The sequence below is a fragment of the Hippoglossus hippoglossus genome, chromosome 7 (assembly GCF_009819705.1).
Source record: "Hippoglossus hippoglossus isolate fHipHip1 chromosome 7, fHipHip1.pri, whole genome shotgun sequence".
Classification (NCBI taxonomy): domain Eukaryota; kingdom Metazoa; phylum Chordata; class Actinopteri; order Pleuronectiformes; family Pleuronectidae; genus Hippoglossus; species Hippoglossus hippoglossus.
Window position 1 is genome coordinate 1,007,497 of NC_047157.1, and position 288,358 is coordinate 1,295,854.

General features: G+C 40.9%; 9 protein-coding genes and 2 long non-coding RNA genes across 12 annotated transcripts; 6 read left to right on the forward strand and 5 right to left on the reverse strand.

The window, feature by feature from the left end:
• The first annotated feature begins 29,009 nt into the window (after positions 1-29,009).
• Positions 29,010-48,580, forward strand: LOC117765202. The gene is made up of 3 exons (XR_004614530.1): positions 29,010-29,021; positions 34,917-34,923; positions 48,451-48,580. It is a non-coding gene; the product is annotated as an uncharacterized LOC117765202 (long non-coding RNA).
• Positions 29,365-55,873, reverse strand: mfn2 (mitofusin 2). Its single transcript, XM_034591403.1, has 18 exons — positions 55,688-55,873; positions 52,376-52,557; positions 50,977-51,112; positions 50,653-50,815; positions 50,443-50,567; positions 48,507-48,615; positions 48,206-48,313; positions 44,731-44,884; positions 43,964-44,031; positions 42,841-42,962; positions 42,609-42,735; positions 42,259-42,363; positions 40,597-40,699; positions 40,117-40,337; positions 39,325-39,480; positions 33,921-34,117; positions 33,109-33,243; positions 29,365-31,804 (listed from the first exon to the last, which is right to left on the reverse strand). The coding sequence occupies exons 2-18, from the start codon at positions 52,551-52,553 to the stop codon at positions 31,735-31,737; spliced, it is 2,277 nt and encodes a 758-aa protein (XP_034447294.1). The 5' UTR covers positions 52,554-52,557; positions 55,688-55,873; the 3' UTR covers positions 29,365-31,734.
• A 4,840-nt stretch (positions 55,874-60,713) lies between these two features.
• On the reverse strand, positions 60,714-69,543 carry LOC117765173 (troponin C, slow skeletal and cardiac muscles-like). Its single transcript, XM_034591519.1, has 6 exons — positions 69,414-69,543; positions 68,513-68,543; positions 61,662-61,808; positions 61,360-61,474; positions 60,920-61,056; positions 60,714-60,766 (listed from the first exon to the last, which is right to left on the reverse strand). Exons 1-6 carry the CDS (start codon positions 69,435-69,437, stop codon positions 60,735-60,737), a joined length of 486 nt encoding a protein of 161 aa, XP_034447410.1. The 5' UTR covers positions 69,438-69,543; the 3' UTR covers positions 60,714-60,734.
• An 18,798-nt stretch (positions 69,544-88,341) lies between these two features.
• On the forward strand, positions 88,342-110,902 carry ccdc22 (coiled-coil domain containing 22). Its single transcript, XM_034591420.1, has 16 exons — positions 88,342-88,732; positions 92,827-93,004; positions 94,971-95,103; positions 96,356-96,462; positions 102,231-102,315; positions 102,697-102,866; positions 103,084-103,299; positions 103,389-103,559; positions 104,526-104,645; positions 104,738-104,854; positions 104,940-105,041; positions 105,238-105,345; positions 106,019-106,114; positions 106,913-106,972; positions 107,067-107,141; positions 110,231-110,902. Exons 1-16 carry the CDS (start codon positions 88,683-88,685, stop codon positions 110,342-110,344), a joined length of 1,902 nt encoding a protein of 633 aa, XP_034447311.1. The 5' UTR covers positions 88,342-88,682; the 3' UTR covers positions 110,345-110,902.
• On the reverse strand, positions 95,178-108,797 carry LOC117765199. Its single transcript, XR_004614528.1, has 3 exons — positions 108,496-108,797; positions 102,475-102,477; positions 95,178-95,191 (listed from the first exon to the last, which is right to left on the reverse strand). It is a non-coding gene; the product is annotated as an uncharacterized LOC117765199 (long non-coding RNA).
• A 7,281-nt stretch (positions 110,903-118,183) lies between the features above and the next one.
• On the reverse strand, positions 118,184-153,692 carry LOC117765138 (sodium-coupled neutral amino acid transporter 3-like). The gene is made up of 16 exons (XM_034591449.1): positions 153,476-153,692; positions 146,248-146,341; positions 146,062-146,134; positions 145,659-145,774; positions 144,620-144,693; positions 143,459-143,551; positions 143,181-143,262; positions 137,474-137,556; positions 136,261-136,319; positions 130,555-130,671; positions 128,837-128,916; positions 127,148-127,248; positions 126,871-126,995; positions 126,298-126,442; positions 125,992-126,095; positions 118,184-118,379 (listed from the first exon to the last, which is right to left on the reverse strand). The coding sequence occupies exons 2-16, from the start codon at positions 146,310-146,312 to the stop codon at positions 118,275-118,277; spliced, it is 1,422 nt and encodes a 473-aa protein (XP_034447340.1). The 5' UTR covers positions 146,313-146,341; positions 153,476-153,692; the 3' UTR covers positions 118,184-118,274.
• A 26,563-nt stretch (positions 153,693-180,255) lies between these two features.
• On the forward strand, positions 180,256-202,911 carry LOC117765137 (solute carrier family 2, facilitated glucose transporter member 1-like). Of its 2 annotated transcripts, XM_034591447.1 has the most exons (10): positions 180,256-180,577; positions 183,254-183,346; positions 192,220-192,380; positions 192,467-192,707; positions 198,514-198,676; positions 199,431-199,618; positions 201,611-201,715; positions 201,801-201,902; positions 201,989-202,192; positions 202,346-202,911. In XM_034591447.1, exons 1-10 carry the CDS (start codon positions 180,560-180,562, stop codon positions 202,550-202,552), a joined length of 1,482 nt encoding a protein of 493 aa, XP_034447338.1. In that variant the 5' UTR covers positions 180,256-180,559; the 3' UTR covers positions 202,553-202,911. The 2 variants fall into 2 exon arrangements, with proteins under 2 accessions (XP_034447338.1, XP_034447339.1); XM_034591448.1 differs by lacking the exons at positions 180,256-180,577; positions 183,254-183,346 and having other exon boundaries at positions 192,328-192,380; positions 192,471-192,707.
• A 2,879-nt stretch (positions 202,912-205,790) lies between these two features.
• On the forward strand, positions 205,791-209,951 carry LOC117765155. The gene is made up of 3 exons (XM_034591481.1): positions 205,791-206,268; positions 207,883-208,377; positions 209,695-209,951. Exons 1-3 carry the CDS (start codon positions 205,814-205,816, stop codon positions 209,699-209,701), a joined length of 957 nt encoding a protein of 318 aa, XP_034447372.1. The 5' UTR covers positions 205,791-205,813; the 3' UTR covers positions 209,702-209,951.
• Positions 209,952-217,005: 7,054 nt separating this feature from the next.
• mthfr (methylenetetrahydrofolate reductase (NAD(P)H)) lies at positions 217,006-242,695 on the reverse strand. The gene is made up of 12 exons (XM_034591418.1): positions 242,364-242,695; positions 238,635-238,896; positions 238,039-238,277; positions 236,057-236,167; positions 235,776-235,969; positions 233,314-233,564; positions 230,956-231,090; positions 230,581-230,761; positions 220,568-220,750; positions 218,654-218,755; positions 218,452-218,571; positions 217,006-218,150 (listed from the first exon to the last, which is right to left on the reverse strand). The coding sequence occupies exons 2-12, from the start codon at positions 238,880-238,882 to the stop codon at positions 217,935-217,937; spliced, it is 1,980 nt and encodes a 659-aa protein (XP_034447309.1). The 5' UTR covers positions 238,883-238,896; positions 242,364-242,695; the 3' UTR covers positions 217,006-217,934.
• A 2,371-nt stretch (positions 242,696-245,066) lies between these two features.
• On the forward strand, positions 245,067-263,952 carry efhd2 (EF-hand domain family, member D2). Its single transcript, XM_034591509.1, has 4 exons — positions 245,067-245,547; positions 257,730-257,877; positions 257,971-258,105; positions 259,432-263,952. The coding sequence occupies exons 1-4, from the start codon at positions 245,261-245,263 to the stop codon at positions 259,561-259,563; spliced, it is 702 nt and encodes a 233-aa protein (XP_034447400.1). The 5' UTR covers positions 245,067-245,260; the 3' UTR covers positions 259,564-263,952.
• Positions 263,953-271,720: 7,768 nt separating this feature from the next.
• Positions 271,721-278,223, forward strand: si:ch211-218o21.4 (protein FAM107B). Its single transcript, XM_034590913.1, has 4 exons — positions 271,721-271,930; positions 273,572-273,674; positions 275,467-275,608; positions 278,107-278,223. Exons 1-4 carry the CDS (start codon positions 271,888-271,890, stop codon positions 278,221-278,223), a joined length of 405 nt encoding a protein of 134 aa, XP_034446804.1. The 5' UTR covers positions 271,721-271,887.
• The last annotated feature ends 10,135 nt before the right edge of the window (positions 278,224-288,358 follow it).

Below are 288,358 nucleotides of genomic sequence, written 5' to 3' on the forward strand. Positions count from 1 at the left end.
TAGAGGATCTTTTGGTTGTGTAGTTTTCCCCCTTTCCAGGTCTTCATGGAACCTTCATGGTGCCTAAAACTTGCTTGTTGTCCTCCATCATGATCTGCCACCTCTCAAATGATTTTTGCACCTCTGGACCTTTTACTTTTTTATTAGTTATTATTTGCTATTCTACTTTGAAGTTACTTACCTTCTGTGTCTATTTGTTGTTTTTCTTCCTGTCTTTGTGTTTCTACGTGTCTGATGTTTCACTTGTGTCCAGATATTCGTTGCCTTCCCTGCTTTTTTAGTCTCTATGCTCGCAGTCCACTTTGTCAATTTATCTACACAGTCTGACCTCATGCTCCTGTTGTCTGGAGATTGCTCATTATGTCACAGTAGGTTTAAGTTTGGATTACAGTAAATATTTATATAGTGCTTTTATATATTTACATAGTCTTTTTCTAGTTCTGATAATCAGTCAAAGAGCTTTACAGTAGTTTTTTGCCATTCACACAAACATTCAGTGCATGGGCAGCACATTTGAGAACAGCACAGCCATCAGGGCAATTTGTCACAGCTTCCCCTTATTATCAGCCTGCCTCCCTTACTAACATCAAAAAGCCTACTCTATTGCATATCTGTCCTGGAAGACCAATCTCTCCTCTGCTTTTCCTGACGTTTGGGGAGTTTTCCAATGCTACTGAAAGACAGTAATTATGTCCCATTTACAATTTGGAACCACGGCTACAGTTCGGGAGATCACCAAGAGAATGTTGTTTTTTTTACATTAATCTACACATTAAAGACATGCACACCCCAGTGATTATACAAAAACAAAATCAGCCAAGTATGTATGTGCACATATAGGGAATTTAACAAAATATTTGCATTAATCTCAATGGACTTACATAGTAAACTAACACACATTACTATTTTATTCTGAATATTAAGTTAAGCGTAGTGCAAAAAATAAACCATGAATTTTTCTACAGTCATGATGGTCTGTTGATGTCAGTTCCTATCCTGTACGATGGCCAACCCAAACCAGATGATTTTAGATTAGCAGAGAAAGGACTGGATGACGGCTTTGTAGAACTGAATAAGAGGCTGTTGTGGCAGGTTGAAATTCCTGAGCTGAGGCAGGAGGAACATCCTCTGCTGAGCCTTCTTGGTGATGGTGGTAGTGCACCTCTGGTCCTGGGAGATGGTGGATCCAAGAAACTTGAAGGTTTCCATGTAGAGGATGGGGATGGGGGGCAGTGTTGGGGAGGGGGCTTCTCCTACTCTTATCTCCACAGTTTTGAGCGTGCTGTTATAAGCTACAGTGGAGGATTTCATGGATGATAATATTGAATTTCAATTCAAGTCAATTTTATTTGTATAGCACCAAATCACAATATACATTATCTCAATGCACTTTACATAGAAGGTCAAGACCTTGAGCATTTTTGAGAAACCCAACAGTTCCCACAATGAGCAGCACTTTGGCAACTTTGGAGACTGTGGAGAGAACAAACTTCCTCAATAACTGGAAGAAACCTCTAGCAGAACCAGACTCATGAGGGCGGCCATCTGCCTTGACCCGTGAATGCGAAGCTGAAGTGTACAAATCAAGGCCGTAGTCATGAAGTGAACATTGGGGGGGACCAAAATCTCACAACTCATTATTAACACACAAGATACATTTTTTATGTATTTTGCTATTTAAAGGGGACATAGCATGCCCATTTTACCACAAGTTGATATGGTTCCTTGGGGTCTTAATGAAATGTCTGTAACATACTTTGGTCAAAATACCACAAGGATCATTTAAAACAGCACCCTTTTTACCCTGTATAAAACAGCCCTCCACAGAGTGACCTGTTTTGAGTGCCTGTTCCTTTAAATGCTAATGAGCCAGCTCCCCCCTCCCCCCTCATGATTTTAAATGATATAAATTACATATTTTATATGATATAAATTATCAAATATGCATCCCATACTTTGTATTCCCCTTCTGTTGTCCTGGAGTTTTAATTTTCCCAATCACATAATTAAATGTCCCCCTCTGCCCATCCACTACAAGCACACAAGCAGACAGACAGAGAGAGAAAGAGAGGTGGGGGGGGGCTATGAAGACCATCATTTACCCCCGAACCCCGACATTCAACAGGTACAACAACAAGCGGAGAAAGCAGAATCGCGGGCTGACCTTATATATACAGTCTATGGGGCTGACCAGCGCGGAGAAATGCTCGTCCCGTGTGAACAGCCAGGCGGCTGCGCGCTTGAGGACGGCGCTGCGCTGCCTCGCAGCGGCGCTTCCGCGTCCGGTGTAAACCCGGCGTAACGAGTGGGGGGGCTCTGTGTGTGTGTGTGCCAGTGTTACAGTAGTGCTGAACACTGCGGAAGTCTTCCACACTGTTGGCTGTGTGGCGCTGACACAAATTCCAGCTCACGCATGGGAGAGCGAGCGGTCGCGCCCGAGCAACTGCTGCAGCCTCCCAGTCCCAACGATCCAGACAAATGCCACATGTGAGTGAATCGCGGGCTGACCAGCGGAGAAATGCTCGTCCCGTGTGAACAGCCAGGCGGCTTCGTGCTTGGGAACGGTGCTGCGCTGCCTCACAGCCTCGCTGCCTCCGGTGTAAACCCGCCGTAACGAGTGTGGGGGGACGGGGGGGGTGAGGTGGGGGGGTGGGCCAAGGCCATGTAGGGAGACTTCCAGTACCTTGTTACGACACAAAACCCAGGAAGCTCAATCGAGTCACTCAAGCATGACGTTTCTGACTTAGAGGAACTATAACAAAACGCTCGAGTGTTTTTTCCCCAGAGTTTTTGGGTTGGTAGACATGCCAGATACCCACATTAACCTGTAGAAGCACTAACAAAGTGGAATTTGCATGCTATGTCCCCTTTAAAATAATGTTTAATACTGCATTGTAAGTCTAGTGCTAGGTAATATAAACATGTTTATGTGGATTGTATATAACAAGTTAACACTATAATAACGATTAACGCCAATTCCTTTTAACGACACACATTTTTTCGATGGGCGATTAACGAGCGCACGTTCTGTGATCATGACCCTCTCCCCGCCTTGTAGTTAGTGAAATCAGGAAGCGTTGGAGCTGTAATGTTGTGGATGGCAAGCAGAAACAAGCCTCAAATGGATAAAGAAGAGGGTCTTTTGAATAGCAAGTTCAGCTTCAAAGTCAAGCCAGGTGGTTCTCTCGACAAGACCAAAGCTATATGTATTTACTGTCGATGTGAAATGAGTTACCACTGGAGTATGTTGAGTCTTAGATATCACTTGCTGGCCAAGCATACAGCTGATGCAGAGAGCCCTCCTCCCCCTCGGTTAACATTGTCAATATTCCCATCTGTTGTTTCTTGTTGGGCTCGAGTTTGCCATGTTATGCATTCAGCGTAGTTTTTTTGAGCATGCAGTACCTTTGAGGGTATTCTGGAGAATATTGTGGACAGTATTTGTCTTTGTTTTGGATTGTTACAAAAATAATTGTGTACTGTCTGTTATTAAAAAAACTACAAACAATATTGACAGACAAATACATGTAGGCCAAGTCTGTACATTCGGATTAGACTGGTATGGTGTCCTTATTTGGTTATAATCATCAACATGAACCTTTTCTCACTCACCTCCATGTCACCTGCTCTCACTGCCTAACAGCAACCTCATTCTCTCATTCTCTCTCTCTCTCTTTTAAATCTGAACGCACCACAGTGAACATGAAAGAAATATTTATTTATGAGTAAAGAGGTGGTGTTTTTAACAATTATGTTCCGGAATGAATCATTTAAAATTTCTGGTCTGAATAGCAATGATTGTTAAAGTTACATCAAGAATCATTGACACATCTTGTGCACTAGTAATCCGCTGCCTGGTACTCATTTCCACACTGTTCTCATATTTCTTGTTTTTAGAGGCCCAAAGACTTCAGAATATCCCCGGCAGCCTTTCTCTTTGACATGACGGCACTTAAATCCTTGATAAAAACAACAACGTTAATATTTTAACTTATGCGCATGACTGTTGGTAACTGGGTGAATGAGTAGCTGCTAATGTGCCCGGTGCACAAGATGGCGTCTCTCAACTTCCGGGTATGCGGGGTGAGCTTAACTGTTTCCGGTGGAAAGACCTGGATTGCGATAGGGGTAGCATAACGTAAGCAATAGCAGCGAACATGAGAAAATTATGTTTTTATTGTGATCTTTGGTAGATCTTGGAGACACCGTGTATAGAAAGTCATTTTGTTTTTTGTCTTGTCACTGACCGGCGTCCTGAACCGGAAACGGTTGTGCGCACCATCCTCAAACCGGAAGTAGCAGAACTGCGTCTTATGCAACCAGGGAATAGCATTTTATGGAAACAAATAACATTAATGACTGCCAACATTTCTGAGAATTGATTGCCGTCCATAGCGATCGCGACGAGCAGCAAAAATATGCTGGACCAGTTGTGTTTGGATGTCTGTGTATGCTCGAAAACAGAAAAGCAAAGCCACAAGCAACACTCATTAAAAGTATTAGCTGGGAGAGCGAAGCCGTATACAGACGTATATAGTGATGTCATGATATGGCTCTTTGAACGGCACTGACCTGTGGAATAGCAACTGCGAACCAGCACTATAGCACCAGCCAGGAACTGGAACCTGGTTCGCGTTGGTGAAAAGGGGATATTAGACAAACCGCATGCAGAGCTGCTAGAAACAGTATATGAGCTGCAGTACACGGTCAATCAATCAAATTTTATTTGTATGGCCCATATTCACAAATCACAATTTGTCTCATAGGGCTTTAACAAGGTGTGACATCCTCTGCCCTTAACCCTCAACAAGAGTAAGGAAAAACTACTAAAAACCCTTTTAACAGGGTAAAAAGAACGTAGAAACCTCAGAGAGAGCCACATGTGAGGGATCCCTCTCCCAGGACGGACAGAAGTGCAATAGATGTCAAGTGTAAAGGAGAACATCAGAAAGATAAGGGTATTTACAGCATTGATTATAATAAACAGTTTGTAGCATAATGGAAGGTCAATGAATTGATGGAGTATCTGAGTAGACATATTGTATATCAAGCATACCTGTTGTAATCATAGTCCACGATCAGCAGCCACCACAATCCGATGCCACCATCACAATCGGATGCCAACATAGTCCATCAACTATGTTGGCCAAGACAAGCCTGGACCAGCTCTAACTATAAGCTTTATCTAAAAGGAAGGTTTTAATCCTACTCTTAAACGTACAGATGGTGTCTGACTCCCGAACTGAAAGTGGGAGATGATTCCACAGGAGAGGAGCTTGATAGCTGAAAGCTCTGGCTCCTACTCTACTTTCAGAGACTTTAGGGATGACAAGTAAGCCTGAATTCTGGGAGCGCAGTGCTCTAGTGGGTTGATAAGGTACTATCAGCTCTTTGAGGTATAATGGTGCCATATTATTAAGGGCCTTGAAGGTGAGGAGGAGAATTTTAAATTCTATTCTAGATTTAACCAGAAGCCAGTGTAGTGAAGCTAATACAGGAGAAATGTGGTCTCTTTTCTTGGTTCTTGTCAGGACACGTGCTGCAGCATTTTGGACAAGCTGCAGAGTCTTTAACGACTTACTGCTGGAGCCTGATAATAAGGAATTACAATAATCAAGTCTGGATGTAACAAAGGCGTGGACTAGTTTTTCTGCATCTTTTTGAGAAAGGATATGTCTGATGTTTTGAGATGTTACAAAAGTGAAAGAATGCGGTCTTAGAAATTTGTTCAGTGGAAATTTACAAAGTGTGTCCTGATAATGAGGATGGAATTGGGCCGAGCACAGAACCCTGAGGAACACCGTGGTTAACTTTGGTGCGCACAGATGACTCATCATTAATTTGCACAAATTGGAATCGATCTGAAAAATAGGATTTAAACCAGTTTAGGGCGGTTTCTTTAATGCCAATTAACTGTTCTAGTCTCTGTAATAAAATCTGAGGATCAATATTGTCGAATGTTGCACTAAGATCTAACAGAACGAGGACAAACACAAATCCCTGATCTGAAGCTATTAGAAGGTCATTAGTGACTTTTGCCAGGGCTGTCTCCGTGCTGTGATGAGCTCCAAACCCCCAATGAAAGTCTTTATATACATTTTTTTTCCTGGAGAAACTCACACAGCTGTTTGGTTACAACCTTCTCGAGGATTTTTGACAGGAAGGGGAGGTTAGATATCCTTCTTTGGATCATGATCGTGGTGGCAGCTGAACATAGACTATGATTGCAGCAGGACTGCTTGATATATAATATGTCTCCTCAGATACTCGACCATTACTGACAATAATCCATCAATTCATTGACCTTCAGTTATGCTTCAAAATGTTTACCCTTATCAATGCTGCTAAAACCTTTATCTTTCTGATGTTCTCCTTTACACTTGACATCTATTGCACTTCTGTCCGTCCTGGGAGAGGGATCCCTCACATGTGGCTCTCTCTGAGGTTTCTACGTTCTTTTTACCCTGTTAAAAGGGTTTTTTAGTAGTTTTTCCTTACTGTTGTTGAGGGTTAAGGGCAGAGGATGTCACACCTTGTTAAAGCCCTATGAGACAAACTGTGATTTGTGAATATGGGCTATACAAATAAAATTTGATTGATTGATTGATTGATTTAGTTGGCTAAAACCTCCGGTCCCAGGGTTTTGATTACAGCTAGTTTAAAGGACTGTGTTACATATCCTGATGATAATGACAGATTGATTGTATTCAGTAAAGTAATATTAATAAGGGGCAGAATCTCTTTAAGTAACTTTGTAGGAATGGGATCTAAGATACAAGTCGCGGGTTTAGACGATGAGATTATTGTGGTCAGCTGATCAAGGGTGTTTAGAGAGAAGCTGTCTAAATAATTGGTAGGATTCTCAGCTGTTCCTGAGGTTTCTAATAGTTAGAATTTTATCGTTGAAGAAGTTCATAAACATATTGCTATTCAGGGATGGAGGAATACTGGGTTCAATGGAGCTGTGACTCTCTGTCAGCCTGGCTACAGTGCTGAAGAGAAACCTGGAGTAGCTTTTATTTTCCTGGAGTAGTAGGCAGCTCTTGCTTTGTGGAGGGCCTTCTTATATGCTTTAACACTATTTTTCCAGGCTAGGTGATTTTCAATACAGATGTTGGAGCGCCACTTCCTTTCTAGTTTTCTTGACGCTTGTTTTAATTCATGTGTGATGGAATTGTACCAGGGAGCTAATTTAATCTGTTTTACACGTTTCTTTTTTAGAGGCACTAAATCTAATGTTAATTGTAATAAGTTTGTTTGATTTTTGTGTGGAATTCTCCCTCTGTTAATGTTTGATTTAAATAATTTAATGGTACTGGGGAGCAGACACAATGCTTGATACAATACAATTGACGTAAATGGTGCCCACTTCAAAAAACATAAAATGCCTCCATACTGCTTCTGTGGTGTCATCCAAGTGTCTGTCAGCCCCAACATTCAAATTCGACTTGAAACAAGGTAATTTACTCCATGTTTTTGCCAAAATGTCCTCTGTGATCCAGGTGTGAACGCGGCCTCCAGGGGATGATAGCATTGTATATTGCACAAAAACTTTTTTTTCAATGTGTATTATAACTTTGTATATTATTGCTGGTTAAGTTATCAGTTCAAAGCAGGCCAAAATGATCACCAGGGCACCGGGAAATGTTCCGGTGCTCCCTATGTGCAGTCTGCCACTGCCTATAAGTATTCTTCCTGCACTTAGCAAGATTATGGAAAGGATTGTTCATGTTCAGATCCGAGACTGTAACTTTAACATTAACAGCTTGATTACCAAATATCAACATGCATACAGAAAGAGCTACTCGACCTGTAAGGGAGATTGATAACTCAAAAATAGTGGGAGTGGTTATGTTAGATTTCGATGTCATTGATTAAGATATTTTAATTGAAAAGCTTAAATGTTATGGTTTTAGTCCATCTACACTGGTGAGGAGTTATCTTTCCTCAAAAACACAGAGGGTCTTCTCCAGTTGTGTAACCATCATGTTTACGCTCTGACTAGTTGTTATTATGAAAACAATAAGAATGATAATTATGGATGTAAAGATGTTATTAATGGTAGCAGCAACAGTTAATATAATAATAATTATAATAAGAGTTGTTGTCGTCTGATACCTGCAGAGAGAGAAAAGGAGAGACTATGGGAGGGAAAAAAACAAAGTTAGTGACATGTAATTAAATAATTAAATGTGGGGGCAGAGTGACAGAAAGAAGGGGAGAAGTGCTCAGTGCAAGATGGGAGTTTACCCAGCAGTCTAGGCCTATAGCAGCATGACTAAGGGATGGTTCAGGACTCACCTGATCCAGCCCTAACAATAGGCTTTATCAAAAAGTAACGTTTTATGTCTAACCTTAAAAGTAGAGATGGTGTCTGCCTCAACTCTTTTTGGTGCTGACGTGCTACGGTAAGCGTATTGCATCATTTCCTCTCTGAACTAGCTCTTCTGCTAAAACCGATATTTCTCTATATTACTACGGCTAATCGCCAATCTATCATTAAACATTCAAGTATATCACCACTCAACGACACACTTGTTGAGAAGCAAACTCTGGTCATTGGGGACTAGGTCTTGAGAAACATGAGGTTAGCGACACCAGCGACCATCGTTAATTGCATTCCAGGGGCCAGAGCAGGCGACATCGAGTCCAAACTGAAGCTGCTGGCTAAAGCTAAACATAGATCCTAATTCACATTGGCAGCAACTTCTCCCGGCTTCGTATGTCGTAGGTCACAATAGAGTCGGTGTGTGCTTTTGCAAAAATGATGTCGGACTCTATAGTTTTCTCTGGACCTCTACCTAATATGACCAGTGATGACATGTTTAGCCACATATTGTCATTTGATCGCTGGCTGTCGAGGTGGTGTCCTGCAAACGGTGTGGGCTTTTTAGACAATTGGCAAACTTTTTTGAGGACACCTGGTCTTGTGATGAGAGACGGCGTTCATCCCACTTGGGATGGGGCAGCTCTCTTATCTAGGAATATTACTCAGTCTATAAAATGACAACCCAGAGTTGGCACCAGGAAGCAGAGCTGCAGTCAAGACTGTGTCTGCCCCCCAGTCCCATTCAATTATTTAAATCAAACATTAACAGAGGGAGAATTCCACACAAAAAACTACTAAAAATTAACACAACATCTGCAACAACACAACAAACAAAGACTTTTAAATGTGGTCTTTTAAACATAAGATCATTATCATCAAAGGCTGTTTTAGTTATTGAATTAGTCTCAGATCAAAAAATAGATTTATTGTCCCTCACTGAGACCTGGCTGCATCCTGATGAATATGTCAGTCTAAATTAATCTACTCCCCCCAGTCATATAAATACACACATTCCCTGAGATTTTGGCCGAGGAGGTGGAGTTGCTGCTATTTTTAAATCCAGTTTATCAATTAATCCTAAACCTAAACTAAGCTACAACTCATTTGAAAGTCTTGTTCTTAGTCTTCCACACCCATCCAAGAAATCACAACAGCCAATCATATTTGCTGTAGTTTACCGTGCTCCTGGGGCTTATTCTGATTTTTTAACGGAATTCCCTGAGTTTTTATCAAACCTAGTTCTAAAAACAGATAGTTATTATTTTTGGTGACTTTAATATTCATGTTGAAAATAATAATGATAGCCTTAGTGTAGCATTTATTACTGTACGAGACTCAATTGGTTTCAGTCGGTGTGTACACCAGCCTACTCATTGTTGTAACCACACACTTGACCTTGTATTATCATATGGTGTCACAATTAAACATCTAGTAGTATTTCCACATAATCCAATTCTATCAGACCATAATTTAATAACCTTTGATTTCTCATTATCAGACTATACGCCAATAATGAAAAACTCCTTTTCTAGATGTCACCTGATAGTGCTGTAGCTAAATTTAAGGAAATAATTTCAATTACATTTGACCCTGTACTATCCGTATATATATCTATATATATATAGATATATATATATATATATCTTGTCAATAGCTCTGTAAACTTATTACAATTAACATTAGATTTAGTGCCTCTAAAAAAGAAACGTGTAAAACAGATTAAATTAGCTCCCTGGTACAATTCCATCACACATGAATTAAAACAAGAGTCAAGAAAACTAGAAAGGAAGTGGCGCTCCAACATCTGTATTGAAAATCACCTAGCCTGGAAAAATAGTGTTAAAGCATATAAGAAGGCCCTCCATAAAGCAAGAGCTGCCTACTACTCCACATTAATAGAAGAAAATAAAAGCTACTCCAGGTTTCTCTTCAGCACTGTAGCCAGGCTGACAGAGAGTCACAGCTCCATTGAACCCAGTATTCCTCCATCCCTGAATAGCAATATGTTTATGAACTTCTTCAACGATAAAATTCTAACTATTAGAAACCTCAGGAACAGCTGAGAATCCTACCAATTATTTAGACAGCTTCTCTCTAAACACCCTTGATCAGCTGACCACAATAATCTCATCGTCTAAACCCGCGACTTGTATCTTAGATCCCATTCCTACAAAGTTACTTAAAGAGATTCTGCCCCTTATTAATATTACTTTACTGAACACAATCAATCTGTCATTATCATCAGGATATGTACCACAGTCCTTTAAACTAGCTGTAATCAAAACCCTGGGACCGGAGGTTTTAGCCAACTACAGACCGATATCCAACCTCCCCTTCCTGTCTAAAATCCTTGAAAAAGTTGTAGCCAATCAGCTGTGTGAGTTTCTCCAGGAAAGTAATGTATATGAAGACTTTCAGTCTTGGTTTAGAGCCAATCACAGCACGGAGACAGCCTTGGCAAAAGTCACTAATGACCTTCTAATAGCTTCAGATCAGGGATTTGTGTCTGTCCTCGTTCTGTTAGATCTTAGTGCAGCATTCAACACAATTGACCATCAAATTTTATTACAGAGACTAGAACAGTTAATTAGCATTAAAGGAACCGCCCTAAACTGGTTTAAATCATATTTTTCAGATCGATTCCAATTTGGGCAAGTTAATGATGAGTCATCTGTGCGCACCAAAGTTAACCACGGTGTTCCACAGGGCTCTGTGCTCGGCCCAATTTTATTCTCATTATACATGCTTTCACTAGGAAACATTATCAGGACACACTCTGTTAAATTCCACTGCTATGTGGATGACACCCAGTTATACTGGTCAATAACACCTGAACAGTGTAATCAATTAACTAAACTCCAAGCATGTCTCAAGGACATAAAAACCTGGATGACCCGCAATTTTCTCTTATTAAACTCAGATAAAACAGAGGTTCTAATACTTGGCCCTAAACACCATAGAGATACATTATCTAATGATATAGCTGCACTAGACAACATTGCCCTTGCTTCCAATGAAACAGTCAGGAACTTGGGAGTGATCTTCGATCCCGATTTGTCCTTTAATTCTCACTTAAAACTAATTTCTAGGACCGCCTTCTTCCACTTGCGTAATATCTCAAAAATCAGACATGTCCTTTCTCAAAAAGATGCAGAAAAATTAGTTCACGCCTTTGTTCCATCCAGACTTGATTATTGTAATTCCTTATTATCAGGCTCCAGCAGTAAGTCGTTAAAGACTCTGCAGCTTGTCCAAAATGCTGCAGCACGTGTCCTGACAAGAACCAGGAAAAGAGACCACATTTCTCCAGTATTAGCTTCGCTACACTGGCTTCTGGTTAAATCTAGAATAGAATTTAAAATTCTCCTCCTCACCTTCAAGGCCCTTAATAATATGTCACCATTATACCTCAAAGAGCTGATAGTACCATATCAACCCACTAGAGCACTGCGCTCCCAGAATTCAGGCTTACTTGTCGTCCCTAAAGTCTCTGAAAGTAGAGTAGGAGCCAGAGCTTTCAGCTATCAAGCTCCTCTCCTGTGGAATCATCTCCCACTTTCAGTTCGGGAGGCAGACACCATCTGTACGTTTAAGAGTAGGATTAAAACCTTCCTTTACGATAAAGCTTATAGTTAGAGCCGGTCCAGGCTTGTCTTAGACCTGCTCTTAGTTATGCTGCTATAGGTCTAGAAGGTCGGGGGACACATGACACACAGAGCTTCTCTTCCCAGCTTCTCCTTCCTCTTCTCCCTCCTTATCACATCAAAGAAATGAATATCTCATCAATACATGTTACTGACTTGACTTCTTCCCCGGAGTCCCTTTGCCTTATCGTCCGCAGATCCAGGGCCACAGCTGTGGCCACATCGTGGATTATGATGGTGGATCGCGTATCAGAGATCGTGATAATAATGGTGGATCCTTTATCATGTTGGCATCTGATAATGGTGGTGGACCACGATTGAGGTGGCAGCTGATGGTGGATCCTGATGGCGGCAGTGGATCATGATTGTGGACTATGGTGGCATCCGATTGTGATGGTGGATCCTGATCGTGGTGGCAGCTGACCATAGACTATGATTACAACAAGACTGCTTGATATATAATGTCTCCTCAGATACTCGACCATTACTGACAATAATCCATCAATTCATTGACCTTCCATTATGCTACAAAGTGTTTATTCGAATCAATGCTGCTAAAACCCTTATCTTTCTGATGTTCTCCTTTACACTTGACATCTATTGCACTTCTGTCCATCCTGGGAGAGGGATCCCTCACATGTGGATCTCTCTGAGGTTTCTACGTTCTTTTTACCCTGTTAAAAGGTTTTTTTGTAGTTTTTCCAAACTCTTTTTGAGGGTTAAGGGCAGAGGATGTCACACCCTGTTAAGTGAGCTGCTTTTTCAGACATGCAAATGTTGCAGCACTGTAAGAATGTGCATGATAAGTGCTGAGTTTGACACTAGAGGGTGACAGATGTTTCAACCTTTCCACACAGACAATTTGAAGGAAAGGACAAGAGGGAAACAGTGTTTCTTTTTAATGTTTTATTAAAGAGGAAAGGTGGAAACTGCCACACATTATATTAATCACTCAGATACCTTACAAAACTGCTTACCTTTACTTAAAGGTCCAGTGTGTAAGATTTAGGTGAAAGGGATCTATTGGCAGAAATTGAATATAAAATAATCCTTGTGATGTTTTCACTAGTATGTTTCATCTATATTGCACAAATTGTTTTTTTCTTTAACCTAGAATGGGCCCTTTAAATTGAAATACTTTATATTAACTTCGGGAGTGGGTCCTCTCTATGGAGGCCGTCATGTTTTGGCAATAGTCCAAACTGGATAAATTAAACACCTTTTTTTATGACAACTGAGGGTTCTCTTTCATGTTTGGAAGGGGAGGCTGAGCTGAGGGGTATTCAGCTGCAATATACAACTTCACCACTAGATGTCACTAAATTCTACACACTTAACCTTTAATACTGCTTGAACAGTTTCAGTACATTTGTTAAACAACTCGTTTTTGCCAAGGTTTTAGTCCGTCAAAAATATAATTAATATATTTTGCTTTGCTTTGTAATTTATTATTTATATACACTTACAAATCGATTCCCTTAAAAATAAATCTCTTCATCTGGATACTTTTTAAACTTGGCTTTCCATTTTCTTCTATTGTTTTTTGTTCTCAAATCTTTGAATGATATATGATAGCTGATATATTCATTGATTTGATCAGTATCAGAGTATCTTCAGTAGTTTCAGCTGAATTTAAGAATGAATGCTCACACAGAATGACAATTGTAGATTTTGGCCCTGATCTCTTACATGGAGTCGCAATACTATGCGATCCATAACTGTCTATCAGCACAGGAGAAATAATGACCGCCCTTTCATTGTACATAAACTTACATGAAAATGAATATGTCCCTTCGTAAAGCGAATACCTCCACCATGGCCTAACAGTTCTTATTGAACCACATTTTATTTCAATAGATCAATATTTTTACTGAGTAAAACACCTGGATCCACATCCAGATCCACACAGGAATATAATGGGTTCTTTCGTGGGTCATGCTCCATCGCTCCACAAAATGGTTGTGTAGTTTTTGCGTGATCCTGCTATCAAGCTAACAAACAAAGAAAAACACGTCTTTGGCGGAGGTAACAAACTAGAATGGCGTTCAGTAGAGCGCATACCTTCACCACAAGCTCCCTTAAATTCAATTGAAATGAGATGGTCTGGTCTTCTTATAGGATCACCAGCTTGTCCTCTCTTTACAGCTGTCACCTAGCAACAGAGCTACCGATGAAAAAGTTGTTCAGTTGATTAAAAAGATGTTTGTTTTTTTCAACACGTCTACCATTAGATGTCCGGTTAAGTACATACACCAGTTTTTTTGTCTCTTTCTGTACGTTGAGTGCAACGGAAAAAACGGAGTCAAATTTCTTGTATGTGTACACATACATGGGCAATAAAGCTGATTCTGATTCTGAAGTGAGACACAGCTTGTGTATCTTTACAGAGTACTTCTCTTCCTGCCTATGTTCCTCCACCTGTTGATCGCCCTGATTAGTTCCACCCTAACCCCATGAGCTTCCCTCTGTAGTGTATTTAGTCTTTGTTCTCCCACTTCTGTTTTCCAGTTTGTTGCAGTACTTTGTGTTTTAGACTTATGTTCTGTTTCTCAACTTCATCTTTGCTTACTAATTTGGATACCTTTGCCTGAACTGTTTTCTGTGGTGCATTTTGAGACTTTGTGTCGCACTGTTGAGTCCTCTGTCTGTTGGTTTATCAAGATCTATGAATGATTCCCTAAGAAACTTGCGAAAATGTCAAAAAAACCATTCATCCAATGTTAAAGAAGGTGATAAAACATGCCTTTACAGGCCTCTGAGCCACATCCACACTAAAATTGAATAGGTCATTCCCCTATACATACAGACATACTGCATCCTTTCACCAAGTTTGATGGTAATCCGTCCAGTAATATTTGCGTAATTCTGCTGACTCCCCTCATGAAACCACATTAACTAAAGTTGAATTTTATGTTGATCTACACCAAATAGACCAGACTCATAAATAACAGTCCCATAAACATACCAGATTTTTTCCATCAAGATCCATTAATTAACAAACATGTTGCAAAACGCCCTACCTCGCCCTACTAGGGGAAATATATTCCTGGATCCACTCCCTGATCTGGATCTGCACCAACATTTTATGGATTCTTCTTTGGGTCATTCCCCACCACAAAATTTCATGGAAATTCATAATAACATCACATCATAATAAATTAATTAATTAATGGAGGGTAAGCAAATTGTTGGAATTGCTCTCCTTGACTGCACATGTGTCACTTACTTCAGCACACACAAGTGAGAGAGAAAAACATGGTCCTAACTAAACATTAATAAACGGATAGAAAGGTGCGCAATATAACTGCATGGGTTGAACACACATGAGTGGGATCCTTAAAAACACTTAGATACCCTTTAATAATCTGTGGTGGCATGGTGGTTGCCCAATGAGGGGTGGGGAAACATGGCATGACGGCCAAGGCCAGTGCAGCAGGTCGGTTTGTTGTTTCCTGCTCTCTAGGACGCACAACAGACTGTTGTAGGGAGATTTTAGGAGATCACACTGGGCATTGTGGCGGATGAAATATTACTTTGCCAACTGCAGACTTGTTGGGTTATGAGACTGTTGTAGATCATTTAATGAAATAGGGCCTGAGGCAAAAACAACAGGAACCAGGAGTGTGGTCTTTAGATGGGTTTCAGACCTGGGACCTGTGGTGTTGCAGGCAAAATCACCTAAAAGGCCTTCATAAAGTGATGAACCCTTCACACAAGCCTCTCACCTGTAAGTGGTATGCAGTAATGCTACCATTCACCACCAGGTTCTCTGCAACTGCGTTCTAGAGAGCAGTTGTAAATAGTGAGCCCCAATCAGAGGATAAGGTCGAACAGGTGACCCAGGTAGTGATGAATGCCTGTGCTTTTTCAGTAGACGTCATTGAATACATTGTGAGACGCAGACAAGTCCCAGGTGTCCCCACAGAGGTTAAATACCTGAAACTTACCATTAATCAGTCAGAAATGAAGAATAGTAAATGGTCTGTATTTATATAGCCCTTTTATATTCTTGATGACCACTCAAAGCACTTTACAGTACAATTTTTTGCCATTTTTGCCATTCACCCACAATATATGTGTGTGTGATTCACACACATTCATACTGTGCATCTATGGGCAGCCCTTTTCTTTCTTTAAGGGGACATTTGGGGTTCAGTATCTTGCCCAAGGACACTTCGGTTAGAGGACGACGGCTCTACCCCTTCAGCCAGCGCCCCCAAGAAGCCTCTTGGATTAGAGGTGAAACTTCTTCAAGAAACACAAGCAACTCCAGTTGCCTACGTACACTTGTACAACTTCTGAAGATCATGATATGGATCATCTGACAAATCCAGCAGACTGCTGCAGTTTGGAAGTTATATCTTGTGGACACAGAGTGTTTCAGTACCTTGACCAGTGGCAGCTGCTTAAAATGGCATGCTGGGGCATTGCCCCCTGTATAAAAGTGTTAAACATAATTTAATTATATAATAATAGACACGTACAATGCTCCTGGTAGACCGTAAGCGCCTATGAGCATTCAAAATAAGTTGTTTTCAAATTGTATTTGGTTAATTTCTGTCTAAATACATAATACTTCCTAGTGCAGGGCGCCGGCCAAGTGGATGTGAATGTGGGTCCTGAAACTCATTGAGTTATGTACACTGCGTGCTGACCGGCTTCAGGTTGACCTGGGGCAAATCCAGAGATTTCTTTACAAAAACACCCTAACAATAAAGAAAGAGGATAAAGGAACTTCGTCTGGGCCGATCTGATTTACAGATTCAGCAGCAAGTGATGAGGACGAGCTTACACCAGTGTTTTTTCCCGCTTGTTATGAGAAAAAGAGTTCACTAATTGGATGTGGTGTAAGTAAGGTTTTTTACTGCTTCCCCTGTTTGCTGTTTCTAAGTGTCGGCATGGAGGTACTGTGGAAAACGACAGGGGTGCGAGACCTAAAACATCTCACTGAAAAAGGCAAACGAAATGAAAGTTGTCACAGTCACAATGAGGCTACATTTTTGATGCAGGCTACATGACTGGCATATTGTGTTATGTTGTTTTTGTTGAGCCTGTCTTCAGTTTGTTTACAAAAATTGGTAAATAAACATTTACTGCATACAATTCTAATGTTCCTCTAACATTGTTTATTTGTTAAACAATTATGTTTCTTCAGATAACTAGTTGAAATATAAAAAAAGTATATAACAGGTGTATGTAACTGTTGACAATAGGATTTGACTTCACGATCCACAGAGGCTGAGAACTCTCTGTATATTCTTATTGTTATTTCCTGACAGCAGCAACGTTCAGTTTAAAAGTGTGTACTGAAGACAAAGCACTACCACTATTAGAAACACACAAGCAGAAAATAATGGTGAGGACATTTTTAGAAAGTACAATATCATTTTCAATTCTAAAACAGATGTTTCTCTCTACAACCTAAAGGTTACGAAGTTGAACAGTAACCACTGATGAGATTGTGTTGACAGCAGAGTGTACTGTCCTGCAGCCTCCATATCATGTGATGGGCTGGCTGCTTGTTTTTGTCTTAATCAGTTAGATGAGGCTTGCCTTCACAAATGTCAAAAAGAAAAGAGTCAGTGTGATCCACTTGAAAGTAGCAGCCCCCATTTACCACAGAGTGTGTCGATTGGTTTCACTTAATCGTGCTTTGTGACTGAGCCATGAAAAGTGATGTGTCTGAAGCCCCACAGTGCCCCAGTTTAAAAGTCCCAGTCCGGTCTGCTCCAGACAACTGACAAATAATAACAAGTATCTTCTTTAGAGCAGGGACGTATGTCTGTCATTGAATGTTTATATCTATTTAACACCACTCTCAGTCAGGAGGAATTAAAAGTGTTGGTTTATACGTTTACTTTTCATATGTTGCAGCATTTTAAAGTAAATGGAAAAAGGAACAATGGTTAGCAACATGCCAATGAGCGGCCGGGCTCCTGTACCCTCAGTATTCCTGAGAGTCAGTTTGAACTTGACACACACAACATGTGTAAGATTGGGACTTCTCCTCCTCTCTTGCATTTGACTGGCTGTTTCTGACTCACACAGATGCTGCTTAATTTGCTTCTCTCATAAAGCATGGAGGTCTCACTAAACAAGTGAAACACAAACGTTAGCTCAAACGCTAATCCAATTTCAAATGGAGGTAATTATTTCCATACAATTTCAACATCCATTTTTGAGTTGTGGGGGGGGCATTGAATGTTTTGGCCACCATAGCCAAACCTTAGTAATCAAGATTATGAGTAGTATTTGATACAGAGACATGGTGTATAATCTGCCAGTTTGCAGGGGATTTGGGTTTTTCCGCAGTGAGCCAAACAAAACCTGATGTGTGACAACGTCTCACTTTAAACCTCCACTAATCGGCTCTGATATTGCATGCAGGGTCAGGATTCACTGGTACAAGTCAGCGGGCCCTGCAACATGAATATACACAGACAGCAGCAGTGCAGTCCAACACTGAGGACTGCAGGAGAATGGAGGTGATCAGTGAATATGTTCGAACACTGAAGTGGATACACCTCATCTCATATTCTCCTCTGTGAGGTAACGATATTCAGCAGTACTGAGGAGAATAGATACAAAATCTGCCATCCTGAGCCCAGTGAGAAGTATAAAACCCAAGTCAAAGATTTCAAAAAGCTTAATGCCAGCACTGGAAACATAGCCAATTTCTTATGGTTGGCTATTTTCTGTTTGCTGGCGTGTTATGGCTCTGTCGAAAGCATCGCTAACTTGTTTTTTCACACGCGATTACAGCGAGAACAAGACTGGCTCTCAGGCCAGCAGAGCATGGGACCTTCATGAGGCTGAGGGCCACCTCCAGCATCAATGTTGCCATTTTGTAGATCAAGCAATGCGGATCCACCATGCAAGATGCATTTCGTTTGCTAAATGGCTGTCTGAAGCGCCTATTCATTGAGCAATTTTTCACAGGAGTAAAACTGGGTAGCATGATGATGATGCTGAGCGGTTGATAATATCTCCAGTCTGCATGAGATCTGTTTGGTACAATGTTTGTACTATATTAATTAAGGGCTGAATGTGGTTTTCCCTTTCTTCAATAATGATAATAATAATAGTAATGATAATAATAGTAATGATGATGATGATAAATAACTTTATAGGGTTACAAAGTGCTGCACTTTAAGTAGAAACAAGACTAAAACTGACAAAATGTGTAAGAAAAGGTAAAGGGTGTTCACAAACTATCCATTGTGTCATAGTTAGGTCATTTTTCTTTGTGTCTCTTGATTTTTAAATGTTGTTTAGCTTGTAAGTGGGAAGTGAGATTTAAATGTTGACTTAAAGGGCAAGTTCACACAAAAATGAAAATTCACTCTTTATCTACTCACCCCTGTGCCAATGGCGAGGTGGGTGAAGTGTTTGAGTCCACAAAACACTTTTCTCAGGGTTGAGTCTCAGAGGTAAACAGTGTTGCAGCCAAGTCCAATACAATTGAAGACCACAACCACATCTTCAAACATATATAAAAAACAACTGAAAAAACATGCCTTCATACTGTTCCTGTGGTGTCATCCAAGTGTCCATAAGGCCCAAAATTCAATTTTGACTCGGGTCCTGTTTGTAGACTTCTCTTCAGCTTTGAACACTATCCAACTTTACCTACTGGTCCAGATGTTAAACGACATGCATGTAAATTCTTTCATCAAAAAATGGTTGTATTCTTTATTAACCAACAGAACCCAGCAGGTGAATGTTAATAGCTCACTTTCCAGGGTCAAATAATGTAGCACAGGTGGTACACCACAAGGCTGTGTGAGCTCTCCTTTCCTCTATACACTGTATACTAACGAATGTAGGAGCAGCTGGCCAAATAATCACATTATTATATTTTCTGATGATAGTGATTTTAAGCTTGTTGATGTTGATGACTGCCCTGCAAAATACTTGGATGCAGGGCCGGCCCTGTCAATGTTGGAGCCCTAGGCGAGATTTCAGATTGGCTCCCCCTCCACACACACACATTAGTTCATAAAACAAGTTAACAAAAAAATTATTTTGAAAATGAAATACTGGATGTGTAGAAAATGCACATGAGAATCCATTTGGTGTCTGCATTTTAATGCAATATGAACAAGGTTTGACAAATGGATATGTTAAACGTGAGGAAATGCTATAGATTATTTATTTCACACGCTCTCCAATAGCCTGTCAAATTGTCATGCATCCCCAAGAACCTTTGGACTGTGTACAGATGCACACACAGGCAGACAAAATGTAGGCTATAAAAAATAATACAAATATATAATAAAAAATATAAAAAGAGTCTGAAATCTGCTAGCTAGTCATGTCGACCAAAATGAACATTAATGATGTGCGATTCTCATCGATGTGCAAAAATCGGGGAAATTGAAACTCCAGGAACACAGCGGGGAAATTGAAATTATGGGATGTACACTACCGTTCAAAAGTTTGGGGTCACTTAGAAATTTCCTTCTTTTTCAAAGGAAAGCACTGTTTTTTTCAATGAAGATAACATTAAATTAATCAGAAATACACTCTATACATTGTTAATGTGGTAAATGACTATTCTAGGTGGAAACGTCTGGTTTTTAATGAAATATCTACATAGGTGTATAGAGGCCCATTTCCAGCAACTATCACTCCAGTGTTCTAATGGTACATTGTGTTTGCTAATCGCCTTAGAAGACTAATGGATGATTAGAAAACCCTTGAAAACCCTTGTGCAATTATGTTAGCACAGCTGAAAACTGTTTTGCTGGTGAGAGAAGCTATAAAACTGGCCTTCCTTTGAGCTAGTTGAGTATCTGGAGCATCACATTTGTGGGTTCGATTATACTCTCAAAATGGCCAGAAAAAGAGAACTTTCATGTGAAACTCGCCAGTCTATTCTTGTTCTCAGAAATGAAGGCTATTCCAATGCGAGAAATTGCGAAGAAACTGAAAATTTCCTACAACGGTGTGTACTACTCCCTTCAGAGAACAGCACAAACGGGCTCTAACCAGAGTAGAAAGAGAAGTGGGAGGCCCCGGTGCACAACTCAGCAAGAAGACAAGTATATTAGAGTCTCTAGTTTGAGAAATAGACGCCTCACAGGTCCTCAACTGGCAGCTTCTTTAAATGGTACCTGCAAAACGCCAGTGTCAACGTCTACAGTGAAGAGGTGACTCCGGGATGCTGGCCTTCTAGGTAGAGTGGCAAAGAAAAAGCCATATCTGAGACAGGCCAATAAAAAGAAAAGATTGATATGGGCAAAAGAACACAGACATTGGACAGAGGAAGATTGAAAAAAGTGTTATGGACAGACGAATCAAAGTTTGAGGTGTTTGGATCACACAGAAGAACATTTGTGAGACGCAGAACAGGTGAAAAGATGCTGGAAGAGTGCCTGACGCCATCTGTCAAGCATGGTGGAGGTAATGTGATGGTCTGGGGCTGCTTTGGTGCTGGTAAAGTGGGAGATTTGTACAAGGTAAAAGGGATTTTAAATAAGGAAGGCTATCACTCCATTTTGCAACGCCATGCCATACCCTGTGGACAGCGCTTGATTGGAGCCAATTTCCTCCTACAACAGGACAATGACCCAAAGCACACCTCCAAATTATGCAAGAACTATTTAGGGAAGAAGCAGGCAGCTGGTATGCTGTCTGTAATGGAGTGGCCAGCGCAGTCACCAGATCTCAACCCCATTGAGCTGTTGTGGGAGCAGCTTGACCGTATGGTACGCAAGAAGTGCCCATCAAGCCAATCCAACTTGTGGGAGGTGCTTCAGGAAGCGTGGGGGGGAAATTTCTACAGATTACCTCAACAAATTAACAGCTAGAATGCCAAAGGTCTGCAATGCTGGAATTGCTGCAAATGGAGCATTCTTTGACGAAAGCAAAGTTTGAAGAACAAAATTAATATTTCAAATAAAAATCATTATTTCGAACCTTGTCAATGTCTTGATTATATTTTCTATTCATTTTGCAACTCATTTGATAAATAAAAGTGTGAGTTTTCATGGAAAACACGAAATTGTCTGGGTGACCCCAAACTTTTGAACGGTAGTGTATATTTGATCATTTATATAATATATCACTTATATCATTTAATATCGATTTTCAGTGTGTTTTCTGGCCTGATTCGCTCGTGGCGAGCAGACAAAATAGAACAGACCCCGAAACTATCGCTGCAGATCGCGACCTGGCCGCGGAGTTTCCCGGTGTTTCCCGGTGTTTCCCGGCGCTTCGCTGCTGGTGTGAACAGCCCAATTGATTAACATGGGCGCAGAAAGGAGGCAGACAGCTTCTCGTGGCGCTTCGCGGCGCTTCTGCCTCCGGTGTGTCCCTGGGGTTAGAGGATGATGGTTTGACGTTACTGCATTGGTTAACATTGCATGTATCACATCATGATAAATCAGCCTCTTGTGGCGCCCTCTCGGCATTTTGCGCCCTAGGCAACCGCCTATGCCAGTAGCCGCCCCTGCTTGGATGAGATTGACACCTTTAAAGGCTGGTGTGACAGTCATCATCTCATTTTTAACATCAAAAAGACGAAGGAGATGATATTTGACCCCAGAGAGGTGAGAGTCCATGACCCAATCATAATCACTGACAATGTTATCGAGCAGGTGGGCACTTTTACATATCTGGACATACAGCTGGACTGTAATCTTAAATGGAGTGCCCATGTAGACTTTCTGTGTGGGAAGTTAAATCAAAGGCTGCACTTCCTACGCAGACTTAGACTGTTCGGCGTGAGCACTGACGTCATGTCCATATTTTATGCTGCTGTGCTTGAAAGCATAATTAAGTATGGAATGGCTGCATGGTTCGGCACTCTCACAGTCCAGATCAAATCAAATTTGAGAAAAAGGTAAAAACTTCCCGAATTTGACCGGTTAGCATCAGACAGACGTTGCAGAGTCTATCGTGTAAAACCAACCGCCTCAAGCTCTCATTCATCCTAACATCTATCACACTACTCATTAAGGAAACATGTTGATTCGGTCATGTATCTCAATAACCTTTGCACTTTGTCTGGCACATTTTTCACTCTGGTTTTTAAAGTTTAATGCCAGTTGTTGTTTCTCATCTTTTATGAGTCATATCATTTTAGTGTTTTATCATTTTAAGTGTTTTTAGGGCAGGTGCAATATTCATCTCACTTTTATTCTGCATTATTATTCTGGGTCTTACATGATATGTCCTTGTGTACTGTTGTTGTTGTTGTTGTTGTTGTTGTTTGTTGAACAATGTTCTCTTCTGCAGCTGCTGTAGCACTTTAGCCCAAGACAAATTTCCCCATGGGACAATAAAGTATATTGATATCTGAAACTCCAAAAGTGTTTTGTGGACTCAAACACTTCACCCACCCCTCCATCGGCACAGGGCTGAGTAGATAATGAGTGAATTTTCATTTTTCAGTGAACTATCCCTTTAAAAAGGAGCCTGGATTTGCCAGGTCTCAAAAGCATCGTAAATATATCCAGGACTGTCATCAAGCCATGTTTATTCACATTGATCATGAACTTTTCAAAATGAAACATTATTTATTTTTCACATGGATATTAGGCCTAAAGAGAAATCTCCTTTTGATAATTTTTTTCAATGAAGAAAGTAATATCTGCTCATTTGACAATTGTAATAAATTGAAGGTGGTTTGTTAAAACTGAATGAACTCCTATTACAACTGAAGTGTGTTTCCTGTGGCCACAGGCCATACCACCCAGTCATATGACCAGCCAATCACCTGAGTGCTGATCATGGTTTTGAGCCATAGACTCTGTTTGTTGTATTTCAAAATAAGAGCATACTATTATTCAAGGTAATATGGGATTTCAGCAGCATCTCAGTCTTCATGTCATGAATAACCCACACTGCTGCCAAGATCATGATCCTACCACACCCAACCTGTCTGAGGCCAAATACCAGTCCTAACTACACTCACCCGCCACTTTATTAGGTACACCTTGCTAGCACCAGGTTGGACCCCCTTTTTCCTTCAGAACTGCCTTAATTCTTCGTAGCATAGATTCAACAAGGCGTGGCGTTTAAACAATGCTCAATTGGTACTAAGGGGCCCAAAGTGTGCCAAGAAAATATCTCCCACCCCATTACACCACCACCACCAGCCTGAACCGTTGATACAAGGCAGGATGGATCCATGCTTTCATGTTGTTTACGCCAAATTCTGACCCTACCATCTGAATGTCGCAGCTGAAATCGAGACTCATCAGACCAACGTTTTTCCAATCTTCTATTGTCCAATTTGTGAGCCTGTGCGAATTGTAGCCTCAGTTTCCTGTTCTTAGCTGACAGGAGTGGCACCCGGTGTGGTCTTCTGCTGCTGTAGCCCATCTGCTTCAGGGTTCGACGTGTTGTGCGTTCAGAGATGGTATTCTGCATACCTTGGTTGTAACGAGTGGTTATTATAGTTACTGTTGCCTTTCTATCATCTCGAACCACTCTGCCCATTCTCCTCTGACCTCTGACATCAACAAGGCATTTTCGTCCACACAACTGCCGCTCACTGGATATTTTCTCTTTTTGGGACCATTCTCTGTAAACCCTAGAGATGGTTGAGCGTGAAAATCCCAGTAGATCAGCAGTTTTTGAAATACTCAGACCAGCCCGTCTGGCACCAACAACCATGCCACGTTCAAAGTCACCTAAATCCCCTTTCTTCCCCATTCTGATGCTCGGTTTGAACTTCAGCAAGTTGTCTTCACCACGTCTAGATGCCTAAATGCATTGAGTTGCTGCCATGTGATTGGCTGATTAGCTATTTGTGTTAACAAGCAATTGAACAGGTGTGCCTAATAAAGTGGCCGGTGAGAGTATGTTGCAGCAAATACCTCTGCTTATGTTATTTCTTTCTTGAACTAGTTCAAAAGCTTTAGTATGCATGTGCTCAGATGTTGGCAGCTGATGTGAGACGGCTGACAATAATACAAACATTGTCCTGTGCGGCTATAGACTGCAGGTTCATGAGGAAAATAAAAGCACCATATCCATTTTGTATGAACATTGTAAGCTGTACTTTACCACTGGTGCCTTCTTGTTTCTATTTCCAGTATAATGAGAATACATTTCAATCTTTCAATCAATTCTTAAAATATTCTGTTACATTAAACCATTCTCTGGGGACCTTTCTGGAAAAGATGCCCTAAAACAGGTCTTCAACAGGGGGTCGGCGACCCCTAGGGGATCCGCGGAGGTACTGCAGGGGGGTTGCGAAGTTTTTGGTTGATTAGACAATTTTTTATATTTTTTTAATTTAAATTTTTTTTTTCAACCAATTTTTTCCCCACAAATTTAAATGTCTTTAAATACAAATTAACATGCATCCAACATATTGTGAAGCTGATATGACCCTCTGCCTGACAACCTCCATCCGCCCAAGGTTAGATAGGTTGTGTGCTACTCATCAGGGACAGACATCTCACTAATGTGGGAGTATGTGTTCCATCCACAGATGGCTTGAGGATTCACTGTCCCTTCTACATGTATGTTTAAAATAAAAACATGAATCTGTGAATTATTTTAATAGCTCAGTGTTGTATGCAAGATGTATGTTTATAAATGGCAGTGGCACAGCCACTCTGTACCTTGCACATGTTTAAATTTAAAACATGAATATATGAACCTGTGTAATATTTGAATAGCTTAGTATTGAATGCACAATAACAGGGTAGCTATGTTTATACATGGCACTAGGCCCAGTTTAATATAAAACACAATTTTATACAATATATATAGTAGGGGGTCCCTGCTCCATCTCTCCACCAGTTTGGGGGTCCTTGGCCTGAAAAACGTTGAAGACCCCTGCCCTAAAATGTTACAAGCTTTTGACAGTTTGAGAATGTGTCAAACAGGATACCAAGGAAAATGATGGTGGTCGTGCTCAGTAGTTAGTGATATCACACTGCCATCTGCTGTTCAAAAGATCAAATGAAGAAAAGCTGCATGCTGTTGTAATGTGCTCAGAAAGTGGCAGGATACACTGTAAATTTAAGTTCAGTACATTTGTGGCACATAACTTAAGTACAATATCATAGTAATAGAATGTTTGAATTTAATGCCACTACATTTGTAGAGACAGAGTTTAGTGTTCAGGTTTAGAAGGAGTGTATGTTACAGTGAATATAGATGTATTTATCCGGGGCTAAATTGTAAATCATCTGTATTTATATAATGTTTTTCTAGTCTTATGACCACTCAAAGCATTACAGTACAGTTTTTGCCATTCACTCATTCACACACACACACACACACACAAATAAGCTCTGCTACACACGGCATCCATTGCACTTCTGTCCGTCCTGGGACATGTGGCTCTCTCTAAGGTTGCTACGTTCCCCCCCGTTAATAGTTAGTTTTTTGGATCGTTTTTTCCTTATTCTTGTTGAGGGTTAAGGACAGATGATGTTGCACCTCGTTAAGCCCTTTGAGACAAATTGTGATTTGCAAATATGGGCTATACAAACACAACTTGATTGATTTGAGTTTTTTGCCCAAGAAATGGGGAAGACAGGGATCAAACCGATGGCTGATGGATGCAGAAACATTACATTACATTTCATTTAGCTGACGCTTTTATCCAAAGTGATACAATAAGTGCATTCATCCCTGAGGGTACAAACCCAGAACAACAAGAATCAATAAAGTACAATTTCTTCAAGAAAGCCAAACTACAAAGTGCTATATGTAAGTGCCATTTAAGTGCTACTAAATTCTTACTTTAATTCAAGGTGTAGTCGGAAGAGATGCGTTTTTACTTTGCGGCGGAAGGTGTGTAGACTTTCTGCTGTCCTGATGTCAATGGGGAGCTCATTCCACCATTTAGGAGCCAGGACAGCAAACAGTCGTGATATTGTTGAGTGTTTAGCTCGCAGTGAGGGAGCAACAAGCCGATTGGCAGATGCAGAGCGGAGTGAACAGGCTGGGGTGTAACGTTTGACCATGTCCTGGATGTAGACTGGACCAGATCCCTTCGCAGCACGGTATGCAAGTACTAATGTTTTGAAACGGATGCGGGCAGCCACTGGTAACCAGTGAAGGGAGCGGAGGAGCGGAGTAGTGTGAGTGTATTTAGGTAGGTTAAAAACCAGTCGAGCTGCTGCATTCTGGATGAGCTGCAGAGGTCGGATGGCAGCAGCAGGTAGACCTGCCAGGAGGGAGTTACAATAGTCTAGGCGTGAGATGACCAGAGCCTGGACCAGAACCTGCACTGCCTTCTGAGTGAGAAGGGGACATATTCTCCTGATGTTGTGCAGTATGAATCTACAGGAACGTGTTGTTGCAGTAATGTTGGCAGTAAGGGAGAGTTGACTATCGAGTGTCACACCCAGGTTCCTAGCAGTCTGGGTGGGGGCTAACATGGAGTTGTGAAAGGTAATAGTCAGGTCGTGGGTGGGAGAGCCTTTCCCTGGAAGGAAAAGTAGTTCAGTCTTATCAAGGTTAATTTTCAGGTGGTGTGTGGACATCCAGTGAGAGATGTCAGTCAGACAGGCAGAGATTCGTGCTGCTACCTGTGTTTCAGACTGGGTAAAAGAGAGGATTAGTTGGGTGTGATCAGCATAGACAGAGCCGAGAGAGTTGGTGTAGAGAGAAGAGGAGGGGACCCAGGACGGAACCTTGAGGGACCCCAGTAGTGAGAGGACAAGGTTCCGACACAGATCCTCTCCAAGTTACCCGGTAAGTGCGGTCGTTGAGGTAGGATGAGAGCAGGGAGAGTGCAGAGCCTGAGACACCCAGGTCCTGAAGGGAGGAAATAAGGATCTGGTGGTTCACTGTGTCAAATGCAGCAGAACGGTCTAGACGAATAAAGGACAGAGGAGAGAGGGGCTGCTCTAGCAGTGTGAAGTTGCTCAGAGACAGCAAGGAGGGCAGTCTCAGTTGAGTGGCCTGCCTTGAAACCAGACTGGTGAGGGTCAAGAAGGTTGTTGTTAGAAACAGTGATGGCTGATGGATGGAGAGACAGTGATGGCTGATGGATGCAGAAACAGTGATGGCTGATGGATGCAGAAACAGTGATGGCTGATGATGCAGAAACAGTGATGGTTGATGGATGCAGAAACAGTGATGGCTGATGGATGGAGAGACAGTGATGGTTGATGGATGCAGAAACAGTGATGGCTGATGATGCAGAAACAGTGATGGTTGATGGATGCAGAAACAGTGATGGCTGATGATGCAGAAACAGTGATGGTTGATGGATGCAGAAACAGTGATGGCTGATGGATGCAGAAACAGTGATGGCTGATGGATGGAGAGACAGTGATGGTTGATGGATGCAGAAACAGTGATGGTTGATGGATGCAGAAACAGTGATGGTTGATGGATGCAGAAACAGTGATGGTTGATGGATGCAGAAACAGTGATGGTTGATGGATGCAGAAACAGTGATGGTTGATGGATGCAGAAACAGTGATGGTTGATGGATGCAGATACAGTGATGGCTGATGATGCAGAAACAGTGATGGTTGATGGATGCAGAAACAGTGATGGTTGATGGATGCAGATACAGTGATGGCTGATGATGCAGAAACAGTGATGGTTGATGGATGCAGAAACAGTGATGGTTGATGGATGCAGAAACAGTGATGGCTGATGGATGCAGAAATTGACGGTTGAGAACCTCAACATCTAGGGTCTCGTACTAATCTTCAACATCTGGAGTCTCCTGCAGAACCTCAACATCTAGGGTCTCCTACTAATCTTCAACATCTGGAGTCTCCTGCTTAACCTCAACATCTGGAGACTCCTGCTGGAATTAATATTCTGGACTCCTGTAGATGAGTCAGTGATTCTGATCGACACCCACACACAGTGTGATGTGCAAACTGCAGCCGTAGACTCACGGTTGATCTGTCATCGGTTGGGTAAGGTCGTGAATTATGAACATTTCTTAATTAACAGCAGATGGGTTTGTGTGGGTGAAATAGGTCAAATGTCATCAGAGGACAATTTACTTCTTAAGGCCCCTCATTCCAACCTTGCAAAGAGACTCTGAGGATGCTACTTTATTTTTGGAATGTTCATGGTCTCTAAATTGGGGGGAAAAATTCCTTCTGGTGGGGGATGGGGTGGATAGATCCAGAATATGTGCAGGTATGGATGAGGGCAGAGCCGATCCCTGCATCTCTAGTCAGGATGTTAGTTCAGAGGAGGAGATCTCTCCTGTTAAGGTGTTTGTCTTGATTGCTATGATGACTGAATGATTTTTCCATGCATGCTAAAAGCTCTCACACTGAATCTGTGAGATATTGATTGCCAGTTAATATTGGTTCTTCTAATCAAACATTCAGACTAGTAGTCTGCATTACAAACACTTAGTACTTGATGAGCAATCAAGCTCCAGAAAATAAACTATTTTCTGTTGGAACTTTTTCCACATTTGTCACATACCTGCAAATAAACCTTTTCAGCATATTCACCTTTATTTTTTATATTCATATGTATGTACAGTGTAACAGGTCAACACACTACAATAATCACAGCATGCAGGTACTGTCACCTTCCTGAAGCCAAATACAACTACAGAAGGGTTTTACATTGCAGGAAAACACTACCTTTATTGAGAAGAAAAAAAATTAAAGTGCTCGTCTTCACCCTAAAAGGAAGTGTTGGCAAGTGTTGCTCACTTGGCATAATAGTCTATGGCTTCATTTTACATCATCTCCCATCAACAATACCCACATATTAGACAAATCAGGCACATCCATTTTATCTTTCCCCAGTTTCCAATTAAAAAGGCAAATTTCTAAATTACATATACACATTTTAGAAAGCAAAAGTACAAGTTTGTTTCATCAAGGGGGTCTGTTGCAGGATTTGGACACTTTTACATACATATCTTGTGTAGCTGAGTTCTCCATCTCATCTATATGTGACACTGACAGAGAGTATGCAGACAGTAACTGAGCCTGAGCCACATTTGCTTCCAGTGCAGGTCGATCATGTTACCACTGAGCTGACTTCATACATGAACCACAGATGTTTTAAAAATATTAACATTAAAATGTGATGATGATGTTTCGGCTGAATCAGAGCCATTGTTTTACATAAATACACAAATTTAACATATCTACTAAAAACCACTTGTATTGGGTTATCAAGGGATGAGGCCCTGGAGATGTGCTCAGTAGTGTTCCACGGTGTGATTGAAACTGACCTCAACATTTCTTTGGCATATCTGTACTGACGTCTTAGCGAGAAGCTAACAGGGGTAGATCTATGAGACAGACTCAAGCAGTTTGGGAACACAGAGTGTCGGCACAAAATTGGAAGGGTGTTTTTAAAGTAAAACTTTAATCTCAGAAGAGACTTCAGTTGAATTATTTAACACTTACCAAAAGGTTCCAATTCTCTCTTGTAGCCATGGCAACTATACTGACTGACAGACTATCTATAATGGTAACCAGTTAAGGAATCAGCTTTTTGATATTCTATATAGTACTTCTTGTTACATGAAAAGACAAGACAAGCCAAAAATCCATGTGTCCTAACAAGTCCTGTGTATCAGGTAGATTCCTTTGATTCGTGTTGCTTGACTGTTGCAGCTGAAAACAAACAAACCTCTCTCCTTTTTAAATGAAGACAACAGTGCTCAGCCGTTTAAAGAATTACTGACTCCCCCCCCTTTTTTTAAATGAAACGATACTGTATACTGCAATAAGGTCATAGTTTTAAAGATGCATGTATTCTACTGGGCTTGAAGGTGGAGGCCACAGAGAGTATGGGAGTCAGGGAAAGTGCAGAATATCACCAGCGTGATGCTTTTAGAGGTTACATTCAGGGGTCTCATATTTTTTACTTCACTGTTCAATCTACTAAAATCTAATAATTCACTTCACAGCCTAAACCATCCTCTCAAAACATGTATGTTTACTCTTGGAGGACGTATTAAAGGAAAGGACACAGTCAGTAACTGTACATGTCAGAGCCACTCTACATACAAGGTGAACATAGTGTCTAGATTAGATGCAGCAGAGCAAACAGTTTGAATGACCACCATCAGCATGTGACATGTCCACTCAGATCAGCTCTACTTGGTGCTCATTAGCGAGACTTAAAGAGTGAGCAGTAGTTTCCCTTTCATCACTTAAACTATGACCAAAGGAGACAGTGTGGACAAGCCAAAATTAAATGTTAAATAACCTCCAACTGAACTACAATATCTTCAATATTCAAATCTTTCAGCAGCTGGAGGAATAAATTAGTTTGCATGTCTTTAGTTCATTGCATTATCCTCATAATATGAGACACTTTCTTTTCCTTTCCCTCATGTGCTCTGCCTCTTACTTCATGGCACTTTTCCATTGTTCAAAATGTACATACAAAATCAAATGTACACAGGTTCAATTTGGCAGAGCTGACTGGAACAAATACAAGGACTGACAGAGTAACTGAAAACTACTGATAAGGATGTGAGGAGAGTTTAGACTGTATTTGTGATAGGAGTCAGATCTGTTAGCCACATGGAGACCTCAGCTCATCATCACAAGTGAACATGATAAAGAATCTGTGGTTTAACCTTTGTGCCTCATGTTTAATATTTTTTGTGTGGTTACTCACCAGCTGATCCTTAACTAGTGTCCATGAATCCATATCACATCCATTCAGTAACATCTAAACTGTCCGTTCTACTTCTACTCTTCTGTTCAGAACATTTTCGATCGTTTCCTCTCTTTATATTCAGCGTGTCAACTAGAGGAGATAATTCAACAGCTGGAGCAGATGTTCTTCTGCTGTCCTTCAGTCTCTCAGGTGAAGCCTCTGCCTGCTTTACTTGCTATGGTGGAGGTACTGTTGGGTGAACATGTTCAGCTCACTGTCCAGCCAGCCAGCCTTGTTCCTAAACACACACACACACACACAAATTGCCAGTGTATTCATGAAGCATAATAATAAGTCTTGAAGGTGTAATCCAGTGGAAGTCACTACAGCAGGTAACATGAAGACTGATTCAGGTTCCGAGTTACGGGTACACAAACTGAAGAGTTAAAGACATGTTCTCAACAATTGCTCCCTACTCTGCCCAACAATGAACTATTACATTTCCCGAAACTATTACTAAATAATAAAAAAAAAAAGGCCAGCATTTTCAAATTAGTCCACTAGGGCAACAGTTTTTATATAACTCTATTTATGGAAAATATTTCTTTGTCTTATTGTTAATGTCCAACAGAGATTAAAAATGTTTTCACATTTTGTTTACTTAATACTCCTACATGACACTCTAGTTAGTGCCAAAGTTTTGTGCAAAATATATTTTAAACCTGCCTTGCTAGAAAAATCTCATCCCTCGACACATTACATTACATCTTTAGCAGTGAATTACACTGCACTTTATGTGTGAACTACATGAATAATCTCACCTTTCATTATGAACCTTTTGGTTAACACCTAAATTGGATATACAATGTGTATAATGCTGATGAAGCAGGCTGTATAGAGGCAGCCATGATAATTACTGATTAATCAGCTGATATAGATTCTATAGATCTGTGATCTTGGATCTTTGTGCTGAATTGAGTCCAATATCACACAGATCAAGTACTCACCACTCTGGTTTATTAGCCAATAGGTATGTGTGGTATATTATTAACACTATATAATATTGACCTTTCTATGTAGTCTCTTTCAATCATTTAAAAAAATATATTGTGTTAAATTGTATAGATTGTCGACATCACAGCTGTCTCTGAATTTAATATTCCTGCACTTTTGCGTGATTATAATATGTATAGGAGATACAACAAGTTCCCTAACATTCTGACAGTGTGAAGTGATAATTTTTTTAAATTTCAGGCACTGTTCTTTCTATCGTACTCACTCTCAATCACAACTTACAATGTGTCCTATCAAAAATAAAGGCAATAACTCCCCCCCCTAAAAAAAAAAAAAATTGCCTTCAGGTGTGCGTGCGCCCGATTTTAATCAGAATCGCACGTACACTTTTAGTATGAATGAAGGCCCCAGGTGACTTCAAACCAGTAACTTGCTTTTTAATATCAGTCTACCACAGCATGTTAAAATGAACAGGTGCCGTTCTTACAGGTGTGATTTTAACCCACCCCTACTCCACCGTGCATCTACTTCATGTAGACGTGTCCTGCTGTTTAGTAATTTGTACGCTGAGTGTGGTGATGCACTTACCGCAGAAGCTTAGCCTTGCTCTGCAGGCTGTCCAGTAGCTCTATCTTCGTATTCATGTCAGTGATCTCGTCCTCGAGATTCTGACGGGTGACATCTACCTGCTGGCAGAGCTGAGCAAACACACCGGCCAACTCCCTGATGAGCACAGCAGAAACAGAAAAAGGGTTAGACAACATTATAATAACTAAAGTTAACCATGTTTTTTTTTAACGAGACTGAAATCAAAAAGTTAATAATTTCTTTCCTGTTTTCTATCAAATTACTGATCAAACTAAATATTTGTCTGCTCTGAGGGGCTACAGTTGCTGTGTTTCAATTTGCATACTTCCTATACTCTAGACAGGACTACTGTAATTCTTTATTATTATCACTATGTCCCAATTAGGGCTGTCACAGTATTTACAAAATTTGAATATTTAGAAAAAGGAATGATAGATATTTTAATACATTTACATTGTGTAAATAATCTAGTGCCTCTTAAATATTTTCTTTGCGAGAGCAGTGGAGGCATGTTGGAGAAACAGCTTTTTATAGTATGCTCTTTCTCTCTTTATCTCTCATACTGACAGTACATTCACTTGGAGTTATGGCTGAAAGTTTCAAATTTGTGAAATTGGTAGCCAAGTAGGGAGGACACTTTGTTGGTGCAAAATGTGCAAATAAAAATTGTCATTTACATTTATCTTGCAACATCTGTATTTGATTTGGAACATCACTTCCCTGTCAGAATGTAAACACTTATGTGTTTGTTCTTTGTATTTTGTATTTGATATGAGATACAGCAAATGTATATAGTCAGTTAACATGCTCACTGCTGGACTTGGTGGCTGCAGTTGGATCCAGTGTAGCTGACGATGAGTTGCAGCTTCTCACTGGCGTAGTCCACAAACTGTCTCTTAAAGGCTCTCTCCTTGGCCTTGGTGGTCCAGGTGAGCCTCTCGTAAATATAGAGGAGCCCGTAGAGGCCAACTGACAAGGCGATCAGCCGCCAACCCACTGCCTTCCAGATCTGAACACACAAAATTCATGAAACAAAATCAACAAATCTACAGTCTGGACTTCCTGTTACCACATAATTCCCTAGTGAGTTCTTTGAGATCACCACAATAATCCATGATGGAATCTGCTTATAGTTTTTAACCTGTTGCTTTTTTAATCAATCAATCAAATTTTATTTGTATAGCCCTTATTCACAAATCACAATTTGTCTCATAGGGCTTTAACATGGTGTGACATCCTCTGCCCTTAACCCTCAACAAGAGTAAAGAAAAACTACTAAAAAACCCTTTTAACAGGGTAAAAAGAACGTAGAAACCTCAGAGAGAGCCACATGTGAGGGATCCCTCTCCCAGGACGGACAGAAGTGCAATAGATGTCAAGTGTAAAGGAGAACATCAGAAAGATAAAGGTTTTAGCAGCATTGATTAGAATAAACACTTTGTAGCATAACTGAAGGTCAATGAATTGATGGATTATTGTCAGTAATGGTCGAGTATCTGAGGAGACATATTGTATATCAAGCAGTCTTGTTGTAATCATAGTCTATGGTCAGCTGCCACCACGATCATGATCCACCATCAAGATCGGATGCCACCATAGTCCACAGTCATTTAAGGACACACTAAACATTCATATGACCCCCTAACAGTCCTCTGGTTTCACATCTTGGATCCAAGATGACTTTGGTGTGATTTAATGGCAACATTGTATTTATGTTGTTGTGATATTATTGCTGCTTTTACTATGAACACTTGAGCAAATCCCATTGATTCTGTAAATGGGCAGGTTGACAGCAGCAAGGAGTTTAGATTCAGAGTCTGGCTTAAGTGGCTGTCTCTTCTGCTGGGGGGTGCAACGGGACCAGGGGCCTTATTTGTAACCATTGCATACGCACAAAACAGGGCCTGAAAGACTTCTCATGCAAACGTTGGGATTTATAAAAGCAAACTTGACGGGAGAATGTGCACTTGTACGCTAACCTTGACCCATGCTTACAAACATTTTGGAGACAGGAAAATATGATGCAGACGTGAGGTGAACTGAAGCCAGATTATTGATCCATTTCATCAGCGCGTAACATAACTGTTTAATTAAAAAAGATGTAATACAACTTACCTAACCCTTACACAAATTACGTTCAGATACCATTAAACAGCAGAGTTACAGAGTAATAGTTTTTAATAATATCCTCTAACACTGTATCATTAAGTCCGACTTTAGTTTGTATACATGAACGTGAGTGAAACTATTCACTTTCAAACTGGAGGCTAGGATCCCACTGATGTGTGTAGTAATCGGTCCGATTGCTCTAATTATGAAAATACTGTGGTGACACTTGCGTGATGGATGCCCTAGCACTGATAGAGTGCGCGAATGAAAGGATTAGGAGGAAACAGATGTTCAGCAATCACAAAGATGTTTATGTCCCATGATGATAACTAATCAGCTGATATAGATTCTATAGATCTGTGATCTTGGGCTGAAGTATTACACAGATCGACCCGATGGAACCGAACCTGTACAAACACTATTAGCCAATAGGTATGTGTGTGGTATGATTAAAACTGTATAATATTTACCTTTCTATGTAGACCCTCATTTTATAATTTTTATTGATTGGGAATATCACAGCTGTCCCTGAATTTAATAATCCTGCAGTTTTGATTGTTAAAATATGAACAGGCGGTACAACAAGTTCACTCACATTCTGACAGTGTGAAGCGATATTCTTTTGCCTCCACCTTTGAATTAGACGTTCTTTCTATTGGACTCACGCTCATTTACTGTATTATCCACAGCAGCAGCGTATCAGTGTATTTTCTTTATTAGTGACATCACTGCTGTGGCCACCAAACAATCTGTCATTCTCCACCTCACTAACAAACATCTTAATGTCGGTGTCAGAAAGTTGATCTTCCTCTTTTTATCGCTTGAGTCACCTTAGAAACCCATTGGTCATCAGGATCATTTAATATTCATTAGGTGCTTTGCATTGAGCATTTATGGTTGAATTTGGGCGTGTAGAGGGTAGACTTTGAGGCAGATTCACGTACACAAATTTCCAGGTGGATTTTGATTTATAAAGGAAACATTGCCTTCAGGTGTGCATGCTTTTGTGAGAACGTGTACTTTTAGTAAGAATCCTATGAACTGTTGTATAAATGAGGCCCCAGATATACAAATTTGAGCTGTAAGATTGAACTGTGAATTCACACACCTTCAGGGTGTTGAATAGCCTGATAGACATTTTTGCACATTTTATATGTCTGACTGGGGATGTCATTGCAGCCAATATGTAGGACTTGGTGTGATCAACTTAACAAATGTGTTCAATTCCTCTTCACAAATGTCTGAATGAATTATAGTCAGCAGGCTTCTATTATTGCAGAGTAGGAAAATGTATTGTGTTTTCACACAATTTTACTTCGTTTGGTTGCAGCAGTTTCACAGCTACAACAAGGCTTGTTGATTCGGTTAATACTTTCCCCAATGTGTGCATTCACAAACTATTCGGTTTCAGCTACGTTGATTTTGCAGCGGTGGCCCAGATACCTTATATCGTGCCTTATTACCCTGCTTCATGTCCTCCCACCCAAGCCTATGTCACCATCTTGGGATCTAGCAGTGATGCTGGGAGCCCTCTCCAGTCATCCCTTTGAACCATTCGATAACGTGGACATGAAAACATTATCCCTGAAGGTGGCTCTCTTTTTGGCTTTGTCTACAGCTAAACTTGAGTGATATTCACGCTTTATCTGTACACCCAGCGTGTATGCGGTTCACCCTGGGGAACCTTGGGGTGACGCTGAGGCCGAATCCTGCATTTGTTCCCATGGTTGTTAATCCAGTGGAACTGTCAGCTTTTCAGCCACCTCCCAATGGTTCTGCAGAACCGCAGCGGTTACACATGCTTTGCCCTGTCCGTGCTTTACACACATATGTGGAGAGGACAAGGAGTTTTAGGAAAGGGGATCAGTTGTTTGTGTCCTGGGCAAACCTACCACCAAACAAAGACTTTCTCACTGGATAGTGGACGCCATTGCGTTGGCCTACTCCAGCTCGGGCCTTCAGGTTCCGATTGGTGTATGGGCACACTCTACTAGAGCTTTCGCGACCTCTTGGGCCCTGTTCAACGGAGTCTCTATCCAATACATCTGCGCTGCAGCTAGCTGGTCTTCTCCCTTCACATTTGCGAGGTTCTACAGGTTGGATGTCACATCCCCTGGCCTGACCCACGCTGTCTTGAGCATGGGCTCCTCTGTGGATCTTCCTCATCCACTCACTTCTACCTGAAGGGGGGGCTGGCGGTCAGTCGTCGAGATAAGCTTGTCTGGCAATACGGGAGTCTCAATATCCCATAGTGAGACATCGAAACAAATGTTATGAAAGAGAACTTTAGGTTACTGTTGTAACCCCGGTTCTCTGAGTAGCATGAGTGAGATGTCTCACCAGACCGCCCTTCTTGCTGCTGGGGTGAAGCGAGAAGAGGTGTCGTTGTTTTGAATGACATGTGACGGCGTGTCCACCGTATTTAAGGTGTGGCACCGTGACACGGACGTCACGACTGCCAGCCACTCACTCCCACTGACTCCAAACCAATGATGTACTGTACTATTACGCAAAACAAAGAAGACATGCCAGTTTTTAAGACCTCCGCCAAGGAGGTTATGTTTCATCTGCATTTGTTTGATAATTAGCAGGATTATGCAAAAACTACAGGACGGATTTGCATAAAACTTTATAGAAAGATGCAGTACGGGTCAGGGAAGAAGCCTTCACATTTTGGTGCAGATCTGGGACATTTTCTTCACTTTTTAAACACAGCAAGATTAAAGGGGACATAGCATGCCCATTTTACCACAAGTTGATATGGTTCCTTGGGGTCTTAATGAAATGTCTGTAACATACTTTGGTCAAAATACCACAAGGATCATATAAAACAGCACCCTTTTTACCCTGTATAAAACAGCCCTCCACAGAGTGACCTGTTTTGAGTGCCTGTTCCTTTAAATGCTAATGAGCCAGCTCCCCCCTCCCCCCCTCCCCCCATGATTTTAAACGATATAAATTACATATTTTATATGATATAAATTATCAAATATGCATCCCATACTTTGTATTCCCCTTCTGTTGTCCTGGAGTTTTAATTTTCCCAATCACATAATTAAATGTCCCCCTCTGCCCATCCACTACAAGCACACAAGCAGACAGACAGAGAGGGGGAGGGGGGGGGGGGGGGGCTATGAAGACCATCATTTACCCCGAACCCCGACATTCAACGGGTACAACAACAAGCGGAGAAAGCAGAATCGCGGGCTGACCTTATATATACACAGTCTATGGGGCTGACCAGCGCGGAGAAATGCACGTCCCGTGTGAACAGCCAGGCGGCTGCGCGCTTGAGAACGCCGCTGCGCTGCCTCGCAGCGGCGCTTCCGCGTCCGGTGTTAACCCGGCGTACAGTAGTGCTGAACACTGCGGAAGTCTTCCACACTGCTGGCTGTGTGGAAGACCGCTGCAAGGCAGCGCAGCGCCGTTCTCAAGCGCGCAGCCGCCTGGCTGTTCACACGGGACGTGCATTTCTCCGCGCTGGTCAGCCCCATAGACTGTATATATAAGGTCAGCCCGCGATTCTGCTTTCTCCGCTTGTTGTTGTACCCGTTGAATGTCGGGGTTCGGGGGTTACAGTAGTGCTGAACACTGCGGAAGTCTTCCACACTGCTGTGCGCTGTGTGGCACTGACACAAATTCCAGCTCACACATGGGAGAGCGAGCGGTCGCGCCCGAGCAGCTGCTGCAGCCTCCCAGTCCCAACGATCCAGACAAATGCCACATGTGAGTGAATCGCGGGCTGACCAGCGGAGAAATGCTCGTCCCGTGTGAACAGCCAGGCGGCTGCGTGCTTGGGAACGGCGCTGCGCTGCCTCTCAGCCTCGCTGCCTCCGGTGTAAACCCGGCGTAATGAGTGTGGGGGGACGGGTGGGGGTGAGGTGGGGGGTGGGCCAAGACCATGTAGGGAGACTTCCAGTTCCTTGTTACGACACAAAACCCAGGAAGCTCAATCGAGTCGCTCAAGCATGACGTTTCTGACTTAGAGGAACTATAACAATGTTTGGATCAGGAAAAAAACAAAAAAATTCAAGCATAATCCCCATGAAGATATTTACTACTGCTACTACGAATATGTGTATTCAGTGCGTGTGTATGTGTCCTTACCACGCCACCAACCACAAGGACGCCCATAGAAGTACGGGAGGTGAGGGATGCAAGACCTGTCACCATGGAGACCATGAGCTCCTCCTGAGTCACAGAGCTTTGCGGGAAAGGAGGTATGGCAGTGCTGACAGGAGTCAGGGCCATGGGCCGAGGGACCTACAGGGAGAACACAGCTAATAATGTCACAGAGCAAAGTGACTGGCTCAGAGGGCTACGGACAGTCCTGGATAATGAAACAGCACATCAACAAGACATAATGCTACATTAAAAAACATTTGTGTGCCTCTGCCTGGAGATTAACAGTCTTGCATCAGTCAACCCTCCCTAATTTACTCTGTATTTTACCTCATGATTGATAAACAGGTGAAAATAGCTGCTGTCCAACAACACAGACATCAATGCAAAAATGTTCCAATCGGCCACCATCAGTGCAACAACCACTGATTGACGATATATTTGTACGCATGTGTGTGTGTGCACGAGCACTGGCCAGTGTATGAGAGCTTTGACCACTTGTGATTGGATCTCACTTCACCGCTCTAAGTGCATCTCTCTCTCTCTAACCCAAACAGAAAGAAACGCGCTATGGACTCAGCCAATCGCCGATTCAACGATATATTCAGCCAATCATCAAACCCTACAATACAATTTCAATTATTATATTGGAAAAACACAGTGAGAGAGAAATTTGATCTCAATGCTCAGCAAGAAAACTGTGATTATGATTTTTTTGTAAAGTCATGCAGCCCTACTTAAACACTGAGCTTGGAGGAGTTTTATATCCTGTGTTACCTGGTCATTGTAGCCCACAAGGGCCCGCCTGGTATTTTTGGGACCAAGGAAGCGGTTGACCAGCATGGTCCAGCCCAGAGAGAAGTGGAAGCTGATGTCCTCTTGAAAGTCACTGCAAAGCTTGTCACAGGCCAAGTCATAACTGAGACTGAAGCACTGGCGAGGAACTAGCTTATCAACCTGCTCTCTGACTGGGCTGGGCAGTAGAGGCTTCAGACCATCTGTACAAACACAGACAGCAAACAGATCAACCCAAACTAGGGACACAGTGTGGCTAAATACATGTTTTTACATAAGCTGACAGAAGACATTCATGAATCCTACACATCTCCACATGCAAATTACACGCAGTAAGCAGTTAAACAAGAGTGTGGCCAGGATTATTAGGGTAAAACATTTAAGCTCATTAAAGCACATTGCAGCCTGTGCAGTGACAAGAATAGATTGGACGTTTGTCTCAGGTGTAAAGGGGACTGTTACCAATCATGTCAGTCTGTGTAGCTTGCAGGGAACTGGTAATAGAGGTGGAACACCTCTGTGACATGTTCTTTCCCAGACCCTCTTCTACGTGCCGATGAAGCTCCTAGAACACAAGAAAACAATCAGTCAACACATCTGCTGTAATCACACATTAGAGGAAATCTAAAATTCCTTTTTCACTGATGCCTAAAAGCAGCCAAACCTGAAAGCTGTTCAATGGTAAACTAAAAAATTGCACTATACAAATGGCACTGGAATTACAGTGATAAAGGTTTCAAAGAGTCATCTGAAAAAATCTTGATAATGAACAAAGCTAGGACACAGAGTGTGTGTAGGGTCACTGTGGGCGTGGGAGCCCCTCCATCTGTACCAGGGGGGTAATCAGCTCAGATGATTACTTCCCTGGTTAAAAAAGCTGCTGAATGAGCTGCCACACCACCTGAACACGTTATTATGCCGGACAATTTATGTTTTGTTTGATGAAATTCTCTTTGTTATTTTGGATTTATTCCAATTAATATGTTAAAAAGTGAGTGGTTTGTGTCTGGCTGTTGTTGGGAGACCCCAGTGGCCCCCTTGCCACAGTTTTTAGTACTTGGCCTTCAGAGCCAAGTGCTTTGTATCAACAGTGCTACCTATCTAGAGTCAGTGTTTGTGTCAGGTCGTGTGTAGAATTTAGTGACATCTTGTGGTGAAGTTGTAGGTTGCAGCTGAATACCCCTCACCTCACCCTCCCAAACATGAAAGAGAACCTGTGGTCGCTTCAGTTGTCATAAAAACTAAAAGGTGTTTAGTTTGTCCAGACTGGACAACTGTAAAAAAAATATGGCAGCCTCCATAGAGGACCGGCTACCAATGTAAATATAAAGTATTTGAATATAAACGGTCCATTCAAGGGTAAAGATAAGAACAATTAGTACAATTCAGAATCAAACATTTAGATGATTACACATTAGTGAAAACATCACTAGGATTATTTTATATTAAATTTCTGGTGCCTGTGCCCATCAGATTAGATTGTGGAGTTTAATGAGTGCATCATGACTCAGTATGGACTGCTCTTACATAACACAGATCACTTGGGCTTTATACAGGTTCAGCGTGCCAACAGGAGACCAAGGAGGAGCTTTACACTGTACAGCATGTATACACCAGTGTGTCAGACATGTAGATGGGGGAGTTATCTTGTCATCAGGATATGTACCGCAATCTTTTAAGCTAGCTGTAATAAGCTATAACTTTCTTGAGGATTTTAGACAGGAAGGGAGGTTGGATATTGGTCTGTAGTTGGCCCTTTGTGTGTGCGTCCACTCTTGCAGGAGTGAACGCCACTCACTTTCATCATTTGTAAACTGATTCGTTCGGTTCAGCGTTTGCAAAGAATATGAACAATCTGTCAATAACTGTCTCTGAACACTCGTAGACTCGCTGGAGCTCTCCACTTTCTTTCGCTCTCTCCATGCTCTCAGAGTCTCTCTTGATATTCAACACCAAGATATAGTTTTAGAAGGTATATGACCACAAGTCAAACACTTGCATAAAAGAACAGTATGAACAGTATTGCTGTTGTGTGCACACCAAAGTAAACAGAAGGTGTGCAGCCCTCCTGCTCAGTTCACATTAAAGACAAACATTTCTGTTGAACACATGTGTTGAACTCACATTCTTGTAGACCTTGAGCACTACTGATGATGGGTGGAAGTCAATGTGAAAGTCATCTACCAGCACATTCAGCTTCCTGATTTCCTCTGCCAGGGCATTAGAGACCTGTACACAAGCAAAGAGCAGGGTGAAAAGCACTTCCTGGTGAAGTTTGCCCTCTTTTAAGAGCAAATCACAATGTGATTCTTTCCTCAGTGTTTATTATGAAAACAAACCTGAATTTAGAAATTATTTTCACTGGGTATAATATCATTTGATAAGTGAGGAATAAGATTAAGGAGATAACTTGAAGCCCAGTTGTTTCACTGCAGCAGCAGAGAAAGCAGGCATGTTATGATTTGGGAGTTCACCTGTCTCTCCACCTCCTCAGTAATCTTCTTGATTTTAGATTTACAGTCCATGGTCAACAGGTCCAGCTGCTTATCGATGAACTCCAATCGGCACTGACGGTCTTCTTTAGTCTCAAGGCAGTAGACCCTAAACACACACACAAAGTGTGAATATATCAGAGAGTAGGTATTTTATTTGTCTCCAGTCTTAGGTTCACACAGACTCAATCAATACATTTCAGACTTGACTCACCTCTGCTCTTGTGCAGCAATATGTATAGAATCCATAATGTGGCGCAGGGCTTCAGAGATCTGCTTGGCCCTCACAGTGTGCTGCTCAAACTTGGTCTTCACCGCTGACTGTGAGATACACTCCTGCACACAGCACATTGGCCAACAATCCAGAAAAGATCAAGGGATGGCCACAAATGATTGAATGCTTCAATTCTCCAAGTGCAGCTGATTTAAACTTTTGATATCTGGATTACTGAGTGAATTTTCCACAATTAATGAAACATGATAACTGTTTAAAGTACTTTATTTACAGTAAAGCAAAGTCAGGTGTTCTTAAATTTCTAAATGGAAAATGGAACACAAACTTAATATTATATAATTATAAATATTTGATTAAACAAAAACAAAGAAGAGCCTGTACACTTACTTGCTAAAAAAAGAGCACAAAGCCAGAAAGAAGAGTATCATCAATACTCCATTGTACATTTTAAGACAGCTTGGGAGATTTTTTAATAACATTTAAACTTTTTTTTTTAAACATTAACATTTTAAAAACAGTGGATGATCTTGGCAGCTATTGGTAGCAGGTTCTCTTTTTTTAAACCACGAAAGGACCTGACTAAGAGTCCACTCTGGAACGAAACATTGTTTAATTATATTTTCTGTGGCACAAATAAGTGTGCAGGTTCTTCTTTGTTTTGCTTTTTTACTAATGCTCAGGCTACACTGGATGCGCGAGGGAAGCATGTGGGACACAGAACTTCTTGTTTTTCATTTTGGTGCCCATGTTACACGACTGCACTGCTCTTCTAGAGTGTCAGGGTCTTACCTATTTTTCTATGCGTACTGCGCAGGGTTCTCATTAGATAGTTTCAATGTCTATCTGTTGAATATGTCACAAATAAATAATAAATAAATAACTCTTAAAAACAAGAAGCCTGGCATTTAGTTGGATAAATAGACCTACTTTTATTCAAGAAAATACAGTAGTTATTCCAGAAACGGTACATAGCAGCTTTGCTGCAGGAACGCAGCGGACATGCTCCCTGTGTGAACAACATATACGCAGCAGATCCGCGACGCAGCTGTCATATGCAGCACATAAATCTTAAACCGAGTTGTTATAGGGATGAGGATCTTACCTCAAATCGCCTCTCAAAGTTCTGGAACTCAAACATTCTGGCTTGAAATCCCTCTGCAAGAGCTCCACCTGAAACACATGGAATCACATCCAGTCCAATTTGCTGAGGACCCCCGGGACACCCCGAGGTTCCCACTGTGAAGAGAAAGACCCTGGCCCTAAACCAACATTTATTTTTAACTGTACTTGCTGTGATATCACAGATTAGCAGTGACTTTGATGATAAGCTAACATCACACAATGTTGCTTGCTTACACTCTGTGGCACATTCTGAATGGGCATAAACACAGTTACTACCATCCCATCAAAGAATATGTAATGGAAATTTTACCTAACCAGACATTTGACATCAATTTTCTACACTTGACTTGTTTCCTTCAGACATTTAGGTGGTACTTACTAAAGACTTTCAGTTCTTTGATTAAATATACTGTATCAAACAGTAAAAGCTGTTCACCTCTAGTACTAATGCAAGATCATCACTGAACATAGCTTCATTAACACACTACATGTCAGTAGGAATGTTAACCTGAATTAATTAAATTGTCATTCTAATACATTAAGTGATTTCTGTGTACATCAAAAGTATATAAAATGCCTTCAATTATAAAGATATACATTTGCTCTCAAAATGAGGGGTATAAAGCATGGTGTAAAAAAAATTTTTAATGTTAGAATTAAACTTTGGTAATTTTAATGTTTAAGCATAAACTCTATCCTGAGGCAGTGCTGCTGCACATCAGATTCTGCACTGACTACCATCCCCACCTGCTTCAGGCATTCCTTGAGCTCTCTGCACCCGAGCCTGAAGTACTTCCTTGGCAGAAACGAAGAAGATGCGGTCACTGGCCTGGGTCCGGTCCACTACAGCCAGCTCATCCACCAGGAAATTGGTGCAGCGGTCCATATGCTGCCTACGAACCTGACACAGAAACAGCCCACTTTATTGAACATGAATTTCAAAAAGTAATTCATTAGGGGGGAAAACATCAACGTCAGCTTTCTTTCAGGACAACAGAAGAAGAAGAAATGGCACAGTGTAGTTTAGTCCAGGTGTACTTCAGCTGACTGTTCTGTCATTTAGCACCAAAGCTGAGGGCAGCACAGCAGACAGAAATGAGGCTCAGGCTGCAGGACATTGATTTTACTGTTTCCCCACCATTCTTACTTTTTCTATCATATTAAAAAGGTTGAAGGTTATGTAAGAGTAACTAAAATTACCAGCTTGCGGATGTTCTCAGAAAGCTTTGTGACAGGGTACAATGCTACACCTAAAAATCAGTGTATTTTAACAACCAGACAGAGGATGGACTTATTAGAGACTATATGGAGAATCTGTTCACTTCCAATAATGTCCTCGTTTCTGAAATTGGCTGCAATTCACCTAAGCTGCTTCCAGACATGCACAGAACTTCAGAGAATCTCCAGACACTCTGTGGAGGGGCTGTATGTGAGAACGCAAATATCAAAGTGAGAGCATCCAGACTTTCTGCTGAGTTTCTTTGGCCAGACCCCGAGTATACTGTAAATACCGTGTCTGAAGGAGCCGATGTGAGAACACAGCAGGAGAGCCTCAACAGGATTCACCACAAGTGAGTGGGTGGTTGATTAAGTTTCTAACACGTGACAGAAAACCAAAAGTAAACAAATATGTCAGGCTGAAAGAGCGGACCCACACATGTTGAAGACATCGTGCCTCCACACGCTGTCTGAATCCTCTGGTGGATTTGCTGCTGTTGAGGATGCTTTTTGAGCCTATTGTGTCTGAAAACAGCTCTAGAGTCGCAAGACAGCCCTAAATGAACTGAACTGAGAAAGTGGAGCTGAACAGCAAAATAATAAAAAAGGTATACCTGACAACTTGCATTCATGAGAATGGGACAGACAGAACGGCAGTACAGAAAGATGAACCGAAAACGTAATACCGCTTACCACAGCTGTTCTGATAAAAATCTGAAGAGCTGCTGGGAGCCAGTGAGGACTATTATTAAATTAGGACAAAATTTGAATATTAAAATAATCTCAACACTTCTTGGCTTTTAATTCTACAAACAAAACCGAAGACTTAAGTACGTGAGGACCATGATTATTCCAATGAGAAAATATCAGAGTCAGTTAAGTTGAGTTGTAAAAGCCAGGACATTCTTGCTGTAATGCAACAATGGAAACCACTGATCCACCAGGCTGCTGTCTTCGTTTTCTGTTTGTTGGGGAAAATTTATGGAAAACGAAAAACGACACAATCTTACAAAATCATGTAGGCTGCATGTTAAGCATATTCATTAAATCATCTGAATGAACCACAAACTGTGGGTCTAACGTCAGGTCTTTCATTCATTTAGTTACAGATCTGTGCAAATAGATACTAACTTCATCATGAACACAGCTACATAAACAGTGTGGGACACTGGCATGGCTTTAAACTTGAATACAGGATATTCACAGAGGCCTGTGAGGCAGAAGGTAATCCTCAGTTCAACCACAGAGCAGAGATAGGATAGGTAAAACCAGCTTAACTGTTCACCTGCTTATCTAAGGCTGCTGCTGAATCAGCAGCATGTTAATAGTTAGCTTACTACGTGATACGGTAGCAACACTTTCCTTTTATCAAGAATTTGGAAAGGATACAGTCCAGACTAAGTATTTAGACAGCTGCATTTTTTTGTTAATTAGGCTCTAAATTTCAGCCTTTTCAGGTTGAAATGAAATAATGGATCCTATATCTAAGTGCTAAGTATTATCTTTGTTTTAATTTGAATAAATTTACATCAATATAGTGAGAACTTTGTGGAGTTATTACAGCCCTTTAAACACGTGCACATAGTTGAATGGAAAAATGGTAACTGGACTGTATTTGTATAGCACTTTTCCAGTCTTATCAACCACTCAAAGCACTTTACAGTAAAAGTCACATTGACCCGTCCACTCACATTCTAACAGCACTTCTATGCAGAGCGTGTTACCCATCCCACACCCTTCATACACTGTGCGCATATCGGTCAGGGGCAGTTTTGGGATCAGTTATCTTGCTCAAGGACTGGAGTAGCCGGGAATCTAACCACTGACTTTCAGGTTAGTGGACAACCTTCTCTACCTACTGAGTCACAGCCAAAGATGAGGGGTTCAGAATTTAGTGGGAAATCCTCTGCAGTCAGTGACTGTGTGAAGTCCGACCCACAGACATCAGCAGACCCTTCGATATTCCCAAATGATTCTCTCCCTGAGCTTCAGTGCAGCCTCCTTCAGCTCTCGTTGTTGTGAGCTCTCTCTGCCTAGTCTGTTCTTAACTAAGTGGACTGCTGGTCAGTCAGTCAGACTGAGAACAGGTGACTGACTTTGCCTACTTGGGATATCCTGTTGTTATTAACGTGTCTGATGCGGACAATCTCCTGTTGCGTTCTTCATATCTAAAAAGTAAACTCCAGACCCAATTTACCAGACAATTTACAGAGTTCAAGTCTAAAAACAGCTTATATGTTGGCCCTGTGATAGGCTGGTGACCTGTGCAGGGTGTAGCATGCCTCTCTCCCATTGGCTCTGGCCCTCCCCCAAAACACATCATGTGAGCATGGTGTGGCAAGTAAATTTGTCTTCCAATCGCTTGCATTTGATTGATTTTGCCAATATTAGTGCATGAGAAGTGAGGCAGTATATCTCACGTCAAATGATTAAACATATTGGACGTGTTGCATTGTGGTGCGGCCCCAACTATAGAACAAATTTTGTACTGTATTTTCGCTTGTTCCGTTTGACTCTTCAAAACCAAAGTGTTTCCAGATGACTGAATTTGTTTTACCTTTCTTGTCAACCAAAAGCTGCCTTTCTGCCATCTTCTAAAAGAATTTCAAATTTAATTTTCAGTTTCAAAATAACTGGGGAAACCTGACGTGGCTCCCTCCTCCCTCTCAACACAAGCTGAAACTACTGTGCGGCGGAGCGCACTGATTTAAAAAAGGTAGTGTGCCCCACATTTACATCACAAGACAAAAATAGAGCAACACGGCATGCAGAACAATAACCGTTTTATGTTGATTATCTTGTTTTTATGATAATGGGAAGCCGAACTGAAATTCCATTTTCCAAATTCCCCTATTGTATTGTCTCGCAAATGTAATTTGGGCTCAGAAACTTGGTAATATCGTAAAAGCATTCGGAACACTCTTTGAGTAAACACTGTCATTCAGATGTACTTGCTTTGCTAATATTGAACACCGTCACACTGTAGTCTGTTTAAAAGACTGACCTCCTCCATGTATTCAGGCTCTGAGGCTGAAGCATCCCAGCGGTTGTTGAGGATGAAAATGTTGGGACTGGAGAGTCGCTCATTGACCTTGTGAAAAAAGGACTTCTCCTGTAGGAAAACATAACAGCAGTTTTAAAAGGCAGCATTTGAACATACGAGATACATTAAAACATGAGCACTGACATTGACACTTCCTACAATCCTACACATTGTTCCACTTCTCCACTAATCTCATTATGAAACAGTTCACCTATTTCTACAGCTGTCTGAATGGATGAAATATACAGTCGTCATTTCTTACCGTCTGCATCAGTGTGGACTCAGAGTTTGCCACCAGAACAAACACATCAGCATCAAGGCAGAACTTGTCAATCCAGCTGTCCAATTCTGTGGTAACATCGATACCTGGGCTGGAAGGGAAAGAAAGATGTACGATAAATCATCTATGAAGGAGACAATGTTATCAATTACTGAAACAAAAACCATACTGTTGTGGCTGTAGTGAATTAAAGGGAAAGTTCACCGAAAAAGGAAAATACACTCATTATCTAATCTCCACTATGACGATGGAGTGGTGGGTGAAGTGTTTGAGTCCACAAAAGAATTTAGGACTGGTGACTCCTTTTTCAAATGTAAAAAAGACATAAAATGCCTCCATACTGCTCGTGTGGTGTCATCCATGTATCCGTAAGCCCCGACATTCAACTTCGACTTGAAACAGCGTCATTTACACATTGTTTATTGGCCTGAATGTCCTGTTATCCTCCTCTAGAACCATGTTGGCATGCACACCGCAGACACCGCAGACACCACAGACACCGCAGACGCGGGGTGGGCAGTAGCATTGCTACTTCCGCTAGCATCACTACTTCCAATAGTGGACATTTAGGCTTAAAACATAGTGTAAATGAAACCATAAAAAAAATTTCAATTTCGGTTCTGCTTATCGGTTCCTAAACTGCAAGGACGCCCTATGTATCTGCCAGGACCTGGCTATGTGACTACGTCACACACCACGCAACAGCCTGCTCATTTGTTTAGACATGACCTAGCCTTAATGGCAAACGTGGCTAAGATGAGCCGCGATAAACGCTCAAAAGTCAGGTTGCACATCGAAGCTCACCAAACATTTAAGTCAGCATGGCGTCGACCTGAAAGACTGTACAGCGTTTAATGTCCTGCGGTCTCTGAGCCCGAGTGCGTCATCTTCAGCTAGCGCTAGTAGCACCTCGCTAGCACCTCCAGGAGAGCTACGGAGAGCGAGAAGCGACAGCAGTTCTCGCTGGCATTCAAGGGAATGCTGACTAACATGACTTGTATGAATTATGTCAGTAGGTTTCATATAAATAAGACGTACAACAACCACCTTAAAACGTTATTATCCACAAGTGGTTCAACTGCTACTGATTTCCACGCTGTTCTTTTGTGAGATTAATATTCATGACAGATCTTAAAGTTGACAATTATTGATGTAACATTAGTTTAAAAAGGGACAATTGGACATCGTCTTCTACTTTTTATCCACAAATACGACTATGTGTTTGGTTAATTTAAACACCAGTATTTTCAAGGCAAAAAATGTCAACATTGCCTCTATCTTAGTTAATACTAATTTACACAGTTGGGACGACATTGAGCATGTCTGATAATGCTCTGAGATGAGTTGTGTGGGTTTTCTTTTGTAATGTTGCCTGTCTATCAAAAGGCATTACCACTGCTGCACCGGTATAACATGAAGCACAGCTACTGTGCAATGGTCCAGTCCAATAAAGATCTTTTTTTATCTAATTATTTGACCTTTTTTTAAATTTTTATTTACCATTTTGGAATCCAAATGGGGAATCGATAAGAACCGATAAAACGATACCCAACCCTACGTATAATCATACCTGCTATTATTCAGTACAGCCAACATGATCATATGCATACGCGTCACTCATATTCAAAAGATCCTTTGTGTTGGATGAGGTGTAGAAAGAAATCCAAGATGAAAGACTGCCATCCAAAGTAGATTGTAATTATAAGCCTAACACCGGGTGTCTATTTCAGCCAACATTCTCCTTCTTTCAGCACATTAACATTTTCAAAATGAATGAATCCCAAACTGCCGCTGATGTGCTGACAGTGTGTGAATGTATGAGTGATAGAGAACTACAATATACAATTATAATGGGTGCAGTCAGACCACTCTCAAACACTGACGAGATTTGGCTATTTGAGATTAACTTGTGTCTCACCTGTCTACCAACACCAGATCATCCCTGAGTAGAGCACACTTGGCTTTGGGCCACATGACACAGACCAAGCTGCCGGCGTCTAAGTCCTCATCCTGATGGAGAGCATGGGCTAGTTGGTTTACCGTCTGTAAGTACACACACACACACACACACAGTTTATTTTACACATACAGCAATATGCATGCAAGGCCCTCAGTGAGTTTTGCTTACCTTTATGTTCTTCCTCTCTTCAGAGCCTTCTGTAAGGAGGAAGGCCTCGTTGCCATCTGTGCCCTCCACCCTCAGGAAACAGTTGGTGGTGTGTCCTATTCCTGACGGCAGCACCTTATCACATAGCATGGCATTGATCACTGAGCTCTTCCCATTACTGGTCCTATAGAACAAACGGTTCTGTCAGTGTTGCCTCAGCCCATTTGAAAAGTGAATAACAAAAGGTAGGTAGGTAGCTTTCAAAAGGTTAAATTAAATAAGATGAATATAGATAAACGGAAGTTCCAAAACTAAGCGGTTGGGATAGGAAACGGATAGTCATACCTCCCAAAGAAGACCACCTTCATATGTCTGCGGGCGAGCACTTCGCCGATCCCTGCCACCTTTGCAAGGTAACCCTGCACCTCCTGGACCTGCTCCTCTGTGGTGACTGGGTCCAACTCATCATTTTTGTACGTATCTAATATGTGGAGGTGATCGGACAGAAGACAATGCATCCTGTTACAGCTGTTTCCATGAAGAGCCTCTTTATTAGACTGACAGTATGATACCAAAAAACATACACCATGTTTTAAGACTTACGTACATCAATGTCAAAATTGGTTCTAGGTGTAGAGTTGTTCTCACCACCAAAGGGAGTTTGTATAATATCATCCATGCCTCATGATCAAGCTGGCAGCTAACTAAGCAGGCTGTTAAATATTAGTTAAGGCCTTTGCACATTAATGGCAACGTGAGTAAATAGCACGAAATAGCAAATAATTTGGAGGCACGGTAAATAGTCTGTATTTATATAGCGCTATATATACACACACACTAGAGGTGTGGAAATTTCTCAATTCTTAAATGCATCGCGATGCGGACTTGGACAACTCTGCATTGATGCAGTGACTGAACATAATCGATTCATGTTTACCGCTAAGTTCATAGTTTTAGCGATGTCCCGCTGCTGCATAATTATAACACCGCTGCTTCAGGACAGACGCAGATTAAAAGGTCCGGTCGTACTGTGTCAGAGTCTCTGTCGGAGCTTCTTCCTCACTCCTCTGACTTGAAAGAGTGAATTTCACAGACTTAAACTATTTACATTAGGTGCAATTTACCAAAAAGGAAAAAAAAGAAGCCTCAGGAAAAGAAAGATGAAATCAAAATCCTGCAATGATTTTCCGGGGCTCTTTTTAATTATTAAAAACAAAGAAATTAAATACCTGGGTTCCCAGTATTGATGAAGAGAACTTGGTAAGTTTCACGGCTTCGTTCAAGACATTAAACTGTACCACAGCCGTTTTAGGAAAATTATTATTCTTGATTTAATGTGGGGTTAATTGTCGCTTTAATCCTTGAGATTTTTACACTTCCTCAACAACTTAAAACTGGCACCTCTGCTCAATTTCCTGGTTTATCTAATTGATTTTGTTTTGAGATAATAAACGTATTTCAGTGCCATTTGAAGGTGGAATACCCATTTCTCTTGCTCGCCTTTTCTCTGTGCACCTTGTGCTGCTGTTATATGTACATTAACCAGATGTTGCTTTATGTCGTGTTAAAAATGATAATGACAATGTTACAGCTCTAGCCTAGATAAATAGATGCTGTGAGTTTTATGTTTTAAGTGAGAGAGTGCTTACTCAGAACAGACACCAACATATTAAACTGCCCTCAGATTATCAAAAATATGATGGGATACAAAGGCTTAGAGAGGAAATTGCAAGTAGGTGTGTACCTTCTAGAAAGGACGTGCTTTCCTTAATGTAGGAGCCCAGTTGTTCAAAGATCCCGTTGATCTTCTTCTTTGCTGTTACAAAGTGCTTGAGCGGTGATGCATTCACCTCTGCCATCAGTCTTTTATCCTTCTTACCGTGGACTGCGTTGGTGTTGGGTCGTAGGAAAACCAGAGACATGGCACTAGACAGGAGAAAAGAACAAATGCACCTTAAAGGTTTCACTGAAATTCACTTATAGAAAATGACATTCAAACAATTAGAGTAGGAGTGATACAAATGTCAAAACCCTTATCACTGTAGAATGGACTTAAAGGACACAATTCACAATTATTCAACTGTGATAATTCACTGCTGGGAGGATGGCCTTCTAATGTGTATCTTTGCAGCAGAAAGGTGGATGAAAATAAAAATAATTGGAGAAAATGGAAAAAAAGGACTGTGGTATTCCCATTTAGCCAAAAGTATAAATATTTCCACTCCCCACTCTCCAATTGGATGCTTGACCTGAGCTTCGGGTATGTTTACAAATGCTAGTGGCAGAGCTGGGGTCCATATACATCTCATGGAGTAAGAAGAAATAAGTCAACATCTGCTTGTTAAGCCAACGTTTTAGTCACAATGGTTTTGACATGAATTGTTTACATGTACGTCCGTCCACTCATATGTAGTGACAACTTTTACTCAATTTAAGAATTAAAAAAGAATAATAATTTGGACAGCACCTTTCAAAAACAAAGTTACCAAGTCAGTACTTTACAACTAAAACAGACGAAAAGCAAAATATTTAAAATAAAGAGGGTGACAATCAACTGCAAAAATTAAAATGAGTCTTAAGCAAAAAACAGCAAAGGCCTGTCAAGTCAACATTAATTGGTAGTAGGGGCCTGCTGGAGGATACCAGACAGCGATCAGGGTCATAGGATGTTAGTAAATCAAAGATATAAATGTGAGCTCGACCATTCACAGCTTTAAAACCAAGCAGTAAAATCTTAATATCCATTCCAAAACGTACAGGTAACCAGTAAAGAGTAGCAGAGGGGCGATATTATAATTTCACTTGTTGTTATGTTCTAGGGCTGCACGATATATATAGAAAATGTATCGTCATCGAGATATCAACGTGAGTGATATACTTATGACAAAAGACGGCATAAACGGAGATAAATTGTGTTCCCTGCTCCACGAATTCACGCTCTGCATGTCAGAATATTTGGCCAATTAGAAGGAGCCCTGCTGCCCTTGGAAATAAATTAAAGATATTCAGATTGTTGACGGGTTTTTCTGGCTCCGTCAAATCTTTGTCGCGCACGTTGATATCGTGATGAAATAGATTTTTCGATATATCAAGCAGCCCTATTCCTTAAAGTTTTGGCAACCACGAGACCTGAGGCTGCTCTTTAATTGGTTGTTGCAGGTTTTCCAGGGGACGCAGCTCTCTGCTCACCAGACACTACCCTTCTATTTATAGCAAATAGGTATTGATGAACTTTTTTTTGATCTAATGTGATAGGTCGACGCCGCCTTCAGGTACATCCGACGTCACTGAGTTACTTCTGCTGTGAGCTGACCAGCAAAGATATGGCGACTTCATGGGTAGTTCTTTACAAAAACACCCTTTCACAAGAAAAAAAAAAAAAAAAGAGGATAAAAGGAGCTTGGTCTGGACCAACTTGATAAACAGATTCAGTAGTCTGCAAGTGATGAGGTCGAGCTTACAACTGGTGCTTCTCCCGCTTGTTATGAGAAACATAGTTGGCTAACTGGATGTGGTGGAAGTAATGTCTTTTATTGCTTCCTCTGTTTTCTGTTTTAAAGTGTCAGCACTGAGGTACTATGGACAACGACGTGGGTGCGAGACCTAAAACATCTCATCTTCATGCAAACAGCATGAAAGTTGCGACAGTCATTTAGACACAATTCACTAACATGTGCGCAGAAATGTTCTTACTCTCCACAGAAAAAAATTGCCGCCAGATTAATGACACGTGCACACCAGCTGATTTTGTTCTCACCAACATGCGTAGGTTTGTGAATCAGAATCATTCTAAATGGACAGGTGCGTGTCCGCTCTCTGCAATTGGCATTCTGCCATGCGTCTATTTCTCCATACAAGAACATCCGTTTGTCATGAAGAGAGCGGTGTACTGAACAGTTGAAGTTATGAGAGACGTGCCCAAAAGGAAGTATTTCACAAAAGCAGAAATTGAAGGCGTCGGAGGTGGAATACACAGCTTTCTGTAGCGTGTCCTCCGGAGTGTCGATGTTTAAAAAAAATTGAACCTGGGCTGGGCACACACAAACACTCCTGCAGGCAGAAGTTCCTCCGGCTGATTATGACACAACACAGTGTTTTAACTTCATTGTTGCAGAAGAAGCTGTTCGCAGAATATGAACAAATTAAGGTATATTGATGAACCCCAGATTTGTGGGTCAAACGTTAGTATGCATGGTTTAAGCACAGATTTTTGTGTACGCACTGTTTTTGAATGAGGCTACATTTTTGCAGCAGGCTTAGCATTGCTCATCAGCTCGGATGAAGGCTACAGGATTGGCATAATTTGTGTTGTGTTGTTTTTGTTTAGTCTGGCTTCAAATAGTTTCGTCCCTCCAGTAGAAATTTGAGGATATTTAAGAGAAGCAGAGCTGTTTTACACTCTGGTCAGCAAGATCTGGTACTGCAATATATTTTGGTAAAAATGTGCTGATATGTACACTAAGAGGGTAGAATACAGGGAGGCATTACAACATGGTCCAACACTAGAAACAATTCACATGACCACATCAGCAGCTTTCAGGCTCACTGTCAACAAAAGCTCGTAGGCTTCTCAACCAGTCAGGTGAATAACAGCAGGGCTGTGACGTTCCCGTGTCCGCGCCCCTGTCTGCTGAAGGCCAGAGATGAGCTGTGACCTTTCACACAGTTTGAAGGTGGCAATGTGGCGTGATGGAGATTTCAGTTTATTCTTTTAACGTACTACATACATCAACAAAATCCCAAACACACAACTAATATCTGTTAAATTACATAAAACTACAGCATGGCAGTCCTGCTGCGATACATGTCCTCCAACTAGCTATTTTACCTTTCAGCTCCTCGCGTTAGACTCCGCCTAAACTCTCATATCAGAGGGTTGTCCATTTTTGTCCTCTTACCATTAGTCCGTGTGGTGTAACTTTCATGGACCTGACGAACATGACAGTGCGTCCAGTGGAGACAAACATTTCCTAGGTTACAAGCTAACTAGCCCTTCAGTGAGGTCCAGCCGCGGCTAGCTGACAGGTAGTCTAAATGTTTCCAGGTCGGGACTCACCGTGGTTGGGGTCGTTCTTCACAAATACATCCTGGTCCCGTGGCTTTTTAAAGCAAGCTAACGAGCCACGAAGGTTGTTGAACAGCTGGATCTTGAACTTAGCCTGAATTGCGGAGAGTAGAAGAAGTGTTACTGGACGTTTCACATGAGAATAGGCCTTCTTCTTCGTCTTCTTCTGCTGCTGCTGTTTAATGGCGGTTGGCAAAGAACTTATCAGTGCATTACCGCCACCGCCTGGAAAGGAGTGTGAGTCAGAATGCATATTTATCGAAATTCTGTTATAGAGTCCTGTGTTTTTTAGAAACCGGAATATCACCTGAGTCCCTCTGTAGTATTTCCCTTAGAATTAACGTTAAACGGTTTCTTTGGAGTGAGTTTTTAAGTGTTCGTCTATGTCGATAGTATTGTCGACAGACTAAAAATATATGCTCCACTGTTTCCTGCTGATTACAATTGTCACATCTGCCCGAGTTATTTTGTATTTTGTATCTATTAAATTAAATGTAATATTGCCAAGGTTTACAGTTAGCTGCATTCTTTCTTGCTCATATGTCCTCTATCCACTGTAGTACTAACATTATTGCAATCATTTCTCCTGTATATTCCGATAGCCCCTCACTCATCTTTTTTCCTATTTTAATATGAAATTCTGGAATATAATTGCTACTCTCACCTTATTGTATAAATTATTTGATGCATTCGATAAACCTGGATATAACGTTAGTAATTGAATATGTGCCTTTATTGTATGCGAATTGAAAATAGCCCCTCTATCTTTTTTTTTTCTTTTTTAATAGTGTGAAATAAACAGTAGCACCAGGTACTCTCCACGGTAATATTGCTGGTAATGGTACTGTTGGACTGAAGTTTAATTCTACTATATGTTTAATTCTGTTGCTCTTTGTGCTACTGTCCATCCAAAGCTTTTTATCTTTCTCCTATCCCTAAAAAGGTTTTACAGTGTCCTGTGTTGGATGTTCTTTACTGTGTCCCTGTAAATTAGCCCAATAATTTAATGCAAGCTGATTCCTTCTCATATCTAGAGGCATTTCTTCCATTTCTACCAGTAATGCTGCTGTACATAATCTCATCCATTGACATTGAATTCTTTTAACCGCTGATTAACTAATGCCAATGAATCTGACACTAAAGTGAGGTCTATGGCCGGCTCTGTGCCTGTTCTCATGTTAAATCTTGTCCCACACCTTTTATTTTATCCCCATTAATTCTTCAATCACCATTCCATTATCATCATTACTACTACCCCATAATTTGCTTAGCATTAAAATCTCTACAGCATACCAATTTCCTTCTAAATGTACTGCAAGTTTGTCTTGTAATGCTATTGATATTCTATTGAACAATTAATATGAGTTAACAATTCTGATAGTTCTTTCTCTTGTCCAAATCCCCCCCCCCCCACACACACACACACACACGGGGGGGGGGCCCTTAAACGCCTTGAGTAAATTTGGTTACGCCTCAAATGTGTTTTTCTTCTCCCTGATATTCTTGTCGTGCTCTGTTATACAAACAGCAAGAATATATTTTTAACAATCCACTATATGCACTATGTTTTTTTTACATTGGTTGCTTTGCAAATTGTTACGCTTAAATGTGGATGTTATTGGATTTGCACTGCACATGCCTGCGTTCATATACAATTATTTTTGCTATAAAATGAATAATATTGTAGAGGAGCGTTTTGTTCACTTATACTGTCAGGCATCAGCCGAAAAAGGACACGACAGATGGTTATTGAATCGGGACAACACACCCGTTTATTTTCCTTCACTCTTCCAAAACGTCTCTCCCCGACAGAACCCACTTCTGTTAGAACTCCTTCAAAACAAGAGTCCCAACCAACACCCTGCTTATAACAGGAACTACACACCAACCTTCCATAATAAAGCCACTAAATAAAATAGCTTACAATATGTATGGTAATAGTTGATTCTAGTCCTGTGTGTGGATCATATAGTTGTGATTAAAGGTGTGGGTGGGCCGCACACATTTTTCAGTTTTCAAATTGGGCCGCCCCATTCTTAAGTTTGGGAATGGCTGCCTTAGCCATTTACACCTCTCCTAGCTTCTTTTTCAATTCCCAAGACAACGCTATTGACTAAGTTCGTCTTCCTTTCTGAATTCAAGGATTATTTTGAATTCCTCCCTCACAATCCTTCTGTGAACAACTATATAACCTTCGTCTGAACTATTTTCTTCAAAGCTTCGTATAAAAATACCAATAAAAAAATTAATCGTATTCAAAGCCAAAGTATCAAAATTGGTTTTCGATCCAACTTTTCTCAACACAAAACTCTTCCGGAACTCTCCCAAGCTGTTTTCTGAAGCTCTTCTTCTTTTTGATGTTTCATGGCAGTTGGCAAACAATGTTATGGAATTGTAAAGGTGGTTCAGAGACAATCCCCCCTGCACCAGGGGAGTAATCAGCTGATGGCTGTTAGCTGATTACTCCTCAGGCTTAAAAGGCAGCAAGAGAGCAGCCACTGAAGGGAGAAAACACAGGAGAGACCAACCATTCACCTTTTCTGTCTCTCATGTGACTCTCTTGTGTTTCTCCCTCTGTGAAAACCGCGAAGCCATGGAGGAGAATTAGTTCTCATAATTTGCGAGAATTCGGGTAATCTGGGACATTGGGTAATGTGGGACACCTAAATCCATTCAGTTTATTTCCTTTTCTAACAGCAAATAACCAAATCTAGTCAACAGGACTTTTACTAGCATGGATATCATGTGACTGAAATCACATAACTTCATGCAGGGAAAGTGTTAATCAGAAGCTCCCCTTTGGAATTGCATGACAAGGTCAATGACATGAGATTCTGACAAGATTAATGTTAAGGATATAAATCTGTCATAAATAAGACTATGTTCCTAATTGTTATCAAATTATGTTTATGATGCATTAAAGCAACCAAATATGCAATGAGTTGTTCAAAATGTGTTTTAGTTTGTTGTTGTTTTTTACATATTTTTTAGCTGTCCAACTTTATCAAATATGATTGGTAATGTGGGACACCATGCTTTGGGTAATCTGGGAAAGTCATTTAAGTTCTCTCAAAGTGGGAAATATGCTATAATAGGTACTTCCTGAAGTAATAAAAGATAAACTAAAGAGATGTAAAATATCGTCTGCAGTTGTCAGACTGCAGACTCCTTCCTCTTCTCCCTCTTTATCACATCAAAGAAATTAATATCTCATCAATACATGTTACTGACATGACTTCTTCCCCGGAGTCCCTTTGCCTTATCGTCCACAGATCCAGGGCCGCGGCTGCGGATCTGTGGATCGCGTATCAGAGATCGTAATGGTGGATTTTGTATTGTGCTGGCTGATCGTGATAATAATGGCAGATCTCTTATCGTGTTGGCATCTGATAATGGTGGTGGACCACGATCGAGGTGGCAGCTGATGGTGGATCCTGATGGCGGCAGTGGACAATGACTGTGGACTATAGTGGCATCCAATCTTGATGGTGGATCATGATCGTGGTGGCAGCTGAACATAGGCTATGATTGCAGCAGGACTGCTTGATATACAATGTCTCCTCAGATACTCGACCATTACTGACAATAATCCATCAATTCATTGACCTTCAGTTATGCTTCAAAATGTTTACCCTTATCAATGCTGCTAAAACCTTTATCTTTCTGATGTTCTCCTTTACACATGACATCTATTGCACTTCTGTCCGTCCTGGGAGAGGGATCCCTCACATGTGGCTCTCTCTGAGGTTTCTACGTTCTTTTTACCCTGTTAAAAGGGTTTTTTAGTAGTTTTTCCTTACTCTTGTTGAGGGTTAAGGGCAGAGGATGTCACACCTTGTTAAAGCCCTATGAGACAAACTGTGATTTGTGAATATGGGCTATACAAATAAAATTGTATTGATTGATTGATATTAACATTTGTTATTATTGCGGATAGGTTCAGGTAGGCATCATACATCATTTATGTAAATGGTAAATGATCCGTATTTAAATAATGCTTTTAAATGCAGTTAAATTATGTCCAGTGCGCAGGGAGCGTGTCTGTGCGCATTTGGTTCTCTTAGATGTGAGGATTTATTTTCGTTTTGGTTTGTATTGTAGGTTGTTTGTGCAGCTCTGGTTAAGAGTCCTCTTTTTGTAATATTTGTTTCTTTGATTTGAAATAGCACCCATCAGTTTGTTTTTCTGTTAGTTCACTACCTGTGTTGTGAATACAATCCTGAAACCAAGTATTATAACAAAATAAACAACTTTTTATAACCAAAACCATCTGGTTTTATGTCTGGTTGGTTAAGTCAATCCCCGCCACTAACACACACATCTCAATCTCTCACTGTTTCCAGATGCATCAATGTTTTTACTGACTATTAATAAACAGTGTGGCTTCAGAGTTAGTGCTTAAAGTGTGTCAAACTAAACAGGCTACATTATGTGATTAAGAGAAACATTTCATCCAAGAGGCTTCTTCAGTTCAATTCAACAGGACTTGTTAGTAAAGAACCGATTCATGTCTTGTGGCCCTGTTTTATTTATCCCGTTCCCATGGGTGGGTGATTGGTGTATGAGTCAAGCATACGTGTGGATGTCGTCAGAGTCAATCCGTGCATCTCTGGCAAGTACACATTTAAAACCCACCCTCTACAAAAGTCACCTAATTTGGCATCAGCTTTAAAGGAGTTCAGGTTTTTTAGATCTAAAATCTCCAACATTAAAATCCCATAATTGTGTTATTAGTATATTTAGTTATTTTTCTCAAGATTGACATTTTATGAACACATTGGGGTTCGGTTATTATGACAGAAAAAATACACAAATGTGAACATCTTTTAATTGAAAATAGCCTTTATATCAGTGCAAGACAAACCTTCAGGGCCTTGGAGTTGTTTGACTCAGTAGATATGATAGTTGTGTACTGATGTGGACAGGTGTGTGGTTTGTATTGTTTATAAGAAGACTAAAGCTTGTCTTCTGAAAATTGCCTGAGATGGTGATGTCAAAAAGTGAACATGCTGCAGTGTAAGGATTCCGGATTAATCCTTTATTCCACACCTTTCATGAACTCCAGAAATTCTGTCAGAGAGAACAATGAGGGAACAATGACCCACAAAGTCAATAAAAAAAAATAACATTTGTATATATGAATAAAGTACATGCATATGAGCATTGTTTGTAAGACAGATGGTGACACTGACAGTTATGCCACTAATGTGCTGGTTAACGTACCGTCATAATCAATTTTGCCATCATTGTTTTTGTCTCCATCCTTCATCAGCTCCTCAATATCGTCTTCCGTGATGGTTTCTCCAGTAGACTCCAGCATGGCCTTCAGCTCCTCTAAGTCTATGTAGCCATCTCCATTCCTCAACAAAAAATAAAGGAATCAGCTAATACTCATTTGGAATGTTTGCTGAGTTGAACCCTGTTAGCCCTGTGTACAGTGTGAACAATATAATTTATTTCTAACATGGTAACAACCTGATCCCGTGAAGTTTGGGTTGTTACCTGAAGTCAACAAGACAGCTCTGTTTGACTTTAGTTATATTTCAAACATCATCTGTAAATCTACTAATGGGCGTCAGCACAGATTTCTTTTATATAGTAGAATTCCTATGAATTTTATGAAGGCTCTGCATGGTGCGAACAGACAATGAAGAGAAACCTACTTGTCAAACATGCGGAAAAGTTCAGCCAACTCCTCCTCTGATTTTCCTTTGCTCTCCTCCTTCATGCAGCGGACCATCATAACCAAGAACTCATCAAAATCAACTGTGCCACTGCCTGTGAATATACATGATATGATATTATTAAGACTGAATATCTCAATATTGTATGTTTAGGGATTTAATCTCTTAAGGTCCAGTTTTCCGCCTTCATGTGGTAAATCAATTTATTCCAATCCATGAAAAAAAAAAGCTTCTGATGTCTTTTGTGCTGTGATGTGACACATTGAGAGATGATGACATACCATCCTCATCCACCTCGTCAATCATCTCCTGTAATTCTTCAGGAGTGGGGTTCTGTCCCAACATTCTCATCACCTTCCCCAACTCTTTGGTGCTAATGCAGCCATCCTCTGCATCCTGGATGAAGATGTCAAATGCAGCCTTGAACTCTGGGAGAGACACAGCAAGTGTTACTCTCTGACAAGGAGATATTTACTAATAACAACAAACATGTACAAAAGGTTACATCTCTAAAAAGAAACAGGCTTTAAAAGCCCATTGAACAGAAGTATCTAAACCCAGAGTTTAATTTCAAATCATACATTCACTGATGCCTTTATTAGGAACATCTTTACACCTGAGGCGTGTACTAAGGAGCAGGATGTGCGGCTCTTGAAGTAACTTCAGATTCAACTCATGACAATACTGTCCAGTTAGTTTACTAGAAAACCAGAGTCATCATTCCTACATGATTTGGGACGAATGAGATTGAGGTGACAAGTGGCAAAGTGAGAACTGATAAAGATCAGCAGATATTTAAATGAATGGAATCATTTTGCTTTTCCATGATTTTCATGTGTGCCCTCAAAACAGAGGTTCTAATGTGAGAAGGGTGAATTTATCACACACAAGATTATTTGATTCCCCCACAGGATCTCTGACAGTGATAATGCTTTTACTGTCTTATTCTATCACTGCAGCTCGGAATACAGAATACCAAAAGAAGACTGTGTGACGATAAAGAGAAATTAATACAAAACCCTCTGATGTCTTTTATCAAAAACATTGTCAGCACTCTTTCAAATATTTACAATGATTATAAAATGAACACATTATGTTACTTTCATGTTGCTTAGGTACACTATAACTTTGAGCCAACATTACACATCAAACAAAATCATTTTGGTGGTTCTTTTCTCTTGTAGTTATTTGATCATGTTATTAACATTTCTCTGTATGGCTTCAATGTCACTTTTGGCTGTTACTATAACCAAATTTAACAGCAGGTATTTTACGACTTGGCCTTTTCCACAGAAAAAGCTGTAGCTGTAAAAGCCGACCCAGAGGTAACTGAGACAATTAATCACGAGCTTCATGTTACAGGCTATCCTGGACAGGGAATGTTGGTTCAGTGAAGCCAGAAAACAGAAATATATTCCGGGTGTGTTGAACTTGCTTTGTAGAACAGGATCCTGCTTTTACATGCAGTTATCCAATCAGCCAATCATTCATTAGCAGTGCAACAGGTACATATGTTGTTGGGTGCATCAGCTCTCATCAAACATCACAACAATTAAAAGTGTGAGCTCAATAACTGTGGCATGATTGTTGATGGCAAACGTGCTGGTCTAAATAATGGCCTCGAGATTCTAAGCAGAGCAACATTTCAGAAAACATGACATTTCAGAGAATACTACATTTTAGAAAACAAAACAACAGAACCTAAGTTTGTGACAACTGTAGAACGTCATTTCCTGTTTCTGTTCCTGGTTCTAATTATGTGACTTTTTTGAGTTTGATTGAAAGGAAGAAACATCAGAAGGACTTTGTGCTATTTAATCTGATCAAAGCTCCATGGACCTACATAGGATATCAGTTGTCCCACTTAAAACTTTATTTCAGAATGGGGCAAAACACAAAAAAACGTCAAGTGATCAGTACTTCAGAGGTCAGCCTAACGATTTGTTGCTGAGTACTGTCGCTTATCATGTGCATTATTTCATGGCCACAGTTTTCCATCTTCTATTGATTACTTCCAGAATAATATTGCCTTGTGTCACAAGGCAAAGGTTGTCTTAAACTGATCTCATGAACATGTTAATAAGTTTAGTGAACATGCCAGCCTCTGCAGGCACTAGGGGCCTCATTTATAAAAGGGTGTGTAGGAGTCATGCTAAAAGTGTACATGCACACAATAGTGAAAGCATAATGGCATGCGCAATGGCATGAAAATAGTTCAGTCAGACAACTCACGTTCAAACATTTATTGCAACAGTAGAACAGGTTTAGTGTTTGGCGCCTAGGCTCCAACTTAATCACTCCCCCATATGATTACACAGGAATGATGGGAGTGATGAGCAAATAATTGTAACCCCCCGTCGGAGCCTACAGGTGGATGCTGGGGTGGTGGAGGGGCTGAAGCAACTGGTAGCAATACTGCAGCAGCAGTGCGAGCAAAGGGGATGATGGGAAATTTCTCTCTGCTTAAATAGACCACCTGATAAGGTGGGTGTGTATTATAGATGGTTGTGGAAAGTGAGGTATATCACATGAGGTATGTCACATGATTGGAGCAGCGCAGCTCGAGTTGGCTGCCTGAACTAGCTCGCAGGCGTCGCTCCATTAAAACATTATGGTAATTTGAATCTTAAAAAACACAGTGATCATTTTACACAGTCGGTAGTCAAGTGTGCGTGAGAATGCTCCTCAGTGTTTGTAGATAATTTTCTTACAGAAGTACAAATCCTAGATAAGAAAAAAATTGGTGAATGTTAAATCCTTCCTAAAATAGTTAGGAAGACGCAACTTCTTCTTGAGAACGGTTGGTGAATGAGGCCTATTGTTTTTTGAATGGCGAATCAGCTTTATTGACACTGCATTTTGTTTGCAGATCAAGGATCGCTGCTGCGGCCACATTATGGATCATGATGGTGGATCGTAGATGGTGATCATGGTCGTGGTTGCGGCTGACCATGGACTATGATTACAACAAGACTGCTTGATTTACAATATGCCTACTAACATCTGCCATTACTGGCAATAACTCCTCCATTTCAATTGTCATTGCTGCTACCTTCCTTTCTATCAGACATTTTCTTATGTGTAAATACATTAAACAATGACACACCTGTCAATATGTAAAAAACTTTCTATTAATCAATGTCATAAATATTGTAATTATGTTGATGTGTTCAAATACACTTCTGTCCATCCTGAGAGAGGGATCCCTCACATGTGACTCTTTAAGATATTTTTATGTTTTTTTCCCCTGTTAATAGTTTTTTTTTGGGTAGTTTTTCTTTACTCTTGTTGAGAGGAAAAAAATGATGATCGGTGAATATGGTCTTTACAGTTTTGCCACTCACCCATTCACACACACATTCATACAGTGCATCTATGTATAGTACTTTTTTCATCACCTATCACCTTTCACCCCTAGAACAGCCATCAGGGGCAATTTGGGATTCAGTAAGTTGCCCAAGAACAGGGAAGACTTGGAACAAACCGCTCTACCTCCTCGGCCACAGCTGCCCATCGTGTGTGAGATGTATGTGAGGAATATATTAATTTGAAGCCACAGCAGTGGTATAACTGATTAAACCAAAGTAACCTTTTGCAGCTGCAATAAACACAGTGAGTGTGACAGAGAGGACAGTGCCTGTGTGCTGTCTTTGTACAAGTAAAGCCTGATGGCACAGAGAAACCTGTGGCTTTTGCTTCCTGCACATTGACTGAAACGGAACAGAAATATTCCACGGTCGCAAAAAAGGGCACTTGCCTGTGTGTGGGATGCATACAAGTGGAGGTCATACCTTTGGGGTGATGCTTTACTCTCCGCACAGACCACCAGGCACTGACAATACTATCAAGCATAAAAGGGATCTGTCGGGCAAGAAGGCATATTTCCCACTCGTGTGCATGAGTACTCTGTTTCGATAATGATGTTTACTGACCAGGGTCCCAGAAATATATGGCCACACACCTGTGCCTTCTGTCAGTACCCTCAAGAGACAACCTGGTAACACAGGCCCACAAGTCACCAAGGGATTGTTTGCACAACACTACGCCTGTGAGACCTCTACTGGTGGCCAAAAATTGATTCAGAAGTACAGTCTTGTATTGTTATATCTGTACTCTGCTAGTCTTTCAACTAAACAGCCCATACTCACCATACACCGCTGCAACTTGTCTCAATGCCTGATGAGTCATGGAAGAAAACTTGGCATGTACATTGTTGGACCCTTTGACGCCGTTCCCTCCTGCAGGCCATCACACTGACAGACTACAATTTGAAATAGTCTGAGCTTGCCTTTTAACATACTGCCACCACTGAGGACTACACACTTCCTTGCTGCTGTCTTTAGTCGTCATAGTAGCCCAGAGAACAATGTCGTCTTAACGTTTTGTCTCCTGCATGACTGAGGGATAACTCATAGGAGAACAGCAGTTAACCACCCAGCTGCTAATTAATAGGTTCCATCGTGTCCTCTGTATTCAATCTGCAATCCAACAGTCGAACCCCCCCCCCCCCCCCCCCCCACAGCTATCACACCTCTTCTTCCCAGCCTGGACAAAGACACTACCCCCCCCCCCCCCCCCCCCCCCCCACAAAATGGTCCCAGACTGCCCCCTCCCCCCCATTACACCCCCCGCAAGGCAGCTGGACCAGACGCTGTCTCCCCCTCCACACTCAGGTACTGTGCGGACCAGCTGTCTCCAGTGTTCACGGACATCTTCAACACCTCACTGGCTGAATGCGTGGTACCTGCCTGCCTCAAAACATCCACCATCATCCCGTTCCCAAAAAGCAGAGGATCACAGACCTTAATGACTACAGACCAGTCGCCCTGACCTCTGTAGTAATGAAGACCTTTGAGCGCCTCGTGCTGACCCACCTCAAGGCCATAACCAACCACCTCCTCGACCCACTGCAGTTTGCCTACAGAGCCAACAGGTCTGTAGACGACGCAGTCAACATGGGACTCCACTTCATCCTCCAGCACCTTGACTCCCCCGGCACCTACGCCAGGATCCTGTTTGTGGACTTCAGCTCCTCATTCAACACTATCGCCCCAGCTCTTCTCCGAGACAAGTTGACACAGCTGAGCGTGCCAGAGCCCACCTGCAGGTGGATCACTGACTTCCTGACAGACAGGAAGCAGCGTGTGAGGCTGGGCAAGCTTGTCTCTGAGCCCCGGACCATCAGCACTGGAGCCCCACAAGGTTGTGTGCTCTCCCCTCTACTCTTCTCCCTCTACACCAACAACTGCATCTCCAGCCACCCCTCTGTCAAACTCCTGAAGCTTGCAGACGACACAACCCTAATTGGATTAATCTCCAATGGGGACGAGGCCGCCTACAGAGAGGAAGTTGACAGCCTGGCTTCCTGGTGCAGCCAGAACTTCCTGGAGCTGAACGCTTCGAAAACTGTAGAGATGGTAGCAGACTTCAGGAGGAGCCCAGCCCAAACCGCCCCCCTCACCATGTGCGACTCCCCAGTTAAAACAGTGGAGTCTTTCAGATTCCTGGGGACTATAATTGCACAGGACCTGAGGTGGGCTGAGAACATCAACAAGAAGGCCCAGCAGAGGATGTTCTTCCTGCGGCAACTGAAGAAATTCAACATGCCGCAGAAAGTGATGGTCGAGTTCTACACGGCCATCATTGAGTCCATCCTCACCTCATCAATTACCGTCTGGTTCGCTGCCTCCACTGCCAAGGACAAGGGCAGACTGCAGCGGATCATTCGGTCAGCTGAGAAGGTCATCGGCTGCGACCTGCCGGCTCTCCTACACCTGTTCCACTCCAGGACCAGTAAGAGAGCAGGCAAGATCATTGCTGATCCTTCCCATCCCGGCCACCACCTATTCCAGAGACTCCCATCCGGAAAAAGGTTCCGGGCCATCAAGACTAAAACCTCGCGCCACCTGAACAGTTTTTTCCCCATGGCAGTGGAGCTCACAAACAAGCCCCCTGCATCACACTGACTCCACCACTCCCCTCCGCACATAATTTATAACTTATATATTATTGGCACTATCCCGGAACCAATCACTGCACCTTAGCACCGCACGTGCCCATAACATAACTTATTGTTCTTTCTGTATATATTGTTGTTTTTATGTCCGATTGTTGTTTTTATGTCAAAATGCACCAACCACACCAAGGCAATAAAAATAATTCTGATTCTGATTCTGATTCTGACATCCTTCGAAAGAGACTGTAATAAACTGGCTCCAGGTACCATGTACCATGTAACACCACATGCTACAACTTTTACGTCACCCTATGAACTCCTTTTTAACAAAAAAATGCATTCTTATTTCAAAAGTCTTCCCCAGTGCATGTGCACAAGCACACCCCAGATTCACTCCCCAGAAACTGGGAGAAAGAAAGTAGGCCCAAATACTTTCTTACTGAGCTTTTGAAAGACTGGAGCACCTCCCACCTTGCTCATCTTCCCTCTGCAACCTGAACCATAACTTCTGCAGCCATAACTTCTACCATGTTATAAGAAGCTGAGATAGTTGCACTGTAGTTGTTGTTACTGTTAAAATGGTTAATACAGTTTGAAATATTGATGGTAATGCACTTGACACTTTTGAAAGTGAAGAAATTGCTAATTTTTGCCTTTATGTGCATTGTTATATGTTTAATGTGTCTTATGTAAAGCTATTTTCTTTCATTGCTCTGGTTATGCTAATAGCAGCAAAAGAGAGTGTCCTTTTCTATTTAATTAGTTAAGACAATTACAGTCTTGCCTTGCCGTAATAAGATTCGATTTAAATCTGACTTTCTCTTTCCTACTAGCACTTGTTTGATCAGAGAGTGTAATCTTTTACAGAGAGAAATGGATTCTATCATTTAAATGTCTACTCCTTCATACAGCTAGGTGGCACTGTTATAGAAGAAGAGAACTAGTACTAGTTGAGACCTATATAGAGAGATAGAGAATGCCAGATGGCAACTGTTGAGTGTACGCTTCTATACCGCTGGTGTTAACTAAAGCTGTTTAAGGTAACTTCAGCATTGTCTTGTTCTTGAGACCACACTAAAGTCATACTTCTTGATAATGTTGTAATTTGTACAACTGGACAGATATAGGTAAATATAGATACAAAACAGTATCAAATAGCAATAGTAGTTTCCTCACCATTTTTTTGTTCTTCTGTCAAATTTTCAACCTGAAAGAAAGAAGAATCAGGATGAACATTGTATATATCAGTTATTGTTTTACCACTTCACAGTAATTACAACTTCAACTCAGCAACTACACTGATCACTTCAATTCTGTACTATTCTCAGCGCAGCGGGACTGCAATGTTACACTACTATGGGAGTGGTTGGTATCAGGTGTCACCCATTTGTTTTAATAGCCATCAGCTGTCCCTTCTCTTTGCTCCCTGAACTGTTTGTTCTTATTGTCAGGCACAGAAATGTGACCTTAATAAAGCAGCCTGTTACTGTGGTCACTGGGCTTTTCACAACTATAGTTTCAGTGTCATACAAGCCCTTCAACTTGTAAAAACACTTGTTTTTTGGCTTTCAGACATGCTAATTATATATATTTTTTTTACAAAAAAATAAGAAGAGAGATATATATATATCTCTCTTCTTATTTTTTATAATATTGCTATTTGTATATATATATATGTTATAATATAAGAAACATATTAAAAGATATAATAAGTTCCAGTTTGTTACTGTTGCAAATAATCACAAGCAATAGTATTCTAGCAAGTGTTCTGCATCACAATTTCAAAGTTATCTTACACTAATAATAATATAATTTATAGAAAATTATAATAGAATAATAAAATATAAAAATGAATCCTAATGTTGTTGTTTTTTTCAAAAAGTTTGATGTAGAATGTAATCCTTGAGGGGTTAGGAGGACCCCAAGGATGTGACCTCTGTATCTTCAGCAACTACTACGAGGAAGTAAATTCAAGGATAACATCAATCCAAAGACTTAGTGATCATTGTATGCTTTAGAAATTACATAATCTAGAAAAATAATATAGCATATTACACTTGGAATATTCTGTACTCACCGCTGCTTTATATACATCATCCATGGCTGCTGATCTGTTGTTGAGTCTGACACACCACTGAATGTACTGCTGCACACAGATACAATACAAATGCTTGTATCTGGACTGTGGGTGACTGTGGTACTAAAAAAGCTCTTGACTCATCCCTCAAAATTCAAGGGGTAATAAAGAGAGAGACAGAGACAGACAGAGCGGGAGAGATCTATAAATAGGTACAACGGAAGGCACTCAACAATAGGCTGTTCTTAGTCATTACTTCATACTGTTTGCGATGATACTTTAATTTATTCATAGATTGAGATTGATAGTTCGCATGAAGGTAGACATGATTTAGGTAACTGTAAACCGTGACATCTCTCCTTGGGGAGTTAGTTTGACAAGGGTAGATGGTCCCTAACAAAGAGCCCTGGTCACAATTAAGATCCTTCCATCTATCTCCTCATATTCCACTGTGCCCATGTAGTGTGTATACTTTTATAGGGGGTTTATAGGGGCTGTCATGATATATGGTGTAAATGACGCAGTTTCGAGTCAAATTTTAATATTGGGGCTTACAGACACTTGGATGACACCACAGGAGAAGTATCGGGGCATTTTATGTTTTTTTCTGTTTGAAGAAGTGGTCGCCAGTTACTTCAATTGTATTGGATTTGGCTGCAACGCTGTTGTACCCCTGAAACACCAAAAGTGTTTTGTGGACTCAAACACTTCTCCATCGTCATAGTGGTGAGTAGATAATGAGTGAATTTTAATTTGTTGGTGAACCATCCCTTTAAGGTGATTGAGGAGATTGTTGTTAGTACAGACTATGCACTTTTGGCCAAGCAGATGAACTTTTCTTTAAATTTTCCTTTTGCTTAACCCTTCATAAAATATGGAAAATGCACCTCCTTTATGAAGAGTTTTACTTTCAAGCGCTCCTGTGGCAGCAACACAATCCAGGTGTTCATTTACTTTCTAAGTACAAGTAAGGACTGACTGCTCTATCAATCACTGAAAAGTGTATTGCAAAGGCCAAATGGCCATCTGTTGAGCCAATGTGCCAAATTGACAGCAAAGCTAATTTTTCATCTGGTATTTTTCTGCAATCGACACTTTTTTGTCCATGCAAGCCTAGGCCATGGACAAAAAACACCTTGGCCCTGACAGTGTTCTCAAGGGATTCCTTGATCAAGGCAAGGGTATTCCAGGAGGCAGCACACAAGCATATACTTCCAAAAGAAGATAGTGAGGTTGTCTGCCTGACATTTCCGGGCAGGGAGTTCCAAAGTTATGGTGTCAACATAGCAAAGGCCCGGTCACCTTTAGTGACCAGTAGATATTTTGGAACTGTTAATAGGGCCCCGTTGGAGGATCTCAGGCAGCGTTCAGACTGATAGGGGGTTAGTAAATCACGTATATAGATAGACTGAAGTCTGGCCACTCAGGGCTTTAAAAACAAGCAGTAAGATCTTAAAATCAATTCTATAACTCACTGGTAACCAATGAATGGCAGCATGGATTGGCGTAATGTGGTCACTTCTCTTAGTGGACATTAAAAGCCTGGCAGCAGGATTTTTAATTAACTGTAGTATTTCAATATTTTGCTTACTGATGCTTACCAGAATAAAGTGCATTGCAATAGTTGTGCCAAGAAGAAATAAAAGCGTGGATGACCTTTTCTAAGTCTGTGGAGGACAGGAAAGAGGTGATCTTCTTCAACTTTCTCATATGGACAAAGCAGAACAGCACCACTTTGGTCACCAGAATCAAACGATAAATCAGAGTCAAACATAACACCTAGATTGTAGGCCTCTTTATAGACTTTATTAGATAAGGTACCCAGACTAGAGACTGGTAATGTTGCTTGTACTGAGGGGGGTTATTATGATGACTTCTGATTTGGAGAGAGTGTCACCAGCACAGAATGAATCCTGTAATAGGTTGGCCCACAAAGGATCCACCGAATCCTTTGTTGTTTGGGAATCAATCAATCAATCTAATTATATTTGTATAGCCCATATTCACAAATCACAATTTGTCGCATAGGGCTTTAACAAGATGTAACATCCTCTGCCCTTAACCCTCAACAAGAGTAAGGAAAAAAAAAAAAATGAATGAAAGGATGCATTTCTTAGCAGTTCAAGGAACCTAGTCATGCCACTGTGACTTGTCTTCAAATGCAGCCTCTAAAGGATACATTCCATGACTTGGGACACAGATGCTATTTATTAGCTAACATTTAATAACAAACTTTTCTAATAGTGACCCCTGACATTTTGAAATCAAAGGATAGTGAACCCGATGTATATAGTAAGCACAATGTTTTGCAATTTAAAAATGATCTGGTCAATGTACTGTAATTGCATGTAATGCCAATAATGTGTAACTGCACAAATTCTCTTCATCATATGTTTTGTACTGACATTCACTTTCACTTAAATGGCATATATTGAAACTAACATATCTGCAAGAAGCTATGCATCACCCCATGTATTCATCAGTCAAACTAAACTCAGAACTAACAGGGCAACATACCAGCAAATGGATGGCAAACAGAATGCTTGTTAGGTCACTCATATCCATTTCACCTAAAACATATCAGCTCTCCATATTGGAACATTTTAAAGGGCAGCATAGGTTGACAAATTGAAGGTAATAAAATGTTACATTTTCATCACTATAAATAATCTTTATTTATTTAATCTCTTTTCAGTGGAGTGGAGTCAGCTGTCTCTCAGCTGACAATACACAGGCTATTTTGAACATCTGTCCTTGACTAGAAATACAAGACCTCTACCAGTAGGGAGGGTAAAAAAAGCACTGTGGTCATAAATCTCTGTTGCAAAGCTACATATTCAGGAGAGGTTGCACCTGCTATAATGTGGCAGCTTTAGAAATTGGTTTGATACATACATATACATAAACAAATAGGTATCTGGTGGGCAAAGTAAAGAAAATGGAAATCACTTAAGAGACAAATTCTAAGAGTAGTCATCAGTAATAAATAAATAGTCAACAAAGACTAAAAATCATAAATATCCTCTGCAAGTCTGTGCTAGAGGGTCAGATTATGTGGCTGGGTTCCAGCAGATGTCTGGTCCTCCAGCTTTCAGGGTGCACAGGTCGGTGTCCTCTCTGGATTGAACCACCTGCTCTGTTTGCGATGGACTGCTTTAGGCACTAACAGTTTCACTCCATCCAGTTTCAAACCATCCGTGACCATAAGGGTCACTTCCTGGATGTTAATGTCGGCTTCCCTGGCTGTGATGCAAGGGTTCTTAGCTGCATCTGCACCAGCTTTATGTACATAGGAGGATGCCTCATTGATGACGGAGCGTATCCCTGTTTGGCACAACACATTTACTAGATGACTCCGTTCAGAATGCTGTTAAGGCAAGATAAAATACAAGGCTATCCAGGTCAAGGTGTGTGGTGGAGAGGGCATTTGAAGTGCAGCAGACCATATGGTGTTCCATCTTTCTTAAGGCACTAGAGGTGAAGGAATTGATTGTGTCATTATCGACCATCTTCTCCTCCACAACTTCTACATCTTCAACAGGGACATTTTGGAGCCTGACAAAGGTGCTGATCATGATTACTGGGATAGTGTGGGATATACTGTGACCATGCCAATGAGCCACTCCAGGAGACTGGGGACTCCCTCAGAAAAAATATCTGTGTCGCAGGAAAAGTATTATTGTTAAATCAGCATTTTTTTTTTTTACATTTACCCATGAAGTTGTAAATGTTTTTAAATTCAGGGTTACGCAACCCAGGTGGATTTTTATTTTTACATTTAAATTATTGCATTAATATCCCCCACATTCCTGCACAACTGCACTGATAAAAATAGACTCATTAGAATATTTTTGTACTTTTTCATATATATTCTACGGAGCCCCTTTGTAGACAACAAGATAAGTGGCCACGAGATATGAATCTGTAGTTTACTAACAAGACCTGGCGAACTGAACTGGAAAAGACTTTTGGATGGGTGATGTTTCACTTAACTGGATGTAGCCTTTAGTTTAGGGCTTTAGTATATTTAGATTTAGATTTTTACTTTTAATGATGTACTTTTTTACCCAAATTCTTTTACAAAATATGTATACATTTTTTGTAGTTTAACCCTTTAAAATACCTGTTTCTTTTCTTTATTTTTATATTCGAAAACACAAGAAAATGAAATATTGTCCATATGGTACATGAAGATGAGATTTCTTTTGGTGGGTTAACACAGCCTGGCACATGTCACTGACAACATAATTAGTTTTTGTGTACTGTTACATAAAAAAAAGCTGTCTATATGGTAAGGACAAATATGCCCCATCCCAAAAAAACTGATATAAAAATATTATGAATTAATATTACTTTCAATACTTATTCATGTATTTTCTGTAATTTAACCCTATAAATACCAATTTACATGATACAAACTTTGTTTCTAAACAAAGCATTTTTTTTCCATATGCCAAATAAAGCTGCCTAATGTATTTTTGCTCTAGCTCCACCTGCTGCTTATAAAGCTGCTTCAGCATTAATAATCTAATCAAATAGCTTTGTAAAATAATATAATAATCGGTCAAACGGGTACCTTTAATTTAAAACTTTAATTTAACTACATTTAACTGTTTTTGCAGATCGGCATCAGGAGAGAGAGATAAGTCCTGTTCCCATCTTATTGTTGGGACATGGTTTTATTGGAAAGGATGTTAATTAGTTCTGAGGTTGAGGGAGGAAGATCAAGGTTGGTGGCTGTGATGTTATATTTGAATGGCTGATTTGAGTTGTAAATATTCCAGAAAATGACTGCTCCTGATGCCGTACTTCTGGACCAGGAGATGGAAAGAGATCAGTGTATTATTATGAAAAATGTGTTTGAGATGCGTGATGCCTTTTTGATCCATGTGTGGAAATTAATAGGTTGGCTATGATGTAAAAACTATCACCAAGACCAAAATCGCTCATGAACTGTTTGTTGTTTCGGTGGATTGCCAGGTACGTTTATTGCATGATATATTTGATTTGTCTATTGTTGGGTCTATATCTATGTCTATGAATATTTTGAAGTCACCTTCTATAATAACTGGGCAGTTTGAAATGTTTTAGATGGAAGAAAGATTATTTAAATAGGATGGTTCATCTGTATTTGAGGACCATTGACACTGCAGATTGTTACCTGGCTATGAAATGTTCATTAAAATAAAATGTCACTCTTGATCTGTAATGGTGATGTGATGAACAAATGTTAAAATACATACTCATCTTTCTCTAGTGTTTTTGTCTGAAAGGTGTGTTTCTTGTATAAACATTTATATCTGCTTGAAGTGTTGCCAGGTGTTTTAATATTTTATTATATTTATGAAAAAAAATGTATTAGTGAATGGACATTAACGATTGATGCAGTGATGAGTGTGTGTGTGTGTGTGTGTGTGTGTGTGTGTGTGTGTGTGTGTGTGTGTGTGTGTGTGTGTATCTGTGTGTGTGTGTGGGTGTGTGTGTGTGTGTGTGTGTGTGTGTGTGGCTGGTGCAGTCAAAAAACATAGAACCGATACATTGGCACAAAAAAACATCACAAGTAATACACTACAAAAAAACAATGAAATGCATCATGGTGCAGAGCAAGGCACATATTGTAAAGTACAGAGAGACCTGGGTGCAATAATATATGTCATGATTGGGTATAATATTCAAGGTTTGATATCTATGTTTAACATCAGAAAATAGAAAGAGATATAGAGGAGGGTTTGAAGTTATAGTGTGGTGAGTTATGATGTGTGTTTGTGTGAGTGCTTATTCATGTAATGGTATGGGAGATAGAAAGAGCATTGCATCCGTCTAGAAATTCCTGACAGTTAACGTTGAGAGGTAAATACGTAAGATGTCTTCCGGTGAAAAAATTGGTAAAATTGGGGCTGGACAGGGGGAACTTGTCTGCTATCTTGACAGAGGGCTAAATACTCCATGTATTTGTAGACCAAATTGAAGGGTGACAGGTCACTTTTCCCGTAATGAGTTCAACCATGGCGAGAACCACTAAATTGGGCATGACGCCCAAAAAGATATTCTCTTGGTTACATATCCTAGAATTCTGCGGGATTGTGTATTGTAGCCAGGTGATAAAACGTGACTATTCTTACTAACACCACTAGAGGTCACGGTCAATTTGAGTCACCTATGATTTGCTTAGGAAACAGCAGTGTTGGGAAACAGGAAGACAAGAAACAATTTTGCTCACTGCGATGTGGACACATTATGTTTTAGATTGTTTCTGAAGGTAAATATCTGGTAAAACATGACTGTTGGCATAAAATTAGAAATGGTTGATATTTAAGTTAAGTTACAAATGCTTTCTGTACATGAGATGTTTAGTATTAAAGTGCCTGTAGTTGTGTGGTGTTGACAGGTAAGAGAACAGTGTAGTCTGGGAGAAACCTTTCCTTGTGCAGCATTCTGCCAACAATATTTTGTGCTTTGGTTTGTAGACACAACTTTGTATGTATTAAATTTATACACATTCACTGTAAAAGTTATAAAACCTATGAGTGTAAAGTGTGAATTGTGAGCTAATGGGCTCTTTTTGTCAAAGAATGAGCCATTATAGTTATTTTTCCACCCTTTCACACTAGTATTATTTTTGCACTCTGCTGTATTTTAGTTACTAGTGCAATGTTGTTGTGCACTCTATTTAGTTACAGGTGTGTGGCAGAATAGTGCTTTGCGCTGTTGATCACCCGGCTTTATCAGCCAATCACAAGTACAGGGACACTATATATAGTTGTAGTTGTCTTCTGAGCTCTCCCCTGGCACTGACGGGACACCCTGTTTCTGGTTCGTTCGACTTCTGGCATTAATGCAGGTATGAGAGCGGCAGAAATGTTTGCACCACATTGTTCTCCTCTCTGGGTCTTTCCTCATTATATGATTTGTAGGTGTTTAAGGTGGATCCCCTCTCGCCAGAAGTGATCCTCAAGGCGCTGTCGGTACATTCCCCCTGCCCTGTGTACTTACCTGACTGTTTATTTAACTGGGTGCTTTGTTGTAGGTGATAGTATGGCACCGCAGGCTCCCTCCCCTCTGAGCAAAGACCGCCCCCAAACGGCCGCACCAGCCACCAACTAATCAATATAGACAGCAAATTCCGCCCCTCTCCCAAACACCGGGTAGTTATTATATCCCTGTTGTTACTAACTATAGGCCAAACAAAAAAAACTATAAATACAGCTCGCAGGTCTTATCGCCTAATCTCTGTCCCCATATCTCCCTCTGCTGGCCAGAGCATACCTGTGCGACTGGCCCTCCTCAATGTAAGGTCCCTTTCTAATAAGTCTTTTATACTGAATGATCTCATTTCTTCATCCAATTTAGACTTTTTATTCCTAACTGAGACCTGGTTGTCTCTAGGAGATCACACCCAGCTGCTAGAGCTTTGCCCACCAAACTTTGAATATTTAAGCACTCCCAGGGATAATGGCCGGGGAGGTGGCCTAGCTGTTGTTTTAAAAAAATGCTTCACTTGCTGCCCCATTACCATAGAGACATTTTTTGTTTCGAGGCTACTACGTTCAAAATTTGCAGCACTGCTCCAGTCCTTGGTCTAGTTATCTATTGCACTCCTTAACCAAATGTTAATTTTGCCCCCGAATTCTCTGAACTTTTATCTTTCATTGTTTTAAACTATGATAGAGCCATCATTACAGAGTCTTTTAATCTAGTTCAACATGTGACTGGTCCAACTCATAACCGCGGCCACACATTAGATCTAGTCTTTACCCTCGGTCTGAGCATCAATTCCTTGACCTTAGAGGACATATTTGTCTCTGACCATCTCTGCGTTAAGTTTGACTCCCTGTTCCATGTAGCCCAAAAAAACATCAAAACCACTAAAAGCTCATGCATTTTAAATGAACATAGTGCCTCAAAATTCCCATCTAACTTTTACACAGGTCTTCTTGACCATAACCCTTACGAGTCATCCGATCCGAATATTTTTCTCAATGGCTTCAATAATAACCCTAACCCTAACCCTAATAAGTCAAACCACATTAGATATCATAGCCCCTATTAAAACAAGAATGAAATCACCTGTTAACACCTTTCCATGGGTTGATGACTACCGATGGCTACGAGAACTCAAAGGGCTGTGCCGAAAAACAGAACGAAAGAGGAAAAAAACGAAACTGCATGTCCACTATTTTTATTTGAAAGACCTCCTGAATTCCTATAACAACAAAATGAATACTGCAAGAGCAAAATATTTCTCCAATCAAATAACCAGTGTGATGGAAATTCATCTTGAGATTTGAAATAATGAAATTCTCAGACTGGAGTTGCCTTTGAGTCTTTATAATAGTAAGCTCTGCAGAGGTTACACATCAAGCACGGGTGCTCAAAATGGAACTGGCCGCAAGTTCACAAAAGCCAGAACTTATACAAAGAGGCGTTTCATAAAACATAATATGAAAAAAAGACATGAAAGACATGAGATCATCATCTGTGTCTATCTGCTGTAGCAGTTGGAATAAAACATCACCAAATAAGGGCATGCACCCTGTTTATCAAGGTCATAGCAGTGAGACACCACCAAATAAGGGTTCCATCCTGTCAGGTAGACAGTATCACAGCAGTTAGACACCTGGTCAGGGGGATTTCCAATACCTTAGACACTGGTCAGTTGAATTTTCCACACTTCCCCCTTTGACCATCAATAAAAATATGATCACTAACGAAAAATAATCAGGAAACGTCATAATCAACATCATAATCATAGAAGAATATCGACGAGTCTTCAACCCTGGTACTTTGCGTACGTACAGGGTCACATCCACCATGGAGAGGTTCTAGAACATGGATGCATGGCAGGGAGGTGCAATAGGTAGCCGCTGCTGTTTTTGTGGAAAGAAAAAAGTTCTTTTTCTGTAATTGACCAAGCATTTAAAATGAAAATGGAAGGAAATCAGGTCAAACAACATCATCATCTCATTAACCATTATCAAAATTGAACATACTGTATTGATTGGCAAAAGTAACTCAATGTAATAAAACGTTAAATGTCAACATACAGTATATCTAAGGTGGAAAATATCCAGTAAAAACTTTTTAAATTCTTGCTTGGAAGTAAAATTGATTCAGTATGTACAAACTTCATAAAATAACTCACATCAACCTTAAAAATTCACAGAGATTCAAATTAAAGCATCATAAAATATGAAGTTGAAAGGATAATTGCAGTAGCTGTTTTTGTCAAGTGAAATCACTAAGAAACACATAAGCAAGCTGGGGGGAGAAAATAACCTAAAAAACCTAAAATTGAGTATCGTCATCAGAACCATCTGTGCTGTCAGTGTCCAGGTAGGGAGGGATGGGGAATAAGTTACGGATCAAGGGGACCTGAATCACTTCTCTTGTGTCTAGTCAAATTTGCATGTGCTGGATGGTTCTGAGAGGACACCGTAGGAAAAGACAGTTCGTTAGATCATCAGAGACTTTTACAGGAGTGCATCTAGACAAAATAATGGGCAAAACAATAATCAAGGAGATCATGGATAACACGCATAGTGAGCCTCTCAGGCCACACAACCCTGGATGTCGAAATGGATGCCATGGCCTGTCCATGGTCTCAGTTGTCAGGCAGATTTCTTCTGTGTTGTGGCAGAACGCTCGTGTGGTTAATCATACAACACTCTCGGTGCTTCTCAACCTGTGGAAGTATCAGTGTGTGTGCTTTGAGTTGAAGGCGTCAGCTGGTCAGATGGAGCTGGTACTCATTTGCAGTGGCTGGCGTGGATCCAGGTGGCTCTTTCAGCAACTTTCACTGCTGTGTGGGTTGTGAGCAGTACCTGGTAGGGCCCTTGCCACCTGTTTCCTGATGTCTGAAAGAGAAGAAGTCAGGTTAGAGCAATAGGACAACATATCATGATCACACAAGTCTGTGGATGGAAGCGGAGAAGACGGAGGATCCACACCAATGTGGGGTTCGTTTTCTCATCCTCATGTACATCAGCACCAGAGGCAGGACTTTTGTCGATGCAAGACCTGTGCCTTCACAGCACTTTGCAAGTTTAGTTTTGAATGTGCCGTTCTCTCGTTCCACAGCTCCACCACTGGCTGGATGATATGTACAGTGTTCGCACATCCATAGTTGGATGAGAACCGAGTTGTTTGACAGCTTCGTTTACGAAGTGTCTGCCATTGTCACTGGAAATTCTGCTAGGAATTCCCCATCATGGAATAATGTCTCTTAACAATGCAAAATGGCAGACAGAAGATCTGTGATGAGACCGTGGTGTGCTATCTTTTTACCAGAAGATGTGAGGAAGTTTCTGTGTTGCCAAAGGGCGTCAAAATCATAAGTTACACCGAACGCATATCTGGAGTCAGTGTAGACTGTGAGTGTTTTACCAGTAGCCAATTTGCATGCTTCCGTGAGTGCGATGAGCTCTGCTGCCTGTGCTGAGAGGTGATGAGGAAGAGAACTCGAGAGGAGAACTTCATTATCAGAACAAACAGAAAAACCAACACAGTTAGTACCAGAGACAGGGTCATGTGAGGCGGACCCATCGACATACAGAATCAAGTCAGAGTTAGAAAGAGGTTCGTCAGAGAGGTCAGGTCGTGGGGAACACTGGACTTGAAGTTCAGCCACACAGTTGTGTTCTTTCCCGTCAACCGGAAGCGGAAGAAGCGTGGCTGGGTTCAAAGTTGAACAGCGTTTCACTGTGATGTTGGGCATGTCAAGAAGAACAGTGTGATACCGCAACCAGCGAGCAGCAGAGAGATGTGAGGTCTTCTGTTCTGTAAGAATGAGAGACACAGCATGAGGAACAAGGAGTGTCAAGTCAGAGTAACCTACTATGTCTCATGAGGCAAGGACTGCTTTTTTCACAGGCGGCCACTGCACGCAAACAACGTGGAAGGCCAGCTGCCACCGGATCAAGTTTGGCGGAGAAGTAGGTGACAGGGCGATATTTGTCACCATGAGACTGAAGGAAGACGGAAGTCATGCAGCGGTCTCTCTCATCCACAGCCTGAACAAAAGGTTTGTCAGGGTTAGGGAGAGCAAGAGTGGGAGATTGCTGCAGCATCTTCTTCAGTGTGACAAATGCCTTGTCTGCCTCTGGAGTCCAAACGACACGTTCGTGAGGAGTGAGTGATTTGCCATGGTACAGAGCACCTAAAGGGGCTTCAAGAAGAGCAAAGTCAGGAATGAACATTCTACAGAAAGAGCATGTGCCGATGAATGACATGAGTTGTTTCTTCGTCAAGGGTTTAGGCATGTTAACGATAGCTTCTACTCTCTTATCAGACAGGGATTTGCCATCTTTGGTGACGACATAACCCAGAAACGTGACAGTTTGTTGAACAAACTAGTTTGCTGAGGCTGACTTTATGGCCCTCACGAGCCAGATGTCTCAGCAAAGTGATCGTATCTGTTTCACAATGCTCCTGTGTGGGACTGGCAACTAGTAGATCATCAACATACTGCAAGAGAGCTGAACCCGGAGTGAGGATGAGGGGTTCAAGACTGTTCCTGAGAGCCTGATTGTATAATGATGGAGATTCACAGTAGCCTTGACATAGGCGTGTGAACGTGTAGGCCTTGTTCTCAAAATTAAAAGCTAACCAGTACTGGCTGTCCCTGTGGACAGGAACACTAAAAAAAAGCATTGGATAAGTCTACAACCGAAAACCACGCTGCATTAGACGGAATTTGGGAAAGCAGCGTGTATGGGTCGGGAACAATAGGCGATCAAGCAATTACAGCATCATTCACAGCCTTCAGATCCTGCACAAACCGCCACTCAGTAGGTTGACCTTTGTCTCTGATCTTCTTAACTGGGAACAGTGGAGTGCGGACCGATGAATCAGGGCAGGGGACAATTACACCAGCCTGCAAAAAGGATTCAAAAACAGGACGTATCCCCTCCACTGCATTCTGTCTGAGTGGATATTGTTGTTTACATGGCCTATAATCAGATTTTGGAGTGATTTTGACTGGATCACAGTTTCTGATGAGGCCCACATCATATTTGTCCTTTGCCCACAGTGTTTCAGGCAGATCTGAAAGTAAAGGAGAAACATCAGAGGGGCTGGACAACATTGCATAAGAATGAAGGTGATTTTCAGTCACAACAAATGAGCGTGTGGCTGGAGAACAGAAGGTTGGAGACATTTTTAGATCAAATGCACTCAGACTGGGTGAATACATTACGTCAGGCGTGGTTGTGGGTTGCCAATCAACGGCAGCCTGGCATGATCTGACAAATGGGCCTAAGTCTTGCCACTGGTCATCATGGGACTTAGAGAGCGAGATGTGAGGGCTGGAATTCGAGACGCGAAACAGTCTGTTGATCAGTGAGTGAGACGGAAGCTGCACTTCTGGAACCAGACCAAAAAATATTGGACACTTTCAGAAAATCATCAGGAAAAGGCAAAAACAGAGATTCATAAATGTGATCTGCTGTGTCTGTCACATGTGAAGTGCAGTGCAATGAATCAATGTGCATAAAATCAGAAAAAGGGGTGATAAGACAGTGTGACTTGGAGAGCAGATCAGTGGAGGCATTTATAGGAAGTTGCCACTGATATACAAACAGCTGCTCATGTGTGGTCTGTGACATTGTGAAGGGGGGTGAAGAAGAATTGTGCATAACCGTCACTCCATCTGGGGAGGATACTAAATTGAGGCCTAACACAATCATCAAATTTCTTCCTAATTAATTGGGCAACAGGGATCCAACAGAAAATCATGTTCAAACCTTATGGGATGTTTGTCAAACTGAGCGGCACATTTGAGAGGTTTTGTGAAATTTTCTTTTACAGTGGCACCGCTGGCACCTTGAGAGAATATAAAGCGACCACTCATCTCAGGAGATGTGGGCAAATCTGACATCCTAACCACAGAATAACCTGCACCAGAGTCGACCATGAAATTAAGTTTGTGACCGTTAACACACAGTTCGAGTTGAGGCATTTTCTGAAAAGCATCACTATTGTACTTAACATAAGAACCACAAAGTTGTGTTTGCTCTGGTGTGTGTGTGTGTGCGGTTAGTTTAGCAAGCATTTCTTCATTGCTGGAGCTTTTGTGTGTGTGTGTGCAGTTAGAATTGCAAGTGTTTTCTTCATTGCTTTGGCATGTATGTGTGTGTGTTTCACTTCCCTTTCTCTGATCCTCGGCGGGTAGATTGGTCGTCTCCCCCCCGTCTGCCCCCTCCTCACTTTCTGTAGTTCAGTCGGCAGTGAAAGTTCTTGTCTCCCCCTCCTCTCGCTGCTGGGGCAGTCCCTTGCCCAGTGTACAGAGAAGCCTCGCCCACGGCCGCACCCGCGCCCCTCTCTTCCTGGTACAGTGAAGTTGGCTCTGCTATCAGCGTTATCTTGTCTGCGTGGCCTTGACAGGGCAGACACAGCCTGCATCATGGTTAGCTTTGCTTTCTGGAGTTGTTGATTCTTTTTCTGTGAGTTTTGTGAGTTTTGTCTTTTGTTTCTTTGTGTTGACGTTCAGCATGTTCAGAATGACATCTGACCTCTGTCAAGTGAGCATCCTCAAAACCCGATGCAGGTGTGGCCTGCGTCTGCCCGTAGTGGGGGGAGCAGACCATTCAGGAAGGCCTGTTTCAGATCTGTTTCATAAGCCCCTGGCTCGTTGCCAAGGTTGTCAGGTATGGGGATGCTTCTGTGTTGATTAAACAGGACGGTCAGACGTGTTAGGAAATCTCCTACGGTTTCGCCTGGTTGTTGTTTGCACCCCGTTATTTTGGACATGTCAATTTTATTGGGGAAGGCGGTCCTCAGGGTGTTGAGGAGTGTGTTGAGAGCATTGACGTATGCTGCATTAATCGCATCATCCCAGTCTGGTGAAGTCAGACGGAGGTCCTAGCTGATCCAGGAGCTCGTTGACCCAGGGCATTGGATATGCTTTAAACAGTGAAACATCATTCACCTTGTGGTGGTCCACACAGAAGCGTATATATCCATCCTTCTTGGCTACAAGGACGATGGGGCTGCACCAGGCACTGTTCTATTTCCCTCATCTCAAGCATAGCTGCCAACTCTTTCTGAATAACTTTTCGTTCGTGTTCAGGAAGTCGATAGAGTCGTGAACGTAATCCCCAGGGAAGCCTAGACATGATGTTGTTTGAGTTTTGTGCATCCTTGCAAGGGTGAGAACACGTCAGCAAAGTGCTGCTGGGGAGAGATGGTCATCACAAGGGAGCGAGGCCGGGTTGATGTAATTTGGCACCTCAGGCCCCAACTCATCTATTTCACTTACCAGTGTGACGACCCTCTCATTCTGCCTGCCGGTGTGCCTTGCTCTGTGCTGGTGGGTGGAGCTACAGCCACCTACCTGCCCATCTGGGTGGGCCTTCCCAGAATGCATATAAGTCTGCTCTTCTGGGAGTGTCTCTCTCTCTCAGCAGGGCCTGCTGCACCAGCCTGAACCTGGATCCTTTGTTTGGTTTGCTGCACTAACAAACACGCATCACACGATATTCTCACTCATCCACACACTTCTGACACCACTGATGCCCTTCATACTTACACACCTCAAAAGTTAGGAAATATGATGTTTGAGTTCAGTTGAATAAACTACTTTTGACTGGTCGATCTGTGTGTGATCTCCCTTTTTGTTGCCAGCTTTGAGTCAGGTGGTAACACCAGCAACACCAGAAAAATGGTCCCTGCCTCTCTCCATGCTTTCAGGAGATTAAAGTGATATACATGTATTTGTGTGGCTCCACCCCTGTCAGAACGAACAACCTCACAGTTGACATCCCCCACTTGTGACCACGAAGGGCCCTTGCCACTTGGCAAGTAATTTAGAGCTAGAAGAGGGGAGCAATACAAGTACTTTATCTCCCAGTGTAAATTGCCTTAGCCTAGCCCCACTATTGTACAGGCACTTTTTATTTGTTTGTTTTTTGTTTTTTTAAATATTTATTTTGTTTTAATTTGTGAAATGGTGACAACAGAAAGTGACAAACAAGATAGTGAAGAAACACAGATATATGTACATAAAAGACATAGACATAAAATAATGCAGTTAAAGTGATGTGTTTGATAATGTAGTGATGAAATAAGGGTTTCTGGAGTAGCAACCGCAACAATTCATAATGGTACTCAAAATTTGCAACTCCTGAGACAAAGGTACCCCAGTCCACTCAGTATAGGAAGGTGATTATTTGGGGCATTTGAAAATGTCCATTTCATGCAAGTTCGCTTAAACAATAGCTCTAATATTTTATTTATTTCATCACACATTATTTTATAATAATCAGCCATCTTAATCGACTGCTCCCTTGTGCACTGATCCGAAAACTCAGACAGTGCTTAAAAATAATAATCTACGGCTGTCATGACTGAAACTAAATTAACAATGCACAACCAATAAGTGTCCAGAAAACAAAAGAATGTACAATATTGACTGTTCATATTAGAGTAACCTCTTACATGGAGCATCCCCTCTCTTCAGGGGTTATTACAGTGGGTACTTGTGCACCAAAACCAACTGGTATGGCAAAATGACCAGAAACTGGCAACTCTGTCAAACAAGTGACATGCTTCAAGGTCAATTGCTCTAACTGCTGTCACCCCACACTACACTCATGAACGGGCAGATCCCAAAGGAAAAACGCTATTACCATGTGATATAGCTCAAACGCGGCACAGTGCACTGCAAGGCAACACTAACCTTCCCTTTTCCTGTGACCTGAACTTATTTCACCACATCAAACTCCCATTAAGAGCTTCCACCACTGGCTTAAACAAAATGAATTCCGGTGCAGACATCGCTACCCTGTCATATATGTCACCTTCTGAAAGGCATCGACAGAAGATGCAACTCTACAACAAAGAACTCTACAATCACAATACAAATGTCGCCAATCAGTGAAAACTCAACACTTCAAACAAAGTTAGCAACGCAATACTCGAATCGGATGAGCCCCCAATTTGTAACGTCCTGGCTCTGTCACCATAGCAAATAAGGGAACATGCGATGGTTTAATTTTAGTAATGATTATATTTGACAAAATATTTTTTTCATTTAACTAAGATAACAAAAATAGAAATTTCAACAAATAAGGGTGGCAGGTACTCAGCCTGGGAAGGGACATAGAGACCAAAAACTAGTATTTTTGTAAGATCTTGCAGTTTTTCATTTAGTCCTTCAATGCACTTCCATGTTTTTCAATGTGTTTCCGGTTCAGTTCGGTAACTTGGAAACCACAACAATGGAGCATGTGGAGGTGGGCTTGGTTTGGGCACTCAGCTGTGGGAGAGAGAGAGGCTGTGCAGAGCAGTGCCAGGCGAGTTGATTGGTAGAGCTGCATTGAGTTGAGTCTAATCAAACTGGACTGAGGAGGGGGAATAGAGATGCTGATCATGGCTGCAGATCCACGGAGATAATTAAGCCAGACGTGTATGACTTCTCAAAAGAACCGAACTTCATCTGGCACCTGGACTTAATGACACTCCTGGGGGATCCCACTCCTTCAACAGAGATAAGTTTTGTTTTAGTCCATACCTGTTGTCAAGCCCCTAAACCAATGTCTCTCTGTAACTTTCAAACAACTCCAAGATGCATACTACGACCTACTGTAGATCTACTTGTTCTCTGCTCTGCCCTACTTTATCATAAAAAATGTGGCACAGATAATGTTCAGATGGTAGTGGTGGGCGTCGTTCAGTCCTGCAAAGGTGAACGTTGCAGTTGAAAACTGATTCAGTGCACCATTCACCAAAAATATGAGCACCTTCAATGAACTAGCTCTTTTAGCGTGTTCATGCACAACACTGACCTCAGCAGTGGTATCACTAATAACAGAAAATGAAACTTGGTCGTAACGTGTTGTTGCTGCTGTGGTCAATGCAAAGAACGACAGAGATGACAGTGCCATAAATAAAAAAATGGTTTGTTATGGCTGTATGTGTTCCTGCAATTTGTCCCTGTTCCCCTCCTGTCTTCCCTGTAGATCTGTCCTGATTCAATTGTCTTACACATATTGTACCTAATAGAAATTATATAGATCTTATACATATCCATAACTTTGCTAATCTCCCCCTTCTGCCTAGATTCTAAAGCCAGGTTCCACTCTGCGTATCTAATGCTGTATCTAAATGTGTTTTTATAACTTGCCCCAGATTCTTATAGGATTCCTCACAAATAGGTTATGGGTTTTTCAATGTGTCAGAATACATGGATAATGACGATGTTGGAGCATTTTCTATTGTGACTAGGGGGTTGAAGGATAAGTCATTTATTATTTTTTCCGTATAAAGTTTTAAAGATTTTTTTTTAGGTGCATTGTTAAACACACAAAATATAAGACTTTGTCTTACACTCTTAACTCATAAACTCTATCTCTAGTTTGGGTCTCAGTTGACTGAGACTGAATACTGCAGAATTCTTATTTTTTAATTTTTTTAATGGTATTATTCTCCAAAACAAAAAAGTTGCTCCTCACTTCTCAGTTGCAAATAATAATATTATTATTCAACACAAAAGTTACCTTTACTCCTAGTGGTGATCAGCCCTTGAATACGTTCTTGTTGTCTAGCATCTACCCTTTTTAACAGTGATCACACCTTGACTTCTATGTTGTAGTCAAGTGGCCACGATTATTATTTGTAAAATTTGCTACTAGTGATCAGCCCTTGATAATTTTCCTTTTTTGATGCCAACCTGTCCTTGGTATCGGGATAAGACGTATCATGAGGCAGTCTCCATTCTCAACATGACTTGTAGTGACCTAGCTTTATCTACTGCCTCCCATATATATTACTGAGATATCCCTACTTTACTTCAAGCTGTTTGGTGTGGATGCCTCTTTTAACACATCTGTGTTATATTGAACTCATATATTCAAGTAAGAACAACTGAATGTGTTTAATTTGACCTGTGTATTCACCACTGTGACTGCCACAAACAAGATCAGTCATTCTCATCAAACAACAAATTGCTATTAATTATATTAATAATATTTTGAAATGAACGGTACTCTGATCCTGTTTGAACTATAAAGGCAATCAGAGATACCTCTACCAAACAGTCCCTTTATAAAACCACATTTAAATTCACTATAGATCCTTTGAAAAATCAACCAAAATGTCTAAAAAATGCCATTTCTCACAATGGTTAAGAAAGTGAAAAAATGTGTCCTAGATCCGCCCCCTGATTGGAATCCACACCAACATTTAATTGCTTATTTCCAGACCCATACCACATTCTTCCAGGTTTCATGATAATCTGTCCAATAATTTTTACATAATCCTGTTAACTAACTAATTGGGACAGAAAGCAGACAGACAGATGAAAACATGACCTCCTTAGCAGAGGTACTGAAATATGTTCTTTTTTTTTAATAGTTCAAGAAAATGAGGACTATTTTTGTAGTTTATTCCCTCTTCCACCCTGAAAGTTGAAAAGAAAATGAAATATTCTTATATTAATTTATTGGGAAACAGTGCAGTCCCTCTGGGATAGTATGCAGAGCTGTCAACCTAACAGTGAAGGAAGTTACATACAGTGTTTCTTAATATTCTATTGTATTGGGAAATTATTCATTTATACTTTAGGAGATACTTTGGGTCAACAGAAACGATGTTTGATAGATTGGAAGAATTGTGTTTTTACTTTTTAAATAAACTTTTTACTAGATAGGTTCAAATTGATAGATATAGATAGGAGCCTTTTAATTATATCTAAATTTATTTCATTTTTTAACTGTTTTTTGTTCTTTATTATTTCGGCTCTTCACCTGGGGCTGAAGATAAGAATGTTGCCTTGACCATTTGCATTTGTCAACGTGAAAACAAATTCCAGCATCTTTCCGGTCACGAGAAAGTTTATTTTGGTGCATGCTGGGAAATGTATTTCTTGGGTCGTAATTCTTCAGCTGTTCGCATGAACATTAGGTCGAGAGGAAACTTCACCTCCCAGAAACACCGCCGTGGTTTTCCCTTTTTACTTCCTCCCACACGGAACAGGATCCGCGGTACCACTTGTTTCATGTTGGCAGCACTACTCAGCTTCAGTTCCAAGACTCTATCACAAGTTTGTCTGTGGCAGGACACTTCAACTGTAACAGTGGCGAAGTGTCGGCGAAGTCCGGAGTGGCAGCCTCGCTAACTAGCTGGTAGCTAACAGAGGATGGGAGCCGGTTCTCTATCTTCGTCTCAGGGGAAGCGTATATGAGCTAACATAGTGTTTTTAAACAAGCCCAGCAGCATCAGATGTTATCATAGAATCCAGTCTGTTAGCTAGTTGTCTTCGGAGAAAATACATCCATGGAGGAGGTTGACAAAATTTTGATTCACGCCCTCAAACAAGTCGGCACGTAAGTGTTTTGTTGTTGTTGTGTACAGTGCTAACCCAACCTCCAGTTATTGGAATGACGCTAGCTGACTAATGTCAAGTCTGATAATTAGCGAGATGGCTGCTTTGAACCCATTAACATGGAATGACCATCATGCTGTTTTTCTGTTGTTCACATTTGGGTTTAAGATCAAAAGGTGAGGATAAGACAAGTGCTCAGAATTTCCACATTCCTTTTCTGCTGTTTACATCTAGATTTGTAACGTGCTTGCACAAAGTACAATTTGTATTTTAGGTGAGCAAAGTAAAGACAATATTTGGTTGCATAACCTTGTTTAGAGTAACTGTATCAAGCCTTTGACACACTGACATCACATAACTGTTGCATTCTTCATTTGTGAAGCTTTTCAACCAACGCCTCTCTGGTTCTTGTCTTTCTCCCTTCAGTAACGTCTTTAGATGTAATATTCTTCTCTTGGTTTAAGGTCCAGTGATTGACTTGGCCAGTATTAAACCCTCCACTCCCATTCAAGTTCTTTGCTGTGTGGGTAGTTGGTGTGTAACAATTCCTTCAGCCTGTGCTACAAAGCAGAGTTACTGGTAATGTAACTTCAGTGCTAACTTGTGACATCGAGAGTAACTTCGCTGTTAATCCTTACTACAAAAAGGTGATTAGATTTAACCCAAGCTTTGCCCCTGCCCATGAAGACCACCTCCTTTGTTGGCTGGGTAGACCGCATCCTTGGCATTGCACTGTGTAGAAGGGTCCTACCCACTAAACTCACTGTTCTACATGAAAATAGTTGACAACTACCTTATTAATTGATTAGTCGGGTTCGTTATAATACACGGCACAGACTGGCAGCGTCACTTTAGTTGAGGGCAGTAAAACTAAGTGTAGTGTACATGACGACGGTGTAATCCAGATGCTTTGGAAAATAAACCAGTAATTTAAATAGCCTTTGAAACCTGCCCAACATTTTTAAGAAATTATGTTGTTTGAAATAAATAAACTGACTTGGTTATCAAACCGACTAATTGGTTATTCAAGCTGAGCCTCTTGTGTAAAATGTTGGCCATGTGAGAGCAATTTATTCATATGTGTGTTTTCAGTAAAATATGTGAAGGATTTTAGTTTCATGTGTATGTGAGAGGTCATTCTGAATAATGTCCCTTATGACCCAATATATCAGAAGCACACTGTCTAAAAACACATTTTCTTCACGAAATGCTCAAACCCTTTTTTGAAATTAAAGCCAAACACCCAAAACAAAACTAGTGGTTAAAATAATATTTTTTGTTTTATCAACAATTGCAAAATGAACGTCATTATAGTTCTTAAGATGTTTTTTTACTATAGATGCAACCCTGCTACTCTGCAAAGGCCTCTGAAATTCATGGTTCAGTTCAGACTAGGGATGGGCATTCGATTAAAATGTCTTAATCGATCGTCGGGAGAATTAACGACCGATTTTCGATTAATCATTAATATTTTTATATTAAAATTAACTATTTATAGGCTATATTAAAATGCAGTGAAAATGGAAAAAACACAGCGTGTTTCCTCATTGAGATCTTTATTACAAGATGAACAACTCTTGTGGCAGTTAAACGGGATCCGTTCAATGGTTACACTTGAAAATATGCGCTGCTGTACTCTTAAGCAGCGGAGCCGACAGCTAGAAGCCGGTGCTCATAAACACAACTGACCCAAAATAATAATAATATAAAAAACAATCATGTTAAACAATAACTTAACCAAAATAATATAATACTTAGGTCTGACAGGTTTCAGACCTAAGCTTTTAACAGCTCCTGCTTCCGTTCTTCGTAGTGCGTTTCTACCAGTCTGGTGATGGTACGTCGTGACGGAATGTGATATGCCGGTTCCAATAAGTTGTCGAAAACCTTCGCCCTCAACAATACTTAAGGGTAGCATATCCATCTCGATGAACTTGCAGATCCGTTAGGTAATTTTCTCTGCTTGTTGTGCATCGCAGCTCCTCCGTGCTAACACCGAGTTGATGCTAGGTTGAGACCGAGAGCAGGATGCACCGCCACGAACCAGGGTCGGATGTGCGTTGTTCAAGTGGTACATCATTTGAGTCGTGGCCGAGTTGTACTTATACACAGCTTCGCAGTGTTGGCAGTGAATTAAGTCATTTTTTAAATCAAAATGGTCCCACGCTACACTTCGCCGTGACCTCTTCATGTTTACTTTTGAAATACACGGAAACTCGCAGGTAACTGAGTAGGCCTGTGGCGTTTTTTTTCAAACATTGCCCCGTGTGGTAAAATGTTTAATTGCTGCCACATAGCGAAATCCATTGCATTCCTTCAAGACTCACACTACGCAACAGAACATGCATTAGTTTTATCGATGAAAAAATAACGTCATCGACGAAATTCTTAATGATCAATTAATCGATCGTCGATTAATTATGCCCATCCCTAGTTCAGACCTCGATTTTTGAGACAGGTTGGTTCACACCGATTTGACCCCGAAGGGCCTATTGTTTTTACTTTGGTTTGTTATTATTATTTGTAGTCTGCCTCCTCAGCTCAAATTCTCATGAGCTGGAATGAGCTAGAAACATGAAACTTGGCACAATAACTGGAATTGAACTTTCCCTGAAACATGATCTCATTCAACCACATGGTGGCATTGTAATCAAGCTTTGAAAACATTTGACACGCAAGTCCAGCCAATAGTGCTCTACAACAAGCCAATTACACCATAAAAATCCGCCATGATGGATTTTTTGCAGATTCGCATTAATTGAAAAACAGTAATGTCAGGTGTACTTTTTGGTTTTTCAATCAATCAACACTAAATTTGGTTCACAGCATTGTGAGACTGAGATACACATTTCTATTATAAATGAGCTGAATTGGTCAGGGATGCATGATATGCATCCCTAACCAATTCACCGGCCACTTTATTAGGTACACCTTGCTAGTACCAGGTTGGACCCCCTTTTTCCTTCAGAACTGCCTTAATTCTTCGTAGCATAGATTCAACAAGGCGTGGCGTTTAAACAATGCTCAATTGGTACTAAGGGGCCCAAAGTGTGCAAAGAAAATATCCCCCACACCATTACACCACCACCACCAGCCTGAACCGTTGATACAAGGCAGGATGGATCCATGCTTTCATGTTGTTTACGCCAAATTCTGACCCTACCATCTGAATGTCGCAGCTGAAATCAAGACTCATCAGACCAACGTTTTTCCAATCTTCTATTGTCCAATTTGTGAGCCTGTGTGAATTGTAGCCTCAGTTTCCTGTTCTCAGCTGACAGGAGTGGCACCCGGTGTGGTCTTCTGCTGCTGTAGCCCATCTGCTTCAGGGTTCGACGCGTTGTGCGTTCAGAGATGGTATTCTGCAAACCTTTGTTGTAACGAGTGGTTATTATAGTTACTGTTGCCTTTCTATCATCTCGAACCACTCTGCCCATTCTCCTCTGACCTCTGACATCAACAAGGCATTTTCGTCCACACAACTGCCACTCACTGGATATTTTCTCTTTTTGGGACCATTCTCTGTAAACCCTAGAGATGGTTGTGCGTGAAAATCCCAGTAGATCAGCAGTTGTTGAAATACTCAGACCAGCCCGTCTGGCACCAACAACCATGCCACGTTCAAAGTCACCTAAATCCCCTTTCTTCCCCATTCTGATGCTCGGTTTGAACTTCAGCAAGTTGTCTTCACCATGTCTAGATGCCTTAATGCATTGAGTTGCTGCCATGTGATTGGCTGATTAGCTATTTGTGTTAACAAGCAATTGAACAGGTGTGCCTAATAAAGTGGCCAGTGAGTGTATAGTTCAGTGTCTTGCTGAAGGACACTTTTGCATGTAGACTGGAGGAGTTGGGGAGCGAACCAGCAAGCTTCTGGTTAGTGGATAACCTGCACAACTTAATTGATTATAACTCAATAAAATAGTTGTAGTATTATTCTTATATTTTGGTTGTTGAGGGGGTTGTTGGTGATGTCACTGACTGATGTTGATACCAGGAAATAAAATGTGAAAAATTGTGAACACTTTATAATCTTCAATTCCTTCCTTTTCGAGGGGACTGTATCTACCTTAAAATTTGATTTGTTATCTACAGGGAGGTGAGTGAGGAGATTGACAGTGTCAGACAGTTCAGCAGTGAGCTGATCGTGCAGGCGGTGGTCCGATGTATCCAGGTGATTGATCCAGGCCTTGGCAGTTCGCTGCCCACCTCCCTTCCTCCAGGCATGTCTGCTCGTTTCAGAGTAGGAATGAGCCTGGCACAAGCCTGTCAGGTAACATGCTTATTTATTTATTTTGAATGAAGTGAATTTGAACTCAAATGTATACCCTGAAAAAGACTTTACTGAACCAGAGAAAGTGAGAACAAAGAGGAAAGTTAAAGCTGTTCAGTTGTTAATGTTTGTTGAGATAGTTTATATGTGAAATGTAGTTATATATTAAGAAAAAAGGGGAAACTCAAACCTCTTTTTATAATTTCTTTTTAAAATTAAGCATTTTATTTTAAGATGACTTTTTCAAAAGCTCTTTATTTTGTATACAAACATTATTTACTTGAAACAAGAAAATAATATAAATTGTATTATTAGAGTACACTTCAGTTCAGTGTGAAAATTTATAATAAACATTACTGAAATACTATAACTACAAGGCTACTTCCAGATAATTTTTTTGATAGACTGCTAAACTTGTATTTACAGTGTTTTGATATTCCTCCAGAAAGTTACTTTGATTTTACTTAGGTTTTCAATGATTTTGTTGTTGGACAGCTTAATGTAGATTGATATATTCCTTTTACTTGAATGGAACAAGCTCTTGCACACATTTTATTTTGGAGAGATATGGGAGTGTAAAAGGAATAATGCCTTGGAGTGCATACTTTGTTTGTTGTCAGATTTGTTTGTATTTAAGAGAAGATTATTAAATAAATATAAATGTATAAATTATTTTTTTTACTTTTGATGAATGAATTATTATATAAATCGAGTAATAAAATATAATCGTTATATTAATCGAAACAATAATCGATAGGTGCAGCCCTAGTTCAATGCACAATATTTAGCTTTTCAGTTAAACAATGTGTTCTGCAGAGGAGCTGCTACTGCAGCACACATTGTTTTTACATTGACTTTGCCTTGAATATGGCCAGAAAAATGACTATTTCCATATATAAAAGTAGTCCTGTGTACTCAAATAAATACAAGTACTATACAGTATAAAGTCGTGCATCTTACGCTCCTGCAAATATTTCACAATTTAAAAACCCCTTTTTGAAGAATGGATTCCTTCAACAGTAACGCTTGATAGTGATTAAAGGTAAATGTATTGGGCTCTGTATAGATAGTTATACACCCTCTTTCGGAAACTGTAAGTTGTAATAAGGTGCTCCTTTTTAAAAACCTATAATTTGAACAAAACTACCTGAGGAAGACTTGTGCATGCTAATGTATCGGTCTCTTTTCTTCTGTTGATGCATTGTGTGTGTATTATTTTTGATTATATTATTATGTATTATTGATCCCCAGTTTCCCCCTGCGTTCGTTCGTTCGTGTGTGTGTTCGTGTGTTCAGAGCCAGTTGGAGTTTACAAAACACAGGCCCCGGGGCTCCGCCCCCACTCACTCACTCACTGTATAAGCTGAGAGGCGCATTCACGTGAAGCATGTGGTCTCTGACTTTGTTGAAGAACAGTGAAAACACAAAGTTTCCTCTATGATCCACAGCTGCTCAATGATCAGAAGGCAAGCCCCAACATTTATATTCGACTCAAAACAAGGTCATTTACACCTTGTTTTAAGCCTCGATTTCCACTGATATCTTCCAACGAGGTACATTCAGGAACCGTCGGAATGCTAACGTCCATTAACTTAGCCACTTCCTGTGGACTTTTATGAATTTAACATTTGTACAGTGATTTAGAGGAGATTTCAAAATATCGAGATATATATTGTGTATCGCGATATAGACTAAAATATAGTGATATTTGTTTTTGGCCATATCACCCATCCCTATCCTGTCCTATGGTGTCATTCCAATGCTCACCAGGAAGTAGCTGTTAGCAGTTAATAATTGAATATCATTATTTATAGTACAGTTCTGAATGTTATAGAATAAGATAATCTATATCCATCCGTCCATCATTTAATTCCTTCATTAATTAATTAACTCATTCATTCATTTATTCATTCATGGACCTGCCATACTAAAGAGCAAATGTTCCATTTGTCATTTTGGTTCCCAGGACATTGGTTATAAAGGAGAGATAGGCTATCAGACTTTTCTGTACAGTAACGAGCCAGAGATCCGCTCCCTGCTCATGTGCCTGGTGGAGAAGTTGCCCAGAGAGGGTGCTGAAACCTCAGACCAGCCAACAGGTACAGAGAACTCCAGTCTGTCATCCACACAGTTATATAACACAACATTTTTTTTTACAAGTTAGCCGAAGGGATTGTTTCATGCTGGCTGTCGCAATCCATCCCTACTTTAAGCCAAAAACTCCATGTTATGATACTGTATTATGTTGCTTGGCTCGCAAATGTTTTCAAGTCTATTTATAGCGAGTGTGTCAGTTTTTATCAACCTTTAAAGTGTTTGATTGATCCTGCTGGAGTTTTTGCTGTCACAGACGAAATTTAAGGTTTATTAACTCCAGAAATCAACCAGAGAAAAAATGAGTCAAACAGACAAACACTATGTCGGTCACAGACACAACGACTGAAATGTTTAATGTTTAATGTCAGAAAATAATGATGTGTGAGTTGTGAGAGAAATCGACTTACTACATTGACTCAACTTGTTTGTCGCCACAATATCAACAATGATCATCACATAACGATCGAGAATTTTGTTAATGAGTTAAATCTTTCTAAGAGCCACTCGCTCACTCTTTTCCCCTCTCTCTCTCTTCCTGCGTCCTAACCAGGGACAGTTTATGTTTATTTATCACAAGTCATATCGTCATCGCGATATTCAACAACGTTATCGCCTATCGCTTGTTTTAATAATATCGTGCAGCCCTAGTCTTGTGACAGGAACAGATTAAGAAACACTAATACACTACTACAGAAATGATTTAAAAATTATCTCTGTCCAGATAAGTGCTTTAGCTCTTCAGCTCTATAGTCTACAGTCTATACTGTTAATAACACACCTGCAAACATATATCAAATGACCTTACATGTATATTGGGCATGTGTTTGCTGGTGTAAAAAGGAAGCAGATTGTGATGTCAAATTAAATGGTAGATGGTCTGTATTTTATATAGTGATTTTCTAGTCTTGATGACCACTCAAAGCGCTTTACAATAGTTTTACATTCACCCATTCACACACACATTCATACAGTGCATCTATGTGCAGCACTTTCTCTATGAGAAGGGGACATTTGGGGTTCAGTATCTTGCCCAAGGACACTCTGGCATTCGGAATGGGGAACACTGGGATCGAACCGCCAGGGCAACTGCTCTAACTCCTGAGCCACATCCGCCCTGAGAGTGAAGTTGACTTTTGAATTTTTGGGATATAAAATTTCAGGCTCTAGTTTTTAGGATGATTTTGTGGTATGGCATTTTGTCATCATGTATTTATTATTTGATGATTCATCCCAAGCTGTGTTCTCTTTTTGCAGGTAAATCAGTGGTTCTCCAGAGAGGCATTGCTGCTGCAATCAAAGCCCAGCTGGCCGTTCCCTGGCTGCCTACGAACTGCCGACTACCACTGCACATCGAAACACAAGTAAACTCTTCAAAGATGTATTTAGTTTTTTAAAAAAAAGCTTTAATATATGAGGATATCTCCAGTTGATCAGCAGGATTGGGAGAATAGCCAAATCAAGCATATTTAAATGAATCAGACTGCTTACATATTGTTTATGGGCCATTGAGTCCATCATTGGTTGTTTTTCTTTTGCCGATTGTTTGGCGCGCACTCACTTATATATTAATTCATTCATTCAGTCTGCTCGCTCAACTTTCTCTCTCTCCCTCTCTCTTGCGCTGATGCGTCGAGACACACCGACACTGACTCAGCTGTCGTCTCTGACCCACTACAGTTTAAATGTTGACTTGTTTGTAACCACCGTCACAATATCAACACTGATCACCACATAATGATCAATACTTTTCCTAAAATAGTCAAATCTTTCGTGCATTCATTCTTTTATTCACCCTCTCCTGACTCTGCTCGCTTTCTTCCTCTCTCACTCACTCACTCACTTACACACACACTCAGACACACTCAAATCGGAAACATGTGTAAACTCAGACAAAGTAAAAACAACATAATTTGGTCTTCACCAACACAAATGATGTTTGTGTTTATTCGCACACAGAGACGTGAAGTGAGATCTGATCTCAAGTGTTCACAGCTCTTCCATAATTGCACTCGCTGATGCTGACGTGCGCCGCACACAAATATATTCTCAATCAGTGGTTGCGGGGCAGTCGGTTGCCGATTCGAAAATGTTTGCATATTGCCCAATCCTAATGAATACAGAACTACTTCCAGACCCCGGTTTATTTGACCTATTGACGTTTTGCATCTGACGTCACAATGTCTGTCCAGCCATGGTCCCACCCTCTTCCAGACTGCAAAAGGGACATGTTACTTAATGGATGCCAGTGCAAAACTAATACTCTCATTCACAAATTCCCCCCAGCCATTTCTGTAATCTAGGCCTATATTCAACCATGGTTATCTCCTCTTCAATGAATCAATCAATCAAATTTGTTGTTGTGCAGTGGGGTGTACTAACAGGCAAGGCATGGATAATATAGCCCTCTATCATATGCCAAAAGTCATGAAAAGAAGGCAGAAGTGGATCACAGCCATACATTGGAAGAATTGGCAACCATCAAAATACACAAGACTGTGTAGTGCACATTTTGTACGAGGTAAGTTTCTGTTATTAGTGTTCTTAATTAAAAAGATTGAAATGTCAGTATTAGTTATTTGCAAATAATTTTATGAAGCGGAAAGCACAGCATATTCCATAGCATCGTCTCATTTGCAACAGACGCACTGAATGAGCTAACGCTAGCAAATGCCACCAAATCCAGGAGGAATCGCATATTTGTACACCGTCTGAGGTAATCACTTTATGATGACAAATCAAACTTCTGCAAAGTAATATCCTTATTACATTCTTCATCCATTTTCACATGCTTGTTTCTCTTTTGAATAATCTTATGAAGTCCACCACAACATACTACATATGAAAATAATCAGGAGAACAAAGCATCAGCTAATACCGTTTTGAAATCAATCAGCGAATTTCTCCAATATAGAGCTGGCATTATCCAACATTTATTTCCATCAGGCTCTAAGCACATATTTTAAAAAATTGCTACACCGATCTGTCCTACCATTATGGTTTTGATATTGCCAGATTCCAGACAATCTCCGTTTCACAATTATGCAAACAGATATCTCTACTGTCAGCATTTTCTGGTGAGATGCCTAATATTGTTGCATGATCATATCTAATGATCAAAGCTGTGGATAGTCTAGACTCTTCTAAACAGATAATATGATACCCTAATGACACAGGGTTAGTATCTCAATTGGCTTTACAGTGGTTTCCAGGAGAGAAAAAAAACAGATTTTAATGTCTTTTTTTTTTTTCAGGTCATAAAAGTGATGATCCATTGTCACACCAACCATCTTTGTCTTCACCAAATCCCCACAGAAGAGGAAAGCAGAAGGGAACATGGAAAATTACCATAAGAGGGTGGCCCTGAAAAAGAGGGAGTCGAGGCTGCAAGCAAACAGAAAAGAAAAAGCAAGAGCACAAACCTACTCACAGTATAAATCGCATAACAATATGAAATATCTGATAGGAATTACACCACAAGGGGTGATATCTTTCATATTTAAGGGCTGGGGTGGCCGAACAACTAATCCTCACATAACGGCAAACTGTGGCTTCTTAGACAAACTACTACCAGGAGACTTGGAGTCCTGGCAGACCGAGGTTTTACCATTTAGTATCTGTCTCTATTGTGCAAAAGTGGAAACACCAACTTTTACTCTGGGCAAAAACAGTTGGGTGCTATTGAACTTGAGGACACAAGAAAACTAGCAGCAGTGCACATTCAGATGGAGAGTTATTGGAAAGGCTCGTATTAAATACAAAACGTTACGAGGACCTGTGCCAATCGCATTGCTTCAAAGTGATGAGTCAACAAACTATACCACTCCTGATAAAATTGTTAAAGTGGAATGTTTGTCGACTAAATTGTGCCCATCAGTGGTACCAATTGATTAACTGAGCATGAATTAAAACCTGTACAACCTGTAACTTGTAAAATGTAATCTTTATGTATAGTGTAAATACAATCATATTATTCTCAGGGATTTGTTTTATTCCATTTCTTTTTTTTTTACATTGTAAGTTTTATGGTAAGTTGGATGGCTGGTGTTAAAGTTGATCCAGGACTGTAAAGGTGTGTCATATTTATTAAAATCACTTCAAATATACATTTGTATTGTTATTTCTATATACACAGCACAAACTTCATTCCTAAAATTAAAATATATCCCATTAAGCGGTTACATCTGGGCTTTTTTGCATGAACATACACAACAGACTGTTCAACATTACTCTATGTTTTGATCACATATATGTACATATACAGATATGAGCTATTCCATTTACTCAACATTCAAGGAACAGCCACTTTACTCTTCATATTCTGTGTCTGTGAACTGTGTTTTAGTTATAAAGTTTGGCTATCTGGGCATGTATACTTCTTAGCCAACATTTCTGGTAAAATTCCAGACATGCAGAAGGCCTCAACATAATTGATTTCTGCTGTGAAATGGTCAGCATCAGGCAAAAAAAACCCTGGTCCATACCATAAAGTCACAGTATTTTCGTCCAGTCAAAAACAACTGGGCTTGCATTTGGTAGTAGAACAGATTTTTTCTATCAAGTTCATATCTGCCATCAGTCTTCTGAATGCAGAAATGCTTGTTCTCTGTGGCACTGAGGACTGCAGTGTCTTTGGCACTGTGTGGACACTTGATCTCCAAGACACCACTGCCACAGCAGGTGCAGGTAACCAGGCCGTCTGGAGAAGCCCCGAGGTATGGACGGAAAGGATCAATATACAGTCCAGAGTCATTGTATTTGCATCATTCAGTTACACACATGCCTTGTTGATATCGTAGATGACCTGCTGCACTCAGGATAGCAGATCTGTCTGATAAGTGACTTGGATGGGTTCTTAGGATCTGTCCTGGCTGCTGCCTTGAATTTTGATGCTGTTACCCTACTAGCCCTCATGGTAATCCACACTCTTGACTTCCTGACTCCCTGCTGTCAAGTCTGTTCCTCAATTTTCACAGCCTTTAATATGCAGAAATATTAAGCATGGAGTGAATACTAATACATTGATGAAATAACAGTCAGAAGAGATGGAAAGGAAATAATGTACCTGTTCTGATGTGACTTTAATATCATTGAATACTGCATTACATTTTGTCATGACGTCATGGTAGGACGATTCTAGTGCATACAGCAAGTCCTGCTTTACATGTGCAGTGGCCAGACATCACTGTCCCATCCTGTTTCACAGATACCCATGGCTTTAGTGGTGTTTCAGACAATGCCTGACTATGGTGAACCTAAAACAACAGAAATGGCATACTTAGATTATTTAGTTTTGTTTATTATCACTTATCATAGAAGTTTCCCTTCTTATTAATGTCTATGTATATTCTTAGTTAGTTATTATGAGTCAGGGTGCTGGTATACCGTAGCATAGTTTCCCCTGTGCTTTAGGGTCATTCTGACATGTCTCTGTGAGCCTTAGTCATTGAGTAGGCCTGTTTTAAGCTTGTCCTGTTTGTCAGTAAACAGCAACATATTCCTTAAAAGTGTGATTGCTACAATATGATAATGGATAGCACACTGCAATCTGACCTGGAATTTTCACATAGCCTAGGTAACAGCTGACTAATGACAGCAGGCTTCATTAAACACTTAAAAACATCATGTCAAAATCCAAGCTACAAAATTAATTACCATTAAAAGTGACCGGAATGTGAGGGCATTAAAACATAATTTGGAGGGATACGTAACATTAGGCAAGAAGTGGTAGCCTGTTCTACCTTTGCCACGACGAGGCAGTTGTTGTCGTCTATGCACAGACATGTCACCCAGCCTTCAACAAAATACTGGTATGCATCAAGGATTTTGTATGCTTTAAGTTCACTGCCTGTGTACGGAGAAATTCTATTTACCACGTAATGATATAAATCGTGTGGTGTGAAATTTGGTAGGCTCTGAGCTTTAACTTCTTGTAAACATCGTGAGTTACTGTATAGTGCAGTATTCCCTAAAGAAGTGCTGCACACAGCATGTATTAGAACCTCTTGATGAAACTCTTTGCAAGCGACCAACACTTCCAACTGCTCCCAGCAAGAAACGATGTTCAGTAGCAGAGAAGTTACACGTAGCACCTTTAAGTACTCTTATAAATGAGGACTTCTAGTTTTAACATTTAGGGGATTAGTTAGGGGCCGGGCTGCTGTTCAGCCTGTCCCTCTTGTTTTTGTCAGTGTTATGTTTATTATTTATCTTCCAAGAAAATCCACCATCCCATGTATGATATTAAACCAAACTTTGCACATGCGCCCAGTCCTATGCCAATAGTCCTGATGGTGGTGCTACAGCAACCAGAAAAAAATGAAAATTCATAGCAAATCAACAGTAAGTGCCAGACCTTTACAACTTTCACCGAATTGTGGGCCCAATTAAGCAAAATCTTGCACACACTTTTGAGGTGGCAGCAATTATGAAGTCCAATACTTGTTTTTTCCCCAAAAACTTTGAAACTAGCAATCAAACGTTGTGAAAATATATTACAGACATCTCTATACTGTCTAGATGAAGTACAGATATTATCAAAATTGTATCTTTATAATTCATTTTCTTACAGTAGTAGTAGCCAGCAGCCCTTAAGTCAGAGTGTGAAGCTACTTCAAGAGTGAGGCAATCTCACCTGGCAGGTAGCTCCTCAAAGTCCTAATTTGTCCTCAGTGTCTGAGGATGTTAGTTCAAACCCCAGGTGATGTACAGTAACTCTACTCATGTCTTTTGAAGAAAAATGCCCAGCCCCGACCCATCACTGCTTATAGCAGCTATAATTCTTGTTTCATTTTTACACTGTGGCATTGGTACTTTAATGGAACTGAAAACTGAATCTGAATACTTCTTCCAAAACCTTTTTATCCTACTACTTTGAAACTCTATAGGACAAATGTGTAACTAATCAAAGGAAAGTTGTGGTGCTGCTTATCTTAATGTAATACTGTCAGAAGATGATCAGAAGGAAAGGACTTAATTTGGGGTTGAAATATTGCAAGTGACAATTAAATGTCTTTGTTGTGACTTTTGTTTCAGTGTCTGGATGCATGATGCTAATTTGCTTATCATTAACTGTAACCTGCCCATAGAGAAAGTTAGATAGATTCTGACAAGTTACATTTTTCCTGTCTAGAGTCCAGAAGCATTGCATAGCTTCCATGCGCTGCCCCTAAGTTTATCACACTTCACTAAAGGCCCAGAAAAGAAGCAGCTAAAAGGTAGGCATCTATGATACATACAGTACTGTACATGCTGTATGATTTTCGTTGATCGCATGTATGTCAATGCACTGTCAATCTGCTCTATCAATCAGGTTGCATTAAGCCAACTCAAAGAGTGGTCCAAATTTTTTTTATTATATCACTTGCTTTTGGTACTTCCTATGGATTGTAAAATTATCATTGATATATGTTGATTAAATACAATCACCCGATTGCAATTTGTTTTTAAGTATTTCTGTTTATGAAGAAATCAACTTTTTTGTGGAAATGTTGTAATCGAAAAGCTCTTGCAAATATTGCATCATCACTGTGTTAACACGTTGTAGAAAATATGCTGCAGAATTAGAATAAGTGTGCATGTTTGTGCTGTGATTTCAGTTAAGAGGAACTACCAGCGAGACATTCTTCCTCCTGTAACCGCCCAGCTTTCCCATCATACCTCTTTGATGGCATCCTTACTTGAGCAGCACACCGATGAGTTGAGTGCTGCTCAGGAGTGGGACAATGAGTGGAACAGTCAGGGACTCCTATCTCGCCTCACTCCACAGGCAAATCATCACACTTGCTACAGTTAGATATACATCTCAGACACCTATATCTATCTCACTAAATGTACACACACATACTTGTGTATATGTAGATATATATATATATATAGGTCTATATATAGGTCTATATATAGGTCTATTATATATAATGTATTCACACGCATGTAAACATGTTTATTATAACATTCCCTGGTAAATTAGTATGTTTCTTAAACAGGAGTATCGATCAAGGAAACTGACTCGACTGCGGAAACGTGTCAAGGAGCAGCTGCGTTCTGCTGAAGTACCCTCTTCTGAAAGTGCCTTTGGCGGTACTCGCTCAAACTCTGACCTATTTGAGCTACTGCAGACCTTCAAGGGCTCTGCCCCCTCTGACCTCATCCTGACCAAAGGGACCCACTTCACCCACACTAAGAAGTTCACATTTGAACAGGTGAAAATCTCCACCAGCACAATGCCATAAAATACTGTGTGCATTCTTTATCTCCTGTGTATCCATGCGGCTGTGCATTTGTCCTCCAGGAGACAGCATCTGTAACCAACCCCATCCCATCTGGGCATCAGTCAGAGAGTGATATCCAGGACCGTCAGCAGGTGGAGCTGGCTGCACTCCAGCACCAATTCCAGCAGCTTTGCAGTGATACTGACCAGCTAACAGCGGACAGGAAGCACATTAGTGTCACTAATACACAGGTGAAACACTGAACCAAATGCACAGATGTACACTACTCACGTTTTCCTGACTGTAAGCCAGTGATGTGGCTGTTCCTTTATACAGTTGCCCTTTTTAAAAAGTAATACATTGTGGTCAGAAATATATCTTGAATTAGATTCTTGTTTCCAATTTTGAATCTGTGCTTGGACTCAAACATACACTTGTTTGTCAAGATGTCTTGATCATTTGTCTGGGCTGCTGAACTAAAATGTATGAGTTTTTTTGCCTTCTCAAATGTGGAGAGATGTAAGTTCACAATCAATGTTTCCACTATCTACATTAGTTTAATGGTGTCTATTTGCAAAAAAGTACAAATATCTAATATTTATTTTAATATCTAAGTTCATGGTCTAAATCACATGGTGAAAGTGCAATTAGGGCAGTATGTACAATTAATTGGCAGAAAACGCTGTGTGGTTAAAAAAGGCTGTACTTAGCCTTAATTAATCTTCATGTTTTGGATGTAACGTGATAAACCAATCATGCCATCTACCATTCCCTTTAAATGCCAGGTGCACTTGCACTTTGGTGGACTGCTATTATAAGAGCAAATTTGCAGAGGCAATAGATATGTTGGTGTGTGAGTGTGTGAAACTGCTTGAACAGACCATGAGTGTATGCACATATTGCACATGCCTATGTATGTAAATATTACTCTCTTAATAAAACACCCTTTAAATAACACTTAGATACTGGACCATTGACTTCAGTCAAGTCGTTTTCTTGCTGGACAAGGAAAAAATTAATGTGCTGGTCTAAAACTATCGAAGACACTTGTGTCACACTTTTGCAAGCTGTTTAATGGGTCCCAAGTGTCAAACCTGAAGGTAGATTTAACCTTAAAGGGAAAGGAGTGATGTATTAAGAGTAATATGGAATACAGCAGTCACAATGTCCAAAAAGGGTTATGACTGATGTTTCGTGTGTGATGTGTTTTGCTGTAGATGTTGAATGAGTTAAAGCAGAGCGAGCTGGGAATTTCTGAAAAAGAGAACAAGATGCAGGTGAAGAAGAAAACAATTGGCCTTTTGCCAGATGCAGATGACAACCTGCTGAAGCTTCAGGTAGGAGGGCTGAGAGAGATTATAATTGCTGATTGGAGGCATGCCTAACTCAGGAACAGTTGACATTTGGAAACCTGTGTGTTCTTGTCCAGGTTCTCGTGGAGGCCAGCACTAAGCGCTTGGTGAATCTGGCTTCTCAATGGGAGAAACACAGAGCTCCACATATGGATGAGTACCGTAGACTCAAAGAAATCTGCAGCAACCATGATGTAAGTGGTGCCTTACCACAAATATTTAACTACATTTTGATTTAAAGAGATTTAGATTCTGTTGATATTTCTCCATTTTCCTCAGCTGGAGTCATCCAGAATGCTGTCTGAAATCAGGTCCCTGCATGACAAGATCCGTATCTCTACAGAGGAGGCCAGGAAAAAAGAAGAAATGTACAAACAACTGGTAACCCACTAAATGACATGTCTTTTGAAAATGAACAAAGTGTTTAACCTATTCTCATAGGTTAAATGTTATGTCAACATACTGTAGGTTAGTTTGAAATTTACAACTGAGTTAGTGGTTAACTTGTCTGCACAATTAGTGTTGAATCTTCTTAATGTGTGTTCAACTGCACTATGCTTTTTCTCTTCCAATGTAGGTAACAGAGTTAGAAAATCTTCCTCAGGATGTGTCTCGGTCAGCATACACTCAGAGGATTCTAGAGATTGTCAGCAACATCAAGAAACAGAAGGAGGAAATTACAAAGGTAACATCAGAAGAGGGTTGATTCATGATGAGAGTAGAGTTGACCAACAAGACCATTTGGTGTCTAAGCAAAAAGCACCTCCTCAAAAAATACAGAGGGAGGTGAAGTGTTACTAGTGTGTTTGTCAGACTGCCAAGGAAGGTACAAACTTTATTGGTTTCTGATGGTCCTCCAGACCAATGATGCCGCTGTTGGCCATACCGACTATGCGGATGGGTCCATGTGACAGGGGGGCAAGAAATAGTGCAAACAGCTCTACAATTAAGCAACAGTGCCAAACATGAAGTAAGAAAGCTTCAATGTTATTATGAGAACTGGAAAAAGGGAGTTCACTATGAAAATGGTTTCAGGTTACTACAGTCGGGGTAATTTATGAAAAAACTGTCCATAGGACCTTCAGTTCATAACAAGACTACAGAGAAAATCAAGTTCTCTGAACAGCACTCTAATGGACCAGAGTCGCATCAACAATGAACACAGCAAAATGTTGGATGGAAATCAGTTAGGGTGTTTTTACATATAGTTATCATTTCAAGGAAAACTCAGTTCTCTTTCACAAAATGAACGTAGTGGATAACTATGCTCTGTCAGTGCAGTCACTGGGATAGCACTTAAAGTAGGCTCTGTGTATCAGCTGTAACATCATTAATACTGATTTGACTTTCCTTGACAGATATTGTCAGATACTAAGGAGCTCCAGAAAGAAATCAACAACCTGACAGGAAAACTGGACAGGACCTTTGCTGTGACTGATGAGCTGGTCTTCAAGGTTTCTGTCTTTCTTTTTGTTTTATTTGTTTGTTTACACAAGATTATAATTGGAGAGAGTTATTTCTCAAAACTAGAACTCAAACAACAGCTAAATGAAGACTTCTGTTGTATAAGCTGCACCTATTTAAACAAACCTAAAATTCACACCATTACTTCTTAAGCCGTTAAAATGACCTTCATGTTAAATAGGCAATACAAGAAAATATCAAAGCAAAGATATGAACAATTGAACACATATGAACACATATGAACACATATGAACACACAAAAACTGACCCTTGTCTGAATCTAATGACCAACACCTGCTTTATATATGTGAAATATATATTTTTAAGTATATATTTTGCTTCATCTTCATTGACTAATTTCAAGTTCATTTCACAAGATGTGAACAGGTTGGACTCCCTCGGAGAACAAGTGTGCTCTTTAATCTTGTGGATTCTTGAAATTGTTTTCAACGTACACACTCAGATACATAATTATGTGAACAGCTACACAGTTTTAATGATTTGCCTCTGTGAACTCTCACGATGGATTTGAAAAGAAGCCATCAAGATGTAGTAGAGGTGCAGACTTTCAGCTTTAATTTAAGGGGTTTACCAAAAATATTACACTCACTATTTGGCACTACAGTCATTTTTATTCATATTCCAGAGGTTAGAGGCTTAAAGTAGTCAGACAAACTAACATAATTATTAATATTAAGGATTTTTTCAGTTCTTTGCAGTCCACGACTGCCGTGTGTGACAAAGTATTAAAGATTTTCTTGTATGCATTCATTTTTCTTTATGTGCAGGATGCCAAAAAAGATGAATCTGTCCGCAAATCCTATAAGTACCTGGCTGCCTTACATGAAGTATGTTTCTCTGGATTCCTTATAATTCAACCTACCTGTCGTTCTTATTAGACAATGTGTACATGTCATGTTTTTGTGTTGCATTTTTCTATAGAGCTGTAATCAGTTGATCCAAACCATCGAGGAGACAGGCACAATTTTGAGAGAGATTCGAGATCTAGAAGAACAGGTATGATTTATTTAGTAATGATGGTTCAATCATTACATTATAAATTTTAACATAATTTTATGAAATATTTATTTGCAGTTTGACAAACAGTGTGTGAACTTAAATACCAGTTCAACAAACACATAGAAACACAATAGTTTCATCTGTTTGGTCCGCATTTTGTTTAGACATGTTTCACATAACAACAGCACAGTGTTGAAGCTAATTGGTAGTTGTTATGGAGAAGAAGCTAAAATCAAAGCTGTTGATGTCTGTTAGTTTGTCATGAACCAGCCCATCCCTCCCCTCTCTAACAGTGGTCCCTGCAGACAGCACCACATCAGCACAGAGAGAACAGACTGACTTCTCTCATGTTGCTTCTTTAGAAACAGTACCGCCTGTTTTGATCACGTTTGTCCCAGGCCCAAATGATCACTATAAGCGGTTGAATACTTTAACCAAATTGCCTAGCCTCTGTATGATAGCGCGCGCACAAACACACACAGACTCCGCTGCTCACTTCTCTCTCTCACAGACTCAGCTGACCTCTCTGACCTGCTACAGTTTAAATGTTGCGTTGTTTGAAATGACGCCACAATATCAACACTGATCATCACATAATGATCGATACTTTTAAAAAATCATTCAAATCTTTCTTCATAGCTGCGCACGCATTCATCAGCCTGTCTCCCCCCCTCTCTCTCTCTCTCTCTCTCTCTCTCTCTCTCTCTCTCTCTCTCTCTCTCTCTCTCTCTCTCTCTCTCGCCCACGCGCGCTTGCACTGTCACAAACACACACGCACTCACACACAAACAGTATCATCGGACACGTGTAAACTCAGACTGGGTAAAAATAATTTAAACTTTGACAATGTAATGAGAGCTGGAGTAGATGGTGGGGTAGCTTGGATTTGGCTCGGCTTGGCTCGATTCGGTTGTCTGTGTGCAGCGGGAATAATAGAGACACAGAAAGAAGTAGTAAATTACTGACAAAGCTGGTAAAAACTGTAAAAAATTACTTTTTACTTTACAAACATTTATGAAAGGACCCCAAATTAACACTGAAAGCAGACCTCAGACCTCTTACCTCAGACCTCACTATAACCAAATTATTTATACAGCATTTCTATAGGAACATTCTTACCAAACTTTTCTATTCATATAAACCATTGATTGTTATATCCATGATCATTACAGGTGGTTTCCACTGTATTTCATTTTCATGTCACATTCTCTAAAACATATTTTATAAAGTGAATATGATGTAATGTGGCTCCCTATCGTAACATATATGATCAATATTTCTATACACATCCTTCATTTTATTCCTGATTTATATTTGACGGCCATTCCGTGTGGCCACTTTTGAGCCGCACTGTCACATGAGAAACCTATGGAACAGAAATGTCATGTATCTTGGATTCTAATTCAGGGGGATATGGGTTTATTATTAAGTTTTTGGGGGGACCTCTGTGATTTTGAGTGTTCATATCTCCTGTAATTTAGGTCACAGAAACAGTGTTCTCATTGTTTTAAAGCTCCATATTCACCTAAACAGTGTGACATCTGTATGATATCCCAACATCAAAAACAATAGCGTTATGAATGATTTTATCAGTCATGGTTGAATTGCTATATTTATATATATATTGGTCAAATTTTTACCAACATTAGCTTATAATGTCAAGACCTCCAGAAAGTTTGGTCTTTGGTTTTTGAGTCGTTGCTGAGATATGAGTTCTTATCTGAAGTGGCCTCACATCACTAATTCTTTCTAATGTTGTTAAACATCAGTTAGTGATCATTGCATGGTCAGGCACATGCAAAATACCAATCCACAACTCTGTCGATGTTTCCAAGGCCACTAAATGGTGTATTAAGGAACACAACATGGGTGTAATCATATATTTTAAGCAAAATATTTATGAAACACTTCTCCAGAGGAGAACATCGTTAACTGAAATAGGATAAGACAGAGATAAAACTATGCATTTAACAAATTAACATGAATTAATCCTTCTTAACTATAATGTGTAGAAAATAACATCATCATAATCCACAATCTGCCTCAAGATATCCAAAGAGTAACAAATCAAAGTGACTATTTACATACCAAAGATATAGAAGAGGAGACCTTGGCGGCTGAGGGGTAGAGCGGTCATCCTCCAACCAGAAGATCGGCAGTTCGATCCCAGTCTTCCACATCTGCATGCCAAAATGTCCTCAAGCAAGATGCTAAACTGCGAATTTCCCTCATAGAAAAAAAAAGTGCTGTTAATAGATGCACTGTATGAATGTGTGTGTTAATGGGTGAATGGCAAGCTGTACTGTAAAGTGCTTTGAGTGGTCATCAAGACTAGAAAAGCTAATAAAACCATTTACAATTTACATACACTATGACAACACAATAAAAAAAATGATTTACCTTCAGTTTACGAGTATTTGAGTCCTAATATCAACAACTTTTATAGTAAAGCACAAGAGCAAATCTAGAGTTTCAGATTGAACTCAGAATGATAACACCACATTTCCATGTCAGTCAGACATTATGCTGAGTGTATACAGTAGTTGTTAATAGTAGTTTTGTGTAACAGCTTGGGCTGGGCGATATGACTTCAAATAAATATCGTGATTATTAAAAATTTGTACCTTGATTAAGATTAAAGAACGATTATTTCATGCAACTCCAGAGCGAATAAAACAAAAACAAAGTGAACTTCAATTCCTGTACGTGTCCTAATAACTTCTGATTAGTGTTTATTGTTAAAGTGTAAAGTGAGGTCAGATCAGCGGAGGAGTGAGATCATGCGACATGGTAACACAGCACGATACAAGGTACCCTGGCTGCCGCTGCAAAATGAACGTAGTGGAAACCCGACAGTTCGTGAATGCACACATTGGGGAAAGCATTAACCGACTTGAGCAAGATTATTTCTGTTAGAGGTTATAAATGATATTTTCGATACATTTTCAGTTAATTGCCCAGCCCTTGTTACAGCCAACATGTCAACATCTCAAAATGTCAATACATTCTTTTTAATATGCAGTATCATTTACAGAGATTTGATGGACAATTAACATTTTTCACTGTTATTTTAAAATTGTCCACAGATTGAGACAGAAAATGGAAACAAAACTGTGTCCAACCTGGAGAGGATTCTGGATGACTACAAGTGTATTCGACAGGAGAACTCGGCGCTCGCTGCCAAAGTCCGAGAAGGCTGAGGGTCGACCTGGTTTCATCTGTTCTGCTTGCTGAGGCTAAAGTTTTAACAAAACACCTGGATGGGACTGAAAGAGAACTCCAGCTTTCACGCTGAAGAGACTGCTATAGGAGACATGCTTTTCTTTAGAGAGTCAATTCGATTTTTGTACCATGAAAATAACAAATGTGGATGGATAGAGAAAACAATTAGATTTTCAAACTTCAGAGTTTCAATTTCTGGATGCTTTGAACGCTTTCTGAGGGTTCGTGCTCTGGTTTGATTGATTTGTACACAAATGAAACATGACACTGGACAGCAGAGGGCACTGTCAGACCTCTTTTGTGTAAATGTATAATTATTCATATTGCTGTATGAAAAGTTTTCATATCTTGATTAAAATGAAATCTTTCAATTGAAATTGTTAATACAGTAATTATTGATTGGCTGTTCCTTGTGTCATGATTATATTTGAACTGAATATGTTGAGTAGTATTTGAATGGAGACAATAATAATGCCCCACACAGAAAAGTATTGATGTTGTTTACCAGCTTAAATAAAGATGCCTTAAGAATTCAAGGGTCATGATGAGTGAGTGATATTCTTCATATTACAGCCCAATGAAGTGTCTTAAACATTGAGAATTGAGGTTTAAAAATAAGCAAAACCAGGCAATGACACACGAAGAAAGGAAAGAAGACTTTCAGAATAAAACTAACAAACTTCTTGCATTACTGAGACAAGCTGAGCTCTAAAAATAATGTAGCCATTAAAATAAAGTAATCTGTTTTATTGTATAGTGTTCAATATTAAGCAGTTGTGTTTACAGACTTATTACCATATGTGTATTGATAAAAGCTTCAGGGCCACCGAAACGTTAAACAACTGGGTTTAATGAGTAAGTCATTTAACATTACTTTCTGTATTAAGACCGAAGTTTGATCGGTCATAAGCTTGAGAGTTATGTTGTAGCAGGTTCTTATCCTGTGGTTTAAAGGTATTTTAAATCTGGGGCTACCTTTCATCTAAATAGATATGGAGTGTCCTTAAGTTTCATCATATTTCTTTGTAAGCACTTACTTTGAAAATAATTCACCTTAATTCTACCAATAATAAACCATGTGATATCTTGTTCCATTTGCTTTAATTGCAAATTACAATAATCCTTTATCAACGTATGGGGCAGAGTAAGATGGCTCTATAACTTTGGGTGGCTGTGGCCCAGGAGGTTTGATCCCGGCTCCTCTTGTCCTTATGGTTCAGTGTCCTTGGGCAAGACACTGAACTGTAAATGCCATGCTGTCCATGATTTGAATGATGTGTAATCGAAAAGGGCTGCATGTAGAACAATGTGTGGAGATGGCTGAATGTGACTTGTAGTGTACTTTGAGTCGTCATGAAGATTAGATATAATATATAGACTGAAATAATGTTAAAGTAAATATTGAAAACATACTCAGTCGTCATAGAATGTTAAGAAAAGAAGCTAAAATATGAGGTTTCAGAATATGCAGAGAGTCAGCGATATAACTTGGTCCTAGCCCATTCAGAGCCTTGTATAAAAGGATTTCTGAATGAGCTGGAATCACTCTCTTGTTTTCTTTGGGAGGCCTGTAAAAAGTGCATTACAGTATTCTAGTCGGCTAGAAATTAAGGCATCAATCAGCTTTTGAGCATCTGTCTGATTTATAAATGGCCGAACCTTTGCTATGTTTTAAAGTGGAAAAATTAAGTTTTGGTCATCTTGGGAAACTCAGATCAGAGTCTTAGATAACACCTAGACTTGTCACTTCTGATTTAATCCAAAGAGTTAGCTGACCCATATTATTTTCCAGTGCTTCTCATTTAGATTTTGGGCCGACTAAAAGGATTTCTGTTTTAGCCTCATTAAGCTTCAAGAAATTATTGCTCAGCCATGTAATGCTGAAAGACATTTAGTGATTGAGCGCAGAACGTCATCATTTGGCTCAGCAGCAATGTACAGTTGTGTATCATCTGCATAACTATGGAAACAAACATTGTGCGCTCTGATGATGTCACCCAGTTGCCGCATGTACAGTGAGAATAATAAAGGTCCAAAGCAGCTCCCTTGGGCAACCACAAAACAGCTATCATGTTTGTCAGACACGTGATCTCCGATGCTGACATAAAACTTCCTCCCTTTAATCTATGTTTTGAACCAGTTTAGGACCCTGTCAGACATGCAGGTAAACTTCTTAAGATGATTAATAAGGATTTTGTGGTCAATAGTATGAAAAGCAGTGCTCAGGTCCAAGAGGATTAGAATTTAAACCTTGTTTTCATCAGAGTTCCTCCAGAATGTTGTTCTCTGAGTTTATATGCACTGACACGATTTTTTCAAGTATCTTACTAATGTATAGGAGGTTGGATATTGGCCTGTGTCTGGTCAATGCATTATAGTCAAGGTGATTTTTTAGTAATGGTTTTACTACAGCTGTTTTGAAGGCATCTGGGAAAATGTCTGTTTAAAGGGATGTGTTTATAATGTGAAGGAAATTACTTAAAGGGCCCATATTGTGTAAAATACATTTTCTGGGCTTTTACTATCTGTAATTACTTGAAGGAGGTTAGTAGGTACCCTCAAATTATGAAAACAGTCACTCTGCGGACTTTTTCACTCAGTCCATTCTAAGAAATATGTTATTGAGCCCACTCATTGCATATTTCCGCATCCGTATGATGTCTTGTGGAAACCGCACTCTTCTCTCAGCCCCACCCAGCTGGTTCCAGTCCAGCCTCCGAACCCACCACCCCCGCTCCCCACCACAACCACCACTCCTCCTCCCCTCCACACCGAACGCGACACCAAGCAGATATGTTGCTTGTCGTGTTCTTTTATCCTTAGGTAGAGAGAAGAGTCGGTCTTGGTTCAAAAAGTATTTATTTAGAAGCAATGAAAAGGTACAGCATAGCTATGGGCACTCAATGCACAGCCTCGGCTTTTAGTCAGTAGCTCGGGGTAGTCAAGAGTTGCCCCGAACGGATGACAGGTGCAATATTTATAATAGTAGGTTGAAGGCGTGGTCCCAGCATCTTGGAACTGGAATCCACCAATGATGAGGAGCCGCTCCCAGGTTCGTCCCTCCTTTGATAGTAGCTGGGCAAATCTTCACATTCTGACAGTATTAAGTTTTGTGTATTAAGAAAAATCCTTTATCCGGCTGAAGCTTTGTGAGTCTTCAGTAGTTTTGCAGATACGGTGTTGTTGTTCATTGGAGTGAGAAACATTGTGTTTCTGTTTTATCGGCTGTATGTTCTGTGTGTGTAAGCATGCGTATTTATCAGACAAGACAACACCTTTCCTATCTGGCCTTCAGAAGCTGGGGCAGCTCCTTGATTTCTTTCTAAGGCATAGGTCACAGTGTCTTAATGAGCACAGTGCATTCATGTATGTGTGATGTTGAATAAAGCTAAAGGAATACTGTAATATATATAAAGGTTTATGTATGAGAACAAGTTTAAGTACAGTGTTATTGTATGCCACGGATTACAGTCTTAACATGCTGAGCTAGCAGCTTGTTAGCTACCACAGGCTAACCACAACAAACAACACTGAAGAAACACTGCAGCGTGGAGGGATGCAAGGAAGAGAATGTGTCCGTGCACATTCCTCCTTAGAACATTACTGTTCGAGACCAGCGGTTACGCTTTATTTCTTCTGACGTGCCGGAGCATTTCAGGAAGAGAGTGTTTCGGTGTGCTCGGCTCATTTCACCACAGACTCTCAACCTACAGCAACTCCTCAAGAATACAGCTGTCCCCACACTGCTCACCGCATGCTCTGCATACAGGAGTACTGTAACGTAGAAGTTACGACGTACTGTAACTCTGTAAATTAACTGTGTACTGAAACTCCATACTGAAACTCCTTACTGAAACTCGGGACCGTAACTACGTACTGAAACTCCGTACTGTAACTCGGGACTGACGTTACTCCTACATTGGCCGACTGTCCTGCTAAAACTTGAACAAACATGAGGACGCCGTTCAGAAACATCCTGTTGTAACCGACTGTGAATGTGTGGCTTCTACAGCTGTATCCAAACATAATAACGTGACTCTAAGCTGTGGTCGTGGTTCGTGTTTACCGGAGAGTTCGTCAATGCCCCAGAATGAGACCGGTGATAGGCCTGGTCGCGTGTCAGTCAAAATGCAGTCAGACAATCAGAGGAGGGGCTCATAAATTATTAATGAGGCAGGCGAAAACAGCCTGTTCTTTCTGGAGGGCCAGAGAGAGGCAGAAGAGAGGACATGGAAATACACATTGTAGCAGTTTTTTTTACTTTAAACCACTGATATATCATCTTAGGGGTACCAATACCTCAAATTAAGTCCCAGAAAGGTGTAAAATATGGGCCCTTTAATGGAGAATAATACTCTAGAGTTCCCAGTATTCTATTTAATGATCTTGGAAAAGTAATCATACCAGTCAGATGTATTGCTCTGTAATAGGAGGTCATGGCTTCTTTGTAAATATAGGCAGACAACAGGGTGTCATTTAAAGAGTAGCCCCATGACTATGGTTCAGTTGATTTCATTTTATCACAAACCTTCAGCATGTTCATCAAGGAGTCTCTTTTCAAACTTAATATATATTTTGGTCTTTGCAATCAATCAATCAATCAATAAATCAAATTTTATTTGTATAGCCCATATTCACGAATCACAATTGGTCTCATAGGTCTTTAACAAGGTGTGACATCCTCTGCCATTTAGGAAAAACTACTAAAAAACCCTTTTAACAGGGTAAAAAGAACGTAGAAACCTCAGAGAGCCACATGTGAGGGATCCCTCTCCCAGGACGGACAGAATTATTGTCAGTAATGGTCGAGTATCTGAGGAGAAATATTGTATATCAAGCAGTCTTGTTGTAATCATAGTCCATGATTACTATGCAATGGTTCCAGTGAAACCGTAAGATACAGAGTGATGATCAGAGATAGGTATTTCACATACTGAAACATTCTCCATGTTTAACCCTCCTTTGTCACTAAGTCCAGGGTGTTACCGTAGGTGTCTTCCAGTACATGCTGGATTGGCTCAAAGTTTTGAACCTCCGTAGCTTCGGGATCATTCTTGATATTAACATGAATATTCAAGTCTTCATTCAGAATTAGCCTATCACATCTGGTGACACATTGTGATTCCAGCTCTGAGAGTTCCTGCAGAAATACCGGTGAATACTTTGGTGGTATACTGTGATAATTATTACTGATAATTTTCCTTTGAGCTCAACAGCTAGATATTCAAATGATTTAAATTCCCCCAGGACAATGTTGTTGCATACCAACTGTGTGGAATAGAACTCTGCGAGCCCTCCTCCTCTTCTGTAATGTCGAGCTGACTGATACAACTCATAGTTTGGAGGACAGGTCTCTATCATTGTTGCTATGCCAGTAGTGCTGTTCAGCCATGTTTCAACCAGGAACATACAGCCCAAATTATTGTAATTTATCAGACTGTTGACTCGGAAGAATTTGTTGACCTAATATCTGACATTAAGGAGAGCTAACTTAAGCTGTTGTGATTTAAGACAGGTTTGGAAGCTGGTTATGGCTGAATATTGACAGTTTTAAAGATTACTAGAAATGTATGAGGTGGTCTATGATTTCTGATGTAAATTTGAACCAGGCCACTGTCTCCTTGAGTTAACCAGTAGTTTGGAAGAAGTGACATGGAGTCGTCTCCTATTTGTCAGACCTATGAGTGGTGATGTTCCTGTTTCTTAACTAATAAGGTTGAAATCTCACTGAGTTTTAGTTTAGCAGCTTTAATCAATTCCCTGATTGGTGATGGAGGTGGGGAGGGGAAGGGGAAGGGGGCTGCTCAGCGGCTGGTTCAGACAGAGACATGGTTTGGCACCAAAACCTTTTCACAGGGCCTTCCAAGGGCATGAGGCAGGTTGGCGCTGAGCTGTCTGGATCCAATGAAGTTTGGATGTACAGGATGTACATCAGGCTGAAAGTTGTCCTTGCGTTTCCAGAAAACATTAAAATTGTCAATAAAATGTATTCCATGGCTGCTGCTTTTAAAAAAATGTTCAGGCTGAAGAGTCGGAAGTTGTCCAGAGATGAAAACATTCTGAGACTGAAACAGGACTTATAAAAACATAGATTTAGATGGATGGATTTATATGTTCATACAGTTATTTCCACAGGCTGGGGTGGGGCTGTATATGTCCAGGCTTTTTGTGTCTGTTGACTGTTTGACTGAAATATGGTTAATTGTATCCTGTCCTGTTTTTAGTGTCATTTGCAAATTATATGTGGTATATTGGCATACTACTGGATTATTACACATAAAAACACTGCATACATCTCCTGCTCAAACAATTGTTAAGAAGCTATTAATTAGATTAAATATGGATAAGCAACATTTAGCAGACAAATTGTTTTTCAATTTACTTTTCAAGGCAAAATGGCTGCCATACAAGATGCTTGGAGGCAATTAGTGTCTTTCTCAAAGAAAATAATTTGACATATACGGAAGAGGAGCTACAAACAAAAATGTCGTACACCAATTTTTGGAGGTATAACAGTTGTTTGACCGGCATATGCAACTTAGAAATGGCATATTCCACTGGTAGACACCACTTCTCATCAGCATATAATGTTAGTAAGACTTTGTAGCAGATGTTGTTGCTGTGAGTCACTTAATCAGCATGTAACTCTTAATTTGTTGACAGCTGCCACTTTACACTGGCAGGGATCGTATGAACTGTTGCTTATGCTATAATATTATTCTGAAAGAAAAAGAGTTATTCAGTAGTTGTCAAAGATGTGATGACCTTTTTTATCTTTTAGTTAGGCAGGTAGAGCTAATCATAGCAATCTATTAGCCCTTTGTTCAATTACAATATACTATTATCATCAGTGGCTAATGTAGCAACAAAAACAGTATAACATTAATATCCCTTAGACCTGAGTTACTTGTTACCTTAAATAGAAAACAAATTTCATGCAGGTGAAGGACAATGTTTTATTTTGCATATTTGAATCCCACATAATAGCCTTTTATTTGCTATATTAATTTAAAATTACCAACATGCACAATAACAGCGTATTTTGCTCCCCAAAAACCAGTTTTTGTACATCTTTTATAAATTTGTATTAAACATATCCACACATCCTGTCCATAATTAATTCATAATTTAATCATAGCAATCTAATTGTTTGACTGTTGTAAAAACGTAAAGGTTCAGTGTGTAGACATTTAGTGCTGAAGTTACATGTTGCAGCTGAATGCCCCTCACCTCACCCTCCCCTTCCAAACATGAAAGAGAACCTGTGGTAACCTTCACAAATGGTGTTTAGTTTGTCCAGTTTGGGCTACTGTAAAAACATGGTGGCTTCCATAGAGAGGACCCGCTCCCGATGTAAATATTAAGTATTTAAATATAAAGGGCCCATTTTAGGGTAAAGAAAACCACAATTATAATAATAATACAATTTAGATAATTACACACTAGTGAAAACATCACAAGGATTTTATATATATATTTATATATATAAATTTCTGACGATAGATCCCTTTCACCTAAATCTTACACACTGAACCTTAAGTTACTGAGATACTGCTCTGCAGGAATACAAAACGTTATCCATCAATTGAAGTGAATTATTTGAATGCATTTAGGAATGTTATCTCATTCGGATCTCTGAGGGATCTTTTTTTTAATGTTTTTTTATCAAACACCGTATAACTATAGAAGACAATGGCCCAATATGCTTTGAATATTGCAGTTACTATACAACACATATTGCTCCTCTTGACTTCCAAGGTCAAAATGTTCATCAACTCCTCATACAGAACAGAGGGGCATCACATTTGATAAAATCCTAAAATTGAGGAATTGACTGTCCATGACTAATGAAGCCATGATCCTTTCTGCGGTAGATTGAATCTTTCTTGGTCTCCAAAGGACTGCTCTTTAATGGCCACCGAGACTTCGGTTTTCTCCACTCAACCAGTCAATCCCGATGAATGTCAGACTCATGGTCATGAATATGAAACCCAGCGCTGTGAAACATGAAGCCTAAAAACCCAAAGAGAATATGTTAATAATAATAAAACTTTATTTGTATAGCACTTACCTCACCTGTGGAGGGAAAAAACTCCCTCATTAGACCAGGAACATCCCTTTTGAACTCTGTCGGGCTGGTTGTTATAATGAAAATCATAACCTTCAGTTATACCTTGGCGTAATCAGGTGTTTCAGCCTTTTAATCGCAATAACGTTAAAAGCCGAACCTGAGGATACGCTCAGGCTAAAGGTAAATCTTACTGGCTACTGGCTACTGGCTTGTATGGCAGTGCTATAAAAAATTGAATCACTCTTTCTGTGCCTATTGACTGTTAGATACATTTGGGACTCATTCACCAATATGTTCTTAAGTTTTTTCTTAAATTTGTTCTCAAGAAAGTTCCCACGAAAACTTCATGAAAACATCAGTTTCATGGCGTGTTCTTAAACTACTCTTAAAAACCAAAATTGTGTTCTTATATTGATTAATCTGATAAGGTGCAGTGAAGTATAAAATAACACAGCCGTTTATATATACATACATGTACTTTCTTATGAAAATAAGACAGAGAGAATGGGAGGTGACATGCAGCAGAGGGCCACAAGCCGGAATCGAACCGAGGCCACTGCAGAGGCGCCCCCTGTATGTTTGTTCTGATTTATGTTTCAATAAAAACAGTCAGAAAAGTAAATACAAAGGATAACATACAACCTACAAGAGCATTACTTAACTTAGTCTTCCTTCGTTCTTTTTAAATTATTTTTCATGTATTTTGTTCTTATAGTGTCTGTACACTATGGACACCAAGTCCACCGTATTTGCAGGGATCTTTCTTCTGCTTTTTTGCTCTGTTTCCGACCATATCTGGTCAACATTCCCCTCAAGCTGAGAAGTGGAAGCTTCGCTGGTGCCCTGTGCCATGCGATGAGGAAACGCTTGACCTGTCCTACCATCCATAGTTATCATAATAATAATAATAATAATAATAATAATGGCTTTCAATAGCACCTTTCACGGGACCCAAGGACGCTTTACATATGGGAAATGTAATGTCTCTACCTAAGAAGATGGACGAATTAGCGGCGTTGAGCCAGTATAAGAGGGATTACCGGCAGTGTAGGACTATGCTGTTAACAGAGACATGGCTAACCATAGCAACCCCGGATATGGTCACCATGCTGGACGGATTCCAGCTGATTTGGGCTGATAGGACAGTCAAGAACAATAAGATGATGACACTTCTAACATGCGACTGAAGAAACCGACAAAGACAATTTGAAGCAGAAAGTCAACGCCATTTTCGATGTGCTATAAACTAAATCAGTGGTCGCCAACCCGTCGATCGCGATCTACTTTAGAAAGACGTGCATCTTCCAGTCTGTCGATAACAATCAAAGCCCCGTTAGAACAAATTAATGGATTCAGAAATTGAAACGCTGGAGTGCTTTTACTTTGAAACGGGTTCGGTAAGAGTTGTAAATACGTTTGTGTCATAGACAGATAAACATTGTGTTTCACAGAAGAATAAACAGAGAAAACGTCACAAACATGCATTTTAAAAAGTTGAACCCACTTTCTGTACGCGTTTCAAAATAAAAGCACTCTACCATTTCTGTTGACGGAATCCATTCTTTTGTTTAAAAACGTTTTTTTATTGTGAAATATTTGCAGGAGTGATAGATGCACGGCTTCATACTGTATAGTACTTGTATTTATTTGAGTAAAAGGGACTTCTTTCATACAAGGAAATAGTCATATATATGGCCATATTCAAGGCAAAGCCGATAACATTGGACTGCAGTAGCAGCTCCTCTGCAGAACATGTTGTTGAACTTATGCTAAATATTGTGCACTGAACAGATGCTGTAAATATGAATTGATATTAATATTTTGCATTGAATAGATAAAGATGCACAACTGCCTTTCTTTGTGTATATTTATGCTTATACCTTCAGCCTTTAACAGAAATTGCAAAAACTAATAAAAATGACGTTTGGAATTAAAAATGTCTGAGTGAAGAATCTCCTGCTGGGTTTTTCCTATGTGATGTGTCATGTGTTCCTCCAGAGGTCTTGTAGTTATATCTGCCTCTGGGACTTTTTCTACCATGCCCTCTACCTCTAGTTCTGGGCATCCTTAACCTGCTGCCACTCCCTGAGTGGCTCTCTTTGTGTGTGTGTGTGTGTGTGTGTGTGTGTGCGTGTGTGCGTGTGTGTGCGTGTGTGTGTGTGTGTGTGTGTGTGTGTGTGTGTCGGTGTCGGTGTGTCGGTGTGTCGGTGTCAGAGCAGAGCCTCACCAGCTGCATCTCATCTGTCATCCCCCCTCTACATATACTCTCACTAACGGTGTTTGCTATTCAGCATTTAGTTCTTGTTGCCTGATCCACATCCTGTTCTCCATTTCCCATCCAGCTCGTCCTGTTCGGACTCCGGTCCCTGTTTGCCGTCCCTCATCTTGTCACAGCCCTGCTGTCCTGTCCAGGCGCCTGGCATTTCGCCCATCTCCTTGGATCATCTTCTGGACCTGTCACCTCTTCCCCCACCGTTTCTGCCCAAGCCAAGCTACTGGCTACTGGCTCTTGGCTACTAGCTCCAGCATTCCCTAACCTGCAGCCCATTCCCCTGTGCCTGGCAATGAATCTCTTTCACCTACTCCTGCCTCTATGCCTATGTCTGAACCTGGGTTCACCTGTTCTGCAGCCACGCGTAACACATGTCTGAAAAAGGACAGACCCCACTATCTACTGTGGGAATTTCCACATGTTATGGCAACAGCTGCGTATGTTCCTCCCCTCAGGTAACGCTGATGCCGCCTGCGATGACCTCCACTCTGCTGTGAGCAGGCTGCAGACACAGCACCCACACGCTCTCCTCCTCATATCTGGCGACTTTAATTATGCCTCTCCATCCTCCATCTATCCACTTTCACCCACAACAGAGACAACATAATACAGAACCTTTTCTATGCCAACACAAGGAGGCATATAACTCATCACCACTCCCCCCTTGGAAAATCTGTCTCCAACCTAGTTCATCTCCTGCCTGTGTACAAACCTCTGCTGCACAGACAACCATGAATGCATGTCAGTATTGACAGGCCAGAGTTGTGTCATCACAATGGTGATTCCCAGGTGCTGAACCTGGAAGGGAACAACTGCATGATGTGATTGCAGCCAACTCGCTCCTGTGATGGTTTAGGGTCACGTGACATGATGACGTTTTGAAGCTCTACTCCACAATTTGCAGCGAAAGTTTCTAACTAGCATGATTTGTGTTGTGTGCACTGGACTCAAATCCTAAAAAAGCTGTTATATTAAGTAGTGTCTGCGGTGGATATGAAATAACATAAAAACGATACATGGGATGCACTTACACTTTCAGTGTATCAGGAGAAGGTCGCACAGTTGAAAGTGATAAAGTAAAAAAGTGATTGTCTAACTGTGATGGCCCTGTCTAATTGCTGAGATGCGGGTGTGGTGGACAGTTACTGTGTTTTCCTGTGTCCTTGAAGGTACCAGAGGAGCGCATGAGGTGACTCCAGCCTATTCAGAGCACCTGGGCCGAGCTCTCCCATAGGATAAAAGCCTAGCCGGCTTTGCGCTCGGATCTCTCCCACTTGGACTCCTCCAGGCCAGAGTTTGTACATTTAACTTTTGTTTGACTTGTGTTATGCTTTCACTCCACAACACCTTACACCTCGCTATGCTCACACACTCACATCTACATTACTGATGTTACTGACGTACACACTCCACATTTATCATTACTTATTGGCTGTTTAATTTATAATAAATACTTTAAACTACCGCCATCCATTGTGTCCATCTTCGTATTTGTCATGACCTGTGAGCTGGGTTATTACAATTGGGGGCTCGTCCGTCCTTTTTCCCATTTGTGCAGCAACTTAGGTAAGATTTGTGTTGTTTTGTACCTGTTGGTATTCGGTACCTAGTCGTGCGGTTTGACATTTCTTTGGGGCACTTGGGTGATTTATAAGTTAATAAACAATATTGATCGTGTCTTACAGTGTGTCGAGTTCGCTTAGGTTGTAAGTATTTTCTTGTGCTTCAGACTGTGGATTTGGGTGCACGTGTGTAAAGTTTGTGGGGAGCGCTGTTGTTCCTTTGTTTACCTGTGCCGGTAAATTGTCTGCGCGTGCGTAAGCGAGTGTTTGTTTGGCAAAAAAAAACACACATCTGGGGACGACATTGAAGGGTGAATGCAATTGTTTGGTTTTGTATTAGTTGTTACTTACCTGGATTTTCTTGGAGAGATTTCTAGTTTGTTTGCCAGTTGTTTATGCTGGTATCAGATGACACTCGCAATTTGCCCACTGCGTAGTTTTTGTAATGTGGTGTGGAGTTTTCCCTTGTAGGCTGTAGCGATGTTCCCCTTTGGGTTCGTTGGGCTGTTTTTTTGTAATGTTGTGGCAAACATGGTTGAAGCTTTTGCCTGGGAGCATGTCCATGGTTTCGGGAGGGTTGCTGGTTTACTAGTTGCTCTCCTGAGCCAGCAGTCTGTAGTGCATAAATACCCACCGCAAGTAGTTACATGAAGACTAGGGGTAAGCTTAGTTAGTCAGATTGGGTTTTACATAGTGGGGAAACACAAAGTTGATTATTCCTCTTTGTGCGCACGGGTGACGTTGTGGTGCCTGTGTGGTCCTGTTGTGTCGGTGTGTGTTGATCATTTGCTGGGGTTGTCATTGTAAATATTTGCCATGTCGGGGATTGAGGCTTTGTTGCTGCTCCATCTCAGGAGTCCCTGGATGCATGTACAAAAGAGATTTGCTCATGATTGCTGAGCATTACTCAGTGGTGGTTGTAGGAGACAAGCGTCTAAAGGAAAATATTAAAGCTGCCATAAGATCAAAATTAATCGAACAAGATGCTTCTCCAAGTTCTACTGCTTTACCTTCTGTGACACACAGATTTACTTTTGAACAACAAAAATGTATTTTGATGTTAAAGATGGAACATAAAAAAATTTGACATGATTTGGAAAAAAAGCAGATTGAAGTGGAGAGAATCCGCCAGCAATCTGAGAAAGCCAAAATAGATTTCGGAGGGATATCGTTTGTCTTTGGTCAGAGATGGCATGCTGTCTGGTGAGGATCAGGGCAGGCACGTGTTCAGGCCTTCTGAGTATCGTTTTGATGGTAATCAAATTTGCGCTTGTTGCCACTGTTCAATGAAAGCGACCCAGACACATTTTTCCTCTCGTTTGAATGTGTAGCTAAAGCTAGAAATTGGCCTGATGCAGACTGCACCTTTATGCTTCAGTGTGTCCTCTCAGGGAAAGCACAGGAAGCTTATTCATCTTTGAGCCTTGAGGATAGCTCTAGCTATGAGAAAATAAAATCCACTGTGCTTAAAGCATAAGAACTTGTACCAGAGGCGTATCATCAGCGGTTTAGGTCCTGGGAAAGGAGAAATGGTCAAACACATATTGAGTTTACCAGAGACCAGTCAACTAATTTTAAGCGGTAATTAACTGCCTTTGATGTCCATACTTTTAATGGTCTGTGTGACTTAATGTTTTGGAGCAGTTTAAAAATAGTCTTCCGGAACGAATTGCAACATATATCACAGAACAAAAAGTTACAACTGCTGCTGATGCTGCCGTGTCAGCTGATGAGAATGTATTGCTCCATAAGAGCAGTTTCAGGGAGCGCTCTGTGGCTCGTGATGTTTCTGGTTGGAGAGGAAATAGTTCTGACAATGACATGCAGCGTTCAGGGAAAGTTGGCCGGTTGAAACCTGACTTTAAAGCAAGTGGCAATGGTCACACTCAATACCTGTAACTATTGTCATGAGAAAGGACACTGAAGACAGATTGTGCTGTGCTAAGGGCTAAAACAAAGGGAATGAAAACTAATGTTAAGCCTGCTGGGTTTGCTGCGCCTGTTAAAGACTGTTGTGTTTCTGAGGTACTTACCTCTCACACTTGTGAACTGGATGTTTTGGCAGCTTATTGTCCTTTCATTCGAGACGGGTCTGTGTCACTGGTGGGAAGTGATGTGAAAGTCCCGATTTAAATCCTGAGGGATACAGGGGCCTACGATTCCTACATTGTTGACTCTGTCTTGCTGTTGTCAGGGGAGACTGATACTGGTGACTGCATTCTTAGTCGTGGGATGGGGTTAAAGATTCTGCCTGTTCCTCTGCACAAGATCGTTATTGACTGTGAGCATGTTAAGGGTGAGGTATCTTTTGGTGCATGCCCGGCATTGCCCATAGAAGGTGTACACTTTATTTTGCCATATAAGATTTGCTGCAAATGGATATTTTTTGCATAATGAGTTACTGTTCAGGAAATGGGTTCCTGTGGATGAAGACAGTGTGAATAATTATGTTTTCCAGATGGTGGTGCCAGCAAAGTTTCGTTCCCATGTCTTGAAAGTGGCAAATGACGAGTCTGGATATTTTGGTGTCCTAAAAATACCTTAACATCTTTTATGGTCACGCGTAAACAGGGATGTACCTGTATATATTAAAACCTCTCATGTGTGCAAACTAACAGGAAAGCCGAATCAGAGTCTCAAGCCTGCGCCATTGCAGCCTATACCAGCCGTAAGTGACCCATTCACACACCTTATTGTGGACCATGTGGGTTCGTTGCTATCTACCAAGTCTGGTTGTAAATATCTGCTTACGGTAATGTTTTAGAGCACCAGGTATCCGTCTGCGTATCCATTGAGATCAATTACGACTAAGGCTGTGGTTAAGGCGTTGTCACAATTCATTTCAATATTTGGCATTCCAAAAGTAGTTCAGACTGATCAAGGATCTAATTTTTCATCTCATATGTTTGGGTTTAGGTGTTGAAGCTGTTGCGTATTAAACAAAAGCAATCCTCGGCTTATCATGCGCAGAGCCAAGGTGTCTTGGAAAGATTTCACCAGACTCTGAAGTCTCTTCTGCGTGCGTACTGTACTGAGCTGAATAGAGACTGGGAGGAGGGGTTTCCATGGCTTATGTTGGCTGCGAGGGAGGCGGTACAGGAAAGTAGAGGCGTTTGTATATGGAAAACAATTTTGTGCGTCTCAACGCAAAATGAAAAAGTGGTATGACTGCCGTACTGAGCGCCATGAGTTCAGTCCAGGAGACAAGGTTCTTGTACCTATGCCTGTTGTGGGTTCTCTATTCCAGGCTAAGTACACAGGTCCATACACCGATGCTGAAAAAGTGTCAGATTTGAATTATGTTGTGGCAACACCGGGACGAAAGAAAACAAGGCGACACTGTCATGTTAATCTCCTGAAACCTTACTACAGGCGTGTAGGTGAAACTGACTTGGCGCAGGATAGTGAAAGCACTAAAGGCAGGATAGTGATAGTCGGCTTTAGGGCCGTTTGAAAAATTCGGAATCCCTGTGTAATTTGGACAAGTTGTTGGCTCACTTGCCAGAGTCAAAAAGAAATTAACCGTCTGCGTTGGTTCGAAAGTATCCTTGATTGCTTGGTGACATTCCTTCACGTACCGACTGGATTGAACATGTAAACAACAAATAAATGAGTGGGTTTTAAGAACAAATTTCCTCTTGAGATCAGTTGGTGAATGAGGCCCATTGTTCTATTTTTTTTAGTCTCACCCCTTTAAGTCCGACAAAGATATGTACCCACCTGTATCTTTGGTCTGGAGTTCATAGGCTCCTGGTCAGAGGGAATGATGCGGATGTAGAACAGTCCAGGAAGGATAAAGATCAGACTGGGAGCAGTGGTGGCTCCTGAACACCCAGAGAAGTCACAATAAATCATTGCATTGTGAAACAAAATTTATCTCAGAGGAAGTTGTCACTTGGTGATACTGTAAATCTGTCTGTTTCTATCTTCATGTTGATTTATTGGACTTCTTTGTAGTGCTGCAGTATGTTTCTTTTTACAAAGTTCCTTTTTGTTCAGGCTTTGTTCGTAAGTCTAAAATCTCACCAATTATGCCAAAGATATCTCGAATATTGGGAACAAAGATGACCAGCAGGTTGACAGAAAACAGCAGACACACTGCAATGGCAATATGACGAAGCCAGTTGAAGGGCTTCCCTGGAAACAGTATCTGCAGGAGGGCACGGCGGATCTGACCGAAACACAGACATAAGGGTACATTTACAACTCAGGCAACAGAATTATCATAATCATCATGTACAATGATGAGCTCAATAAAATCTGTAACTGAATCACTCTGTGAAACTGGGCCTTGCAACTGAGCTATAAGTTCATTTATTTTGTCTCAATGGGCCTCATTCACTAATATCTTAAGTTTTTTACTTGAATTAGTTCTGAAGAAAGTTCTAGAGGAGACTCTGCGTCAGACTCACAGGTACTACTTCTTCTTGTTCTGTGTTTTCAATTGGCCAATTTCAGAGAGTGACATCGTTTTCCTTTATGTTTTATTTCAACACAGGTTTTACTTAATTTATATAACCCTGCCCCCTACTTTTGTATTTCATTTGTGTTAATGTGTGTCAAATGGAATGTGTGTATGAAGGCAAGATATGTTCTCACGGGAAACAAGACCACAGGTACAGTCAGCGTGACAGCCACCAGGACAGCCAATCGAACACACAGGATCAGAGTGTCCAGGAGGTCCACCTTACTGTAGGTATGGAGGAGCTCTGCTTCAGTGTTCTCTGCACGCACGCACGAGCACGCACACAGACACACACAGACACACACAGACACACACACACACACACACACACATAGGCACAGAATCGGTGACTTTTCTCTGTCACTTAACAGAGTTATGCTTTGCAACTACATAAAGAAATGTTGCTCTCACCATAGAAGGTCAGATAGCCAAATATGGCAGTGAAGAAGTACATGATGAACATTCCCAGGATGGAAACATTGCCAATATTCTGCATTCTTCTTTTGGTTGGGCTTTAAATGAACAAGATGAAAGTTGCTTTAGCAATACAGTTCATGATAAAGAAACAAAATAAAGAAGTTTAACATATTGCTATAGTTTGATGTCAGGAAAGTTGGCACCGTGGGACATTTTGGGCTTTTTAAATTTTTCTTTTTTGATAATTTTGGCTTTGGTAATGCCTGTGGCATGACATTTTCCAAAGGTATTTATTTTTGGGGAATTTAGAAATTTCAAAAATACTACCTTTCGGCACCTTCAAGGACTGAAGCTGGTTAAATAAATTAACTTACTGAAAGTGAAAAATAATATTAATAAATATATTGTTTGTTTGTTTTAATTTGTATTATTTTATTTGGAGAGGACAGAAAAAGAGTAAGCTGTGAAGGGGGGCAGACAGAGAGTGGGGTCGGACTCGAATCCGGTTAAAACTAGTTGTAAAAGCAACTCTGGTCCAAGTTTTTATCCCTAACCCTGTCCCAATTCCTATGAGAAGAGATATGAAGTGCCCTTCGCTGGTAGTGTCCCCTGCCACAAGGGATAAGCTAGAAAATCTTTCCCTATAGGAATTGGGACAACCAACATTATTACAATGACAAGCAATGTCAACTAACGTTATTATATTAACAACCGTTATCAACCAACATTTTAATAATTTAATCTGACAACTGCAGGACAGACAGGACAGATTGATCTATTGATCAATACACAGCCAGTCAGCATGTTTACATCAGTTATTTCAATGTTTCATGGTTATTTTGCAAGATTTCATACTTACATTTATGAGCATTATACCTGCAGTGGTCACCAGGTTGATTTGCTTTGTCTGTATGTAAAGCATTAGGGAATTTTCGTCTACCCCTTTGTTTTTAGGGGGGTCCTGAATACACTACGGTTGAAGGGGTGTTTGAAGGGCTAGATGGCCACTAACCCTACATCACATAGAGAAATGGAACAACACTACCATGAAGGGGATAGGGCCAAGTGGTAGGGCTACGGAATGAATTAGGAGACGACCAAATGCCGCAAAGCTAGTAAAAATGGTCTGTATAATGCTTTTTTAGTCTTGATGACCACTCACAGCGCACTCTGCACTAGAGCTCTGTGCATTGAAAGAGACTCCATTCTCTCTATTATTAGTTTGTGTACCATCAATGATATGATGTAAAACAATTTTTTTAAGGTAAGAAAATCGACTTTAAAGAAACAAACTGATAAAAGTCTAAAACTGGCAAACACTTACCAGAATGCATTCAATAAATTCAGTTAAATTTTATTTGTATTAGATTAGACTCAAATCACCCCCTACATTATCTCAATGCACTCGAGACCTTACAGTATTATAGAGAAACCCAATAGCACATCATGAGTAAACTAATTAGTGTTTACCTAATCTAGTGACTCAGAGCAACTTTTCAAGTCAGTTTTGAACTACAAGCTCAATTTTGCAAACTAACTTTACACGTTCTAGATGTATACTAGGCTTTGATCTACTCTAGTTATAAATAGTGACATGGGAGAACATTTGGGGTTTTCAGTTACCATCACAAATATATCTATATATCTATATATATAGATATATATATGATAAGTGCATCTTACTTGCTCAGTTCAGTGTAGATTGGAAGAACTTCAGGGTGACATACAAAAGCAAACGCCAGGATGGGGATGGTATATGTTGTCTGAAAATCACATAACAGAAACTTTGTTTGGTTATTTTCCAGAAAGTGCATGAACTCTGAACACAGTCAGCTATATACCCACTCAAATGATGCACCCACAAATAGTTTCTGACCACACACATATTCAAAGCACACCTCAGTCCTCTGAACAGATGTCTCCCGTGATGCACTGAGCGTATTGTATCACATTAGGACACTGCAGAGTGGAGACCAGGAGGCAGAGTTGCAGTCTTACACTTCTCTTCACTTGATAGAGGAGACACCCCCCAATCAACCTATCGAAACTATGTCTGCCCCCCGACCACCTAAATTATTAAATAAAAAGTAAACAGGAGAGGTGCAACACAACAAACCTAATAAAAATAAATACAAGCACTATGTCAGAACCACAAAATAAAACGATAAAATGTGGACTGGTAAGGTCACTCAGATCCAAATCTCTACTTGTCAATGATCTGATAACTGACCATCAATTTGATTTATTCTGTTTAACTGAAATCTGGCTGCAACAAGTTGAATATGTGGGTTTGAATGAGGTCACGCCCCTCAACATTAACACTCATATTCCTCGAAGCAAAGGCCTTGTACATCCCAGCTTTACATCACAAAAATCCGTTCATCTAGTTATTATATATCGTACACCTGCCCCTTACTCTGAATTTGTATCTGAGCGAGTTCTTAGCACAGATAAAGATGTTATAGTAGGTGATGTTGACATTCATGTAGATGTAGATGTTCACTCCCACACTAGTTGATGACCTACAAGTAAGCACTCTGAAATGCTAGAACCTACTATTATTCAGCCTTAATAGAAGAAATAAAATAACCCCAGGTTCCTCCTCCGCACTGTAGTCAGGCTGACAGAAAGTCATAGCTCTACTGATCCATCTATTCCTTTAAGTCTCAGTAGTAATGATATAATGAGGTTTTTGATAAATAAAATTGTAACCAAATAGATCACTTCACCCCCAAAATACAGGCTCTCTTGTGGTTCCTAGAAGAAGAGTAGAATGGGAGGTAGAGCCTTCAGCTACCAGACTTCTCTCCAGTGGAACCAGCTCCCACTCAGGGTTCAGGAGACAGACACTATCTCTACATTTAAGTTTAGACTTAAAACGTTCCTTTTCTATAAAGCTTATAGTAAGGTGAGTCATGAACCATCCCTTAGTTATGCTGCTATAGGCCTAGACTTCTCACTTCTCTCAGTCGCTCTCCGTATTTCTAGCTCTGACCCCCCATGTGTTTTTATCATGTTACTACTACTTGTCACTAACTTTGTTTTTCCTGTCCTGTAGTTTGTAAATGGTTTTGTATTTATATAGAGCTTTTCTAGTCTTGATGACCACTCAAAGCTCTTTACAGTACAGTTTTACATTCACCCATTCACACACACATTCATACAGTGCATCTATTAGCAGCACTTTGTTGTTCTATGAGGGGCAATTCAGGGTTCAGCATCTTGCCCAAGGACACTTCGGCATGCAGATGGGGAAAACTGGGGATCGAACTGCCGACCTTCAGGTTGGAGGATGACCGCTCTACCCCTCAGCCACAGCCGCTTTTACTACCTTCAAATGCAATAGCTAATAGACATGTTTTTTGTGTTTGTGCTTGAGATTCAAGGAATTAGTGTCTGACCTCTTGGTTGATGGTGAAGAATTTGGCGGTGCATGTGTTGTCTGGGAGAGATGTGTTCACAGAGAAGTTACCAAACACTTCCAGAGGGCAAGAGATGTTGAATCTCTTGTAGATGACCTGATGGAACAGGGGAAAAAAGAGTTTGAGGAAGTAAAACAAGTGCAACCTTTACTGTCTTTGGTAACAATACAAAATACCTTTGGGTACTTTTTGGAAACTTCACAAAACATATACTTTTTGTCTGGTATCTTAACTATTCTCTACCTTGTCTTTATATCTATGGAACTGATATATTGAATGCTGCTGCCTTGCCAAAAACATCACACAGAAAAGGATTCAACCTGGAGATACATACCCTGTCTGTGTGTGTGTATGTCGTGGGCACTGTCTCCACTCCTGGCACCTGGCACTATTTCCTCACCTGGTCTCAATCATCAAATCACCAGCTCTACAAGAACCCCAGTTTTCTCCCAACTCATCGCCAGATTGTTCTGTCACCTCAGTGTTATACTCTCTCGGCCCCTCAGTGAAATTTCTAGAGAAGGTTTTTGTATGTTTCTTGTGAACTTTGTTTTTTCCTGTGCCTCAAGATCACCAGAGTCAAATTGTCTGCCTCATCTCAAGCTCACAGCATCTCCTGCTCATCTTCAGCCAGCCTATTACCTGCCCGCCCCGGCTCCATATCAAACCACTTTTCTTTAACAAACCAATCCCTTTCTGTGTTTGCTTTTAGGGTCCAAAACAAACTAAGACCATAACAGAACAATCTGGCCAACTATGGACCCGGCAGCTAAACCCTGATCAATCAAGGTGTGTTAGTGGGACAGCATGAACGGACTCTTCATGATGTGGTGGACACACTTTAAACCCTCAATGCCAGCATCACCCGACTCAGTCAATCGGGTTCAGGGAAAGGACGCAGCTAATCAGACATCAAGCCAACATCACCTAAAAAGCAATTCCCTCTCCACGTAAGGCAAATGCCCTAGATGGTAGATTGTTGGTCCAAGTCACCCACCAGACTGCCCAGGTTGGTCTTATTCTGTCAGGCAATCGCCGTGAGAAAATTGAATTACTTGTCATTCCCTCACCTCATGCCCCTATAGTGCTTGGTCAGCCCTGGCTTAAAATGCATAACCCCCACATTGACTGGTCCACCTGTACTGTGGTTAGCTGGAGTACTTTCTGTCATTCTCACTGCCTGCAATCCGCTCTAGCGCTCTCTCAGAGTGTCTCAGTGCCCACACCTGTGCCTCCGGACCTCACTCTCGTTCCCCCAGAGTACCATGACCTTGCTGAAGCCTTGCTGAACGGTTTCATCTTTGTGTACCTTGAATATCTTCTCCTGGAATATGGACGAGCCCGTCCAGCATGTATGGTTAGTACTTAGGGAGAACAAACTTTATGTTAAGGTGGAGAAATGTGAATTCCATTTTTCATCTTGGAGCTTCTTGAGTTTCATCATTGAGCAGGCAGACTGATCCAGGCAGTGGCAGAGTGGCCCACTTCAACTTCCCGCAAGCATTTACAGAGTTTTCTGGGCTTCGCCAATTTCTACAGGCACTTCATCAGGAACTACAGTCGGGTGGTGTCCCCTCTCACCCAACTCACCTCTCCTGACACCCCTTTCACCTGGACTCCAGAGGTAGAAACTGCATTTAACACACTCAAACAACTCTTTACTAGTGCACCTGTGTTAATGCATCCTGAGCCTAAACTGCAGTTTGTGGTTGAGGTGTATGCCTCAGTTACTGGCGTGGCGGCCTTCCTGTCCCAGGACTCCCCCGAAGATCAAAAGCTGCAGCCATGTGCTTTTTTCTCCCGTCGTCTCTCACCAGCAGAAGAAATTACGATGTGGGTAATTGAGAACTCCTGGTGGTGGTGTTGGCTCTGGAAGAGTGGCAGCACTGGCTGGAGGGGGGCTGAACAGCCATTCATCATGTGGACCGACCACATAAACCTCTCTTACCTGCGCTCTGCCAAGCGGCTGAACTCTTGGAACGCCCGCAGGGCTCTGTTTCTGGGCCGCTTCAACTACATGCTCACTCACCACCACTTACCAAGCCTAGAGCTCTCTCCCGCCAGACTGCTCCTGAGAAGATAAACATCGAGCCTGAGACCATCATTCCCCCCTCCTGTACCGAAATTCTTATTTTATGTGTACCCGATACTTGGCATTTTGGATTCGGTTCTAGTTTGGAACAGTTTTGGTTCCCAACCCTAATCGGCCCCTCAGTGAAATTTCTAGAGAAGGTTTTTTTATGTTTCTGGTGAACTTTGTTAATGCTGTTTTTTCCTGTGCCTGAGAATCCCCAGAGTCAACTCGCCTGCCTCATCTCAAGCTCGCAGTGCAGTGTTGTGCATGACCGCACTCATATTTTTCGTGAACGATGAACTGAAAAAGTCAGTTCTCATATGATGAACGTGAATGTGAGTAATGTTCACTCCAGCGAGAGTGAACATTCACCTAAATTTTTTAAATCATCATCATATCAGGCCATCATGTGAAATGCCAGGAGCGAGAGAAAAATGTGTGTGTTGGTGCTCCCAGACAGCGCGCGCGCACACACACACACACACACACACACACACACACACACACACACACACACACACACACACACACACACACACAGGGCCCGGGGCTCCTCCCCCACTCACTCGCTCACAGAGACACACGCAGTGAGATCAGAGCTCGTTCACGTGAAGCAGCGACTTTGTAGAAGAAGAGTGGAAACAGTGAAACACAGAGTTTCTCTGGTCTCAGCTGCTCAGTGATCAGAGCAGAAGCTGCAGTTGGTTTGTACCGAGCTGGAGTTTCTGCTCTCACTATAACTAATAAACTCTCATCACTAGTTATCAGGACCTGATCAGCACATGAAGTCACTTAGTGTTTGTTTGATTCGAACCTGCGCCTACATGCATTTATTCTGTAAGGCTTGTACCTAATAGCCCTGGACATATTTGTTGGCATTTCGGTTGAATGTTTTGGTCTTTGTTAATGGTTAATTTATTTCATAAATTAACATTTTAGCCTTAGCCAAATGTGTCTATGTTGTATCTATAATCCTTAATTTTCTTTATGAGATTTAGAATTATTTGAACTGAACAAACTTGAATTATTTGTTTTTCCTCATGACCTTTTGTAGGTCAGGTTTTTTTGTTTTCCTTTTACATTCCACATCGTGGATTATGATCTGTGGATCGCGTATCAGAGATCGTAATGGTGGATCCAGTATAGCGGATTCTGTATCGTGCTGGCTGATCGTGATAATAATGGCGGATCCTTTATCGTGTTGGCATCTGATAATGGTGGTGGACCACGATTGAGGTGGCAGCTGATGATGGATCCTAATGGCGGCAGTGAACAATGACTGTGGACTATGGTGGCATCCAATCTTGATGGTGGATCATGATCGTGGTGGCAGCTGACCATGGACTATTATTACAACAAGACTGCTTGATATACAATATTTCTCCTCAGATACTTGACCATTACTGACAATAATCCATCAATTCACTGACCTTCAGTTATACTTCAAAATGTTTACCCTTATCAATGCTGCTAAAACCTTTATCTTGATGTTCTCCTTTACACTTGACATCTATTGCACTTCTGTCCGTCCTGGGAGAGGGATCCCTCACATGTGGCTCTCTCTGAGGTTTCTACCTTCTTTTTACCCTGTTAAAAGGGTTTTTAAGTAGTTTTTCCTTACTCTTGTTGAGGGTTAAGGGCAGAGGATGTCACACCTTGTTAAAGCCCTATGAGACAAACTGTGATTTGTGAATATGGGCTATACAAATAAAATTTGATTGAATTTGATTGATTGACATTCCAACGTGGAATATCCTTGGACCAACTGAAATTATATTAATGAACTGAAATTATGTGAATGAACTGAAAATATATGACTGAACTGAAAATAGAAATGAACTGAGAAATATTTATTTTTGTTGAATGTTTGTATTACTGTTTGTTTTTTTTTTGTTTTAAGTGCAATACAAATTCTATTTAAAACTTACCTGTGTCTCCTGTGTCTTAACATTCATACATTGGGCTCCCACCGAACCTAGTAGTCCGTAATCTGCCTAAACCCAATTGGTTAGGCAATGGCAAGGCAATGACTATAAGCAAGCAGTGTGAATGTGGTAAAATCTGCAACGAATGAATAAGGCTTTAAGATCCACCCAGCATGGATGAAGTGCTTGTGGAAGGAACAGGAGCAACACAACGCACAGATGTTCAACCTGGCATGAGAGGCCCGGCCTGGAGTCACCCATTAGTGCCTGGAATCTAAAGTGTTGCAACCGACTTAACCAGATTGACAACGACGTGGACCCAATTCTGGAAGCAAGTGTAAGGGGAGACAGGAAACTACAAACCATGTTAACAATCATCGATTCAGAGAAGAGGTAAAGAAAGGTGCCAGAGGACCTCAGGTAAAGGACCAAAGAGAGGATAAAATTCACATCAGGCAGGAGATGACATTAAAATTACAGCACAAGCACACAAGAGAAGAGGAGCGCTTTGGGGTTAGTTCAGCTGATGTACATCCTACACAGAAGACCAGTGTCCTCTAGAGAAGAGTGGCAATGAAAACACTGCTGGGAAAGAGGGAAATATATATTTACGTTATATTAATTTAAGTTTAAGTTCTAACAATATTTTTAATAATGCACCAAGTTAGAGGTTTCCTTGCACATATCCAAGCAAAATTGTTATTCTACAATGAAATATCCTGAACTGAAACGATATTGAATCGATTTGGGAAATCAGTGGTGATACCCAGCCCTAGTTAAGAAATTACCAATGTATATGGGAACTGACAAGAAAAGGTTAAATAGGTCTATTATTGCATTCCAAAAAGACACAGTGAAACATTTTGGGTGCACCTATGTTATGTGCTGTGCATCAGTTTGGCGCACCAGTGCAACCAATGTGAAGAGTTAGTCTGGAGCCATGTTAGGATAATGTGTTAATGATAATCGATAATTTAGTATGGCCCTCAAAGGATGTTATGAAAATTAAAATGGCCCTTGATAGAAAAAAAGGTTTGTCACCCCTGTTTTAGACAGGTCTAGGCTCACTGATGCCCACCATGAAGGTGTACTCAGGGTTTCAACTTGCGACCTCCCTCAGGGCAAATGTGGCTCTGCTGTGTGAGCAGAACTACTGCCAGATGACTGGCAACACATGAATGTATTCAGGTATTTCATCTGTTATTACAGTGCACGGTTTTTATGTTATTTTATGGATAAAAAAGAGATATGCACTTACTGGATAAACATTTTTTAAATTAGTTTGTCAAGTATGAAGAAAATATGAGCAGAAGCAGTGTCAATCGTCTGGCAAGACATAAAATACAACAGCATTCTGGGATAGTTTTTTTAAACTATTGTGTAACTTATCATGAAAAACAGCTCTTTATATTTTGCACATTATGTTACTAACCGAAATAAAGTTTTTTTTAAATATTGTGAAATATAAAAACAAATATTTTATATTAAATCAAATATAATATAGTACTAGTAGAACATTGAAGTGACCTGCCCATGAGATGACACTGCCACCAGTTGTCCCTAGCTAATTTGAATCTGAGACCCCTGTTTTTTGTCACTGAGTAACAGCTATAGCACAGTGGTTCTTAACTGACCTCTTGTGATATGTCAATAGTCATAAACTGATGTGTCGACCCACAGACTCACCACAGACAGAAAGAAGACCATGCAGGAAAGAGAGAATCCACTGCTGTAACCAAGATACCCTGCCGAATTGAAGAAAACAACCCTCAGTTAGTACAGATTTAAGGTGCATTTCCATAAGCTTTTTTTAATCATACTGGAGAGAAAAAAAAACATGTTCTCTCCTTTATAACTGTGTAAAAACACAACAAACTTGAAGCAACATTTGTAGGCCAGTCATCCTGAAATCCATGCAAAAGTAAGCATGCTAAAGCTAACATTATTTCATGAGCTACTGGTGTATGCAAAATCTAATTGTAAGGTACTGATGTGTTTTGTTTTTCTTTATGGGATATTTACTGCTGTTGTAAATGCTGAGAGAAAGCAGAGTTTATTTTTAGCTCCATGCACTAATTGAACTTTAGCTTAGAAATTTTTAGTTTGATGTTGAAATGCTGAAAAGGAGTAGTTACACTTCCTGCTACTAACAGACTTTGAGAAATATGTTTTCAATATTTGTAGACATTATTTTTCTTGATCTCTGATGGCATTATAGGTATTTTTTGTTCTTTTTCGAGAATATCAGCTGAAATACAGTGAACAGTAAATTGCAACAAATAAAGTTTGTTATTTTAATACATCTAGAGAGTTACAATTATTATTCAGGGAGAGCAGTCCTGATGGTATTATAGCTTTTGCACTTTTAGCTGTAATACCTGTTTAGCTAAATAGTTAACATTGAATACTAAATTATAGTATGTTTTGTTATACGTTTGTTTTGTTTGTTTCCCTAATGGCACTGCTGCTTTTACAGTATTAAATTTCATGAAGCATGTCATATGCATTTTGTTATGAACAATGCATATCTTATTGAGGGAGGGCAGATCTACTGTTCATTGTTATTTTGTTATTGTTATTGAGATGCTCTTTAATGAAAAAGCAAGGCTACGTAAGTAAAGTCATGTTGATGTTTCAAATACCAAGAGCTAAATCAGTGTCTGTGTGTATTGCACACCTTAATACCATTCCATAACAGGTTAATAGAGGTTTAATTTCATCTAGGTGTAAATAATGACTTCAGAAATTCAAGGGAAACTGTGTAAACTGCATAACCCTAAAAAATAAATTACAATTTGCTGTCGAAATGAACACTGCTGTTGAGTTCTTTCTTAAGACATGAAATAATCAATGGCCTTGTTGGGCACAAACTGAGAAGATGTTGAATCAGATGACTTACCCAGGTGTTTCATCAGGGCCAGCGGGAAGATGATGCAGACGGTGACAATGATGATGAGGTAGTTTCCATTCATGAACCAGTTGCTGGATGCAGAACACAAGACATCACACACATAGAGTAACACATATTTACAAATCCTGTGTATTCAGTGTTTTTTGTCGAAAGTAGGCTTGTTATTTATTTGTTTGTCTTCAACCCATGCACAGAAAAGGGGCACTGACTTAAAGGCTCCATATTTTACACCTTTCTGGGATTTAATTTGAGTTATTGGTACAATAAGATGATATATCAGTGGTTTTAAAGTGGAAAAAAACTGCTGCAATGTGTATTTCCATGTCCTCTCTTCTGCCTCTCTCTGGAGCTGCAGACAGGACAGGCTGTTTTCACCTGCCTCTTGAGCCCCTCCTCTGATTGGCTGACTGCACTTTGAGTGACACGCAACCAGGCCTATCACCAGTCTCATTCTGGCCTATTCACTCTGGTAAACAGAGCTGAAAGTCAAGTTGTTATGTTTGCAGCTATAGAAGAGCAGCATTATATTTACAGTCGGTTACAGCAGGATGTTTCACATAGACAGGATTGAAATGCTGTTTCCCTCTCATCCCTGGTGTAAACATATAAGTAGACAGAACATATAAGTACGTAAAAACAGAACAGGGCAGTCTTTGCTAAGGAGATGAGGGCTTATAGATCCTTCCTGACTAGACTGGACCGACATGCAGGATTTACAACATCGACAATGGAAGTAGGTGGCACTGACTGAATAATTAAATAATTTACAATATAATAACCACGTTAGACCAGTGCAGTAATACATTTTATATGGACGGGATGGTAAGTGTAGAAAACATGTTGTATTCTGCCAGATCATGAACAGCTGTCTGAAAGTTATTGAGAAAGTACTGAGGCTGTTCTAAAATATGTAAATCATATATATGATATATGCTATTTATTTTTCTGTCAAGCGGGGTGTTTGATTTGATGGTAAGATGCTGGGCATTCAGTATACAATATAGTAGTCCTTTTCTCTTTGTAATAACAGATGAAAATGTGTAATGCTTGCAGCATGCTATGCACTCCATTGTTTGCTCAATGATTACTCTTCTTTATTATTCCTCTGGACACTTAGGGACCTATTTGCAACTGATTTTACGCTACATAAAAAATGTCTACATCAAACTCATGCAGAGTTGATATGACATGCTGTGAGTTTTGAACATCCAAAAGCTATATTCCTGGGAATTATCATTTTTCAATAACAATAATTACATCACAACAATCTATTTCCTAATTTACAGAATGTCATAACAAAGGAGCAATGTGATTTCACTGAGGTATGTATAGATACGTATTTGAAATGATATTGTCACTAGTATTGTGATTCTGTAACATTACTTAATGACCAAATCTATTTTCTTTTTAGATAACGCAGAAAAAATACATACAAGGGGACGTGGGGACTGGGAGCTTGGTATGTAGTATAATGTCTGCGATGCTGAATGCTTGATGCATAGCAAGATATAATTGTTTTGATGACTTGTTGAGTAGTTATAGATATCCCTTAAGTAAAAGGTGCTGTGTTGGTGCACAGTCGTGGGTCAACAGGGTGGACAGCAGGGGACTGAGCATGCACCCCTGGCGGGGTCCCTGTGCTCAGTGTGATGGTGCCCAATGTTTTATTGACGATCTTCACAGACTGTGGTCTCTCGGTGAGGAAGTCCAGCAGCCAGTGGCAGAGTGAGGCGTGGAGGCCCAACTGGTCCAGTTTTCCAATCAGCTGGTGATGTTGAACTGAAGTCTATGAACAGCATCCTTACAGACTAGTCTTTCTTGTTCAGGTGGGTGAGGGCAACGTGGAGGGCAGAAGAGATTGCATCATCAGTAGACCTGTTGGCCTGATTTGCAAACTGAAGGGGGTCCAGGGTGGGAGGAAGGTTGGATTTGATGTGATGCATGACCAGCCTCTCAAAGCACTTCATGATGGTAGTGAAGATGGTCAGTGTGACGGGCGGTAATCGTTGAAGCTTGATGGAGATGACTTGTTTGGCACAGGTATGATGGTGGTGGTTTTTAAGCATCAGGGGACAACTGCCTGACTAAAGGAAGTGTTGAAAACGTCCGTGAGGACAACCTTTCGTTCTTCTGCACAGTCTTTCAGCACTTGTCCAGGGATGTAGTCTGGACCAGCCACCTTGCAAGCATTGATCTTTGAGAGTGTTTTCTTCACGTTGATCTGGAGCGAAACAAAACACATGGTTGTTGGTGGGGGGGCTGGTGACTTCTGTGCAGTGGTGTTGTTCAGTGCGTCAAAACATGCAAAGTAGTTGTTCAGCTGTCAGCCATTGCTTCTGGTTAGCCAGAGTGATGGCTTTGGTGACAGTCACATCCTTGATGCATTTGAAGATCTAAGCTGTCACAGACTCTGTGTACTCTTGCATAAGTGGCACCTTCCGGCCACACCCGTATTTCCTTCAGGATTGGTTTGGTCACTTTCACCCACGGCCTGTATGCTGGCTTCAGCATATCAGTGACTTGATCAGAGAGGCTGAGGTGGGGGAGGGTGGCAGCTCTGTATACTGTTTGGTTGTAGGTGAAAACCAAGTCCAGTGTGTTATTTATTTGCTCTGGTTGGAAAATCAACGTGTTGGTGGAGTTCCGGTAAAAGTGTCTTTGGGTTGGCATGGTTGAAATCCCCAGCAAGAATGAGGAATCCATTCGGGTGGACTGTCTGTTTCTCACTGACAGCCTGGTACAGTTCACTGAGTGCCACTTCTCTGTTGATGTTGTTGGGGCTGGGGGGAATGTTTACAGCTACTAGCAGAATAGCAGTAAATTCCCTCTGCAGGCAAAAAAGGCCGACACTTGATGATCATATACTCACATAATTGCCTGATTCCATTGTGTTCACATAGAAGAAACTACAAGATTTACAGTCCTTTCTTTTGTAAACATAAATAAAGATTTTGACACAAAGGAGAGTAATATTTCTTTGGACATGTTACTATTAAGATTTATACATTTTTAATATGTGGTCAATTGAGTTTATCACTGGAATCCTGTCCATAATGTCATTAGAAACTAATAATAACAAGCTGAGCCTTCCATCCATCCTTTATCTATACTGCTTATCCTTTTGAGGGTCGCAGGGGGAGCTGGAGCCAATCCCAGGTGACATTAGGCAAAAGGCGGGGTACAACGTGAACAGGTGGCCAGACCATCACAGGACCAACAGACAGAGAGAAACAACCTTTCACACTCGCACACCTATGACAATTTAGAGTCAATTAACCTAACCCCAAGTATTTGGACTTTGGGAGAAAGCTGCAATACCAGAGAAAACCCAAACATGGGGAAAACACTGCACCACCGTGCTGATCTAATCTGAACCTGTAAGTGGCAAAAATGTAGTTAAGTGATATACTAACATTTGGTTTTTTGTTCCTGATGGAGATGAGCACAAGCTGCTGCTTTTACCAGAATAAAGAAGACTAAATTCAAATGAAAGTACCAGTCCCCACAACAGACTCAAACACCATTAACTTATTTTGCTTCCAACACAAGAATAATGTCAAACACGGTGAAAAATCTACTATTGGCAGCAAACTGCTCAACACGAACCTTAAATTCTGACATTGTTAAAGCCTTCGCAGGGTCAAAAATTGTAGGAGGATCAAGCAGGGCTGGCCCTGGCATGGTTTGATTGGATTACAATTTTGGATTATTGATTATGTTTCACACCTGTGTGAGTGTGTGAGTGTGCCCGTAGAAAATAAATGTATAAACTTATGGACAGCTTTACACAAAACTTGGTGGGATTTTCACCTGGAATTCTACTTGATTCAGTTTTGGAGTTGGTGATTTCAACATTCATGTAGACGTTGCCAATGACAGCCCTAGTTCTGCATTTAATTCACTGAGAGACTTATCTGGTTTCATTCAAAGTGCAAATAAACCCACCCACTCGTGTTCTGACATATGGCATAGAAATAGAAAACTTAATATTATCCCAGAACCACAGTCTGTTGGACCATATTTTTAGTACTGAATCAACTTCCCTGGATTTGGACAAGACACTGAAGCCTCACATTCCCATCATTCACAATGTAATGGAACAACCAGTGTGAGCCAATGATATATCAACAACATCTAAGCAAGCTGGAAGTAGAGCAAAATACAGTACAGGGTTCGAATTACACAGTGGCTTTCATGGGGAGCCCTATTTTCCGGTGCGGACCAGTCCAGTACTTAACATGTCACATGCATGAGCATGCAGTGCAGTCAGGGTTACTGTGAAAATCATCCTACTGTTATTACTACAGGCAGTTAATACATTTCAAACAGGTTAAATAACAACAACATAACAATCAAGGAATAAATCAAATTTCCTTCTCAGAGCAAACAAAAAACAAAATCATAAAAGCAAAAAGTACTCAGAATTATTGATCAAACTTGTTTTTAACTACAACGAAATAAAACAGCTGTCTGCGGTTTGCAGCTCCCTCTCTCTCCCTCTCTGTTGCTCTGTCATTGACTGTCACTGTCAGTTCATTTCCCGACGTTTCACTTCTGTCTGTGGATTGTGACCAATAAAAGGGCCAAGAGAAGAGCGAACAGCCATGTATTCCTGTTTTTTCAGTCAGTCCATTGCTTCTTTGCCCGATTGAAAGGAAGTGATGCATCATCAGGTTCAGACCCAGGTTCGATACTGCAGGTGGCAGTGGTGGTGTCTGACTCAGGTGAAGTTTCTCCCTCAGCAGCGGAGCTGTCACTGCCAGCAGGACCCATTAGCTTCACCTTGCTAGCTGTAGTTGGTGCACTGTTATCATCACTCGTTGTCTTTGCTTGTTTAGTGAATCTAAATTGTCTGGGGCCTGTTTTTTTCCATTTTGACATTCTGACTTATCTGTAAACCATCCAAAATACTGGATAAAAACACTGCTTATTTTACAGTCCATTCAAATATCACGCCCCAACTCAGAGATGAGAAATTCAGGTGCTTTATGTGCAGCGCCACCACACATAGAAGACCACAGCAGGAATAGAGTTAAATAGTGGAGACAAATGTAATGTAATGAATGAATAAACGCACAACATTGACATTTACTCTTATATTTATTTATTTCAGGAACCTTAATGTACGTAAAATAAAATATTATCTTTGACACAAAAGTGGACATTTTTTTGACCTACCCATAACGTCTCAGGGAAGGCTTTCAGAGGAGCTCAAGTCCTTTTCAGGGCAGCCGAGCTCCCCTTAGCTCCCCTGTAATTCGAACCCTAATACAGTTTCCTACTTTTCTGCAACAGGCCTTAGGACAAGTCTCCCAAAGAAGCACTTCTGAGCTCTTTTTAAGCGCTCAATAGAACATTTAAGACAAGTCTTTAAGAATTTTCAAAACACTTCCACTATTTTAGGTCAATCATAAAATATATTGTTTTGAAAAATGAATCAGTGATGAAGTTATAAACAAATCTCCAGCTCTGTTTTTGCTACATTGCAGTTTCCATAGAAAAAATATTTGCAACTCTTTTATAACCCCTATAGCAGCAGATACTAATCAAAAAAAGAAAAGAAAAAGAAAATTATATATACTAAAACCACCAGAATCTTATTGGTGTTTTTTCATCTTGGACCCGTTAAATGGACACACAACTGATGTTGAATTTTATACATTTTGTTGATTTAAAGGTTGCTGGCAGTACTCACTCAGAGCTGGCTGACTGGCCAAGAAAGGTTTGGATGACCAATGGTAACTCATATTTTACTATGAACAGGTAGCTTGACATGGCTGCGGAGGAGAAAAAACAGAACAAGTGAGAAAATTTGTGTCTATGTCTATAATTAGTATATATATATATATATTAATTCCCTCAAAATAATGATGTTCTGGAAAATGTGGTTCCTGTGGCAAAATGTTTTACCACCTCCTCCACCCAGACATGCGACATAAACATTTCATTTAGCACACCTATTTAAAATCTTACCTCCAATGTTATGTAATGTTATGATGACAGCTGCTAGAATCTTCCCTGAATGACCAAAAGCTCTGAGACCAAGCTGCTCGTAGGCTCTGATACCTGACACGTCAAGAAGAAAGTAGCATGTTAAATAAGTGTGGACATTCTGCCACTTTAACAAGATTACAATGTGTACTAGGTTTACTGTATATCATCATCATTAATACTACTATTAACTGATGCTTCTATCAATAAAAGCATCAGTACATCTATCAGCATCATGCACCCCCCCCCCCCCATTTTTCTTCGCTCCACCCAGCCAATCAAGGCAGATGGCCGCCCACATTTAGGCCCAATCCCATTTCACCCCTTGGCCCTACCCCTTGGCCCTACCCCTTCGTTTTGCACGTTCAGGTGTAGGCGTAGGCTGTCCCAATACCTGTTGGGATGGAGGGGTAGGGCCGAGGGGTAGGGCTCTAGACCCCTCCTAACGGAGATTTTTCAGACCCTCACTTCAAACGGAGGGGTACCCAGAATGCCTTGCGAATCACCGGCAAGCTGGGAGAGAGACCCACAAATGTAGTATTTTCTCCATTAATAAGGATTTAAAAATTACGATAATGATTGTAATATCTCAGTTTAATATCATTTCAATGCATTATGTTCACTTTTTTCACAACAACCTTAAAAAAAAAGATTGCGAGCGCTCTAGCGTTAGCATACTAGCGATCTTTTTTTGCATGATAATCCCGTATTCCGCATCGACTACTGATGACGTGACTAGTTTTCGCGATGACTACTGATGATGTAAGGGCTTCTTGAATGGCTGTCCCAATTCGTAGGGGAAGATTTCAACCACTACCCCTTGTGACTCCATTTCAAGGGGCAAGATAACCCTCGAAAACAAGGGGTAGGGCCAATGGGTGAAATGGGATTGGGCCTAATTCTTACTTGCTCATTGTGGGAACTGTTTGGTTTGTCTATAATAATGTAATGTCCTGACCTTACTAAATAAAGTGCCTTGAGATAATGTATGTTGTGATTTGGTGCTATACAAATAAAACTCAATTGAATTAAATATACAGAAGAGGTAAAGTGAAGAGACATTGACACTGGCCTTGTAAAACATTTTACTTCGGAAACTTCTCAGGTTTTTGACAGTATTTTCTATATGCAATGAAGCCTTACCCACAACTCCAGCACTGCATAGCAACAAATGGATGGAATAACATGAAAGACAAGCAATGCATGTCAACAGGATCCTGTAAAAGACATCAGATATTTTAGATAGTGTTATCATTGTCACTTCTTACATGGTGATTCATTTTAATATTGTTCTTGCACAGCTTTAAAGTCTTGGGTCTGAATTCTAAAAGCTACAGTCAGTAATTACACTGTGAAAACAATTGGATATATGTGCGTTAAGTTAAAAAACGACATTTCAGTTGTTCAACCAACATGACAAAAAGGCTGGAGCCAAGTTTAAACATGTTTTACGGAAATAGGTAATCATAGACAATTGGTTTTGCTCTTGTAATCTATTTTATCTCTGCAGCTCAGCATAGATTAGGTTTAGGTAAACTGGAGACTCTAAATGGACTAGCTGTGAATGTGAGTCTGAATGGTTGTTTGTCTCTGTATGTTGGCCTTGTGAGGGACTGGCCTCTACCCCGCCTCTCATCCAAGGTGGCTCCAGCAAACCCTTGTAACTCTTAAAAGATAAGCGGTATAGATAATGGATAAATGCATAATGTTTTTCATAGTAACGATTTATACATTATACAACATGGATTGCTGCTTTCGATTGCTGAACACAGTTAAAGCTGAGAACTTAGAATACAACAAAAACAAAAACTGTGAATGTAAAATAAACATTTATATCAACAGATGCTGATTCTCTATCACCCATCAACTTAAAATATCATATTAGTCTAATTCTCAGCCCTGTGTTAGATCCACTTTAGTATGAGCAAGTCACTGAACATGACAACAGTTATTCTCTTGAGGGCAAGTGAATGAGAGCTGAGGGCTTGTTAAGCCAGTGTTAATGTGAAGTGCTGGTGTATCCCTTGCAGCCTTCATTATACACCATTAGGATGTTCTATTGATTAGTCTGTTTGTCTAATATCTTTCATATTCGGGAGCCACTGAGGTACAAAACATCTCTGTGTGGGTGTGTGTATCAAATTCATTAGTGTTCTCTGTGTATGTATACCCCAGTACTCACAGGAAAAGGACTATGCCAGTGTTCGACATGGCATATGACAGACCCAGAATGCCACTGCCCATGATGGCATTACTCAGGTTGAAGACAGACATTGCAAAGGAGGTTTTACCCTCAAACTGAAAAATATGTTAGACTGGATTATTAATATCAAAGACACAAAAACATATATTTAATTTTTTTGGCTGCATATTAAATATTTCATCACAATGTATCCAAGTACAGTAAAATATCCAAGGCCATCATGTTCCCACATTTTTTCAGTTTAGTTATTCCTGCATTGTGTGTATGTGTCAGGTACTCGACATTTTCAAAAAACTCCTCAAGCACCACCTCTTAAGTCCAGTGCTTTCGTAGCAAATGACACAGACACATATAGCATACACTCTGCCTCTATTATACTCACATCTGTAAACTGACTTGGTGCATCGCTCTTGTGATGCAGGAACTTTGCTTTCTCTGGTGGAACTCTACAACATCTATCACAAATTAAAAAAAAGAAACACTTCTTCAACTTTAAAATAATAAATATACTTAATTAATTATTATTTCATAGTGATACAGAATAGTACGACATATGCAGGAAACATACCCTCCCTCCTTAGGCACATCAGCTTCATGGTGTTGATTACCTTTTGATAACTTCTGCAGTTCCATACTACAATTGACAGGTTCAGTAATTTTACCTTCAGATAGATAGAAATTTGCAACAGAATGGAAAGGTACTCTATTAATAGGTGATATCTGAAAAAGAATAAGCAAAACACACCACACAAGCACACACACCCAACTTCCTGCATCGCTAAACACATCCATTCAAATTCTTGTAAAGTGTAGAAAGTCATTAAAAACACTCAACATTGTGTACAGAAAATTATTTATTTAAATATTGACAAAACCTTTAAAATCACAAGTTTTGTTTTGAAATAAGAAGAAAATTACAGCTAAATTGATAGAAAGCTGTAGAACAGAATTTTCAGATCATTGGGTATGTAGGAGCTGTGTTGAAGTTTATTTATTTATAATTTATGTCATGCACCCTCCTCCATCCTCAGGGGATGATGGTGGTCACTAGTCTGTAAGTTTGGCAAGCATGATGCATGTAGGGGAAGGTGGTTGACAACAGATACTGTCATTGACCTCAGCCTTATCCTCAGCTGCAGCCTCAAACTCAAAAACTGACAAATGGACTTTGGACTTCTGCATTTCATTTTCTTACTATATGTATTTTGCAATTAATCACAACAGTGAAAAACTGAATACTCTTTTGAATCATTTTTGGTATGTTTGTAGTTGTTGTTGGTAACTGTCCTCTGGGCCAAACTACGAAGTAGGTTCAACATAGGCCGGATATCTTTCCGTAAGTCGTGGCTTGACTTAACCTAACAAACTAGGCTAAGTCGTCACACAACGCTGGTTATCAACTCACCCAGGCTTCTTACTCTAGATATGAGAGCCTGCACATAAAAGGGGCGGTGTTTACGGCACAGACTTGAACAAGTTTGACTGGCAGCAGAGACTCATATTTTCACAAATGAGGATCAAACTGTTGCGATGAAGAAAAATACGATGAGAACAAACACATTATCCAGACTAAAGGAAACACAGTTACAGCTACAATGAGCTTTAGTTTGACACACACTGTCTGCACTGACTCTGAGGACTCACACCATTGTCCTCTAACCCCGGGGACACAACAGAGGCAGAAGTGCCGCAAAGCGCCTCGAAAACCTGTGCGCCTCCTTTCCGCACCCATGTTAATCAATCGGGCTGTTCGCACCGGCAGCGAAACGCCGGGAGGCCCCGCGGCCAGCTCACGATCTACAGCGTTGGTTTTAGGGTCTGTTCTATTTTTTCCGCTCACCGCGAGCGAATTGGGGCAGACAGCACAGAAATCTGAAATCTCGCCTAGGGCTCCAACATTGCCAGGGCCGGCCCTACGTAGATCAATGCAGACAGTCTGTGGTACTGTGAGCACATTGCACCTACATGTCGGGTTGGTTATGTTCGGCTCCAGCAGTTGACAAAGGTAGAACCAATGCTGGGGCCTCTTTCTCAATTGTTGAATATGCTTGCTGATACTCCTCCCCAGCTTGGAGCAAAACAGCTCCCACTTCCCCTCTTCACTATGCCTCAGTCGATAATGCAATTCAATTGATAAAGATTGCAGGTCAAGGAGCTTGGCTTACAAGAGCAGACATTACCAACGCTTTCAAAATCAATCCCATACACCCTTTTCAGTGGAATCAGTGTGGCATCCGGTGGGATTAAAAAAATTATATTTACGGTGCTCCTGACTTTTGGGTGTAGAGTAGCCCGAGCATTCTTACCATTTCTTTGAAGCGCGTTGAAGAGTCAGAGTTCCTGCCAATTTCAGATTCCCTGTTAAATGTCCCTCTCCAAAATTAAACTTTGTGTATATATCACAAAGCAGCCGTTGCTCTACCCTCTCTGCCACCTGAACTTTGCTCGTGCATCATCCCTCAAGGGCGCTCCTTCAGCTCCCATTAATTGGACATGGCATCTTCTTGGCCAAATTTACACAATACCATATCGCTAGATGAAAGGCACCGATCCGACTTGCTCATCTGGTCTGGTCTACTGGATTACTAAATGGAGTCACTTTCTTCTATGAAGAGCTAGTGCATTCCTCTGGTCCCCTGAAGTTGTTCACAAATGCTGCCCATTGTGTGGGTTTTGTGAAGGGTTATCAAGGGCAGTGGTTCGCAAGCTGTTGGTACGGTGGCCCTGAGAGCTCAACGCACTGCAACTTAAGAAAACACATGCAAGTGGACAAAATACAAGCAAAGTAAGAAAACATCTTCATCAATTTGACAACACAACACAACACATTACAGAAACGCGCTGCAAATACAGAAACGCGCTGCAAATACAGAAAACGACAACGGAAGGGTTTCCAGGGGACACCTAAAAGTGATGGACACTTCTGCCACGGGAGCCACAAAAACGTCCAATAGGTCCAACAAATTCGGTTCCATAATATGGACAATACATTGCCTGGAGAAAAGGAAGAATGTGAATGCTAAATGCTGTAAATTACTCACAAACAGGGGCTTGCTTGTTAGTGCTGTTTATTCAGTTTAACAGGAAAAAACGGCATGTCTCTAGTTCAGACCGTTGAGGAGTCATGACGCTCTAAAGACAACATGATATTTGAGATTGTATACGGCCCAGTGGGTCTCAGAGGGTTAACAGGATACATCTGCAGTAATAAAATGTTCCAATATTACTGACGGACACCGACTTTAACAACTCCAAACTGTGGCAGCAACAACAACCGGACGTGTCCATTTGCAGCACTTTTCTGTATTTGCAGCACGTTTCTGTATTTGCAGCGCATTTCTGTAATTGTAGCGTGTTTATGTAATGTGTTGCGTTATGTTGTCAAATTGATGAAGATGTTTTCTTACTTTGCTTGTGTTTTGTCCACTTCCATGTGTTTTCTTAAGTTGCAGTGCGTTGAGCTCTCAGGGCCACCGTATGTTGGCCTCCCTCCTTCCCAAGTTGAAACTCATCATCGCTGTATTCTAGATCTTTCCTATTGCTGTACGCAAACACATCTTTGTTCTATGTGACATTTAAGCTGTAGTCAATATCCTCAATAAGGGGCTCTCTTCTTCTAAGTGTAACTGGTTGGTAACAAGGAAATGCACTTTTTCTTCTTGTGTGCGTCAGGTAAATAATTATTCAATCACCGTTGTGTCCGCATCTCACACCGGTGTTAAATAGAGTGAAGTTGCTCTCCTACCCCATTTCCGCTGCTGTTTCCGGGTTCAGGTATGTGGCGTGCTCCACAGTGCATTGTGTGGATTGTTGCAGGCTGTTAAATATCACTGTATTTCAGGCCCACGTTACCATTCCAGCCAGCCGGTCCAGGCTGATCGTGATAATAATGGCGAATCCTGTATCATGTTGGCTTCTGATAATGGTGGTGGACCACGACCGAGGTGGCAGCTGATGGTGGAGCCTGATGGCGGCAGTGGACAATGACTGTGGACTATAGTGGCATCCAATCTTGATGGTGGATCCTGATCGTGGTGGCTGCTGACCATAGACTATGATTACAACAAGACTGCTTGATATACAATATGTCTCCTCAGATACTCGACCATTACTGACAATAATCCATCAATTCATTGACCTTCCATTATGCTACAAAGTGTTTATTCTAATCAATGCTGCAAATACCCTTATCTTTCTGATGTTCTCCTTTACACTTGACATCTATTGCACTTCTGTCCGTCCTGGGAGAGGGATCCCTCACATGTGGCTCTCTCTGAGGTTTCTACCTTCTTTTTACCCTGATAAAAGGTTTTTTTTTAGTTTTTCCTTACTCTTGTTGAGGGTTAAGGGCAGAGGATGTCACACCTTGTTAAAGCCCTATGAGACAAATTGTGATTTGTGAATATGGGCTATACAAATAAAATTTGATTGATTGATTGATTAGAATGGACTGAGTGAAAAAGACCACAGAGTGACTGTTTTCATACTTTGAGGGTACCTACTGACCCCCTTCAAGTAATTATGGATAGTAAAAGCCCAGAAAATGTATTTTACACAATATGGGCCCTTTAAGATCTTCACAGTTGGCCATTCTCAACACTTCATTTCATGTATGGTCTTTGTTACCTTATGAATTGCTCACTGTATTTTCAATTTAGCCTTCAGATTTTAATTTCGGTTTGTCATTGCTGACTTAAACTTCTGTTCAGTTGACAGACCTTATTTCTTTTGGCTTTTTATTTAAAATTGGTTTCTTGGACTTTCATTTTCATTTTGGAAGTAATATAAGCATCTTTTCGACTTGCAATATGCACTTCCTTCAGATCTTCTCAGTTGGTCATTCTCTACACTTCTGTGTCTGCCTCCAGTCTGACCTGCTCTCACTTTTTGTTTTAATATTTCGTCAACTAAAATATATCTTTTCTCTTAGCTATTAGGCTGCAGCTATTTGTTTTTATTTATTTCAAAATAGGGTACTTCTTATTTATACATTTCCCACATATATGGGGAGGACTCAAATAGGCCTGCACAGTTCTGTGTTTAATTTCTTTCAAAGTAGGCCTTCATAAGGGTTTGGTGTTTTCCTTTGTTGTAACAGGTAAAAAAAGCAGTTTTCTTTATTGTTGTTTTATAATTTCATAAATGCAACAAACTATAGTTTTAATATATATAGTATAACTATTTATAAAACTTTATAAGCAGTGTTATCAAATATGTTTTGCGGCTCCAGACACATTTTATTTGTGGGAAGAGGCGGCAAAATGGCTCTTTTGATAGTAAAGGTTGCCTACCCCTGGTCTAGACCCTAAAAGGGATAAATATTCTACATTCTGCTTCGCCCCCTCTAATTCCATAGGGGTCTAAAACACAAAGATTTTTAATATTCACCATCACTTTCTCTGTTGTGCATGGCAATATGGTTTGTTCAACTATTTAATCCAAGTATCTCCAAGTGATTTAAAACGGATTACATCCAAGTCAAGGCTTTGGCAGATGAGTTACACTTAGATAGTTTTGAAAGTAAAACAGAGTGATTGACTGTGTCACTTACAATATATAACCAACACCACTTTTGTCAAGATAGCTTTTGATTTGCAAAAACGCAGTTTGCCGTTTCTGCTGAATGATGCTCTTGGAAACTAAATTGGGTGCAGAGTAAATTCACCTTCAGGCGAAGGTGCCATATTAAACAGCATACAGAGAGAGAAGACAGATGAGGAGTAAAATTCAATGACAGTAATGAAAGCAGTTCATTAGTTACATTTCACCCCATGTCAGTATCAAAGTAAACATCAAACAAATATCACTGGAGGAACTTTCAGTAGGGTTCATCAGAACCTGCAGGTTCACAGCAGTTTATCAAATCAGGTTTCCTGCATGGAATCTCCATGGACAGCATTTTTGTGTCTTGTATTTATTTAGTCATTAAAATCAATCAGTCAATCAATCAAATTTTATTTGTATAGCCCATATTCACACATCACAATTTGTCTCATAGGGCTTTAACAAGGTGTGACATCCTCTGCCCTTAACCCTCAACAAGAGTAAGGAAAAACTACTAAAAAACCCTTTTAACAGGGAAAAAAGAACGTAGAAACCTCAGAGAGAGCCACATGTGAGGGATCCCTCTCCCAGGACGGACTATACATATTTAAGAAAAAAGGACTGCCATTCAAAAAAATTACATTTCCAGGTGTCCTATTCAGCTGAATTTGCATTTGAGTTTGTACAGTGCTCTTTCCTAATAAAAATAATATGATAGGCTAACAAACCTATCCTTAGCCATAATATGTCATAGATTCAAATTCTGCTTGGTGGGCCAAAATATTTAAAAACTCCACTGAAATACAACAAAGCTCTATTGATAAGAGGTTAATGTGAAACCAAGTCTGCTCCAGTTCATGTCCATTCCATATAGGCCTCAGAAATGACAGACAGAGAGATAACAGCTGAGAATGAACTCCCTGCACAAACATGACTGAGCGTTGACATTATGTACAGTACTTATCACGTGGTTTTGTAAATACTGTCTCAATGGAGAGGGACATTTTACTTTAAATAAAATCCATTTAACCATGGTAAAATAAAAGTAATTTAAATAAATATTTGTAATGAAATCACCCAGGCCATTTCAGGGCAATCTGAACATCACAACAAAGACTAGTATGTACGTTATATCATTGTCTTTACCCTCGAAATAAGTTATATGCAACAATTCTCATTCAGATCAAGATCAGGATCTGTCTGTCCATTCAAAGGCTATGTGTCAGTAGTGGTCTTACTGGAAACTATTTAGCCTGATTGGGGCTCTAAATTCATAACTGAATGTACTCCATGTCTAATTTGTTGAACTTTGATGAATGATGCATATCTGTTTTTAGCAAACATGACAGATGATTATTAGACATGATTGAATTGTTGTTTTAACCTACAATGCATCTAACACCTTTGTTGTTAGTAATAGTCTCTGAAAGGAAAGGAAATAAAAGTCAAAGTCTAACTTTACTGGACACTATCTGATTTATTGTGATGCAGGTACACCCGCCCATCCTGAGCACCAATCACACTCAAGAGTTTCTTGCTTTTTGCAATGCTTTTTAACCAAAGACCCTTTCACAGCCATAAAAAGAAACTTATATTTATGACATTATCATAGATTATGAGATTTATATATATATCCAAACATCATATTTTTCAAGTGAACTGGAAATGAAAGAAAAGAGGAGTTTGGATAACCTCACTCACAGAGATTTCCTTCTCTGCTCAGGTTGCAGTATAGCTTTACATAGAAAATAGATGTTGGCTGCTATATGAAATGTTTATCAAGACTCACAGTATCAGCTGACACAAATATTAACCACAACACTAGCAACATTTTTTGTTTGTGTTATTTCTTAGTTTATGACACATCAAAACGAAATGAGTGCATTACAGCATTCCCACACACACATATGTTCCACTCACTTCCTATTCCAAAAATAATTTAACATGAAATATTTCTACATCAAGACTTGTCATTTATCATTTCAAGTTTATATTGTTAAAAAGAAAATTACTGCTACCAAATTTGTTAACAAAAGTTAACGTAACATCTATAATTCAACTTTTATTATATTAGGCAGTATCAAAACATTAAATGACTAGGGTCAAGATCTGACCAAAATTAGTTGGTGTCTTGAACAAAGTTCTGCTCCTCTCCCACAGTCAAACACTTATCCTGAGGAGACCTTCTCAAAGATTCAGCCCACGTGTTAGCATAGTAGCTCCAACTCAGCCAGAAGAATGGAGTGACTTACCTCCAGAAACAGGCCAAGGTGACTCTTTGAAACAGAGGGAGAACCTGTGTGTTTGTCGTCCTTGTGTCAGAGCTGTAGTTTGGGTAGGGTAGATAACTACCACTTGTTTTTGAAGCCCAGCAGCAAAGCACGGAGTGTCTCAGGAACAGGTGGGGGAGAGGTGAGTAAATGTGGGAGCAAGCAGTGAGCAGGAGAGCTACTTAAAACAACAGTTTCAAGGTTCTTGTGATGTCACATGTAAACAAACTCCTCTTCCTTTCCAAAAAAAACAAGTTACGTGTGACTTTCTCTCACAGTTGTCAGGTGATCAGTACAGGGTTGCATAAGAGCCTGGCTGCTGGTGGGCAGTACATTAGGAGTGAACTGGAAAAAGCTCACTATGTTACATCACTTTCCACAGAGAGGTACAATATATGAACTCAGCTCTGTCCATCAAGGTCATTCCCCAAATGCACTGGGTCCTGCAGCTGAACTGAGCTCTTTGAAACTACAGATGGTCAAGCATACACACATTCCCATGGTTATTTGAATGTATTACCTCCACACTTGAACATTTTGTCAGCTGAGTGTGTGTGCTGATTCATTCCATTAAAGGTCCAGTGTATAAGATTTATGTGAAAGGGATGTATGGGCAGAAATTGAATACAAAATAATCCTAGTGATGTTCTCACTGGTGTTTCATCTAAATTGTATGAATTGTTGTTTTCTCAACCCTAGAATGGGCCTTTATATCTAAATACTTTATATTTACATAAGGAGTGGGTCATCTCTACGGAGGCCACCATGTTTTCTACAGTCGTCCAAACTGGACAAACTAAACACCTTTTAAGTTTTTATGACAACTGAAGGCTACAACAGGTTCTCTTTCATGTTTGGAAGGGGAGGGTGAAGCGAGGGGTATTCAGCTGCAACATGAAACTTTACCACTAGAAGTCACTAAATTCTACACACTGAACCTTTAAGTAAATATGTGTTCACTTAATTTGTGTGTGTGTGTGTTTGTGTGTTGTTGCAGAGGTTGTGTTCATTTGTATTAGATTGTTGTGTGGAATTCTCCCTCTGTTAATGTTTGATTTAAATAATTTAATGGGACTGGGGGGCAGACACAGTCTCTATGGGGTTGTGGTTGTGTGACTGATCTAAAGGGAGCGCAGAGAAGTGTGTAGGACTGCAGCTCTGCCTCCTGGTCCCAACTCTGGGTTGTCAATTTGGGTTTATAAACTGAGTTATATTCCTAGATAAAAGAGCTGCTCCATCCCAAGTGGGATGAACACTCTCCTCACGAGACCAGGTTTCCTCCAAAAAGTTAGCCAGTTGTCTACAAAGCCCACCAGTGTTGTGCCAGTTCACACTTGTTCACACTTCACAACTAGTTCATAGTTCAGTTCATACAGATGAAAATGAACTAGTTCATGTTCATAGTAACTTTTTTAAAATTTTGAACAACTAAATTAGTTTCGTTTTTTTAATGGAATGGTTATGATTTAGATAAAAACTTATGATCATGTATTTAGTTATTAATCGATGGTGTCAGATCATGAATCCTGATCCTCCGGTCACTTTAACACTGACTCCTGGTTGTGCTCATCATGTCTCGTATTATACTGAGCGCACACAATGTTAATGACTAGTTTTTCATTATATTTAAATGCAACCTCATAAACTCTGGAGCGAATCAAACAAACACTAAGTTATCTTCATGTACTGATCAGGTCTTGATAACTTGTGATGAGTGTTTATTAATTAAAGTGAGAGCAGGTCAGCAGGAGAGTGGAGGGAGGACACAGCAAACTCCAGCTCGGTAAAAACCAACCTTTTGATCATTGTGCAGGTGTGGACCGTCGTGGAAATTCAGTATTTTCACTTTTTGTTGCCACTGTTCTTCAACAAAGTCATTTACCGACTGCTTCATGTTAATGGGCTCTGCTCCTCCTATCTCACTGTTTGTGTCGCTGAGCAAGTGAGTGGGGGGGGGACCTCCCAGGAGTCTGGGAACACACACACACACATTTTCACTCGCTCCTGGTATTTCACATGATGGCCTATACTCTCGCTGGAGTGAACGCCACTCACATTCATCATTTGTAAACTGATTTGTTCAGTTTAGCATCCCCCCAAAATAATAACGTGTTAATTGAACACTGTTTATTGAACACATTCATGCACAACACCAAGCCAGCGGTTAAATGACACCATATGCGGCTAAACATGTCATCACTGGTTGTTTTGAGTAGAGGTCCAGAGAATATTACAGAGTCCGACATCGTTTTTGCAAAAGCACACACTGACTCCACGTTAACTTTAGTGACCTCCGACATACGAAGCCCGGAGTCGTTGCTGCCGACGTGAATTACGATCTTACTGTATTTACGTTTAGCTTTAGCCAGCAGCTTCAGTTTGGAAGAAAGTGAAGTTAACATTGCTAATAACCAGTTGATATATTTATTGTAAATATGCATAATAATTGACATCATGATAGCCATACATTAGCCACAATTTCACACAGTATTTCTTATCAATCAGAGAAGCTAGTTTAGTGAATGTCTTATAGAAAACTTAAAGGGGACATAGCATGCCCATTTTACCACAAGTTGATATGGTTCCTTGGGGTCTTAATGAAATGTCTGTAACATACTTTGGTCAAAATACCACAAGGATCATTTAAAACAGCACCCTTTTTACCCTGTATAAAACAGCCCTCCACAGAGTGACCTGTTTAGAGTGCCTGTGGGCCAAGGCCATGTAGGGAGACTTCCAGTGCCTTGTTACGACACAAAACCCAGGAAGCTCAATCGAGTCACTCAAGCATGACGTTTTCAAGAAACACACTTTCAAGAAAGTGAAGAATGTGGATGATTTTTGGGGAGAAGTGAGATTATAATGAGTCTTACCTTGTGATGTAGTATTCTAGGCTAAATAACCCATGCTTTGGTAAGAATAGACGATAATTATAACATTTATGAAATATACTTATTTATCAGATATATAGATGATAGTCTTGTTAGAATGCATCTGCAGCCCGAGTGATAATAATACGATGTAGCAGCCAATAATGTAATAACCGCTGATAATGTAATATCTGCCAATAACATAATAATTTTCCAGTTTTCAATGTAATAAAAGCTGATAATGTAGTAACTTGCCAATAAAGTAATAACATTTCTCAACCAATAACATAATCACTCTTTGCCCATAATGTAATAAGTTATTACATTATTGGTTGGTTGTTACATTAGTGGCTGGGTTTTAAAAAATCCTTTAAAAATTTAATAATTGTAGCCGATAATGTAATAATATATTATATCACTTTATTTAAGTTTGATTCATTGGCTATAAAGCATGCCACTTCCATGACACTTACTCTTGCTGTTTCCTCTTTCAAACACCTGCTTAAAGACCTGACCACACAAACACTCTACTCTCTCTCTCTCTCCCCCTGGGAATTAAGACTATTTATTTGTTTGTGTAACTTGATGATGAGAATTATCTCCAGCCCTGCCTTCTGCTCCTCAGTCATTTGAGTTCCAACACATGTTTGCAAACACAGACAATTACTCATATTTCTCTTTGAGGATGTTGTATTCTCAAATATAAAGATTTAAAAAAAATTCCATGAAAAATGCAATCTTTATTTAAACATTTTAACACTTTTTCAGGCAAACTGTTACAGCTATACAGTCCTCTCCTTAATCAACTTAAATAACTGAACTGACACTATTATTATCCCTTGTGCTCAACTTTCAACCTCTGAAAAATTGTGAACTATAAATATAAAGTATATAACATGACCTACAAAGATAACTTTGGTAACACATCTTTGAGATTAATAAAGAGTGGGTTATTGTCCTTTTTTTTAAAGAACTAAACATTCTCTCATAATGTGCAGTGCATTTCACAAAATGGAGGTAAGATGCAGGAGGCAAAGTTCAATTTCAAATGAAAAGTAACTTAAAAGTAACCACTTATTTACAAATATAAAAAAGAACCATAAAGAATCAAAATGAAATTATAGGCTGACAAGAAAAAAAAAACACGTACAAAAAATGGTCATTAATTCTTCCACTAGATGTCCTTAACTTTGTACTGTCCAAAGGCTACGTGAGTGAGCAGAATCCAGGCTTCCATCCATCGGTTGTCCTTACTAAACAACTCTTTTAAACGTGTGATGAGACCACTGCTGCGTCCCCGTGTCCCTCAGCGAAATGGTTAAGAACCAAAAGAGGCACGCCTTCACAATAACAACCAGATGGTGAGATAAGTGGTTGCATCCAAACCAAGAGTTGACACAATAAGGAACTGAACATTGAATATCTGGGCAGCTCGTTGAAGACTTAGGTGGTCAACATATGTGCCATGTTGTGCCATACTCTCTAAATAATCCCCCTATGTCCCCTCCACATACTCAGAGAGAGGTATGCCATCCACTCCATGTGGATGAAATGTTAGAACAGCCACAATGTCTTGGCGCAATGTTGATGCAGAATGGAAAACTCCAATGGTAGACAATTGGTCTGCAATAGCAGCCAATTGGCATCTGGCATCTGGTCTAAACAAATGTTTAGGTTTGATGACTCAAAAGACTCCCATCTCTCCTAATGTGTGTAAGGAATTAGCAGGTGCATTGCTGAACTTTTTTAGGCTGGGACTTTGAACGCTGCCTTTCTTGTAGTCTTGTCACACTGGTCACATCAGACACTGAAAACTATACCTGGAATTACAAAATGCCTTTGTGAAACTCTATTGCCACTCTTCACCCTGACCAACACATTGTCATTTACCCTGTATATAGAGGGCATATAAAGTCCTAAGCCGTATGCAGCGTTGTGTTGCCATTCTCACCCTTCTCCTAAAGTTTCTTCACTTTTCCTAAAACAAAGGCCTATGCCTTTGGGTGGGCAGTATTTTGTGTCTTGGTGGACCATTTTCTTAATGAACTTTAGCTGGGGAACAGGTTAACCGATTGGAAAATCTATGACTTTTTTTACACCTGAAAAGGAGACATCCAACTCAAAACCTCCTTTGGGTCTTCATTCATTACCCTGGCATAAACTGGTAAATGCTTGACCCAGTTGACCCCTCCTTGTTGATAGTTGACTAAGTCATACATAATCTTTTTCCTCAGTACACGATGGCTTTACCCTGGCTCTGAGGATGATATGGCGAGCTTTGAATTATTTTCACCTGAAGAGATTCCATGAGTTTTTGTACCGCACCCTTGAATTCCTTGCATTGATCATGCTGTATAACCTTCGGTGGACCATGCTCAGTGTAAATATCCTCAAGATGTTTGGCAATATCAGTGCTGTGTTTACACTTCAATGGTCTTAACCATAAGTATCTGCTAAATACATCTAATATGGTCAGGATGTACCTACATGTGGCTTGGCCATGCTTGACTCTCCAATTCCCCATGTCAAGAAGGTCGAACTGCTTTGGCTTTAGTGGATTATGGAATGGGTTTGTTTGCAAATGTCGCTTTATGCATAGATAGCATCTTGACTTATCCAATGTGTCTTACACACTAGCTTGACTGATACCATAGTATTCTTCTCTAAGGTGTATGTTCACCTTTCTTGCACCAGAGCCTTTTGCTTCATCAAGAGCCCTGTTAACAACTGCAGAGATAGTTGACTTCCTAGCTACCAATTTCCCAGCAAATGTAATCGCCTGGCCCTCATCACTGAGAGTGTAATGTTGCCTATTCCGCCCCAATCGAACAAGAGCAGCACGCTGGGTCCTCGATCTCTGCTACAGGGACATTGAATTCCCCCTTGAGTGCCTTGAGTATCACATTATAGGTCTCATCTGAAATTGCTCTCTGTCCATGTCCTGTACATCCCCAAATGATACAGGAGAGGACAAAGATTGTTCGCATTATTCTCATTTTTCCAGATCTGTAAAATGCATGCAATTGTGTTAAAAGACTAAGCCTAATCTCTTTTTTTTTTTTATCCCTACTGTAGTGCTGTAGTGTCAATCCCTCGTCTTGATAAACTACAGGCGGTGCATGCCCTCTTTTCTAATAAGAGTACTATGGTTTATAAGACATTCAAGTTTGTATTGAATTGATGTGTATTCACTTTTACCCCCAAACTCGAAAGTGCCAACAAAGTTGCTACAACCCTTTAAGCTACATTATTCCCTTCTTTAAACTATAAACTAAGCCTAATCTCATGAGGTCTAAATAACCTAACATATAATATAAGCCTATGTACAACATAGGGTTTCAATTAAAGGGATATCTTATATAAACATATTACCAATCTCTTACTATGTAGCAATTCTCTGTATTGTTATTGGTTTGCAGAAATTACAAAAAGAAAACAGCAATATTTGTAACACTTTTACACAATGGTTAATTGGGATTTTCATCAATTGGTCTGTAAGAACTAAGACTTCAAGCTCTGAAGGACCAGGTAAGTATTTTACATGATGTCACTAGTATTATCAAACTGTCACAAATAGCTAATAATGCTAATAATTGTCCTACAGTTAGCTTACTAATCAGTTAACTTTAATTACGTTCTCAAATATTGTATATCCTCTTGCCCTAAATATATAAGATATGCGAATGTGTGCGCAACTTTTCAACTAAATCACTGTATTTACCTAGTAAAGTAAATTAAATCATTGATAACCTTTCACCATGTGTGCTAAGGAAGTCTGTAGACAACTGAAGAAAGTGTAATGTCAGTCACATGACTGGATAACGAATGACCCCTCAATGAATGGACATCTAGTGGTCAATTATGGGTATTGCAAAATGGATGATTACATTTAATGCATTCTTTTAAAGCGAACTGCTACAAGAGAGATGGCAGGGTTGGAAAAAATGTTACATTAAAGATAACATTTGCATGGAAAGAGATTGTGGTCTTTTTATTTGAGAACACAACATCTTTAAAAAAGAAATATGAGTAATTGTCTGTGTTAGAAAACACGTGTGCTGCCAATTCATTTGGAACTGGAGTGGACAGATCATTCTAACCATCAAGTTAAACAAACAAATAGTCTTAATGCCTAAAAAATGAGAGAGAGAGAGAGAGCAAGAGAGCGAGCAAGCGAGAGAGAATATAAAACTCATAGAAAACAACCCCTGAAGTCATGCACAACTTGATTAGGAAAAAGTGCCCTGTGGCACACTGTACAGACAGGTGGGGCCATCCTGGATTTTTTTCACAGAATGCAGATATTACAGCTTTCATCACACAGTTGATCACAGGCTGGGGTTGAACTTCAGGCTGTGAAGTTAGGTGGATAACAATCCGTCTGTATTTTCTGCTTATTCTTAGTGCATATTGCAACTTGTGATGGATGTGAATGACAGCATTTGTAGCCAGCTTGTCTCTTTTCTGGTTCATTGTAATACCTGGTTTGAAACTGTTGTTTCTGTTTTTTCCTGTAGTCCTGGTCACGTGCATATCTTAACGTGATGTATTTTTTCTTAGTCTTTCTGAAATATGAATCTGTGTTATATCTCTGGGCCATGTATTTTTTCTGTCTGCACTGAAATTCAGGAATTGTCTTGTATCTGATGACATTGTATGATATATTTTTGCCTTTAACACGAGGATCTACTTAATGATGTTTAGATGATAACAGCTTTTGTTTACGGTAATGGCAGTCTTGGTTATATTTAGTTCTCATAGCCTGCAGTTTCTTGATCGGAAATTCTGATCGGCTGGCATCTTTGATTCTTTCATTTTGTTTTCTGGTTATGCGTCAGTTCACAGGGAGTACATTTACTTGCACGCATTGCTTTTTTCGAAGTTCTTCGTTTAGTTTTGACACATTTCTTACTGATTTGTTTTTTTTATCTGCCCCCAGATTCAATTCCAGATCTTTGGGTTGTGCTTTGCATGCATTGTTCTCTGGGCTTTGAGCTTCCACACTTAGTTGTGCTTGTGGGACAGCTGAAGAAATGTTGAGCATGTGCACATTTTGATCAGAGATCTCAGCAGTTTCTGCTTCCGGTATGTAGAAAGTTGTTTGTGACTTTTTTTCTGGGGTTTGTGCAGTTGTGTCTGGTTGAGGTACAGCTGTAGCACTTTCTGGGATCTCCACATCAGCTGCCTGTCAAGGGTGTTCACTGGAATTGACAGATTCAAAGGAAATGGGCACAAACTTTTAGCTGGCATAACAACCATGGTCTTTAAACAGCTTGTGCAGGTAGTTGATCAAGTCACTCCTGTTCCTTCTGGGTTCGGGAAACTGCTTCAATTTCTCGAGTGAGAGTCAAAGAGTCCATAGCACCCTGATCTGTCGCGGAACACTGCAAAGCACTCTGGAGATACTAGGAGTGCAGCATGGCTGACCTCTGTTGTCAGAGCCTCAAGTCGTTTGGCAAGAGGCAAACTACCAACAGCACTTTGTTCTGGGGCCTTAAGGCATCCACATCTGACTGAAGACATGCGCACATTCTAGATATCTGTGTCTGTTAAAGGGGACATAGCATGCAAATTCCACTTTGTTAGTGCTTCTACACGTTAATGTGGGTATCTGGCATGTCTACCAACCCAAAAACTCTGGGGAAAAAACACTCGCGCATTTTGTTATGGTTCCTCTAAGTCAGAAACGTCATGCTTGAGCGACTCGATTGAGCTTCCTGAGTTTTGTGGCGTAACAAGGCACTGGAAGTCTCCCTACATGGTCTTGGCCCACCCCCCACCTCACCCCCCCTCGTCCCCCCGTCCCCCCACACTTGTTACGCCGGGTTTACACCGGACGCAGCGAGGCTGCGAGGCAGCGCAGCGCCGTTCCCAAGCGCGCAGCCGCCTGGCTGTTCACAGGGGACGAGCATTTCTCCGCTGGTCAGCCCGCGATTCACTCACATGTGGCATTTGTCTGGATCGTTGGGACTGGGAGGCTGCAGCAGTTGCTCGGGCACGACCGCTCGCTCTCCCATGCGTGAGCTGGAATTTGTGTCAGCGCCACACAGCCAGCAGTGTGGAAGACTTCCGCAGTGTTCAGCACTACTGTACAAACACACCGAGCCCCCCCACTCGTTACGCCGGGGTACACCTGACGCGGAAGCGCTGCTGCGAGGCAGCGCAGCGCCGTTCTCCAGCACGCAGCCGCCTGGCTGTTCACACGGGACGTGCATTTCTCCGCTGGTCAGCCCCATAGACTGTATATATAAGGTCAGCCCGCGATTCTGCTTTCTCCGCTTGTTGTTGTACCCGTTGAATGTCGGGGTTCGGGGGTAAATGATGGTCTTCATAGCCCCCCCCACCCCTCTCTTTTTCTCTCTGTCTGTCTGCTTGTGTGCTTGTAGTGGATGGGCAGAGGGGGACATTTAATTATGTGATTGGGAAAATTAAAACTCCAGGACAACAGAAGGGGAATACAAAGTATGGGATGCATATTTGATAATTTATATCATATAAAATATGTAATTTATATCGTTTAAAATCATGAGGGGGGAGGGGGAGGGGGGAGCTGGCTCATTAGCATGTAAAGGAACAGGCACTCAAAACAGGTCACTCTGTGGAGGGCTGTTTTATACAGGGTAAAAAGGGTGCTGTTTTAAATGATCCTTGTGGTATTTTGACCAAAGTATGTTACAGACATTTCATTAAGACCCCAAGGAACCATATCAACTTGTGGTAAAATGGGCATGCTATGTCCCCTTTAAAACTTGCTTCGGCATTTCCTCTACTGTCAGATGGTCATCTGCATACCTTTGATCCAACACAAGCTGGTTTTTGATTCCAACATAGAGTGAATCTCCCTGTTCAAGCAGTGTGTTGTGTTGAACTGTAATCCCTCGTTGTGGTAGACCAAACATGTGACAGCCATACAGGTACACTGATGATATCTGGAGAATGTGTTGTATCTCTCATCATTCTGACTGTGAGTTGCCCTCACTGACAAAATTGGACCTCTGTCTGTTTGGCATCTCAAACTGTGGGTCTTTATCTGCCCAGTGATCAAGCTGATCAAAGTATGGTATAAAGGATTATTATTACATTATACATTTTTAATTAATTAGGTTAGTCTTGTTACGCACACACACAAAATAAACACCTTCATTTAAAGGCCCATCTCGGTGCAAGTACATTAGCAAGCGACAATTTTAGGAGCGCTGTCATCTTTTTGTTTCAGATGTGAATTGTATTTGTCATTGATTTTGTCAGAAGTGGAAAAATACTTTTGGATGACGTTATGTGTGTCCTGTGTCTATTAATTGTCGAGAAAAAAAAAAGAAAGCCTACCTTTATAGCTGGGAAAACGGGAGCCAGTGGGTGTATCCGTCCTCCAAACATATCTTGGCAGTGGAGGGGTCTGTACTGTACTTGCAGTAAACTGCAATACATTGCCTAGTGGTATATATACCACTAGGCACACATAATAATAACTTTATAACTCTTGGGCACCCTTCAAAGGAAGAGAAAAGATAGCCAATTTACAGATTTTAGTCTCATGAAATTACTAACTACAAACTTGGAACTCTGATTAATAATTAAATAATAACTATAACCAAAAAAAACATCAATAGTTAGTAAAGTTGAAGGATATGGAGTTCTTGGCAGAATATAGGTTGGCAAAATTCACACTTATTCAACATTAATGACAAAAGCATGTGTTAAAGAAAAACATTTATTATTCAAATAATAAAGGTAAAACACACAAACTAACTAAAAGTACTTACTATATGTCAGCAAGGGCCCAGTCAAGGCCCGTATTTCATTAAAGTTTTATAGTGTACTGACCCTTTAATACTGACTCAAACCAACTAGAGGCCCACAGATCATCTATAATGACACATGACAGTAAAAGATGGACTGACACTAGGAATTTCCCCAAGATTACAACCATTTATTTAGCAACTGACAATTTACACATAATATTTAAAACAGAAAATTGTATCCATACAAGAAACTTAAAATTGTAATAAAAAAATCCATCTTGGGGGAATTCCTAGTCTCAGTCCATCTTTTACTGTCATGTGTCATTATAGATGATATATATATATATATACACTACCGTTCAAAAGTTTGGGGTCACTTAGAAATGTCCTTATTTTTCAAAGAAAAGCACTGTTTTTTTCAATGAAGATAACATTCAATTAATCAGAAATACACTCTATACATTGTTAATGTGGTAAATGACTATTCTAGGTGGAAACGTCTGGTTTTTAATGAAATATCTACATAGGTGTATAGAGGCCCATTTCCAGCAACTATCACTCCAGTGTTCTAATGGTACATTGTGTTTGCTAATCGCCTTAGAAGACTAATGGATGATTAGAAAACCCTTGAAAACCCTTGTGCAATTATGTTAGCACAGCTGAAAACTGTTTTGCTGGTGAGAGAAGCTATAAAACTGGCCTTCCTTTGAGCTAGTTGAGTATCTGGAGCATCACATTTGTGGGTTCGATTATACTCTCAAAATGGCCAGAAAAAGAGAACTTTCATGTGAAACCCGCCAGTCTATTCTTGTTCTTAGAAATGAAGGCTATTCCATGCGAGAAATTGCGAAGAAACTGAAAATTTCCTATAACGGTGTGTACTACTCCCTTCAGAGAACAGCACAAACGGGCTCTAACCAGAGTAGAAAGAGAAGTGGGAGGCCCCGGTGCACAACTCAGCAAGAAGACAAGTATATTAGAGTCTCTAGTTTGAGAAATAGATGCCTCACAGGTCCTCAACTGGCAGCTTCTTTAAATGGTACCCGCAAAACGCCAGTGTCAACGTCTACAGTGAAGAGGCGACTCCGGGATGCTGGCCTTCTAGGCAGAGTGGCAAAGAAAAAGTCATATCTGAGACTGGCCAATAAAAAGAAAAGATTGATATGGGCAAAAGAACACAGACATTGGACAGAGGAAGATTGGAAAAAAGTGTTATGGACAGACGAATCAAAGTTTGAGGTGTTTGGATCACACAGAAGAACATTTGTGAGACGCAGAACAGGTGAAAAGATGCTGGAAGAGTGCCTGACGCCATCTGTCAAGCATGGTGGAGGTACTGTGATGGTCTGGGGCTGCTGTGGTGCTGGTAAAGTGGGAGATTTGTACAAGGTAAAAGGGATTTTAAATAAGGAAGGCTATCACTCCATTTTGCAACGCCATGCCATACCCTGTGGACAGCGCTTGATTGGAGCCAATTTCCTCCTACAACAGGACAATGACCCAAAGCACACCTCCAAATTATGCAAGAACTATTTAGGGAAGAAGCAGGCAGCTGGTATGCTGTCTGTAATGGAGTGGCCAGCGCAGTCACCAGATCTCAACCCCATTGAGCTGTTGTGGGAGCAGCTTGACCGTATGGTACGCAAGAAGTGCCCATCAAGCCAATCCAACTTGTGGGAGGTGCTTCAGGAAGCGTAGGGTGACATTTCTACAGATTACCTCAACAAATTAACAGCTAGAATCCCAAAGGTCTGCAATGCTGTAATTGCTGCAAATGGAGCATTCTTTGACGAAAGCAAAGTTTGAAGAACAAAATTAATATTTCAAATAAAAATCATTATTTCTAACCTTGTCAATGTCTTGACTATATTTTCTATTCATTTTGCAACTCATTTGATAAATAAAAGTGTGAGTTTTCATGGAAAACACAAAATTGTCTGGGTGACCCCAAACTTTTGAACGGTAGTGTATATATAATACTTAACAGGGCACATCAACAATAGGACAGGGGAGTGCTAAAGGGTGATTTGGCTGTGGCCGCTGACAGTGAGAGGACAAAGTTATACGAAGCTAAATGTTGTGCAATAATAGGTAGACTTGATGTTGGCTAATTATTAATAATCATAAAATATGATTATTAAAATAATAAAATTATTTATTAAAATAATACAATTATTAATTAAAAACAATAAAGTTATCAATTAAGAATAATGAAATAATTAATGAGAAACAATAAAATTATCAATTAAGGATAATAAAATTTGTAATTACAATTTATCAAAGACGGGGCACCACCCTGGTATCAGGGACCAACAATCAATCTGTAAAGATCAGTCTCATAATCTGGAAAAGTTTCTGGAGGACTTCTGGAGAAGTGTGTCGTTCTTAAAAAGTATTGTCTCATGCACTGTAGCTCTCCACGCTACACCTTCACGGCGCGTGGAGTGATCACCACAGAGGGACGCCTAGTTTTTAGCAACCTTTAATCCCATTTACATTGTGTTCATATTGGTTGGTATTTGGCTTATTTTGTTGTTTTGTTTTGTTGTTTTCAATTCTGACATGTTTTAATTATCCTTTTATTGTTGGTCAGGTGCTGTGGGCCTGAGGCGGCGACCCAATTCCTGGTGGCGGGGTTTTCTTCACAACCCGTTTTGTTGGTTTGCTGTGTCACGGGTGGCGAGTTTATTAATCCTTCCCCTTTTTCTTTGGTTGTCGTCGCTGTGGTAAGTCCCAGCCCTGTCCCTGGTTGCTCATGTCAAAAGTGTTTTATTTCTTATGTTAAATTGTTATTCTGTTTGTTTGTTTCATTGTGTTTTTGTTTGTATTTATTCCTGTTATATTAAAGTTCTTTCTTGTTAGTACAACACGTCTCCTGCCCCGTGATTCAAACGAAACCTGTGCTGTTGCACTCACCGTATTTTAGTATTTCCTGGTGGTGGAACTCCCCAGGTGGCGTTGTGGCAACCTTTCACTATCCCCGCTTTCCCCACCTCGCTACATTCTGGCGTTGTTGGCAGGGTATCACAGTTAAAGGGGCAGAGATGTGTTTTAGTTTTTTTTTCTCCTGTTATTTTGTTGAACTATGTATTGATGGGCGTCTTCTCTGTGGGTTGAGTGTTGTGTGTGTGTTTATATAAAGCCAGAACAGCAGTGTTTAGTCTGATTTAATTCAACGTACCATTTTGTCAGGCTTTGGTGCCGTTTCACCTTGTCAGTATGGAGGAGGAGATTCAGCAGCTCAGGGAGCTTGTGTTACAGCTTAAGGCAGATAACGAACAACTTCGGCAGGCGCGTGCTGCATCTCCGTTGGACCCCGGTGGGGCTGTTTTCTTTCCCTCTGCTGCAGCTAGTCAGGCGCCGACTGCAAGCGTAGCCGCCGCTGTCACAGAGCAACTGGTTGTGGTTCCTAGAGACCGTAAGTGTCCCATGTTTAATGGCAAGGCAGGCATAGGAATAGCTGAGTGAATAGAGGAGATACAGGCATGTGTGCGTGCTCGCCATCTTTTTGCTGTGGACCAGGCCCTTTTTATGTTTGATCATTTGGAGGGAGAGGCAAAGGAGGAGATTAAGTTTCGCCCTAGTGCAGAGCGGCGAGACCCAGTCCAGGTTCTTGCCATCTTAAAGGAGCTATATGGTTGTGCTCAGTCGTATGTGACCTTACAGCAGGCTTTCTTTTCTCGGTGCCAACTCGAAGGAGAGACGTTGCAAGAGTTTTCCTTAGCTCTCATGGCTTCAATGGCACGGGTTAAGCAGTGTGCACCTGATGGGATGCCTAATTCAGATGTCCTCCTCAGGGATCAGTTCACTGAGCATGTTCTTGACAGCTCCCTTCGCCGGGAACTCAAGCAACTAGTCAGACGCCAGCCTACTGTCACCTTGCTGGAGCTTCGTGGTGAGGCAATTAGGTGGGAGAGGGAAGGTCTTCCAGGGGGTGATAGGGGGCGTAGCTCCTCCTTGCCATCAGCTTATGGTCTCCAATATGGAGTGCAGGGTCGCTTTCAACCCGCCCCTCATGTTACTCCACCGGGGCCAGGTTTGAGTGAGTTGATGGACCTTATGAAGTGTCAACAGGAGCAGCTTAACCAGCTCACCCAGACAGTAGCCTCTCTGCAGGCCCCTCGCTCCCAAGGTCAGACTTTTCGTGGTGGTCCTTTAATCTGTAGAAGGTGCCAGCAGCCTGGACATTTTGCTCGGGAGTGTGATGGTGAGCGGGCTTCGTTTCGACGCCTTGCTAATTCAGTAGCTGGGTCGAACCCACGCACCACCGTACCGTCCCATTCCTCCCGACAATCGGAAAACTGAAGCCCACTGAGCTGCAGAGTCACAGCACAGTTGGGGAGTCTACAGGCTCACGGGAAGGTGTAACAGCTGACTTAATTGCTGCTTGTCCAAACATTAATGTCTTGATTGGAGGAGTCACTGCTTTATGCTTGGTGGACACTGGTTCCATGGTGTCCACAGTTACTGAAAGCTTCTTTCTGGAGCAGTTTGAACCTTGGGGCCACGATCGCCTTCGGTCTTGTCACTGGCTACAGCTGCGAGCAGCGAATGGTCTAGCAATTCCATATATAGGCTACTTGGAGCTTGATGTGGAACTATGTGGCAAGGTGATGCCCCGTTGTGGGATTCTTGTTGTCAAAAACCCCCCTGGTTTTGTGTCTTCTGTCCCTGGCATCTTGGGGATGAATGTGATACGCAAATGCTATCGAGAGCTCTTCGGCGCATTCGGGCCCTCTCTTTTTGATTCACCCTCGGTGTCGCAGGCGCCTGGTCCCGTTATTGCGGCCTTGCAGCAGTGCCATCAGTCTGCCGCCCAGGCTCCAGGGGGCCACACTGGCATTGTGAGAGTCCGAGGCAAGCGAGTGGTGCGCATACCTGGAGGGGTGATGAAACTGGTTGCTAGTACCTGTCCAGAACAGTTCACTAGACAAAGTGCTCTGTTTGAGCCCCCTGAGTCAGGTTTACCAGCTGGGTTGCTAGTTTCACCATGCCTTATACAGGTTGTCCGGGGTACAGTGTACGTCCCAGTGGTCAATGTTGGGACCACCGAGGTTCTCCTTTACCCACGGACTAGTCTGGGCGTCTTGAATGCCGCCCAGGTTGTCAGCCTGCCTGCAGGTATAACTGAGGAGAGGTCAACCTTGGCAACTGTCTCCTCCCATACAGTTGCCCCCTCAGTGTCAGATAGGTTAGAGTCACTAGATCTGTCTGAATTGACTGAGCATGAGCAAGCCAATATAAACTCTCTAATACGAAAGTATCAATCCGTCTTTTCAACCCATGAAGGCGACTTGGGCTGCACCAACCTCCTCTCCCACAACATACCTCTGCTCGATGATGTCCCTGTCCGGCAGAGGTACCGGCGTATCCCTCCCTCAGAGTACGAAGCAGTGAAGGTTCACATTAATCAGCTGCTGGAGTCCCGGGTCATTAGGGAGAGCAGTAGTCCATATGCATCACCCATAGTATTGGTAAGGAAAAAGGATGGGAACCTGCGCTTGTGCGTGGATTATCGCCTCCTTAACAGTAAGACCAGAAAGGATGCATTTCCTCTGCCTCGCATCGAGGAGAGCTTGGATGCACTCTCTGGGGCTTGCTGGTTTTCCACCCTCGATCTGGCCAGTGGTTACAACCAGGTCCATATGGCAGAACAGGACCGACCCAAAACTGCATTCTGTACACCATTTGGCCTTTTCGAGTTCAATCGCATGCCTTTTGGCTTGTGTAATGCCCCAAGCACTTTCCAGCGTCTGATGTAGAGGATGTTTGGTAATGAGCAGGGTCAGTCCTTGCTACTTTATCTGGATGATATTATTGTCTTCTCCTCCTCTGTTGAACAACATCTGCAGAGGCTGGAAATAGTGCTTGGTCGGCTCCAAAAGGAAGGCCTAAAAGCAAAGCTCGAAAAGTGTGCATTCTTTCGACGGGAGGTTGGTTACTTGGGGTATGTCATCACAAGCCAGGGAGTCTCCACAGACCCCAAGAAAATCGAGGCTGTGGCTAATTGGCAGCGCCCCCGTCACATATCGGAACTGCGCTCCTTTTTGGGTTTCGCCAGCTACTACCGTCGCTTTGTAGAGGGTTTTGCAAAGCTGGCTGGCCCGCTGCATAAACTAGTGGCCGAGCTGGCAGTTACCAAGTCCAAGAAGGGGCCAGGCCAAACTTTGGGTGCTGCATGGACACCTCAGTGTGAGGCGAGCTTTGAGGCCTTGAAGTCAAAGTTGGTCTCGTCCCCAGTGCTAATATACGCCGACTTTTCGCAGCCTTTCATTTTAGAAATTGACGCCAGCTATAGTGGTCTTGGGGCTGTCCTCTCACAGCAGACTGACAATGGCGTGAAACCTGTGGCCTATGCAAGCAGAGGCCTTCGGCCCACCGAGCGCAACATGTCAAACTATAGTTCCATGAAGCTGGAATTCCTTGCACTCAAGAGGGCCATGACGGAGACGTTCCGGGAGTATTTGTTGGGGCATAAGTGCCTTGTCTATACCGACAACAACCCGTTGAGCTATCTTCAATCAGCTAAATTGGGGGCCACAGAGCAACGATGGGCTGCTCAGTTGGCCGACTTTGACTTTGCCATCAAGTATCGTTCAGATCGCAGCAACAGGAACGCTGATGCGCTCTCACGGCAGTATGTTTCTGGCTCCCATTTAGTTGCTCATGTCTTGCCTGGCACTTCAGTCCCCCTAGGCTTTCAGCAAGGGCCACACCCAGATCCGGTGATGTCTGCAACTCAGTCCCTTGTCTCAGCTCTTCCATCCCACTCTACATCTGATCTTCATTCCTTGCAGCAGGATGATCCCTTTCTAAAAGATGTGTTTGTGTTTTGGCGACGGAAAGCGCCGCCTACCTTGGCTGAAAGGCAACAATTGTCCAAGACAGTCATGGCGATTTTGTGCCAATGGGACCGCCTAGTGGAGAAAGATGGGGTTCTTCTCCGCCGAGTCTTCCGCTCCGACGGGAGAGAGGAGTCTCTCCAGTTAATCTTGCCTGCAGTTCTCAAGCAGGAGACCTTGAACCAGCTTCACCAAGAGCACGGCCACCAGGGCATCGAGCGGACTACAGAATTGGTCCGACAGCGCTGCTATTGGCCAGGAATGTCTTCAGACATAAAGAATTGGGTCCAAGAGTGTGAGCGCTGCCAGGTCGCTAAGGACTCGGGCCACGTGCCACATAGTTTTATGGGCCACCTGCTTGCCTCTCGACCCAATGAGATCGTGGCCATCGATTTCACGCTGTTGGAACCTTCCCGGAACGGGTTTGAAAATGTCCTGGTAATGACAGATGTGTTTAGTAAGTTTACCGTAGCTGTCCCTACACGGGATCAACGAGCCTCCACTGTGGCTCAGGTCTTGGTTCATGAGTGGTTTTATAAGTTTGGTGTTCCGGGCCGCCTTCACTCGGACCAAGGAAGGAACTTCGAGAGTTATTTGATTCACCAGCTCTGCTCGTTGTACGGTGTCACAAAATCCTGTACTACCCCATACCACCCTGCGGGTAATGGTCAATGCGAGCGGTTTAATAGAACTCTTCATAACCTCCTTCGTACCCTGCCAGTATCACAGAAACGGGATTGGGCCTCCTGTCTGTCCCAGGTGCTGTTTTGTTACAACACCACACCTCATCAGGGCACTGGTGAGTCGCCCTTCTTTCTAATGTTTGGACAGGAAAGTCGGCTTCCTGTGGACTTCCTCCTGGGTCGAGTTCCGGATCCAGTACCTGGCGAGGTGCAGGACTGGGTGGTGGAACATCAAGCTCGACTCAGAGTTGCTTTTGAGGGTGCTCGTGAACGGTTGTTGGCTGCTGCTAACAAAAGGAAAGAGCGGCATGATCAGCGAGTCCGAGATCTACCTTTCACAGTAGGCAAATTAGTGTACCTGAGGGACCACGGTGTTAGAGGTCGTCATAAAATCCAAGACCTTTGGAATTCCGTGGTCTACCAAGTTGTTCATCGGGACATGTTAAAGGCCGTGGTCCAGAAGGAGGCTACCAATCCCCCACCTAAGATGCCCTCTGCGCCGTCTTTGGTGGCACGGGATGATGATTCCTCTAGTGCCGGAGACTTATGGGTCTTGGTTCCTGAAACCCTTTTCCCACAGTCTGCAGTGGTTCCAAGTACCATGCGTCTTGACAGCCCGCCTGTCATGATCCCATTGCAGACCAGGCCCATTCTGGCAACACCTCCTGCTTCTATCAATCAATCAATCAATCAAATTTTATTTGTATAGCCCATATTCACAAATCACAATTTGTCTCATGGGGCTTTAACAAGGTGTGACATCCTCTGCCCTTAACCCTCAACAAGAGTAAGGAAAACTACTAAAAAAACCTTTTAACAGGGTAAAAAGAACGTAGAAACCTCAGAGAGAGCCACATGTGAGGGATCTCTCTCCCAGGACGGACAGAAGTGCAATAGAAGTGTAAAGGAAAACATCAAGATAAAGGTTTTAGCAGCATTGATAAGGGTAAACATTTTGAAGCATAACTGAAGGTCAGTGAATTGGTGGATTAATGTCATTAATGGTCAAGTGTCTGAGGAGAAATACTATGTATCGAGCAGTCCTGCTGCAATCATAGTCTATGGTCAGCAGCCAGCAAGATCATGATCCACCATCAAGATCGGATGCCACTATAGTCCACAGTCATTGTCCACTGCCGCCATTAGGATCCATCATCAGCTGCCACCTCGGTCGTGGTCCACCACCATTATCTGATGCCAACACAATAAAGGATCTGCCTTTATTATCACGATCAGCCAGCACGATGCAGAATCCGCCATACTGGATCCACCATTACGATCTCTGATACGTGATCCACAGATCCTAATCCATGATGTGGCCACAGCCGGGGCCCTGGATCTGCGAACGATAAGGCAAAGGGACTCCGGGGAAAAAGTCAAGTCAGTAACATGTATTGATGGGATATGAATTACTTTGATGTGATAACGATTGAGAAGAGGAAGGAGAAGCTGGGAAGAGAAGCTCCGTGTGTCATGTGTCCCCCGACCTTCTAGACCTATAGCAGCATAACTAAGAGCGGGTCTAAGACAAACCTGGATCAGCTCTAACTATAAGCTTTATCAAAAAGGAAGGTTTTAAGCCTACTCTTAAACGTACAGATGGTGTCTGCCTCCCGAACTGAAAGTGGGAGATGATTCCACAGGAGAGGAGCTTGATAGCTGAAAGCTCTGGCTCCTACTCTACTTTCAGAGACTTTAGGGACGACAAGTAAGCCTGAATTCTGGGAGCGCAGTGCTCTAGTGGGTTGATAAGGTACTATCAGCTCTTTGAGGTATAATGGTGCCATATTATTAAGGGCCTTGAAGGTGAGGAGGAGAATTTTAAATTCTATTCTAGATTTAACCGGAAGCCAGTGTAGCGAAGCTAATACAGGAGAAATGTGGTCTCTTTTCTTGTTTTTTGTCAGGACACGTGCTGCAGCATTTTGGACAAGCTGCAGAGTCTTTAACGACTTACTGCTGGAGCCTGATAATAAGGAATTACAGTCTGGATGTAACAAAGGCGTGGACTAGTTTTTCTGCATCTTTTAGAGAAAGGACATGTCTGATTTTGGAGATATTACGCAAGTGGAAAAAGGTGGTCCTAGAAAATTGTTTTAAGCGTGAATTAAAGGATAAATCAGGATCGAAGATCACTCCCAAGTTCCTGACTGTTTCATTGGAAGCAAGGGCAATTTCGTCTAGTGCAGCTATATCGTTAGATAATGTATCTCTAAGGTGTTTAGGGCCAAGTATTAGAACCTCTGTCTTATCTGAGTTTTATTGACAAGTATAACTGGGTGTCATCCGCATAGCAGTGGAAATTTACCGAGTGTGTCCTGATAATGTTTCCGAGTGGAAGCATATATAATGAGAATAAAATTGGGCCGAGCACAGAGCCCTGTGGAACACCATGGTTAACTTTGGTGCGCACAGATGACTCATCATTAATTTGCACGAATTGGGAGCGATCAGAAAAATAGGATTTAAACCAGTTTAGGGCGGTTCCTTTAATGCTAATTAACTGTTCTAGTCTCTGTAATAAAATGTTATGGTCAATAGTGTTGAATGCTGCACTAAGATCTAACAGAACGAGGACAGACACAAACCCCTGATCTGAAGCTATTAGAAGGTCATTAGTGACTTTTGCCAAGGCTGTCTCTGTGCTGTGATTGGCTCTAAACCCTGACTGAAAGTCTTCATATATATTACTTTCCTGGAGAAACTCACACAGCTGATTGGCTACAACTTTTTCTAGGATTTTAGACAGGAAGGGGAGGTTAGATATCGGTCTGTAATTGGCTAAAACCTCTGGGTCTAGGGTGGTTTTTTTGAGAAGGGGTTTGATTACAGCTATTTTAAAAGACTGTGGTACATATCCTGATGATAATGACAGATGTATTGTGTTCAGTAACGAACTATCAATTAGGGGCAGAATTTCTTTAAGTAATTTTGTAGGAATGGGGTCTAAGATACAAGTTGTTGGTTTAGAACATGAGCTTCATTTGGTCAGCTGATCAAGGGTGATCAGAGAGAAGCTGTCTAAATAATTGGTAAGATTCTTCGCTGTTTCTGAGATTTCTATTCTTGATGGTGTATTAGTGCCAATTGAGGGCAGGAGATGTTTGATTTGATTTCTAATGGTTAGAATTTTATCATTAAAGAAATTCATAAAGATATTGCTATTTAGGGATCGAGGAATACTGGGTTCGGTGGAGGTGTGACTCTCTGTCAGCCTGGCTACAGTGCTGAAGAGAAACCTGGGGTTTTTATTTTCTTCTATTAGTTTCGAATAGTAGGCAGCTCTTGCTTTGTGGAGGGCCTTCTTATATGCTTTAACACTATTTTTCCAGACTAGGTGATTTTCAACACGGTTGCTGGAGCGCCACTTCCTTTCTAGTTTTCTTGATACTTGTTTTAACTCATGTGTCTTGGAATTATACCACGGAGCTAATTTACTATGTTTTATATGTTTCTTTTTTAGAGGCGCTATTGAGTCTAATGTTAATCGTAATGAGTCTACAGAGCTATCGACAAGATGGTCAATCTCAGTGGAGCTAGGGTTTTTAATGAATTTGTTGTTTATATCGACGGATAGTAGGGGTTTAAATGTAATCGGAATTATTTCCTTAAAGGGGACATAGCATGCAAATTCCACTTTGTTAGTGCTTCTACAGGTTAATGTGGGTATCTGGCATGTCTACCAACCCAAAAACTCTGGGAAAAAAACACTCGAGCGTTTTGTTATAGCTCCTCTAAGTCAGAAACGTCATGCTTGAGCGACTCGATTGCGCTTCCTGGGTTTTGTGTCGTAACAAGGAACTGGAAGTCTCCCTACATGGTCTTGGCCCACCCCCCCCCGTCCCCCCACACTCGTTCAGCCGGGTTTACACCGGAGGCAGCGAGGCAGCGCAGCGCCGTTCCCAAACGCGCAGCCGCCTGGCTGTTCACACGGGACGAGCATTTCTCCGCTGGTCAGCCCGCGATTCACTCACATGTGGCATTTGTCTGGATCGTTGGGACTGGGAGGCTGCAGCAGCTGCTCGGGAGCGACCGCTCGCTCTCCCGTGCGTGAGCTGGAATTTGTGTCAGCGCCACACAGCCAGCAGTGTGGAAGACTTCCGCAGTGTTCAGCACTACTGTAACACCGGCCAAACACACCGAGCCCCCCCCACTCGTTACGCCGGGGTACACCGGACGCGGAAGCGCCGCTGCGAGGCAGCGCAGCGCCGTTCTCCAGCACGCAGCCGCCTGGCTGTTCACACGGGACGTGCATTTCTCCGCGCTGGTCAGCCCCATAGACTGTATGTATAAGGTCAGCCCGCGATTCTGCTTTCTCCGCTTGTTGTTGTACCCGTTGAATGACGGGGTTCGGGGGTAAATGATGGTCTTCATAGCCCCCCCCCACCTCTCTTTCTCTCTCTGTCTGTCTGCTTGTGTGCTTGTAGTGGATGGGCAGAGGGGGACATTTAATTATGTGATTGGGAAAATTAAAACTCCAGGACAACAGAAGGGGAATACAAAGTATGGGATGCATATTTGATAATTTATATCATATAAAATATGTAATTTATATCGTTTAAAATCATGGGGGGAGAGGGGGGAGGGGGGAGCTGGCTCATTAGCATTTAAAGGAACAGGCACTCAAAACAGGTCACTCTGTGGAGGGCTGTTTTAGACAGGGTAAAAAGGGTGCTGTTTGAAATGATCCTTGTGGTATTTTGACCAAAGTATGTTACAGACATTTCATTAAGACCCCAAGGAACCATATCAACTTGTGGTAAAATGGGCATGCTATGTCCCCTTTAAATTTAGCTACAGCACTATCAGGTAAACATCTAGAAAATGAGTTTATTATTAGTGGCATATATTCTGATAGTGAAAAATCGAAGGTTATTAAATTATGGTCTGATAGAATTGGATTGCGCGGAAGTACCGTTAGATGTTCAATTTTGACACCATATGATAATATAAGGTCAAGTGTGTGGTTACAACAATGAGTAGGTTGGTGTACACACTGACTGAAACCAATTGAGTCTAATATCGAAATAAATGCTACGCTAAGGCTATCTTTATTATTGTCAACATGAATATTAAAGTCACCAACAATAATAATTTTATCGGTCTTTAGGACTAGGTTTGATAAAAACTCGGGGAATTCTGTTTAAAATTCAGTATAAGCCCCAGGGGCACGGTAAACTACAGCAAATATGATTGGCTGTTGGTATTTCTTGGATTGGCGTGGAAGACTAAGAACAAGACATTCAAATGAGTTGTAGCTTAGTTTAGGTTTAGGATTAATTAATAGACTGGAGTTAAAAATAGCAGCAACTCCACCTCCTCGACCAAATTCTCTGGGAACGTGTGTATTTACATGACTGGGGGGGGGTAGATTCATTTAGGCTGACATATTCATCAGGATGCAGCCATGTCTCAGTGAGGGAAAATAAATCAATTTTATGATCTGAGAAGAGTTCATTAACTAAAATAGCCTTTGATGATAATGATCTTATGTTTAAAAGACCACATTTAAAAGTCTTTGTTTCCTGAGTTGTTGCAGAGGTTGTGTTAATTTGTATTAGATTTTTGTGTGGAATTCTCCCTCTGTTATTGTTTGATTTAAATAATGTAATGGGACGGTGGACAGACACAATCTCTATGGGTTTGTGGTTGTGCGACTGATCCAGAGGGAGCGCAGAGAAGTGTGTAGCACTGCAGCTCTGCTTCCTGGGTTGTCATTTAATAGACTGGGTAATATTCCTAGATAAGAGAGCTGCCCCATCCCAAGTGGGATGAACGCCGTCTCTCCTAACAAGACCAGGTTTCCTCCAAAAAGTTTGCCAATTATCTGCAAAGCCCACACCATTTACAGGTTTAAATACCATTTCTAGAGGTTCCCCACCGCCCGCTCCTTCATGGTCCCCAACTGAACAACCAAGTCCCAGGCAGCTGGCTCTGCGTAGATCTGCTCGTTCCACGGCAGGCCACCATCCGAATGTCCATCGTCTTTCTCGGCCCGCAGATCACCAGGACCATGCTGCCAATAGACCTCCAGGCCCGGTGTCTAATTCCCAGTTGGCCATTTTTAGACCTTGGTGTTATTCAGACCTTTCTGTCCATCGTCGGGCCGACGATGCAAAAGGGGGGGATAGATGTAGCCAGATGCGCGCTCCCTCCCTGCTGCTGCGGGGCGCTCTACCTGTTATAATGGCGCACCAGTCATTAGGCGACGTCAGGCGTCCCGTATTTAAGGAGGCGGCCATGTTTGGCTCGCCCTCCTTCCGTTTCCGCTCCTCTCTGGTGGGTCTTGGTTAGCGTGGAAGAGCTACTTCTGTAGCCGCGGCGGAGTTTGGCATGGTTGTGCAACAGCCAGCGCCTCCCCTAAATATCCCCCCTCATACGCAGCGTGACTGACTGCTGGCGTGGGATCGCTCCACCGGGGGACCTTCAGGGTGCAGTTGCGGGTCTGCTTTGTAAGTAACGTTGTCTGCCGTCTCTTGCTTATCTTACCCCAACTGACTGTTTATGTCATGCTACAGCTGGACTCATCTACGGCTGGGGGAGACTCCCACCCTCCGGGTTGCTGTGACTGTGGGGAGTAAGGGAATAAAAATAAAATTTTCAACAAAAATAAATTTCCCAAATTTTTTCTTTCTTGAAAATTAAATTGGATTATTGTACACAAATATTATGACACAGCTGGAATAAGATACCCTCACACGGGGCACCAATTATGTTGTGCAATAATAGGTAGACTTGATGTTGGCTAATTATTAATAATCATAAAATGTGATTATTAAAATAATAAAATTATTAATTAAAAACAATAAAGTTATCAATTAAGAATAATGAAATAATTAATGAGAAACAATAAAATGATCAATTAAGAATAATACAATTTGTAACTATAATTTATCAAAGACGGGGCACCACCCTGGTATCAGGGACCAACAATCAATCTGTAAAGATCATTCTCATAATCTGGAAAAGTTCAATTAGTAATCTCAATATTTACTATTATTGATTATATAATGAACAGTGAAGGTTTTAAGTTCAAACACTGGCTATCATAATCCAGCTGTATTCACATACATATGCACAAATAATCACAAAAATACCGGTACTTTAAATACAATAGAATTTATTTAAGATAATAACATCAATGTTAATTAACTACTACGACTACTATCCTAACAAGAACCACTATATCAAAGATAAAACCACAAACACCTATCACGATTTATAACACACATGCAATACCTGTGTGTAGGTATATGTGTGTGTGTGTGTGTGTGTGTGTGTGTGTGTGTGTGTGTGTGTGTGTGTGTGTGTGTGAGAGAGGAGGGGGAGTCAAGATGGCGTACGAAGTCAGGGGGGATGACGTCGTATTACTGAATTCAAGATGGCGGTCTAACCGCGTGGTGTCGTGTTACTGAATTCAAGATGGCGGTCTAACCGCGTGGTGTCGTGTTACTGAATTCAAGATGGCGGTCTAACCACGTGATTTGACGTAGGATCAAATTCAAGATGGCGGTATAAACTCTTGGTTTGACCAACAGGAAATGGAGAACAAAGGGATGCTTTGGTCTATCTTGTGGTTCAAAGCGCCGAATGGCGTCGAGATGCGATCGCACTATCTAAGTCTCCGAACGGGTATAACACGTGAATTATGTGGATGCAGGTCGGAACGTGTGTGCAGGCGGGTTTAGGAGAAAAGAGAGAGAGAGAGAAAAGGAAACATGCAAAGAATGATCAGAGGAGATCTCAAACACCGCCAGAGACAGTTTTGCAGGGACTATACCACTCGGTACCCAAGCGGACGAATTGGGATCCGTCCAGCTGTGTACCGATCTTTTAATGGGTTAAAATCTCCGCAAAATAGGTCTGACGATCACACAGTACGGCAGCGTGGCCGGAAATGCAGACGCGTCACGACGCGCTGACACAGGAACAATGCGGACACAGCGGTCCCAAACAAATGTACACTCAAATAATAACACGCTAATGTTTAAACTAGTCTCTGCCCAGACATAAGCCTCTTACTTGTTGCTGGTCCACGGGTCGTGATCGTGATCGTAATGGCGGATCCTGAATCGTGTTGGCATCTGATAGTGGTGGTGGACCACGAACGAGGTGGCAGCTGATGGTGGATCCTGATGGCGGCAGTGGACAATGACTGTGGACTATAGTGGCATCCGATTGTAATGGTGGATCATGATCGTGGTGGCTGCTGACCATAGACTATGATTACAACAAGACTGCTTGATATATAATATTTCTACTCAGATACTCAACCATTACTGACAATAATCCATCAATTCATTGACCTTCCACTATGCTACAAAGTGTTTATTCTAATCAATGCTGTAAATACCTTTATCTTTCTGATTATCTCCATTACACGTGGCATCTTTTGCACTTCTGTCCGTCCTGGGAGAGGGATCCCTCACATGTGGCTCTCTGAGGTTTCTACGTTCTTTTTACCCTGTTAAAAGGTTTTTTTTGTAGTTTTTCCTTACTCTTTTTGAGGGTTAAGGGCAGAGGATGTCACACCCTGTTAAAGCCCTATGAGACAAATTGTGATTTGTGAATATGGGCTATACAAATCAAATTTGATTGAATTTGATTGATACTCTGAAGATACAAGTTGTGTTTTTCTCTCAGCTTATCTACACAATGATTGTCCTTCTCCCCCTGAGGCTGCAGCCCATAATGATCCACTTAGTGGTGACGTCAGTAAGCTGCTTACTGCAGCAGGTGAATGGAGGAAGCAACAGGGGACAACTGAGAAAGATTTGTTTACACTGATGTTGGACTAAAGGATACTTCATACAGCATCATGACTACATGTTGAAAGTAGACATATTTACTTGACAGATTACTAATGATCCGGATTTTGACAGTGTGAAGAAGTGAAGTCTGGAGTTTCTGAGTTTTCTTCGCAGCCAGCATGGAGTGTCACGACAAGGTAACTGCTTTATGATCAATACATATGTCATGTTTAATAAACCAATTTAAAATAGGCACAAGTAACTGTTTTGTGTCTCATAGCGCATACTCTATTTGAATGTTTTCAATTCTACAGTATTTTATACTAATGTTGTTATTTCATTTAATAGTGTTTTGTAGGCTAGCTCTGTGTAAGAAATCAACAAGAAGTCAAGTTTCCTGTTTAGAAGGAAATGATACCTGTTTCGCATGACATCAATAAAGCAGAGACAACCACTGCCAATTACAAAAATAAAGTCTTTGAATGTATTTTTAAAAATGTTGTGATCACATATAGTTTTCCAAGCATATTTCACAAATTTCTGGTTGTGTCTCACCAACAGCAGGATGTCTTTTATTTATTTTTTGCATGTCTGAGCAGCTTCTTTGCCTTTGAGGATTGTGGGTTGAGTGTCAATCAACAGCACACTAACAAATCTGACATTTTATTGTTGCTGTGGTGACTGAAAAAAATCAACCCCTTTAGTTCATGAAAGTATCAATATATTAAACAAAATATTCTACATTAATACAAGACAGTTGATTTGAAGTGCTTTGTCTGTTTAACCCATTACAGATAAATATAAATAATACAATATAAATACAATAGATCACTCAAATTAATGTAGTGGAGTGCAGTAAAGTAAAATATCCCCATGTACCAAGAGTTAATTACCTCAAAATTGTGCATTAGTACTTGAGTAAATGTACTTTGTTGAATTTCATCACCTTCTCTAAGTGTATTTAAATGTCCAAACCTGTTAAATGGAATTTGTTGTATGTATTATATTATTTTATCCACATTAGTTTAACTGAAGCACTACACAAAACTGGAGGCCCAGTTGCCAGAACACTGAACACTTCATTGCTAATTATAGGCACACAGCTATATGTGTAGCACTCAACTACTTTCAACCTCTGGGCTTCAATCTCAATCAACAACATGGCTAATCTGCTAAGCCTGTTTGTTTTTGATTGTTCAAGGCAAATAAGAAGATTTACTGCAAATCCTTGCTTGAATGGGTTCCAAACTACACTGTAAAATTTCACAAGTTGATCTTACTGAAAAAAATATTATATTAAATATTAAATATTAAATTAAATTATTAGTCTCAACTTCTGTTTACTTTATATGTACTTGTCAATTTCACTTAAAACTGAGTTGTATTAACTTAATTTAGTCACATTGTTCCAGCTTTAAAATAGAAAATGGAAGTAAGTGGTTCTTTCAGTTTAATTAAAACAAGTTAGTCTGACTTTGTCTCAAAGAGTTTTCTCGAAAATCTAGAAATATTCAAACGAGGAAAAAAGCTTGAGCACTACTTTCATTATCATCTTGATGACATTAAATTCCAGTATGAGACTGTGATTAACTCAGATTTAACAAAGGCAATAACTCAAGTGGAGAGAGTGATCTCTCGAGAATTGCTTGGAGCCATTAATTTGCACCACTGAGCTCTCATTCACTCCAGGAGAACAAGTCTTGTTTAAACAAGCAAACACGATTACATGATGAATCACTGGATAGCGACAAATTAGTAAAGAACCCAAATCTAATGTAAGTAAGCATAGAACACTTCTATAGTCTACTCTAACAACTGTCTCTGGTGCTTTAGACACTGAGAGGTTGAAAAAACCTGAAGAAAGTGCTTTTGTTTGTTACAAACTGCACCAGAAAAATTATTCATATAGTATTCATATTGTTCAAACTGTGTACTTCTTTTCCTCATCCAAACCAAATGTTAGGTTGAATCAGATACTTGTTATAAAAATGACTTCGATCAGGATCAAAATGTCTGGAGCCCTTTGACCTTCCAGAGAAACATGGTAACAACAATCACTTTAATTAGAAACTCTGGCTTGGGGGCCTGGCACTTGTCACTTAATGTCAGTAATGTTAGCCAACTGCTGCCTCTGGTTTAAGCCCTGTATATGTTCGCAGTGCCCGTCCTTGTCCATGGATTGGGCTGGAGGCAAGAGTCTGAGAACATCAGGTTTCTCTCTACAGACATCTCTGTGACCCCTCATTAATGTCATTAACTCTCTGCCACAGAGATTACCAGATGGCTCCTGGAGGAAATTGCAGAGAATGTTGGTAAAGATAAGGCATTCTACAGGAAAAAACACTGCGACTGTTTGTCAAAGCAAAGACGCATACACAAGCCTGAAACAGTGCTCCTGGAGGAAGCAAGCCGGTGTCAAAACTGTTGTTCCTTTTTGCCTTTTTTGTTGTGGTTGTTGTATTTTTCTGTGATACCTATCATTTAAGAGAAGATGCACCTCAAGTATAAAAGAGAAAAGGGGTCGTGTTGATGTCTCATTTGGCTAACCAGGCCTAACTTCAGCTTTATACTCAACCACTAATGGAATCAAATTTTGTGCCAAAAGTAAATCTATGAGGTGATTCATCCTTTTATCCCAGTGTTTGTCAGTGTCTGAATTGAAGAACCCACTACCTTAAGGAGTGGTGATACATTTCATATACAACTCTATTTTGACCTGTTTTCATATGGATTTTTTGTGTTGTTGATTCAACAGGATAAAAAGAAATGCTCTTGTTTAAATGATTTCAAACCTTGGGACCTTAATCACATGAATGGATCATTGAGCTTGTTAAATGTAGGCTTTTATCTGCCTTTCTCTTCTCTAATAACAGGTGACACCTCATCTGATGATGGCTGTAGGGACAGCTGTGATTGGCTCTCTCCAGTTTGGCTACAACACAGGTGTCATCAATGCTCCTCAGAATGTGAGTACTTTGTTGTGTGGTCATTGTGATGCCAGATGTTCTTCAGCAACAACAGAAACAAACTTTTATATTATATGTTTGACAAAAAATGTATTACAATTTCCAATTTTAACGATACATTATTAAAGTGAGTGAGAATGCAAAGTAAAATGAAAGTATTACTCTTGGTAGTAGCCTCTTTTAAATCCCTGTAAGGTTCTTCAGCAGTGAGTGCTGCTGCTCCCGCTGCTGCAGGTGGGTTTTTTTCTCATTGAAGGAGGCAGCGTCTAATGTAACCTGTTCGCTTTGAATGGATCAGTGGACCAATTCCCCTCTTGTTATTGATTACTTAAAAAATATATATATACAAAAACAATGTGAACATGTTACACAATGCATTATTAAAATGAAGTGGAGTATAAAATACAGATGCTGATATATGTTGTGGAGAAGAAGTGAAAAGTACCCGAAAATGAATCTAATTTAGTGAAGTACAGACACATTAAAAGTTTTTGTAGTTCAGTATTGAAGTAAATATATTTTATTGCATTCCACCACTGGGTGTAGATTAGAATGATGATGTGTATAGTGCTACAAGAACATGAAGACACACTGAAAAGGAAACAGTTTGGCAGCAGAAACGGCAGGGCATCACTTTAGAACTCAGTGTGTCCATTGGAATAAGGGTGTAAAACAGACGTGAGGCTGATGGTGGTCTCGATGACTCTGCAGAATTCTTTCCAGGACCAGGTGCACTTAAAAATGTCAGCTAGGGCCTTTGTCTCAAAGCAAATCAGATATATTCTAGTACTAAATTTGTTTATTGTATTTGTGTTCATTAAATTATTAATTAAAAGAAAATTTGGATAAATGGAGATGTTACATGAATATGTTTTTTACCTGCCCTTTGGCATTCTTAATATTAACGATAAGTATTTGATTGGCATTTCTCAACCAGATAATTTCCTCCAAAACATAAATTTTGTCACCCATGTTTCTTACAGAAAAGGCCAGCTCAACTTCAGTTTTCTTTTTTTACACAGTGGGCACATTAACTCTCAAAATGGCTTCATGGTGCATGTTGAAACAGGTCTAACACTGCTAAGACAATAATATACAGTCTATCTCTACTGCTCCTTAGAGTTGATTCAGAGTAAGGACTAAGTCAGATGCCGGTTGGGTTGTGACGGTGGGAGGGGAAAAGGGCCTGGTATATGCAAAAAAAACAACACTTTCAGTGTGTGTGTGTGCGTGTGGGTGTCTGTGTGTGTCTGTCTGTCTGTCTGCCTGTCTGCCTGTCTGTCTGTTGGAGAGGAAGGTAGAGAAGATTAGAGATATAGAGGGTATAGAGGGTTATAACTGAGAAGTAATGGAGAGCAGTGTGAATGGGCACATGTGTCTCTGAGGAGCAGAGCTCTTTGATTGTTGTGGTAAAGAATCCCACCTGAGCGATCAATATTTGCACTAATTTACAGGAGCGTGCCATGTAGGGCTGCTGGTGGCGATCCTAGGCTGCACGTTTTTAGGGTGAGATTCCTGTGTGAGGCAGGGCTGAGATAGTGATAGCTGGGATTTAGGGGTGCCTTTGTCTGCTGTTCAGCCAGATGATAACACTCTACTGCAGATCACTGCACACACACCATCAGAATTTTCCTGACTGTAGCTGGGACATTAACTTCCCATGATAAGTACACTTAATCCACTTAACTATTCTGTCCTCTGAGGCTGGGGGTTGGTGTAAAGATGAAACAGAGCATGTTGCGTGCTTGGCTTGCTTAAACATATCCCTCCAGGTCCAGCACTTGTGGGAATAATGTGAACGTTAATTATCAAAGATCTGAATTTGTGGGCAGATTCTTAGGTTGGAGGGGAAGACTACTTCAATAAGCTCCCCCACTTGATATAATCTGCGGCTCTAATTCTGAACGGCTCTCTGATTCACATTTTCAGACCAACGCAGCCCCTAAACAAACTAGCTGCTTGTGATATTTTGGCCTTTCTGCATTGGCATCCACCCCAAATGTAAGGTTTCTTACTAGAACTGAGACCCAATAGCACAACTTGCAGACAGAGTTCAGTTTTCAAAAAGAAGTTGTCTTTATTACCAGGCAGGGTTCAGTACACAGGGAGTCAAAATGATCACGAGAAAACGTGACTTGGTGAGATCGCTGGAACACTGCGTGCAGTACGAGACGAACTGGCCCTGGACAAGGGGAAGCACAGAGACTTGTATACACAGGGAAGGCAGGGGCAATTGAACACAGGTGGAACACATGAGGACTGGTGCAGACAATCACAAGGGCGGGAAACAGGACAAAGACAGGAAGTCAAGATGGAAAACACACAAGGAGCAGAAACTACAAAATAAAACAGGAAACATAAATCTAAACATAGAATGAAACACAGAAAGAAACACAGAGTGGGAAATCATGAAACACAGGAACAGGTCAAATACAAACATAAACACAGGGATAGACATTAACCCAAGTTAATGTGGGTTTGGCTCACCAAAGCCCTTGTCAATGATGAGCCCGATCCTTTTAGCGGACACAAGGCGAGAAGATGTCCAGGCTGGCAGAACTGTAGAAGCATCTGCCTTCCTGGAGGCGACGTCGGCGTTCCTCCACCGACAGACGTGTGTGTCCTAGTTGCATAGGTTCTACGGTCTCCTCCGGGATAGGTGTATGGCTAGCGGAGCGGGTGGCTGTTGTCACAGGAGAAGACGCAGGATCTGGCGTAGGTCGACGTAGAGCAGGAGGAAACAATGCAGTTCTAGATCTCTCTCTCTCCCGGCCCAACAGTCTCTTATTGATACGAATGGCGAGAGCAATCAATTAATCCAAGTCTTCGGGCAGATCAAGAGGAGCTAGCTCATCTTTTAATTGAGGAGCCAGACCATGAAGAAAAGCATCGAAAAGTGCTAACTGGTTCAAGGCGCTATCTGCCGCTAACGTACAGAAATCAATGGCGAAGTCTGTGGCATTCTGTTTACCCTGACGGAGGTTAACCAATGCTCTTGCCTCCTCTCTGCCCGGAGATACAAGTTGGAAAATACTAGTGACAGTCTTAGTAAAAGTCAATAGGTTATCACACACCGGTGATCTGCGGCTCCATTCTGCCGTGGCCCACGTCTCCGCCCGTCCGCTGAGATGGGAGATGATGAAGGCGATACGGGTACGGTCGGTGGGAAAGACTGCAGCCTGCAGTTCAAAGTGGAGTTCACACTGGGTTAAAAAGGACCGGCAGTCACCTGAGTCACCATCATGGGACCGCTGGAAGCCATGGTGGATGACGAAACGGAAGCACACGAAGCCTCTGCAGCTGTGGAGTGGGAGGCAGCCACGTAAGACGTCTATACAGTAGTGTCTTTTGTCAATAAATCAATATGTGTGTGTGTGTGTGTGTGTAAAGCAAATATAGACAGAGAGAGTTGCAAGGAGGGGCTGAAAGGATTCCTTTGGATAAATCTAAATGGAAGTCTAAATATTTTGGGTTCTTTTTAAACAATAGCAAGTCAGAGAACGTCAGCTGAGTGGGCAGTGCTCAGTGCATGATGGGAGTTCCTCCAGCAGTCTAGGCCTATAGCAGCATAACTAAGGGATGGTTCAGGACTCACCTGATCCAGAACCCACTATAGGCTTTATCAAAAAGGAAGGTTTTAAGTCTAACCTTAAATGTAGAGATGGTGTCTGCCTCCTGAACCCTGAGTGGGAGCTGGTTCCACAGGAGAGGAGCCTGGTAGCTGAAGGCTCTACCTCCCATTCTACTCTTACAGAACGTAGTTGATGTTTTAGTGCAGGGGTCGGCAACCTTTACCATCAAAAGAGCTATTTTGCCCCCTTCCACCAAATAAAATTTGTGAGTGGGGCGGGGGGGCGGAGCCCCGGGTCCTGTGTGTGTGTGTGAGCTGTCTGGGAGCACACAGACACACACACATTAGTCCGCTCCTGGTATTTCACATGATGGCCTGATACGATGATGATTAAAAAAATTCATGCACAACGCTGTACAGGGAGCCACTTCAGAGGGTCCGCGGGTTGCCGACCCCTGGTTTAGTGTAAAAGACTAGTGAAGTCAGCTGAGAAAGTACTACACAATGTATCTCAAGATTCAAGTTTCAAGAATTTATTGTCATGTGCACAACAATTACATTTATCAGTCGGTGGAAATGAAATGCCTGGGTCACAGGCTCTCTTCTAGAAATGCTCAAAATATTACACAGGCAAAAAATATGAATAAAAATAAATATAGAATAGAATATCAAAAAATTTAAATATAAAATAAAATATATATATATACACTACCGTTCAAAAGTTTGGGGTCACTTAGAAATGTCCTTATTTTTCAAAGAAAAGCACAGTTTTTTTCAATGAAGATAACATTAAATTAATCAGAAATACACTCTATACATTGTTAATGTGGTAAATGACTATTCTAGGTGGAAATGTCTGGTTTTTAATGAAATATCTACATAGGTGTATAGAGGCCCATTTCCAGCAACTATCACTCCAGTGTTCTAATGGTACATTGTGTTTGCTAATCGCCTTAGAAGACTAATGGATGATTAGAAAACCCTTGAAAACCCTTTTGAAATTATGTTAGCACAGCTGAAAACTGTTTTGCTGGTGAGAGAAGCTATAAAACTGGCCTTCCTTTGAGCTAGTTGAGTATCTGGAGCATCACATTTGTGGGTTCGATTATACTCTCAAAATGGCCCGAAAAAGAGAACTTTCATGTGAAACTCGCCAGTCTATTCTTGTTCTCAGAAATGAAGGCTATTCCATGCGAGAAATTGTGAAGAAACTGAAAATTTCCTACAACGGTGTGTACTACTCCCTTCAGAGAACAGCACAAACGGGCTCTAACCAGAGTAGAAAGAGAAGTGGGAGGCCCCGGTGCACAACTCAGCAAGAAGACAAGTATATTAGAGTCTCTCGTTTGAGAAATAGACGCCTCACAGGTCCTCAACTGGCAGCTTCTTTAAATGGTACCCGCAAAACGCCAGTGTCAACGTCTACAGTGAAGAGGTGACTCCGGGATGCTGGCCTTCTAGGCAGAGTGGCAAAGAAAAAGCCATATCTGAGACTGGCCAATAAAAAGAAAAGATTGATATGGGCAAAAGAACACAGACATTGGACAGAGGAAGATACGAAAAAAGTGTTATGGACAGACGAATCAAAGTTTGAGGTGTTTGGATCACACAGAAGAACATTTGTGAGACGCAGAACAGGTGAAAAGATGCTGGAAGAGTGCCTGACGCCATCTGTCAAGCATGGTGGAGGTAATGTGATGGTCTGGGGCTGCTTTGGTGCTGGTAAAGTGGGAGATTTGTACAAGGTAAAAGGGATTTTAAATAAGGAAGGCTATCACTCCATTTTGCAACGCCATGCCATACCCTGTGGACAGCGCTTGATTGGAGCCAATTTCCTCCTACAACAGGACAATGACCCAAAGCACACCTCCAAATTATGCAAGAACTATTTAGGGAAGAAGCAGGCAGCTGGTATGCTGTCTGTAATGGAGTGGCCAGCGCAGTCACCAGATCTCAACCCCATTGAGCTGTTGTGGGAGCAGCTTGACCGTATGGTACGCAAGAAGTGCCCATCAAGCCAATCCAACTTGTGGGAGGGGCTTCAGGAAGCGTGGGGTGAAATTTCTACAGATTACCTCAACAAATTAACAGCTAGAATGCCAAAGGTCTGCAATGCTGTAATTGCTGCAAATGGAGCATTCTTTGACGAAAGCAAAGTTTGAAGAACAAAATTAATATTTCAAATAAAAATCATTATTTCTAACCTTGTCAATGTCTTGACTATATTTTCTATTCATTTTGCAACTCATTTGATAAATAAAAGTGTGAGTTTTCATGGAAAACACGAAATTGTCTGGGTGACCCCAAACTTTTGAACGGTAGTGTATATATATATATATATAAAAAAATATATATACACCTAAAGAAAAAATGTTGAGCCACCGCAGCCTGCGGAGGAAGAAGAGTTGCTGTCTGGCCGTCTTCCTGATGGAGTCTGTTTGGTGGGTCCAGGTCAGGTCATCACTGATGTGGACCCCAAGGAACCTGAAGCTGCTGACTCTCTCCACCGTAGTCCCGTCGATGGAGAGGGGGGCGTGTTCTACTCCTTGTCTCTTCCTGTAGTCCACGATCAGCTCCTTCGTTTTGCCGACGTTGAGATGGAGGTTGTTGTCCTAGCACCAAGATGTCAGGGCTCTGACCTCCTCTATGACGGTCGTGTCATCATTAAATTTGATGATGGTGTTGGAGCTGTGGGTGGCCACGCAGTCATGCGTGAACAGGGAGTACAGGAGAGTGCTACTGGGCAGTAGTCGTTCAGGCAGAGGGTTTTCTTTTTCTTCGGAACAGGGACAATGATGGTCTCCTTGAAGCATGCAGGGACTACAGACTGGAGCAGTTACAGGTTGCAAATGTCTGTGAACACATCTGCCAGCTGATCTGCACACACCTTTAGAGCTCAGGGATGCCATCAGGTCCAGGTGCCTTGCGTGTGTTAATCCAGTTAAGTGATCTCCACACATCTGCCCTGGATATTACAGGGGGGCAGCAGTCCTCCTGGGCCTCTTGTATCTCCACAGCCGGGGAGTTGCTCTCAAGCGAGCATAAAAGGTGTTCAGTTCCTCTGGGAGAGATGCACACACTACCTCAGCACTGCTGGTCTTTCTATTGCAGTCTGTGATGGTTTTTAGTCCAGCCCACATGTTCCTTGTGTTGGAGCCCCGGTAGTGAGACTCCACTTTGTCCCTGTAGAGTCTCTTGGCACTGCTAATAGCACTCTGGAGCGCGTACCTGGACTTCCTGTACTCCTGTACGACGTCATCGATGCATTTGCTGATGTAATCTGACAGAAGATCAGGGCAGAACATTTTATTTCACAATGAAAACAGGAACTGTGCTTTTGGTTTAATATATGTTAATATTTGCTCACCTGTTTTATCACAATTTTTAAGTAAGAGTTAATAGGTTAGTTAAATAAATTGCTAAATACCTAAAATAAATGAATACATGAAAGAAAATCTGGAGTGATCCATATCCAGCCCACATGTAGAGGGATAAGAGTGTGATGTAGGGCAGTGATTCTCAACTGGTGGGTTGCGACCAAGAAGTGGGTCGCGGACCCGTTTTCAGTGTGTTGCAGGCCTTTGCTTGGGCAAAAAAAAATGTTAAGAAAAAAATCCTGTGCTTTTATTTTGAAGGGGATTTTTAATGCAGCGGAGTGCCCTCTATTCACACTCCTCAACAGTATTTGTTAAGGAGTGTGAATAGGATCAGTTTTGTTGGTTGTCATAGATTTAGTGAGTGAGTATTCTCAGCTAAAGCTAAATAATTTGAGTCTTTTTGAAACTACTTCTCAGTAGTTGGACTTTTTTATTTCAAGTTTGTGCATGAAAGCACTGTTGGGTCCGTTAAAAAAGGCTGAAGTTACTGAATTGTTATGTATGTTGTTTTACCTTGTGTCCTTAACATGCACTTTTTGGCTTTAATTAAAATGCAGCTAATTGAGTGTAAAAGGCATACTGTGATATTCTGTACTATCTCAGGTTCAAACTGAACCATCTTTTTATTAAAGGGGACATTGTATGCCCATTTTACCACAAGTTGATATGGTTCCTTGGGGTCTTAATGAAATGTCTGTAACATACTTTGGTCAAAATACCACAAGGATCATTTAAAACAGCACCCTTTTTACCCTGTATAAAACAGCCCTCCACAGAGTGACCTGTTTGGAGTGCCTGTTCCTTTAAATGCTAATGAGCCAGCTCCCCCCTCCCCCCTCTCCCCCCGTGATTTTAAACGATCTAAATTACATATTTTATATGATATAAATTATCAAATATGCATCCCATACTTTGTATTCCCCTTCTGTTGTCCTGGAGTTTTAATTTTCCCAATCACATAATTAAATGTCCCCATCTGCCCATCCACTACAAGCACACAAGCAGATAGACAGAGAGAGAAAGAGAGGGGTGGGGGGGGCTATGAAGACCATCATTTACCCCCGAACCCCGACATTCAACGGGTACAACAACAAGTGGAGAAAGCAGAATCGCGGGCTGACCTTATATATACAGTCTATGGGGCTGACCAGCGGAGAAATGCGCGTCCCGTGTGAACAGCCAGGCGGCTGCGCACTTGAGAACGGCAGCGCGGCGTAAACCCGGCGTAACGAGTGTGGGGGTGAGGTGGGGGATGAGGTAGGGGGTGGGCCAAGGCCATGTAGGGAGACTTCCAGTGTATTGTGACGACACAATACACAGGAAGCTCATTCCAGTCACTCAAGCATGACGTTTCTGACTTAGAGGAACCATAACAAAATGCGCAAGTGTTTTTTTTCCAGAGTTTTTGGGTTGGTAGACATGCCAGATACCCACATTAACGTGTAGAAGCACTAACAAAGTGGAATTTGCATGATATGTCCCCTTTAAATAAATTTGAGAAGTTGAAAATGTTCCTCCAATTGGGTCGCGGCTTGTCATTAAGGGGTGATGGTGGGTCCCGAAGCCAGACCAGTTGAGAACCACTGATGTAGGGGATGACACAGAATGTTAATCAACATATTTATTTGGAGTCAAACAATCTACAGACATGCTTGCAGCTCTGTGAAGTTGTACTTTGATGCAGCTGTGCTTTGAGCTTAATCAGGATAAGATAGGATCAGTCTGATCTAAAGTAAATGGTAAATGGTTTTGTATTTATATAACGCTTTTCTAGTGTTGATGACCACTCAAAGCTCTTTACAGTACAGTTTTTTACATACAACCGCCCCAAGTAGTGACTGACAAGCTTGAAACTTGACAAAACAAAGTTGAATCTGTTTTATTCATCTCACACATTGAGTTTGCTTTGTTTGTTTGTGTTCTAGATTATTGAAAGCTTCTACAATGAGACGTGGAGCAGCCGGTTTTCAGAGCCCATCTCCCAGAACACTTTAACAGCTCTTTGGTCGCTCTCTGTGGCCATCTTTTCTGTGGGGGGAATGTTCGGCTCCTTCTCTGTTGGCGTCTTCGTAAATCGCTTTGGCAGGTATGACTCTTCCTATCACCAGAATCATTTTAAATGTTTTACTCATATTATTGACATATGAATGAATACTATTGTTTTCTTTAAAGGAAGAACTCCATGCTTATGGCCAATGTACTCACCTTTATTGCGGCTGTGTTTATGGGATTCTCCAAGCTGGCTGCATCCTACGAGATGCTCATCATTGGCCGTTTCATAGTGGGTCTCTACTCTGGTCTTTCCACTGGCTTTGTGCCCATGTATGTAGAAGAAATCTCTCCCACATCTCTCCGCGGAGCATTAGGCACTCTGCATCAGCTCGGTGTAGTGATCGGCATTCTCATGGCACAGGTGAGATCTTAAAACTTTTAACCATAATCACATTCTTCATTTTTTTTGTAGACAGCTGTAGAATGAGAACATAGATCTCCAAATAAAATGATGTAATTTACAGGTACACAAGTACTCAAATCCATTTATGGCTGCTCCAGATAAAGATGTTTTCAAATAATGGCCACATTTTGAGCAAAATGAAACTGCAAAGATAAAGGAAGAGTACAGATTACTCCAAAAATAAACCATAACCAATAATTACGGTGGCCTTGAGGGTAAAAGCACAAACATTTGGGAAAACATGTAAACATTTTTAAATAGTAAGATCGAGTTTAAATATTTAGGGTTATTGTTGGCAAATGTGTGTAAGAAGGAGCAGGAGAAAAACAGGCAGGTCAGTGCGACATGCAGAAGACTGTTTTGGGGAAGACAGAGTTGAGCGTCAAGGCAAAGCTTTCAATTTATCAGTCGATCTGTGTTCTGACCCTCACCTATTGTCATGATTTCTAGGTAGTGACTGAAATATACTGAATACAAGGAACTAAAATTAGTTTTATCAATCGGGTGGCTACTCAACCTTAGAGATAGGGTGAGAAGTTCGAACTTCCAAAGGTAGGAGAACCATAGCTATCCATAGCTACTTAAATGTTGGTTATGTCTGTTGCAGTTTTTTTTTGTTATGAAAAATGCCCAGTGATTATAGCTTCAAAACAGTTTACCACGGGGCGCAAACAGCTGGAGTATTCTCCTAAATTGCTGGGGATCAGTTTCTGAATAATGCAAATCAAACAAAAGAGAAACCAAAACAAATAAATCTCATGGCACATCCAAATCAAGTTAATAAAGTAAAACAAATTGACCCTAGCTTTTAATTTGAATGGCTGTGTAACCGCCCCTTTGTTGTTGTATTGCAGGTGATAAGCAAGAATAAGTTCTGGAAATGTGTGGATAAGAAGTACTTAGTTAGAAGGCATTCCACTGATCCTACAATGCCTTCCTTTCGCTTTTCGATCCTCATAGCTCTGACTTCCCACTCACCATCTCCGTCTGTTCTCCCTCACCCTGCACCACAAACCTGCCCCTGAGTGAATTTGTATTTCCTGTCATCAAAAGCAGTGTATCTATATGGGACTTTTAATGTGTAGGATCACCAATGAATGTGGTTCTTCTGCTTGAGTGAGATTTGAATTGTAATGGAAAAATAACCGGGCATGCCGCCCTGGTTCAAGTACACATTTTCCGTTATATTATTTTACTATATCCTGTCAGATAGGCAAATTAAAACCCTCGGCTACACATATTCTGTTGTACAGAGCAGAAATCAGACCTCTGTGAAATGGAGATAAAGAAAGAATACGATCAATTGTATTGTTCATTGGAGGGTCTGGAAAGGAAGCGATATTATAGACTAAGTTTCTAAGTTGGAGATATGTAAAAAAGTAAGTTGAATAATTGAGCGAGCTGTTAAAAATTGATCTGATCTAAAATTGCCATCTATCTATAAATCTTTTGATGCCCTTTGAGCACCAGGCTCTAAAGGTGGAATAAGCTAGAGAAGGTGGAAAGTTATTATTATTCTTGGTGGGAGAGAGAGCACAGAAGGTAGCTAGTCTGCAACTTGAAATGCCTTCTAAATTGCATCGAAATTCTGGGTTGGAGCAAAATTGGCTTTGAGGGGGGAGTGATGAGGTACATACCACAGAGCCTAGATTAAGCTAGCTGCTGGCATTTTCTATGTGAACCAAATCCTCTTGTTTGTCAGGTTGTTCTCTTTAAATCCAGTGTAATATAGACTTTATATCACAATCCCAATACTGAAATTAAATTGGGTAGGGTGTTTTTGAAGGGCACTTTGTGGTCTACCATTTCAGATGAATGAAGATATGCAACTCTGAATGTGTTAATTAAAGAATGGTTTTTTTATTCGTAGTGAAGATGGAGGAAAAAGCAGGTGTGATCTCAACTCCAAGATACTTGAAGCCCTTACTGACAGATCTAAATGGAAAGTGTGATGCAGGGATTAGTTTGAATAAAATGAAACATTTAACTTTTTTCAAAGTTTATTTTATGTCCTGAGATTTTCCCAAATTGAGTTAGGGTGTTGAGGATAGAGGGAAAGAGTTTTAATGGGTCTGAGACATTTGAGAATTTTCAGATTGTCTGAGAGCAATGGCTAGAGGATCTGTCTAATATATCATTGGGTACACAATATAAATTGCCCCTATTATCAAGTTTTAATTGTTACCACTGGGGATTGTGGAGAACAGCTTGTTAATGAAATTAGAATCATCATGGAATCATCATTGCATTTAGAGATACAAAAAGGACGTGCCAATTTGGAATGTAGTTAGATGTAGTAGTCATGTCCTCTATGGGGTTGAGCGATGTAGGAAACGTAGACTATGGTAGAGCAGGGAATAGAGAGGTGGGAGAAAATAAATAAAAATTAAATAAATAAAAATTAAAAGTCATCAGGTAAAGAAAGGAATCTGGCTGGGGATGGGGGAGGGGGTTGAACAGTGCTCTTCACTTACAGTTTAAAGAACGCCAGACTTGCACTAGTACTCGGTTTTTACAGTCAATAGGTAACAATTACAAATTTTAGTATGAAGATCTGTGCAAAACACTGTGGGGGCTGGTATTAGCAATTGGAGCAATATCAACAATGGAACAATACCAACATCATAAGTACATATTGAAAACAAAACAGTGGCACTTATAGGATTGAAGAGTTATGCTTAGGGACATTAAACATCCTATATTTCCGTCTGTCAGTGTGTTGCATGTGCTTGTGTCTGTGTACTCATGTGTGTTTTTGTGTTTGAGCATGCCTGTGCGTATATGTGTCTACGTGTGATAAGTGTAGTGGTATGTGTCGTTTCTTTGGCTAACTTTTATTAGCTAACTCTAGCATAACCCTGAATACAGAGACTGACCAAGTGCCGTTTGCAGACCACACACCCAGACCATATCACACACAAGATCATTCTGCCCAGCACTTCAATAAAATTGTACCATTACACTACAATGAGAAATGAAATTATAATACAGTCAGCTTTTAAATTCCTTTATTTTCATCTTTCAGTATATTTTGTGTATTCGCTTGTGTGTGTGTGTGTGTGTGTGTGTGTGTGTGTGTGTGTGTGTGTGTGTGTGTGTGTGTGTGTGTGTGTGTGTGTGTGTGGGCGCATGTGTGTATGTTTGACCAAGTGTTTGTCTGTGAGTGTGTAACAGGAAGCGCAGCCACATATCCAATACAGAACAAAGAAACGGCAACATTATATTCATAGTCTTGCAACGGTGTTGACAAAACTGTGTTTTGGGTTTAGTTTTATACATTGAGTGTTTGTCAGACAATTCTATGTATAAAATATGCAGGGCGAGAGAGATATACAGATAACCAAGAAGCGTAACGACCTTTAGTAAATACCTTGAACGTGGTTACACCCGTTGGGTTTTCACACAACCATTATTTTATGAAACAGACGGTGTGGAGATGTGCTTCGCCGGTTGTCTTGGAGAAAGGAGGAAAACTTCTCCGAACGAGAGGAAAACCAGTGTCTGTCCGTTTTTTGTCAGTGACTGGGAGTTTTGCAGGAAAAAGCATTCTATACCCGAGTCCGTCATTTCTCAGCTGTGTTTCAACAGTGGAGGATGCTGCTCTTTTCTTTGAGACCTCATCGCTGTAATTGGGGTAGATGTGTATTTCTGACCTGCGGAATTAGAGGGAGCCAGCCTCCCTCACCAGCTTCAGGATGCGCTCCTTGGTCTGGCAGTGGATTGGTGCAATGAACAGGCGTTGGGGGTCCTCCGGTCTCCTACAAGGGATGGCGACCCTGTGTGCCCTGTCGACAGTTGGAGGGGTTGGAAAAGCTCTGTCTGCCTCTGCATGCCCTCAGCTTTTTCAGGTATACCGGTTAACTCGAATGTTGCTGCGCCTGAATCTATTTTCCTAAGTTTGAAAGCTTTGTTTTCTTTGGACAGGGCTGTGCAGGTGGACTTGAGAGTTGCCAGTCTTGACTCCATGCTGTTGAGGGATGTTTCCATTTGATTAATTTTCTGATCGTGCCCGTCTAGTTGCTCAGTCAGTGGGGAGTTGGACAGAAAGTTTAGCAATAATGCGGCCCTCCATTGACTTGAGGAGTTTCCAGAACCTGAAATGTGTCTAAATAGCTAATATTGGGCAAGACATTGTCCATAGAAAGAGAGATTTTATGTGTAGTGTATACAAAATCAAAGCTTCTAATCATTGTTTTGGATCTGATGAGCTCTGCTTGCGGCTTAATAGCCAATGTAAGCAAGAGAGGGCTCAGCAGACATCCTTTGTGTGTTCCACTTTCCAGTGGGAAGGGATCTTAGCAGTAGGATTTAGTTATGGTGGTTTCTAGACAGAAAGGGAAAAGCCTCTTGTTTTATGGCTTGTTTCATGATTGGACCCAGGCATAGACAGAGTTGTGGTGAATAACTCAAGGGGTTTATTGTCACAGATGAATAGTAATGGCAGGGGCTCAGGAGGTAAAGGTGGTCCTCTGTCCAGAAGGTTGGCGGTTCAATCCCTGTCTCCCCCATTCCGCATGCCGAAGTGTCCTTGGGAAAGATACTGAGCCCTAAATTGCCCCTGCCGGCAGTGTATGAATGATGTGTGATAGATAAAGTGCTGCACATAGAAGCACTGTATGGATGTGTGTGGGAATGGGTGGACGGCATAACTGTTGTGTAAAGCGCTTTGAGTGGTCATCAAGACAAGAATAGTGCTATATAGACCATATACTATATGCTAGACTATATACAGACCATTTACCATTTAAGTGGGTTTGGCTCAGTGTAATGGTGTAGACAGCATGGCTTGTGAGCAGGCTGGTGAGTGTGTGGCTGGTTGGTGAGAAGGTGAGGCAGCATAGAGTCAGAGGAGTGAGTAGGCAGGCAACTGGATACTGGTCACAGAAAACGGCAAAGCAGTGCAGGTTCAAGATAACAGAAACTGCGTTCTATCTTGAGAGTTGGCAGAGAGTCTACAACCACGGTGAATAGCTGAACCATCTGGGAGTGAGTGAGAGCCATGGTCTTTACACTGGAGAAGGTAGTAGATACTACAAGAAGAGAGGAGAAGAAGTAGACAGCAGATTGTTTGTTTTGACTCTCATGGCCATTGTACTGCAACAATTTATCCATGCAAATATAAAAATACCCCAAATAGAAAATAAATCATCCAAGTAAAATATGAGCACATTACACTTAAAACGTAGGAATATAAAGGCATTGTTAAAAAACATTAGGTTATAAATCCAAGAGAAAAATACTTTTTAATTTTCTCATGTGGGGGGCTCTTGGCTGCCACATAATTTGAATATCTGAATGTTGGTGTGAAGATGCAGAAAATGAAAATCCTACTAATAAATGGAGAAATCTCAGTTATTCTGTCTATCTGTCTATCTGTCTCTCGGCTCTTAATTTCCTTTTACAACCATTCAACTGCTTGACTATAAACTTGGTGGTTTTCTTCAGAGCCAAGGGCTTAATAAGAAATTATTGAGACCCCAAACCTAAACTCAACCCTCAATTTGTTTTAAAAAGAACTTCTGCTACCATGGTACAACAACTCTTTGATGTCAGAATGTGGCTTTGATATTGTTAATAGAACCCATTAACCACATCAGGCTATTGACACATGCCGATTGGCACATAATTAGCCTATTACTAATTACAGTGGTGCATATTTCAGCCTCATAATTGAAACAGCAGAAGGCCCGGGGGCACCACTGACAGCTCAATTACATGTATGTTGTATATAAAATGTGTAAGCAATGTGTTGTGTTTTGTGTAGATCTTTGGAATTGAATCTATCATGGGGAATGCCTCCCTGTGGCCCTTGCTGTTGGGTTTTACTCTGCTGCCAGCAGTGGTGCAGTGTGTCCTGCTGCCCCTCTGTCCTGAGAGCCCCCGATACCTCCTCATTGACTGCAATGAGGAGAGCAAAGCCCGCAGCAGTGAGACGCACACACAAACACACACACACACAAACACACTGTGAGTCAAATAGTCAAAAGGTTCTCTTTCCTCATTGTTCTACGCAGACCTGATGTTTTTTAAAAACTAAAAAAGATGTTTCAAATAAATGTGCTTGCAGAGAGCATTGTGATACTGTGGCCCACTTTTTTACAATCACCTTACTGGCAATGGAGAAAGATCATATCAATTGAAAACTACAGCTAATGTTTAAGACCAGATAAAAAAAATTTTTTTTTAAAGTTTCACATTTTACATTTTGAGTAAGATTTATTCTGTATAATGTATATAAATATTTACAATCTAAACCAATCCTGCTTTTTCTGTTGCAGTACATCACAGCCTTTCATTAAACCCATTACTTAATTCATAAAATCCTTGGGGATCCAAATCTTTCAGCAATGCAAGTATCCTGGAAACCAGACCAATCAGAAAGCTAATGATTATTCACCCTCGCAGACAGATCTGTTCCCCTTCTACACAGCATTGCTGTCAGCAGTTGCTGCTGCCACAGGTTTCATTGCTCTGATTGGTTTGTTTGTTGGTCTATCCAATTGCATCCAGAGCTAGAAACATTTTCTACCCAGATACACTAATTTCCTTAATGTTGTCTCAAAGTAACTGTGGTGAGCTGAACTGGGCAAAGTAGCTGCCAGAAAGTTTGATTAATCCCTTGTCTTTTGACCACATATTTATATATAATTTTCCATGCTGACTCAAACTACTGTCTTCCAGTCTTGATCAAGCTGCGGGGCACTGACGACGTGGGTGACGACATGGAGGAGATGAGGGAAGAGAGCCAGCAGATGAAGAGGGAGAAGAGGGTGACCATCCTAGAGCTGTTCCGCTCCCCCAATTACCGCCAACCCATCTTTGTTGCTATCATGCTGCATTTGTCGCAGCAGCTGTCTGGAATCAATGCTGTAAGTCCACGGGCGAAGAGAGAACTGTTGTGTACCAAATCAGTGTCAGATGGATGAGGTCTGCCACACAATACAATCTACGGTCATTTATTGTTTTGGTCACTCCAATAATAGATTTCTCTTCTTTTATTCTCTTTAACCCAGTGATACAATTTCACTGCCAACGCTGCAGGGTGAGGATTCCATCCTTCTTCATGGGATCCTTTTTTCCCACAATATGTAGATGAAGTAGATGGGTCAGTTAAACTACCCACTAATAAAATAACATGTTATTAGGCGTCAAGCAGTAAAAGTCAGAGGTTAGTAGTGGAAGAGCTGCTCTTTCTCTACCCACAACTATGATATAAGAAGTTGCTTGTTTTGCATTTTGGTATTTGCCAACAGTTTATAATACAGTATGTGATTTACAATGTGATTTCATTGTATTTAATAGATACCTTTAAAATACTCATTCCTTTTGGGTCCTATTGGTACCTCAATGTCGGTACAGTTGAAGATAACAGGATGATGGGGAACTGCACATTTTAGGAGGAGAAATAAATGACACCAAGTATTTTGTAAATACAGGGTAATGTTTTTTCTCATTCGTTTTGATGATAATGGACAAGGAGTATGAAGAACTCAGGCAGCAGCTGATGTCTTAGGCAGAAGAGTTTAATGTAGACTTGCTGCATCAAGGAGACTAGAATGTGGAACCATATCAACGTTAACAGAGTAACATGAGCAATTGTCACCCCCAAGTCCGAAGATGTCTCACCCAGCACACCAACTTATCTCCTTCCCTCCCCACCTCATATCACCCATTCCAACAACACGTCCATGAAAGGCTAGAGATGCTGTCATTCTATATCTTACATTTACATGTTTGCATCTTATTGGAGTGTAGAACCTAAAGCATGCATACCTAAATCACGTTGTGTCCCTGAGCATATACATCACAATTAGCCACTGGTCTGCCCTTTATCTATGACCTGGCCTTGGGTATTGCTAGGAGAGAAGAGAGTATGTGTGGAATGAGATGTGCTGTTATTCTAATGGTAAACGAATAGCTGATAAGATGTGTGAGGATGGTAAAAAATTGCTTCACATGATTCATAATTAAGATAATAACTATAACAAAATCACCATATTTAACAATAAACTCACAGCATGTAGGTTAAAGTAAAGCATTAAGTATAAAAAGAATAATAGCAACAAACAAAAAAACTAAATGTTACTAAAAATGTACTCACTTTGTACAGGTGTGTGTATATGTGTGTGGTTCAAAACGGCTGCTGTGGCTCCTACAAAAATGAAATACAGTCAGACCATGTGCTGGCTGAGGTCATGTGTGTGTTAAGTTTGGGGCAGGAGCATGTATGAGGTAAGTGCGCCAGCTTAAATATGTGTTATTTTGGCTTTGGGTGACGCACAAGATTCTGTTCTCCTCTAATAACTGTTGTACCGGTGTACCAAGTTCAGATAACATATTTTTTGTTAGTTGGATTGCTGTGCAGTTCACAGTACATGACTTGCTGTTGTGTGATCGGGACTCTTGCATAGTGAGTTCCACTCTTTCACTAGCTTGTCCCGCCCATGGACTGTGTATAAGAAGCATAGATTTCCACAAGGACATGGAGTAGCAAGCCATCGGGAAAAGTAGGCCCTGGACCATCCACATTTGAATGTGTTTGAATGGGAGAAGGGCAAAAGACTTTAACATGACGTGCTCAATGGTCATCAAGACTTGAAAAGTACTATATAATGTGGATAGATGGATTGATTATTTTACCAAATCATTACATTCATTGATTTTCTATCACATTACAAACTGAGTCTTAAGACAATCAAGTATCAAGTAATTCATTCTTATAGCAGACAAGTCAATAGGCAGCTCTCTTTGTAGTTCTGGGAAATCCACTTCCTTGTTCAGGTGTTTAGTCCACAGAGAAAGTCGTACACACACAACACAAACTCAAAATAAATCGAAATAAACAAATCTTTTCTCTTTAGGTGTTTTATTACTCAACTGGGATCTTTGAACGAGCAGGTGTTTCCCAGCCTGTCTACGCAACCATTGGTGCAGGCGTGGTCAACACTGCCTTCACTTTGGTTTCCGTAAGTCACAAAAGAACTTTATGATAAATATCCATCCAAGTGTCTCCCTCCACGATTCTGTACTAATATACTTTCTCTCTTGCAGTTGTTTATAGTTGAGCGAGTTGGTAGGAGACCGCTTCAGCTTGTTGGATTGATGGGAATGGCAATTTCAGCTATTTTCTTAACTGTTGCCATGGCATTGTTGGTACGTTTTAGATATTATATTTACCTAATCTGTTATTTTTTCAAATAAAGACACTGAATACATCTGTGGTGTGCTCTGTTCCTCAGGACCAGTTCAGATGGATGTCCTATGTCAGCATAGCTGCCATATTCAGCTTTGTGGCATTTTTTGAAATTGGCCCTGGCCCCATCCCCTGGTTCATTGTTGCCGAGCTCTTCAACCAGGGGCCCCGGCCTGCTGCCATTGCGGTTGCTGGTTTCTCAAATTGGACTTCCAACTTCTTAGTGGGAATGAGCTTCCAGTATATTGAGGTAAGATAATTTCAAAATGTAAAATCCTGTCAGCATTATACATATATTACAATCGACAAATGCCATTAATATTTCTAACTGTAGCCTGTCGCACTGCATATACACACTGATGCTTGTGCTCATAATCTAAACGAAATTTTGTCTTTGATGCAGCAACTCTGTGGTCCATATGTCTTCATCATCTTCACTGTATTTTTGCTCGGCTTCTTCGTCTTCACCTACTATAAGGTGCCAGAGACCAAGGGCCGCAGCTTTGATGAGATTGCTGCAGGATTTCGACAGTCAGCTGGTCAGGGTGCTGACAAATACTCGGCCCCTGAAGAGTTCAACACCCTCAGGGGGGATGACCCTGACCTTTGAAAGCTGTAATAAATGACTCACATGCAGCAATGTTAACTGTTACACTTGTGGTACACTGTCAGAGCAATGTTAATGTAAAATTTCCACAACACTAATCTTTGGGATATTTTTACATAAAAGGGTTTAGACTTGGAAAATACAGTAATATATAGATGGATAGCTTGACTGAAGCCACTGTTAGTTACTTTGGGCCCAGTCTGTAGCCAAGGAAGTCTGTTTTTGACATTTTCCTTGTAGCCTGGCATCACCAGACAAATTCAAATTTGCTAATTTGTCTGAAACCTCTCTGTTCATTTTGAGTGTCCAAGATTGTAGCTCAAAATGCCCCTCAACACAATTGGATAGACCAGGAGTCGGCAACCCTCTGCAGTGGCTCACTGTAAAGTGTTGTGCATGAATTATATTTTTCGCGAACAATGAACTGAACAAATCAGTTTTCATATGATGAACATGAATGACGTTCACTCCAACGAGACAGAAAATGTGTCTGTATGTGTTCCCAGACAGCGAACGCACACACACACAGAGGCCCCGGGGCTCCGCCCCCACTCACTGGCTCAGAGCGACACACGCAGTGAGATCAGAGCTCGTTCTCGTGAAGCAGCCGGTCAGTGACTTTGTAGAAGAACAGTGAAACACAGAGTTTCTCTGGTCTCAGCTGCTCAGTGATCAGAGCAGAAGCTGCAGTTGGTTTGTACCGAGCTGGAGTTTCTGTGTCCTCCTTTACTCTGACCTGCTCTCACTTGAACTAATAAATACTCATCACTAGTTATTAGGACCTGATCAGTACATGAAGTCACTTAGTGTTTGTTTGATTCGCTCTAGAGTTTATGAGGCTGCATTTAAACATCATGAAAAATGACTCGTCAAAATGTTGTGCTCAGTACAACATGAGAAGTGACGCTCACAGTCAGGACTCAGTGTTAAAATGAGCGGAGCGACACACAGACATGATCCGACACCATCGATTACTAACTAAATACATGACCGTACGTTTGTCACCTAAATCATTCCAATAAAAAATGGAACAAATGAACGTGAACTAGTTCATTTTAGGAACCGTGAACTTAGTTCAAAATTTGAAAAATGTAACTATGAACGTGAACTAGTTCATTTTAATCTGCATGAACTTAACTCTGAACTAGTTAATTTTAAGTGTGAACTGGCACAACACTGAGTATAACTATATATAACATTTTATAAGCTGTGTTATCAAATATGTTTTGCGGCTCGAGACAAATTGTATTTGGTGGAAGAGGGGGCCAAATGGCTCTTTTGATAGTAAAGGTTGCCGACCCCTGGTATAGACCAACCAACAAATTAATGAAAGCAATGAAATGTGTGACATATCAACAAATGGTGTAAGTGCACTTGTTTGTCTTTCCTATAAAAATGTACTAACAGATTTACTAACAGTTAATTTAACACCTCTTCACATCAGCGCACAGCCATCTTGTTTAACAAAAATCCTTCAGCAGGGTCTGACTCATTTAAGATAAATGGTTGTGATGACCGGACTTGACTAAGGACAGATGGAAATCTGTCTTCAAGAAGGAGGAGAGATCCATCTGCAAGAGTGAATAATCATGGACTTGCTGATTGGTTAGGTTACTTGCATCGCTGAAAATGGTATCGCATAGGATTAAAGTAAATCAAAATATTTATATACATTTTGCAAGTTGTACTATATGGAAATATTCTTATTCAAAATGGAAAATGCTAACTTTCAGTAAAAAATTTGAAATGTAATTGTTTTTTCCATTTCTGATATGCACTTCCCTTTTTTAATTCAAATTGTATCCCATAGGTTTTTAAAATGAAACAAGCGGCTAAATGAAGCAAATGAGAGGCTGTGATGTACTGCAGCAGAAACAGCAGGGTGGAATTAGACTGTACATATTTAAACACATAATACAAGTTATATAGACAAATTCTTTAAAATTGAAAATGTGAATCTTCAGTAAATTAATTGTTTACTAGTATCTGATAGTAATTTCCTTTTTTTATTTTAAGTTAAATAAAAATCCATTTGGAAACATTAGGTGTACTGTTTTAATTGATATGAACATACTCTGTTTCCTTTGTGGTTGTTGTAGTTGTCACCAAGGAGACATTTCTTCCTAAATCCACTCACCCAGTTTTAAGGAAGACTGACATCCACCAATGTCTTCTTATCTGGAATTTGTTCTTATACAAGAACAGAATCTACGCACACTCAAGAGCACTCTTATATATCTCTTAATACATACTTGACTATTGACAATCACAAAAAAAAAATTCTTCAATTCTACAGCTGTATAATATTATAGGATTTAAAGAAGTAATTCACTTCTGGGAGGATTGCCTTCTAATTAAACTTGTGTCTCTATGCAGCAGAAATGTGGGAAAAAAATGTAATTGGTGCAGCATGACTGGAGAAAACAGAGAAAGGGTGCTGTGAAATTCCCTTTTCCACAGAACGTTGCTTCCGGGCCTTTCTCCTATTAGATAGTTGACCTCATCTTTTTGTATGTTTACAAATGCTTGTGGAAGAGCCAGGGTCTGAAGACCGCTTGTAGGAGTAAGAAGTTCATAGTTTAAGATCTTGTTAAACCAACATTTTTGGTTTCAATGGTTTCTACGTCCATCGCTCCCTGTTATTAGGAGCTGAAGAGGAAATTGTGGTGGCCAATGACAGCCGACGAAGGAGCAGGGCCTCTAGGAAGGCGAATGAACAAATTTAGTACTTAAAAGGACAAAAACAGAATTTGATGATTAATGGGACCATACGCACCACCCTGTCAAGCCAAGGTACAGCCACAGCAACCCGGAGGGTGGGAGTCTCCCCAGCCGTAGCTGAATCCAGCTGTAGCATAACATAAACAGTCAGCTGGGGTAAGATAAGCAAGAGATAGGCAGACAACGTTACTTACCAAGCAGACCCCGAAGGTCCCCGGAGGAGCGATCCCACACCAGCGGTCAGTCGCACTGCGTATGAGGGGGATATTTAAGGGAGGCGCTGGCTGTTGCACCAAAACGCCAAACTCCGCCACGGCAACAAAAGTACTTCTTCCATGCTAACGTAAAGACCCACCGGAGAGGAGCGTAAACGGAAGGAGGGCGAGCCAAGCACGGCCGCCTCCTTAAATACGGGGCGCATGACGTCGCCTAACGACCTGCGCGCCATTATAACAGGTAAAGCGCCCCGCAGCGGCAGGGAGGGAGCGTGCATCTGGCTAAACAAACTCCGAAGACAACCAGGTGAATACCTTGATATACTGCATGGGAGACGAAGCAGATGACGTCTTGAGAGGCTTAAAACTAAGTGCTACAGACCAGCATGAATACACAAAAGTGAGAGAAGGATTTGAGTCTTTCTTCATTGTTAGAAAGAACATTGTATATGAGCGCGCACGTTTTAACATGCGCAAACAGGAGGCAAATGAAACAGTCAACGTTTTTGTAACTGCCCTACATGCATTAGCAGAGCACTGCAATTATGGGACATTGCATGACGAGCTAATCAGAGATAGGATAGTAGTGGGACTGGCTGATGCAAGGCTCTCCGAACGCATGCAAATGGAGAAGGATTTAAACCTGGAAAAAGCCATTAACATGGCAAGACAATCAGAGGAGATAAAAAAGCAACAAAACACACTGAGGAGTGATGCCAGTAGTGTAGTGCAGATGGATGCCGCCACTGTGGACAGAGTGTTTGAAGGCAGAAAGCAAAGAGAAAAGCCCAAGTTCAACAAATACAAAAGTGATGGAGCAAAGCCACACTTCAGCAGCCAAAGTAGAAATCCACATAGCTAACCGGTGCTACAAAAGTGGTGGCCCACCTCATCCTAGACATGAGTGCCCTGCCAACGATGCAAAGTGTCATTCATGTGGAAAAAAAGGTCACTTTCAGCGTGTCTGTCGTGCAGGCAAAAACGTGGACGGTATTGAGACGGAGGAGGAGGATGAAAGTTTCTTCCTGGTGTAGCGTGGTGGGAAAGCGGGGATAGTGAAAGGTTGCCACAACGTCACCTGGGGAGTTCCACCTCCAGGAAATACTAAAATATGGTGAGTGCAACAGCACAGGTTTCGTTTGAATCACAGGGCAGGAGACGTGTTGTACTAACAAGAAAGAACTTTAATATAACAGGAATAAATACAAACAAAAACACAATGAAACAAACAAACAGAATAACAATTTAACATAAGAAATAAAACACTTTTGACATGAGCAACCAGGGACAGGGCTGGGACTTACCACGGCGACGACAACCAGGAAGAAAAAGGGGAAGGATTAATAAACTCGCCACCCGTGACACAGCAAGGTGAAGGTGTAGCGTGGAGAGCCACAGTGCATGAGACAATACTTTTTAAGAACGACACACTTCCTTGGTCCTGAGCCAGGCAGTCTTTAACTGTGGAGCCGTGCTCTTATCAGCCGCAACAGTTCATAAAAGTGTGGTTTAGGACAGTGCAATTTCTAGTAAAAGCCAAAACAGCAGGTCCGTCTGAGGCGTGGTGGCCAATGACGTCCGACGAAGGAGCAGGGTCTCTAGGAAGGCGAATGAACAAATTTAGTAATTAATATGACAACATAACAGAATTTGATGAATAATGGGACCATACGCACCACCCCGTCAAGCCAAGGCACAGTCACAGCAACCCGGAGGGTGGGAGTCCCCCCAGCCGTAGCTGAATCCAGCTGTAGCACAACATAACCGGTCAGCTGGGGTAAGATAAGCAAGAGACGGCAGACAACGTTACTTACCAACAGACTGCACCCCGAGAGTCCCCGGCGGAGCGATCCCACGGCAGCGGTCAGTCACACTGCGTATGAGGGGTCAATTTAAGGGAGGCGGTGGCTGTTGCACAAACACACCAAACTCCGCCGCGGCTACAGAAATAGCTCTTCCACGCTATCCAAGACCCACCGGAGAGGAGCGGAAACGGAAGGAGGGTGAGCCAAGCACGGCTGCCTCCTTAAATACGGGGCGCCTGACGTAGCCTAGCGACCAGCGCGCCATTAGAACAGGTAAAACGCCCCACAGTGGCAGGGAGGGAGCGCACATCTGGCTACACTGGGTTATGTGACGTCCGACAAAGCTGCATGGACCGCTAACATAGGAATAATGAACACCACAATCAGGTTCAAACTCGACGCCGGAGCGGATGTCACTGCTGTGTCACAGATTGATATGAACAGCATATTTTCCCGGTTCACAGCAGCCTGTTCTCCAGAAAGCAGAGAGACCTTTGCTGGGTCTGGGACGGATCCCGCTGGATGTGTCAGGGTTCGCCAGATCGCAGCTGAGGAGTGGAGTCAAGCAGACCATGCAGAAGGTTTATGTGGTCAAAAATCTGAGCACGCCCTTGCTTGGATTTCCAGCCATTACAGCCCTTGGCCTGCTCAAACGTGTTGACAGCATAGATTTGGACACTCTCAAGTCGACTTACCCTAGACTGTGCAGCGGGCTAGGTGAGGTGAAACGGGCATATCACATAAAACTTAAACCAAATGCTGTGCCTTTCTCACTGAAAACCCCTAGGAGAATTCCCCTGCCGCTGGTGGAGAAAGTCAAGGAAGAGCTGCAGCGAATGGAAGAGCTGGGCGTCATCAGCCGTGTGGAGGAGCCAACAGACTGGTGTGCCGGTATGGTGGTCATACCAAAGAAAAACAGTCCACGCCTGAGACTGTGTGTGGACTATACTGGCTTGAATGAGTATGTGTGCCGTGAAAAGTACATTCTGCCGTCTGTGGATCAGTCCCTCGGAATGCTTGCCGGAGCAAAACCCTTCAGTAAATTGAATGCTAACATGGGGTTCTGGCAGATCCCCTTAGCCAAAGAGTCAGTCAAGTACACCACATTCATGACACCCTTCGGCGGTCCACTTTACCCGTCTTCCCTTCGGCATCAACTCAGCACCCGAACATGATGGCGGAAGTCATAGAGGGGTTGGAGGGTGTGGTCTGCCACATCGAGGACTTACTAGTGTGGGGGCGGGACCAAGACGAGCATGACACCCGACTCCATGCTGTGCTGCAAAGAGTGGAGAAAGCAGGCATCACCCTGAATGTGGAAAAGTGTGAACTCTCCAAGTGCGAGATGGCCTTTTTGGGCCACATCATCACAGCCACGGGCATCCGGCCCGATCCGAAGAAGACTGAGGCTGTCACGGAGATGAAGGAGCCCACAAATGTGAGTGAGATGAGGAGTTTTCTTGGCATGGTCAACCAGCTGGGAAAATTCATTCCTCAGCTGGCGTAAAAAGACAAAGCACTCCGTGACCTCCTCTCGAAAAAGAACTGCTGGGTGTGGGACACGGACCAGGTAATGGCGTTTAAGGAGCTGAAGGAGGCACTTGCTTCTCCTCCAGTGCTGGCCATGTATGACCCAAACAGAGACACTAAAGTATCAGCCGATGCATCATATGGCTTGGGAGGCATTATTCTCCAGAATGTGGATGGTGAATGGCGTCCTGTGGCTTATGCATCGCGGTCACTCTCTCCAACTGAACAACGCTATGCACAAGTTGAAAAGGAGGCTCTGGGCCTCACATGGGCCTGTGAACGGTTCCAGGATTTCCTCCTGGGAAAGCATTTCATCCTGGAGACCGACCATAAACCCCTTCTCAGCCTACTTGGAGCCCAAGCACTCGATCTTCTGCCGCCAATAATTCAGCGCTTCAGAATGAGGCTCATGCGCTACTCATACACAATCGTACATGTGCCAGGGAAGTCACTCTGGACAGCGGACACACTGTCACGTTCGCCTGTGAAAGCGAGCATGTCCCCAGATGAAAACGAACTGATGGAGAGCACAAACATATATGTGGACTGTATCATTGAAAATCTGCCTGCCAGTCCCTCATACATAGAAAATCTGAAAGAGCAGCTCAAAGCTGACAGTGTCTGCTCACGGGTCATGACACTGTGCAGAGAAGGATGGCCAGCGCATGTAAAACAGGAATCAGTGCTAAAAAACTACTGGCTAGAGCGAGCCACACTCACAGTGGAAGACGGCTTGCTACTGAAAGATTCACAGCTGGTAATACCTGCAACACTGCGGAACGATGTGCTAGCCAAGCTTCATGAAGGACACCAAGGTGTCGTGAAATGTAAAGCATGCGCACGCCAGTCTGTATGGTGGCCGGGACTCGGTCAGCAGATAAACGACATGGTACTCAAATGCAGAACATGCATACAAGAGAGACACAATCGCAATGAGCCGCTCATGCCCTCAGAGCGCCCTGACCGACCATGGCAAAGGTTGGGGGCGGACCTCTTTGAACTGGGAGGTAAGACGTACTTACTTGTCGTCGACTACTTCTCGAGATATATTGAGATTGCACTCTTATCTCACACCAGGTCCACCGACATCATCACTCATCTAAAATCGATCTTCGCTCGCCATGGCATCCCGGAGGTTTTCTGGACAGGCCTTCGCCTTGTTTGCAGCTGTATATGGATTCAGACATGTCAGCAGCAGCCCGAGGTTCCCGCAAAGTAACGGCGAAGCATAATGGGCGGTCCAGACGGTGAAAAACCTTCTAAAAAAGGCAGATGACCCCTACCTGGCTCTACTCGCTTATAGAGCCACTCCTCTTCAGAGTGGATACAGCCCCTGTCATCTGGACCCTACACTGCCTGACAGCAGCGCACTGGCTCAGAAGGAAAAGGAGAAGAGGATGTCAGATGCTGCACACTATAACAGGCGTCACCGTGCAAAAATGCTCAGTGACTTGTCACCAGGAGAACGTGTATGGGTCACCGACGCTAAGATGTCTGGAACTGTGATCCAGAACCACTCTACTCCGAGGTCTTATTTGGTGGATTTACCTCAGGGGGTGGTGAGACGTAACCGATACCTCTACAGACGCCTACACAAGAGAGGACTCCACCACAGCAGCACATGTCAGAGCAGGCTCCCATGTCACCTGCCGTGTCACCTCCAGTCTCACCTGCAGAGACTCCCACTCTCAGAACTAGGTCTGGGAGAGCCGTCATTGAGCCCGCTAGGCTTAACTTGTGAACTGAAATGAAGTGAAAGAAATCTCTGAAATATATGTTGAGTTATTGTTGTGTTATGGTGTCATGGTTATGTGAAAGCTTAGTTGAAGCTAATAGGTGTAGTTAAAACACTTTATGTTACAATGTGAGAATTCAGGGAACAGCAGTTGTTTAATTAATGCACTTGTTTCATACAAGTTCCAACGCTCACTAAAGTGCCTAACATTGTTTTCCTTACAGGGTTCGAATGGTCTAATGGAAACAACAGTTTACTCTTTGTTATCTTAAAAGGGAAGATGTGGTATTGTTCAATGTTACTCACAACAGTTGATTGACATATAGGTTTAGCCAATTGGAAGCCCCTATGTTGGTAGGATGTGGACCAATAGGATGAGGCAGTGAATGTGGGGTGCGGGGTGAGACAAGGAAGGGAGGTTCCAAATAAACATGTCAACGTTAGTACACAGTCTGTCTCACGCGCATTATTAAGTGAACTCGACAGCGAGAACACTACTATGGAAAGTCTTATAGACCTACAAGCAGGGGCGTAACACAAGATTCTGGGTCCGATAAAGAAGCAGTCCCTGTGGGCACCCTTCCTTCTCTCACTTCATGATGTCCCTAATGCATATTTAAAAAAAGATTTCTACAAATAACAGAGTCAACGGTACAAATTAATCTGTAGTGTTTGTTAGGGTAGTCACTAATGAACAGTACATACCAAATTTACATTATATCATTTAGCCGACACTTTTATCCAAAGCGACTTACAAAGTGCATTCAACTGTGAGGGTTCAAACCAAGAACAGCATGGAAGTACAATTTGCTTAAAAAAAGCCAAACCACAACGTGCTCCATGTAAGTGCCATATAAGTGCAACTAAACTTAATTTTTTTAAATCTATAAATATAAACACCAGAGTTGACGATGGTTATTAGACCATCATCTTCTTAGCCAAGGTGTAGTCGGAAGAGATGTGTCTTTAGCCTGCAGCGGAAGATGTGTAGACTTTCTGCTGTTCTGATGTCAATAGGGAGCTCATTTCACCATTTAGGAGCCAGGACGGCAAACAGTCCTGATTTTGTCAAGTTGTCCCTTGCAGTGAGGGAGCAGCAAGCCGATTGGCCGATGCAGAGCGGAGTGGACTCTCTGGGTTGTAAGGATTAACCATGTCCTGGATGTAGACTGGGCCCGAACCATTCGCAGCACGGTACGCAAGTACTAATGTCTTGAAGCGGATACGGGCAGCCAATGGTAACCAAGGGAGCGGAGGAGCGGAGTAATGTGAGTGAACTTAAGTAGGTTGAAGACCAGTCAATCTGCTGCATTCTGGATGAGCTGCAGACGTCGGATGGCACTAGCAGGCAGACCAGCCAGGAGGGATTTGCAGTAGTCTAGCTCTCAGTAAAGGCGAATTAAACCGTCGGTTACATGAACATCAGACAACTGTAAATCTGTGACACACAAACGTGTTGCAGCCGCAGCCAGTGTATCCCGGTGTTATAAACTGGGTTAGTGATGGTTGGACTCACCTTTCTCTGGAAATAAATCTGTCAACAGTTGTCTGCCCTCTGTTTGCTTTCTTTCGCTTTCCTTTTTTTCTTTTCTTTTCTGATTCCCTGACTTTACGTTTGCTTTCCGAAGATATTGAACATCACTTTTCCAGCAGTCAGTCATTTCGATTGCGTGCTGCAAGGACTAAACCATTTTTGGATACAAATTTCAATCAATCAATCGATTTATTCAGCCAGTTTCAGCCATTTTTATTAAATACTTTGAAATTTTAATTAATAATATAAGCTATTATTATAAAAAAAAATTATTCTGGCTTTTCAAGGGCCCCCTTCCCCTTTTGGGGCCACAGGAAGTCGGTTCCACTTTTCCCCCAACTACGACAGCAATGCCTACAAGTCTAACCCTAACCCAACCCAGAGGACTATAAACAGAACAGAATAGGCAGTGGAGTTCACTTCAGCATTGATTAACAACCAGCAACACACACTGGGGCTATTTTGAATCGCAATCTATATATAGTCTATGCACAAGATCGAAGTGAGTGAGTGACTGCTGGAGAAGTGTTTTTTTAAATGCCGGTCAGAAAAGTGCAAGTTCAATCAGTCTGAAAAGAAAAGAGAAAAAGAAAGGAAACGGAGGTCAGACAACTCTTAATAGATTTCTTTTCACAGAAAGGTGAGTGAGCCCAACTAGTAACGACACAGTTTATTATGACCGGGTCACACTGGCTGCGCCGCATTTCTGTGTCGCAGATTCTCAGTTGTCTGATGTTGGGTTTAATTTGCTTACTGAGAGTTACTGATAGCTCATAGTAAAATAAGAATGCAGACTTGAACCTGGACATGTCCGCTTATAGTCAAATCCCATTCAAAAACAACCTCCACTTTCGAGAGTGACCCTTCAAAATAAAAGTCCCATACAGATACACTGCTTATGATTACAGGAAACACAAATTCACTGACCAACCTTTCACAATAAGGCAACTAAATAAAATAGCTTACTTGCTTTCACACTGGGTGATGATCCACTGCGGAGCTACAGCTGAGTTTATACAGAGGGTTTATATTGAAGATGGACATGAATGTGTGTGTGAGAGAGAGACAGGGCGAGCAAGAGAGAGAGAGACAGGTTGAGCAAGAGAGAGCAGGCAAGAGAGAGAGAGACAGGCCGAGCAAGAGAGAGAGAGAGAGACAGGGTGAGAGAGAGCCTATTGCCCTTCACCTGAAGTAGGTGAAAGGGATCTATTGACAGAAATTTTATATAAAATAATCGTAGTGATGTTTTCACCAGTGTGTTTCATCTAAATTATACAAATTGTTGTTTTATTTACCCTAGAATATTTATATTGAAATTCTTTATATTTACATCAGGGGGGGTCTCTCTATGGAGGCCACCATGTTTCTTGTAGTAGCCCAGACTGGACAAACTAAACACCCTTTGAGTTTTTATGAAAACTGAAGGCTACCACAGGTTCTCCTTCATGTTTGGAAGGAGAGGGTGAGGTGAGGGGTATTGAGCTGCAACATGCACCTTCGACACTTTGTCACTAAATTCTACACACTGCAACATTAATATACCTACAGCCTTTCTGAGGTTTCTGATGTGATCACTGTATTTCCTTGTATAAAAGTATTCCTATGCACTCAAATAAATACCATTACTATACGGTACTATACCTTATGAAGCCATGCATTTTCCACTTGTGCAAATATTTCACAATAAAAACATTTAAAAAACAAATGAATGGATTCAGTCAACAGAAACACTGGAGCTGATTCAGTGTGGCCTCTCTAATTTGTTAACATGGGTGCAGAAATGAAAAACAAGTTGTTCCACAACCATTCTGCGGCGCAACCGCAGCCAGTGTGACCAAAGAGAGTGTAAAATAATACACAGATTTCATATTTACTTATACTAAATTTAGTATGTATTGTTCATTAGTGACTACCCCAACAAACACTACAGATTCATTCGTACAGTTGACTGGGAGAGGAAGGGGGCCCACAGAGACTGCTTGTGTATAGGGCCCAGAATCTTGTGCTACGCCCCTGGCTGTGTGCCCTGAAGACCTGGATTTAGAAGAATTACTCTACATTGACCATACTGATGGTACTCTCACTTTGTCTTTTTCATGGCCATTGTTACGTGCAGCAAGGTCAGGCAGGGTCAAAGGGCCTGTATATTTGTTTCCCTCCTGCCTGTCTCTCTCTCCCAGGTGCTGCTGCTGCTGCTGAGGATGATGGTAAGCCTATCGCAACCCAGGGCTCCAGAATAAAGGCTGCAAGCCCTGAGAGTTAAGCCCTTTTTTTTTTACTCGGCCTCAGATCTGCTGCTACACATGCTGTTTTGCTGTTTGGTATTGAGAGTACTTGTAAGGTTTGTGGTGGGAGTTTTTTTGTTCGACATTAGGTAAGTCGGGGTACCCGAAATATGTTGCTAATAAATCGCCACAGGCAATAATCAATTCATGAACACGTCATTTTTTTATTTAAATTGTCTAATTCTTAGTAAAAGAGAACCTTCTTGTCAGTCCGATATGTTTTTAAACAATAAATGTCAAAACAAAGCTGGTTTATTTATCATTTCTTTATTCTTGCATTTATTTTAATTTACAGGTTAAGCAAGCATTGATGAGACCATCTCCAGCCATTGTTCCACTGAATCTTATCACTCTCAAGACACCCATAGTAAGTATAATTGACAACACATGTAAACAAATAAGTAAAACTAACTGATATGTAGTTGAACAATTTATATTACAGTAAAGGGATTTATGTTTAGAAATTGGACCTTTGCCATTGTGTGTAAGGGATAAAAGAGGTTCATGTCAAAAAATCCAAATGATAATGTTGTTAGTGAATTCCATCTGCAAACCTTTCGTTAATATTTAGTTTCTGTCAAACCAAGTGATCTCTAGAATGCAAAAAGAATTCTTCGACTTTCTCACAGAAGGACAAGGTTCCAGCGAAAGTCCCTTCTGGTGTAAGCACATCAGTTTAACAATTCTGAAAATACAGCTAGATTAGCTACATGGACTGAAGATACAAGAGGAGCCTTTAGAGATGATGAGCAGTGAAGAAGAAAGGGAAAAAGCAAAGATCCAGGTAGAGCCCTAAAAAAAAAAGGAAAGGCAAAGGAGGAAGAAAGACGAGGGCAGGTGGGGTCCTTGAAAAATAAAAAGTGTGGAATAAAAAGACTTTGATGCTGGATATAAAACATGTTTATTGAAATGTTCAGTTAGTAGACACCAAAAAGATACCATTATGGAGATTTTGTCTTATTTGTGTGTGTTTTCTGAGGCCTCCATTTTGTTTAATAAAATAGTTCATATTGAAAACTTAATTTGTTTATTTTTAAATTCCTGAGGTTGGGTGCTATTTTCAACACCTATAGCTCAACACAGGCTTGAGCTATAGGTGTTTGTCTATATAAGGTGTAATCTTGACCAGATTCTGGGTATCCATTGGTCCAACACCCATCAACTACTTTTAGGTATTTTCTATGTAAAACGTTTTGAAGAGACAATTTTTATATACAATCGCATAGAACCCGACCTCGCCGGACAAAGCTGCGGCGTGCTCCAACCTGATTGCAGTTTCTGTGGCTAGAATGTAAAAATTCCCTCATTATCTACTTGCCACTATGCCGATGGAGGGGTGGGTGAAGTGTTTGAGTCCACAAAACACTTTTGGAGTTTCAGGGGTAAACAGTTTTGCAGCCAAATCCAATACAATTGATGTAAATTGTGGTTTCCAGGATTTCCACAGGCCAGAGCAGTCTCATGCCCTTAAGTGTCCATAAGCCATGCTAATTGGGAATTACTGGCAAGCACTTTCAATTTAGGAAGATATGGGATTCATCAATATAAGACCACTTCTGCAGTTTAAGAACACACAAGTCTGACGTCGAGTTTTCTTAGAAACATTCTTAAGAACAAATTTGAGATAATTTTAAGAAGATATTGGTGAATGAGGTCAATTGTGAAGAGTGAACCAGTGTCACAATGGACAAATGTGCTGGTACTGCTCTCTGCAAGTACATTGATTTTAACATCTTGCCTCTCTGGCTACACCCCAATCAATGAAATCATGAAGGTGATTTTTTTCGAAAAAAAAAATCGGTGTACAGCAATGCATTAAAACAAGAACATATTTCAGTAAAGTACAATAGTACACATACATCTTTTGCCAAATTTCAGAAATCGATATTCAGTGAAATAACCCAAATTTTCAATTCTCTCTTTCAAACATCTTGGAATGCTCTCCTCTAGTCTTTCACATTGCTGTTAGCTAATATTATACCTCTTCAGAGTTGGGAAACATTGTAAGAGCAGAAGGAATTTGCATGGTATTTTATGTTCAGATCATATTGTATACTATTGTGAATTTATACCAATATATTGATGCATCTTTATATAGTTACACTACATATAATGCACTATTTAGTATACCACTGTGAAATTATACATAACAAAAATAGAAAATCATCGCTATTGTTTTCACTACCATTTTTCATGAATTTAAGTGTGAAATGTAAGATTTCCTCTATGCAAACAAAAAGCTTATTTCTACACAAAAACGTCAATGTAATTCGTCCACCTAACAGGTGTGACATCAAATGATGCTGATAATAAAGCATGATTATTGCACAGATGTGCCTTGGACTGGTCTCAAAAAAGGCCACTCTAAAATGTGCAGTTAATCTTAAAGCAAGACCTTTATTAGGCACTGAACTCAAGCTTCACAAAGGGTATTTTTGGGGAAGGCAGGAGGAAAAGTGTTAAGTTCATATATATATAGCTATACAGACTGCTAAAAAAAATTAAGGGAAAACTTTATCGTCAAAGTATAACACCGTCAGTTAAATTTCAGGGATATCAATCTGTTCATTTAGGAAGCTCAAGTGATTGTGAATCAGTTTCACCTGCTTTGGTGCAAATGAAAGTGACAACAGGGGCAATGGAGAGGCAAGAGCAAGAAAACCCCCCCTCCCTTAATTTGTTTTGATCAGAGTATTGTGCAGGACTGCCACAGGACACCAGGGACAGGAACAGTTGTCGACCAGAATGCTGATGGGAAACCAGGGACAGGTGTCGACCGGACTGTCAATGGGGAACCAGGCCGGACGGCTGACTGGAGACGAGTGGCAGGTGTCGGCAAGACTGCCGACTGGGGACGAGGTGCAAAAAATGGCCACACCGCTGACTGAAGATGAGGGGGATGCATCACATCACATGGTTGCCAAATCTTTCACTAATAACAAACTTTGCTCAAAGGCAGTAAGTTTTCAGCAATTAATTTTTGTGTGTCAAAACTGCTAGGTGGATTGTGTAGTTATATTTGGCAAAGCTATCTAGGTGATCTATATTATTTCAAAGTAAGGCTTCTGGTGTGTGTAGTGGTTGGACTTCTCTTATTCTACTTACCGCCTATCACCATTTCCCTGAATGGTGATGAATTATAAATGTACATTTGTCGAGTTACTTAATGGGTGGAAAATCTCCATACTACCAAGTTCTATATACATCTATATTAGAATATTATTCAGCAACTCCCACATCTGAATATTTGTCAAACTATAGAGTAATCCCCAGTCAGCAGTCCAGCCAACAATTGTTTCCGTTTCCGGTTCCCCATGGGCGGTCTGGTTGACACCCGTTCCTGGTTTCCAGTCTCGTTTAGGAAAGAAAGAAGAATTTAATTTATCATATTTCCATTCACTCAAATGTTAAAAAATATTTAGAAAAAGTCTTTAAAAATACTGTTAAGTACACTTACTCTATGCTCTACACTGTAAATAGCAACTTTCAGACAATGCATAAACAATTGACAGTTCCATAGTGCTCCTACTTTCCTTAAAAGTAGTTTAAAATATTTTTTTTCAGAATGTTCTGTCATTGAGTGGATCTGGAGGAGCATCAAGCATTTCGAACATATCTTCGATGACCTGCCACAGACAGTTCTCTAGAGGAAAATCATTGTCCACGAGAGTGACCAGGAAGTAGTTGTTGTGAATATACTTGATGATCATCCGTGAAGGAGACTCTTCTTCATAGAGTTTGGCCCACTGCTCAATCCACAGGGCAAAAGCCTCATCCTAAGGAAAACATGAACAAGTTTGGTGAACTACACCAGTCACAGAGATCATTGACTAGCATTCAGTCTAAACAAGGGTTTTGGGTGGAGGTGTCAATTGGACACTATCAAAGGACATTACATATTAAAGCAATATTTCACACATTGTGGGTAATTTAATGTTAATTAAAGCTTTTAACATATTGTTACATTAATAAACTTGGCAATTTACCAACTTCACTTAGCTGTCAACAAATAATCTGCCAATAAATATGGTGTATAATTGTCATTCCCACACAATAGCAGGACAATCTTGATCTTACCTTCCAAGACATAAAGCTGACTGGGTCCACTACAGTAGGTTGAACAATCTCCCTTCCAGGGAAGATCCCCCAGGTCACAGCGTTAGGTTGCAAGTCAGGGGCATTCGTCAGGTTACGCCCCTGCACACAATTTTTTCATTGCAACATATTAATAACTTAAACTCATACATAAACATGGAATGTGCTTTTTGTTCAAACTTACGTGAACATTAACAATGTGGTAGTTGACACGAGGCTCATACTTCTTCAGTACTTTGAGGAGAGCAGTCACATTTTCACTGGACGTGAAGAACTCCAGATAGGCCTGGGATTTATACCAAGAGGATTAAGGCAAGATATCAACATAAGGGTTGCAATGGTCTCAGCAGTCTAAAAAAATATCCATTTCACAGTATTTCTAAATTGGTAATATCCATTCAAAATTGAGGAAGTATGCACATTCATTAAGTGAACTAGTACTAGTGCTGGGCAATATGAGTTCAAATCCAAATCACAATTATTTCAAACTTTTACCCTGATTACGATTAATTAACGATTGTTATTTTATGCTGGCCACCCCCACCGGTGGGCCAGTTATGACCCACCGGCCGATAGTTTCCCCATCACTGCCGTACGTTATTCAAGGACGTAGCAGAAGGAACAGTGCCCCACCCCCACTGATTGCAAGGCGCTGTTTCCCTGTTCATTCAAATTTTATTAATATTGAACTAAAAAATAAATCACATCAAATTTAACACTGGACTTTCTTGTACCTCCTAACAATACACATGCCAAATGCAAAGCCCATAAGATGAACGGTTCAGAGATATGCAACAGTTAGGCAGATTAATGGACGGACGGACGAACAGACAGACTTTTTTAAATTAGTGGATAGATTTCCTAAAATAACCACCTAAGCGTGGGTCCTTATCAGTAAAAATCATCATCCAAACTATGCATCCATGCACGATGCATATTAAAATGCATTATCAAATGACTATTCCTGTAAGCTGGGCTTATGCTTACTGGGATAGGTAGTAGATCATTTAGTCTGCTGTTGTTTGCTCATCTCTCAACATCTTGGTTTCTGCCTGTCCATACCATAGACTGTATAAAAAGATAGACGACATCACTGCTCCCCAGAAGTAAAGCCAAAGCATCTTCATTGCCACCAGGTAACTGGCTACACTATAGGTCATAAATCCCACCTCCTTCCTGTAAATGGATGGGACACTGACCAAAGTAAAAAGTCAAAGTACACGTAAAATACATTTAAGGTAGTTATTTTCACACTTTCATGTCCAAGTGCAAATTTTTCCAGTGTTTGTTTTCTTTGGCTTTATTTTTACATAGTAGGAGGAAGTGAAGATGCGTCATCCATCTTTATCTACAGTATATGGTCAATACTAAAAAGTAGCCCCGGAGTTTACAAACTAATATGGGGTCAGCAGAAGTTCTCCATCTTAGGCACTTAAAAACTCCATAGTGATGTAAACGCTACGGATAAATGTAGTAACAATGATGCATTTTAAAACTTAAACATTGTAGAAGTAGCTTTGAAAGGGCAATTTTAGTCAAGATCTGGGCCTCACTGTGAAACCAGTCCTGGAGTAAACTTGGGCCTCATATTTACCCTGTATGAGAACATTAGAGAATAATCACAATAATGGAAGCCCAGCACAGAGTAACTGAATGAAAGGACAGAATATTACTAAAACTATATAACTATATATAAAAGTGGAAATAATACAAAAGTCAGTTTACATAGGTCACTTTCCATCATTGAACATTTGTCAATTAATTCAGAAACCTTCACATTATGAGGAAAAGCTCTGCTCTGTCCATTTGCTCAGATTGGTCAATGACAGATTGGACTAAACCAAATCAAAACATTTTAATTTTTTTTTATTCTAGTTTTGTCAGTTGCGGAAAATAGTAACATGATCCTTGATATAGACTGCTCAAGTACAATCAAAGCCAACTCATAACCAAATCATTTGCTGTCCCTAATTAATTTTTTTCGATGTGGCCTCTGTTCAAGAAAAAAAACACACATTTTAGTTTTTGGACTAACATGAGACAAACATATGCTACTCACTGCTGCCAAACGCACATACAAGACAAAACGTCTTCCTACCTTCTGAAAGACATAGCCTCCTGCAGGTCCCCAGCCCACTATAGGGTCTGTGGAGGGTTTGCCGTTGATGTTGGGTTGGGAGTTGATTGTTAGGACTCCTCTTCTGTTCACTTTCTCCAGCTCATCCTTCAACAGGTTTGTCTCTGGAGCCAGAGGCTCATCATTCCATGGCAAACACATCACCTGTAATAATAATAATAAAAAAAATAACAACCAATATTTGTACAGCACTTTCCCAAAAAGTTTAAAGTATATAACCTTATAACCATTATGTTATTGTTTAAATTGTAAAGCTTTTTAACAAGGAAATACCTCAACCAATTAATTATAAACATGCATTTTGTGATTGTTTTTGGAGACAGTGTGACAATTTTTTAATTACTAGGCACACCATAGAGTCTTCCAAATATGCACCACATTTTTATTTTTTTTAATTTTTTTTTTTAAAAAGGGCCGATATTTTACACCTTTCTGGGATTTAATTTGAGGTGTTGGTACCCCTAAGATGATATATCAGTGGTGTAGTGGAACAATAACTAAGTGTGGTTGAAACCTATTTTGTAGTTGAAAAGTACCTGTCTAAAGACTTTTATGACCTGTCTAAATACTTTTATGACCTGAACTGTTTATGATCTGAACTTTTATGACCTGAAACCTTTATGACCTTATCACTTATTTACTCTCCAAAGAACTGAATTTATGTCTGCTCTATCTCCAAAGGAAACATATGTAAATCAGTTTTTTGTGTTTTGATTCCTCTCTCAAACTGCGCCTACAGAACCAGTCTGAACTGGCTCAGACAAACAGCCTTAGTTCTCCTATATAAGATCCTTGCATTTGACTGTTCTTCATCTTCACTCTGAGATCCCTGTGATTCTCTGTGTTGATGCTTTCTGCAGAAAGCCCCTATTAAAATACACAAAGACAAATTTGGTGTTCCAGCCTCTTGTATTTTCAGATTTCCATCACAATTTGGTGTCAGAAGTGGGATTGCACGACTGGGCGCATCTGGACTCGGTGTCTACGGTTGAGTGGCCTTCTTGGGAAAGTAGTTTCCAACCTTATCCTAAAGGATGGGTGAGACGCAAGGACAGAGACCCGAGCCCGGATCGTCTCAGCGCTGCGATCTATCTGGTGAGAATCTGAAAGTTCAAGTGTATTTTATACCAGCAAACATAGTGTTGCGGAGAAGTTGGTCTAAGGGGGTTGGATCCTACGACTGGTGAAAGCCCCGTAAATTTTTAACCAAAGTTTACAAGAAACCTGGAAGGTAGACTGACGAGGTACCTTAGAGTTTGATAAGACCACAACCACGGAATGATATAATACTGGGTAGTATTTGGATTGTGTGAAGCAAGACTCCAAAAGCGCTACGTAGACAATTTCTCTAAGGCATTAGGATTCATGTTGGTCAGGCAGGATATTTGAAAGTGTATAAAAAATTATCAGTGACCAAGTAATTACAAGAGGAAATTACTATTGACTATATTATATTATGTAGGGGGTATTACATTATTTTGAGGATGTTTATATTACTAAGTTTCCTATTGCTCCTTACGAAAGTGTTTTGGAGATTGATTGAAGACTTAAGGTAACTAATACTTAAAAAAAAATTAAATAGGTAAAAGAAAAATGGGAAGATTTGGATAATGGGACTGATCTGAGTAGTCCTAACATGAACTTCATGTGGAGGAACTATGGTGACACAGCACTAAGTCTGATACAAGTGTGAATGAAAGAATGTGGGTTTCCAACTGGGGGACGTTTTAGTATAAGGCAGCTAAAACAGCTGTGACTGAAGCTAGAGGAGAAAGAAAAAGTAAGTCAGGCCAGAAAAGTAAATCTTACATTTCAGGCAGATAGGAAGGTATGTGGAATGTGGTTAGAAGAATTGCATCAAAAGGGACAGAAAACAAACACTGGCAGGGACAGATAACACCTCACAAATGTCTCAGTGTCTCAAAATGCAGGATTCCGACCTCGACTCTGCCCCGCCGAGAAGACGACAACCTGAACAACACCAAGCTCCACCACAAGCGCTTGTTCCACAGGCAGGAGCCCAGGCTCAACCACCTCCTCCACCTAAAACGTTCCAGACCCGCAACTCCTCTCTTCACCTTTGGGCATTGGGCAAAAAATTGTCCGAAGAAACAGCAACCTTACAAGGCTGATTGAACCGAGGCGGGGATGGAGGAGAGGGAGGAACCAGCAACTTTGAACAGAGAACGAGACCGTGAGGAACACCTCACACATCAAGAGGGTGAATGCACCACACCAGCACAAACACTTAACACAGAAGTAAAAGATTTTTTAGAGAAGAAAGACAAACTAATGATAGGAACATATGTTGAGTATCAATCAGATGTATATGCTAATATGCCAACGCACTCACTCACAGTGTTAGGGAAAGAGATTACATTCCTTGTAGATTCAGGAGCAACACGAGTGATCCCATCATCAAGAGTGACATGTTTGACACACATCCTAAAATGAGCGAATGAGTTGTTAGATCTGTGGGGGCTTCAGGAAGCACCGTGGTTGAAACATTCACGACCCCCTTAATACTGTATGTAGTGGTAGCATCACAGAAAAATTCAAGTGTTCATTTTTGCTATCCTCATGTTGTCCAATTCATTTGATGGGATGTAATTTGTCTTGTGGGCATTTCTCTCATTTCCACCCCATCAGGAGTCATAGTGGTCCGAACGGCTGATCTTGATCCACCACAGATTTACACGTGCATTAAGTGTAATGCTGCTTCACTGTTATATGTGTATGAATGGAAGCTCTGTTCATCTGTTGTCACATCCATCAACACTGATCTAGTGGATAAGGCACATTCAGTCACACTAAGAGCAGACACCACGTATATGCATCCAGAAGATTTACACTGTACTGCACACATACACGAAGGGAAAGATGCAGATTTTGAAAAAAGATGGTTTAGAGAAAGTTGTAAAGAAAGTTGTGTGAGAGAGAAGTAAATGCTAAGTTGCATGTTCTGGAATGAACATAGATGTGCTGTTTCTGTAATTTTACTCAAACCAGAAAATAAGTCACCCTCTCAGTTCCTTCACAGATGTTCAGAGGCTGCTTCCTTTTTTGACGTTCCTGGTTCACACCCACATGTCTCACTGTCAAGCACAAAAATGATGAATGGCAAAAAAAAAAAAAAAAAGGTGTCAATGCTGACATTTGGGAAAAGACATCAGATCCTGTAGTTCAGTATAATCCATTTTTGAATGTGTATAGAAAACGATTTACATCTGTTGTTCACAGATTCAGGACTGTTCAACTGGTACCAGACACACATACAGATGCCCAATATGCACATGCATATTTACATTATACAAACAACATTTTAAGGGCTCAGAGGTAATCATGATGTGGGTTTAATTTAAAACATGGAACCTGTGGTTATCACACCAAAATCTGACAATATCCACTGAAACAGAAAGCCATCGATGGTATTACACCAGTTTTCAACTCTCTATTGAAGGCAGGTGTAATTGTTCCTTGCAAGGATTCACTAGTGCACACTGATTTTTCCAGTCAAGAATATTTTTGATAAATTACAACCTGATGATTGCCGATTCATCCAAGATTTGTAAGTTGTCAACGCCGCAGTACAACAACACACTCCGTCTGTTCCAAATCCTTAAACAATCCTTTAGCAAGTTCTGCAGGATAGTAAATTGTTCTGTTGTTGATCTGGCAAATGCATTTTTCAGCGTTCAAATTGATAAAGACAGACATTATTGGTTTGCGTTTGAGTTTAACAGAGACAGTTATACATTCACACGCCTGTGTCAGGGCTATTGTGAATCACCGACCATTTACAACCAGGCACTAAAAGAAAGCTTAAGCTCATTAGAGATAACACCAGGAAGTGCACTTTTACAATATGTTGACAATGTAATGATTTGTGCTCCAACTAAAGAATAATGTGAAAAGGATTCTGTGGCTCTCTTAAAACATCCAGCTGCAGAAGGTCATAAGGGAAGCCTGAAAAACTGCAGTTTGTAAAAGAACAAGTTTCATTTTAGGGCATGTGATCACAGAATAGGGCAAATCCCTCCGCCCTAAGAGAGTAACAGCAATTTAAAATATTCCTAAACCTGTTACAAAGAAACAAGTGATGTCATTCCTGGGAATGTGCTCGTATTGAAGATCATTTATTCCTAACTATGCTGTCCTCGAGGAGCTCCTCAGCGCAATCGCACACGGGCAAGGCCTACAAGCAGATAGTAAAGTCACATGGACTGATGACGCAGAGAAAGCTTTCACTGACTTGAAACTGACCTTACAAACAACCCCGACTTTAGGACTACCGAACCCTGACCGACCTTTCACACAGGTAGTTGAGGAGAAGGGGTGCTACATGACATCGGTGCTACTCCAAGAACATGGTGGCAAACAGAGACCTGTGTCATTTTTCTTAGCAAAACTTGTTTCTTAAAGGGGACATAGCATGCAAATTCCACTTTGTTAGTGCTTCTACAGGTTAATGTGGGTATCTGGCATGTCTACCAACCCAAAAACTCTGGGGAAAGAACACTCGCGCGTTTTGTTATAGTTCCTCTAAGTCAGAAACGTCATGCTTGAGTGACTCGATTGAGCTTCCTGGGTTTTGTGTCGTAACAATACACTGGAAGTCTCCCTACATGGTCTTGGCCCACCCCCTACCTCATCCCCCCCCGTACCCCCACACTCGTTACGGCGGGTTTACACCGGAGGCAGCGAGGCTGCGAGGCAGCGCAGCGCCGTTCCCAAGCACGCAGCCGCCTGGCTGATCATACGGGACGAGCATTTCTCCGCTGGTCAGCCCGCGATTCACTCACATGTGGCATTTGTCTGGATCGTTGGGACTGGGAGGCTGCAGCAGCTGCTCGGGCGCGACCGCTCGCTCTCCCATGCGTGAGCTGGAATTTGTGTCAGCGCCACACAGCCAGCAGTGTGGAAGACTTCCGCAGTGTTCAGCACTACTGTAACACTGGTACACACAGAGCCCCCCCACTCGTTACGCCGGGTTTACACCAGACGCGGAAGCGCCGCTGCGAGGCAGCGCAGCACCGTTCTCCAGCACGCAGCCGCCTGGCTGTTCACACGGGACGTGCATTTCTCCGCGCTGGTCAGCCCCATAGACTGTATATATAAGGTCAGCCCGCGATTCTGCTTTCTCCGCTTGTTGTTGTACCCGTTGAATGTCGGGGTTCGGGGGGAAATGATGGTCTTCATAGCCCCCCTCCCCCTCTCTGTCTGTCTGCTTGTGTGCTTGTGGTGGATGGGCAGAGGGGGACATTTAATTATGTGATTGGGAAAATTAAAACTCCAGGACAACAGAAGGGGAATACAAAGTATGGGATGCATATTTGATAATTTATATCATAAAATATGTAATTTATATCGTTTAAAATCATGGGGGGAGAGGGGGGAGGGGGGAGCTGGCTCATTAGCATTTAAAGGAACAGGCACTCAAAACAGGTCACTCTGTGGAGGGCTGTTTTAGACAGGGTAAAAAGGGTGCTGTTTTAAATGATCCTTGTGGTATTTTGACCAAAGTATGTTACAGACATTTCATTAAGACCCCAAGGAACCATATCAACTTGTGGTAAAATGGGCATGCTATGTCCCCTTTAAAAAACCTGTTGCTGCAGACCTGCCAACTTGTCTTAGAGCTGTAGCAGCTGCAGAGAAGGCTGTAATGGCATCCAAGGATTTAGTAGGGTACTCCCCACTCACCAAATGCTGTGTCTATGATTTTGTTGGAACAAAAGACATCTCATCTGTCTGCTGCACGCTGGCTTCGTTATCATGCTATTCTGTTGGAAATGCCTAACATCACTGTGAAAAGATGTAATGTTCTAAACCCAGCTACTCTTCTTCCAACAGAAGGAGATGGTGAACAACACAAATGTGTAGTAACAATAGCTGAAGTTTGTTCCCCCAGACCAGACTTACAGGAAACACCTTTGCAGAATCCAGACTTTGAACTGTTTGTGGATGGATCAGCGTCTCGCAATTCAGACATGGGAGCAAATCAAGTTGGTTTCTCTGTGGTAACAGCACATGATACATTGATTGCACGACCACTCCCTGCTTCTCTGTCTGCACAAGCAGCAGAGCTCACTGCTCTCATTGAAGCATGCAAATTGGCTAAAGGGAAAGGGTGAATATAGTGACAGTAGACATGCATTTGGTGTAGTACATGATTTTGGCACGATTTGGAAACAGACAATTCCTTATATCATCAGGCAAACCAATTGCACATCATGCTCTAGTGCAGGGGTATTCAACTAAAATTTAAAGAGGTCCAGATAGAGAAAAATTCTTGAAGCAAAGGTCCGGAAGATCATAATGTCTAACTATTTAGTGTGATATATATTTAAGTAGCCTAGTAGTTGTATCAACATCTGCATGTACTAAATACCTGACTGTCAAATCAAATGAATTCAGTACGATTCAAAAACTTTGACAATATTTATTGTCACGTAACAAAGAACTGAACATATATGTATGATTGCAGATATATATAATGTTCTCTCATTAATTAAATAAAAGTAGGGCTGCATTTCAAAATAAGAGAAAATAAATAAAATGTGAAAATTGTGCATGTTGAAATAAAGGGAGCAAAAGCTTGAATTTCCCTTTTTCTGTTTCACATCTTGACTCAAAAGTCTCAACCAATTTTACAGATAATAAATCTCAACACATCTTAACAATTGAACAGTTTTAGAATCACTTTCTTCCCCTCTTATATCCCACTCCCCCACTTTGTTCGTCTGTTTCTCTCCCTTTCTCCGGCTCACTCCTCTGTTTCTCTCCCTTTCTCCGTCTCACTCCTGTTTCTCTCCCTTTCTCCGTCTCACTCCTCTGTTTCTCTCCCTTCCTCCGTCTCACTCCTGTTTCTCTCCGTCTCACTCCTCTGTTTCTCAACTTTCTCCGTCTCACTCCTCTGTATCTCTCCCTTTGTTTTCTCTACCTGTATCTCTACCTTTCTTTTTCTTTCTACCGTCCTTTCATGTGTAACTTGCCTCTAACTCTCATCTGTCTGCACTGTAGAGTCGCAATGTTTACCGCCTGGAATGCACAGACTTGATTGGCTGAGTAGTATCACGTGGGATGGCTTAACTCGCATGCAATTGGTCTGTGCGTTTCCTCATCCGCTAAACCACTACCGTAAAGACTACAAAAGCTGTGCCAGTTACAAATAGAAGCGCCCCGTCAGGTTTTAAATCATAACCTTCTGATTTGGCTGTAGGTCCGGGTCCGTACGGGACGGCTTCTGGGTCCGGACCCGGACCGCGGTCCGCCTGTTAGTGACCTCTGCTCTAGTGTCTCAGATGCTTGATCCTATCCTCCTCCCCAAACAGGTTGCAGTATGTAAATGTGATTCTCACACTTCTAATAATGACCCAGTGTCACAAGGTAATGCCAGAGCGGATGCAGCAGGAAAAGCAGCCGCTACCTGGCTCACACATTCTCTTACAGGTCGACTCAACCACCCCCATGGCTCACTTACAGGAACTCCAACTTAGAGCCACAGCGGATGAGCGTGTACTTTGGAGGATATTTGGCTGCACATGAACTGTACTTTTCCTCCTATCAATAACTTTTCCTAATCATCTGGATATTGGGCCGGCTCCTCAGTCAGGCCTTATGACTCCTTGCTTCCTTCTACAACCTTTTTTACCATTCAACGCGAGGGTGACGCAGGATTGTAAATCTACATGTCAGAATGCCTGTGTCCACAACAACAGCAGTTTGCTTTCTCCTACAGTATTGGTGATGATGCATTTAGAATCCTTGTGATTTGATGTATTGTATTTGCAGACCTGTCTAAAGACTTTTATGATCTGAACTTTTATGACCTGAAACCTTTATGACCTTTTTATCACTTATTTACTCTCCAAAGAACTGAATTTATGTCTGCTTTATCTCCAAAGGAAACATATGTAAATCAGTTTTCTGTGTTTTGATTCCTGTCTGACTGCGCCTACAGAACCAGTCTGAACTGGCTCAGACAAACAGCCTTAGTTCTCCTATATAAGATCCTTGCATTTGACTGTTCTGCATCTTCACTCTGAGTTCCCTGTGACTCTGTGTTGATCCTTTCTGCAGAAAGCCCCTATTAAAATACACAGACAAATTTGTTGTTCCAGCCTCTTGTATTTTCAGATTTCCATCACAGTGGTTTAAAGTCGAAAAAACTGTTGCAATTTCCATGTCCTCTCTTCTGCCTCTCTCTGGAGCTGCAGACACAGAACAGGCTGTTTTCGCCTGCCTCTTGAGCCCCTCCTCTGATTGGCTGACTGCACTTTGAGTGACACGCGACCAGGCCTATCACCGGTCTCATTCTGGCGCATTCACAAAGTGCCAATGTAGGAGTAACATCCCGAGTAACAGTACGGAGTTTCACAACGGAGTTTCAACCGGAGTGACCGGAGCGATCTGGATACATGATGCGACATCATCAATTAATAACTAAATACACCTAAATCCCCTTTCTTCCCCATTCTGATCCTCGGTTTCAACTTCAAGTCGTCTTCACCACGTCTAGATGCCTAAATGCATTGAGTTGCTGCCATGTGATTGGCTGATTAGCTATTTGTGTTAACAAGCAATTGAACAGGTGTGTCTAATAAAGTGGCCGGTGAGTGTATATCCTATGCCAAATGTTTAATATTTATTCAAGAGAAATTTTTGTTAACAGACCCAGAGAGTCAATTTTATTTATTGTTTTGGTTAGTTTTATTCTGGGAGAAAGAGGAATCCTCAAAAATTTGCCAATTTTGGCCCATCAGTCTCCTCAATGTAGAAGGCAAGATCTTCTTTAGCATCATAGCCCAAAGGCTGACAAGCTATCTAGTAAAAAAACAAGCAGGTGGATACATCGGTCCAAAAAGCAGGAATTCCAGGGTTCTCTGGATGTTTAGAACACACTAGCATGATCTGGCACCAAATCCAATCAGCCACGAGTGAGAAGAGAGATCTACATGTCATCTTCCTTAATCTCAGTAATGCATTTAGGTCAGTACCACATAGTGTCCTCTGGGCTGCTTTTGACTTCTTCAAAGTACCAGAGCCCATCACAAATTTGATTAAAGCCTACTTCAAAGATCTGCAATTCTGCTTCACCACACCAGATTTTACAACCATATGGCAGCGTCATAGTGTCTCGAAGCGGGCATCATGGATGGCTCCACTTTCTCCCCACTAGTGTTCACCATGATAATCACCTCGATGGAGGTGATTATCAGAGCTTCAAAATAGGTAGGAGGTCGTGAGCGACAAAAGTCGGGGGTTGAATTAGGGCCTACATGGACGACATGACAACCCTGAATAAAACAGCACTTTGAAAGGATTATGCTCTAATATATCATTATTTCATTGGTATGAAATAGTTTCAAAATGATGACAATAATATTTATCAAAAAAACATTCTGGGACAATATATCATCCTACAAAATTTGTTATCATGATGGGCCGACCTTAAAAAGTTCAGTGTGTAGAATTTAGTGACATCCAGAGGTGAAGTTGCATGTTGCAGCTGAATACTTCTCACCATGGGTGTTAGCATTTGTAGGTTGTCTGTTAGGGTGCAAGGGAGTTACTCACTGCACAGCACTAACTGCTGGTTAGTGTTATATCGGACTCTCCCATGCATGCGTCAGTCTTGGAAAGTGGGTGATGAAGACACAAGCCACATTATGTCTCACTACTATTATATACCTATTTCTTAATGCAACATAACACCTAGACACAAGAACAATAGCTGTGAAAAAAAACTTAATGTACTGCATGACCAGGATTGGGCTGATCACACAGACCTGAGGTGCTCTTGTGTTGAGCAGTAGAGAAAAGAGATGTGATTGCTAAACCAAACTGAGGGCTGTTTGTGAACAAGAGAATAACACACAGGAGAAACACACTACCTAAAGTCTTATCTTAGGAATTTTGTAGAATTGTGATCAACATTGTAGAAAAAGTATTCACTGTTCCATCCCATCTACCTTATGTCCACTGCGATTTGGCTGGGCTGTGATGTAGCAGGTGAAGACCTCATAGACACTCTCTTCATTCATCAGCTCCTCACCCCACATGTGCAACAGTGCATCTTTAGATGACTTGCTCTTCAAGTAGAACAGGTAGTAGTCATTTAACTCGCCAAACGCTGGAGATGAGGAGTTTCCCCTAAAGACATCAACACTGTTATTTGCTTTACCATTGTACAAAAATGCTTGAACACCAATTCACATTACTCTATTATTCAAAATCAGAAGGGTAAAATTGTAATTAATTCTACATTTATCAAATAATTCAAATCCATAAGTAAGGAAGATGCCATTGTTTTGTCATTTGTTAAGTTAATGGGTATTCAAGCTTGCCATCTGCCGTTGGGGAACTCATCCCAGTCCTGGGTTCTGTAGATGTAGCTCTTGGGTCTGGAGGCCCAGAAGATAGGTCTAACATCTTCTACTTTCCGTTTGGGATGGGCACTTACTGCCCAGGGAAGAGGCCGCCTGGTGGGGAGAAATTCAGATTTACAATTTCAGCCGAACAGTGAGCAGGGACCCTTTCCACAAAACAAACTCAACCTCCTTTGACTGTTTTTAAGATGCGTGGCTTCACAAATCTTAATGCTGGTGGTCCTGGTTAACTTACAAATGTAACTGAATTTGCATATTTAACAGCATACAGCAAAATTATGAATTTGCACTTAGGTGTTAATTAATTGCAGCTATAGCAAATACAAACGCTTAAAAACAAGAATAGGATATAAAAGAAAAGTGCAAACAAATTAAATAAAATTAAAATACAGTAACAAAAGAAAAACAAAAGTAAAAAGGTTGTAACAAATCTCTACAAATATAAAATATAATTATGTAGACTTGAATTAGAAAGTAATGTTACTAATATACTTGTTTTTTCAGACGAAAACCCATTACAATGAATAATCACATACCATGTAACTTCTAACAAAAATTGTGTGGAACGGATATACTGTCCAGAGGAGTGCTGCTAAAATGTATTTTTAAGTGTTTATGTTTCATTTGTATATAATCATGGGAAACTAACAAGAAATACACTCAATGATGCTACACCTGACAACATTTCAACAAATTAGCCTGTCACAATGACATGTTTTTCTTATTCATATTTTGTCACAGAAATGACTGCTATAAATTATATTGTCATAATTTTGATATAATAGCATAATAATGCAAGTACACCCTTTCAAATAGCAATGAATTTTCACTCCTAATCCTAAAAAAACCGAATAAAATAAACCACACACACACACACACACAACCAAAAAAATGAATGAAATGGACTGTTTACAAAAATTGGTCTTGAATAAAAAATATTTTTTGCAGCATATATGTGGCATAGGGGTGGTTTTACTTTAGATAAGCTTTAGGGTTTGTATTGTAATAGGTTAGGATTCCAGCGTTTTCCTCTAAGATTGTGTGTATGTGTCTGCTTGTTTCTGTTGCTGTACAAAGATAGAAAAATGATAATCACATTTACTAATCGATGGTGTCGAAATATGATTCCAGGTAGTTCTGGTCACTTTAACCCCAATTTCCTGGCTGTGTGCGTGTCATGTTGTGTCTGGCAGATGAGCTGAGTGCACAGAAAATGTTGGACTTTTTTCCAATGTGTTTAAAAGTGTGCCTCATAATTTTTTGAGCGAATCAAACGAACACAAAGTAAACCTTAAGAACTGTACGGGTCCTTATAACTTCTGATCAGTGTTGGCGTTTATCGTTAATGTGAAAAGTGAGCGCAGGCCAGAGGGAGGAAGGAGTGTGGAGGAAGCGCACACAGACAGGAGCCTACTGCATGGTACAAACCAACTGCTGATCCCGATTCTGTAGCAGCAGCAGTAATAATTTTGGACTGGTGCGCCGTAGTGGAAACAATGAATTACCACTTTTTGTTGCCAATATTTTTAAACAAATTCAACATACCGCCTTATTTGCGATAATGGGCTCTTCTCTATTATCTTAAACTCCTATTGTTTTCACTTCATCTCCGGCTGGTTCACTCTCTGTTTCTCTATGTGTGAGTGTTTGGATGGGGCTGGCATATGTGTGTGAGTGTAAACTCCGCCTTGCTCCCTGACACAGAGGAGATGAGAGAAGCAGCACAACTCACTAAAATGTCGGCGTCATTCTTATGTGAGCATTGAGGACACCCATGTATATATTCTATCTCTTCATTTTACGAATCAATATCAGATCATTCAACTAAAGATCTATTTTAAGAAAGAAATTGAATTTTTTTACCAAGAAACGGTGTGACACAAAATTCCACCTCAAATCGGCCTAATGGAGCTATAATTAGCCATTAAAATAAATAAAAAGCTTGAAAGCTTTGATTGCTACACCACATAAACCCACCTAATAAAATAGACTACACACCAGGTATTGCAATCTCACTTTACAGTGGCATTATCATTGTATTATTTTGCTGGCCTGCATCACTCATAATTGTCAAGTTTTAATAATTTTGTCATTCTAGCAATTAACAACACAATATTGATTCAGCATTTTAATTATTTTTACATGTTGAATATTTATGACTGCATGCGCAGATGTAGCATCTCTCTGAATGCATTACTAGTTGACTAACTTGTTAACTGAAGTAAAAGAAGTAACTATTTCTTGCCTAAAAATCCATGACTACTGACTTCGGATAAAATGACCAACATTCTGTAAGCAGGCACGGGGATAACTGACCTTGGGTCTTCTATCCACAGGCCCAGCTGTCGGAGCACCTCCATGGTGGCGACCTCTCGATTCAGTGTGTAGAAATGAAGGCCTGGTACCTTGCCACTGTCCAGCAGCACACGGCACATCTCAATGGCCTGTTGGATCCCATAGTTACGTATAGCAGCATCATTGTCTTTGATGGGCTCGATGACCTTGGTGATCTCCTCTGGTACCTCAAGTTTTGACAGCTTGACCAGCTGACGCAGGGACTGGTAACCCTAGGGAAAAGCAGGTTAAAATCCATCTTTATCCTGAACTGTTCAATAGAATTTTATAATAGAGATAATAAATTGCTTAATGAGAGACACAGAGATACACAGGTTGGCTGAAAATAAAGATTTGGCTTCAGTCCATCAATGCAGCCCTGGAGGGAAAGGGTTTTCCATTAAATACCTTGATTGTTAGGTATAGTCTAATTCGTCACACTACAGTTTCATAATAATCTTGAATTTTTTACATTTCTCATGATAAAATAAAAGTAAGGATGCTCCGTTTGATACCACTTTGGTAGTAAGCGCAACCCTTAACAGAGATGATAAGGAATTGAGATGGCTCACTCATCCTTTTTTTCAGAAAATAATTTTGCATTCTTACTTAGGTATTTATTTGATGACTCCTTTTATGTTTTTTACTGGAGCTGATGGTGGAAATAGCTAACAAGTGAGGCATCTTGCTTCTCTTCTCATCTTTTCTGAGAATTGCACATGCGCAGTATCTATTAAACATGACAATGAAAACTGCATCATGGGCTCCGCTGGTCTAGCAGTTTCACCAGGTGTCTGACATGTTTAAGCAGCAGTTTGTGTTCCACAATAACACCAGACTCTTTTTACAATCGTGCACTTTTTAGAGTTGTTGAGTGAAGAGAAACTTTCGAAAACGCTGTTTACGACTAATTCTTAATTATTTGAGCCTTCTTGTAAATTCGGCAAACGTTATACATGAAGTTATTTCTTTCTTTGTGTAAAAAGGCAGGACAGATGCTGCATGGTGTGAACAATATTAATGCCTTTCTTTGTCATCTATCTGTGATGTGAAAACATCCGATTTCCAGTCAGAGAAAGTTAGAAAATAAGTGTGTCCTGCTCATTTAGTTCAGTTAAAACATCCTGCACAGTGTCACTCCTGCAGCTGCTGACAGCCCAGATGAAAAATGGGACACAGGCTGATACAGGAGTTTAATGTGGCACTCAATTGAAAAAAAGTAACAACTTGACAGTAATGGACATTTACTGACAAAATTCTGAGTATGTTTCAGCCTTGTAGTGTTTCAACTGAGATGAGAAGGAAATGAGATATCCGATTATAAGTGGTCACTTAGATCACCCAAGACGCATGTTAATCAGGCATAAACAGGGCCATAGACCCCATGATCAGCAATGGCTGATACTACTTCAAAAGAGCGGCAATCAGTCCCAAAAATCCTGATCTTACATAAAAGACTTTGTCCCATTATTTGATTGTAAAGCAGTTTGCATCTCCCTCTCTCTTTTAAACATATTGACTAATGTGTCATAGTCGAACTGGCCATCAGCAGTGCGACAAGTCCTGCCACATGGATGGACCAGTGGCCCATCAAAACATTGATCAAGTTTGAACTCCTCGGCAGGCTGGCAGAATTTGGTGTATCAGTAAATATTAGATTTGCTTCATTCGTTCCTGTAACAAGCAAAGATCCCAGCATGCACATCTCTCCCCTCTGTGAACCTGGTGCACATGATAGCATGCTGAATGCATCTTCACATGGCAATCACAAGAATCAATTGCAGCATCAGTGCCTTTGTGGTGTCTATATGCAAATAGGCATGGGTCCAATCGTGGGCCTACCCAAGATTGCAGCCCGCTCACCATAATTTGTTCCATGCATGTCATTACAACAGAGGTAAAATGTCAGTCTTTTTGGCAGTGGCCACAAACAAATCAATGAATGGGCACTGAGAAGAGCAAAAATGCCTTCATTGTGAAACAGAAGCATATGAGAGGACTTCAGCTAAGTAGATGGTCCTTCAATGTGACCCAGGATGCATTTGCATTAACAAAGCTAAAAGAATGTTTCCATGTTCAATTCTATTCTATTTGTATAGTGCTAGATCATAGTATACCTTATTTCACGGATCTTTAGAAAGTAAGGTCGGGACATTAAAAATTATAGAGAAACCCAACAGTTTCCACAATGAGCAAGCCCTTTGTGACTGTGGAGAGAAAAAAACTCCCTCATTAACTGCAAGAAACCTCTAGAACCAGACTCAATGCATCCCAGACCACCTCTTATTGTGGCCAAAACTATAAAAAGGACAAGAGTTATAGAAATTGCTAAAGTATCTTTAGTTTAACAGGACATGCTTGAATTTCTCAATTTAACTGTAATAGACCTGTTTCACATGATGATGATAACAGTATTCTGGTTCCTGGAAGCAGCAGTGAGATACCTGAATGGGGAAGATTCCAGGTAGGATGGGACACATGATACCAATTGCTCTGCAGTCATCCAGAAACTTGAGGAAAGTGTCTGCCCTGAAGAACAACTGAGTGATTACAAAGTCTGCTCCAGCATCCACCTTCTCTTTAAGGTGTCTAAGATCCTCCTCATAGCTCTCTGCTTCAGGGTGGCCTGTGGGGTAGCCTGGACATAGCAGCATATTTAAATATAAAATCACTGCACAATACCACTTTTTAGTATCTACAATTAATCACAAGGCTGAAAACATACCAGCAACACAAATGTCAAAGTAGTCATCAAACTCTGAACGGATATGTTTAACAAGGTCGATGGCATAGTTGAAGCCTTCCTCCTCTTCTTCCCAGTCTGCTCCCACTGGGTCTGTGGAGATATCATGAAAGTAAAAATCTTAAAATTAGTAAAAAACAAAAGACAAATACATGCATACACACACACCACATACTAAGTCAAAGTGAACTTTGTCATTCAGACCATGAAACAATAAGTGAACAGCAGAACGAAATTGCGTTTCTCCCAGCTCCATGTGAAAATATAAAAGGCAAGTAACTTAATAAAACAAAAACAGACCTAAAGACAAACTAAGGTATACATTTTTTTATTTTTTATTGAAAGTCTGAAAAATTGCACTTCATCTCACAGTGGTTGGATTATTGCACAAAGTAACAGTAAACACTGGTAATATCAATAAGGTGCTTGAGTGGTGAACATTTAATTATTGCACATAAAATAGCAGCAATAATTGGGGCTAGACGTCTATTTCAGGGTGTTGGGATTATGATGTTATCTCCTCTCTGATCGGTCGTCCTAACTCCCCTTGCTGTAGAATCTTTGTTGAACCTCATCAACCTCTAGCTATGATAGCAGCTTGTTTTTGCAGACATTAGAACACTGAGCTTGTAGTTGTTTCTCAGTTAGCTTGAAAAAGCTACTTAACGACCACTGACGCAGACCTTGTTGACCCAACTTATTAACGTCAAAGCCGGTATGACTCTCCTAGTCATCCTTTCACTCATGAAGGTAATCAGGTAGCATTCACGGCCTTGCCTAAGGGCCAACACAAGCCACTCTGACAGTGACAGCCTTTGAAAGCCATGATGATTTTCTGTTGCAATCAATTTATTTAAAATTGTATTTAATACTCTGTTGCAGAGTATTTTTCAACCAAGTCAACAGGTGCAGTATCTATGATTGTATACACTGCTCCAAAAAATGAAGGGAACACTTAATCGTCACAGTATAACAGCAAGCTAGTTAAACTCGAGATATCAATCTGTTCATTTAGGAGGCAGAAGTGATTGTGAATCAATTTCACCTGCTTTGGTGCAAATGAAGGTGACAACTTTCATGCACGGAGAGGCAAAAGCCAGACAACCCCCCCAAAAGATAATGGTTTTGCATGTGGTGTCCACAGTTGCTCTCTCCTTATCCTTCCTGACTGATTCTTCTCTAGTTTTATGTTCTGCTAGTGTCCTTGTCACTACTGGTAGCATGAGGCGGTACCTGCAGCCCAATCAGGTTGCACATGTAGTCCAGCTCCTCCAGGAAGGCACATCCATATGTGCGGTGACAAGAAGGTTTACTGTGTCTCCCAGCACAATCTCAAAAGCATGGAGGAGATACCAGAAGATCAGCCGTGGCAGGGGGAGAGCTGGACAGGGCCGTAGAAGGTCATCAACCCAGCAGTAGGACCGGATTTTGAATGCAGCCCTAAATGGGTTGATGATTTTGGTTTCCATTGACTGTTGTGACGTCATTTTATTCTCAAGAAATTATACAATGTACATCAGTAAAGATTTTCAACTTGAATAACTCGCTCATCAAGATCTGATGTGTGATTTAAGTGTTCCCTTAATGTTTTTGAGCAGTGTATATTTGAAAACTTACCCAGCAATGACGGGCAGTATGTGGTCAGTAGCAATTCATCATCATTATAATAATCATCATTCATCAAACTTGCTGGTGCTGAGAGCATTTCAGATGGTTTTGGATCACAAGCATACAGCCACAGTGTTTTAAAGGGGACTGCATTATCGTTGCTACCCTCTGACTGGTCAGTGACGGCAAAGGTCTGCCTCAGGGTGCTGAGGTTGAACATCACAGGAAAGAAGCACATACTCATAGAACTAGAGTTACATCCAATAAATGCTATTTTCCTAACCACTTTGAAACACTAAAGAGAGAAGGAGACAGTCCTTTTATATAAAAAGGTATACAAATGTCATCTCTCCTACCTCCTCTGAGTGCCATGATGTTCTTGAGGCCCAAGTGCTTAGCTTTGGCCAGGTAACCAGTAATCTTCTCTTTGGTCTGATTGCAGCAAGTCAGGTGGAGGATGCTCTCCAGGCCACAGTAGTTGACGGCTGTGCTAGCAATCATCATGGATGAGGTTTCCTTGTCTGAGCCTGGATCCCCTGCTGGGTGCCAGGTAATGTCGATGAACAGGGGGCCACCAGAACCCATTCGGTCAAATCTGAAATACAGTGACATGACTAAAGATTTGGTCCAGCTATTTGGTTACAATACTCAATTCCTGAAGGATTAGTAAAAATGTTGTGATCATTAACAATAGAGCTTGAGAACTTTGGCTAAATCAAAATGTGCAAATTGAGCTGTTTTACTGCACTGATAACAAAGAACCTCTTGTAGGCTACAGCTGAAATTGACAGTTTGTTCTGTTAGAGCAGATATTAACAAGTTACTAACAAGTAGATTTTTTCACTAAATTCTTTGAACACATTTGTGTCTTTGTTTTTGGGCTTTGATGAGTCTAATCACTTCATCTTTATTATATAAAATGCTATATTCATTCCAGCTTGATCTCACATGCCTTGAGATGAGGTTAACGGCCCCACTGGCTGTGCGAGGAGGAAAGAATTCCAGTGAGAACCAGTGGTCTCCGGACTCCATCCTCCTCCGCATCTTGTCCCGCAGCCTGACCGACCGGTCTGCGTCCAGCAGCGGCGTGGAGCACCGGGAACTCTCCTTGGAGCTCTCCCCGCTGCTGATGCTGGCTCCGCTAGAGTCGCTCTTACATGGCTGCAGAGTAACGTCCACTTGCTGATCCTTGTTCACCATGATGGTAAATTATACTGAAAAGTATGGAGGATGAAACATTAATTAAGTATAAATAAATAAATAAATAAATGCATAAATAAATAAATGCATAAATAAGGAAAGAAATACATATCGAAATAAATGAATAAAGGTCTTAAATTTATATCCACATTTATTTATTTCTGTATTTGTGTCTGTATGCTAATGAGGGTGGTCCTAACCTCAGTCTCATGCAGGATTGGTCACAGGAGTGTGATGATCCAGTTCTACTACTTCAGCCTTTCAATGCTGACTGTTGTACACTAGCTGTTTTCAGTGTTGTGCCAGTTCACACTAAAAGGAACTAGTTCAAAGTTCAGTTCATGCAGATGAAAATGAACTAGTTCACGATCAGAGTTAATTTTTTATTGGGATGATTTAGGTGACAAGTCCTGACTGAGCGTCTCGTCTCATGTTGTACTGAGCACAAAATGTTGACGAGTCATTTTTCATGATGTTTAAATGCAGCCTCATAAACTCTAGAGCGAATCAAACAAACACTAAGTGACTTCATGTACTGATCAGGTCCTAATAACTAGTGATGAGTATTTATTAGTTATAGTGAGAGCAGGTCAGAGTGGAGGAGGACACAGAAACTCCAGCTCGGTACAAACCAACTGCAGCTTCTGCTCTGATCACTGAGCAGCTGAGACCAGAGAAACTCTGTGTTTCACTGTTCTTCTACAAAGTCACTGACCGGCTGCTTCACGTGAACGAGCTCTGATCTCACTGCGTGTGTCGCTCTGAGCCAGTGAGTGGGGGCGGAGCCCCGGGGGCCTCAGTGTGTGTGTGCGTTCGCTGTCTGGGAACACACTGCTTCACGAGAACGAGCTCAGTGGTCTCATTTATAAAACAGTGGGTGAGATTCATACTAAAAGTGTATGTGCGCACAAAAGCCGGAAATGGCTTATGCAAAACTAAAAATTCAGATTTATAAAACCAGGCGCTTTATAAATCACAGTCCACCTGGAAACGTTCGTACTTGGATCTGCATCATACTCCGCCCTATACACGCCCCCTTTCAACCATAAATGGTCAATGCAAAGCACCTCTTGAATATTAAATTATGCTGCTGACCAATGGGTTTCCACGGTGAGTCATGACAGAGCCACGGTGGAGGTGAAGAGCGATTTTAATGGGACAGCAGTGATGTCACTAATAAAGAAAATAGACTGATACTCTGCTGTGGATAATACAGTGTGTGAGAGTGAGTAAGATAGAAAGAACGGAGCCTGAAATAAAAAAAGATCCAATAGAAAGGTGGAGGCAAAAAAAAAGAACATCCTCTCAGAATTTGAGGGAACTTGTTGTATCTCATGTTTGTATTTTAATCATCCCAAACTGCAGGATTATTAAATTCAGAGACAGCGGTGATGTCCTCAAATCTATAGAATTTAACAGAATTATTATTATATGCTTGTGTTTGTACTGGGATGGTTCGGTTCCGTCGGTCGATCTGTGTGATGCTGGACTCAGTTCAGCACAAAGATCACAGATCAATAGATCTATATTAGCTGATAAGACAACACTGAACCCTCGTTTCCTCCTCATCCTTCCATTCGCATGCATCCAGCACGCAGAATCACGGCGGAGCCCTGGGGCCTGTGTGTGTGCGCGCTGTCTGGGAGCGCACACACACATTTTGATGACTGGCTAGGAATAGATTGCATCTGTCTGGATCACTCAGTTGACAATCTTGCTCGAGACTGCGGTTTGGACCTTTTACCTCATTTACATATGGACACAGAAATACAGAAATAAATAAATGTGGAAATAAATGTAAGACATTTATTTCTGTATTTATTTATTTACTTATGCATTTATACATTGATTTATTAAATTATTGATACTTAAGTCATGTTTCGTCCTCCATAGAAAAGAGATGAAGACAATAAATAAATCAGACTCTGCTCAGTGAATACTTTGAGGTATTAGTGGTATAAAAACAAATACACGGTTACATCTCATGTTGACCACAACCCTCAGCACGAACACGTATGCTTTAGAGATCCTTACCGGTGTTCCAGTTTAACTGGTGATCATGGCAACTTGTGATATGTTTATTCCAAATGTTGCTGGTCGCTTGCAGACTCGGTCGCAGATTCGTCATTTTCACAAAACGCCTGTGTGTGAAGTGCGGTGATCTACTGAAGGTGTCGTTCAAATAAACATCAGACAAAAACCCATCACGAGTTAATGTAATGTGTCCGTGTCAGCATCACGTTGAGACAACAAGATAAATCATATGGGTGAAAAAAAAAAATATATAGTGTAAAAATCTTATTCGGGATTCGAGAAAACGAGCCGATGCCGTATTGGCTTCCGGACGGATGACGATCAGAGTACGCCACCGAAAAGGTGAACGTTACGCTACACCTTGAATGAAGAGTTGTTTACTCTGTCAGCTGTATAACACCAGATGTGGTTTTATGTGTGTGTTATCTGGTGAGAGTCCGAACACAGAATAAATGCTGCAGACTTAATAACAGGCTTTACAAAGTGATGCTCATCGTTCATAGGAGACACAGGGAGTTATGAAGAATACACACCAAGCTATACAGGCAGTTTGGTGTGCACGCATTGAAGTGATCACCAGCGTCAAACGAAAGCTCTTTGCGTGGAGCTGGTCACGCGTGTGTATTCTTCATAACTCCCTGTGTCTACTATGATTAATGGTCATCAGTTTGTGAAGCCTGTTATTAAGTCTAGAGCATTTATTCTGTGTTCGGACTCTCACCAGATAACACACACACATAAAACCACATCTGGTGTTATACGGCTGACAGAGTAAAAACATGATTCATTCTGGTGAAGCGCACCGATTCTCTCAGCGGCACGGTGGCGTAGTCTGATCGTCATCCGGCCAGAAGCTAACAAGTCTTCGGCTCGTAGTCTCGAATCCCGATCAAGACTTTCACACTATTTTTTTCACCCATATGATTTATATTGTCTCAACGTGATGCTGACACGGACACATTAACTCGTCAAGGGTTTTTGTCTAATGTTTATTTGAACGACACCTTCAGTAGATCACCGCACTTCACACAGGCGCTTTGTGAAAATGACGAATCTGCGACCGAGTCTGCAACCGACCAGCAACATCTGAAATAAAGACAACATATCACAAGTTGCCATGATCACCAGTTAAACTGGAACACCTGCTTCTGTACACAATGCATCAGAATACCGTTGAAGCCACGTGGTCCGTCCTGTTACAGCAAAGCTTCAAAAATAGATCTCATAAAGTTAAAGAGTTAAATCTACCTTGTACACGCATGTTCGTTCAAAGTCGGACAGCAAACGTGTGTTTAGCGCCTGCTACCTCATGTTGAGCTCAGCTAGCTACACGAGCGATGTTAGCCAAGTGATGACTCAATGAAAACACAGAGACAGAACCACACTATATCTGGATGTAACCCATGTCCATCCCGTAGCAAAATAAAGCAAACAATGGTTCTCCCACCTCCTTCGGACGACGATGTTGTGGTTTACCACTGCGGCCAGCGCTGTTTGGATGTCCGTAGTCAAACCAGCCCCCCCGAATCCTGGAGTGCACCCGTATTCACACCTTTATGGTAAAAGTCGAAGCGGATCAGACTTTATCGATCATTTCTGTCACTGTCTGATACAGTCTATGGTCTGAAGACACGTGCTGCAGAATCACTGGCCTGCCTGCAGACAGGATGTGACATCTCTACGATCCCCGAAAACAAACAACGAATTTTAAATGCATTATGAGTACAGTATCAAAATTTGATTCCTGCAGAACCGGAGGCTGCAGTTTCAGGACCACCGTTCCAGGACCCTTGGTTTTTGACAACACCGCCACCTAGCGAGGTGGATGACATGTCGTTTTAAAGGTTTATTTCACCCAAATGAACACTGTCTTTGTCGCTGAGAGTTGCAAGTTGATCATTTGTGAAATCAATAAGTTCATCATTAAGTAAAATAAAGATGGAATCATATCCTATTGCCTTTGCAGTCACTAGATCTCAACCAGATATTTTAAAGATTGGAGAGAAGCAAGTTAAAAGAACAACTCCGGGGGCAAATTCAAGATTTATATATATTTTTCACATTAAATTGTAAACAAGAACAAACACACATGAACAAAGATACAAAAATACAAGAATTGAAGAAAAAATGGTAAATACAACACTGGTTTCCGATCCAATATGCATCTTTAAAAAAGCAGAGCATAATTGTTCAAACTGAACATTTGGAGATCATTTTTACAAACTTAACTTTTCCCTCTAATACTAATACAGCACCAAAAAAATAACTTATTCTTCTGTCCTGGATAGAGCTTAATTTTTTATCATCTGCGGGAAAGGTAATATAATAATAATAGACTTAACATCATGGTCATCAAGTAAACATACCTAGACGTTGCATGGCGCTACGGTTTCATTAAACTTGTGCACAAATGATTATCATAAACTAAGAGATAACAAACTGTTTCAAATGCCTTTACTATCAAAGATACCTACTCATACTTCAACTAGCTAACGTTAATTTTGCTATCAATGCAATACAGCGGAATGGTCTTTTAACCCTAAACAAATAACACGTGATTCAGATTCAGACACTTTTACTGTCGTCCATCATGAAGGTCTAATCACATTGGGAGAAGTGGCGGCATTAATGAAAGACAACACTGAGCTAAGGGAACGGGTCCTAGACCTGGAATGTACAAACGTCGGTGGAATATCAGGATCCGGGTAATAAAAGAAGTAGAGGAAGAAAACACACCCTAAGTGGTTGATAACTTGCGGTGAAAATCTCACACTCATGGTCCCCAAACATCAACCACATTGTGGATTCTGTGCACCATCAAAACATAAAAACTAAACAAGGCTTGTCATCATCCAATTCACCCAGAGAACACACTGAGATGTGCTGTGAAAAAGGACCACGGACTCCAGTGTCTGTAAAGAGCCAGGCATCCCCCTGTAGAAGATCTCTGCAAGGCTGACAAGGAAACGTGAGCAGCGCTGTGGCCCTCAGCTGGGAGACCGGTATGCGATGTGCGATAGTCCAGCAGGAATTTTTTCGTCAGGTTCAGCTGTGCCACTGCATGAGATACGTCAAGACTCTTTGTCTGTAGTGTTTTGCTGGTTATGTTTGTCTCAATTAAAATTTCATACCACGTTATGATGGATGACAGGAATGGGTAGTTTTTAATTTGAGCTGCTATGCCTCTGGCTTCACATCTAGTTTTAGCTCCACAAACGCCAGTTAGACTTTCATCTTGTGCCATTGACAGCAGGGCATCATATACATCCCCTAACTGCTGTCGGATGGGTTTGAGCGCATCTACCGACTATCTCATCTAGTGTCACTTAAAGGCTTGCCTCTCATATTTGATCTTTTGTCATAACCTTGACCTCTCATATCCATAATGTCAATATCCAGCTCCTTAAGTTTCTTAATAAGAACCTCAGTTATCTCTGTGAATTCCAGGAAATGCTCTCTGATCTCCACAGTTCCTCCCTGTTATGTAACAAAGCGTACAATCACGCCCATCTGTTCTGTTCAACTCAAATCGGGAGTACAATCTAAAATTATGGAGTAGTATTTTGCTGACCTCATCATCGTGAGAATTTCCTGCTGAATCTGGGATGCGGGCATTGTTTTGAATGTCTTTGCCTAAATAGTGAATCTGCGTTTCTTAGTAGGTTTTTATATGATATTTCTACATTTTAACATGTTTTTTATTTCCATCTATATTGTATGTAAAGCAATTTGAGCTGCATTTCTATTGTATGAAAGGTGCTTTACAAATAAAGATTATTATAAGTATTATCATTACACAGTTCTATCTATTTTAATAGTATTCTTTTTCTCCTTCAACTTGTTTTTTTCTTTTTTTAGATGTATCTCTTTTATTCTACTCTTTTTAACAATTTATTTTGCTTTTTATTTTATTTTGTATTTATTTTATTGTGCGGTTTAAACTTTGCTTTCTGGTTTTAGAGTAGTTTTCTTTCAATTTAGTCTGTGTTGTACTAATATCTCTGTACATTAATACCTAAATAAAGCTGCATTGTCTTGTTAACAAGAGTTTTCATGAAGACTTTCAGGACTTTTTGATTGACTGGAGGGAAACCTCAGTCAGTGCGGTGTCTCTTTAAAAGGTGCGGCGTGTGCGTGACACGGCCACGCAAAGCGACGTAGCTGATGAGCAGTGACACAACATCCTGGAGCCTGAGCTGTGTTGATGATCCCTGAACGCAGCAGAAGCACGCACACTGTTTGAGAGCAGCGCGACGTTTTCCCCAAACACCATTTTAAAGCTGTTAGAGAGTCTCGCAGCTTTCTTCCCCCTCTCTAGTCACTGAGCCACACCGCAGTCTGAAAATGGCCACAGACGAGCTGTCGTCGAAGCTCAGCCGACGACTTCAGATAGAAGAGGGAGCCGAGGACCCTGTGGCCCTGGACCCGCCCGGACACCAGAACGGCTCCGAGGAGAAGCCGAGCACCGCCAACGCAGATTCGGAGCTGGGCGCCAAACTGTCCCGGAGAGGAGAGCTGAACGAGGGGCAGGGGGAGCACTGTCAGCCCAGCATGAAGGTCTTCAACCCCTACACCGAGTTCAAGGAATTCTCCCGAAAGCAGATCAAGGACATGGAGAAAATGTTCAAAATGTGAGTGTCACGGAATTCTCAACATGTCACATATGTTTAACATGTGTTAACCATGCCTCCGGGCCACTGGTCCCATGTGATATGACATGATTCAGTGAGGGAAGTCACGATGAGATTGCACATATAAGGAAGTCCAGTTGGCACATCGCTTATGTAGGTCACAGCTGAATGAACCACTCATACTGTCTTTATATCAACAATAGAATAACACTAAGTGCACATCTGAAAATAAGGATCAGTGAGTTAACATAAAGACAGTACTCTGAGCTCACTAACTCATCATATGTTGAGTCATCTAAGGTAATAGATCCAATTGAAAATGTAGAGTATTTGCAGGGTGGGGACCTCACTGCAGTCACTGATGAGGAAATGACATTTCTCAATCCAGGAACTGATGTGATAAATAGATTAACAAATGTGATGAATTGACTTCTTCAGTAACCCTCTTTCTGTATTAAAAAGGGAAGAGTGATGTATTACATTTCCGGTTTAAGTGTTAGTCTAGTTTTTATGACAAGTGATGCAAAAATGTAATAACACTTTACATTTAACACTTTTTAAATTAATGAGAGAGAATTAATGCCACATTTTTTACAAAAAGCCTGATCATTTGATCATGATTGGACCAAGATAGTCATGTGGCACACACAGTACGTTCTTCACTTGGACATGTTTATGGTTTAGGTCTATTTTGTTAATTTAGTGTTATTCTTTTTTACTTAATATATATATATTGTTTAGTTTTTTGGGGGCCTCTCTAACCGAGGATGAATGTACATAGAGTAAAGTCAAGGGAAGATCGAATTCCCCACATTTGTGTTGTAATACTGAGTCTCATTTTCTCTATTGCTGTATATGTAGGACCTAAGTTTTAGTTAGAAAGCTGGAAAGTGGGGTTGATGACGCTTCGTACGTGCAAAAGATGCTAAAATGAAATAAACTAAAATATAACAAATATCATTGGATTAAAAAGCTGTGCCATACACATAGAAGACAAGGACATTAAAATGATAGTTCACCCAGAAATGAAAATTCAGTCATTATCTACTCAACACTATGCCGATGGAGGGGTGGGTGAAGTGTTTGAGTCCACAAAACACTTGTGACCAAAGCTTCAGACATAATAAAACAACAGAAAAAACATAACATGCCTCAATACTGCTCGTGTGGTGTTATCCAATTGTCAGTAAACTCCGACATTCAAGTTCGACTCGAAACAAGGTCATTTATACCATGTTTTAAGCCTAAAATGAATGACCGGAAATGTACAAGCAGAAATCAGGCTGTGTTGCTGGAAGGTGCTGTAAAAGATGAAGATGATTAAACCTTTGCCAACCACTTCATCTTTTAACTCTTCTTCTACAATATATGAGGTTAGTAGGGCTGGGTATCATTCAAAAGTAGGGCTGTAACGTTACACAAAAATCCCAGTTTGGTATGTACCTCGGTTTTGAGGTCACGGTTCGGTACGTTTTCAGTACAGTAGAGACAAGGAATAGAAAACATTAAACTAATTTTTTTAATTTCTTTTTATTCAACCCTAGTTTACTGTGGCTGTGTCTTTCTTACCCAAGTAATTTTTACAAGGTAAAATAACGTTTGTTATTGATTTGACAGGTCTGAATTATTTGCCATGGGGAGCTGGTTTTGCACGGTTTGCACGGAACTCGTTTTTTCCTTGTCCCACTAATGCTAATAGGACATCACTGATGTTTCAAACGAGTCGGCATGTTCGATATGCTACCATCTACGTATCCGATAGACGTCGACATATGGCTTTTGTACGATCCGCTTGTCTTTGCCCGTCATCAATATAGTTGACTGCACTACTGAAGTGTTCCCACACAGCTGACTTAAATGATGAGGGAACACTCCTGTTTGTCTGCGGTCACTATGAACACGAGCTGACAGCACATCTGGTCCTTTGCTTAAGTTGTCCCTTGTGATTTGAGACGCACACAAACGTACCGCAAATGGACTCGCTGTATTCGTTCAGTACAGGTGCGTAACCCTCACCTGAGAAATCTGCGCTGCCTCAGCTTCCATGGTGGTATAGGTGTCCTGTCTTTTGTCTTCTTCCAAAAAGGGCATCACTTTAAAGCTGGATATAGTGCGGAGGCCATGCACAGAAAGAATCTGTCAGTCACATAACTGTTCCCAAGATCCCCCAGATACGGTGTTTTTTAATGTCCCTTGTAACTGCAGAGTCTGTTGCTTGGACACAACTGGGCATGCAGCGGTGCTATAACAGACAGCGTAGGGGTCTTTTCTTCTGACATTACGAGTGTTGCAACTTTTAGCGGCTGCAGGGCTTTAGCCACATCTTAAGCACAGGCCAGGGGCATCATTTATAACCGTTGCGTATGCACAAAACGGGGCCTGAAAGTGGCGTACAAGTTGCGGGCTGCTGCTATAAGAAGCGCTCCAAAATATCCCAGGCGCTGTTCCATCTCGTAGCTACATCTGTCACGAGCTTGTGCTCGGGAACATTAAGTGGCTTCTGCTTTTCAATCAGGGCATGGCTAGCAATTGTGCTTTTCCTAAAATATGCCACGATGCTGTGAATTCTTCCCAGTAGAGTAAACAGTGGGGGTCTTGAGTGCATGTTGTTTGGCCAAATTCAAACTCTGAGCAAAGCATTTCACATGCACTAACTTCGCCAGCTGTGCCACGATTGTCATATTGGAGGCATTATCTGTCACCAACGCAGGATCCTTGTCAACAAGCTCCGATTCATCCAGCACGTCCCGTAGCAAATCTGCAATATTTCACCCGGTGTGGCTTTTAAACATAGCTCTGGTCTGCAGGACACGTGAGACCATTTCCCAGTCTGGATAAATATGGTGGCATGTGAGAGTTTCATATGATTGGGTTGCTCTCGACGTCCAGGCATCACATGTAATGGCAACTCTGTTTGCAGAATAGATTGCTTCTGTGATTTTTTAAATTTCATTTATTTTTTTGCTTCACATCTGCATTCAGGACATTAAGGCTCAAATATTACCTATGCTATAATGGTCCACGACCTTTAAGTTGCAACAACACCCTTTATAGCATACTTGCCTCCACCATGGAACCTCCAGGCAAAAGGCAGCAAACCTAAACAAAGTTTGAAATTGCCCTGTGGAAATAATCTTGCTTTTCCTTTGGAATTTTTCCCTTTTCTGCCAGTGTGAATACATTGACACTTATTGGCATTAACCTCCTCACACCAGGGTGAACAGGGACAGAGGCTAATTTGAAGAGAAAAAAAGATACCTGAGCTTTTAAGCAAGCCGACCCGATGGATAAGCACATTTTAACAAGCCAACCTGTATGGTAAAATGTATCATTTACTGCCAATCTATGCATTTATAGTTTTTGATTTAGCTAGCTAATTAAACCATAAGCTACAGCTGCACTCAAACAATATCAAACATTACATAGGGGTCCCATTTTAAGTCACTGGCACCGCAGCTATTACAGTAAAGTTGCATTTGGCAAACAACCATACAAGTTGGATGGATTTTTATGTTTGCTAAACTTTAACTCTCCCAGTCATAGCGCTGTAACTCAGATGAGCCTCTAGTGTTTTTCCTGCATGCCTCGACATGCCGTTCAATGTTATGTTGCGATATCTGCAAAGATATTTAAGTTATTTCCAGCAACTAAACTACACGTGGTAATATCTTTCTGTGACAGAGCCTTCTGTTCATTCTGTTCTTTCTTTTAGTGTTCATGAGAGGAAACTTAACTCTGAGGTTTGGTTTTTCTATGTCCATGAATTTTGGCTGTTTCTCTGAGATGCTCTGCCCAGATTTTTCAGGTTCCTCTCACGTCCGGGCTTGTCCAGGCATTTTAAATGCACAGCTTAGTTGCACATACTTTCTGTACAGAAATCCCAAACAGACTTGTATGATTTGAGCAATTAACTTGTAAATTAAAGTATTTCACATTTGAAAAGACAGTTTTTCTCCATGGGATCTTTTTTGAGTACAATGCACTCTAAAAACTAATGCCTTGTCTCAACAAAGAAAATCAACGCAACAGTTTGTGTGGATGTTTTTTGAGTCATGGCAACTTATTAAGAAATTACCTCCAACCAACAGCCAACATTGAGTTAGGTCGATTAGCTTTTCCTCTGCAATGAAAGGTATTTTGAATTTCTACTTAAGAATTGTTACAATAAACACAAACGTTTAAGTTGAAAACTGCTTCAAATTAAGTTGTTCCAACTACTTTTTCCACATTATTGAAAGGATTTTTAAAGTCTTTTTTTCTTAATTTTAATAGTTATGAACACAAGTTTTTAAGTTGACAACCATTTAAAAATTATATTTGCTCAAATTAGACTTTCTTCAGTAGTTTTTAGCTTTTTAACAGTATTTGATCTTGTAGCTTTGAAGAAATCAATTAATTCACAATGAAATTGTTTTGCAATTAACTTTTTTGACCTGCAGTTATGTACTAAACTCTGAACATATGTAAATGTAAAAGTCAACTCAAAATATCAAAATAGTGTTTTGAGATTTGGCACTTTGGCACTGGTTTCAGTCCATCGAGATCAAGGAACAGTTTCTGAGACACAAAGAATATAGATTAAGTTCCTTTGGTTGCCTCAACCAGGATGGTTGCTGTCTTGTGGTGAGGTCTGTACTGCTGATCATCGATGATGGCAAACTTCATCACATGCCTACCAAGGCTTGCCACAAACTCTTTGGTGTACTGGAAAGCAAATGAAAAGATACATTAGCATTTTCAAGATAATGAACTGGATGATTACTGCAGACTTTTTACACTGTCATTCTTAGTGAATTCAGTCAGTTGATCAATAGACATTATTTATTCTATTTTAACCCTTTTACAAACACACATACCCAATAATTCAAATGGCCTAAATAGATTGCATCAATAAACTTGAGAAAAAATATTGTTTCATGGTAAGATAACAGATGCTTATTTTTTTTCTGTTATCACCAAATTTAGACAGCATGTTATATGACCAAATTGGCCCACTTAAAGGGGTAGTATCTACTCACCGCTGTGCCGATGGAGGGGCGGTGAAGTGTAAGAGTCCACAAAACACTTTTGGAGTCTCAGGGGTAAACAGTGTTGCATTCATATCCGACACAATTGAAGTTTTGAAAATTTTCAAAAATAATAAAACAGAAAAAAAAACAACATGCCTCCATACTGCTCGTAAGTGTCATCCAAGCTCCAAGCCCCGACATTCATATTCGACTCAAAATGGCATAATTTACACCATGTTTTAAGAATAAAAGTCCCCAACTGGAAGACGCGATGCTAGCGGATATAGCGATCCTAACGCGGACCCCATGCGTGCCCTTGGACGAGAGCTGGTGTGCAGTGTGTGTGCGTGAGAACGTTAATGCGGCTCCAGAGGAGGATATCACAGGAAATTTAGCAATTTAGCATATTTTACATTCTTTCATTAAATGTGTTCTCTCTTTGCTCTTTGAATGCACAACAGTTGAAAGATAGTGACCCTAATGTGGACTGTGATGGATTAACTATCTGAAGCATGTTTAAGTAACTTCACACTGATTTCCATTAAAACATTTAACCAATGGCTGCCTAAAGATATCGGGAAATCAATAAAAAAAATATAAATTGGCTAACAAACAACCAATATCACTGTTTTAAATTCAAAATACATAGACTTATATTACAAAAAAAGGGCATCGTTCCATAAAGTCTTTGATTGCATGGGCCTCATAAATGATTTCTTTCCTACAAAGAGAGAACGTTGTGGCCATTTTCTTGGCAACAACTTGGGATTTTCCCCATTTTTGTCACTTCACATAAGAGTTTCGCTCTCTTTTTCTCCAACGTTATAAATCCAATACAATTAATACAAATGCCTAAATACATAGTTTTTTAGAATTTACTTGTAAATGAAATGATACTTGCCTTGAATGTTCTCATCTTATTTTCCTCCTGTATAGCCCGAATAATGTCCTCGGAGTTCATGCTCAATCCGGGGCTGCTCTGGCTTTGACTGCTAGCTTGATCTGCCACAATGCTATTAGCTTTCTCCTTCAAAACGCTTTTATCTTTAGGTGTTGGCATTTCTTCTTCTCTTTTGGCTCCTGGTGTTTCTTCTCCCACGCATTTATCCTTTTCACTGATAAATGTTGAGGTTTCGAGTTATTCTGTGGGTAAATTGCGATAGGTCCGGGACCACGGTTTACCATGTATCTTCTCTAGTCCATTGCAAACTGGAGGTCCCCGCCCTGGCATGTTTAGGGGACTTAAAATCCTAAACTAAGTTGGAGAAAATGTAAGTTGTCTGGCCAATTTTATAAAGTTACTGCAACTTAAATTTAATTTCTAATCAATTAATGCAGAAATTTGATCTGGAATTACAAACAATATTAAGTTGATGTAATTATCAACAATATAATTTCATCATAACTCAACAAAATAATGTTTGCAACTTAGAGAGTTTATTTAAATCAATACATTTTTGTTTTGCAGCCATGCATTTAATTAAGTGGTGCTAACAGGTCCCCTGAATCACTTTTTAGAGTGTGGGCAAGGAACGAGCTGTGCAACCAATCAATAAATGGATTGATAATTAGACTGCTTCTGTTGACTGCAGTGTAATGCCCATTTAATCTTCGCCAGTCACAAAGACCAATATGATTTGATCTCATGAAATTAACTAAATTAACTATAAATTAGTTAATGGACAGAATAAATAATACAATTTAAACCTTTATTCTAGATTAAAAAACGGATTTTAGTTCAGTCAAACTTTTCTCTTTTTGATGATGCACACTACGGATGCCAAGATGTTCCACTGAGTAATAAACCGATTACCCAGATATTTTACCATAGAAAACTGGTATGTTGAATCCTTGTCTGTACAGCATTTACTGAGTGAGATCTGTAACGTGAGATATCACTGTGTGAGCAGCTTAACTCTACTGCTGCACTTTAAGTTGTGTACAGTGTTTAAATACCCAGACTGTGATAGTCCGCTTCTCATAATAATAATATCATTAAGAAGTGTTTGTACTGCTTTATTGTAAATAGTAAATGGTCTGTACTTATATATATCTTTTCTAGTGTTGATGAGCACTCAAATCACAACTTAAAGTACAGTTTCGCCATTCACCCATTTACTCACATATTTAAACAGTGCATCTATGAGCAGCACTTTCTCTATCACACATCATTAAATCTACAGTGCTCTGTACCTCTCTTTCTCCCTCTGTCTCTTTTTATTGCTCTCTCTCATTCTCTCACTCAAATTTCCAATGTTTTAATAAGGGCTGGGCGATTAAACAATATCGATAATTATCGCAATATAACTTTTCCTCGATAGAAATATAAGACATGTCGATAGAACTCGTCCCGTCCTCCCAAATTTCCGACTTTATTACTGGGCATCTAATCTGCATTGTGTGTCATATTGGACACACCATTATTTAGACATATATTCTCCCACCTGGGTAGGGATGGAGACAAATTTCTGTGGCTCTGTCTCCTTACCAGCTTTAATAGGTGCGTCAATGCCTTTGCCCTTCCAGTGGCCATGTCTAACATTACTCCTGTAGTCACAATTTATTAGGAAACTTTTTATAAAGATCAGTTCTACGTGTGATGATTAGAAAACATCACAGGAGCAGAGTCACTTGTTGACCAGCGGAGTAATGTGCCTCAGTGCAGTGGTGCTGATTTTAGATAAGATAAAACTTTATTGATCCACACACCGGGGAAATTCAGTTGTCACAGCAGCAGGCACGTCAGGATGAGGTAGACAAGAGAATAAAGAAATATAAAAAGGCAATAGAATAAAAAAAAAAAAGAAATGCTGAGTATGTACATTATATACACCTTTTCACTGTAGTGGTTTGTATGAAACGTTATAAGTAAAGTGCACTCGCACAGGATGATTATACAATCAAGTAATATATACTGTATATGAAGACTTTCAGTCTTGGTTTAGAGCTAATCACAGCACGGAGACAGCCTTGGCAAAAGTCACTAATGACCTTCTAATATCTTCAGATCAGGGGTTTGTGTCTGTCCTCGTTCTGTTAGATCTTAGTGCAGCATTCGACACAATAGACCAGAGGTCACTAACAGGCGGACCGCGGTCCGGGTCCGGACCCAGAAGCCGTCCCGTACGGACCCTGACCTACAGCCAAAACAGAAGGTTATGATTTAAAACCTGACGGGGCGCTTCTATTTGTAACCGGCGCAGCTTTTGTAGGCTTTACGGTAGTGGTTTAGCGGATGAGGAAACGCACAGACCAATTGCATGCGAGTTAAGCCATCCCACGTGATACTACTCAGCCAATCAAGTCTGTGCATTCCAGGCAAACATTGCGACTCTACAGTGCAGACAGATGAGAGAGTTAGAGGCAAGTTACACATGAAAAGACGGTAGAAAGAAAAAGAAAGATAGCGATCATTTTCTTTGGTAGAGAAAACAAAGGGAGAGATACAGAGGAGTGAGACGGAGAAAGGGAGAGAAACAGGAGTGAGACGGAGAAAGGGAGAGAAACAGAGGAGTGAGACGGAGAAAGGGAGAGAAACAGGAGTGAGACGGAGAAAGGGAGAGAAACAGACGAACAAAGTGGGGGAGTGGGATATAAGAGGGGAAGAAAGTGATTCTAAAACTGTTCAATTGTTAAGATGTGTTGAGATTTATTATCTGTAAAATTGGTTGAGACTTTTGAGTCAAGATGTGAAACAGAAAAAGGGAAATTCAAGCTTTTGCTCCCTTTTATTTTATTTTTCTGAAGTTAAGCCCTTTATTTGAACATGCACAATTTTCACATTTTATTTATTTTCTCTTATTTTGAAATGTAGCCCTACTTTTATTTAGTTAATGAGAGAACATTATACATATCTGCAATCATACATATATGTTCACTTCTATGTTACGTGACAATAAATATTGTCAAATATTTTTGCGAACGTACTGAATTCATTTGATTTGACAGTCAGGTATTTAGTACATGCAGATGTTGATACAACTACTAGGCTACTTAAATATATATCACACTAAATAGTTAGACATTATGATCTTCCGGACCTTTGCTTCAAGAAATTTTCTCTAACCGGACCTCTTTAAATTTTAGTTGAATACCCCTGCAATAGACCATCAAATTTTATTACAGAGGCTAGAACAGTTAATTAGCATTAAAGGAACCGCCCTAAACTGGTTTAAATCCTATTTTTCAGATAGATTCCAATTCGTGCAAATTAATGATGAGTCATCTGTGCGCACCAAAGTTAACCACGGTGTTCCACAGGGCTCTGTGCTCGGCCCAATTTTATTCTCATTATATATGCTTCCACTAGGAAACATTATCAGGACACACTTGGTAAATTTCCACTGCTATGCGGATGACACACAGTTATACTTTAAAACCTGAACAATGTAATCAATTAACTAAACTCCCAGCATGTTTCAAGGACATAAAAACCTGGATGACCCGCAATTTTCTCTTGTTAAACTCAGATAAAACAGAGGTTCTAATACTTGGCCCTAAACACCTTAGAGATAAATTATCTAATGATATAGCTGCACTAGACGACATTGCCCTTGCTTCCAATGAAACATTTCTTTCATTTGCATTACATCTAAAAAATCAGACATGTCCTTTCTCTAAAAGATGCAGAAAAACTAGTCCATGCCTTTGTTCCATCCAGACTTGATTATTGTAATTCCTTATTATCAGGCTCCAGCAGTAAGTCGTTAAAGACTCTGCAGCTTGTCCAAAATGCTGCAGCACGTGTCCTGACAAGAACCAAGAAAAGAGACCACATTTATCCTGTATTAGCTTCACTACACTGGCTTCCGGTTCAATCTAGAATAGAATTTAAAATTCTCCTCCTCACCTTCAAGGCCCTTAATAATATGGCACCTTTATACCTTAAAGAGCTGATACTACCTTATCAACCCACTAGAGCACTGCGCTCCCAGAATTCAGGCTTACTTGTCGTCCCTAAAGTCTCTGAAAGTAGAGTAGGAGCCAGAGCTTTCAGCTATCAAGCTCCTCTCCTGTGGAATCATCTCCCACTTTCAGTTCAGGAGGCAGATACCATCTGTACGTTTAAGAGTAGGATTAAAACCTTCCTTTACGATAAAGCTTATAGTTAGAGCCGGTCCAGGCTTGTCTTAGACCTGCTCTTAGTTATGCTGCTATAGGTCTAGAATATCGGGGGACACATGACACACGGAGCTTCTCTTCCCAGCTTCTCCTTCCTCTTCTCCCCCTTATCACATCAAAGAAATGAATATCTCATCAATACATGTTACTGACTTGACTTCTTCCCCGGAGTCCCTTTGCCTTATCGTCCGCAGATCCAGGGCCGCGGCTGCGGCCACATTGTTGATTATGATGGTGGATCGCGTAACAGAGATCGTGATCATAATGGCGAATCCTGTATCGTGTAACCATGGACTATGACTACAATAAGACTGCTTGATATACAATATCTATCCTCAGATACTGACAATAATCCATCAATTAATTTACCTTCCATTATGCTACAAAGTATTTATTCTAATCAATGCTGCAAATACCCTTATCTTGCTGATGTTCTCCATTACACGTGACATCTATTGCACTTCTGTCCGTCCTGGGAGAGGGATCCCTCACATGTGGCTCTCTCTGAGGTTTCTACGTTCTTTTTACCCTGTTGAAAGGTTTCTTGTTGAGGGTTAAGGGCAGAGGATGCCACACCTTGTTAAAGCCCTATGAGACAAATTGTGATTTGTGAATATGGGCTATACAAATAAAATTTGATTGATTGATTGATATCTCGATATCCACTGATGTGATAAAATGATCGTGATAAGATTTTTTTTCCATATCGCCCAACCCGAGTTTTAATAATGTTTTAACACCAAATCCTCATCAGCTCTCTCAGCATGTGATACGACTCTGTTACTCTGTGATGTGAATCTGCTGCTGCTCAGAGCAGACACTTTAATTTGCCTTCAATTACAGCAGCGACAGACTAAGTGTAGATAATATTTGATGTGGGTGCTACCACTGATCAACCAAGTTTTGTCAGTGTTTCCCCAAGGTTTTCTTTTGGCACCTGTGCATCTCTGTTGCTCTTCAGACACAAACTGGCAATCACGTTTATGTAGTTAGTAATTGATGATGTCGTATCATGAATCCGGATATTTGCAGTCACTTTAACCCTGATGTCCTGGCTTTTGTATATCGTTTGTGTGTGTGTGTGGCAAGTGAATTGCGCACATGCACCCTATTTTTGTGTTGTGTGTTTATGGGAAATATGTTTTGGCGCCCAATCAAATAAACACAAAGTAAACTTTAATTACTGTTGGTGTTTATTTATAAAGTTCAATGTGAGTGCAGGGGAGTGTGGAGGGAGGACACTGAAAGGATACTTCAGCACGGTACAAGGCAGCTGGGCCTAATGTGTGTCTGTCCTGATCCTGAAACAGAGGCGTTAAGAAGTACTTAGCGTAAACTCTGTTTAGGTCTATACAAATGATACAGACGGTGTGGCTGGTGGGCAAATAATATAATCAGTACGTGCCTGAGCACCACGTAACACTACCCGTTTTCATATCTTTGTGTACCAGCCCAGTCAGCAACTCTGAACATCTGCCTTCATGTGAAATTGGACCTTGTCTTGCTTTATTTGCCCCAGAAGTCCCTTTGGAAAATACATATATAAGATAGTAAACACACAGACTGGCGAGAGGTAACCATTGTTGTACTCAGGTGGAAGTTCATCTAGTTTGTGGGAGCACAGGTTGACAAGAGTATGTCCGAAACTCAATAACTGCATGATTTTATTCTTTTGACAATTGCATGCTGCCCCTCAGCAGGTTTACCGGACGTTTATTCAGTCAGAAGGAAATTACTTTTTAATTAGGCTTGAGCTTATAGTGCCCATTTCAATGGGAGGCTCAACTGAGCAGCTGCAATAGGCAGTTAGAAATAAATAAGGACTTTTTAAAACTGTGAGGCATGCAAAGCTGCTTTAGTGGGGTCTCAGAATACAAATATTGAGGTGGGACAGAATTGGGAAACTGGGACTACACACATCTAGCAAACCTGTTAAAATCGACCAGCTGCACGGCTCAGAAGTGGCTCAGTATGTGTTGATAGGATGTGAATCTTCTTTCAGATCTGTTGCCAAGCTGTAACAAAGCATTTTTCATATTTGATTCTGTCAAGGTATGATTCTGGGAAAGACAACTACATTGACCTCATGGAGCTGAAGTTGATGATGGAGAAGCTTGGTGCTCCACAGACACACATTGGCTTGAAGAATATGATCAAGGAGGTGGACGAGGACCTGGACAACAAACTCAGCTTCAGAGAGGTGAAAAGAGAGAACCAGATTCAAATTAGTGAGATGATGTGATATTCCTTCTTTCTTACAACCGTGTTCCTCTGCTTTTCCTGTCGTCTTTAGTTCCTGCTGATTTTCAGGAAGGCAGCAGCAGGAGAGCTGTCAGAGGACAGTGGCCTCTGTGTCCTTGCTCGCCTCTCTGAAATCGATGTCTCTACAGAGGGGGTCAAAGGAGCCAAGACCTTCTTTGAAGCTAAAGTAAGTTGACTCCAAAATGTTATAAATGAACACAGATAAAGTTTCATTACAGTCAATACACAAAATATTCAAAACTACACATACAAACAATCAGTTACTTTGAGACAAGCCAGCCACTGGAATTTGAGAGAGGGTTGAACATTCCCACCACCATTCCAGCAGCATCACCACCCACCCACCCACAATACCAGCACAGTCACATTTCAAATTGTAGTGACACAGATGTGAGTCTATAACAACCATTTCCAAATCCAGTGATCTACAATGTAGACAAACCCAGGTCATGCTGTCTTTTATACAGACACTGAATATGATTATAAAGGACGAAAGGTCAGTTGTTTCAAAATAATTCTTTCAAACTACTTTTAAAGGCAAAAGGAGGAATACGACTGTCAAAAACAAGAGAGAATAAATGACCCTGATGAACGAGTGACACATTTTTATCATCATTTCATTTCAATGTTTTCCAATCAGAAAAAAACATCTTGACTGATGTATTGGTCAAATTTTGTGCAGGATGGAAATTCTGTGTGGCATCAACAGAAATGCTCATAGTAATAATTGGGTCCCCATCAATAAATTACATTAGTATTTTGCATGTGCCTTGTCATGAGTTTTTGATGTGATAATGGTCATAATGCTGTTATTTTGTGTATATTAGGGATAGCATCATGTAAAGAGCTTTAATCATGCAAAGAGCTTTAAAATGATATGAGAACGTTGTCTCTCAAAGTCAGACTGACCATCAGCAACGCCCTGAGAAATCTGTGTTGCGTCGGTCAAAGCCTCCATGAAGTACTTTCTGTCCTTTGCCGACCTCAGCATAACATCTGCTGTAGTTGTCCACGCGAGTAAACTGTGTGCATGTTCAGTGGGCAATCAGAATAATCAACCCTTTTAAACAGAGCAGGCCTGCCTCAGTTAGTCCTGTACACCGCCTATAAACTGTGAGACCCGTGGTGGAGAATAACAACTATAACCGAATGCAGAGATGGTTCCTCTCTAGATCTGCCAGCTTTGTGAGATGCGTCTGTTTAAAATATAGAAAAAATGTTTATTAACAGTTTAACCGAAAGTATTAATCAGTCAAAAATCTTATTGTCAGTTAATGGTTACATGATTTATTTATGAACATCCATTGTCAGGTGTGCATGAACTTTGTCCTGTGGTATATAAAGAGTGAGTTGGTATATAGAATCACTGCGAAATATCACCAATCCAGTCCATGTACAAGTACTTTGTTTACGAGAGTAAATATAACTCATTACTTCCACCCTCCTTGCTGCACTTCTATACTTGACCACTATGTGTCTTTCTGTTGAACAGGTCCAGGCCATCAATGAGTCCAGCCGGTTTGAGGCAGAGATTCGCCAGGAGCAGGAGGATAAGAAGAAGCAGGCTGAGGAGCAGAAACAAAGACGAGCAGCTTTCAAAGACCTACAGTCAGCCTTCAATTGATCACCCTTCTCTCATCTCAGGACCTTTCACTCTGTGCTGCACAAAGTCAATGAGTGTTTTTTAATGCCCCATGTATGTTAGACAGTGGTAGTCCTGAGTCAGCTCAAAGTCTCATACATGTTTATCAATAGTCAAATCCAATGGACTAGGTACACAATGAAAAAATCACCACTGTCTATGCTTATGCAGATAATATATAGAAAAGCAATGATTCATCTGTATATTTAACTCTCTAGCTCGGTCACGCCTTCTAATATTGATAAAAGTTTAGTGCAGGATTGTCAGTAGAGTAGTCTTTGCTGATCTAAATGAATGGTTCTCACAGTATCTTGTCATTAGGCATAGCGTCCGCAATTTCAGAGAATCTATTTTTACCCAAATATCTACTGTGGCGCACTGTGCTGGCACTTTGGGGCTGCTGACCAAGAGGGCTTCGGCAAAACAAAACAAATGATTACTTTCCAGGGTTTTAAAATCTGGTCTCATAGAGTTGTAAACGGGTGTGCAGTGCGTTGGCATCTAATAAACCTTCAAACTGTTGCTCAAATCAGCCTGTACTAGTTTGACAGTCTCCACTGTACCTGTTACGACAAGCACACACCAACACAGCTCCCACTACCTGCTGTGTTTGGACAGATAGCTCTTAGATTAATCCTAAACTGTAGTTGAAATGACTCTGTGTCTCATTCCTAGTATTTGCATAGAGTGGTGATGAATGCACTTAATACACTGTCTTGACTACAGTGTCAGCTTGCTTAAACTATATTTGATTAACTTTACTCATTAAAAATTTCATACTAAGTCCACAGTGACACTTTACAGTCTCATAATCAGCTTGCCACACAATTGAATTAGTGTCACATGTTGAAGAAATAGCTGAGCTCTGCAGTTTTAGTGTCAGCTCTGTATTTTTGTACAATGCGGATGGTGGGTATTGATTCGATTTTTGTTGTTGTGGTTTGAGGATGGTAGTTGGTGATGGACATTCTTGAGCATCAAGATTTGCATGAAACCTGCGAAGTACAGCCGGCTTATAATACGGTTCTTTTTCGTGGTTCCTTGTCTCTCCCAGTTTTGGTCATTATTCCTTTCAGCTGTGTCATTTTATTCACCAACTTCATTGCTGACATTAGGGGATGTATTGACTGCGCTGTATTGCTTTAATTTGGAGTTCACTTCAACCACATGAGCCATCAGACTGTTTGAAATCTACAATTGTAGAGTCCCCTTGGTTTAGGTAATGGTTGACATGGTTCAGATAATACTTATTTTTTTACCTGCATTTACTTTAGTTGTCATTTCCCGATCAATAGTTGAGTGGTTTGGACTTGCGTACCCAGAGAATAAATGAAGTCACTTAAGCCGTTTTCAGACATGACCTTCGGAGAATATCTGGAGAATTGGGTCCGGATTTTCTCCAGAGTCTGCCTTTCACACATGAACAGCACAACAGGAGATTCTCCGCTCAGACACCTTCGTCGAGGGGTGATGCAGCAGAGGCAGTACGTAATGCTGTGGTATCACGTGTTTTTATTTACCGTACATGGACACCGGCGTCGGCCAAAAGCTCTCTTGACAACCTCATCTGTGTCTTTTAAGTCTATGGCTCTGCTTCTTCATCCTGAGATGTTTGTTTTCTTTTTGTTTGTTTCATTTCACACCCACTTGCTCGTGGTGAATCCTGCGGAAGATCTCCTGCTGTGTTCTCACCCCGGCTAATTCGGACTGCCTCTGGACTTAATACTAGTGGAGGTCCGGAGGCTTTCACTCGGACATTTGCGTTCACACATATAGCCGTTCTGGAGAATGTCTGGAGGTTCTGGGTCTACCGAGTTCAGTGCATTCCTGAAAGCAGCTTGAGTAAAATGTTTCCATAACTGAAAGGAATGATCCAAACTTTGAAAAGAAGTCCCAGGCGTTTGATTTTTTGAAAACTGCTCCCACTCTACGTTCTCTCACCTAATTAACCTGGAGGTTTAACAGACAATATCACATGTGCCATTATAGCAGCTAGACTAGTGCCACTTACACTGTTTTACATTCTCATTGTAAAATCATAACTAATGTGAAATCCTCGACCGTCAGTTGAAACCAGCCTTTTCCTAATCAGCCCCTTTTCTGTTGCCCTTACTATGTGAAACCCTAGTGTATTTTTTGTAATCAGGTAAATAATTTTATCAAACAAAGTTGCGCATTTTGCACTTACTTGATCATTTGATGTAAGTGTCTTTATCAAGAATTTTGGATTAAAGTTGATGTAAATGTTAAATTTAATCCAAGATTAAATGTCCCTGTCTTTAAAACATGGTGTTAATCCTGAAGATCGTGTGGCGGATAGGGCTCATAGATGCACAGACCGCAACCCCGAGCTAATCAGTAAAATAACTGGTTCTCTATATAGTCAGATAATACGTTGCCATTTATTTGTAAGATAATCAGGGAATAGTATGGGATGTTTTAACATACTCTCATCTTTAACAAATAAATGGTATAATTACACCTGTTGGCCACTAGTTGGTACACATTTTCAAAAAATCTATTTTAAGTATACAGACTATGAGAACAAATCAACAAATGAACAGGTCACACAGATCAGACTCATTATGTTTTTAGTATTTTAAACATAAACAGTGTTTTGTTTGTGGCTTTAACTGAATTAGCTTCTTGTTAGTTATGTTAATGGACCAGTGCACCCATACTGTACATGCAAGGGTCATTTCCTGTCAGTAGTTTTGTATTTATAGCATATAGTATTGATTTTTAGTGACGAATTGTAATGAACTGATCAAAACGTTGTATCCACCAGTGAGTCCAAGCGACTAAATATAAAGCTTCAGTGTGATACACTTTCCATATTATTACACAGTGGCACCTTATGTATCAGAAATATATATTCTTATGAATGCTGTATCCAACCGTTATGACCAATCCCTTCATGTATTTCAAATGATTTATAAAACAAAGGCACAGTGTATTTAATGGGTAGTTGATACTTTTTACATGATCTTCAGGATTATCCCATAATATAATCTAAATCTGAGATCTCTAATTTTTGTATGATGGCATAGAGGGATTTCAAATCTTTTATAGAAGAGATTCGTTATTTTTGCTTTTGAGCCACGTAAATGTATTGGGGACACATGTTTGGTTAGTACTACATCAAATAATATGCAAGAGCCTTTAGTGTAGTTATTGATAGTCTGTTGATGCATGGCAGGATTTCTCAGCACATTGTGGCTGAAATGTTCTTAATACATCAAAAGCATATCAGATTTTTCTCCACTGTATGAAAAATACTTTGAAAACTCAAATGTGGTGCTGTTTTGCTCAACAAAGTGGAGGACAGTCAATGAGTAGTTGTAACTGGGTATTGTCAGATCTGTCATATGTATCTCCTGGTTTTTATTATTTCTATAGTAAGGCTCATTGTTTTTGTTTTTTATCTGTCCCCAAAGCTATCTCCTGTTATAACAAGACATTGTTAGCTGTAATAGATGGGTTACTATATTGATGTTTTTTGTTGTGATATTCCCAAATTTTCAAAAGAGATCATCATTTCCATTTTGTTGTTTTTGGTGTTAAAAGAAAAGCAATGTTTAAATATGCAAATATCTTATTGATTCATTTCCTTATTGATATTGTCCAGCCCACACTGTATTAGTAGTGGTGGTTTCAGAGGGAACAAAATCATTATTTTTTTTTTATTTCATTCCACTGAACATTCCCTTATTACTGATAGAGAACAATGAGTTGGAGTTGAGTACACACACTGTGTCATCTACTGAATTCTCCAAACCTTTCATTCTGTTATGTCCAGGAAAGTGCCAAATGTTTAAACTACTGTAATGGGTCTTTTCACACTACAGCAGCAAAAATGTGAATGGAAATCAAATTAAATGACAATGATGAAATATTTTATCTTTCTATGTTTAGAAAGCTGTTGGCAGTATTTAGTGGTGATCCTGTTGGTACACATCCCATCCTACCATTCATGTCATGGATACAATTTTCTGCTGCAGTTCTTGCATGTTTCCACTTGGTCTGAGAGTTGCTATAAAAGTTAAGGACTTCACTATAAATGTACACTCATGTTGTTGCAGTGCCCTCCCAGCTCACTGCTGGAAAGTCGACTGTGAACTGTGCTGAATAAGACAACTTCAAAAGTGAGCTGGCAGGTCTGAGTAGTCTCTGGGCTGTATAACATTATCACGGATACTTTTTTTTTAAACATGTACAATCGCTTTCCCTGCTATGGTTTGATTTAATTTCCACTTTCCTTCCTTGTTTTTGTTAGTTTGTAAAGTTGTACTGTCTTGTTTACTAATAACAAAAGAGAATATGTTCTAATGCAGCTTATGTTTTAATTTCAATAAAATGTCTAGTGTGTTTTATCAGTGTGTTATTGTAAACAGCATCAAAGAGAAAACATGACACACATAACGGTTTGTTTGTTTTTTAAAGTAGAATTGGTCGTCCACTAACCTGAAGGTTGGCGGCTCGATCCCTGTCTCCCAGAGCCATGTCTTTGGGCAAGATGCTGAACCCAAAATTGACAGCTGTGCAGGCAATGTATGTCTGATTTATGATAAAGTGCTACGTATAGATGCACTGTATGAATGTTTGAGTAGGTGGATGGGTGAAAACTGTACTGTGAAGTGCTCTGAGTGGTCATTAAGACTAGAAAAACGCTATATACAGACCATTTATTATTGAATTTGTTGGTGATCTTAAACTTTGGCCGTGAATCTTCAGAGTTAGAAAAGCTTGGTAACTAAAAAAGATGGCGCTGGTGAGGTTGGCTGCTGTCATACCTGCTCCAAACCTTTTCTTTATAGTAGCTTTTTCTCAACTCTGAGCGTTAAACCGGACTCTGAACACATACATACTTCCACAGTTCCTCACTTTACATGTATATATTATAGTATTTTTATATTTTACCTTGTAATACTATTGTGTGCTATTTTTATATTGTGTCATTTTAATTTTACTATTTTCAAAAGTGGATGCAGGCACTAACACATTTCACTGCACACTACCATGTATAATCACGTACGTGATAAATAAAACCTATCTATCTTTCATAGATAGGTTTAGGTTTAAAGCACCTACAAGGAACTTTTCATTTTAGTTGATTTTGGCGCCTCTGTGGACATAGTGGTAGGGTTCCCACTGTCTCCTGTCCTCTGTCAAGCCAGCATGTGCATTTGTTTTGGAAGTAGTGAAAAAAAGACACAGCTGTTTGTAGGATGCATAGTGATGAGGTATGTATCTTTTCGTTGCTGTATGATTGTTACTGTTATCTTCCCTGGTTAGAAAACTCATTTTTATGACGTTTGGGCATTTGACCAGTTTGAGATGAAGTCCCCTGCTGCGATCATTATGCTGTCTGGGTGAGCCGTTAGATGTTTGTTGACATCCTGCAATTTTTCCGTTAAAAACATATGGACCTATTTTTATGCACCAAATGCACACAGTCCCTTTGACTGTGTGCATTTGGTATCTAGGTGACAGGATGGCGCATCTGGAAACGGAGAGATTGAGATGTACTGGGTGTGTTAGTGGCAGGGATCAACTTAACCAACCAGACATAGTTTTAAACTTCCCTTATCCTTCCTTTCAAGGAGAGTGTGCACCGCGTAACGTTTAATGTGTCACTTTGGCGTGAGCTGACTCTTCCGAGTCTCAGAGGGAGAGAGGGAAGGAAGGGAGGGAGGGGCGGTGTCACAAGGTAAATCTGTACCCCATCTATCCCCCATTCCAAATAAATATTTAATTCCATAGGATATACCTACTTAAAGTGAAGGATAAAAGTATAAAACTCTGTCTGGTTATCCCCCTGGTAACACACCCACAACATTAATATCAGTAACTCCCACCAGTAAAGAAACGTAGTCCAATTTCACCCCTTCTCCCTACCCCTATGTTTTCTAGGGCTGGTTGAAATCTTCCCCTACGAATTGGGACAGCACTTCAAGAAGCCGTTATGACATCAGGAGTCCTCGCGAGAAAATGTTACGTCATCAGTAGTCGTCGCGGGAACCTGAGACGTCATCAGTAGTCGTCAATGTAAATAGACGCAATAAAATGTTTTGCAGGGGATGTCAGTCATTGTGACATTGTTGAGATCTTAAATAAACCAATGCTATTTCTTACGGTTAGTAAAGTGACAAACCTATAATATCCAAATAACATCCATGCTAATGCAGGTGAATCAAATGACCAGGTAAATGCTCAGGAGATGTTTTCCTGCTTTCCCTCCGTACTATGGCAATAATGGTGTAGCACAATGACATTTGCCATTCATTCAATGGAAATTGAAAAGCTTGGCTGCTCTACTTCAGGGGTCAGCAAACTAAGGCACCATAATCATTGGCACACAGGCAAAGGTTTTGCCGTCACGCAGCCTGTATTATTTAGCTTGATTGATGTTAACACTTCCCAGCCACTAGGTGCCAGTAATGCACCATAGGCTGGATGCCAATCGCCAATAACAATAATAATAAGAATAATAAGAAGAAAGTGGGAGATGATTCCACAGGAGAGGAGCTTGATAGCTGAAAGCTCTGGCTCCTACTCTAATTTCAGAGACTTTAGGGACGACAAGTAAGCCTGAATTCTGGGAGCGCAGTGCTCTAGTGGGTTGATAAGGTACTATCAGCTCTTTGAGGTATAATGGTGCCATATTATTAAGGGTCTTGAAGGTGAGGAGGAGAATTTTCAATTCTAGAGTGAACTGGAAGCCAGTGTAGTGAAGCTAATACTGGAGAAATGTGGTCTCTTTTCTTGGTTCTTGTCAGGACACGTGCTGCAGCATTTTGGACAAGCTGCAGAGTCTTTAACGACTTACTGCTGGAGCCTGATAATAAGGAATTACAATAATCAAGTCTGGAAGTAACAAAGGCGTGGACTAGTTTTTCTGCATCTTTTTGAGAAAGGACATGTCAGATTTTTTAGGTATTACGCAAGTGAAAGAAGAGATTTGTTTTAAGTGAGAATTAAAGGACAAATCGAGATCGAAGATCACTCCCAAGTTCCTGACTGTTTCATTGGAAACAAGGGCAATATTGTCTAGCGCAGCTATATCATCAGATAATGTATCTCTAAGGTGTCCCGAGGGACCAGGAACAAGGGCTGCAGGGCCTGCAGGTATCGACCTCTCTGCCAACGAGGGACCAGGAACAGGGGCGGCAGGGCCTGCAGGCGTCGGCCTCTCCGCCGACGAGGGAGCGCCCCCGTCTGTTCTCCGCTCTCTGCTCCCGGTACACGGCCACAAGGTCCTCCACCATCTGTACCAGCGCCAGTTCCGCCTGCCGGTCTGCGTCTCTGGCTGCGTGGAGCCCGACGTTGGGCACCAGTGTGGCAGTAGACCATGCCACGGGACTCTCCCACACACAGCCAGAGACAAACCATTCAGGTTTTAGCATCTTTTATTTGATCACAGTCCATCCTTTCTGGTCTCTTCATGAGTCTGCCAGTGTCCCGCGTGTCTGAGTTCCTGAGTGTTCTGCCCCCTGAGGCAGCTCAGACGCTGCCTTTTAAGCATGAGGATCAATCAGCTCTCACCTGTGCTGATTGATCCTCTGTGGTGCAGGTGAAGGTGCTCTCCCAGCCCCCTCACCTCCACACCAACCATCTCAGTTTTGTGTACTGACTTACCAAGTTCCTGTTTTGGCCATGACCTGACTTCCTCCTCTCCTGTGCCACAGTTTCCATTCTCATTCACATTCTCTCCTCTCCATTTGACCATGGTTTTGTTCCTGGCCGAGAGGTTCTACTTTTTTTGCATCTTCTTACTGTGTCATCTTCAGTGTTTCACATCCCACATTCCACAGTGAACTATATCGTCCACAGGGCCGCAAACAATCAGTCTTAATTCAGCGCCCTCTACTTTCCACCCCCTGTTGAGCTACAAGACTTTTTGCAGGCTTTTTGAGAGTCTAGCTGGATCTGCAACATCGACCAGGGTGGAGAGATGGCTTTCATGTAAGAGTCATTACCCTGAGTGCAGCTGCTTAGTGCTCACTTTTATTCTGTTCAGATGAAAGCAGCCTATTACCATCAGTGTAGTTTCTGGACATTTGTTAAAGACATAGGATTAGTTCATGATGCCAGAGTTCTTAAAAATAGTTCCACCGACTGTACCCACCTGAAGGCTCTTATAGTCTCGGGGATGATAGAAAACCGCAGTATTTCAAGACCAAACACACTCATCACACCTTACAGGGAGCCAATGAGAAGTGCAGGTGCAGTGAGGTTCAATAGGCAATGTGCAAAGGCCTGTTCTGCAAATGAAAGGGTGTTGGGCATTCTGCAGACATCAATATTTTTCAAGGCTCTGTATGTGCTCCCTGCTTTTCAGTGGAGATTGTGGCTTCTTGCGCCTTTGAGCACAACTTCTGTGTCAGAGATAAGGACACACTGGAGGCTGTGGAAGAGGCACTGGGTCCAGATGACAGAGTTGGTCGGGTACAGCCACACCACTCAGGACTAAAGTCAGAAGTCACACATTCACACAAAGTTCTTCAGTTCAAGTTTCCTTTCACTTTAATAGTTCCAGTGTCAATTTTTCTATTATTATTTGATTTATACTGTTACTTTACCATAACAATGTCAGAATGTTGAATTAGCCTCTGGGGGCAGCGACCAATATTTTTGGTATATCTGGCCCAATAAGCTGTCTCCCATTCACTGTACACTGTTTACAGTCCAATGAGTCCACATGAGGGGAACATTTCTCCACACAAAACACAAACAGTGACATTTTTTGAAGGTGTTTTAAGTCCAGGTGATGTTTTGGCTACTGTTTATTAAAGGTTCAGTGTGTAGAATTTAGTGACATCTAGTGGTGAAGTTGCATGTTGCAGCTGAATGCCCCTCACTTCACCCTCCCCTTCTAAACATGAGGGCTTCTAAACATAGCCCTCAGTTGTCATAAAAACTTGTTTCGTTTCTCCAGACTGGGCTAATGGAGAGGACCCGCTCCCTGTAAGTATTTAAATATAAAGGGCCCATTCTAGGGTCAACAAAACAACAATTCAAACAATTTCGTTGAAACACACAGTAAAAACATTACTTGGATTATTTTATATTCAAGATTCCCTTCACCAAACAATTACACACTGAAACTTTAACAGCTATTAAATTAAAAAGCAATTCGTTCAATGTGTTCCGAGTCTTTGGCTCTGCAGGCAACCAAAGCCTGCTCAAACGTGAACTAGAATCAGTAACCAAATCTTGTCTTGTCTGGTCCTCACCTACAGATTCTGCATATTCTTTTTAAATATATTTTTAATAAATCTTTAGAAACACAGAATGTTCCCACGGTCTGTAAAGATGCCGTCATGGTCCCTGTACCTAAAATACACACTCCAAGAACCCTTAATGATTTCAGACCTGTGGCCTTAACTTCTATTTTAATGAACATTTTTGAAAAAATAGTTCTGTCAATTTTAAGACAAACTGAGCACGCCCATGACCCGCTGCAGTTTGCCTACAGGCCTCACAGAGGAGTGGAGGATGCCTCACTCACTCTGCTCAATTTGCTTTTTAAACACTTAGAAGGAAAGGGCTGTGATGCTCAGCTTTTATTTATTGATTTCTCATCTGCTTTTAACTCAATTCAACCTCACATTTTAACCCGTAGGTTTTTAGAAGATTTTAACCTCAGTTTTAATCTTGTGGCCTGGATTTTAGATTTTCCACTGGCTCACCACAAGGGTGTGTACTCTCTCCTTTGTCTTTTATCCTTTATACAAATATGTGTCAGAGCTCTTTTAGAGGATCATTTTAAAGTCCACAGATGACTCAGTGATTGTGAGCCTGCTTCAGGCAAATGAAAACAGACATGGACTTGTTGTTGAGCACTTTGTTAAGTGGTGCGAGGAGTCATTCCTCCAACTTAACATTTCAAAAACCAAGGATATGGTCATTGACAGAAAACTTGCTCGAAAACACAAAGACACTTTTATCAAAGGTCAAACTGTGGAATGTGTGGAATCGTGTAAATACCTTGTTGACTCCAAACTGACCTTTGAAGCAAACAGTGAAGCTTTGTGCAAAAAGGGTCACCAGCCTTTGTACTGTTTAAGGAAAATGTCCTATTTTAATATTGACAAAACCACGCTGACACTATTTTATCATGCTTTTATTGAGTCGGTTTGATCTTTTTCTTTGGTGTCATGGTTTGATACCCTGTCTTTAAAGGACAGAAACAGATTGAGTCAGATAGTGAAATGGTCCAGTCGGCTGATTGGTGAGCCTCAGATAAGCCTATAGTCCCTGTACACCAGACAGCTACAGAGGATAGCCAGCTCCATTACCAATGATGACACGCATCCTCTACATGGGGAATTTCAACTTCTACCCTCTGGTCGAAGGTTTACAGTCCCAAGGAGTAAAACAAAATGCTACAGAAATAGTTTTGTTCCATCTGCAATTGTTCACTTGAATGGGTTATAGCCAAATTTGCCCCTATCCAGTTTTCTATTGATAGCAATGCATTTGAGCACTTTTTGTCATGGTTTTTGTGGTCTCGTCTTCTGTCTGTGTGTTTATAATTTTGTACTGTTTTGGATGGATGCCTTCTCTTTTTATTGCTGCAAAACAAATCTACCTACGGGTACAAATAAAGTAACCTTAACCTTAACCTTATCCACATGTAGGATCTGATTATCTGGTCTGTGTGGTAAGTGGTCTGTATTTATAAAGTGCTTTTCTAGTCTTGATCAAAGCTAAATATAGATTAAAAAGAGTAGCCATCAACAAACCTAAACTGCATGTCTTAAGACAGTGGGAGGAAGCGACAGTACCTGGATAAAACCCACACAGACACAGGGAATACATGCAAACTACACACAGACCTGAGCCTGGGTTTGAACCCAAAACCCCTCATGACATTCCTAACCATTGTATCACCGCTCAGCCCAATTACAACATCATTAGTTATTTTCTCATGCATGACAAAACTCCTCTGAGGCTTTATGGTAATGATGACTTTAAGTAAAGTATAAAATTCCCCCACAACACTAAAAGTAAATAATTAAAGGACCTTAACAAAATGAGTTATGATATGGTAAAATGGAGAGAAAATGTTAATATAAATACAAGCAGACTTCATATGTAATATGTAAAAATTGGGATAACTATTACATAACAATATGGTTTTGCCCACATAATAAGCAGTTTTTTTTTGCAGTGTTCCGAATGACATCATATGACATAGAAACAGACAAAAGCACGGTTGTTGGTATAATAGTGTTTTGTCCACTTTAAACACTGTGGCTGTGTGACTGACCACAGGGAGACAGTGAACGAGTTCCACATTCAGGGCTCTCAAGTAACATTACTCTCCACAGTATCAGTGTGTCAGCTCCACACGATGGCTAATGTTCTCTGACAACAGCCTCTCATGAAGGACAAGTACACCTCAGGTAGGACTAAAGTCTGTTTTCATTTTCCTTTAGATTATACTGCATTGTCTGAAGTGTAGGCCTACATGCATCAGGTTGATGTTGTTTCTCATCACTCTTTAAATTCCAACAACCACTTTAGACACAGAATATTTAGGAAGATCATTCTCATACAGAATAATCAGGCTGTAATAAGTAATTTGAAATGTGAAATACAAAGTGTATGTATTTTTACTTTTTTTAACAGTAAATTTAGTGTTCTATGTGTGTTATATTATATTCACATGCTTTAGATTATTTCCCGCATGTCAGTGGTTTATGACTGTAATTGTCCTTTACACCACAGAGAAAAAAAAACATAGCAACTTAATTGCTGGTAGCTAATTAATGCAACTACAAGTAATGTGTGTGTGTGTGGGGGGCAGCAACCCTTTCATCAGTTTCTATATTATCCACTATTTTCTCCTGCATCTGCGCTTTTCTCCTTGATTGAGCTAGATGATCATTTTGACATTGAATCTTTGTATCACTGCTCTGAATTGAGTCGTGCACATATACACCTACTAACTGAGAGGTTAAATTATACATCTCTACATAAGTGAACTGTGTATAGTTTCCGTCTGCCCTGCTCTTTAATTTCAATCTCTCTTGTCCTGATGCTGACTGTCAGCAGCATGCAGAAAAAGCGGGTGCTCCACGCACGGTCCTCAGGTTTCGCCATCCATCAAGCCTTTTCAAACATCGACCACCACCTCCGCTGCTGCCCCTTCCTTCTGTCCTCCACAACCTGCAAACCATCCCAGCCCCTGTCCAACTGAATACACCTCAGCTCTAAATCATCTTATCCCTCTGTAGTTCATTCCCTGACAACAAAAATCGCAAACATCAGGACATCCAGCCGGCCTCCTGTGGCAGGATGATAAACAACACTCCACAGACAACAGACAATCACAGAAAAGGTCAGTTCAACATGTAGAAGACATCCATCTCTGATGTGTGTTGTAATGAAAAATATCTTCTGAGTTGGATATCATGTATTTCCCTCTCTACCCTTCAAAAATATCAAGCTAGCTCATCATAAAGAACAGAAGAAACTGGATAGGAAATTGCAAATCACTCATTACCCTGCATTCACGACCATATTGGCTCCCACTTTATAAAACACACAGATGTATGTAGCTCTGTGGCCAACAAACCCCTTATTGAATCTTTCATTGATTCACATTCTTTGATTAATGAGTCTCTGTCACTCCTGCCTATGACACTACAGGCATTAGAAAAGTAAAAACAGACTCACATACACTCACTGAGTACTTTATTAGGAACCCCACAGTAACACTGGGTAGTTCCTCCCTTTGCTCTGAAAACAGCCTCAGTTCTACATGTCATCGAATCCTTAAGATGTTGGAAACTTTCCCCTTAAAGTTGACCTGACGCCATCACATCATCTCTGTAGATTTGTCAGCTACACATTAATGCTGCCAATCTCCTATTCTACCGCATCACAAAGGTTCAACTGGATTCAAATCCGGAGACTGAGAAGGTCAGCGGAGTTCCCTGAGCTCACTGTCATGTTTATGAAACTAGTTTGAGACGACTTTGTGACATGGAGCATTATCCTGCTGGAAGAAGCCATTAGAAAACTGAAGCCATAAAAAGATAAACATGGTCAGCAACAATATGCAGACTGTGGAATTAAAAAAATGACTGATTGGAATTTAAATCCCAAAGTGTGTCAAGAAACATTCCTCACACCATCAAACCACCAGCAGCCTGGACTGTTGACACAAAGCAGGTTGGGTCTGTGGTTTCATGCTGCTGACTCCAGATTGTGACTCTACTATCTGCAGCCTTAGTAGAAATCCACATTTATCTGACCGGGCTATGTTTTTCATCTTTCCAGTCCAGTCTGTGTCACTGCAGCCTCAGATATCTGACATGAGTGGAATCTGTCATGGTCTCTACTGTTGTATACCATCCAACTCTAAACTGAGATGCTTCTCTGCTCAACACAGATTAAGACAGGTGGTTATCTGAGTTACCCTAGTATCTCTGTCAGCTCCAACCAGTCTGATCGCTCTCTGACGTCAACAATATGTTTGACGTCAACAATAACTGAGGCTTTTGACCTTTATATGCAAAATTATTTATAATTACACTGCTGCATGAATAAGCAGTTGTACTGGTGTTCCTTAGAAATGCTCGGTAAGTTCATACAAATGTGTGATAACTCAGATAATTCAATGCAAAAGTCTGAGACCATTTTCCTCACGGTGGAGTGGCTTCACTGTTCAAAGTCAACTACAAAATGTAATATTTGTGGGAGGGTACTCACCAAATAGGGGAATAGTAAACTATTTCTATAGATCTATCATCCATCTCATCCTGCAGTCTGGGGTACTCTGCACTCTAATAATTTTTTGTCCAATGATCATGTTTTCCGGAACGTATAACTCCATCAATGTCACAGGGAGGGATTTGGATTTGATTAGCAGATTTAAAACTGGATTCAGATTATCTGATTAAATACTATTGAAAACCATTCCTATGAAGATTCAGTGCTGTGTTGATGTTTTTAACATGTTGATTTTCTTTATCAGATAATGATGTTCAAACTGAAACCTGCTCAGGTCATTCAAACCCCATCAAGACTTTCAGGACTCAAAATGAGCTTCACAAGGAACTGCTACTTGCCCACAAAAGGTAGGTCCCATACAGGAGTAACAATATGGCTGCATCCTCTCTGAAATATAAATGAGGGCACTTTTACATGATTTAACTACAAGCAAGAATTGTAACATAAACAAAGGGCCTTTACAATAAATCAATTTTCATGAAATAATTTTGTTTTAATGTTTAACTCCTCTCTTCCCTGTCATTCTTTTCTAAAGCAGCTCTCATTAACAATACATGAATGTCTCGTTCATTCCCTCACAAACTTGCAATCATACACCCTCTCTCCATGCTGCTGCAGTCCTTTAGTCCATGGGAACCTGAAGCAGTGTAAGGTGATATGTTAATAGTTGGACAGACCTAGTTTGTCCTGATAGCAAACACTGTACCAGAAACATTAAACTACTTATATATTACTGCTACTTATATCATTATTTGTATAGCCCATATATTCACAAATCACAGTTTGCTTCAGAGGGCTTCACAAGGTGCATCATCCCAAACAACAGTGAGGAAATCTACATTAAAAAAAACTTTTAAAAGGGGACAAATGCAGAAACCTGAAAGAGGGCTGGATGTGTGGGATCCTTCTGCCAGGACGGACAGAAGTGCAAGAGATGTTGCGTGTAACAGATGTAAAAACAAATTAAATTAGAATTTACAAAAAAATATATATTTACAACAGTGTGCCAATTTTCACAGTGGATAATATACTCATAACAACACCAGTGTTACAGTGGTGATCTTTAACATAAGATTTCACTGCTGATGTGCACAAATCAATCGATATTTTTTGTTTGCTTGTTGCACATGTTTGTGGGTCTTCTTATAGGGCAGAGCAAACCAAGAGGCCACAGCACCACACAAGTTCCCCATGTAAATCTGTGGTCATGGAACTGCAGCGAGCCCTAATACCCAGTCATTGGGGCATTGTGTGTATATGTACAGTTCCCAGGATATAGTCCGTTCAGTCCATGAATAGTGTGTGCTTGAAGGTTCCACTAGTTCCGTTCTGGTCCGGGTCTTTATGTGTACTGTATCTCTAGACTACCTTACTACCTGTCTACCTGACAGGCAGAACTGGGGTCTGATGTCTTCTTGATAAGCGAATCAGGTTCGGTCTGGATCATACGGTAGGCCACACCGCATCCACGATCTGGGTTTAGCTTGCCATCTCAGCATTCAGATTCACAGGGTTCAGATTCTTCTAGTATGAATAAAAAACCAATCGGAGTTTCCAGTATCACATTATTCTATGGAATCACTTCAGTTGACACTCTCAAGTTGGACGTCGAAATCCGGGAGCTTCTTTCTCTACACTTTCGTGGGAAAATCTTGGGAGGAGAAAAAAGGGCTTTCTTATTCATGGGGAGTTCCCTTGAACGGAACGCATAGTGCGCCCCCTTTTGGCAATAACTTTAACTACTCCTGAGGTTAGTAGCCTTAATTTCATGAGGGTTACACACATATATCGTGGGTATGTGGACACACTTACTTATATAGTTCACCATTGCCAGACGTATTGGAGCCAGCAAAAAGCCATAGATTGAGAAGCACGTTTAAAGAATATTAAATAAAACCTGAACACTGCATCAGATAAGTTAAAACACCATCATGAAGAGCTAGAATGACAAGGTCAGAGTGAACATGGAATATAGCTTTTTACTCTGTATTACTGTGTCAGGTAATGATACAAGGATAATATGAAGAGGCATGCACCCTATTCTGTACTATTACTAAGTCATTTAGATTTAAGTGGTAATAAATAAAGCCCATTCATCCATATTAAAAATTTGGGCCGTCTCTTTCTCTATGGGCTAAGGGGTCTGGCACTGAGCCGGAGACCAGAACTTCAACAGGTGCTGGAGAGGAGGAAGAGGGCGCAGAGTGAACAGGAAGAGGAGGGACAGAGCAGGACTCCTCTGGAGGATGTGCTGCTAAGACGTCAGCAGAAGCAACTTGAGGTAATATAGCTATAGTTTATAATAGGTTTTCAGTAATGGCAGAAAATATTTTAGTCTTTTCATTCATGTTCACTACAGTAACTGCGAAGATATTTTATTATATATTTTATTATATATTTTATTTTAAATATACCACCCACACCTGCCTGCCCCCTGCTCTGCCTGTGTTTCTCTGATAATCAACCATCCATTCCCCCGTGTGTCTGTGTCTGCTCCGGGGTCTGCCAAACCAAAAATGGACCATGACTGTTGATAATCCACAATGCTAAAGTAAGATTTTAACCATAGCGGCACTAATAGAAAGCTAAGGGAGACTAACCTAGCCCCAAAAAAGATCATGCAAATATTTTTGTAAATGACTTGATTATTATTGATTTGGTTTTTAACCTGCACCCACCCAACCGGTTATGAGAGGCAACCCACACTGCCTGCCCCACAACAATTACACTACATTTTAGCACAAATATCTGTACTTTCTACTCTTTACATTTGCAAAACAGGCTCATTAGTTTGGTTTTAATGTATTTGAGGGGATTTGTTTTTTGCATCAAGTGCTGCCTTTCCAACATTAGGGCAGATTTCAACTTAAATGGACATTAACACTGAAATGACTATTTCTTCTTGTATTGGTGCATATCAAGCACAACGAATATAACACAGCTTAAAAGACAGATCAAGATGAAACACACAAGAGAGTTAAAAGAAGAAAACTGTATCGATACAATGTACACATTTCATCCTTCTGGACAGTTTTTGATGCTCACAAATCTTAAGTCAGAGGGTTTAAGTTCAATAGTCTTCAAACTATAATGTGACATTATTCTCAGTTTGATTTGCAGAGATACAGTCGGAAGAAAACTTTTTACTTTTATACTTTTCGGGAACCTGTACTTTTGTTTTACTACTTGAGTAAAGAATGTTTACTTTTACCTGCTCTGCACACACATACACATACACACATTTGTCACTATTCTGCTTGAAACAACCAAAATGGGCTTGCACACAGAGCAGAGAGACAATTGGTCATTGATTTGTGCTCCAGTAAACCCATAAACCTATCAGTAGCTGACATCTTATGACAGCTGAGCACATGACTCTGTGTCCTCCATGAACTAACGTGATGCTTCATTACTCAGCAGAGCTCAGACAATTCAGAGAGGCCTACAACTTTAGACAAACAAAATCTAGTCTTCACTATCCACTGGCCAATGGGGCAGCTGAAAAGAGTATCGCCACAGCCAAATAAATCCTGTGCCAGCCCGATCACCCCCTGGCTCTGATCAGCTACTGAGACACAGTTATAACCCTGGAGAGGTCTAGGGATACAGGAAGTAACACAATTGCCAGATTTAAACAGGAAATCACAGCCGTTTTATTGTTGAGGCCATGTGAAGGAAACAAACAATTCAACAAACAATTCCAGGCAAGGAGAAAAAAAGGGAGTAGGACTGAGGGTGTCTTCAAATCAACAAATAAACTTAACCTAAGCCAACTTTACTAGCCCTAAACTAACAGTCAAAAACAATAGGAATAAAACACTAATCAACAAAACACATGCAAGCTCACTAAGCACAGTCATAAAACCACAGCTTGAGACCCAGAACCCGTAACTGACACTAAATCACAGCAACAGGTCAGAGTCCTGTCTAACTGATGATTGGTTGGGGTGGGTTAGGACAGCAGTCCGTATTCTACCTAAGCAGCTGCATTCTAGTCCAGTCAACCACCACACACTCAGGCTTAAGGACCAACCGTATAAAAAGTACATACCACTTCTTTCAGTATGACCCCTGCCTGCAGTACAGCCTGGCCAGTGTCAACATAAAACTGGAGGAGAAAAAGGTTGTGAATTGTACTGCCAAGGAGCCCAGATCCAATTATATGCAGACAAATGAGGGAATGATAGCCCAAAGGAACAGACGACAGATCCAGGTATTGCAAGTTGAAGAAAACCAGACCAGTGACTTCAGACATGACTCTCCCTGTGACCCCAGGGATCCTGGAAGCAGGGCTGCTTCCACTCAATGTAGGAACAAGGACTATGCTCCAAAATAGGACATGTTCATATCTCCATGTCATATGGATATCGAGGAGATCTGTGTTACAGTTACATTTAGTTATCAAAAAAGAAATTAAAAAAACTAAGCGATGGACAAAAATGTGAAACAGTGCCTTAGTTATGTATTATATCTTAAAGTTTATCTTAAGGTTTGTAGTTTTTTTGCAATCCTGCCAAAGAATAAAGCAACGGACATGGGTAAAAACATAACCTCCTCTGTGGAGGTACCCTCATCGTTGAATGCACTTATTGTAAGTCGCTTTGGATAAAAGCCTTACCTAAATGATATGTAAGGTAATAATGGAAACCTAAGGAAATACAGAAAAGCAGTCATGGTAAGTAAGCTTGTTATGCATTTGTATAGTATATTTCCTGTCCATATGTTTTGCCATTTCTAAATGAATATGTACTGACAATACATCTCTTTTTCTTTACTCAGAGGGACAAGGAGCACGAGGAAAAGGTACAAGAAGAAACCCAGTTGATGGAGTTTGTTAGAGTCCGACAGAACCTCAGAAAGATCCACTCAGCGATCCAGAACAAAAACAATTTCTGAAATGCTCCAGAAGAACCCCCCCCCCCCCCAAATGTGCAATGAACTTTTTCAATGTCTTCTATCCCTGGAAGAGTAACAGCACAGTTTGAAGACTGTTTAATGTCAAGTTTAATGTATGACAAATAATTTGTTATTATTATTATTATGATTTCTCCTGCAATTATATGTTTGTTAGCATGATTACGCAAAAACTACTGGACAGATTAGAACAAAAAAAAATTGTTCTAAAACAAAGAAATGATGAGACAAGGGATTTTTGATTTTCCAAATAAATGATACAGAGCTCTTACTCAGAAAAATCAAGCATATTTAAGGGACTGATGTCGATAAGTGTGTGAAATTTGGTGCAGCAGGATTTAATTTAAGGGGATTGCTGTTTTTTTAATCTGCGTTTATTTGTTATTTGTTAGTTAGTAGGATTACATAAAAACAACTGGATGGATTACTTCAAAACTTTATTCATAAATATGATTGTGAATAATTTGGTGTGTCTTGATTGATTTGGATTTAAGGGAACTGTTGGGCTAGGGTTAGGGGTTAACGGCTCATCTTAAAGAAAGAGAAAATAAATCCTGATCAGCCGCCTGATCAAGATCCAGAACAAAATGTTATGGGTTCATCCCTGATCCACACAGTTTCCTCCCAACAAGTTTTGAAATATTCAATTTTTATGTAAGGCTGCTCGTTACCAAATAAACAAACAAACATAACCTCCTTGGCAGAGGTAGTAATGCACTCAAAACAATGTGCAATCACATATACATATATATATATATATATATATATATATATATATATATATATACACATATATATATATATTCACAAATCACAATTTGTCTCAAAGGGCTTTAACAAGGTGTGACATCCTCTGCCCTTAACCCTCAACAAGAGTAAGGAAACATGGTAAAAAGAAGGTAGAAACCTCAGAGAGAGCCACATGTGAGGGATCCCTCTCCCAGGACGGACAGAAGTGCAATAGATGTCAAGTGTAAAGGAGAACATCAGAAAGATAAGGGTATTTGTAGCATTGATTAGAATAAACACTTTGTAGCATAACTGAAGGTCAGTGAATTGATGGATTATTGTCAGTAATGGTCGAGTATCTGAGGAGAAATATTATATATCAAGCAGTCTTGTTGTAATCATAGTCTATGGTCAGCAGCCACCATGATCATGATCCACCATCAAGATCGGGTGCCACCATAGTCCACAGTCATTGTCCACTGCCGCCATCAGGATCCATCATCAGCTGCCACCTTGATCGTGGTCCACCACCATTATCAGATGCCAACACGATACTGGATCCACCATTACGATCACGATCTCTGATACGCGATCCACCATCATAATCCACGATGTGTCCGCAGCCGCGGCCCTGGATCTGCGGACGATAAGGCAAAGGGACTCGGGGGAAGAAGTCAAGTCAGTAACATGTATTGATGAGATATTAATTTCTTTGATGTGATAAGGAGGGAGAAGAGGAAAAAGAAGCTGGGAAGAGAAGCTCCGTGTGTCATGTGTCCCCCGACCTTCTAGACCTATAGCAGCATAACTAAGAGCAGGTCTAAGACAAGCCTGGACCAGCTCTAACTATAAGCTTTATCGTAAAGGAAGGTTTTAAGCTACTCTTAAACGTACAGATGGTGTCTGCCTCCTGAACTGAAAGTGGGAGATGATTCCACAGGAGAGGAGCTTGATAGCTGAAAGCTCTGGCTCCTACTCTACTTTTAGAGACTTTAGGGACGACAAGTAAGCCTGAATTCTGGGAGCTCAGTGCTCTAGTGGGTTGATAAGGTACTATCAGCTCTTTAAGGTATAATGGTGCCATATTATTAAGGGCCTTGAAGGTGAGGAGGAGAATTTTAAATTCTATTCTAGATTTAACCGGAAGCCAGTGTAGTGAAGCTAATACAGGAGAAATGTGGTCTCTTTTCTTGGTTCTTGTCAGGACACGTGCTGCAGCATTTTGGACAAGCTGCAGAGTCTTTAACGACTTACTGCTGGAGCCTGATAATAAGGAATTACAATAATCAAGTCTGGATGGAACAAAGGCGTGGACTAGCTTTTCTGCATCTTTTTGAGAAAGGACATGTCTGATTTTTGAGATATTACGGAAGTGAAAGAAGGCGGTCCTAAAAATTTGTTTTAAGTGAGAATTAAAGGACAAATCAGGATCGAAGATCACTCCCAAGTTCCTGACTGTTTCATTGGAAGCAAGGGCAATGTCGTCTAGCGCAGCTATATCATTAGATAATGTATCTCTAAGGTGTTTAGGGCCAAGTATTAGAACCTCTGTTTTATCTGAGTTTAATAAGAGAAAATTGTGGGTCATCCAGGTTTTTATGTCCTTTAGACATGCTTGGAGTTTAGTTAATTGATTACACTGTTCAGGTGTTATTGGGTTAGGGGGAGTGTGTCCTGATAATGTTTCCTAGTGAAAGCATATATAATGAGAATAAAATTGGGCCGAGCACAGAGCCCTGTGGAACACCGTGGTTAACTTTGGTGCGCACAGATGACTCATCATTAATTTGCACAAATTGGAATCTATTTGAAAAATAGGATTTAAACCAGTTTAGGGCGGTTCCTTTAATGCTAATTAACTGTTCTAGTCTCTGTAATCAAATTTGATCTTCAATTGTGTTGAATGCTGCACTAAGATCTAACAGAACGAGGACAGACACAAATCCCTGATCTGAAGCTATTAGAAGGTCATTAGTGACTTTTGCCAAGGCTGTCTCCGTGCTGTGATTGGCTCTAAACCCCGACTGAAAGTCTTCATATATATTACTTTCCTGGAGAAACTCACACAGCTGATTGGCTACAACTTTTTCTAGGATTTTAGACAGGAAGGGGAGGTTGGATATTGGTCTGTAATTGGCTAAAACATTCGGATCTAGGGTGGTTTTTTTGAGAAGGGGTTTGATTACAGCTAGTTTAAAGGACTGTGGTACATATCCTGATGATAATGACAGATTGATTGTGTTCAGTAACGTACTATAAATTAGGGGCAGAATTTCTTTAAGTAATTTTGTAGGAATGGGATCTAAGATACAAGTTGTTGGTTTAGAAGATGAGATTATTTTGGTCAGCTGATCAAGTTGGTGATCAGAGAGAAGCTGTCTTAATAATTGGTAAGATTCTCAGCAGTTTCTAAGATTTCTATTCTTGATGGTGTATTAGTGCCAACTGAGGGCAGGAGATGGTTGATTTGATTTCTAATAGTTAGAATTTTATCATTAAAGAAGTTCATATAGATATTGCTATTCAGGGATCGAGGAATACTGGGTTCGGTGGAGGTGTGACTCTCTGTCAGCCTGGCTACAGTGCTGAAGAGAAACCTGGGGTTTTAATTTTCTTCTATTAATTTGGAGTAGTAGGCAGCTCTTGCTTTGTGGAGGGCCTTCTTATATGCTTCAACACTATTCTTCCAGGCTAGGTGAATTTCAACACGGTTGCTGGAGCGCCACTTCCTTTCTAGTTTTCTTGACGTTTGTTTTAATTCATGTGTCTTGGAATTATACCACGGAGCTAATTTACTATGTTTTACACGTTTCTTTTTTAGAGGCGCTATTGAGTCTAATGTTAATGGTAATGACTTTACAGAGCTATCGGCAAGATGGTCAATCTCAGTGGAGCTAGGGTTTTTAATGAATTTGTTGGTTATATCGACGGATAATACGGGTTTAAATGTAATTGGAATTATTTCCTTAAATTTAGCTACAGCACTATCAGGTAGACATCTAGAAAAGGAGTTTTTTATTAGTGGCATATATTCTGCTAATGAAAAATCAAAGGTTATTAAATTATGGTCTGATAGAATTGGATTACGTGGAAGTACTATTAGATGTTCAATTTTGACACCGTATGATAATACAAGGTCAAGTGTGTGGTTACAACAATGAGTAGGTTGGTGTACACACTGACTGAAACCAATCGAAATAAATGCTACGCTAAGGCTATCATTATTATCAACATGAATATTAAAGTCACCTACAATAATAATTTTATCGGTCTTTAGGACTAGGTTTGATAAAAACTCAGGGAATTCTGTTAAAAATTCTGAATAAGCCCCAGGAGCACGGTAAACTACAGCAAATAGGATTGGCTGTTGGTATTTCTTGGATTGGTGTGGAAGAACAAGACATTCAAATGAGTTGTAGCTTAGTTTAGGTTTAGGATTAATTAATAGACTGGAGTTAAAAATAGCAGCAACTCCACCTCCTCGGCCAAATTCTCTGGGAACGTGTGAATTTATATGACTAGGGGGAGTAGATTCATTTAGACTGACATATTCATCAGGATGCAGCCACGTCTCAGTGAGGGACAATAAATCAATGTTCTGAGACTAGTTCATTAACTAAAATAGCCTTTGATGACAGTGATCTTATGTTTAAAAGTCCACATTTAAAAGTCTTTGTTTCTTAAGTTGTTGCAGAGGTTGTGTTAATTTTTATTATTTTTTTGTGTAGAATTCTCCCTCTGTTATTGTTTGATTTACATAATTTAATGGGACGGTTGACAGACACAATCCTTATGGGTTTGTGGTTGTGTGACTTATCCAGAGGGAGCGCAGAGAAGTGTTTAGCACTGCAGCTCTGCTTCCTGGTCCCAACTCTGAGTTGCTGTTATGATTGCGTGTTCCCTTAATTTTTTTAGCAGTGTACTGTCATTCATTATTTTAACAGGATCCTTAGCATCTTAGATATTACTGTAACCAGTGGAGTCATCAATGACACACTACATGCAGTGTTTGTCATATTTAGTAACTAAAGTTGTTACAAAAAGGATGGAATTAAAAGAATAATGTGCCACTATTCAAATTTTCTACCTGTGTCTCCTATTAGCTTTATTTGTATAGAGTTAAAAATGTGTTGATCAAATGCTACATAAGAGACTCAAATACCTGATCTTACCTTTTCAGCTAAATGTGGCCTAATTTTTTATACAAACTCAAGTCAATATGTTATTTATATGTAAATAAATGCGGTCACTTAAAGAGAACTGCCAGAGTTAATGAATGGACTGTGCAGCTCTTGAGGTTAACACATTTTTGCGGATTCTTATGAAGCACCCCCTTACTACAGCGACACGAAACATAGTGTGTGGAGTGCAGTGTGAGATATATGGCATTATCATGATAAACTTAAATACAAATAACAGAACACATTGGATAAAAACAGATGGTTATGCAAGAATGTGGTGACCTCAAACCATTTGATTCACTGGTGTGATGACTCTCTGAGCAGGCACATACCTGTCGGCTAATAAACCAGAGTGGTGAGAACTTAGTTTCTACTGGGATGGTTCAGTTCTGTCGGGTTGATCTGTGTAATACTGGACTGAATTCTGCACAAAGGTCCAAGATCTATAGAATCTATATGAGGTGATTAGTCATCATCACGGTACAAAAACTCTTAGTGATCACTGAACACTTGTTTCCTCCTCATCCTTTCATTCCCCCACTCCTCTATCAGTGCCAGTGCATCCATCACGCAGCATTACGCACGAGTGTCACCGCAGTATTTATGAAGCTCAGCGTAAGTTCAGTTATGAAGACTTTACCCCTATTGGATCAATCTGAAATCTCTCACTCTCTCTTCACTTATTGATCGGCAGATTGTGGGCGTTTCTAAATGGCCAATCAGATTCTGCCACAGTCTCTTCCAGCCAATCATGTAGCTGCTGTCAAACTTCAAATCCCTTCTTCTCCTCTCAGCCGTCATTCAGTGATGTGTAACCCACCACCACCCCAATCTCCTCCAGTCTCCAGACGCAACTGTGTAAGATAGCCCATGCGTCAGCCAGTATACCACTAGGAGGACCTCCATATGTTGTGTCCATATGTTCTCCCTCCTGAGAAGCTCCATCAGTGCCTCAAAAGATGCCCTAGATAGGCATCTTTTACTTTATCACTAAAAGTGGTTGATTGAAATAACTGAATTACGTAGCTTCTGTATGATAGTCCCAGATCTTGAGGGAAAGGTAACGTTGGGATTTAAGATAAGTTTGATATCAGAACATGTGCACACATACACACTCCGCTTCTCTCTCTCTCTCTCTCTCTCTCTCTCTCTCTCTCTCTGTCTGTCTCTCTGTCTCTCTCTCTACATTATCAACCAACATCTGTAAACTCAAACTGGGTAAAAACAAAAGAATTTGTAAACCTAGACAATGTATGGAGAACCAGAGGAGTTGGTAGGGCACGCTCAGTTTGGCTAGATTTGGTTGGCAGTGCACAGTGCGAATGATAGTCACAGATAGGAGCAGTAAATTACTGACAAAGCTGGTAAAAACTGTAAACATTTTTATAATGCTTGCAATTGTATAAGAACGATTCTGTCCCAAGCTTTTTGATCCATATAAACGCTTGACCACTTTATCCCTGATAACGATATCCGGTTTCCACTGTATATTCAAAATAGAAACACAATAGATATGCAGGAAAAATGTCATTAATACTTTGATAATATGTTCACTTTAAGCCTGCCCTCTGATTTATGTTCAAATCCATCTTCTTAGCGTTCATAAACTTAATTCCAGCAAGCTCCATGAAGAAACAGGTAGCGTAATGCCATACATTCACCATGCTTTGGTCAAAAGATCTCTGCCATCAGGGAGAAATCAAAGAACTAAAATGTATACATCCAATACAACATGTGTGATCTTCTGTTTTTTATTAGAAGAATGAATTTGTGATGGCCTCTCATAGCTCTTCCTGTTGGATGATCCAACGTGATAGGGTCCACAATGTCTGGTGCCATAGGCATGGTGTTCTGCACTGTATAAGCTGGTGGTATTCACTTAGTCTCCTGTGGTATATTCAGCTAACATAGATTGTTAATGACATGTTCATGATTAGGGGGCCCCTCGTTTCCTGACTCTCAGAGGAATCTAATTATTATTCGATATGATACTCGTTAAGTTCTCTGTGACCCGGAGAAACTCTCTTTGACCTGTTAGATAGAGGGGTTTCCATCTTTAAGTAGGAAGTAGATAGAGGGGTTTCCATCTTTAAGTAGGAAGCATGTTTTGTATTAGAGGCCCCTATGTATGATGTCATTTTATCTTATTTCCTGGGCGGAAACAACTTCCCTATATGAAGGCTTGTCCGGCACCGGCGAGGTAGACTTCTGAATTGGCCGAGAACGTCTCGGGGTGTGCCGGTACCCGTCCTGACCTGTAGCTTCTGTGTAATAAACCTTATTATACAAGCAAGAACGGTGTCCGCGGAGATTCCTTCATCATCATCTTCAACATCACTGCTGCTTAAATATACGACACTCCCTCTCCCCCATGGATTCCACAGCATTTGGTTTTAGCTGTAATTTGATTTCTACATTTAAATTTCCTTTTCATTTCTTTGAATAAATTATTTTTAGTTGAAACTCATGCTACTTTGCCCAGCCTTAAGTCAGGTTGTGACTCTGGGCTCTCAGTTTATGTCAGATGGGACAAAACCCTAGTGGGACAGTAAAAATAAAAATCACAGAATAGGCAAATTACTAGGGATAAATTCACTCATTATCTACTCACCACTTTGCTGATGGAGGGGTGGGTGAAGTGTTGGAGTCCACAAAACACTTTAGGAGTCTCAGGGGTAAACAGTGTGGCAGCCAAAGTGATCCCTTTTTCAGACGTAACTAAACAAAAAAACACAACATGCTTCCATGCTGCTTGTGTGGTGTCAAGTGTACGCAAGCCTAGGCATTCAAATTCAACTTGAAACGAGGTCATTTACACCATGCTTTGTTCATCTTCCCCAACTGGAAGTGTCAATACTAGCGGATGTAGCAGGACATGGAAAATGCGAATGGGCACCCCGCGGGTTCCCTTGGGTGAGAGTGTGTGCGGTTTTCCAGTGTGTCCGTGCGTACACATGGTGTAAATTACGCGGTTCGATCTGAATTTGAATTTTGGGCTTGCGGACACTTGGATGACACCACATGTCTGAAGAAGGGGTCCTGTTTACTTGAATTGTATTTTATTAAACACTTCACCCACCCCTCCTTCGGCATAGTGGTGAGTAGATAATGAGTGAATTTAAATTTTTCGGTGAACTATCCCTTGAAATACATTTAAAAATACATCACTATCAACCTGAGAGAGTTTGTGTCCAAAAGTATAGGAATTGTAATTTTGTCATACCTGTTGAATATCAATTGGCAAACCTGTTAGTAGTACTGGACTGGTGAACTTTAAATAGGAGACACAGACGTGGGGAAAGATTTGAAGGTAATTTATTATAAAAAATGTACAAAGAACAAAGTGAGGGAAGATCTGGAGACTATGCTGGAATCACAGAGAGCAGATGAGGCAGGTTTGTGGATGAAGGCTGGGCATGTTGTGGTGGCTTGAGTTGGTGGCTGGTGAGGATTGGCCGACTGTTAAGCTCATCAGAGAAGAGTCATTGGCAGATTGAAGATTGAAGCCAGGTGTTACGGCCACAGACAGAAAATGAAAACCTGGCTCAACTTTGTGGCCACAACATAAAATAAAGGATGCCAACCGAGTTCAGAGTTTCAAAAAAAGGACAACGTTTATAAAAATGGAAAAATGAAACTATCATACTTTACCAAAACTACGAGAGTCTGGATGTCTGGCCAAAAATATCACAAGATGAGGAAGTCTGGGCCAGCCCACAGGGACCGTAGGACCCAGAGCTTCTTCCCCTAAACTCATACACCCGAAGGTAACCCTAAACTAGAAATAAAGCCCGAAAACTAGGCTACCACACCTCCAGCCTAAAACAGAACCGGAAGAGACATTATTCATTCATATTCATTTATTCAACATCATCCTGCTGCTACTGCTGCTGCTGGGAGAGAGTGAGCCTCCCCTACAGCCTCCATACTGGGGCAGGGCCACAATGAGCAGGTCCACAACACCTGTGAGGAGAGCAGATTAAAGAGTAAAGCAGGAGGTAAGAACAGGAAGGTGGGAGCGCGTAACACCAGGTATGCAGAGCCACGCCCACAGACAAATACACACAGGGACAGAAGAGAGAAAGAGACACAAGGAGACAATATTGGATTTAAGATGTGATGGAAATTTGACCTGGTGAGACTTCTGAAATAAAGAGATTTGAGAATAATAGTCTTTTATCCTTGCAAGGAATTTTATACTTAATTCCTTGCAAGGAAGGTCAGACAATCATACAGCATGCGAAGAGCATTCTGCAGAGGGAATGACAAAGAAACAGTTGCAGGCGTGTGCTTTTTATGCAGATGCAATGAAGAAATGTGTGTGTGTGTGAGAACTATGTGTGTGAACTGAGTGAATAGTAAAATCCCAGGAGATAAGACTAGACACAGGCTGAAGACCTCTTCGAGGTCTTGGTGTGAGAGACGAGCACAGTCTCAGATTTTTGGCTCTGATGTCATCTTGGCAGTTACACAAGCAGAAATAGTATGCATAAGCAGAGATAATATATAGTGTGGTATAATGGTAAGAATTTCCATTACAAAGATTATTTCATTTACAACATGCATTGAGTCATATTAAGTAAAGAAGCAGAAATAACTACTATATGAAAGAAAAGCAGCAGCAAAAGATACAGCAAAAATTCAATGCATATCAATGTAAATAGTGTGTATATAATATATCATCATAGTCAACCTTTGGAGCTCAGAATAATCTTTAACATGGATGGTAGTGTGCTGTGTAAATGGATTGTATTGAAGGCAAGTGTGTTGAACCTGTGTGACTGTGTGCAGAAGCTGCAAGTTTAATGTCAGCTAAAGAATTCATTGTGTTTATTCACTATTTAATCCAACTTTATTTTAGAATCAAAGGAAAATGTACACCTGGCATTTGTCGTGTTCTTTTATCCTTAGGTAGAGAGAAGAGTCGGTCTTGGTTCAAAAAGTATTTATTTAGAAGCAATGAAAAGGTACAGCATAGCTATGGGCACTCAATGCACAGCCTCGGCTTTTAGTCAGTAGCTCGGGGTAGTCAAGAGTCGCCCCGAACGGATGACAGGTGCAATATTTATAATAGTAGGTTGAAGGCGTGGTCCCAGCATCTTGGAACTGGAATCCACCAATGATGAGGAGCCGCTCCCAGGTTCACTCCTCCTTTGATAGTAGCTGGGCAAATCTTCACATTGTGACAGTATTAAGTTTTGTGTATT

Bases quoted from the DNA above. Each gene is read 5' to 3' on its own strand.
- efhd2 (XM_034591509.1), top strand. From the start codon at position 245,261: ATGGCCACAGACGAGCTGTCGTCGAAGCTCAGCCGACGACTTCAGATA. The intron at 245,548-257,729 runs GTGAGTGTCACG...GATTCTGTCAAG, and splicing joins ATGGAGAAAATGTTCAAAAT to GTATGATTCTGGGAAAGACA. The intron at 258,106-259,431 runs GTAAGTTGACTC...TCTGTTGAACAG, and splicing joins AGACCTTCTTTGAAGCTAAA to GTCCAGGCCATCAATGAGTC.
- LOC117765138 (XM_034591449.1), bottom strand. From the start codon at position 146,312: ATGGAACTGCAGAAGTTATCAAAAGGTAATCAACACCATGAAGCTGAT. The intron at 136,320-137,473 runs GTAAGTCATCTG...TCAATTCGGCAG, and splicing joins GGCCCTGATGAAACACCTGG to GGTATCTTGGTTACAGCAGT. The intron at 126,096-126,297 runs GTGAGATTTTAG...CTGGGTGTTCAG, and splicing joins AGATATCTTTGGCATAATTG to GAGCCACCACTGCTCCCAGT.
- LOC117765137 (XM_034591447.1), top strand. The intron at 199,619-201,610 runs GTAAGTCCACGG...TTTTCTCTTTAG, and splicing joins AGCTGTCTGGAATCAATGCT to GTGTTTTATTACTCAACTGG. The intron at 201,716-201,800 runs GTAAGTCACAAA...TCTCTCTTGCAG, and splicing joins CTGCCTTCACTTTGGTTTCC to TTGTTTATAGTTGAGCGAGT.
- LOC117765173 (XM_034591519.1), bottom strand. From the start codon at position 69,437: ATGGATGATGTATATAAAGCAGCG. The intron at 61,809-68,512 runs GTGAGGAAACTA...TGTCTCTCCCAG, and splicing joins GACAGAAGAACAAAAAAATG to AGTTCAAGGCTGCATTTGAC. The intron at 61,057-61,359 runs GTAGGTTTCTCT...TTTTTTGTTGAG, and splicing joins CTTTTCCGCATGTTTGACAA to GAATGGAGATGGCTACATAG.
- si:ch211-218o21.4 (XM_034590913.1), top strand. From the start codon at position 271,888: ATGATAAACAACACTCCACAGACAACAGACAATCACAGAAAAG. The intron at 271,931-273,571 runs GTCAGTTCAACA...TTTCTTTATCAG, and splicing joins AACAGACAATCACAGAAAAG to ATAATGATGTTCAAACTGAA. The intron at 273,675-275,466 runs GTAGGTCCCATA...CTATGGGCTAAG, and splicing joins CTGCTACTTGCCCACAAAAG to GGGTCTGGCACTGAGCCGGA.
- ccdc22 (XM_034591420.1), top strand. From the start codon at position 88,683: ATGGAGGAGGTTGACAAAATTTTGATTCACGCCCTCAAACAAGTCGGC. The intron at 105,042-105,237 runs GTAACCCACTAA...CTTCCAATGTAG, and splicing joins AAGAAATGTACAAACAACTG to GTAACAGAGTTAGAAAATCT. The intron at 107,142-110,230 runs GTATGATTTATT...AATTGTCCACAG, and splicing joins TTCGAGATCTAGAAGAACAG to ATTGAGACAGAAAATGGAAA.
- mthfr (XM_034591418.1), bottom strand. From the start codon at position 238,882: ATGGTGAACAAGGATCAGCAAGTGGACGTTACTCTGCAGCCATGTAAG. The intron at 235,970-236,056 runs GTATGTTTTCAG...TGCTATGTCCAG, and splicing joins CTTTGACATTTGTGTTGCTG to GCTACCCCACAGGCCACCCT. The intron at 218,756-220,567 runs GTAGGAAGACGT...TATAAATCCCAG, and splicing joins GAGGCTATGTCTTTCAGAAG to GCCTATCTGGAGTTCTTCAC.
- mfn2 (XM_034591403.1), bottom strand. From the start codon at position 52,553: ATGTCTCTGGTTTTCCTACGACCCAACACCAACGCAGTCCACGGTAAG. The intron at 50,568-50,652 runs GTAAGCAAAACT...GTGTACTTACAG, and splicing joins AAGAGAGGAAGAACATAAAG to ACGGTAAACCAACTAGCCCA. The intron at 33,244-33,920 runs GTGAGCATGTTA...TGTGCTCATCAG, and splicing joins TGCAGCCACCAAGTCCAGCA to GGAGTTGGCCGGTGTGTTTG.
- LOC117765155 (XM_034591481.1), top strand. From the start codon at position 205,814: ATGGGAGACGAAGCAGATGACGTCTTGAGAGGCTTAAAACTAAGTGCT. The intron at 206,269-207,882 runs AAAGCCCAAGTT...GGTTTATGTGGT, and splicing joins GAAGGCAGAAAGCAAAGAGA to CAAAAATCTGAGCACGCCCT.